Source organism: Corella eumyota, chromosome 6 (assembly GCF_963082875.1).
Source record: "Corella eumyota chromosome 6, kaCorEumy4.1, whole genome shotgun sequence".
Classification (NCBI taxonomy): domain Eukaryota; kingdom Metazoa; phylum Chordata; class Ascidiacea; order Phlebobranchia; family Corellidae; genus Corella; species Corella eumyota.
In genome coordinates, this window is record NC_137495.1 from 4,107,561 (window position 1) to 4,337,149 (window position 229,589).

At 30.4% G+C, this 229,589-nt stretch overlaps 41 protein-coding genes, 4 non-coding genes and 4 pseudogenes across 57 annotated transcripts; 25 read left to right on the forward strand and 24 right to left on the reverse strand.

The window, feature by feature from the left end:
- Positions 1 to 7,470: 7,470 nt before the first annotated feature.
- Positions 7,471 to 11,772, reverse strand: LOC145755409 (kelch-like protein 12). The gene is made up of 13 exons (XM_082571639.1): positions 11,436 to 11,772; positions 11,221 to 11,344; positions 10,906 to 11,059; positions 10,440 to 10,657; positions 10,204 to 10,350; positions 9,981 to 10,086; positions 9,756 to 9,883; positions 9,234 to 9,408; positions 8,655 to 8,840; positions 8,535 to 8,585; positions 8,295 to 8,429; positions 8,048 to 8,201; positions 7,471 to 7,924 (listed from the first exon to the last, which is right to left on the reverse strand). Exons 1-13 carry the CDS (start codon positions 11,510 to 11,512, stop codon positions 7,786 to 7,788), a joined length of 1,794 nt encoding a protein of 597 aa, XP_082427765.1. The 5' UTR covers positions 11,513 to 11,772; the 3' UTR covers positions 7,471 to 7,785.
- Positions 11,773 to 11,852: 80 nt separating this feature from the next.
- On the reverse strand, positions 11,853 to 15,273 carry LOC145755678 (kelch repeat and BTB domain-containing protein 12-like). Its single transcript, XM_082571931.1, has 11 exons — positions 15,120 to 15,273; positions 14,807 to 15,024; positions 14,209 to 14,355; positions 14,002 to 14,107; positions 13,591 to 13,718; positions 13,259 to 13,430; positions 12,971 to 13,144; positions 12,844 to 12,894; positions 12,593 to 12,718; positions 12,325 to 12,472; positions 11,853 to 12,243 (listed from the first exon to the last, which is right to left on the reverse strand). Exons 1-11 carry the CDS (start codon positions 15,271 to 15,273, stop codon positions 12,105 to 12,107), a joined length of 1,563 nt encoding a protein of 520 aa, XP_082428057.1. The 3' UTR covers positions 11,853 to 12,104.
- Positions 15,274 to 17,509: 2,236 nt separating this feature from the next.
- On the forward strand, positions 17,510 to 20,509 carry LOC145754687 (uncharacterized). The gene is made up of 6 exons (XM_082570791.1): positions 17,510 to 17,686; positions 17,802 to 17,974; positions 18,606 to 18,779; positions 18,958 to 19,095; positions 19,183 to 19,375; positions 19,569 to 20,509. Exons 1-6 carry the CDS (start codon positions 17,569 to 17,571, stop codon positions 19,865 to 19,867), a joined length of 1,095 nt encoding a protein of 364 aa, XP_082426917.1. The 5' UTR covers positions 17,510 to 17,568; the 3' UTR covers positions 19,868 to 20,509.
- LOC145754685 (tetratricopeptide repeat protein 17-like) lies at positions 20,096 to 27,559 on the reverse strand. Its single transcript, XM_082570788.1, has 26 exons — positions 27,455 to 27,559; positions 27,302 to 27,382; positions 27,082 to 27,193; positions 26,899 to 26,966; positions 26,686 to 26,793; positions 26,472 to 26,588; positions 26,193 to 26,350; positions 25,529 to 25,628; positions 25,337 to 25,453; positions 24,778 to 24,961; positions 24,315 to 24,472; positions 23,772 to 23,942; positions 23,623 to 23,694; positions 23,382 to 23,488; positions 23,121 to 23,301; positions 22,939 to 23,031; positions 22,694 to 22,848; positions 22,440 to 22,509; positions 22,182 to 22,376; positions 21,956 to 22,099; positions 21,737 to 21,852; positions 21,576 to 21,665; positions 21,326 to 21,461; positions 21,137 to 21,250; positions 20,872 to 21,066; positions 20,096 to 20,796 (listed from the first exon to the last, which is right to left on the reverse strand). The coding sequence occupies exons 1-26, from the start codon at positions 27,551 to 27,553 to the stop codon at positions 20,701 to 20,703; spliced, it is 3,237 nt and encodes a 1,078-aa protein (XP_082426914.1). The 5' UTR covers positions 27,554 to 27,559; the 3' UTR covers positions 20,096 to 20,700.
- A 3-nt stretch (positions 27,560 to 27,562) lies between these two features.
- Positions 27,563 to 29,052, reverse strand: LOC145754686 (uncharacterized). Its single transcript, XM_082570790.1, has one exon. The coding sequence runs from the start codon at positions 29,049 to 29,051 to the stop codon at positions 27,789 to 27,791; it is 1,263 nt and encodes a 420-aa protein (XP_082426916.1). The 5' UTR covers position 29,052; the 3' UTR covers positions 27,563 to 27,788.
- A 738-nt stretch (positions 29,053 to 29,790) lies between these two features.
- On the reverse strand, positions 29,791 to 36,812 carry LOC145754704 (uncharacterized). The gene is made up of 5 exons (XM_082570809.1): positions 36,063 to 36,812; positions 32,128 to 32,326; positions 31,706 to 31,922; positions 30,822 to 30,928; positions 29,791 to 30,662 (listed from the first exon to the last, which is right to left on the reverse strand). Exons 1-5 carry the CDS (start codon positions 36,516 to 36,518, stop codon positions 30,604 to 30,606), a joined length of 1,038 nt encoding a protein of 345 aa, XP_082426935.1. The 5' UTR covers positions 36,519 to 36,812; the 3' UTR covers positions 29,791 to 30,603.
- A 1,765-nt stretch (positions 36,813 to 38,577) lies between these two features.
- Positions 38,578 to 39,417, reverse strand: LOC145754669 (stomatin pseudogene; annotated as a pseudogene).
- A 583-nt stretch (positions 39,418 to 40,000) lies between these two features.
- LOC145755548 (uncharacterized) lies at positions 40,001 to 40,906 on the forward strand. Its single transcript, XM_082571787.1, has 4 exons — positions 40,001 to 40,106; positions 40,228 to 40,394; positions 40,481 to 40,556; positions 40,648 to 40,906. The coding sequence occupies exons 1-4, from the start codon at positions 40,046 to 40,048 to the stop codon at positions 40,713 to 40,715; spliced, it is 372 nt and encodes a 123-aa protein (XP_082427913.1). The 5' UTR covers positions 40,001 to 40,045; the 3' UTR covers positions 40,716 to 40,906.
- Positions 40,907 to 40,911: 5 nt separating this feature from the next.
- LOC145755547 (pre-mRNA-processing-splicing factor 8) lies at positions 40,912 to 53,888 on the reverse strand. Its single transcript, XM_082571786.1, has 44 exons — positions 53,759 to 53,888; positions 53,399 to 53,560; positions 53,012 to 53,176; positions 52,774 to 52,915; positions 52,557 to 52,633; positions 52,223 to 52,435; positions 51,963 to 52,088; positions 51,745 to 51,850; positions 51,412 to 51,605; positions 51,215 to 51,334; positions 51,049 to 51,136; positions 50,697 to 50,918; positions 50,363 to 50,497; positions 50,095 to 50,238; positions 49,744 to 49,926; positions 49,448 to 49,654; positions 49,141 to 49,304; positions 48,902 to 49,028; positions 48,608 to 48,800; positions 48,374 to 48,485; positions 48,110 to 48,293; positions 47,872 to 48,002; positions 47,629 to 47,775; positions 47,238 to 47,420; positions 46,728 to 46,872; positions 46,382 to 46,629; positions 46,030 to 46,209; positions 45,828 to 45,963; positions 45,543 to 45,678; positions 45,211 to 45,374; positions 44,898 to 45,044; positions 44,663 to 44,823; positions 44,332 to 44,546; positions 43,730 to 43,944; positions 43,465 to 43,612; positions 43,205 to 43,374; positions 43,023 to 43,121; positions 42,715 to 42,908; positions 42,493 to 42,634; positions 42,072 to 42,311; positions 41,855 to 41,994; positions 41,627 to 41,767; positions 41,354 to 41,556; positions 40,912 to 41,285 (listed from the first exon to the last, which is right to left on the reverse strand). The coding sequence occupies exons 1-44, from the start codon at positions 53,866 to 53,868 to the stop codon at positions 41,125 to 41,127; spliced, it is 7,020 nt and encodes a 2,339-aa protein (XP_082427912.1). The 5' UTR covers positions 53,869 to 53,888; the 3' UTR covers positions 40,912 to 41,124.
- Positions 53,889 to 54,333: 445 nt separating this feature from the next.
- On the reverse strand, positions 54,334 to 60,181 carry LOC145754776 (uncharacterized). Its single transcript, XM_082570888.1, has 18 exons — positions 60,047 to 60,181; positions 59,677 to 59,805; positions 59,441 to 59,554; positions 59,125 to 59,241; positions 58,883 to 58,999; positions 58,681 to 58,797; positions 58,372 to 58,488; positions 58,125 to 58,241; positions 57,846 to 57,962; positions 57,619 to 57,729; positions 57,253 to 57,369; positions 56,903 to 57,016; positions 56,574 to 56,690; positions 56,161 to 56,277; positions 55,666 to 55,782; positions 55,412 to 55,531; positions 55,154 to 55,273; positions 54,334 to 54,937 (listed from the first exon to the last, which is right to left on the reverse strand). Exons 1-18 carry the CDS (start codon positions 60,099 to 60,101, stop codon positions 54,663 to 54,665), a joined length of 2,208 nt encoding a protein of 735 aa, XP_082427014.1. The 5' UTR covers positions 60,102 to 60,181; the 3' UTR covers positions 54,334 to 54,662.
- A 1,810-nt stretch (positions 60,182 to 61,991) lies between these two features.
- Positions 61,992 to 64,535, forward strand: LOC145755679 (carboxylesterase 5A-like). Its single transcript, XM_082571932.1, has 9 exons — positions 61,992 to 62,143; positions 62,219 to 62,414; positions 62,604 to 62,800; positions 62,879 to 63,042; positions 63,119 to 63,270; positions 63,358 to 63,582; positions 63,705 to 63,858; positions 64,011 to 64,257; positions 64,376 to 64,535. The coding sequence occupies exons 1-9, from the start codon at positions 61,992 to 61,994 to the stop codon at positions 64,533 to 64,535; spliced, it is 1,647 nt and encodes a 548-aa protein (XP_082428058.1).
- A 668-nt stretch (positions 64,536 to 65,203) lies between these two features.
- Positions 65,204 to 68,204, forward strand: LOC145754951 (protein FAM151A-like). The gene is made up of 10 exons (XM_082571127.1): positions 65,204 to 65,546; positions 65,651 to 65,858; positions 66,105 to 66,269; positions 66,340 to 66,495; positions 66,590 to 66,729; positions 66,814 to 66,951; positions 67,076 to 67,215; positions 67,317 to 67,554; positions 67,634 to 67,796; positions 67,870 to 68,204. The coding sequence occupies exons 1-10, from the start codon at positions 65,204 to 65,206 to the stop codon at positions 68,027 to 68,029; spliced, it is 1,851 nt and encodes a 616-aa protein (XP_082427253.1). The 3' UTR covers positions 68,030 to 68,204.
- Positions 68,205 to 68,394: 190 nt separating this feature from the next.
- LOC145754778 (G-protein coupled receptor-associated protein LMBRD2-like) lies at positions 68,395 to 74,316 on the reverse strand. Of its 3 annotated transcripts, none has more exons than XM_082570890.1 (17): positions 74,283 to 74,316; positions 73,941 to 74,164; positions 73,696 to 73,795; positions 73,090 to 73,245; positions 72,777 to 72,870; positions 72,419 to 72,586; positions 72,129 to 72,339; positions 71,980 to 72,054; positions 71,800 to 71,909; positions 71,543 to 71,656; positions 71,214 to 71,290; positions 70,825 to 71,006; positions 70,608 to 70,741; positions 70,320 to 70,425; positions 69,894 to 70,098; positions 69,506 to 69,652; positions 68,395 to 69,227 (listed from the first exon to the last, which is right to left on the reverse strand). In XM_082570890.1, the coding sequence occupies exons 2-17, from the start codon at positions 74,112 to 74,114 to the stop codon at positions 69,019 to 69,021; spliced, it is 2,262 nt and encodes a 753-aa protein (XP_082427016.1). In that variant the 5' UTR covers positions 74,115 to 74,164; positions 74,283 to 74,316; the 3' UTR covers positions 68,395 to 69,018. The 3 variants fall into 3 exon arrangements, with proteins under 3 accessions (XP_082427016.1, XP_082427015.1, XP_082427017.1); XM_082570889.1 differs by having other exon boundaries at positions 73,941 to 74,191; positions 74,283 to 74,311; XM_082570891.1 differs by lacking the exon at positions 73,090 to 73,245 and having other exon boundaries at positions 73,941 to 74,191; positions 74,283 to 74,311.
- A 647-nt stretch (positions 74,317 to 74,963) lies between these two features.
- Positions 74,964 to 75,742, forward strand: LOC145755465 (uncharacterized). The gene is made up of 3 exons (XM_082571702.1): positions 74,964 to 75,175; positions 75,239 to 75,404; positions 75,499 to 75,742. The coding sequence occupies exons 1-3, from the start codon at positions 74,996 to 74,998 to the stop codon at positions 75,675 to 75,677; spliced, it is 525 nt and encodes a 174-aa protein (XP_082427828.1). The 5' UTR covers positions 74,964 to 74,995; the 3' UTR covers positions 75,678 to 75,742.
- An 883-nt stretch (positions 75,743 to 76,625) lies between these two features.
- Positions 76,626 to 82,036, forward strand: LOC145755680 (sarcoplasmic/endoplasmic reticulum calcium ATPase 1-like). The gene is made up of 20 exons (XM_082571933.1): positions 76,626 to 76,743; positions 76,972 to 77,072; positions 77,224 to 77,328; positions 77,462 to 77,600; positions 77,718 to 77,798; positions 77,882 to 77,967; positions 78,043 to 78,303; positions 78,399 to 78,602; positions 78,685 to 78,876; positions 79,017 to 79,281; positions 79,405 to 79,610; positions 79,739 to 79,922; positions 80,011 to 80,162; positions 80,247 to 80,467; positions 80,603 to 80,805; positions 80,923 to 81,008; positions 81,197 to 81,330; positions 81,559 to 81,676; positions 81,789 to 81,906; positions 82,002 to 82,036. The coding sequence occupies exons 1-20, from the start codon at positions 76,626 to 76,628 to the stop codon at positions 82,034 to 82,036; spliced, it is 3,009 nt and encodes a 1,002-aa protein (XP_082428059.1).
- Positions 82,037 to 82,782: 746 nt separating this feature from the next.
- Positions 82,783 to 84,256, forward strand: LOC145755681 (uncharacterized). Its single transcript, XM_082571934.1, has 6 exons — positions 82,783 to 82,950; positions 83,207 to 83,336; positions 83,477 to 83,657; positions 83,748 to 83,851; positions 83,997 to 84,110; positions 84,186 to 84,256. The coding sequence occupies exons 1-6, from the start codon at positions 82,783 to 82,785 to the stop codon at positions 84,254 to 84,256; spliced, it is 768 nt and encodes a 255-aa protein (XP_082428060.1).
- Positions 84,257 to 85,135: 879 nt separating this feature from the next.
- Positions 85,136 to 86,531, forward strand: LOC145755457 (uncharacterized). Of its 2 annotated transcripts, none has more exons than XM_082571695.1 (6): positions 85,136 to 85,434; positions 85,615 to 85,744; positions 85,846 to 86,026; positions 86,099 to 86,202; positions 86,263 to 86,376; positions 86,437 to 86,531. In XM_082571695.1, the coding sequence occupies exons 1-6, from the start codon at positions 85,219 to 85,221 to the stop codon at positions 86,499 to 86,501; spliced, it is 810 nt and encodes a 269-aa protein (XP_082427821.1). In that variant the 5' UTR covers positions 85,136 to 85,218; the 3' UTR covers positions 86,502 to 86,531. The 2 variants fall into 2 exon arrangements, with proteins under 2 accessions (XP_082427821.1, XP_082427822.1); XM_082571696.1 differs by having other exon boundaries at positions 86,159 to 86,178.
- Positions 86,532 to 86,960: 429 nt separating this feature from the next.
- Positions 86,961 to 89,154, forward strand: LOC145754701 (basic immunoglobulin-like variable motif-containing protein). Its single transcript, XM_082570806.1, has 6 exons — positions 86,961 to 87,624; positions 87,709 to 87,895; positions 87,986 to 88,139; positions 88,211 to 88,350; positions 88,472 to 88,635; positions 88,835 to 89,154. Exons 1-6 carry the CDS (start codon positions 87,002 to 87,004, stop codon positions 89,022 to 89,024), a joined length of 1,458 nt encoding a protein of 485 aa, XP_082426932.1. The 5' UTR covers positions 86,961 to 87,001; the 3' UTR covers positions 89,025 to 89,154.
- On the reverse strand, positions 87,044 to 90,345 carry LOC145754703 (uncharacterized). Its single transcript, XM_082570808.1, has 5 exons — positions 90,177 to 90,345; positions 89,918 to 90,066; positions 88,813 to 89,834; positions 88,441 to 88,616; positions 87,044 to 88,154 (listed from the first exon to the last, which is right to left on the reverse strand). Exons 1-3 carry the CDS (start codon positions 90,341 to 90,343, stop codon positions 89,638 to 89,640), a joined length of 513 nt encoding a protein of 170 aa, XP_082426934.1. The 5' UTR covers positions 90,344 to 90,345; the 3' UTR covers positions 87,044 to 88,154; positions 88,441 to 88,616; positions 88,813 to 89,637.
- Positions 90,346 to 90,696: 351 nt separating this feature from the next.
- On the reverse strand, positions 90,697 to 92,885 carry LOC145754702 (uncharacterized). Its single transcript, XM_082570807.1, has 7 exons — positions 92,144 to 92,885; positions 91,951 to 92,058; positions 91,662 to 91,883; positions 91,454 to 91,592; positions 91,080 to 91,319; positions 90,898 to 90,985; positions 90,697 to 90,829 (listed from the first exon to the last, which is right to left on the reverse strand). Exons 1-7 carry the CDS (start codon positions 92,660 to 92,662, stop codon positions 90,715 to 90,717), a joined length of 1,431 nt encoding a protein of 476 aa, XP_082426933.1. The 5' UTR covers positions 92,663 to 92,885; the 3' UTR covers positions 90,697 to 90,714.
- Positions 92,886 to 102,405: 9,520 nt separating this feature from the next.
- Trnac-gca (transfer RNA cysteine (anticodon GCA)) lies at positions 102,406 to 102,477 on the forward strand. The gene has a single exon. It is a non-coding gene; the product is annotated as a tRNA-Cys (tRNA).
- Positions 102,478 to 102,740: 263 nt separating this feature from the next.
- LOC145756006 (cap-specific mRNA (nucleoside-2'-O-)-methyltransferase 2-like) lies at positions 102,741 to 105,540 on the forward strand. Its single transcript, XM_082572224.1, has one exon. The coding sequence runs from the start codon at positions 102,781 to 102,783 to the stop codon at positions 105,046 to 105,048; it is 2,268 nt and encodes a 755-aa protein (XP_082428350.1). The 5' UTR covers positions 102,741 to 102,780; the 3' UTR covers positions 105,049 to 105,540.
- On the forward strand, positions 105,430 to 106,292 carry LOC145756010 (signal recognition particle 9 kDa protein-like). Its single transcript, XM_082572230.1, has 3 exons — positions 105,430 to 105,626; positions 105,696 to 105,764; positions 105,925 to 106,292. The coding sequence occupies exons 1-3, from the start codon at positions 105,555 to 105,557 to the stop codon at positions 106,012 to 106,014; spliced, it is 231 nt and encodes a 76-aa protein (XP_082428356.1). The 5' UTR covers positions 105,430 to 105,554; the 3' UTR covers positions 106,015 to 106,292.
- LOC145756009 (gem-associated protein 6-like) lies at positions 106,008 to 107,072 on the reverse strand. Of its 2 annotated transcripts, none has more exons than XM_082572229.1 (2): positions 106,773 to 107,072; positions 106,008 to 106,702 (listed from the first exon to the last, which is right to left on the reverse strand). In XM_082572229.1, the coding sequence occupies exons 1-2, from the start codon at positions 106,904 to 106,906 to the stop codon at positions 106,360 to 106,362; spliced, it is 477 nt and encodes a 158-aa protein (XP_082428355.1). In that variant the 5' UTR covers positions 106,907 to 107,072; the 3' UTR covers positions 106,008 to 106,359. The 2 variants fall into 2 exon arrangements, with proteins under 2 accessions (XP_082428355.1, XP_082428354.1); XM_082572228.1 differs by having other exon boundaries at positions 106,008 to 106,723.
- Positions 107,073 to 107,126: 54 nt separating this feature from the next.
- LOC145756007 (uncharacterized) lies at positions 107,127 to 113,076 on the forward strand. Its single transcript, XM_082572225.1, has 13 exons — positions 107,127 to 107,264; positions 107,595 to 107,790; positions 107,997 to 108,216; positions 108,332 to 108,403; positions 108,653 to 108,750; positions 108,971 to 109,083; positions 109,297 to 109,391; positions 109,819 to 109,961; positions 110,246 to 110,322; positions 110,634 to 110,688; positions 110,988 to 111,195; positions 111,402 to 111,511; positions 111,956 to 113,076. Exons 2-13 carry the CDS (start codon positions 107,599 to 107,601, stop codon positions 112,079 to 112,081), a joined length of 1,509 nt encoding a protein of 502 aa, XP_082428351.1. The 5' UTR covers positions 107,127 to 107,264; positions 107,595 to 107,598; the 3' UTR covers positions 112,082 to 113,076.
- Positions 113,077 to 114,661: 1,585 nt separating this feature from the next.
- Positions 114,662 to 116,028, reverse strand: LOC145756008 (uncharacterized). Its single transcript, XM_082572226.1, has 2 exons — positions 115,884 to 116,028; positions 114,662 to 115,577 (listed from the first exon to the last, which is right to left on the reverse strand). The coding sequence occupies exons 1-2, from the start codon at positions 115,914 to 115,916 to the stop codon at positions 114,819 to 114,821; spliced, it is 792 nt and encodes a 263-aa protein (XP_082428352.1). The 5' UTR covers positions 115,917 to 116,028; the 3' UTR covers positions 114,662 to 114,818.
- A 2,070-nt stretch (positions 116,029 to 118,098) lies between these two features.
- LOC145754984 (beta-keto L-gulonate decarboxylase-like) lies at positions 118,099 to 120,004 on the forward strand. The gene is made up of 5 exons (XM_082571169.1): positions 118,099 to 118,374; positions 118,530 to 118,641; positions 118,779 to 118,964; positions 119,182 to 119,374; positions 119,638 to 120,004. Exons 1-5 carry the CDS (start codon positions 118,099 to 118,101, stop codon positions 119,855 to 119,857), a joined length of 987 nt encoding a protein of 328 aa, XP_082427295.1. The 3' UTR covers positions 119,858 to 120,004.
- Positions 120,005 to 120,174: 170 nt separating this feature from the next.
- Positions 120,175 to 122,949, reverse strand: LOC145755682 (voltage-gated potassium channel regulatory subunit KCNF1-like; annotated as a pseudogene).
- Positions 122,950 to 124,131: 1,182 nt separating this feature from the next.
- Positions 124,132 to 128,024, forward strand: LOC145755684 (N-acetyllactosaminide beta-1,6-N-acetylglucosaminyl-transferase-like). The gene is made up of 7 exons (XM_082571935.1): positions 124,132 to 124,824; positions 125,129 to 125,259; positions 125,439 to 125,636; positions 125,734 to 125,864; positions 125,972 to 126,153; positions 127,121 to 127,185; positions 127,685 to 128,024. Exons 1-7 carry the CDS (start codon positions 124,132 to 124,134, stop codon positions 128,022 to 128,024), a joined length of 1,740 nt encoding a protein of 579 aa, XP_082428061.1.
- Positions 128,025 to 131,736: 3,712 nt separating this feature from the next.
- On the reverse strand, positions 131,737 to 134,562 carry LOC145755685 (voltage-gated potassium channel regulatory subunit KCNF1-like). The gene is made up of 11 exons (XM_082571936.1): positions 134,519 to 134,562; positions 134,335 to 134,454; positions 134,085 to 134,206; positions 133,739 to 133,848; positions 133,508 to 133,642; positions 133,144 to 133,335; positions 132,854 to 133,033; positions 132,597 to 132,731; positions 132,310 to 132,442; positions 131,958 to 132,100; positions 131,737 to 131,800 (listed from the first exon to the last, which is right to left on the reverse strand). The coding sequence occupies exons 1-11, from the start codon at positions 134,560 to 134,562 to the stop codon at positions 131,747 to 131,749; spliced, it is 1,368 nt and encodes a 455-aa protein (XP_082428062.1). The 3' UTR covers positions 131,737 to 131,746.
- A 1,182-nt stretch (positions 134,563 to 135,744) lies between these two features.
- On the forward strand, positions 135,745 to 137,704 carry LOC145755686 (N-acetyllactosaminide beta-1,6-N-acetylglucosaminyl-transferase-like). Its single transcript, XM_082571937.1, has 5 exons — positions 135,745 to 136,437; positions 136,745 to 136,875; positions 136,943 to 137,140; positions 137,234 to 137,364; positions 137,481 to 137,704. The coding sequence occupies exons 1-5, from the start codon at positions 135,745 to 135,747 to the stop codon at positions 137,702 to 137,704; spliced, it is 1,377 nt and encodes a 458-aa protein (XP_082428063.1).
- Positions 137,705 to 138,691: 987 nt separating this feature from the next.
- LOC145755687 (N-acetyllactosaminide beta-1,6-N-acetylglucosaminyl-transferase-like) lies at positions 138,692 to 140,725 on the forward strand (annotated as a pseudogene).
- Positions 140,726 to 141,799: 1,074 nt separating this feature from the next.
- LOC145754691 (beta-1,3-galactosyl-O-glycosyl-glycoprotein beta-1,6-N-acetylglucosaminyltransferase 3-like) lies at positions 141,800 to 148,721 on the forward strand. Of its 2 annotated transcripts, none has more exons than XM_082570796.1 (5): positions 141,800 to 142,694; positions 144,613 to 144,743; positions 145,010 to 145,207; positions 145,491 to 145,621; positions 148,600 to 148,721. In XM_082570796.1, the coding sequence occupies exons 1-5, from the start codon at positions 141,972 to 141,974 to the stop codon at positions 148,653 to 148,655; spliced, it is 1,239 nt and encodes a 412-aa protein (XP_082426922.1). In that variant the 5' UTR covers positions 141,800 to 141,971; the 3' UTR covers positions 148,656 to 148,721. The 2 variants fall into 2 exon arrangements, with proteins under 2 accessions (XP_082426922.1, XP_082426921.1); XM_082570795.1 differs by lacking the exon at positions 148,600 to 148,721 and adding an exon at positions 145,748 to 146,157.
- LOC145754692 (N-acetyllactosaminide beta-1,6-N-acetylglucosaminyl-transferase-like) lies at positions 146,147 to 149,138 on the reverse strand. Its single transcript, XM_082570797.1, has 6 exons — positions 148,983 to 149,138; positions 147,813 to 148,678; positions 147,515 to 147,645; positions 147,060 to 147,257; positions 146,824 to 146,954; positions 146,147 to 146,747 (listed from the first exon to the last, which is right to left on the reverse strand). The coding sequence occupies exons 2-6, from the start codon at positions 148,515 to 148,517 to the stop codon at positions 146,560 to 146,562; spliced, it is 1,353 nt and encodes a 450-aa protein (XP_082426923.1). The 5' UTR covers positions 148,518 to 148,678; positions 148,983 to 149,138; the 3' UTR covers positions 146,147 to 146,559.
- Positions 149,139 to 149,823: 685 nt separating this feature from the next.
- On the forward strand, positions 149,824 to 152,448 carry LOC145755218 (uncharacterized). Of its 2 annotated transcripts, none has more exons than XR_014284185.1 (8): positions 149,824 to 149,957; positions 150,179 to 150,295; positions 150,434 to 150,599; positions 150,754 to 150,870; positions 150,976 to 151,192; positions 151,439 to 151,662; positions 151,722 to 151,987; positions 152,105 to 152,241. XR_014284185.1 is itself a non-coding variant. In XM_082571447.1 (8 exons), exons 1-8 carry the CDS (start codon positions 149,880 to 149,882, stop codon positions 152,353 to 152,355), a joined length of 1,338 nt encoding a protein of 445 aa, XP_082427573.1. In that variant the 5' UTR covers positions 149,824 to 149,879; the 3' UTR covers positions 152,356 to 152,448. The 2 variants fall into 2 exon arrangements, 1 of the variants encoding a protein (XP_082427573.1); XM_082571447.1 differs by having other exon boundaries at positions 151,722 to 151,889; positions 152,105 to 152,448.
- Positions 152,449 to 152,661: 213 nt separating this feature from the next.
- LOC145755033 (uncharacterized) lies at positions 152,662 to 157,967 on the reverse strand. Its single transcript, XM_082571233.1, has 4 exons — positions 156,198 to 157,967; positions 155,026 to 155,227; positions 153,891 to 154,015; positions 152,662 to 153,250 (listed from the first exon to the last, which is right to left on the reverse strand). The coding sequence occupies exons 1-4, from the start codon at positions 156,435 to 156,437 to the stop codon at positions 153,065 to 153,067; spliced, it is 753 nt and encodes a 250-aa protein (XP_082427359.1). The 5' UTR covers positions 156,438 to 157,967; the 3' UTR covers positions 152,662 to 153,064.
- Positions 157,968 to 159,211: 1,244 nt separating this feature from the next.
- On the reverse strand, positions 159,212 to 163,006 carry LOC145755162 (uncharacterized). Its single transcript, XM_082571385.1, has 5 exons — positions 162,862 to 163,006; positions 162,583 to 162,680; positions 162,366 to 162,480; positions 160,894 to 161,069; positions 159,212 to 160,256 (listed from the first exon to the last, which is right to left on the reverse strand). The coding sequence occupies exons 1-5, from the start codon at positions 163,001 to 163,003 to the stop codon at positions 159,606 to 159,608; spliced, it is 1,182 nt and encodes a 393-aa protein (XP_082427511.1). The 5' UTR covers positions 163,004 to 163,006; the 3' UTR covers positions 159,212 to 159,605.
- A 1,912-nt stretch (positions 163,007 to 164,918) lies between these two features.
- On the reverse strand, positions 164,919 to 169,285 carry LOC145755987 (methionine--tRNA ligase, cytoplasmic-like). Its single transcript, XM_082572205.1, has 18 exons — positions 168,967 to 169,285; positions 168,774 to 168,868; positions 168,586 to 168,702; positions 168,340 to 168,445; positions 168,153 to 168,250; positions 167,977 to 168,081; positions 167,769 to 167,865; positions 167,600 to 167,674; positions 167,320 to 167,490; positions 167,126 to 167,218; positions 166,932 to 167,052; positions 166,747 to 166,830; positions 166,426 to 166,555; positions 166,144 to 166,275; positions 165,917 to 166,021; positions 165,611 to 165,797; positions 165,264 to 165,416; positions 164,919 to 165,157 (listed from the first exon to the last, which is right to left on the reverse strand). The coding sequence occupies exons 1-18, from the start codon at positions 168,985 to 168,987 to the stop codon at positions 164,993 to 164,995; spliced, it is 2,055 nt and encodes a 684-aa protein (XP_082428331.1). The 5' UTR covers positions 168,988 to 169,285; the 3' UTR covers positions 164,919 to 164,992.
- A 251-nt stretch (positions 169,286 to 169,536) lies between these two features.
- Trnac-gca (transfer RNA cysteine (anticodon GCA)) lies at positions 169,537 to 169,608 on the reverse strand. Its single transcript has one exon. It is a non-coding gene; the product is annotated as a tRNA-Cys (tRNA).
- Positions 169,609 to 169,979: 371 nt separating this feature from the next.
- On the reverse strand, positions 169,980 to 170,051 carry Trnac-gca (transfer RNA cysteine (anticodon GCA)). Its single transcript has one exon. It is a non-coding gene; the product is annotated as a tRNA-Cys (tRNA).
- A 273-nt stretch (positions 170,052 to 170,324) lies between these two features.
- Positions 170,325 to 172,382, reverse strand: LOC145754607 (gastric triacylglycerol lipase-like). Its single transcript, XM_082570687.1, has one exon. The coding sequence runs from the start codon at positions 172,154 to 172,156 to the stop codon at positions 170,804 to 170,806; it is 1,353 nt and encodes a 450-aa protein (XP_082426813.1). The 5' UTR covers positions 172,157 to 172,382; the 3' UTR covers positions 170,325 to 170,803.
- A 671-nt stretch (positions 172,383 to 173,053) lies between these two features.
- Positions 173,054 to 179,945, forward strand: LOC145755688 (cation channel sperm-associated protein subunit gamma 1-like). The gene is made up of 22 exons (XM_082571939.1): positions 173,054 to 173,272; positions 173,558 to 173,632; positions 173,827 to 173,965; positions 174,103 to 174,215; positions 174,623 to 174,706; positions 174,809 to 174,956; positions 175,099 to 175,287; positions 175,448 to 175,567; positions 175,642 to 176,034; positions 176,141 to 176,364; positions 176,633 to 176,865; positions 176,979 to 177,120; positions 177,202 to 177,310; positions 177,806 to 177,961; positions 178,159 to 178,324; positions 178,538 to 178,713; positions 178,840 to 178,970; positions 179,134 to 179,262; positions 179,365 to 179,449; positions 179,541 to 179,609; positions 179,681 to 179,746; positions 179,816 to 179,945. The coding sequence occupies exons 1-22, from the start codon at positions 173,054 to 173,056 to the stop codon at positions 179,860 to 179,862; spliced, it is 3,213 nt and encodes a 1,070-aa protein (XP_082428065.1). The 3' UTR covers positions 179,863 to 179,945.
- A 484-nt stretch (positions 179,946 to 180,429) lies between these two features.
- On the forward strand, positions 180,430 to 181,987 carry LOC145754545 (serine/threonine-protein phosphatase 6 catalytic subunit pseudogene; annotated as a pseudogene).
- Positions 181,988 to 182,330: 343 nt separating this feature from the next.
- Positions 182,331 to 186,776, reverse strand: LOC145754550 (uncharacterized). The gene is made up of 11 exons (XM_082570623.1): positions 186,574 to 186,776; positions 185,995 to 186,093; positions 185,798 to 185,896; positions 185,385 to 185,483; positions 184,898 to 185,098; positions 184,634 to 184,775; positions 184,383 to 184,528; positions 184,256 to 184,302; positions 183,969 to 184,085; positions 183,680 to 183,809; positions 182,331 to 183,542 (listed from the first exon to the last, which is right to left on the reverse strand). Exons 1-11 carry the CDS (start codon positions 186,691 to 186,693, stop codon positions 182,715 to 182,717), a joined length of 2,028 nt encoding a protein of 675 aa, XP_082426749.1. The 5' UTR covers positions 186,694 to 186,776; the 3' UTR covers positions 182,331 to 182,714.
- A 7,708-nt stretch (positions 186,777 to 194,484) lies between these two features.
- Positions 194,485 to 200,899, forward strand: LOC145755098 (uncharacterized). 6 transcript variants are annotated; one of them, XM_082571303.1, is made up of 14 exons: positions 194,488 to 194,883; positions 194,981 to 195,058; positions 195,629 to 195,736; positions 196,730 to 196,811; positions 197,489 to 197,760; positions 198,227 to 198,370; positions 198,480 to 198,624; positions 198,783 to 198,958; positions 199,099 to 199,206; positions 199,442 to 199,565; positions 199,677 to 199,789; positions 199,901 to 199,972; positions 200,041 to 200,226; positions 200,315 to 200,899. In XM_082571303.1, the coding sequence occupies exons 6-14, from the start codon at positions 198,283 to 198,285 to the stop codon at positions 200,815 to 200,817; spliced, it is 1,515 nt and encodes a 504-aa protein (XP_082427429.1). In that variant the 5' UTR covers positions 194,488 to 194,883; positions 194,981 to 195,058; positions 195,629 to 195,736; positions 196,730 to 196,811; positions 197,489 to 197,760; positions 198,227 to 198,282; the 3' UTR covers positions 200,818 to 200,899. The 6 variants fall into 6 exon arrangements, with proteins under 6 accessions (XP_082427433.1, XP_082427429.1, XP_082427430.1 ...); XM_082571307.1 differs by lacking the exon at positions 196,730 to 196,811 and having other exon boundaries at positions 194,485 to 194,883; positions 194,981 to 195,050; positions 200,345 to 200,899; XM_082571304.1 differs by lacking the exon at positions 196,730 to 196,811 and having other exon boundaries at positions 197,492 to 197,760.
- On the forward strand, positions 197,561 to 197,702 carry LOC145757287 (U4 spliceosomal RNA). Its single transcript, XR_014285331.1, has one exon. It is a non-coding gene; the product is annotated as a U4 spliceosomal RNA (small nuclear RNA).
- Positions 200,900 to 201,205: 306 nt separating the features above from the next.
- LOC145754684 (nuclear envelope phosphatase-regulatory subunit 1-like) lies at positions 201,206 to 202,968 on the forward strand. Its single transcript, XM_082570787.1, has 6 exons — positions 201,206 to 201,563; positions 201,762 to 201,833; positions 202,037 to 202,110; positions 202,249 to 202,358; positions 202,458 to 202,512; positions 202,595 to 202,968. Exons 1-6 carry the CDS (start codon positions 201,530 to 201,532, stop codon positions 202,631 to 202,633), a joined length of 384 nt encoding a protein of 127 aa, XP_082426913.1. The 5' UTR covers positions 201,206 to 201,529; the 3' UTR covers positions 202,634 to 202,968.
- LOC145754683 (CUB and peptidase domain-containing protein 1-like) lies at positions 202,912 to 208,254 on the reverse strand. The gene is made up of 16 exons (XM_082570786.1): positions 208,201 to 208,254; positions 207,977 to 208,077; positions 207,378 to 207,493; positions 207,158 to 207,247; positions 206,800 to 206,929; positions 206,437 to 206,547; positions 206,208 to 206,269; positions 205,751 to 205,908; positions 205,211 to 205,315; positions 204,985 to 205,130; positions 204,680 to 204,831; positions 204,250 to 204,433; positions 203,986 to 204,125; positions 203,783 to 203,872; positions 203,514 to 203,646; positions 202,912 to 203,305 (listed from the first exon to the last, which is right to left on the reverse strand). The coding sequence occupies exons 2-16, from the start codon at positions 208,044 to 208,046 to the stop codon at positions 203,175 to 203,177; spliced, it is 1,818 nt and encodes a 605-aa protein (XP_082426912.1). The 5' UTR covers positions 208,047 to 208,077; positions 208,201 to 208,254; the 3' UTR covers positions 202,912 to 203,174.
- An 11,642-nt stretch (positions 208,255 to 219,896) lies between these two features.
- LOC145754551 (uncharacterized) lies at positions 219,897 to 224,283 on the forward strand. Of its 2 annotated transcripts, none has more exons than XM_082570624.1 (11): positions 219,897 to 220,145; positions 220,516 to 220,627; positions 220,803 to 220,909; positions 221,157 to 221,279; positions 221,452 to 221,647; positions 221,982 to 222,077; positions 222,373 to 222,925; positions 223,178 to 223,293; positions 223,496 to 223,675; positions 223,767 to 223,902; positions 224,003 to 224,283. In XM_082570624.1, exons 1-11 carry the CDS (start codon positions 220,083 to 220,085, stop codon positions 224,085 to 224,087), a joined length of 1,767 nt encoding a protein of 588 aa, XP_082426750.1. In that variant the 5' UTR covers positions 219,897 to 220,082; the 3' UTR covers positions 224,088 to 224,283. The 2 variants fall into 2 exon arrangements, with proteins under 2 accessions (XP_082426750.1, XP_082426751.1); XM_082570625.1 differs by having other exon boundaries at positions 222,436 to 222,925.
- The last annotated feature ends 5,306 nt before the right edge of the window (positions 224,284 to 229,589 follow it).

Consider the following 229,589-nt stretch of genomic DNA (forward strand, 5'->3'; position numbering starts at 1 on the left):
ATATTATTTGAACCCTAGTGAGCTAAGATTTCCTTTAACAAGTTTGCCAAAAACAAGTTGTTGGGCAGCAGTAAGAGTTTTGCACTCATAAACACACTTAAATTGTTGATTGAATGGACAATATTTTAAAATGATTCCCGTTCTACACATACAAATAGTAGTTATTTTAAATATGCAAGTTAATAAAATATAGGGTATATACATAACAAGCTCTATACTATCTTATTAATTTATTAAAACCAGTTTTTTATTTAATCATATTAACCTGAGAAGAACAAGAATGTCATGCTGATCTCCCAAAATATCCATTGCTATATTATGAAATGGTGTGGGAGAGGTGACTTTGGTCCAAACATTCTCCTTTACCTCCAAAAACTCCATCTGGGGGTCAACTTGCCGACCATTTACTCCAGTGCCACCTAAACAAATTAATAATCCACAAGTTTTTTTACAAAAGGTTGAAATAAAGAATGTATATAATTTTTTTCAAAATCTTAAAATATATAAAAAAATTAAGAAAATCCTTAAAATATATAAAAAAATTATTATAACAGATACGATTTTGCAACAACTACCCGTTACGTAATAAAATAAATATTGCTTTAGTAATAATACAAAAATTTACTTTGCCCACTGTTGTTCGGAATAGTTTGTCCACCACAACAATAAATAACATCTGTTTAAATAAAAAGAAGAATTATTTAAAATTTAGTTAATAAGGTGTTTGAATAAGTAAACTCCAATACCTTTAAGGCAAACAGCTTTCATGTTTGTTCTTGCTTTCATATTACAATAGGTAACCCAAGCAGTGTTCGTGTCATTTAGTTTGTCAACAGAAGATAAAACTTTGACCTAGTGCAGCCATTCTTCCATTATACACAGCCCCATTCCCTTGCATTGACATGTGACTTCCGAATACTAATAATTCATCTACAAAAAACATAAATTAAAAAAAAGTGTGCGCGAGAACACAGAGTAACAACAGTTACCCACACCTAATTTTAAGTTGCCTGTGGCATTAAGATATTATAGATTATAATTGCCAGATAATTGAGCTAGTGATTAAGTGCTGGCTCAACAGAAGTTCATACCGTTTATAGCACCTTACTTAAGTGCGCTACAGCATAAGATCACTAGGAATCCAACTCAGGACCTTATGTAGCATAGAAAGTGTTCTGACCACTACACTACACGCTGCCGGGTATAAAACTAACAGTATGAGGAAAGATTTGTTAAAAGTACTTAAACTAATGCTAACCTTGATAGACCACAGCTAAGCATGTATATCGTTGTCGTGATAAATTTGGAAGCCAACTCCAATTTCCATCATATTTGGCAGTCTGAGTATTGTTTACTCCACAAAACACTAGAGCATTTTTATATAAAACAACTGCACATTGTTGGCAATTTTGAAGAGCAAGGTTACCAATCATCTAAAAAAATAATAGATACCATTACCCTTAGGTATTAATAACTTATAACTTTTGAAACTTCAAGTTCAAAATTCAAGTTAAAAAAACTATAACAGATTTTTTTTAATAAAATTTTTTTTTTATTTATTTGCTAATCATATGTCAGTTTTAGTAAATAAAATAAATATGGTTGTAAATAATGAAATTTATTTTTTTAGTTTAACCTATTGCATTATCACATAATTGAATTGGCATATGTAAAATTTTTTTTTTTTACATTTTCATATTTTTAGATTTTGTATTATTCTTGTTAGTATCAAATCCACAAAAAACTTAGCCAAACCTGTGCACTAAAATTTTTTTCTGTACCGACATTTATTAAGTTAATATGTGTCGGGTTATTCGGAACTGTCATCAGCCCTACAACATTTTAATCATTAAATGATGCAGTTTTCCAAGGGTCAATAACACCTAAAAAAAATACTAGTGTGACCACTAAACTATAATTTTTTTTTAAATAGTGTTGGTTAGATTTGGTGTTCTACTGGTAGAAAAAAATTTGTAAACTAAAAGTTTAAAACGTAGCAAAGCCTTCTCTTCTTTCACAATCCCATATTTCATTAGGCTGAGAGTGATGCTTAATAGCTTCAAATGCCAGAGCTCTACACTGTTTATTATCATCTATCATGCTCTATCACCACACCAAAACAGATATATCATTAAAAAAATAACACAATAATAAACAAAGCAAAAAATGAGATTTAAATAACCCTTTTACGCTTTTTTACATTATAAATTTTGCCCATACCTGTTCCCTAATTGAAGTCAGTAAAAAGTTTAAAGGAATATATTTTAAACGTAAATGTTGAAATAGCTGTGGTAAATGTTGAATTCTCGATTCACTAAATTTGATCCAATTTATCATCATGTTAAAAACATTTTCCTCAGAAATTGCCTTTTAAAATTATTTTTTCAAAAATCAATTCAACTTTAACCTAATAATACTAAAATTTAAATAAATCTATCAAGCTTTTAACACCAAAAATTACTAAATTGTTACGTACCATAAGCTCATTTAATTAAAATGTTAATGTCTTTAAAAGGTAGCTGAACAAAGTCATTTTGCTGGGAGACATCATCAAAATGTTCAATGATGCATTTCGTGGTTGAATCAACTAGACTCTCAATTGAATACTGCCATGCTAATTTTCTTAACTGAAGGCAATTTTTGGCAGAAAGATCATCAACAAAAAACTTGCTTATAGTATTAAGCAAATCTAAAATAAAAAACTTTTCCAAATTAAAGTAAAACTTCAAAAAAAGCTTTGTAAATAATGTATGTATATTAAATTTAAAGATCTTTAAAAAAAAACAATTACATTTTTAGTAGTGTGCAGGCAAATTACAATCAAGAAATGTTAGTAGCAAGGAGAATCTCAGCATAATTTTCAAACTTGTACAACTGATAATCACTAGCTTGGGGAGCCATATTTTAACAAGATAGTCAGTAGAGTGCTTCTAATTAAACTATATTTTAAGCTATACTTGGTGATGACAGATATGGGCAAAATAACAGATACCAAAATACAAAATCAAGAAAATACCCTAAAGTCATACAATTTTTTTTATTTAAACTACATGACTCATTTGTTTAAAGAGCCTTTAATCAAATATTTGATCTTTGTAAAATAAGCAACCTATATTTGTTGATATTTTCAATAAACATGATATACTAATCAATATTTACCTACCCAATTTATAGCCAAAAAAAGTACTAAATTTTATTTTTATTAAATAGCAAAAAAGGTTGATTTTAAATGGTTTCTTTTACCAAATTCATAAAATAATACAAAACATATATTGAATTACTAGTATTATGTAGGATTTTTATATTTATGAATGTTTTTACAATTATAAGTACAAATCTTAATTGCCAAAATGCAAGCTAAGTTTGTAAAAGATAATTACAAAAACACCAACAGAATAAAAACTTTATTAAACAAAATAAAATAAATCTACTTACTGGCATATAACCACACAATTTTTAATATAGCACTTTCGTTTTATATATAAAAGCAATAATGGCTTAAAAGGAACCTTTTAAATATTAAAAATGAAAGAACATTAGGTTATGTACCAACTTAATTATTAAATTTTGTCAGTAAATTAAACAACCCCATTATTTTGACTTCAACAATGTATGATTTCCTTTCACAAGTTTGACAAACATAAGTTGCTGACCTTGAGTCAAATCTTTAAAGGTTGGGACAGATTCCAAATGTTGATTGTATGGACAATATCTCACAACATAACCAGTTCTACTTATGCAAAAAAGTAGTTTAGGTGTAGGTAAATGTAAAAAGCTACAATTGAAGTTAAAAAACAAACGTGCTTGTACCAAAAAAAAAACAATATTAAAATAAGCCAATTATAATCTAATTAAAATTCCAACAAATCAATTTTGTTAGTTGATATTTACCTAAAAATAATAAGTATGTCATGCTTATCCCCAAAAATATTAATTGGTAAATCTCGAAATGTTATGGGTAAAGTGATGTTTGTCCAAATGTTATAACCTGGGTTTAAAAACTGCATTTGATTTTCACCTTGAAACATTAAATTTATACCAAAACATTTATATTTTGATTACATAACTTACGTAGGTTTTTATTTATATGTATATGATAAATATAAGTAATCTAAACAATAAGATAGAAGTATAGAACATGCGTTATGTCATTATAAAACAAGCATTGTTAGCAACAAAAGTTTACATTTTTAACAAAACCAACACCTACCTAAAACATATACTTTCATATCAAAAGAAGTAATCACAAAGTCTTTTTTTCTGCCGTTCATTGGTGCAAGATTCCTTTCTTCTTTGGTCTTCAAATTAAAGCTTGAAACCAAATTAACCTGGTTAAGTCTGGCTGTTATGGGTTGTCCACCACAGCAGTAAATAGTATCTGTTTTTAAAAGAATATTACAATTAACTTACGAAAATAGGTAATATATATTATATATTTTATAAAAACAAGAACTATACCTTCAATACAAACAGCTTTCATGTTTGTTCTTACATTCATATTACAATATTCAACCCATGCAGTATCCGTGTCATTTAGTTTGTCGATAGAAGCTATAAGTGTTTTTGAATTGTAGCTCGAACCATATAAGTTTTGCAGTTTCCTATCACTTCCAAATACATACAGTTCATCTTAAAAAAGTAACAAGTAAAAATCATTTATAATAAATACAGGATTTCTTGGTATAAAAAGTATTTATATTGTTGCAGTTGTAACATAAAAATATAATGTTTTTAAAGATTGCAGTTGCTTATATGTTATCGCAACGAATCAGACATAAGAGGGTGGTAATGATATAAAATGTATAACAAAATATGTTTTATTAACAAAAAAAGAATTTTTTACACATGTGCTTATAAAACGCACCTATGGCATATTACTAAACTAAAATAGCATATTGGAAAAACAAGTTTGACCAAAATGTATAAAGGGGGGGGAAGCATTGCTAATACAAATTAGACATGACACTAGTACAGATAGTCATAAACAGATAGACATAAACTAACAATGATTCAATTAGCAACCATTACAAATCTTTAAATTATAACTAACCTTCATAGACCACAGTTAAACATGTATAACGTTGCTTTGATAAATTTGGTAACCAACTCCAATTTCCATCATATTTGGCAACCTGAGTTCCACCATATAGCCCACAAAACACTAGAGCATTTCGATTTAAAACAACTTCACATTGTTGATAATCAACGTTACCAATCCACTATGTTGGGATATATTTAGAAAGTTTAAATTTGTTAACATCTTATGTTTATTCTTAATTGTAAAAAAATTTGATATTACTTTTTTAGTAATACAGTAAATATATTTTTTTAACTTGCACTTATAAAATAATAAAATACTAAACTTTATAATAAAAATAATATAGATTGCCCTTCTTAATATAACTGCAATACTATCACAAAAATACAGCAAATTAATTACCAACCTCTATGGTCACCTTTTTGTTTGTATCAACATCTACCATGTTTAAATATCGATTACTATTTGACAATGACACCAGTGCAGTTACTTTTTCATCAGTCAATAGGGAGGTTTTCCAATGCCCAATATCACCTTAAAAATTAAAGTTAATTTATGTTATAAAAAGTTATTTGTTGCAAGTATTACAGCAAGGATATATAAATGGTAATACTTACCAAAACCCTTCCTCTTTTCACACTTCCAATCACCTTTTGGATGAGAGTGATGCCTTATAGCTTTAAAGGCCAGAGCCCTACACTGTTTGTTGTCATCGATCAAATTCTAAAATTAATCCGAAATAATAAAATCGTTTTTAAAACAAAAAAGCAACATATAAAAATATAAATTTATTTGTTTAGACCTCTTGCATGATTGAAGTAACAAGGAAGTTTAAAGGAACAAATTTTAAACGAATATGTTGAAAAAGCTGAAAAAGATGTTGAATTCTTGAATCGTTAAATTTAATCCAATTTATCATCACATTGTAAACATTTTCTTCAGTTTTTGCCTTCAATAAATTTACATAACGTTTACTATTACTTTAAACAAAAAAAAAATTAAAAGAAAACCTTTACACTTTCTCAAAACTAGTCAATACCATAAGATCATTTGATGACATTAGCAAATGAAAATCCTCAAAAGAAACTTCTACAAACTCTTTTTGTTTTGAGACAATATCAAAATTTTCAATAATATATGTTGTTGTAGCATCAACTAGACTTATCATTGAATACAGCTGAGCTAATTTTCTAAAATAAAGGCAATTTTCGATGCCTAGATCTTCCCCAAAAAAAATCCCAATCGTGTTAAGCAACACTAAAATTAAAATCCCATGTAACCAAAATAAAAACATGTCAATAAAAAACGGTTTAGTCAAAAACAAACCTTCAATTTGTAACATAGACGCTGCATGTAAATAGTCTTTTACATTATCAACAGATAATGATATTTCTCCAGTATAAATAAAATTTAATACTTGTTCAAATGTCTCAGAGCTCAATTCTTTTAATGTCACTTTGTTTTCATATTTTTCTTTCATCTTAGTAATAGTAAACAGTTAAGAATAACTTAATATTAAAATAACTAAACCTGAAAATAAAGAAGTGATTTTGTATGTTACATTTTGTTTATTTACTTGACATGGTTTGGAAGCAAAATTTAAACCAAAAAAGAAAATATAAAAGAGCCAAATTACTTACATTTGTTGTAAACATTGAACGAAAAAATGCACTACTAGCTGATAAGATATCCTTGTTTGCAAAAAACTCTATCCCATCCACACTTATTACAATGTCACATGTTTCAGATTTTGATATGCGACTCCTTTAATAAATCAGGTCATTAAAAAAATAAACTATCATAAATATATCAATTTAGACCAATAAATGAAAAGTGCAACATTACTGGTTCAATTCGTCCAAAAGATTCTTTGCATAATTTTTTAATAAGTACAACTTATTTTTGTTCGTTTGATTTGCCATTTTTCAGAAAATATAAACTAACCAATTGCTTTTAATTTAACTTAAAGTTATACTTAACACCCACAGATACATATAAAACATTGGATACTAAAATCTAATATCAGAGAAATACCTTAAGAGTCATATAAAAGATTTCATTGAAGTTTTATCACTTTGCATGTTTAAAGAGCATAAATTAAATATTTGCCTCTCTGAACATTAAAAATTTGTACCTGCCGTACCATTGGTAAACAAATATAATATTCGGAACTTTGCTAAATAGCAAATTACATTCTCTAATATAGCACAAAAAATGATTTGTAAAGTATGACATACACTTTATTTTATGGTACAATATATGATTTTGCAGTGATTAATTAGCATTACCATTTTGTTAGTTATTTAGACAAATATACACAAGAAACAATATTTAATAACTAAATGGCAGTTTCCTATTAGCAAAATAATTTTTTTCTTGTATTTACAGTATTTTTGCTATACCTAATTGTTACAGCAGTAATATGGTAAAAATTATCATAATAATATTTAAAATAACATTGTGTCAGAATGTAAACCTGTAAACCCTTTCACAATGTCAGAATGTAAACCTGTTTAACTTGTTAAAATTAATCACTTTTTGTTATAAAACATAATTTTGCAGTGATTAAGAACAATTTTGCTTACCAATATTTTAGGACAACAAATCAAACAATTAAATACAAATCAAACAATAATTTACTAAAGGCAAGTTATAGTTCCTTTCATACCTAGGAATCAGTATTCATTAGTAAAAACTCATTGGTAAAGTTACTTTTGATTTTAATCATTGACATTTATAAAATTATATTATTTGAACCCTAGTGAGCTAAGATTTCCTTTAACAAGTTTGCCAAAAACAAGTTGTTGGGCCGCAGTAAGAGCTTTGCACTCGTAAACACACTTAAATTGTTGATTGAATGGACTATATTTTAAAATGATTCCCGTTCTACACATACAAAAGAAAGTTATTTTAAATATGCAAGTTAATAAAATATAGGATATATACATAACAAGCTCTATACTATCTTGATAATTTATTAAAAGCATTTTTTTATTTGATTATATTCACCTGAGAAGAACAAGAATGTCATGCTGATCTCCCAAAATATCCATTGCTATATCACGAAATGGTGTGGGAGAGGTGACTTTGGTCCAAACATTCTCCTTTACCTCCAAAAACTCCATCTGGGGGTCAACTTGCCGACCATTTACTCCAGTGCCACCTAAACAAATTAATAATCCACAAGTTTTTTTACAAAAGGTTGAAATAAAGAATGTATATAATTTTTTTCAAAAACTCTCACAAATAAACAAACCAAGAACATATATTTTGTGATCAAAAGAAGTTATTAGAAAATTAGTTCTTGCACAATTCATTGGTGCAAGATCCTTTTCCACTTTGTTCTCTAAGTTGAAACTAGAAACCAAGTTTGTTACTTGCTGTGAAAAACCTTAAAATATATAAAAAAATGATAACATAATAAGTAGAATTTTGCAACAACTACATGGTTACATAATAACATAAATAATGCTTTAGTAATAATACAAACATTTACTTTGCCCACCACCGTTCGGAATAGTTTGTCCACCACAACAATAAATAACATCTGTTTAAATGAAAAGAAAAATTATTTAAAATTTAGTTAATAAGGTATTTGATTAAGAAACTCCAATACCTTTAAGGCAAACAGCTTTCATGTTTGTTCTTGCTTTCATATTACAATAGGTAACCCAAGCAGTGTTCGTGTCATTTAGTTTGTTAACAGAACTTATAGAACTTTGTTGTAGTGAAGCCATTCTTCCATTATACACAGCCCCATTCCCTTGCATTGAAATATAACTTCCAAATACTAATATTTCATCTACAAAAAAATAAAATAAAAAAATAGATGTTTAGAGGTTTTTTATTTAAATTTTCTTTTGTACATATATTTATCTTCAATGTGGAAAGATTAAATGCGCGACCTAAACATAGAGTAACAACAGTTACCCGCACTCAATTTCGAGTTGCCTGTGGCATTTTGAGATATTATAGATTATAATTGCCAGATAGTTGAGCTGGTGATTAGGCTCAGCAGGAGTTCATACCGTTTATACCACCTTACTTAAGGGCGCTACAGCATGAGATCACTAGGAATCCAACTTAGAACCTTATGTAGCATAGAAAGTGTTCTGACCACCACACTACACGCTGCCGGGTATAAAACTAACAGTATGAGGAAAGATTTGTTAAAAGTACTTTAACTAATGCTAACCTTGATAAACTACAGCTAAACATGTATACCGTTGTCGTGATAAATTTGGAAGCCAACTCCAATTTCCATCATATTTGACAACTCGATTATTGTTTACTCCACAAAACACTAGAGCATTTTTATATAAAACAACTGCACATTGTTGACAATTCTGAAGAGCAAGGTTACCAATCATCTAAAAAAAATAATAGATACCATTACCCTTAGAGATTAATAACTTATAACTTTTGAAACCTCATGTTTGAAGTGCAAGTTTAAAATAACTATAATTTTTCTTTAATAAATTCTCTTGATATTTTTTTTTGTTTATATGTTAATCATATGTCAATTTTTAGTAAATAAAATAAATATAGTTGTAAATAATAAAATTTATTTCATTAGTTTAACCTATTGCACTATCACATAATTGAATTGGCATATGTAAAATTATTTTTTTTTACAATTCCAAATTTTTAAATTTTGTATTTTTCTCGTTAGTATCAAATCCACAAAAAAACTTAGCCAAAAGAAGAATAGCCAAACCTGTGCACTAAAATTCTTTTCTGTATCGACATTTATTAAGTTAATTTGAGTAGGGTTATTCGGAACTGTCATCAGCCCTACAACATTTTTATCATTAAATGATGCAGTTTTCCAAGGGCCAATAACACCTAAAAAAAAGAAATACTAGTGTCTACTAAACTATGAAATTTAAATAGTACTGGATCCTTTAATTAGATTTGGTGTGCCACAAACATAAATAATTACCAAACCCTTCTCTTCTTTCACAATCCCATATTTCGTTAGGCTGAGAGTGATGCTTAATAGCTTTAAATACCAGAGCTCTACACTGTTTATTATCATCTATCATGCTCTATCACCACACCAAAACAGATACATCATTAAAAAAATAACACAATAATAAACAAAGCAAAAAATAAGATTTACATTACCCTTTTAAGCTTTTTTACATTATAAATTTTGCCCATACCTGTTCCATAATTGAAGTCAGTAAAAAGTTTAAAGGAATATATTTTAAACGTAAATGTTGAAATAGCTGTGGTAAATGTTGAATTCTCGATTCACTAAATTTGATCCAATTTATCATCATGTTAAAAACATTTTCCTCAGAAATTGCCTTTTAAAATTATTTTTTCAAAACTTTAACCTAATAATACTAAAATCTATCAAATTTTTAACACCAAAAATTACTAAATTGTTACGTACCATAAGCTCATTTGATGACATTAAAATGTTAATGTCTTTAAAAGGTAGCTGAACAAAGTCATTTTGCTGGGAGACATCATCAAAATGTTCAATGATGCATTTCGTGGTTGAATCAACTAGACTCTCAATTGAATACTGCCATGCTAATTTTCTTAACTGAAGGCAATTTTTGGCAGAAAGATCATCAACAAAAAACTTGCTTATAGTATTAAGCAAATCTAAAATAAAAAACTTTTCTAAATTAAAGCAAAATCTCAAAAAAAGCTAGCTTTTGTAAATAATGTATGTATATCAAATTTGTAGGTCTTTAAAATAAAACAATTACATTTTTAATAGTGTGAAGGCAAATTACAACAAAGAAATGTTAGTACCAACCTGTGGCCAAAGGTTAAAAAAAATTAGCTGAATTATGGGCACTTATGTATTACTAAGGAAGTGAAAACTAAGTATAAGTATAAATACAAACCCTCTATTTGCATCATGGAAGCTGCATGCAAATAATCTCCAACGTTATCAGCAGACAATGATATTTCCCCAGTATAAATAAAGTTTATTACTTGTTGAAATGTTTCGGAGCTCAATTCTTTTAACGCCACCTTGTCCTCATATTTTTCCTTCATCTAATAAATATAGAAAAAAATAGTGCAAATAATATTTTTAAATTAATATCAACAAATATATTTATCATAGACAAAAAACAATTATTTCAGCTGTTATATATTAAATATTTCAAATACAGAAAAAAATAACAAAATAAAAATGATACAAAAAAATAACTTACATTTGTTGTAAACATTGTTTGAAAAAATGTACTGCTAGCTGATAAGATATCTTTGTTTGCAAAAAAATCCACCCCATCCACACTTATTACAATGTCACATGTTTCAGATTTCGATATGCGACTCCTTTAATAAAATTACATCATTAGAAAATTTAAAAAAACTTTAAATCAGATCTTGTTTACATAGATCGTAAAAGAAGATATTATAAAACTACCGGTTTAACTTGTCCAACATTGTTTCAGCATAATTGTCAAACTTGTACAACTTATTATCACTGGCTTGTGGAGCCATTTCTTGATGAATAAATCCAACAAATTGATTACAATTAAATGTTTAAGTTTTACTTAACAACAACAGATGTACACATCAACAGTTATAAAAATTTTGTATTACAGAAATACCCTAGTATCGAATACAATGTTCATTTAAGTATTATTACTTGCTTGTTGACAGAGCACAAATTAAATATTTGTTTCTCTTAACATTAAAAATTTGTACCTGCCTACCAATGGTAAACAAATATAATATCGTAAACTTTGCTGAAACAACAAACTACAGTCTATAAAATAGTACAAAAAATGATTTATAAAGTATAACATATACTCTTTTTTATGGTTAATATATGATTTAGCAATAATTAATAAGCTTTTTAATTGCCATTTTGTTAGTTATTTGGACAAATATACATATAAAACAATATTTAATAACTAAATGGCAGTTTCTTATTAGCAAAATATTTTTTTTTGTATTTACAGTATTTTTGCTATACTTAATTGTTACAGCAGTAATATAGTGAAAATTAACATAATAATATATAAAATAACATTGTGCAACAAACTCAATATTTGTTCAGAATACTATATGCCCTTACATTAAATTAACATTATTTTAACTTAAAGAAATCATGACTTCCTTTTATGAGCTTGCCAAAAGAAAGCTGCTGACCATGAGCTAAATCTTTGCACTGATGAACACACTTTAATTGTTGAGTGGAAGGACAATATTTTGTAACATATCCCACTCTAAAAACATAACTAATTAGCAACAGCATACATAAAAATATTTAAAAATTTTTTGTTACAACTTGCATAACTCAGTATTACCTGAAGAGAATGTAAATTCCTTGTTGGTCTCCAATAATATCACATGGTGAACCATAAAAAGGAAAGGTTACAGTTGTCCACATATTGTCAGTAATTTCTAAAAACTCCATCCGAGGAGAAGATTGTTGACCAGCAGAATTTGTTCCACCTTAGTGAATAATATTAAAGATACAAAAGTACATGGGAATTTAAATAACTTAGTTTAAATAAAAACATCCTTACAAAAAACAACAATATATTTTATGCTCAATAAAAACACAACACTCACCAAGAACAAATATTTTCTTATCGAAAGAAGTAATCAGAAAGTTTGTTCTTGCACAATGCATTGGGGCAAGTTTCTTTTCTACTTTGGTTTTCAAGTTAAAGCTGGACACCAAGTTTGTTACATTCCCTGAATGTTTAATTAAAGTATATATATACATTCATTTAAAAAATAATTCAAATTTTGCAAAAAACAACATGATTTAAGATAAAAATAAACAAAAATTAAAGAAACAACTGTATTTAAATAGTTACGCTGTCGATTTTGGTTTGAAATAGTTTGTCCACCACAGCAGTAAAGTGTATCTGTTTATATTAAACATAAGATTAATAATTCAGCACGAAAAAGTATTTTTTATTTTTTAAATGACAATATTCATACCTTCAACACAAATTGCTCTCATGTTTGTTCTTACATTTATATTACAAAATTCAACCCATGCAGTGTTTGTGTCATTTAGTTTGTCGATGGAGGTTAAAGAATGTTGTTGGTTGTTTTCATAACCAAACATTCCACCATGCTGTTGAACAATGCTCCCAAACACAAGTAATTGATCTTAAAAAAAATTGAGGTATGTATACTTAAATTGTATAAGAAAATAGTTTTTTTAGTTAAAATGTTACTAAAAACCATAAGTCTACATTACACAAATAGTTAAATTACACCAACCATGATAAACCACAGCCAAATATTTATATCGTTGTCTTAATAAATTGGGAAGCATACTCCAGTTCCCATCGTATTTGGCAACCTGAGTACCACCATCTACCCCACAAAACACTAGAGCATTTTTATATAAAACAACTTCACATTGTTGACAATTTTGAGGATAGATATTACTCTAAAAAAATAAAACTAAATTAAGTAGTAATGAATAAAGAAACTAAACAAAAATTAATATTTGAAATATTAAGTAATAAACTTTGGTTTAAGTAGCTAAATTGGTATGATATAAAGCACAAACACGGATGTATTTAGCCACATTTTTACTTTAAAAGTACCTTTGTAGCAAAATTTCTTTCGGTTTTCAGATCTAAAAAACAAAAAGACTGACTCTGATTTGGAAACGACATAACTGCCATCACATTTTCATCGTTGAACAATGGATAATCCCATTCTTCTAAAACACCTAACAAAAAAACAAATATGTATTAGTACGAATAAAACTTAATAAGTTTCATTGTTAAGCTACATTTATTACAGTAAACTTTTGTAAATACAAAAAGGTGGTTTCAGACCTCAGTGAATATGCTATAGAACTATAGTGTGTCATTCCTAAAAAAAGATATAATTTTTTACAATACCAAGTCCCTTACTAAATATATTGGGCCAGTATATTTTATTCTATCAGTAAAACCATGTTACAATTATGCTACCGTTTATTTATACATTTAAAATAGTTCAAATCATACCATATCCCTTCCTTCTTTTACAGTTCCACTCGTCTTTAGAATGAGAGTGATGTTTAATAGCTTCAAATACTAACATTCTACACTGCTTGTTTTCATCTATCATGTTCTATACATAAAACAATAGTTTTAAAACAAGTTTAAGTAATAAAAAAGATTTTAAAAATGTTGACTTAGATTAAACTTAGGTTTTAAAATTGTATTATATACCTCTGCCATTATTGAAGTAACAAGAAAGTTTGAAGAAATAAACTTTAAACGAATATGTTGGAAAAGCTGAACAAGATGTTGTCTTCTTGAATCACTTGATTTTATCCAATTGATCATTACTTTATAGACATTTTCTTCAGAGTTGGCCTTTATTAAAATATTAAATTTTTTTTTGTATATTAATTTATCCTCGATGTAGGAAAGTCGAATGCGCGACTTAAACATAGAATAACATCAGTTACTCCGACCCAGTCTTGAGTTGCCTGTGGCAGTTTGGGATATTATAGATTATAATTCCCCGATAATTATACTGCTGATTAAGTACTGGCTCAGCAGGAGTTCATACCAATTATAGCGCCTCACACAAGGGTGCTACAGCATGAGAGCTGTGGGGATTGAACCCACGACCTCACGTGTGGTGTAGCAAGTGTTCTTACCACTACACCACGTTGCAGGCAAAAATATTTATTACTCTTAATATTTAAAATTATTCAGCTCTTTTATTTAAAAAAAATAGTGAATAAAAAATATAAAAACAATAAAATATAAAAAAAATATTTATTTAAATAGATATTTATTAATACTAGGTTTTAAATACCATGAGATCATCTGAAGTCATAAGCATAACAATGTCATCAAAAGACTGCTCCATAAAGTCTTTTTCCAGAATAACTTCATCAAAATTTTCGATAATATATTCAGTACATGCGTCATTAAGGCATTTTATGGAATATTGTCGAGCTAATTTTCTAACGTAAATACAAGTTTCAACTGCCAAGTGATCAACAAAAAAATTATTAAGTGTGTTCAGCAAACCTAAAAAAATATATTTTTTGTACACTTAATAAAAAAAATATTACCAAAAACATTTAAACCTGAACGAAAAACACATTAACTTAAAAAAAACTAACTTTCAATTTGCATCATGGAAGCTGCATGTAAATATGATTCAATTTCTTTACCAGGCAGTTGTATTTTACCAGTATACATAAAGTTTATTACTTCAGAGAAAACTTCAGAGTTAATTTCTTCTATTGTAACCTTGTTTTCATATTTTTCTTTCATCTAAAAATTCAAGGTGAGAGATATATATTTAAAATTAATTTTAGCAATACCTTAAGTTATATCCTTGCAGCATCTTAATTGACATTTTATCCAGTTCAAAAAAATTCTAAACATTATTTTTTTTGTATTAAATATTCGTTGTATTTATAGCATCTTACTCAAGAGCACTAAATTACATATAGTAATAATATTTAAAAAAAAGTATATTATTATGTAGAACTTAACAAATTAACACAAGTTAATGGTGTATTAGTTTAAATAAACGTTAATTAACTTGCATTAGTTGAAAACATTGTTCGAAAAAATAAACTGCTAGCTGATAAGACATCTTTGTTTGCAAAGAATTCTTTTCCATCAACGTTTATCACAATGTCACATGTATCAGATTTTTGTTTGCGTGATCTAAGAAAAAACTTAAGATAAAATTAAGTTAAATATTTATATTTTGTTTAATTGCACAACATTCTTTTTAAAAAATAAATACAAAAATATATGCTAAAACAGTTTTAAATTAAATAATATGGTAAATTACTGATTTAATTGTGCCAGAAGATTTTGTGCAAAGTTTTCACTCATATACTCCTCATCATGAAAATTATCATAAGCTTCCACTATATCAAAAAAATTACTCATCATTCAGTTTTAGCAATTTTTCATACAGGCATGGCAAAAATTAGCGCCACACTAAAATCCACATTTGCGGGAATACCCTAAAATAATACTTTAATAAAACTAGACTAAGATATTTAACTTAAACCTTTAATATACCTATAAATAAATAAATAACTTTATTTGAAAATATTTTATAAAACTTGTATTTACATTTTTAAAATGTTAGGCGAGTTAAACAAATATTGGTTTCCTTTTTTTTCGCTGTGTCTATTCCAGCATATTGACTTTAATAATGTTTATTGATCTGCTTATTTTTCTGTTTTCATGTTATGTACATTAGCAAAATTACCAACTTACTTGACTCACTGCTTAGTTCTTTTTGAAGTCATCTTTTTTTTTGGTAAAAAGCTTTTTCTTCAGAGATTGGATCCATGGTCGTATGGGTATATACAGTATATACGATCACTGTTTGGACTTAAAAATTTGTTACACAAATCTGGCATGGTAATATTTAAATCAACACGCAACGGTTTTTTCCTTTTTATAAATTTTGTATAAACATATATAGGAGCATGGCTATTTAAAACACGTGCGAACTATACCATTTTTAATTTTAGTGTTGCCAAAAGGCAAATGTGCTAATTATCTATTAATTTTTATTAAATTATTTACTTTTTTTAGGTACTTACAGACTTGCAATTAATTTATAAAGTTTTACGATTCCTACTATTTTAAGGCAATAGATTTTTTATTTGTATTGGAGAAAAGTGTATACTTAGTTATTGTTTCAAGCTATACACTAACGTCGGGTTCAAGCGCGTTTTTTACACTGTTTACCCACTTTTCTTAATTTAGTGGGTAAATAAAAATTTTAAGAGAGATGATAACGCGCGTATTATATCCCGGGCCTATAATAAATATTATGAGACTACAATTCAAGGCTCATCTTAGGCTAATACAAAACGTGCAATGAGAGATATTTATTTCCTAATTAGACGTGAATGTTATTACATATACTTGCAACGCGCAGAGTTTGTTGTTATAGATTTGTTGAAGTGTGTTTTAAATAAACTTGATTACTATTCTGTAGGTAAGTTTTTACAACTAGGCTATTTTATATAAGGACCTAGGATCCAAAACGCTAATTTAAAGCTAAAGAAAAATACAGACGTGAGGTAACTTTGTACTATATTTGTATCCTTAAATTGCATTATATTTAAATTCCTTAAGTTTAAATTTTTTTTTATCGTGTTAAGGAGTTGCGGATATCGAAAAACGTGTCGCGCTCAATTTAAGGATATTAGCAACGTTTTTAAGCGCATATAGTTTAATGTATCTTAAATTAGTATTGCGTAATATCCGATTTTTACAGTTCGTGTTGGAAAAGTCTACGCGTTTAACAATCGAATGTAAGTTTTACATTATTAAAAAATTAAATTATTTAAGCTTAAAAAAGAATTGGCAACACTGTAAACAAACACCATGTGCTATGCAAACAAAAGGTAAACAAAAGTTTCTTTGACGCGAAGACGTTAGAGTCTTGCTAACAGAAGCATTTAGCTAAACGCTTTCAAGCGCGCGTAATTAATTGTAAACATCGAAATGTTAATTGGGAGAACCTTAATTCGCTATGGTTCTAGTTTAAGAAAATATCATGCTGTTCAGGGTGCAATTAACGAAAACATGAAGCTGGTTGATTTAAGAAGTGATACGCTCACGAAACCAAATGCTGCAATGAAAAAGGCAATGATTGAGGCAGAAGTTGGTGATGACGTTTATGATGAAGATCCAACTGTTAAAAGTAAATATCAGTGGTTTTTTTATTAAAAATATAAACAATTTAATGGAGTCGTAGTTATTTAGATTTAAATTTACCAATATCATGCCAGTTACCTAACTATAGCTTTACAATGTAGAACTTGAAGTAATTGCGGCTGATTTGCTTGGCAAGGAAAAGGGTTTGTTTGTACCTACTGGCACGATGGGAAATCTAATTGCTGTTATGTGTCATTGCATGGAAAGAGGCACTCAGGTCATTTTGGGCAAGAATTCTCATATTTTCTTAAATGAACAAGGGGGTATGAGTCAGGTAATGATTAAAAAAAAAAAAAAAAAAAAGTTCCTTGAACTTGAAATAAAGCTATATATATACAGGGAACGAAATAACGGGTCGCTATTCGCTAAAAGCGAATCGTTTTTTATAAATAGCGAGTTGTTTTTTACAAATATATTAGAAATAGCGAATCAACCAAAAAAGGTTCAGGCAGTGATAAAACTCTCGTGTATATTTTTACGATCTATTTTACACCGGTTTTACACTAATTTAATTACATTATCACAATCCTGCGTAAATGTAGGTTACTATAGGGCATTTAATAACAATAACTTTCTATGTTTTGGCAATGCGTAAATTTCGCTCCCGAGATCGTTCAGTTGTTGCGCAATTAAAAGAATTAAAAATGTCTCGTTTTTCATGCAAAATATTCTTAACGATTGTTTAACAATACGTTACATTTTAAAAATGCCATGCAACGCGTCAAGTGTTACAAAAAAAACGAAGATTATGACTTGAACCTAATAATTACTCTAAAAATGCGACCTCATTTTTAGCGAATCGTTTTTTATACGTTATTTCGTACCCTGATATATAAATTACACATTAATCTTTAAACAAAGTTTAAATTGAACAATTTAAACCATTGCTATTTACATAAATTAAGTTTGGAGGTATTTCTGCAAAAGCTATACACAATGCAACTGATGGCACATTTTCTCTGGATGAGTTAAAACAAGATTACCGTAATGGTCAAAACTTTCATCATGCCAGAACAGCTTTAGTTTGTATTGAAAATACAATGAACGGTTCTGTTTTACCCATGTCATTTATATCAGAGGTACAAATATTAATAAACAAAATAATTTAACCTTTTAGTGAATAAGGTGTAAACGAGTACTTTAACATTTAATAAATTACTCATGTCTTGTACAGGCAACAAAATGCAGTGGTAATAGAAATATGACCCCAATTCCTAATTTTTTGCATCAAAGTCTTATATGTTATTTTTCTTGTAGCTTCGTACAATAGCAAATAATTTTAAGTTACCTATTCATTTGGATGGAGCCCGTATACTAAATGCTTCAACTTATCTTGATATACCTCCAAAAGATATTGCTAAATTAGTAGATACAGCTTGCATTTGCTTATCAAAAGTAGGTCAACTTTGTTTTTAAATTATGTATATATCAGTGCACTAAATAATCATGTAAAAATTATGTAAATAACTTCTATTTTATAAGGGGTTAGGTGCACCAGTTGGCTCAGTAATTGTTGGCGATTCAGATTTTATTGCAAGATGTAAAAGGACAAGGAAGGCATTGGGAGGTGGTATGAGACAATCTGGTATATTAGCTGCAGCTGGTATTATATCTTTAACTGAAAGTCCAAAACGATTACACATTGATCATGAGAATGCAAAATTCTTTGCAAAAAGTAAGGATTGGGAATATATAACAAAGCATTTTTTTTCTAAGTAATCTTTGTTTAAACAAATGTAGACTTATTTGAACCTTGTCCAATAGACATTGAGATAAGAATGTTTACTTAGCTTAATCTAGTTTAAATAGGTCAAGTCTGTTTTTTTTAAGTATTTATTAAATTACACATTTTGATTCCTTTTTTTTAGATATTGTTCAGGTTGCACCAAACCTGATCAAAGTTGACCAAGGGTTAGTCCAAACCAACATGGTGATGATGCAAATTAATCCGAATATACAAACCACAAACGGCAACAGACCAAGCGACGAGATTCTAATGAAACTTAAAGAACCAATTACAGATCTACCCAACGATGTCAGAGTCCCAGCTTTAGCTTTTTCGCCTGTCTTGGTGAGGTTTGTTTTTTATGATGGAATTTCAAGAGAAGATATTGAGCTTGTGTTGGAAAAGTTCAAGTACCTCGAAAAGTCGATAAAAATGAAATAAATTCTTAAAAATTTATGTCAACGAATTGTACCACAATATAATTTAGTTTATGTAATTGTACTTTGATATGCAATTGATTGAATTATGCAATAATTTTAAAGGTATGTGTGCTGTTAATTGACAATCTTGTTGCAATATTTTAATTATGGAAATACCTATTAATCTTCAATTTATAAAATCTTAATTTACGATTCAATTTTTTATATAAGAAAAAATTAATAGCATTGCCTCATTGTTGGTATAAATTAAAAAAGTAATTTAATATAAATAGGTGTACTATCTTTCATACATTCACCATAGCCCGAAATATACAATTATTTACTGTGCCTTGCGTTAAATAAATAGTGGTGTTGACTTACTACCTAAACCTTGATTGCCTAACTCTTAAAATTTAAAACTCGTTGTTGGCCACAGAAAGTAAGTGTGTTGAAATGTACAAAGTCCAATGTTATTTTATAACATTACTTTTTCAGTTTTGTAACTTGTTTAACAATATTAGAAATCGTTGAATGCCAAAATCCCCAATTTTTGATCGGATTCTTATTATTTAAAAATGCAAATTTGCTTAAATGCTTTGACAGTAGTGCATATAAAACAATTAAATTAGAGTTAAAATTATAATTTCTTGTGCAACTGGAATAAAATTTAAAGGGTAATATATATTTTCACATGTGATATATTAATGTGTTGAATATATGTTAGAAAAATTTAAAAAAATCTGGTAGAAAAATCATGATTAATAAATAATAATCTGTAGAAAAAAAAGAAAAATAACCGAAGGTAATTAAATGAATACCCAGGTAGCAATGACAATGTTTGAAAAAGCAATCACTTTACAAATTACGGCATTCCATAAATTGCAATTTTTTATCAGAATTAAGGTAGTTTCTGCAGGATGTAAAGTGTTTCTTAGAACTTGCATAATCCCCCTAAAATAAAAACTAACAAGTTTTTTATCTGTAGCATCAAGTGATTTTACAAAAATACAATTAACATGGTCTTACCAAGGCAGCATATGCAGAAGCAGTTATGTAATGAAATTCTGGGGTATCAGAATTCGTTTCAATCAACTGATTCATTATTTCCAATGCATCATCATATTCAGATGAGAAGGAGAGAAAGTCTGAAAGAATTGCGAGAAGAAGGTCCTGATTCTCTTCTGTGGAATGACCCAAAGACAGAAGAAGGCAATCTACAGCCTATATATTAACAGACAAGTTGAAAATCTACTATGGTACATGAATATATGATAAATTGTATGAAAGTTACCTTTGGCATATCTCCTGAATATTTCCAGTGATATGCAGACAATAATGAAGAAATCCATGAAACTTTTTCATTAGCTTCATGTCCGTAGGAATCAGTTACAAATGAACTTAGTGACTAAGTTTTGAAGTCAAAAATATTTTATTATCTGTTTTTTAATTGAGGAACTTAAAAATAAAATATAATACAAACCTCTAATCCGTTTGGAACAGCAATCGATGTCAGTTTGGCTCTGTTGATAATACTGTTCAGTTTGGAGACCCCATAAATAGAAGGTATGCTCTCTAGTTCACATTCCATCACTTGATAAGGTTGCATAACACTAAACCTAAAAACGATATTTTATCAATTGTGTGTATGTACTAAACTTAAGTACAATTTACGGGAATTATACATTATGGCATTTTAACACTTGATGAGAAAATTTGGTAAAAAAACTTACTTCGAAAAAGGTGGGTTAGAGCTAAACGGAGACTCATATTGAAGCAGGCTATCCTCTAATTCCGAACAATTTATTTCTTCAACATTTGGCCTAAAATTGAATTTAAAAAAATTTAAACACATATCTTAATAAAAAAAATAAGGAGTTACAAAAATACTCACCCGGAGTCCTTTATTCCGAGTTTGGTTGATGCTTTACTCACTAAATCACCCAACGAGTTTTTCATTTCGGATAATTTTTCCATTAATTTTTGTGCCGACATTAATTTGGTGTCCAACTAAGAATATAAAAAAATATTTTTAATAATAACTTAATACATAAGTCATTAAACAAAAAATATATTAGTGAAAGATTTTTCAAATTGAATTAATTAACTATACCTCATCACTTTCAGCATTCATCAAATCTTTTATAACATCATCAGCATTCTTCATTAAATCACTCACTCCTTCTTCCTTCAATAATTTCAAGTTATCCTCATCTTTATCAAATTTTATCGCATTGTGATCAGTGGACACATTTTCCTAAAAAAAATTTGAACAATTGCATTTAAAAATTTTTTGGTGATTTTAAAAAAAATTAATAAAATTTTGATTCTCTTTTTACCAGGCTGTCCATAAATGTCTTCACATCTTTCTTTAATTTCTCCTGCCTTAAATTATGGCATTTCACTATCAGCAGAGCATGAAAGGCTTCTTTATATTGAGGATGAAGTACCATTGCATAATTATAAAACTCGATTGAACCGGTTATATTATCCTGAGCTTGTAAGCTATTCCCCATGCTTAAGTAAGTGGCAGGCTATGGATAAAAATGGATTGCATTAAATGTTGGTATTTAAATTGTTTAGTATGTGTACACTACCTCTGAATTGTTAACTCTTAATGCATAGATAAGAAGGTTAACCGAGTCTTGCAGTTTACCCACGCGGTACCTTAATAAAAAAAATAAACAATATAATCACAAATCAAAATACAAAGTTAGATAAGGTATAAGAATTTAAAAAAATATTAAAAAGTATTCTTTCAGAAAAATAGAATGTACTTATAAGAATTAAACATAAAAATCTCAGATTTTAAAATTTCTTTTTATATAGACATTTTAGACAAATAACTTACATGATATTAGCTAGACTGACAAGTGGTATATCAGAATGTTGAGTTGGAACGTGAAGCAAACATCTTCTCAGACATTCCATTCCGTTCTTATTATCACCATTCACCCTCCAGAATAAACCAGCAAGATTGTACAACACCCAGAGATGGTCGTTATCCTAAAAAAATTATAAAAACCCCATTCTCATCATGCTTAGTACCTTATTATGAATTTTATAAAAAAAAGGGTCGAAAAAGCTGATATTTACTCCTTGTTTTATTGCTTTTCTTATTCCAGTTGTTATTCTCTGTCCCAGGTCATTGGGCCACACTCTTCCTTCATTTACATGCATCAATAACATCTTGAATAAAATTACAATTTTAAACTTAAACTTTAGAAAAATAGAAGCTACCTTTTAGTTGATAAAATTAATGAAATAAAACTGCTTACCCGATTTTGATAACTATCTTGCTTGTGCATTACTTCGGAATTTCGGGATACTAGACCAGGGTAGTCATCGTAACCAGTGCTCTCTACCTCCTCCAAATGGACACAATCAGGTGGGGCCCAGGGCATTGGGTGCATTTCCCCAACAGCTACCCCGACGTAAGTTGTCAACAACTTGCGAACCCTGTTTTTTAAAATAAAATTTAAATTAGTCAGGGCATTTTATGTTAATTTAAGTTAAAAAATAATAAACAAATCACTTACTCAAATCCTCTGGTCTCTGGGTCAATATAAGCTGAAGGGAATTCATCCCAAAGAGGATATTGATCCAAGTAATCCTGGCATGCTTCATCAGGTGGCCAATTGGGATCCTAAATTAATTAATTTTTTTTTTTATCTTAATTTCTTAACTCTCTTAGTTATAGACAGTTGCTATATAAATTTTGCAATATTATTGACTATAAGGTTTTTGCATACATTTTAATGTTAAAAGTAAACAACTTACAGTCCAGTCATACACTGGAGTTCTCTTAGTTTCCTCTTTTTCTGCTGAATCATGGTCATCTGTTTTATCAACCTTTAACAAAGTAAATAATTAGACCAATTAAACTTCATTAAGCAAAGACTTAGGTTAACTTAAAAATGAATTTTTACCTGTTTTTCTTCAGTGCTTTCTGCTTTTAATTTAGTATCTTTTACATCATCTTTTATTTCAGTTTCTTTATTGTTCTCATTAATTTCGGTCCCTTTAGAATCTTGTTCTATAACATTTTCGTTTCCATCAACATTTAAACTTAAATTCTCTTTAATATTGGTATCATCATTCTGTTGAAAAAAATTTTAAATACAATATTTTGAATGCTATTTAATTATATTGACCGGCAGCGTGGTGTAGCGGTAAGAACACTTGCCACACCACACATGAGGTCGTGGGTTCAATCCCCACTGATCTCATGCTGTAGCGCCCTTGAGTAAGGCGCTATAAACGGTGTGAACTCCTGCTGAGCCAGCACTTAATCAGCAGTATAATTATCGGACAATTATAATCTATATAAGATCCCAAACTGCCACAGGGAACTCAAGACTGGGTCAGAGTAACTGATGTTGCTCTATGTTTAAGTCGCGCATTCGACTTTCCTACATCAAGGATAAAGATATACCCGAAAAAAAAATGTAAAAATTAAATCAAAAACTTACAGAACTATGGGAAGTTATAGGGGTAGCGGGGATAAGATTATATTGTTGTTGTTTATTATTTGACTCCTCATTTTTCTTAACTTTACCAGAACCCTGGCTTGGAATGTTACAAACTAAAACCGAGCCACTTTTGTTGGCCTTTACCTGACATTTGTGATCTAAAACACAAAATAATATAATAAAAAGTAAAAAAATAGGTGGGGAAAAATTAGTTGACTTTTACTTATTTAATTTTGGGTTTTCACTGATTGACTTGTATAGAACACAGTTTTGCATAGAATTCATTGACCCATGATTTTTGAATATTAACCACACAAAACTTTTTAAAATAACTATTTTTAGCAACTTGGTTTAAAAAAAAATTTCCAAAATACGAAACTAAATACATACCATTGTAAAAACCTTCAGAAATAATATACTACAGAATTTTAAAAATGTAAATTAAAAAAAAAACTTGACTTACTAAATGTTCCTTCCTTAATTTTCTGATGTTCGAAATATAAATTTTGATCGATTTGAAGTTTAGGAGAAAGTGGCATGGAATTAAATTTGGTTTGTTGTTGAATGAAAGCCTCGTGTTTAACTTTATATTCTTGCAACTCTTTCAATGTCCTTTGTAAACTTTCATGTTGTTTTTCCAATTTCTCCTAAAAAAAATATATATATAAAGAAAAATAAAATTAGGAAATTAAAAAAGTAACTTAAAAAATTTAAGACAAAAATTCTACTTAAAGAAAATTAAATAAATTTTAAGAAAATATAATTTTATATTTCTAAAACTTTTACAAATATATTGCTTAACAATATTAAAATTAAATTTCCAAATCTCATATAAAGTTAAAACCGAAACATATAATTTAAACGGAAAGTAATCCAAATAAATGAGATTAATAAATAAAATCAAGTGGCAATTTAAAATCAAAAGTAGTAATTACTTTTGTAAAGAAACTCATATTGATTTAATAACACTTTACAATTCACAACATTATTAATTTTTTTTCACCAACACATTTTCAGTATACCTGTAATTTGAATTGACATTTGACTGCAGCTAATCTCATAATACATGCTTGGAATTGAGGTTGTGCCTTCAACGTTTGTTCATAATAGTTAATCGAGACATTGTATTCACCCAAAACCTTGAATAACAAAAGATTTTTAAATATACCAACCTCAATATTTAACCTTATAAAAAACAAGTTTTTTGTACTCACTGCATACATATTTGCCAGTGCAAAATAATTGATGTTAAATTCGTCAGATAGTTCAATTGCGTGATGAAGAACAACTGTGGCATTTAAAGTGTAGTGAGCCCTGTAACATACATCAAAATACTTGCATTAAATGTATAAGAAATATTTATAATGATGGTATGTGTAGCACTATTAAATAAATTTCATGGATAAAATTCTGTCACGTCAAAAAAAATCATAATTTTTTTTTAAAGCAGAAAAAATTACATGAACAACAGAATCTTAAACTTGAAGGCCAAACAAATACAAAAAATACTCTCTAGAACATAAAGTTAATATAATAGAGGAAATAAAAATCAGTTGTTTAGTGATATCAACATCAACAATATTACTAACACTAATACAATGAGACCATTTATTACTCATGCTTGAGCAGACTATTATTAAAGCAAACCGTTATGTTCTTAGTATATGAAACATAATGGAATTTGAGTGATTAAAAAAATAACCCAAACAGGAAGTTATAACTTTCATATTAATAGTTTCAATAGTGTTTTTTACACAAGGAAATGGGGTAAAAATTATTTAAACAAAATTTTTTTTTTAATATTAACATATGTTGACGCTTAAATCTAATAACGACTTTAACACAAAACATTAGCTACATAAAAATTTGAGGATTTACTTGTGTAGGATATTTGCCAAGTTTACTAGAGCGACATCTTTGCTTTTTTCTGGTGAAAAATGAAGAGCACGTCTTACACATTCGATTCCTTGATTCACATTGCCTTGCATTCTCCAATAAAATGAAGCAAGATTATACAAAACCCAGCTAGTATTGTTCTAAAAAAATTAATCTTAAAAAGGCCATGTTGGAAAATGCAAAAAAATGTTGCCAAAAAAAAACTCAAAAATTTTTGTGGATTTTTAAGATTATTTTAAAGAAGTTGATTAAAATTTTTACCTTTTGTAAAGCCCTGTGTATAGCAGTTGCGGCAGGAGCGGAATCTTTTAGAAAATCCAGAGTGGATTTTAGAGCAGCCATTGGTTGGTCAGAAAGAAAACTTCTATGCTGGACACCCTTAAAAAATAAATAAATTACATATTAAAAATACAAAGTTTAAAAAATCACAAAAGTGATACAATAGGCCTACTATATACAATGTAATTTTATTAACCTCTAGATGATCATAAGAGTAAATGCTGTATGGCAAATCGTATGCAGCAGTACAATTCGGTTCAATAAAAGTTGAATCATTATCTTCTATTGTAATATAGTCGTCAACCTAAAAAAAGGAAATTACAACTAAAAATCTACAGCAATTGTATAGGCCTACCCTATAGTTAACTTTAAATATTTTTTGATGGATGATTTTAAAAGGTTGAGGTACCTCAATGTTTTTGTGGTCCAAGGGTAAAACTGAGCTGATAAATAAATCATAATCTTGCAATGGTTTACCTAAAAGCAAAACATTTTTCTTAATTATGGCAACTCATTTTTGCTATTACACACTCAATGCATAAAAATATATATCACATTTTAGAGATACACTAATTTTTTTGGTCAGATTTACCAGCAGTTTTGCAGTCTATGTCATCTCTGTAATGTCGGGTCTCAAGGTGTGTATCTTTATCCTCGTTTGCCTCGATGACCTCCTGTTCTTTTAAAAGTTTTGCCTTTGTAACCTATTTTACAAAAGAAAAAAATGTTATTTAAAATAATTAATATTACATTACTTTGATCTTATTTTAAACATTTTATGAAGAAATAATTAAATTATAACATTAATTTACTTTCAAATAATCATGAATAGTTTCTTGTTTCATAAAAGAAACTAAATCATCAGATTGCCTCATCGCAAAAGGTGATTCAAGCTGTAAAAAAAAGAAAAGTAGTAAATTATCAAAAATTATCATAATTCCCAAAATAGATTGGTTTTCTATTACCTGTTGTTGAATTCTGCCATCTTCAGTAACAACCCAGTGTGTAATAGCTTGGGTTTTTAAACATAAAAGAAAGATATTTAACAACACTACATATAGCATTTTAACATGTCTAAAAAAAACGAATAAATAATTTAGTTATTGAAATATCAAGTAATATGTAACCAAAACAATTGCCTAAATACCCTAAACAATATAAATAACCTAAACAATAGTGTAAACAAATTAATAATTTAACAACATCCACCACTCAATCATAAAAATATTAAACACTAGTTTTACAAACAAAACCGACACCAGAAATGAAGTGAATTGCAACACATTTAACATACAAACACTATTGTTGAGTTTTAACAGACTTTAATTTATTATGACTGTGCGTTTTTAAATGAGATTTTAAATAGTCAGCACGACTAAAACATTTTGAGCAAACTTCGCACGAAAAAGGTTTTTCCCCACTGTGAATTCTGGAATGCGTCTTCAGATTGCCTGGAAAGCGAAAAGATTTTCCACAAACGTCACAGTGGTATGGCATTTCTTCGTTGTGTGTAGTTGAATGTTTTTTAAGGTCACCTGCATGCTTGAAAGCCCTTGAACACATTGTACACAGGAAAGGCCTGTCTGTCGAATGACTTCGAAGATGAGTTTTAAGATTGCTCGAGTGACTGAAACGCTTTTTACAAATGTGACATTCATGAGGTTTTTCGCCGGAGTGAATTCTGTAATGATATTTTAAAGCACATGCCTGGTAGAACATCTTAAAACATACAGGACACTTGTGCGTTTTTTCTGACTTCTCCTCGATTGAATTTTCATCATTATGTGTTTTTAAATGTTTATTTAAATTCCCGGAATGTAAAAATCGCTTCTTGCAAACTTCGCATTCAAACGGTTTTTCACCTGTATGCGTTCTTACATGAAGTTCCAAATTGCATTTATGTTTAAAAGTTTTGGCGCAAGTTTTGCACGGAAATGGCCTCTCATCAGTATGTGTTCGCCAGTGCGTGCCCAAAGTTCCCGCACGCTTAAAACTTTTTTCGCAAATCAAACATTGATATGGTCTGTCTACTGAATGTGTTCGCAAATGACTTGTAAGACTTCCAGGATTATTAAACCCTTTAAAACAGACATCACACTTGTAGGGTCTCTCATCGGTGTGTATAAACAAATGACGTTGCAATGCAGTTTTAGAACCAAAATTTTTATGACAAACTGCACAACTTTTGTTTTTGTTAAGTTTCGTGCTTACCGCATCTAGAATTTCGTCTATTTTTTCAATTTTTGATAAAACCTGTTCTGTTTCGTTATCTGGGTCTGAAACAATATCGTCAATGTCAAAACTTGTATTATTATTCCAGTTTATTTCGTCTATTGGAAGACTTGCTTCTATAATTTTCAAATTTGCCACCTCGGAAATTTTGGATATAATCTCAGATTTTTCTTTATCAGTTGAGTTTGCCTGGTCTATTTCTATCTTGACATCACTACTAGTAACTTTCAATGGGTCAGAATCATCAAACTCTACTAACACAATCTCTGGCTCCATATTATGTTTAATAATATGAGAAATTTCGATCACTTTATCCGAAACAGACGTCATGTTTACAGTTTTCCTATTTGTGGATAACATTAAAATGCGGAGTCGATATGAAACAAGCGGAATCTACGGGTGATACATCGCGGAACACGGTATAGTTGCGGAGTCGGTAATTCATAAAAGCTTTAGGATAAAATACAATGCTGACCTTAATATTTAATTTTAATGCACCTAAAATGTTTAAATTTTTTGGTTTTACAATATTTGATTATTAAGAAACACAGAGGCATTAATTTTAGTTAAGGTCTTACGGAGACTTCACGAAGTGTATTATAATGTCCTGAAGAAAAGACCTAGAATTTAACCAACCAAAGCAAAACTTTTTATAAACTTTAATTCATAGGCTTCTATTATTCTAAATAAATAAAAATTTAGTTGCCTTGTCAAATAATTTAAGAGCAGCTATATAATTTTAACACCGGCAGCGTGGTGTAGTGGTAAGAACAATTGCTACACCACCATGAGGTCGTGGGTTCAATCCCCACTGATCTCATGCTGTAGCGCCCTTGAGTAAGGCGATATAAACGGTATGAACTCCTGCTGACCCAGTACTTAATCAGCAGCATAATTACCGGGCAATTATAATCTATAATATCCCAAACTGCCACAGGTAACTCGAAACTGGGTCGAAATAACTTATGTTATTTTATGTTTAAGTCGCAAATTCGACTTTCCCACATCGAGGATAAAGATATATACAAAAAAAAATTTAAAAACATAAAAAGAACAGAAAAGTTGTATGTAAATTACAATCTTGTTTAATAAATAATAACACGCACATCCCCTTTACTGCACAATAATGATTTTAACCTAATCATTTAAGAAATAAATAAAGCAATAAAAAATAACACAACAATTAAGGCTGTCTTTGTCTTTGATTTGTTAAAGTTTTAATAAGGTCACAAAATCTCAAAAGTATTAGGCGGATCAAAACTCAGCAGCTAATTGCACGTTTAGTCAAATAAACAAAAGGAACAAAAATATGAGAAACCCAGTAAGATGGATAGTAAAATCTACAGAACTGCATCATCGAAAAAAACAAGTTAAACGTTTTAGTGTAGACTTTATATTACTATTTAACTTATATAAACGAAACAAGTTTTGAATGAAGTGATTATTTTAAGCAATAATAAGTTAATAAAAACAATAAGGAAACATAAAAATTAAAATAAAAGAAAAAGAAAACGTACTTGTGTAATAGGAGTAAGAAAAATGTGTTAAAAATTCCCAAAAAGGTTAGGCCTGTGTCTTATACAATCTATCGCTACGCTTTGTAGGAAAGTTCCTATTTACTTAATCTATCTACCAGTTCCAGCGCCAAGCCTTTGGCAAACGCGTTGTCGTATTTGTCAAATAAAAACCAACCAAAAATAACGCAGGATTTCTTTTCAAATCAAAGTCCCGTGCATATTTCGTTACGTCATTGAACAAATAGTTAGAAGTATGCGAGAAGGATCTAAGTTGTTGCGTCACTTGGTCATCAGACTTTACAGGTAGTGTTGTTTTAAACAGCCTTATTCAGGCGACAAGTTAACACTGGGATTAATTAAACCGATCACGTGAATTTAAAATGTCGGGGGGATTCGATAGGTTTATTGAATGATTTAATTCCACCTAAAACAACAAAAAAACCATGATAAAAGAAAGTTAAAATAACTTTTTACTTTTTTCCTATATTACCACGCCTAAATTTTCTTTGTTCGTTTATTAAACAGGGCGTGTGTCATTCTATATATATAAAATAACTTGTATAAAACGTGAGTTATTGCTAACCTTGTTTTAGTATTGATGATTTTTCTATATCTGCTTCGACGTTAATATAATCTGGACTTTGCTGTTGGGCCTTTAATAAAGTCTTCGGATCTTCGTCCTCGCTTATTCTAAAACAAAACAGATGTTAATTGGGTAAACAAAATACTTTGTTTGTAAATACTAGATAGACATTTTACCATATTCTTTTTTTTAGGTCTAATATAATTATAAAATGACATTATTGTAAAGGAATGTTTAAAATAGTAATGTTAATGACATTGTGTTCTCTGTATTAAATGGGTAACTATATTGGATCCGTGTTTAGCATGACATTTAAACAACGCACATAATTTTATTTGCTTATTCTGAAGGCAAAAGGGGCGTGGGCGGACATTTCAAAGTGAGAAATCGACATATGGCGTTTAGTTACACAATACCCAGTACGCCATTTCGTTAGAGTTTAATATAATATAGAATGGCAAATGTTATGAATAATGCATTTTTCTACAACGTGGGTTGGTGGATCTCGAAAAACAAACAAAACACCGTAACGGAATGGTAAAAATAAAATATCGGAAAACAACAAAATGTTAAGTTTGCATCTTTATGGGTAATTCAATCTTTTAGTTATTGGAGCGTAGTAAAATGCATACTTGACGATTTTTTTCGAGCAATTAATTTTTCGAGTTGTTTTTTTAAACTCTAGCCTCACGAATAATGTAAAAAAATGTTTCAAATATTTTGTACTATATAAAAGTTTGTGGCATATAAAAAATTCTTAGGCTATAAGTATTTTAATATACAAAATATAAATAGTAGTAAACCTTTATGGCCTATGTTAAAGCTTCGCTTTAAATTCCATATTGGTGTACAAATATTTAAGTTAAATCATTTTAAAAACTTACGATTTTTTGTGTCTTGTTCTTAACACTAAGGTAACAGTATCTTGAGAATTCCGGACAATTTCGCTTAACATTCCTACGCTGGTCACTCGTCGCCCATTGGCTGACACGATTTCGTCACATGGTTTGACGGTGCCCAACCGCAGGGCAGGACCACCTTCCAGGACACGGTTTACTACGACGCAACCGTCGTGATGTGGGATTACAGTGATTCCTATACCTAAAAGCAGGGGGTAATGAATACTACTATTTCTTGTCTATGGTAAAAAAGGTTGGCAACTACAAATAAATAAAACAATTGGAGTTATAAAATATGTCGAAGCGTGGCATAGTAGTTAAGGAAGTGTTTTTTTGTGTAGGAGCAAAGGTTCGATCGCCACTGCCTTTAAGGTTAATTAACTAATAAGTCTTTAAAATTAACTTACCTATGCCACTGTTTCGGTTATTCGGTAGCTCTACAGTTCTACATCCTTTTGGCACTCTTTGTTTTTTCTCGCTTACATAATGATTTTCGGGTCGACAACTTTCAGTTCGTTTAGTATTTACTTGCAAGCGGTACACAGCTTTCTCGGCGGCTTCAATACTGTTATTGATGTATTTGTATCTTAAGATATCTTGGCGGTTCTGTAAGAACAAGAATATACAATTAACTATGTGGAATTGTGGTTTCTCGTACTTTTATCCTTCTAACCCATTTAACCTTTGCGGTTGAATATCATTAAAGGATTTCTTTATGTCTTTAAAATTCCCAAGTTGCTTAGTGTGGTATTGTAAGTCAAAGCGCATTAACCAAAGCGTGCTTACATGCCACACTTTTCTAATCTAATCTGATGATAATAAATATTCTCATGGAATTAGTGGATTACATGAAATAATACCTCTACAATGATTATAATGAGATCCAACAGAAAACAAACCCGCAATATTAAAGAGTGTTTCACCAACAACATCCGATGCAAATTAGCCTTATTATTTAAAACAAATTTTTTTTTGGCAATGTGATGACATTTAAAATGCATAAATGACTTGTTTACCCCATTTTGTATACATTTCTTATGTCTGCGGTCGTACACCTAAATGTTCTCAATCAAAATCGAATCAGTTTTCAATTCCTCGAAAAGCAGCAATTCGATTCGGTTCCCCCCAAAATATTACATGATAGTGTTATTAACCAAATGCGCCGTGAAATTTGATATCAACAAAACACTTGTTAAGTTCGATCGCTTGTTTTTTTTGAACGAGGTTTGAGAAAGGCGCTTTGCCGAAGACATGGCACTTTGTTTATTTTTTTGATCTTAGTTTAACGTCTCTTAAACGTACGCATGGCATCTGACATTTTGCCGATAAAAATAAAAACTTGGCCGAGCAATTTTCGAAAATTTTGCATGATTGCTTTGTTTACGAGGCATTTAGAATAATAACAGTTAGCTTAAACTTAAAACAAAACCCTCTAGAGTATAAGTTTACTATATATGACATCTAACTAACCGCATAACCAACAACCATGCAATATATTAATATAAAATAAAATTAGGTACTCGGTTAATTTTTAAATCTTAAATTTTCAAAGCAAGTTTTAAATATTTCTACGAACATTAGAAGTTATTCTTTTTGTCGGGCAGAAGATTAAAACCGCGATACGCTTTATCGACGAATTTGTTTGGTGACATATTAGACGCATAATCATATAGAAAAATAAACATTATTTTCTCCCCCTTCTTACACATAAACTATGTCACGAAACCTGTGCTTTACAATGGCCCGCGGGGCCTCGATAACCAAGTCACGCATTAAGATGAAGTCATGGCGCTCTTTCGACTGCGCGGAAAGGTTAAATATACGAACAAGGGGCGTTGTTTACCAAAATGATATATTTTCTGAAAATATCTGGCGATTGACCGCGAGATACCTTTCGACAAAACTTGAGTCAGGTGTTAGAATAAGAATGTGGCTGGCACTAAATTAATTTTATTGAGAACTTCACCAAAAAAATCAGACCAAGATATTTTAAATTTGATATTACCATAACAAAATTAGATTTAAATGTTAAACTACCAAACGAAATCAAGTTTTTAACAATTACAGCATACAATATATATAAATATATAACCTCAACCTATTTTTAATGTCACCACTCTTAACTTAATATCTCTACGCTAAGAAAACGCATAAGACATAACTACACACACCCATCCAAAGACTTTATTTTGTACACTAAACAATATAGGATAATCTGGACATACAAAAACAAAAATGAAAATTTATATAAGCAAAAAATTATTAGGCGAATTTTTTTAAGATCAGACTAAAGCATTAAAACCATTTCAAAAATTGTGATATTAGTAATGCTTATGTTAACATGTTTTGTAACCAAACAACTGTGTGTTCATGTATTACCTAGCAGTTTTGACTTTAATTAAATTAAACCAAGTTTTTTTTATTTGAGCAACGCGAGAACTATTTTAAGTTAGGTAATATTTAACAGAATAGTTATTACAAATAACCCACGTGGTCATTGAGAAAGGGTTAGAACATAATATAATGTTTATTTAGTAAGATCAATAAAACATTATCACACTTAACTAAGTCTTTCATCAATTCTCTCAACACTTTGGTATTTTTTTGTGTCAAGTATTTTAAAGAATTTGGGTAATTTTCCCCCAAAAAATTTAAAAATTAAGAAATAACCCAACTTAAAATTCCCCCCCTTTTTAGACTGCGAAATATAAATAATAGGTTTTACCTGTTTAATCTCAACTTAAAAATGATTTAACTTAAAACCGCAATTTTTTTTTCTTTTTTAGTCAACTTCAACAACCGAAATGTCAATTTTAATAAACACCTCAAGTTATCCCCTTTATCGAACATAATTGTTTACATTTTCGTGGAACTTAAGCGAGTGAATGTGCAAATGACGTACCAGATAAGAAAGCACGTACGCTGATGACGTTACGAAAATATTTTTTCCAATCTCTCAAAATCGGTAAATATTTTCGAGGGGAAACAAACTACATAACGTTTTGCAACTCAAGCATAATAGAGACGTGATTAATTTTATTTTGTGTTTTTTCGTGCATTTATTTTTTTCAAAATGGCGCTGTAAACATACAGTTGCATTAGGTAATTTGTTCACTGAAAACCCTATTCACTATTGTCGTTGCGATAACGGTCGTTAATTTAAATTCGAGCGTACGTTTCCGCGCCGTAATTTGAGATCAATTGATGTCGAAATACGATTAATTTAGCTGCCTGTCAGCCCGGTCTATTCTACATCCCATATATAAAGAACAAATAAGGGAAATCCACCCTTAATTCACTACCACAAACAGGTTATAACAAAAATGATTAATAACCAGGAGTACTACGTAGCCTAAACCCACTAGAAGTTGTGACGACAAATGGCCCAACCATAATTAATCAAGTTTTGTAGTTACATCCTTTATGTCAATATATGGCGATGCGAATTATGATTAATTGCGACCAAACACAAAAATTGAATACTAGTGTTCAAATAATGTGAATAAAAAAATCCATTGACCACAACGCGTTGATCTTTATTTAATTGGAAAAATGTGGTTTAAACCTAAAGTATTAGGGGCATTTCCTAGTCAATAATTCCATATAACGTTATCTTCTATTTCTCCTATTCCCATATACATTTCCAATTACAATTCATAGCGTGTTCTTTTCTGTGTTTTTAATGCCACAGCCTCAAATGACGCCTAGTAATTCTCCCTACCACTACATAGGCTCCGGGCCATATAATAATGTTCTAAAAGCCCTGAAAGCCAGAGAAATTCGTCGTGTATATTGCTTTTAACGATGGACTTAGATTACATCTCCCTTAGCTTATCTCGATTCATCTAATGGTTATGTCGTCATTTTGAACTTTAAACGTTCTGCGAACTAGATAAAATGTTATTTCCTAAAAGCATATTAAATTCAATGGCTTACATTTTTGTGTGTTAAACCAATTCAGTTATATGTAAATGGATAGCTAATTATCAGGCCTATAGTGTTACCATTTATATCGTTCAACGTTGAAAAGGCGACTTAACTAAACTCTTATCCGGCCCAACGGTAAATTTTTTTTAAAACCATTCACTACCCTAACTAAAACAGGGATTTCAATTTAAAATATGTTACTTTAGTTTAATTTCGTTAGGGATACATTTTAATTAAACACCCTTATCATATTTTTCTCCCGCTATCGTTATTTGATTTGGAAGTGTTTTGTTGGGTTAAAATATTTTTAGAATCACTATAATGTCATTTCAATTTCCGGTTGGCCACATAATACATATGATTTTACAATACAATTCTTATCAAAACCAATATTAAAGTTTAATGAAACACTTACTTTATAATGAATAAGTTGGATTTGAATTTGGGCCACCCATTTCGTATTTTCCTTTGACCTGAAAGTCAGCGTTTCCCCTTGCTCGGTTTCGATAACAAAATAGCTCCTATCCGACTCTCTTTCCTCGCCTTGTTTGGCAACACTGCGAATATGGCACAAAGGCAAAGTCCGGAGCGGTGAGTTTTTGGTTTTAGTTTTGTTTCGGTACCAGCGAAAAGCGTCTGTCGATAACACACAGTATTTTCGTTTCCAAGACGGTCCAATTGGGAACATTCGGCGGTCAACTTTCTTTTCCAAGATGCCCTCGCAGACTTGCTCAATTTTTTCAGCACCCATTTCGAATACGTCTTCGCTTACTAAGTCACTAATAATTCTTCTGTTTGTAATAGAAGGACAGCACAAAAAACAGGCCCTCGTTGTAGTAGCTCTCTGATAACGCACTCTACGATCTGTCATATATTCTACTTGATGAAACTATTAGGCAATCCTGTAACGCAGTATTCTTATTTACAATAGGTTGATTTGGAAATTCATGGAAATTTGCCACCGAATCTAGTATCAACAGGATATAAATTGAAGTCGATTGGATTCGTTGTATAGAGCAGATGGTACAGACGTCTATTCGATAGAATATTGAAACACAACGCGATTTCTTAATCTTTTACTGTTATCATAATCCCATTACATTTAACTTTAATTTAGGCTGTGTGTTATATTTAGCCTTTGTCGTAAAACTATGCAGTCAACCAAGTTTCTGAAAAAGCAATAAAAAATGATTCATAAAATTGACTTAAACTTTATTGAGAAAAAAAACAAAGACGTCTATACACATTCAACAAAGACGTCTATACACATTCGTCATTTTGTATTTTTAAATATTTTTAACCAAGCGTAAATTATTAAAAAATTTCGATATATTCAAGACCCAATATTATCAAAGTACACTCAATTTTTTTTCTAACAACTTAATGAAGCTGAACTTTAGAATTTGGGTTTGTGGTTGTAAAATAATCACAGAGATTACCGCAGTCTATTTGTTTTAGCTGATGAGAATAGGATTTTGCGAACCAAGGCACTTATGGTCCTTTAAAATAATGTTACAGTCAGCAATAACCTACCAATTTTCATAACCTCATACTTTGTTAAATTACTCGTTTTTATTGCTTAAAAGGCAATACGCCCTGTACCCAACCTAAATTTTCCGCGCACTTTAAAAACTATGAAGTGGTCACGTCATCAGTTAATACCGATTGCTTTCATTTTATATACAAACTTAATGAATATACATTTCAGTGCTGTGTTACAATTCCTCTGTTTTTTATTACACAACGTATCGCATTACAGTTTTTCCGTTTAACTTTTCATCAGTTATCGAATAACAAAACTTCTTGTTTTGTCGTAATAGTATTCGAACAACCGCCAAATTTTTAGTCGTCGGGAAATGATAAATTTCCGTTTCCAAAGTTCGGAGAGAAATCAAACTTTAAACAGCGGACCTAGGAAGTTTTAACATCATCTAACTTCCACTACAATGACGGTTGTTAAAATCTACTCATAACTTTTAAAGAGGCATGTTTGAAAAACCCTGTTTGTTTTTTAACTGTTATAAGCTAAGCTATAACTGGTATTTACCTTCTAAAACCGGATAGGCCGTTGTATATTCTAACATATTCATAACTCCCGTTTACTCATAACCACTTTCAGACTTTCTGACGATTGATTTAATTCGTTAGCGAATTTCCTATTATGATATAACACTGGCAACGCGGCGCGCATAAGCCAAAGGGGAACTCGATGAAATAGTTTCTCCCAACGCCGAAGTCATGGTATGCGGTCTGCGTTGTTAGTCAGTCGAGAACGAGCACAGTTCTTTTGTTGTGCGATGTGTTTACCTTTGAAAAAAGGCCCGAGCCTCGCTTTGCTTTTAACGAGCGCGTTTTCTCCACAGTCGAGCGAGTCTCATTGATAAAAAGAAGAATATTTATTTGTTGTTCGACCGCAAATTTTGTTCAAGATCCTGGTTCAATAAATATCAAACCAAGAACTTATTAATTTATTCGTGGAAAGCGGGAAATCGTTTACACATACGAGCCCGTATGTTGAATTTTTAATCAAATATTAATCAAGGCTTTCTAAATAAACTTTAATTTAAAGAATTTGATTACGTAATAAGATTCAAATTATACAAAATCAATAAACAGAAACTAAATAATTCTATGTAGCGTGATAATTTCGTTTCGGGATATTTATTTTTAGTTTAAATTTATTCTAAATAAGTTTAACCATCGGTGAAAATTGGCCTTATTTTAAACATCATGATTTTTTTCGGTCGATAAAATCACGCAACCTTAACCCAGCTTAAAAGTAAAATATGGTTGCCGCAAGCTGGGGTAATAAGCTATATATAGCAAAGACGTTTGTTGTAAAATGTAATAACCCAAAAATCAATAAACTTAAATATAAAACAACAATTAAATTAAATAATTTATAAAAAAAAATCTAAAAATCCCCTTTTTTATTTTTTAACCAAAGAACTGAGCATTTCTATTGGCAGTGGAAATATAATGGTCGAATTCTTTTCCCCACTGATCGAGGTCAAAGTTTGTAAGTACCGCAACTGCATTGCGTTTGGCGCACCAGCCATAATGTCCGCAGCCTCCTTTAGCTTTATAGAAGCGTTCATCTCCCCTTCCGCCGCTATAACCTTAGCTCTAGCCTCGCGCGAAGCCTCGGCTTCAGCTGCCATTGCACGCTGTAACTGGAACGGTAGCCTGACATCTTTTATCTCAATCCTTTCTACCTTGATACCCCAAACATCTGTAGCCTCGTCTAAACTCTGCAACATGCCGTGAGCAATGTTTTCCCTGTCTGTGAGAATTTCGGACAAACTTTTCGTGCCAAGCATGTTGCGCAAAGTCGTTTGAGCCAGTAGTCTTGTCGCACCATCAGCATTTTCTACGTTTGCAACACACATCGTGGCATTCTTTACACGGTAGTAAACCACAGCGTCCATTGCAACTGTTACACTATCTTTAGTGAGAATCTCCTGGGGTGGAACGTCGAATGACCTGGTCCTCATGTCGATTTTACTGTAGTTATCAGTACAAAGAATAATAAAAAATATTCCTGGTCCTTTTGCACCGCCTAACAGTCGTCCGAGACGAAAGATCACGGCTCTTTCATATTCTTGAACCACTTTGATGCAGTTAAAAATGGATATTGGCAATGTTACAAGCATAAGTAACAACGAAATTCCTATGAGAAAATATCCACATAATCCAATTTCCGGACTGTTTTCATTTTCGTTTACTACCTGGGTTTGCATTCTGCTCGAAGGATCGACTTTGTTGTTCATAAATCACAACCTGCTTCTTATTTTATTAAGTGAATTACCAAAATTTAAAAAAAGCTAAAATAAAGGCACCTTGGCCTTTTTAAAATTATTTAAAAAAAAACAAATTTAAAATTTAAAATGGAGTTGTTTTGTGACGACGTTTTTATTCATTATTAGAAACAATGCTATATATTTAGTAATTGCCCAATCGAATTCCATAAAAACTAGGTAAAAAGTAAATTTGGGGCTCATTAAAAAGCGTATTATGTTTGTTAATTAAATGTAAGTTAATTTCTTGTTTATTTTATTAACATTTTACCATATGTTGTTGTGTCTATCACCACAAATCCTAAGTTAACAACAAACTTAAAAATTCATCTTATAAACAATACGTTTAGGAAGTTATTATATCCCATAAAGCAAACGTGATATGAGCTTTTCTTAGTTAAATGAAAAAAGCAAAATTTATTTGGATGATAACAACAACAACCGTCAAAAAAGTGCACAAATTTTATTTTAAAAGCCTAACTTTGTTTACAGGATAACAGGTCAAACTATTTAAAATCGCGATCAAGTAGTTGGATTAATTTAACTTGTTTCTCAAAAGGTATAGTCTTAATTTAAGATAGGTGAAAACTTAATTTTAAAAATGAATGCTGGATTTCTGATGTTTCTACTAGTCTTTGGCGTTACATTTTCTACGCTGCCAGGTATTTAGAAGAGTATAACCTAATTTACTGTAGAATTACATTAAAACTGGGTACTTCAAGAAAACCTATTTTAGAAATTGTTCTCAAAGATTATTTTAATCAAGCTTTTTGTAATTAACAGAGTGTACTTCAGCTGAAAATGAAAGAATATTTCAGGTTTTGAGATCGCTAATGTTAGATGAAGATGAGGCAACGGGAGACGATAGTTCTGATATAGAAGGCTCAGATTCTTTAGGAAGTGATATAATGACAAACACTGGAACTGTGATTGACAAAAAAACAAATACAGTGAGCTATTGAAAACCCCTTTTTTGCCTAACATATTTAAAAAAAAAAAATACCTCAATTTTTAAAGTTTTTTCTAATTTTTAAAGGTTAGCTTTAGCTGTATCCATTTTTGTGTGAGATTCACCAAAATTAAATGCTATAACCCAGCCGTAGTTCGAAAAGGTAAATACTTTAATTAGTAAAAAAAAAATTATAAAACATATAATCTAGTATCAAAATTTTTCTTTAACTAAATATAAATAATATTTTTCAGGTCTGTGCAGCTTTTGCCGAAAACATGTCTGCCCGCCAGTAGTGGCACAAAGTCAAATTGTGACATAACTGTGCCTAAAACTTGCAACAACGCGTGACACATAAGGGCCGCACAAGCCACAAATACTTGGAAATCTGATCATGTAACGAATAATAAATATACTCAGATAATGTTATGCCATGTGTTTTTTTTATAGAAAACTGATCAAAACAGGTTTACCCTATTTTTAACTGATTTGAAATACAACCAGTTATGCTATATACAATTTTATTTATGTAAAGATGCACGATATTTTCAGCAACAAAGCAGCAGAAAAAATGTGTTATTACAAAAAAAACTCCGGTTTTAGTTTAACAAGTTACAGTTTTGGCCAGAAACAACTAAAAAAACAGTCTCGTTTATTAATACACATCAATGCTAACTCAAAATATTTCAACCTCATTTGTACATGGCTCCTTCCATATGTCAAAATCAACTCTAGCTAAAATGGTCCTCCCTATCTGCCATCAACGTTGACCACTTCCCATCTTCCAAAGACGCAAAGTTAAGGAAGTGAGAAGGTCTGTGGACCTCATGGTAGAATTCCTTGGGGTTGGATAACTGGAGGTCGAATTTCATGTTGGCATCATGGCGTACCCCTAAAAATTTAAGCACAAAATAGTTTAGCTTAATTGTGTAAAGGGTTAGAATATGGAAAATAACAAACCCATAAAGTTGTAGTTCCAGGAGCCTTGAGATGGGACCATGAAGAAACCCAGAAATCGATCAGACAACAACATCTGAACTCTTTCGTAATGGGAGGGTAAGTAACCTTTGGGGTTATTTCCCTTGTCGGTGTTCTGTCGACCCCATTCGTACCCACTAGGGGTCAGTTTGTAAGCAGTAAGGGAGCAAGAACCTGGGGTAAAACTAAAAAACAAAAAATTATGCAATTTTTTTTCTTAAAAAATTAAAAAATAAAATTTTAACTTGTTTTTACCTGCATGTGATCACTATTGTCTTCTCCCCATCCCAGACTGGGTTATCAGCCATTATTTTTGCATGAGTGGTCACATCCTGGGGTGAAAGCTGGGGGGACTCGTTAGGTTGGGTGTGAATCCAACCCAGGGGCTCCAACTCCCTAAGAAAAATAAATTTAATGGTTAAGTTTTTTTTTAAATAATATTTTAAATCATTTTTGAAATATTAAATTTTGAAAATTTCCCACTTAAGATATTCATGTTGGGGTAACAAGTTGGGGAGATGCACCGTCTGGTGAGTCCCCCACTGTGGCACCATTACCACACATCTAATCTCCTTTACTTGGGGGTTGTCGGCAGGACTGACCCCATACAAGTACCCAGCAATCTAAAAAAAATCAAAATGTTTAGGTTAAAAAATCATAAAAAAAATTGTTTTTCAATTAAAAAGTAAATTTAAATTACCTGTGCTCTTAGATCAGAAATACAGATAAACTTCTTGAGAACATTCTTTGGCAGAATATAAGTGAATCCAGTCTCTCTGATATCATCAGACGAGACATAAATATGATTGGTTCTAAGATGGAGGTTGGTGGCCGATATTGCTCGAACTCTCCACTCAGTTTTGGATGAAAATGTTTGAGACTCGTAGTTGGATGTTGTAGCCGTGATAATTTCATCTCCATGTTTGTTAACTGTTCGTGTCTACGATAAAAAAGATTTAAAAAAAAAAAAAAATTTCAAAGCAGTATACTACAAATTTCAATGCAGTAAATTTTTTACAATTTTTCTAGTGTTTTTTTTTCTGTATATTACTTTAGATCCTTTTTTTATTTTGCCTAAAATCAAGACAAAATAAATAAAAATTTTTAAATCTTTCTTGTACCTGTGTGGCAGTGAGTTGAGATTGTTCTTTAGTTTGCTTTTCAATCTCAGCAATCTGTTGTCTCTGCTGGGAAGGAGCACTAATTTCCATCCCTAATATAATATCCCTGATCTCTGACTGTGTTAGTGATGCTACATTTACACTGAAAAAAATAAAAAATTTAATAATAGTTTTTGGACAACTTAAGAATTTTTTAAATAAACTAAATTTTTTCCAACTTACTTATTCTTCTTCCCGTAATCAGCGAGGATCAGATCCTTGAGAGCAACTTCCACTTTGATCCATTCATCAAATCCCAGGGATGGCCACATGTGATGAGGCTCAGTGATCGTAGTTTTATCCGGTTTCATGATCACTTTTGTGCGATCAGGATTCACATGAAGCGCTCGCAAGATGAGAATAAGACGTGAGAAGGCCTAAAATGCAAATAACTTTATTAAAAAAATTACTGAAAAGAAACCTTTTTTACAGAATTATATTAAAAATTGCTATAAACATCATAATTTTATGAAGTTTCTTGTCTAACTTACGGTGTAAGAAGAAATAGATTTAAGCCAGTCATCGTAAAGGTTAAACAAAACCATTTGTGGTTCTGAAGCTTTCAAAATCAAATCTCCCAATTTTTCAACCTAAATGAATAAAAAAAAATTTTCATTTAAATTTAAACTAAAAAAAAATTTATAAAAATTCAAAATCCATTTTTTTTACTTACCTTTAAACAGGCTTGGAACGGAAGCTGAAGCTCACTTCCCTTAATAACAATATTGGGAAAATCAAGAAGATGGACTTCCAAGGGATCCAACATTCCCTTCCTGGTGACGATGATCTGTTTGGGTTGCTCCTCCACTGGAAGGGATCGGATAAGAGCTGCAACCTCCTCAGCTGAGAAAAATGTTAAATTTTTTTATCACAAACAAAAAAATTATTTTTTTTTTCATTTAAAAAAAAAAATTATTTTAATTTTAATTTTACCGGTTTTCCATTTAGCAAGTTGTCCCAAACGCTTTTGTCCAGCCCATACTGACGTGTGAATAATTTTCAAGAAAAGTTGACCAGTACGAGGATTGAATATAAAGATGGCTCCGTTGATAGGCTTAGTCGTCAAATTTCCTTCAAAGGTCTAAAAAAATTTTTCACGATTGTCATAAATATCGCTCTATCATATATTAGTATGTACAACTTACTTTTTAGACCATATATTGGAATCCATTAGCTTTTAATATTTTCAACAACTAACCTTATGAATGGTGACCCTGTACACATTTGTATCGTCCACAAACCAAATAATTTGGTTACTAAAAAGTTCACCGTAATTCTGTGAGGACAAATATGGCTCGGTAGGCTCACTGCTGTACAATTGTAATCCTTTTCTTATACGTTCTCTCAACACATACAGAGCTGGGTTGGCTTTCATAATCTTGGCCATAGCTTGTTGAATGAGTGGTTTACAACCTGTAATAAAAAATAGCCACTTCAGAAAAAAAGACTGACAGCTTGGTGTAGTGGTCAGAACACTTGTTACACTACATGAGATCGTGGGTTCAATCCCCGCTGCTCTCATGCTGTTGCACCCTTGACTAAGGCAATATAAACAGAATAAACTCCTGCTGAGCCAACACTTAATCGGCAGCATTATTATTGAACAATTGTAATGTATAATACTCCAAACTGCCAAAGGCAACTTAAGACTGGGTCAGGGTAACAGCTGTTACTCTATATTTCGGTTGTGAAGTCAAACTTTCCACATCAAGGATAAATAAAGGTTAAAAATACAAAAAAAATGCAAAATTTTAGTTACAAAATAAAATATTTCTGGAATATTGATAACTTTTACTATACCTGGAAACCAGTTTCCATACGCACTGTGCAAGTTATATGCCAAATCAATCGCAATCAACACTCCAGTAGGGGAAGGGTAGATACTCATGTTATCAGTTGTGTAATCTAAAAACTTGGCCCGTGAATATCTTTCCACATCGTGGCTGTCGTAATCTCCCCATCTTAGTTGAATGTCGAGCCAGAATTTCTGGGTAGATGTACTATCCATAGTGTCCCTAATAATAGAACAATTAATTTTAAATTATTTTAAAATGAAAATATTGCTCATACAGTCTAAACTTAAGACCTTGTTTGATATAAAACTATTTTTTTAATTAAAAAATAAACTAACTTGGAATCAGCAAGCAATGATGGCCTTGATACATTCCACTTGTAGGCAGCAAAGAGCAGAATATCGGCACATGAGCTGTTCATTTTATAAGATTTCCTCGGATGGATTGTCTCTTTTTGAACAGTTTCAATCTCAAGTGCATCTAATTCTTGATCAAATACCTAAAATTTTGATAACAATATTATTTAAAAAAATGGTGTAATTTAATATTAAAAAGAAGAAAATTAATACAAACCTGGCAAAGATCCATAACAACGCTCTCGTGCACTTTCTGCCACAAGTGGGCTCTAAAGATTTGAATAAGTGAGATTTTGAGGGTCGGAATTTTGCCATGCATAAAAATTCCGGTCAAGTCAAGTTGGACTTGGAAACCGACATAAACCTAAAAAATAAAGTTTACAAAATAAAAATCCAAAAAACCTTAAGCAAAAATAAGAAAATTTCTTTCTAAAAATCAACCAATTATTGGATGTATATGAATATATAATATATAAACATACTAAAAAACAAAGCATTTTAATTAAAATAAAAACAAATTTTTTCCTTACATTGGCACGGTTGATAGTTGGTGACCACCACAAAGTAAATCGACGATTAGGAATCTGATTAAGACCCGATCTCTGAGCGTTGGTCAACTTCTTGTACTTCATTGATTCCTCGAAACCACTTGCTTTCTCCCAAAACAATCCTTCCCACGTTGGGAAGTAAGTCCCTAAAAAAAAATGATTTTTATAACTGTTTGAAATTACACACATTGTTTAATAAGTTTTCCATAAAAAAATATTTTAAAAAATTTAAAAATTAAATATAACTTAAAAAATAAACCAAAAAATGTAGAATTAAGTTCTGTTAAAATATATATCTCAAGGAATTTATTTACCTCTAAACAGTGTATGTTCTAGAATGCCCTCAACTCCACCTAGTGCCTGTATCATGTCAGTTCTGTAATTGTTCAAATTCCATAATTTACCGTCATGTCGCTGATGAGTCCACCAGAACGGATTCTGTTTCAAAACCTAAACCAAAAATTAAATTATAAACCTAAAAAGTACTTTTAAGGGGCACACTTAAATTATTTTAAGACAACTTTCCAGAATTATTTTTTAAACTAGAGAAACCCCTAAATGATTTGTACAAGTTTGTCTTAAATTCTTTATTTTCTGACCTGATATTGTTTGAAGTCGGTTCTGACCCTCCAACCCTTATCGTAAGCTAACGTGTGCCGATCTTTCTGAAACAAAGTGTTAATTCTGGGAATTCCCCTGTCCCATGAATCTTCAAGGTCCTCCAAAGTCAATCGTCTAAAAAAAATTAATTTTATTTATTTTATATTCAAAAAAAATAAACATTTGTTTACAAAAACAAACCTGTTTTGTGCATTTGCTTCCTGTCTCTTCAAAGCATACTCAGCCCAAACTCTCTGTGAGTCGATAAACTCACTTTCCCAGGGCATAACATATCTATACAAGTTGGGGATAAGTTGATCTTCGTCGTGACTCATCCCAGATCGGAAATGAGTGATCCCGATGTCTGTCTGTTTTGACCACCTGTATTGAATAAAAAAAAAATTAGTTGAAAAATGCCAAAATATTGATAAAAATCTTTATTTAATTGACCTAGACTCTTATTTAAGTCAAGCTTAAAACAAGACTGGGCATAACTTGCCCAAAAATATTTCGTAGAAAAATATTTTTTTAGATAAACTTTTTTAATTTTTACCTTAAATCAGACTGTGGGATCAGAACATGACCCATGGACAACATTCCAAGACCCCCTAACTCCTTAGGGGTATAAAATACAACCGGGGGGAATCGACTTGGCATTTTTGAGTTAAGACCAATCTTAATTCGAGTTTGAATCTTGTTTTCACACTTGACAAGTAAGTCGAGTAATTCCTGAGTGTTGACGACTGCCTCACGAAAGTAAGTCATCAACCCGATAAGTGCAGTGTTCCATTTATTTACAATCTAAAAAGTAAAGTTTAGTTTTTTTATTTTTGAGTACAATCGACAAGAAAATATTATATTAAAATTCTTGGGTAAAATATACGTGCTAATAATCAGACCTTGGTGAAAGTGGTAGATCCGGATGCCATGAGGATCTGTCGGACTCTGTTGTGGAACCTCTGGAGAGACTCGTTGTCCACTCGAAGAAAGCATTGAGCGGTTCTCTCTTTTGTTACCTCGTTCTGAAGGTTCCAAACTCCGTCTCTGTATAAAAAAAATTATTTAAAAAGTTTTAAAAATCAGTATTAAAATTACTAAAATCAAATACATTACATATGTTTTAATATTAAACTAAATTTTGCAGGCTAAGATAGTCGATATATAAATTAAATAGAGCTTATTGGACCTTTTATATTTATATATATTAATGCAAGTTTAAATTATAGGGCTACAAAATAAATAAAACTGCCATATGTGTGGCACAGGTAAATTATTGCAGGCAATATATAAGTCAAGAGCGATGTGACAGTTCTACAACAATTAAAAAGTTGGCCATATAGCAAGCTCTAAACTAGTTAAACAAATACTTGAGATTTTAAAAACCCAAGCAATCTTAAATTTATACTAACTTGTGGGTGAACTCCTCAAATGTTGTTCTACACTTTGGCAAAATCCTGCATTCAAATCCACTCATGTTGAACAACAAGTTTGGGTTGTCTTTACTATACACAGATACAAAAGAGGATTCCCATTCAGTTGTGGTTACAGACCGGGGTAACCGGTTTTTAATGTCCCAAAATACAGCCCGACCCCTAAATAAATAAAATATTCACTTGTAAGTTTTTTGGTTAATAATGTATAGGTTTGGATAGCATATGGCATTGTGGAATATTATAAGTTTAGGTTATTTTTTATGCAGCTTTTAGGTGTACTACTTTAATAACTTTTGTGTGAAAAAAACAATTTTTTAATTTAACTCGTCTTTAGACAATTTAAAATTTTATTATTAGTTCAACTCACAAATTAACATCGTGTTTCATGAGTCTCATCCTTGCATCTCGTGGCCAACATTTCTTGTTATTATAACCAACAATATTCTCATTATTTGGGTCCGGATGCTCAGTTAAATATCTCTGGATCAAATCACGAGCCTCCTCCGCTGAGAATCTGAAAAAAAATAAAGTTTAGGTAAAACAAAAAAGGTTTTTAAAATATTAAAAAAATTAAATAAAATAATAGTCAAAAAAAAATTATTTTGATCACCTGAAAAAAATGTGAATTCTGTCGATATATCGGGAGTAAAGACGAATTGGATGATTAGTTTCTGTGGAGATATTCTGGAATGTGAGGAAGTCATTTGGAAGTTGCGGAGGACCTGTCATCTCACTGGCTCTCTGTGATGTCATAATTAAATAATGATGTCATAAATAACCAATTATGATGTCATAAAAAACTTTAAGAATAGAACTAATAAATACAGAATTATTTTTAGTTTTTTTACCTGAAGACCGAGCACCAGTAAATCCAACACCAGACCATAATATTGAACAATAAATGAGGCAAATTGTAAACCTCTTATTATCCCATAAGAGTTAGTGTGGTTCATATCTTTGTAGTTAATAACAATGTTGTTCTTTGCTGTCATGTAGTCGGCAATATTGTGGTCAACAATTAAACGCAAAAGTCTGTGAAATAAATTGTAATTTAACAAAAAATCAAAAACTGAAATAATTTTTTTTTTTAAAGTTTAAAAATTGAAACAAACCTGTTTAGGAGAGTAAGATCAATCTTCTCGTACAATTTTTCAAATCTTGTTTCCATCATCACGTTACATTCCCCCTCTCCACTTTCCCACACTTCTTGCAAGTTGTTGATACCTATAAAGGAACAAAATAGGAATTTTTAAACATTATTCTTTGCAAAATTTGGGAGCATTTAAAATTTTTTTCATTAAAATTTCATTAAAAAACACCATTAATTACTTTTATACAACCATTACCTTGGCACCATTTATAAACCAGTAATGGAGGTGGTTCGGTGTCAGCTGGTTTAATCCAAGATGGGAACAGTCTTCGTTTATCTGACTCATACCACAAATACTGGTCCAGATAAGCATCGGTGATCTTCTCAAGGGGTTCTACGTCGTATACAGGCACTAGATGGCTGTAGAGATCCATAAATTCAATTCCACACTAAAACGTAAAATTTAAAAATAAATTTTACCAAAATTATTTTTAATTTTTTTAACATTCTGCCAAAATTAAGAGTTAAAATTTTTGGTTAAAAAACAAACCTCTTTAAATGCACGTTGGGTGAGCAAATGACGCTTAATTCTTGAAAGCGCCTCGTGTGGATTGTCATAAGCTTGTTCGACAAGACCCAACTCTTCGCGTTGAGATTGGTTCAAACGACTTTTCACACTAAAAATATCAATTTTTCAAAATTAAATTCCTATTTCAAAAGAAAGAAGTAATGCAATTCTAAAACAATTTTTAATAAATTTTAATAATAATTAACACATAGTTTTTTTACCTGTATGCTTCCTTTAGTCTCTCCAGGGCAAGTATAAGTAGTTTAGTATCATGCTTGTAACTCAGGGGTGGAAATGGGATTGGGGAAAATCTTCTACTTTCAAGCCAGTGAACTGTGGTTGTGTAAATAGCTACAGCTTCTTCAGCAGTAATATAAGGACCATCCTGTTATAAAAAACAAAGGGCTTTAAAATAGGCAAGGGTGGTAATGCCTATGATTATGAATTTTTACATTAAAAAAGTTTAAAATTTAGATTTTGTGCCTTTTTTGTGAATTTTTAATAGCTTTAAATGGTTTTTAAGGCTACCTTAAGGTAGTTGTGTTGTCTTTCCTGCTCAGCTTTCAAATACAACCTCGTCAATCGACCGAGATTTTTCTTGCAAACTGTTTTGTCGACGGTTGCCCCTCGTCGAATTCTCTCACGATTGTAATGTGCTGTGTTAGTCCACCAATCAGCTTTGGCCTTCACATATCGAAGAATCATGTTCTCTATAGGAGTAGGAAGACCTGGAACCTAAAATTTAAAAATAAACTCGTAAATATTTAAAAAAAAATTTTTATATTATGAATTTTAAAATTTTTTTACCCCAAAAGAATTTTTACCTTCCATGGAATGTTTGCCTTCCAGCACCTCCACGCTTCACTGAGATGCTGAAGGATCGTCCTCGCTTTGTTCTGTTTGATTCCCTCTGGCATCATGTCGATGATGTCATGCATCACGGAGGCTCTCAACTCCAGATCAAAATGAGATTCAACTCTCTGTTTTGTGACCGTTTTTGCAACTCCCTTAAATAAAAATTGGTCAGGTTAATTATTGAAATAACATTTTTATTTAGGCATTGTAAAAGAAAAGGTTTATAAGCTTTAGTAACCATTTGGATATTGCCTGTTCACATCCATTTTTTAGGAGTTAGAACCCTATGTTATAACCCAGTGTTTATGCTATCATCTTACCTTAGAATGTCGACCCTCGAATTGTCGAGCAAGTAAATTACCCAACCACCTTTCTAACAACGGGGTAATACCTCTCATGAAGAAGATCCAGATTCTCCATCCGGGTGCCCAGAACCCACAACCTGGTCCCTTGCCCACTGGACCCTAAAATTTTGAGAAAAGTAAAGGAGATAAACAAAAGGTAAAAATAGCTAATTAAAATAAAAAAAATGTTAGAAACTTTTAAGTTAAATTAAGTTAAAGTACAAAAAGCTTTGCATTTACTTACAGTGTTAAATCTGTAGTAGATCACATGTTTGAGATCTTTACACATCCTGATTTGTCTCATAAGTTTATATTTGTATCTGTACATACCAGTCAGTTGACCAACATGGGCAAAGATGTATTGTAAACCATCTGCAAGCTGTGATAACAAACATATGTTAAACAAACAGTCAAATCAGTAAAATACTTACAGTTAGTGTTGCATGAGTAATATCTTTACAGTATATTACTGTTAGTTAAGTTAGTAGATATATGTTAAATATAAAAATTTAAAATGATTTTAATTATTTGCCCAGCTCATTTTTTTTTAATTATTTGCTCAGTTTAATTTTACAAACCTGAAAAGCATCTACGTTCCCAAGTCTATACTGTACATGACTGTCCACAATTAATTTTGTTAATCTTAATATTTCTCTGCACAAGTGGAAAGCATTCCCGAATCTTGACTTCTTACGTTCTTTCGTTGTTAAAGTTTTGACGGGTTTTAAGTTAAAGTTGTAATCCAAATGAAGGTAATTGAGATTTTTACGATGGATCAAAAGGTTGAGCATGTTGTAGCCCTGTTATGAATTAGACATACAATTTAAAATTTAAGAGTAAGTATTACAACAATTTAATTAAGGTTTTTCCAAATGTGAAGACATAGGTCTACTTCAGGTGGTTTTTTAAACAATTTCGATAAAGTTTCACCTGTCTGGTCACTTGTAATCCGACCTCAACCCAATCCAACTTGGTTGACTGAAAAAACTTTGTTGCTTTAAATGATCGGAACAAATATCTAGAAAAACAATTTTTAGGTTTAGAAATAACAACAAAGTTTGTGTTTTTGAAATATATATTTTTCTTAAAGATTTACCTTTTCTTCTGAGGTTTAGGTGGTCTTTGTTTAAGAGCATTCAGAACATAACATTTCAGTAATTTCTGATAAGAAACTCTAACTTTAACTGGTTGACCAGCTGGACAATGCTCTCGATACCTAAGGAAAGACATAAACATAAATCCATAAAAGTTACACCATCTAGGCTATATTATATTAATATTTAATTTACTTACCAAGTTTTGACCAGTGGTACGTCCACAGCTCTTCTTGTTCGTGATGACCTTAGGTTGAATGGTCGAGGTGCCCATAATAGTCCAATCCCGTTTGCAGTGTTGTCAGAATAAAGTGGATCATCTTGTAGTAGTGGTTTAAAGTGATCTGGCAACTCTAGATCTTCAAGCTCGTCATCAAAAATCGGCTCATTTGTCTACAAAGTAGAATTAACAAAAATAAAAAATTACTAATTAAATATTTACAATTTCTCATTCTTTACACAACATGTATTAAGTTATGATTAACTGTAAGATAAATATGTAAACAACTAAATCTAGATATTGAACTCTTACTTTAACGGTATGTCGATGTGAAATTGGATTAATAATTGGATCAAAATAAAAAGCTGGAAGATCTGGATCTTCTGTTTTCAGGAACACAACATTTGGAGTGTGATACCTTTTTCAAAATAAAAATAGGAGTAAGTTTTTCTGACAGTGTCTTATAGCACTTTTTCGCTCACTAAAATTATATAATAAAAAGTAACCTACTATTATAACTTTTGACTTACCAAGCAAGGTGAACAAACTTGGGTAAGTTGTTATACAAATAAGGAAAAGCAATTTTGTATTCGGTTCTAATTTGTTGTCGAATAATAATTTTGTTGATGTCGTTAAATTCGTTCCAATCTTCATCCCTAATAAAAATAAGTTTTATTAACAAGTTTAAAAAAATTTTTTTTTGTTTAACCGTAGTTTTTACAAAGTATTTCTGATTTTTAAAATTCATATGTTGCTGATATGCTCTTATAAAAACCACCAATTCACTTACTGTAGTGTGTTATCCCTAACCAGGGGTTCGAACTTGGGGCCCCCTGGTATAGCTTGATTTAGAGCTTTCGAAGTAAAAAAGGCTTTTAAGTCGAACAAATAAAAATAATTATCATCAACTAGATCTGTGATAAGTTGGTTGGCCATTCTGTACAATGCTGATAACTGGGGTAAACTAAGATGCCATTTACGATAAGTTGTCCCATTTACATACCTTAAAATAAAGTTACAGATTAAAAACAAAGACATTCACTTAAGTTTTGGACAGACATTCACTTAAGTTTTGGACCCATTTTTTGTTTTAACTTTAACTAATAAAATAGTTTTGTGTTTACCTAGGATCATCTTGCAAGGGCTTGTTGTCATAAAACCATTCTGCCACTGCAGCATCTTCTTCTGAATCTAACTCCATCTAAAAACAAAAATCAAAGTGAAGTAAATTTTGAAAAATCTTTACAGTAAACTAGACTTGTAAATACTTAGTAATTATTATAGAGATTTATAGCAAAAAAACTTGATTAATTTAAAAAATTTAAATTTATTAAAGCTTACCTGGATCGGCTCTAGCGGTTCAACATCAAGGACATTGTCAGCATAATCAAGAGGAGGTTCCTCATCATCAAAAGGAGGAAACCGCATCCTCTTAAAGTGACGACGATCTCTCTTCTCCCTTCGCATCATGATCCACATTGTTCTGATAAAAATTAACATTTAAAACGAATATTATAATTTAGCATTAAAAAAAAAGTAATGTTTTTGTCAGGTACTATTAACAAAGTTTTTCACTTACCCCCATTGTGCAATGTAAGCTGGTTCAATTACCCAGGAGATTTCATTCACGAAAGTAATTGCTCCTGTGATGTGGTAGATTACTGGCACATCTCTTATTTGTTCCCAAGGCATTGGCATATTCTCCAGAAGCTTTAGCATAGCATGCGGCATATATTTTAAAGCCCTGATTATTGTAATAAGGTTAGTATGTAGACTTATAGACTACCTTAATTAAAGCTTAAAAATGTATAAAATTTTATAGTAAAGTATCTTTAAATTTTTACCTTTTTTAACCATTTTTCAACATATTTAATTTTTTTAAACATTTTATATGGGCTATATACAGCTTTAATGCCATTTTTTTAAAAACTGTATTCCCAAAAACCATAATATAAAGATCCCTTACCCCAGGTATACTCTTTTGTCGTGACGAAATTTTCTGTTTGTCATATCTCCATGATTTTTAATAATTTTTCTCACATGCTCAGGAGGCATATCCTCTTTTTGTGGATCCACAAAACCAAACTTCCTTTTCTCGGCATATCGCTTGTTCTGTAGCTGCTGCCACCTGAAAAGTATATTAACTATCTTAAAAGCAAATATGTAACAGTTAGGTGCCTAAAGAATTATACAAAAACTTCAAAATTAAGCATTAATATATATTTATACAAATAGAAATATATAAAATCAAAAATATTCAGATTTAATAGATGTGTTGATTATTCAATTTCAATATTTATGTAAAATGATGTTTTCGTTGACTTACTTTCTCGCTTTTTCTTGCAACATCTCCTCCGACAATCCTCCAGAAGGGGGAGGCATTTGTGCAGGCATTCCCGGAGGAAGAAGTCCTCCCTGATTAAAATTGTTCATCATTATTTCATTCCTAACAACCTTAATCTAAAAAAATACCAAATTAATTTTCAAACTGTTTTTTTAGACACTGTATTCTATAGTTTTGTTCATCTGCAGTTTCTCAAAGTTTTAGCGATGCGATTGTACTTTTATTATCATTTTATTAAGTTACCACCACAAAACATTGTCTAAATCTTGTCTGCATTTGTAAATACAATGTATATTGGCTTTAAACAATGTCAGAATGTTAAATAAGACCATAAATTTGCAAACTTTTACAAGAAATATATATTTTACGGCAAAATTTCGAAAACGTATTTTCGACGATTTTTAGAATTTCCATGCTCGGCAAGTGTTGCCAGATAAAAATTTTAAATTATTTTTAATGTTTTATAGTTATCCTCTAAACACTACCTATACCCATTTATCTTTGTTTTTATCGTTCATGAAACTACTTTAGCTATAATAAATATTCAAACCCATAAATATATTATAATAATTTTAATAGACAAGCCCAATGTATTATATTAAGTCATCACATTATGCAAACTGTTCAACGTCGTTACAACGCACAATTTGAATAATGAAATAAACATTCAATTTAAATTTGCCAACAATAAAACAACAAAATTTGCAATAAATCTTCACAAAATCATGATACTTAAAAACTTGGTAGTGTAATTTTTTTTTTTAAAAAGAAAGGCAATATTCGAATAAGCGAAACTACTAAGCGATTACATATGTTAAAAGCAGTTAATACGATACCATATTAATTTTAATATCTGGTCAATATGGTCTTTTCGATTACTATAAGTTTATGGCGAACCCAAATTATCATCATTGTATTGATACGCATAGGTGGTTGTTGCGTAATATGGTGTACCAGCGTACGGGTCGCTGGTTGGATATGGGTCGTTGGTAGGATAAGGGCCGCTGGTTGCATATGGTCCTTCGGTGGGTTCAGGAGTTCCACCACAGCTGGTTTGACTATTTTGCCATATTCTAAATTGGTTTTGGTATTCGGCAAAGTTTACCTTCCACTCGTCCAGTAATTGCCGATATTGTCCATTACAACCTCCAGTTGACAAGGCTATAATAAATACGAAAAATAAAAAGCGTTTTTTATTAAACTATTGTTGGTTACTCTTTACAAAAAAATATTTTTAGGTAAATATCTAGCAGATTGCCTTTTACTTCGTTTTAAAATAATTTTTCTAATCTTAAAAACTTAAAAGTTAGGTCTAGATAACAAAATTATGAAAAAGATTGTAAAGAATTAAAAGCACAATGATTAAATTTTATTTACGTGTACAGCTTGTATAACCATCACCAGTGTATCCAGGTCTGCAAACACAATAATTCGAACCAAAAGCCATGGAACAGTTAGCATTGGGATGACATGGGTTGCTTCTACAAGGGTCTAACACTAAAAACACATACAGAGCGATATAAGAAATCATTACAAGAAAATATCTTCTGAATTTCTCTCTCCTAAAGAAGTTCACAGCTTTTCCATTAAGGCAACTGTTTTTTAACTTTATATGTTGGCAGTGTTATATCGTACCAAATTCGCATTGGTTTCCAGTGTATGGTGCATTACAACTACAAACGTATGATCCACCGTACTGATCTCTGTAACAACTTCCGCGGTAATTGCAATAGTTGTCGCCGCAAGTTGTGTTCACTAAAAAAAAATTATTTTTCAAAAACTTAAAACAATTATTTGAAAATAATAATAAACTATTTAAACACTTTATAATGTAGAAAAAAAGGCGAATTTTATTAAGATTTTTTTTGAATAAATAAACATGTTCTTACTGTATTGACATCTATCTCCATAAGCTTGTCCATAACAGGAACAATAGTTATCGCCGTTTTGAATATAAACACAACTGCCCTGGTTTGAACAATAATTTGAATCACATGGCATGTCATCTTTAAAAAAAATATTAATATAATTTTTGTACAATCTACTGTGAAAACGTAAAGTTAAACGTAAGGCTTTAGTTGAGGTTTTTAGTTTGAAATACTTTTTATTTTATTTTTAGTTTAAAATGCTTTTAATTTTTTGATGTTGTGCGTAATTCTAAGGTTCTTATAAATAATTGTTGGTTCTCTAAAATTAAATATTATTAAATCTTATTTTTTGCTATAAAATTGGTCCAACTTTATGCTTGTTAAGCTTAACCTAATATCAAAGACTATAATTTTTTTTTTTAATATTTTTCAGAGTTTTGGTTTTTATTAAAACTATTTTTCAAATATTACTGGACATCAAATATTAATTTAAACATTAAACGCGCTAGTTCTTACTGTATTGACATCGATCTCCATAAGATGATCCATAACAGGAACAATAGTTGTCGCCATTTTGAACATAAACACAGCTGCCTTGATTGGAACAATAACTATCATCACATTGTTGGTCATCTAAAAAAATATTTATTTTGGAGAATCAATGAATATATTTTTTATAATTCTAGACACAGTTGTTAGCTATGCTTTGTAGGCATTGTACATCATTAAAAAAGAATGCTATACAAAAGTAATATGTCTAAATAAAGCTTTGACGCTCAAGGAAGCACTTTTTAGGTCACAAAGGCTTCTTTGTTTTGACAGAAGAAAATATTTAACGAATAACAGAAGAAAGTATTTAACGAATAACAAAGAAATTGTGTATTTCTAATTAACAAGCGCTTTATAATATTTTTAAATTTAGTTCTTACTGTATTGGCATCTATCTCCATAAGTTTGGCCATAACATAAACAATAATTTACACCATTTTGAACGTAAACACAACTTCCCTGGTTGGAACAAAAACTTATATCGCACTGTTGGTCATCTGAAAAAAAAATTAAAATATTTAAACAAAAAAATTTTTTTTTTACTGTTTTGCTTCTTTTTATAAAGGTTGTAAGCATGCAATGACTTGTCTATCGTACAATATCTGACTTAACCTTTTAAGAAAAAATACCGATATAATTTATTTTGGCAGTTAATTGAAATTTGGCAGTACGAGCTAATTTGACTTGATTTAAATATAATAATTCTTACAATTTTGACATGTGCTTCCATAATACCCAGCAGAACATAGGCAAGAATATACACTGAATTGGTCAATGTAGCAGGTGCCTTGATAGTTGCAGTAGCCTGATTCACAAGTGTTCACTGTAAAAAAAACATATAAGCATCTTTACATACACTTGTTTAAATAACACATAGATTATTGTTTAAAAATATTTTAAGTGAAAAAGATTGGACACTCTTGAAAAAAGTAAATGGCTTGCACCCCAACTTTTTTCTTTATAAAAAGTAAACACTTTTATTGAAACAAAATTTCACAGCGCCATTTAACATCTAAAATAATATACTGTAAGCATTAATTTATTAAACGTTTATTTTACTTGGGTTGCAGTTATATCCATCTCCGGAATAACCATTAAGACAATAGCAACTGGCACTTCCAAAGTTATTGTAGCAACTGGCATATGGACTACAAGGGTTGTTATAACAAGCGTCAACTAAAAATGTAAGTTAATTATTAAGAAATATATATTAAAACATGCAAAAAATAAAATAATTAAATGTTAAAACAAGCAAATATAAAGTTTTAAAAAATCAATTTTTTATATTGAAATTTAGATAATAAAAATGTAAAGTTATTGAGTATCTTAAAACTGCCGATAAAATACAAAAAAATCATTTTTAATTTGTTTAAAGCCAAAAAAATGACAAATTTTATCCAATGTTGCCATTAAAAATATTTTTACCATATTCGCAATTGTTGCCATAAAATCCATTATAACATGAACAATAAGTTGAACCACCATTTTCATAACAACTACCTTGGTTGTTACAAGAATTTGAATCACAGCCCCCTGCTGTAAAAGTTATTTCATAATAAGAATATTATCATAAAACAGGTGTGATAAGTATAGAAAAACCAGGCAAAGATTTAAATTAGAAAATAATATAATATAAAAACATGTTTTTTTACTTGAATAGCAAGTGTAGCCATTTCCACTATACCCGGAATAACATTCACATCTTCCCCCGTTTCCATCACTATAACATATAGCATACGAGTCACAAGGACTACTATAACAAAAATCCGCTGCAAATCCAAAAAACTTTTATTTAAATATTTTTGCAACAAAGCAAATACTTTTTAAGTAATATACCAATCAATTGAAGTTAACATAAAATTAAACAGTACGCTTATAGTCATCTATGTTTAATACTTTTACTAAAGATTTTTTATGTTTAATAACTTTACCGTATTCACAGTTGGCCCCATAATATCCGGGGAAACAGTAACACGAACTGTAAGAACCATTGGTTTGATAACAGCTTCCCTGGTTATTACAATAAGTTGAATCACACGTTGACATCGCTACAAAATAATATGACAAAAATAATAATCAAAAAAAGTTCCGTGTAAATTTACATCAAAACAAAAGGTAAACTTAATAGAAAGTTTTTTTTGTACAAAAATAAATAAAAACTGAAGATTAAATTTTTACTTGAGGTACAAGTGTAGCCATTTCCGCTAAACCCGGAATTACATTCACATCTCCCTCCATTTCCATCATTATAACAGGTAGCATACGTATCACATGGACTATTGTAACAAAAATCCACTGTAAATATAAAAAACTTTTTTTAACAAAGTTTTAATAAGCAACTTGTCAAATGCATTTTTTTTAAATTTTATATTCTTTTTAGGTTACAGACTAAACCATTGAAGTTAACATTTAATAAGAAATAAGGAAAGTTATATACAGCCTTCAGTTAATACTTTAAGTGTGTTTTTTTTAACTTAATAGTCATACCGTATTCGCAGTTCGCCCCATAATATCCACTATAACAGTAGCAAGAACTGTAAGAACCATTGGTTTGATAACAACTTCCCTGATTATTACAATAAGTTGAATCACAAGTAGGCATCGCTGTAAAAAAATCAAAATAAGAAACAATAGTTTGTAGATTTTATTATGTGGATATTAAGTAGAAAATAATTAAGAAATAGCTTACAGATTTCGCAGCGGTCACCAGTATATCCACCATAACAAAAGCATATAAATATCCCATTCCCTGATGGATAACAACTGCCTTGATTACTACAATAATTTGAATCGCATGTTGTGTTACCTGCATAAAAAATAATTAATCACAAACATAGATTTGAAAATTAAAAAAGTATAAAAATATAAATTTAAGTGTACTAAATTGAATATTAAAACTTTATTATCTAATATTATCCAATAAATCCTTACCCGATGAACATGTATAGCCATCACCAGTATAACCAGGTTGACATTCACAAAGAGCTCCATTTGTTGTGTTAGTGCAATTAGCGTATGCACTGCATGGCGAATATAGACAATAATCAACTAAATAGAAATAAGTAGGTCTGTTACAACAGTTTTATTACTTAATCAAATTAACGAAAGAACATGTTAAAATTTGTTTATTTTTTTTAGTATGAATTTGGTAAATTGTTAAACATTGGTAATTTTTTCTTACATATGCGAGGCATAAATTATGGTAGAATTTTTGTATTCTATCTAACAGGCAAATAAAATGAGATACCTATCTCGCACCGCGATCCGGTGTATGGATACATGCAAGAACACACTGGCTCGCTTCCATTGGATGTATAACAAGAACCCAAGCCATTACAATATCCAGATTCGCAGTTGGAACCTTAACATAAAAACAATATTTTATAAAACTGTGGTGAAAGAATATAAATACCAAATTAATTTAATCTAATTATAAATTTATTATTTACTAATTGTAGTTTAAAAAATGTAACTAAAACTTACCAAAACAAAATGTTCCATTGCCATCATAGCCTTCATTACAAGTACAATTCGCTTTGCCGGTTGCAGTGAGGTTACATGTTGCATACCTAGAACATGGGTTACTTGCACACGGATTCGAATTCGTCGACTCTATAACAAACAAATGTATTTTTATAAATTAAATAGGGCAAGTATTTCAAGGTGCAAAAACACTTTTTTAACCAACGAGAGATACGTTAACACCTTAAACGAGGTCAAGCCATATTAAAAACTAAACATAACTTTTACACCTGAAATCAAAATCAAATTTTAATTTATTTAAATAATATGTTAAAAAAAATTGATTTTAGAACTTAGCAAAAACTTGTATTTAATATTTAATTCAACTTACGTGCCAGTGCCGAAGCCAAAAGGACTGCTACCAATAAAAACAATAGTTTTAACATTTCGTTTTTTGGTATACAACAGTTGATTGCTTATTTAAGAAAAAAAAGACCATAAACCTAAAAAAACATAAAAAATAAAAGCATTCTAAATTAAGTAACGAATACGCAATTGATTTTAACTTCCCTAACTTCAAATTTACTTTAGAATTCTCAACCTAACCAAGACAAAACGAAACGCGCAAAACGTCTAATGAATTTGAGCTTATAGTCCGCCCAACGTCTAACGTTTCTTGCACGTTTGTATAAGTAACTTAAAACTGACCAATCCCAATTTTGGATTTCTGAGACCCTTTTTTTATCGCGTGACATTTTTGAGCTGCGAACATAACAAGATAACTAACTCAGCGCAGACGGAAAGCACCTTTACATCAGGCTCAGGTAAAAAGAAAAAGCTAGATTACCTCAACCGTTAAGGGGCTTAAGTTTCCTTTGTGTTATCAACCATATACAACTCTGAACAAAAAGGTTTTTAGAAATTTTTAACAACGCCCATTTCGGTAATTTCCAAAAATTTTATTTGATGACGTATTTCTTACGAAACATATAATCTCATGGAAACTTGGGAAAATGTATATTCAAATTAGAAAATATCTTAATCGGCATTTTACATAGAACATTTCTTTTATTAGCTTATACCTTTTAACAGTTTTTTTTTTAAATACATTGTTTTTAATAAAACCTTTATTAATAATTTCTTGTTTTAGTTTCACCATACATGGTTTTTTGTTTTTTGGAATAAAAATAAGTTCTCATTCTATAAATACGTTGCTATTTTTATATTTAAATAATGTTTGACTGTTTCTCAGATAATATATGACGCAATCTTTAATTTTTTTTGGTAAAATCCACCGTCACCAACCCATGTGGTAAGTAATATCCTATTTTAAAGAGCACTAATTTTCGTTGCTAGGATGCGATACCAAATATTATTATCTTTGTTTTTACAAGACCATTATTAGACAATCTTTATTTTGTTAAATTAGTTAACTTTTAAACACATGGATTTATATATAAAGCCTGTCCAAGTGGAAGTCGACATGGATTTACTTAAGTTTGTTTTAACATAAAAGAAATGTAATCTTACGTGTTGTTTGTGCCATTTTAAAATAAAATCCGTGATCCATGAAATATTTTCAAAATTTTTTGGGTATTTTGAAAAAAAAATCCACGAATAGGGAAATTAGGGAATTTTAATCCTTGTGAGAAATGTAAAAATGGGATATTTCTGTATTTGAGAAAATCTAAAGTTTTGACTAAGTGAGGGTTTTTAGACCCCGTCGTATCACTTTTGTTTTTTTAGGTGGTCATGTCACGCAAGAAATTATTTACAGAAAATGAAAAACGAAACGAATTTAAAACGTTCGTTTTTAATTGACAAACTTTTAATTGATTTTAAAAATAAAAGTTCTTTATACTATCATTTTTGAAAATTAATTAAAGTTTATTAAATTTTAAGTCCGGCGTTTACCCAAGGCCAACAAAATAATTGATTAACATCTCACAATTTTGCTTTGTTTGCCGAGTAAATAAATGTAAAAGCTTTACAACATTTTTATATGTAGGATAAAGCGCTCCTTGTCGAATACTGCCTACACAGTAATGTTTGGATTTAGTGTTGTGTACCATAAGTAAGCGCTTTAAATATAAAATGTTGACATTGCATAATTGAATAAAAGCTCGTAGTTCATAAGTCGGCTGTTCAACATTTAAGCCACGTTGAAAAAAAGGACTAAATATCAACATGAACGAATTAGAATAAAATATAAGTTTGTTTTAATGTTGGTTTGCTTTTGTAAATGGTATAAGAGTAAATAATATAAGCTCTACTTAGACATATATCTTTTTAAATTAAGGTTTGTAAGAATAGGTAAGTTAAACACTTGATTTGAAATGCCTTGTCCAACCGTGCAAGCAAAATGTGGGCCAGTAAAGGGCAGAAGCTTACGAGCAAACGACCGATCAGCCAAACTTGTTCATGCGTTTCTTGGTATCCCGTATGGAGAACCACCTATCGGAAACTTGCGATTTGCTGCACCCAAGCGGTAAGAATATTTCTAGTGTTCCTTACATTTTTAGTTTTACAAAAAATGTTTACTTACCATATGTGTTGATTCTAGAGCAAAGCCCTGGACAGATGTATTCCAAGCTGTTCAGACGTTCGAGAATTGTCCACAGGACGTCGACATTTCCGACATCTACGAGTCGTTCAACCCTCAAAAGAATCCACTTCAGCACGACAGCAGAAAAATGTCGGAGGACTGCCTAAAGTTAAACGTATTTTCCCCAGACTGTGATAAAGATTCCAAACTACCGGTAAAGGATAACGTAGTAGGATAAGCTTTATCTTTTAAACCAAGTATGTAGTAGTAAAAAAGATAAACCACGACTTAACATAGATTTTACGGTGCTATAACTGCGGCTTAGCATTGTAAAGCACTTGATTTACTTTCAACCCGAAGATCTTTACTAAGATTAAAAAAATCCCTTTATTTATTTTGTTAGGTTATGGTGTGGTTATCAGGAGGGCATTACGAGCGACATTACGGGGGAAGAGAAGATGGATCGGCTCTCTCGGGCATGCATGACTGCGTTGTGGTTGTCCTCAATTTCCGGGTGAACGCGTTCGGATTTTTGTCGCTCGGAAAGGATTCATGTTGCCCGGGAAATATGGGGCTACTGGATGCTATATTGGGCTTAGAGTAAGTTACAAAATCACCCCACAATAAAAAACCAAAGATGAACTAATTTTAGATTGGATAATTTTTTTTAATTCGAAGGTGGGTTCGTGATAATATTGACTCGTTTGGCGGGGACCCAAATAATGTGACCCTTTTTGGCGAAAGTTCTGGGGCAGGGATGTTGCATCTTTTAATGATGACGTCACGAGCGCGTGGTCTTTTTCATAAAGCAATCATAATGAGCGGAACTGTACTGTCACCATGTAAATTTTTTAGATATATTTTTTGTGATCCAAACATTGAGTTGACAAAATCAAAAATTGTTTCCTTTTTTTTAAGTTATGATGTCTCAGGATTTGTCTTCGGCTCGCGACCGGTTTTTAAGTTATTTTGATCTTGATATTAAAAAAATGGAGGACGGGCAAATCTTAGAGAAACTTCAAAAGGTTTCATACCAAGATATTATGAAGGCCCAAAAAGAGAAGTTAGACGTAAGTTTAATAGTAAAGCATAATAATTTGTTTTTTTCTTGTCTGAATTATGTATTTTCTATAAAATAATAATTTATTAATCTTTAGGCTTTTGTTTATTTCCTGCCATGGGTTGACGGTCATTTGATCAAAGACACGCCTGAAAACTTGACAAAGACAGGTCAGGTGACACCAGTCCCGCTTCTGATTGGTTGTACGAATAGCGAAGGTAGCGGAATTTTATCTGCACCGTTGTTTTCTGACTATTTTGCTGGAACAGCCGAGGAAAAAATTAAGGGAATGTTCATGAAAATTTTTCAGCAAAATTTTAAGGTAAATTCCCAAAAACATTAAACTTGTTATATATACATATATATCTTACCATAAATAAGTTTTAGTTAAGCACAAGGCCTTTTAATTTAATCGTACTTTTAAACTTGTGCGTTATTTTAAAGGGAGCAGATCCAGAGAAGGGGTATGAAATTGTTAGAAAATTCTACCTGAAAGAAGATGACAATGACGTCACACGATTTAGTCGTCTTCACGGTTCAATGCTGAGCGATTCGGCACTCGTCGTTCCTTCGTTGCTTACCGCGAAAGCCCATGCTGGTAAGAAAAATCAAAATAACCACTTTATATTTTACTTAAATATTTATTATTTTTGATTATTTATTTGTTTTCAATATAATTTGGATGACTTATTCAGTAATAAATTTACCATAAACCAAACACCTAATTTTTAAAGCCTTTTTCTTAAACAGCAATGGGCAACCCAACGTACTTTTATCAAATGACTCAACAACTGGACTTTAGTCATTCTCCAACTAACGGACCTGGTGTTAACAAAAAAGCCGATTTTGTTCAATGTGATCATGCAGATGATTTGTATTTCTTCTGGGGAACTCCCTTTTTGGAAGGAAAACTGGCTCATGACGCATACTTTACTGACGACGAAGCAGAGTTGAGTCGTCACGTGATGCGCTACGTCACCAACTTTGCAAGAACAGGGTTAGTTACAAATACAGTTATATTTAAACCTGACATTTTCTATCAAAGCTTGATTTTTTTCCAAATTAAACTTGACATTTTTTTCAAACTTTCTACCTAATACCTTAGTTTTGTTTAGGGATCCAAATAAAGGGTCAGAGGTTAAGACAACGTGGCCTTTGTACAGCTCTGGTGAGAATATTGTGTTCGGAACACCGATTAGCACTCAGAAAAATCTCGGAGCTGAAGAAATTAAACTATACACTCAAACCTTGCCAAGTTTAAGGTCACCAAATTAAATGTAGCTTGATTAAAAAATTTGTGCAATAGATATCAATTACAGAAATATTTATATTATCTCTCAAAAAGCCAATTTAATTTTAAGTGTTATAAAATCTGTATAATAAACTAGAAAAAACAGTTATAATGTTATTTTATACAAAAGTAGTTACAGAATATTTTAGCAATAAGGTGCAAAAATAGATTTTTTTCCAAAAGGTGCAAAAATAGATTTTTTTGTGTATTAGTATTTTAAAAACGATGTCATTTTCCATAGTGCCAAAAATTACATTGACCTAAATATCTTTTACATTTTTTAAATGTACAATAGCTTCGAACAGTTAGTATTTTAAAATAACTTTACTCCGTATGTTGAAGGCACAAAATAAGGTTTATTAAATGTAAACAAGCACTTAATTGTTGTTACTAGAAGAAATTTAAGCAGAAACTAGACTTACCTGTAATTAATTTGTTACAGTGGACCCACTAATGTGTTTTAATTTTGTGTACACGTTGTTGCGAGCCGTAACACAAATATGAACGGTGTGCATTTGCGTAAAACTAATATTTGTTAACACTGGATTTGTTTTAGGTAATTATTTACAAAACTATGTAATACTAAATTGCATTTAAATGAATATTTAAAAAAGATTAATTTTTGCAGTAGACATTAACCTAGCTTTTTACAATGGAAATAGATAAAGAAAAATCAAAGATATTATGGTACACTAAAGTAGTTTTAACAGCCTTGCCAATTCTTGTAAGCGTTGGTTTTGCAGTTGGTGTTGGCTATAGCATAATCGACCATTACACAAATGTTGAAGTAAAAAGTAACGGGGAAAGTACAACGACAAAAGCAACTACAACCTTTTCTCCACCCAAAACTACAACTGAGGTAGATTGGTCGGATACTCATCAAATAACCCAAGGAGATTTGTTGGATTATTTTCCATCCGCAAACGGTGATGGTTTAAATTTAAAGTTTTATCATGGAGCAAATTCGATAGAGGAAATGAATGCTGCACTAGAAGGTCAGTGTATTTTAAATTAGAGGTGGTTTGCTTTAAACACTATTGGTATTTGACATACGTCATTATTTATTAGCTTATTATTTTATGATCAACACAATCTTTAGGTGACACGGATGTTTTGGAAGCGGATATCACATTACAGGGATATGAAACACCTTCTGAAACCCAGATTCCTATAATGGCACATCCTCCTATTTCTCAAAGTGATAATACGCTTGATAATTGGTTGGATACAGTGGCAAGTTCCACTAAAGCAATTAAAATGGATATTAAGATAACTGAAGTTATACCGTATGCGTTAAAATCGCTAAGGTAGGCACGTTTTAAAATTTATTTAATCTATTAGGATCTATATAAGACTTTTGTTGATGATAATATTGACACGGTAAAACCACAAATGTTGACCAGCGATCTTGGCACAAATACGTCGTGGCGTAAAATACTGGGAAAACCCCTAAGAAAATCAAGGGTTTTTAAAACGACCCACTAAAAAAAACAGCAAACATTTTAAAGTTTTTTAAGTTGCATATAATTAAATAAAAGTACACCTAATTGCAGTGCCCACGTCTCAAAATTGCAACAACCTGTTTGGATAAACGCAGACGTGGTTAGAGGCCCAAACACCATAACTGATGACGCAATAGACCAGGAAACGTTTCTGAAAAACGTCAACGAGTTTTATCCAAACGTCACTCTTTCTTTAGGTTGGACCACTGTTTACAGGTAAAGCACAATACAGTTAATATAGCATTTAAGTGAACTAGACTTTAAATGTTATATGTTTTTTGAATAGAGTAATTGGTGAAAATGAGAAATATTCTTGGGAATCGATGGATGAAATGTACAACATTGTAAAAGAAATACCACAACCTGTTACGTTTCCTGGTCGAGCTGCGTTGGTTAGAAATTCATGGGACAAATTTTTGTGGCTCTTGGAGCAATCAGATAGGTAACTTAAAAAAATAAACCCTCACATTTACAATGTTTTAAATTTTTTTTTTATGTTGTGTTTATTTAATGATTGGTCACCAAAATTGTTTCAGATTTTCTTTAACAATTTGGACTGGAAGTACAGATCCTGTTGACACAAAAGATTTGTTGTACATTCGTGATAACTTCGATCTTTCGAGGGTGTTTTATGACGCTTATGATAGCATGATGGACCCCTTTATAAAAGCAGTTGGTAAAATAATCTTACATCAGATTTTTAATAAAAAAACTTCCATCAATGAATTTATGTAAATGTAGCTTTTATATATTATTTTAGAGGAAGGAACACATACCAAGATATTTTACTCTGGCGGTAATGTATTAGATTTCTTTCGTATCCCAGAACACAAAGCAATTGAGGTCACTTGGGCTCATAGGGTGAACGACCAAGTTGATTTAGAAGAAGCTTTAAAAGGTCGGCAAAAAATTCAAGTATTTATGTGTTTAACCAAAGTAATGAAAAGTAGTTTAAAATTAATTTCTAAATCACCAAGAAAAATATCTTAAAAGGAATTATTTAACTTCTTAATCATTTTTAGATGACAATATAATGATGCTGGAAGCAGATGTAAGATTGTATGGAGAGGAAACAGCACAAGTTAATTCTAGTTTACCAGTAATGGCTCATGATCCACCAGCACTCAACTATAATCTAACTCTTCGTGATTGGTTGATTCAGGTAAAACAACCACACTATTTATTGGAAATTGTAAAACCAGAAACAAGCAAAAATTATCACTTTTACATTAAAATAAGCTTTTATTTTTTTACACATTTTAGGTAATGAGCAGTCCAACTCCAAAAGGTGCAAAAATAGATTTTAAAAGCATTGGTGCATTGGAGGCTTCTCTTCCTATTATTAGCGAATACAGCTCTACTATAAAAGTACCTTTATGGATTAATTCTGATGTATTGAGAGGCCCGAATAGTGTTACAAGGCCTGTCAATGCAACCAGATTTTTCACTGCAATATCAACAACTTATCCTGATGTAACAATCTCACCTGGATGGACAACATGTAAAAAAATTTAATATTAAAATAAATATTTTTATCACTTGTAAAATTTTTATCATACTTACCCTTATGCTATAAATAGCCTACAGATATGCACAGGAAAATGAGATTTACACTCAAGAAATGGTAGAGGAAATGTACTCATATTGTCAAGAATTAAGGCAGGCAATCACCTTTCCTGTCCGTGCGTCGCTTACGCAAGCTTCTATATCTAACTTGCAGTGGCTCTTGTCTAAATCTAACAGGTAACATATTTTATAAGACTTAAAAATTTTACAAACAAAGTTATTTAAACTGTATGCTTATATTTACATATAGATACTCACTTACTGTTTGGCATAGCACTGCTGAACCTATAACCACTGAAGAATTGTATGATATTTATAAGGGCTTTGAACCTAGCAAAGTGTACTTTGATCTACCTCATTCTATTATGCAAAATTTATTGGACTATATTGAGGCCCACAGGGCTGATTGAAATGCAATTGTTTTTTTTAGGACCCATACTATTTCAATTTAATTAGTCATATACTTACATTGTTAATTCAAAAATTTATTTAAGTTTAACATTTTAATACTTAATTTGGTACTAGGCATTTTTATTTAAACACTAGCCTTACTATATGACCATGTTTTAGTAAAGACATACTATACAATGCCTTTCAGTTTAACTGGTCAACAAAAAAAAATGGTATTCGATTCATAAATAATAAAATCAAGATATCTATATACTTTTTCTTTTATTTTGACAAGGACAGCAACCACTACGCTACATAGATTACATATTGCACAACACTAGCTGCAGATAATATATTAAAAAAAAAATGGGCAAAAATACAGACTAAAATAACTAGTTGTGATAGTATAATAAGGGTTCAAATAAAGCAAGTTAAACATATTTTCAAGCATTGAAAATAAATATAAATTTTTGTCAAAAGTAAATCTTTTACTAAATACCATACAAACAAAAATATTCAAAAAATTAAATTAATTTATATTAAATAAACTGAACATTAACCAACTTAAAAATAAGTAAAATAAACATTAAAAATAAATAATTATATTGCCGGTCACCCATTATTTACTTGAAAATTATATTTAAACTAAAACGTTTAAAAAATGTACTGAACAGTGCAAATACAAACATAAATAACTTAAAATTACATATACATAGATTCGTACTTTAAATATTCATGCATAAATTATATACATATAGTTGTGAAAAGATATATAAAAACAAATTAAAATATTAAGATTAAATAATTAAATATATTTTTTGTGAGTATTAATTTACAGTTGTATACTTCACAATAATGTACCAATATCACCAAAAAAAAAAAATTGCACAATAGTCGCCTAAATTTTTACAATAAAAAAAATTAAAATAAGTTTTTACTTATTAACAAATTAAAAAAAACCAAACTTACTTTTTAATACCATAAATAAAAATATCTCAGTAAAAATAGATTATATATCATCAAACAAATTTTTCGGGGGTCTAGTTGAAGTAGTGGGTCTGGAGTTACCCCACCTACTAGTTGAATTCCACTCATTATGAGTGTTGGGGGCCACGGTTACTGAATTATAATCCATCGGTTCAACATCGTTTAAAAGTTCAATTTTATCGTTTTTGTGTTTATTGTAACGAACATTACTTGATAAAGACGAAGAGGAATCTAACAATAATTAGTTTGTTAAAAATACATTAAATTATTTAAAAATTTAATTTAAATAATAATATATGCCAACTTTTATAGCTATTTAAAATTTTTACAGTTATTTGAGTTAAATCAATATGTTTTTAAAAATTAATTACATTATTAATAAAAATCAATATCTTTTGCTTTTGTTTAAAACTATGCTTCATATAATTTTATGAAAATTAGAATATCAAGTCAAAAAATCATTAAACTTGCAAAAATAAATTTTAATATGTGAAAATTTTCAAATTTACCCTCAGTGTCATCTCTTCTTTCATTTTCAGCATTTCTCATACTCTTTCCATGCCATTCCCTCCTTGTCATGTCAGCATTGTGGCCATACCCTCGACTTCTCTCGGATCTTTGCACCGAGTTTAATTCCCGCTGCAGCCGTCTTTTTTCTAACAACAAATAATGAGAGATATTAGTCAATATGTGTTATTTAACTTTATTATAAAGCATTTAGAATACACTTATGTATAATAGATCTTAGTACACAATTGTTTAAGTATGTCCAATTTATAGACGTACAAATTAAATAAAAACTGCCATTTGTGTTGCGAGGGTAAATTATCGCTGGCAAATATTAGTTAAGAGGTGCAACCATTAAATAGTTTTAGGAAAAAAACGATAAAGATGTACCTCGTGAAACTAATTGTTTTCCCTCTTCAACTAAATCTGAAGTCAAATCGTCTGCTCCGTCAATAAACCGGGGAAACCCCAATGCTGATAAACATCGCTGGCCGAGATTAAAGTAGGTGGCAGTACAGAGCACACAGACGAGTATCGGAAAGTAAACATTAAACCCGTCGGAGATAAACGAGATCACGTCTAAATGGCCCATAATCTGTAAAATGGAAATTTTTTGCAATTTTCACTGAGCTCAACTATTAACACTGCATAAATGCAATACCAACATTATCATTACCAGGATATAAATATACAAAACTAAACAGGAAACTAGTTCAATTTCAATCTAGAAAATGAGCCTAAAATTATACAGCATGGAATTGTACATAACAAATATAAGTCTATATAATATAAGTTGAAAAATATTAAGTTTCAGACTTTAGTATAGAATGTTTCCACTCCGGTGTCCCCTGTTATATGTGTATCAAGATGAATTAAACCAAGAAAATTTAAACACAGGGGAGCAGTTAATCGGCACAACATTCTGTAATTAAAGAAAATATTTTTAGGGACTATTTATATGTAATTGGTTATAACGTTATATATGTATTTTCTCCAATATTTTTAGGAATTATTTTTTTTGTTTAGCCAACAAAATCATAATGGTAGTAAACTTAAATATAATTAATTTCTATTTTCGTTAAATATATCAACACTCGTACTTACATTCCAACAAATAACAAACTCGTTTCATCAGTTTGATGATGGCCAGCGATGTAATAATAATTAAACAACTTCATTCTGAACACGGTGTAATAAGCACAAACACATAAGTAGGATATAGTTAAACAAGAGGCAAGCTGAAACAACAGAAAAGATTTATTAAAATGATTAGGCTAAGAAAATTTTGAAATTAAAAAAAATTTAAACACTACTTTTTTACCTCAATATAAAAGTACTGGTAGTTTTTCTGTGCCAGGTTTATAAATATCGCAAACAAAGACAGCACCGGTTTTTGGTTGAAAAAAGTACATTCTGACCAAACTACCATAACCGAAAACACGGCAAGACACAACGATAATATCTTTCTTAAGTTGGGTTTAAAAATACAGTACCAATGCCACTCTAAAACAAAATTCAAGTATGGTTTAGGGTTTTGTAAGGTTACAAGTGTAAGATATCAATTATTAAGAAGTAAGCTACATAAGCAAATCTATAAATATACCTGAAAAAATAAATAGTAAGGTATATAAACTAAAATATAATACTGCTGATATAGTTAAGCACTACTGAAAAGCAACGGTTTTTGTTTTAATGATATTTAAAACTTACTTGTTGTTGGTGTCCATAAAATTCTTGTTACAAAATTTTTGTTTTCTGACAATATTGGGTATTCTTCAATCCACTGTCTGTAGAAATAAATAATTCAACTTAAATCAGTAGTGAGAATTGATAATTTGTAAACCTAACTTGTTAATGACATTTAAGATTTAAACCTTATCAAATATTTATAAAAGTTAATCAGAATTATAAATAAGAAAAAATAAATAATTAAAGCAGAATCATGCATACAAAATTACATTTAAAAACAGTGAACCAAAAGAACTTAAAATATGAAATATTTATTTAAAATTATTTAACATTTCAGCAGTAACACCTACTTGTTTAAATTAAGTGAGTTCTTTGAAATATCTTCTAAATGTAAAGCTCTCTGCATTAAAATATTCCACTGAACACTAGTTCGCTTCTGGGTGTGAATTGCACGAATTAATCGCCTAAAAAATGTATAAGAATATAATAATGTAAGCACTAAATGGACAATAAAAACTGGCTGGTTTTGATTTTTAGCTATGCTGAATTGCTTAATACACACATATGCAATATAGAAACCAAAGTTTATACTTTTTATATAACATACCTATGTAAAAGAACAATATTTTGCTCAGTTGGAAAATCGGTTCTTCCTCTTTGATAATCTTCGTAATCATCAATTCCTTGACTCGCCCTACTCTGGAAGTCATCTGGACACTAAAAACAACCAAAATACATCAGCAAAGAGTAAAGTTGGTGAATAAGTTGGGTAAAAATGTAAATTTACCTTGGACACCATAATATTGACGTATTTTCTTAATGGATGATTGTAACGAACCATGTCAGACACTTTTCTAACTTCCTAAAACATGATGAAAATTTATTACAAATTTTACACAGGGGGGCATTATATACACAAACACAAAAAGATTTTACCTCTAAAATATCTTCCAGGTCTTCAGTTGCTTCTTGCTTTTCTGTGCTCATCTTAGCAAGTTGGAAATAAGTGCGTGCCATAGTTCGAACAAGGTTAGCGGAGTGCCATATGCCCCGAGGTAACTCAACCAAGCCGTATCCGAGTAATAAGACAAGTAAAAACAAACCCCAAGTGTTGGAGGCAGTGATTAAAATCACTTTTAACTGTGGCCTAAAAAATTAAACATTTCAACAAAGATTTTGACAGGCATAAGTCTGCCATGATTTTTATAAAACACTAGTATACTTACAAGGTAATGCGTAAGTTTGGGTCGACAGCTACATAGATGAGCAGAGCACCAAATAAAAAGAGGTAGGTCCCATAATAAACTGCATTTTCAATCATCGCCCTTTTTACTTTTCCCCAACCACTAAAGTCCCCAGCACAAGAATATGATTGCATAAAAGGAAGTAGAAACCTAAAAAAATTAATTTGAAACTTTTATTGACTATATATATATATTTTAACATCAGTCCTTTAAATAAATATACTATATCAAATCTTGATCGTGAATACAATAATAAATGGTGAATATTGGTTGAAAAATCAAATATTATGTTTGTGTTAAGTTCTTCCAGCAAAAATTAATAAATTTACAAAATAATCACCATGTTAATATTTGTGATGACCAATATACAATTCTCCACATGACAGGAAGAGTTGCATCAGGAACAAAACTCCAAGGCTCTTTGCAAACCTGATCTGTGGTTACCAAATTAAAAAATTATAGTTTCTGTGTTAAACTTTAGTTGATATGCAGAATTTAAATAGTTTCTAATGTTTAAAAACAACAATTTTTAAACAAATTAGTTAGAATTTAGGTATTGTACATGCAAAATTATCCCACAATTAGCCCATGCACATATAAGACTAAAAAATAAATTATGCTGTGGCAAAAAAACGAAATACAATTAATCGTACCGGTTATATATTGTGATGTATTGGGTGACAGTGTAGGGGTAAATAAATCTATTGTTTCATAGGTACTATTGGTCACATTAACTAGGGTTAAGTTGCCAATAACGGTAATGTTTTCAAAAAGGGTAGATGTACTTAGTGTAGTGGTTGGAACTGTTGCTACAAAGTACAAATATATATTATTAAAATGTTTTTATGCATAGACATTTGTTTTTACAAGTTTGGTCATTATTATTGTACAAACTTGTATCCGTTATAGTTAGTTAAAGATTAATGTTTTGTTTTTACGAAAATATATTATTGAGTTTAATAAATAACCACCAGAAGCATTAAATTAATAAAATAAGTATTATATATATTAAATAAATTTGCCACCACCTTAAATTATAAACGATTAAATACACCCATTTTTTATTGCAACAAATTATAAGAAAAATAATATTAATAAAAAAATTTCTGAAATAATTTTATAATGATTTGATAAACATAACAAAACTACCACTATGATCTAAAATATACATCTAAGCAGTTTCTTTAGCACAAAAATATACAGATGACTATTATGCACAAAACAATGATAAATCAAAAAGTCAATAAAAGTTTTTTTACCATTTAATAAAGGGTCGGTATTATTGAGACCTCCAATTGGTGTAGCATTAGTTGTTACAGGAGTTACTTTATTGTCAATCATACACTTCCGATAAAACGTCTTAAACATAACAACACAACTTTATTAACAAATAAAAAAATATCTTTTATCATTAAGTTAAAAACTTTTATTGCTTATAGATTACTTGGCACAGTTTTAAGAATAAGTAATTTAAAAAACTTTAATATTTTTGATAAAAACTTACCGATGATACGTCCAGTGGTAAAATAAATACGATGATTAAACTAAAATACCAGGCAATTAAAGTAGCAACCGTAACTACTGGATGTTGCTTTGATATTCTTCCATAATGATAAAGTAATAATACAGAAGCACAAAACACAATAATAAGCTCAAACACAAGTGGTCCAACACTCATTTTAGATTTTCGAAGAAGCCAAAAACCAAATATGAATTTGTTTTCAAAAACTAGAAATAAATTAAAGATCTTATAACCTGTAATACAAAAAACATTAAAATTGTATTACTTAACAAGGTTACACCTACAATACAGAGGTTTAAACGCAGTAACCTTCTGTAAAATTACCTGATCGTTAGACATCAAAGATGTTGTCTGCTTGCTTACTTTGCCAATCTGTCAGTTTTCGCTGTAGCGAAAAGATTTCAACAATAAACAGTGTTTCCAAAACTACTTTTATAAAATTATTATTTTGTAAGAGTTATATTTTTTACTTTACAAATTTAAAAATATAAGGAAGAATATTATATAAAACATAACGCTACAAATGTTATGCAATATATAAGCCTTTTTTTGCATTTACAATGTTATCTTAATTTAAATATTTAATTGGAAAAGTTACAAAACTACACACAATTTGCAGTTGATATTTAATATATTTTGTAGAATATATACTAATTTAAGTTTATAAAAATTAACACTAGTGTTAAAATAATATATTTATATAATAATAATGTTTAATGTATATATAAATTTTAAAAAAGTTTAAAGGAAATTCGCAAATTTGTTATAAACGCTATTGGGTCACGCTTGATTTAAAAGGGTAATTCCCTAAATTCTGCAAACGTGTGCACTTGTTTTTATTCAATTATTAATTAAACCACGAAAAAAGTGCTGTTTTAGGATTTTTTTGAGCATTTATAGGTATCTATTGACATTTACAACTATAAGGCGTTAACTGGACTTAGTAAGCGAATGCTAATTACGACAAAACCAAAAATACGTAGTTTTTTGTGAATTTTTAGACAAAAATACACCCATTTACAGGTTAAAAATTAGCTATGACCGACAAAGATACCGCAGATTATTGGATTAAAACCTTGAAACTGGAACCCCATCCTACGGAAGGTGGTTACTTTTATGAAACATTCCGAAGTGCTGATAAGACAAACGATTTGCCAAGTCGCTACAAAAAAGGGTCATGCCGAAATTTTGCAACCAATATTTACTATCTGTTAAAGGTACAGAATTTACAAGTAATGTAACAGTTTTTGAAATTTGTTCCTTAACTTTTTTGTTTACAGGAACATAATTTTGCAGCATGGCATCGTATGAACTCTGATGTTGTGTGGAGTTTTCATAGAGGAAGCCCAATCTCAATTTACATCATTAACGACAAGACAGGGGAGCTTGAAATAAGAAATTTGGGGCCACATGAAGATCATCATTTTATGACAACCATAAAGCATGGCAAGTTTTAATAAAATAAAAACCCATTTTAAACATACGAGGCCTTGGGTTTGATACTGACTGTTGGAAGTAAATCTAAGATTTATACTTTTAGGTGATTGGTTTGCATCTAGGCTAAAGGAGCCAATTAAAGATAGTTTTGCGTTGATCAGTGTTTTTGTTTGTCCTGGTTTTGATATTGATGATATAGAAATACCAACAAGAGAAAATCTTATTTCCAAATTTTCACAGCACTCTAAAATTATTCAAGACATGACGTTTGATGGGCAATAACATTTTTAGGCGTTAATACCAAACCGATTTTTATGTTTTGCAATTAATGCTTATGTATATTACTTTTGTAAATAATCAATTTAATAAAGTATGCAACTAATAAATATTTTTGTAGTAGTTATTATACTATTAGGTTTAGGAAAAACAATTACATTGAATAATGATTAAAATAGACAACAGCAAACATTTGTTTTAAAAGCAATATAATTAAATTTCACAGTTTAAATTAATTCAATAATAATTTTTGTTAAAGAAATAACATTTTTTTTTTATAAAAGTCTGCAAACGTTAAGTTATCACCTATAATATTCGCTCAAAAATTCACCCTTTCACATTGTTTAAAAGTTCAAGTAAAAGTCGCAGATGTTGTCACTTATGTGTCAACTAACTGCACATGTGGTTGAAGCTGGTATAAAAGAACACATCGTAAAGCAAAGATCATTCAGTTTTATGTAATATAATTCTAAGAGTATTAGGCACGCGATAAGATGTTGTATAGGTTCATTGCTATTTTCAATAAGTTGTGTATATAAAAAATTAAAATGTTTTGACTTAATATAAAATAAACCATAAGTAATAGCTAAGAGATGATGTGTATAATAAAAAATTTTATATTGATCGAAAAAATAATTAAAAACATTGATTTAAACTAAACGAAAATATTCTAACGAGTAAGTTTGAATAGCGAGTATGTTATTTTTCTAGTCCATTTATCAAAACTATCATAACTTTCGTTTTAAGTTACTACAATATACGCAACAGAAGCGAAGCGAAATATTATTTTATAAACAAGAGTAGTCTTTCATTTTAATTTTGAAAAATACAAACCTGTATCTAACATTAGTTTTAAATACTGTAGTCAGCTGATATTACTTTATATTACATAAGACAAACTGTATTATTATACAGCTTACTTATTAAATTAGTTATTAGTAAGGAAGATTAATTATGGAGGATGCTTATGCTAAAAGTATTCCAGAGGTTCTTGATTATTTTCGAGTTTCAATTAACCATGGCTTAAGTGAAGATGAAGTGAAACGAAGCAGAGAAAAGCATGGATATAATGGTTTGTAATTAAATTAGATAATAACAAAATTAAACGATTAGGCGGATACGCCAATCAAATGTGCTTAAACTTTCTTAAAAAGTACATTTCAAAATGTCTGCACCTTGCGCAGTTCATTTTTACCATGTACCAAACATATTTTAAAATATTTAGAGAACGGTGATTGTTTTTAATTACAAGATTTAATCGTCGTCATAACCGGTTAAAATAAAATGTTTTTTCTTTTAGAACTCCCAGCCGAAGAAGGAAAATCTTTATGGCAAATGGTCGTTGAACAATTCGAGGACCTGCTGGTTCGAATCCTTCTGCTGGCGGCAATTATTTCATTCGTAAGTCAAACTATAAAAAAATTTTATTTTACATACATTTTGAAATTTGTGCAAATTTTATTTTACATACAAAGTTATTTTACATACATTTTGATGCAATTTATTTTAAAAGTGGTTTGTATCATATATTGCGCAAATTTTATTTTTACAGGTTTTAGCTCTGTTTGAAGAAGGCGAAGAATCTGTAACTGCATTTGTTGAACCCTTTGTTATTCTTTTAATCTTGATTGCAAACTCTATTATTGGTATATGGCAGGTGAGCAATTAAATAGCATTTGTTTTTAGATATACACAAGTAGTGATAAGTAAGACATATATTCTGCTCCTTAAAGTTTTTAAACGTCATCTTATTACCTTAATTTGTACGGTAACTTATTTAAATTCTGTAGGAACGAAACGCTGAGAGTGCCATCGAAGCTTTGAAAGAATACGAACCAGAAATGGGCAAAGTGTTAAGGCAAGAAAAGGATACAGTTCAACTTGTCAGGTCCAAAGATATTGTTCCTGGCGATATCGTCGAAATTGCAGGTTTTTAAAATAGATTTGTTTTGAAAAATTGCAAAAAATATATTACTACTTATAATTATTGTAAAGCTAATAGTTTTTTTTGTAATAATGTAAAATAATGACCCTATTTTAATTTAGTTGGCGACAAAGTCCCAGCTGACATCAGACTTCTTGCTATTCACTCTACAACCCTTCGAGTTGATCAAGCTATCTTAACAGGTAATATATTTTACCTAAAGGAATATTTAATTTTTTTCAATCTAATAAATCAGCATAACAATAAACATATTGTCTTATAACAGGTGAGAGTGTTAGTGTAATAAAGCACACAGACGCAATCCCAGATCGAAAAGCTGTCAATCAAGATAAAAAGAATCTTCTCTTTTCCGTAAGTTTTATGCGATGTAAAATTGTTGCTTAAACCTAAAAGTTTTAATAACTTAACACAAATTTTTTTTGTTAGGGCACTAATATTGCATCTGGCAAAGCAACTGGGGTTGTAATTGGAACTGGAAGTAACACCGAAATTGGTAAAATCCGGGATCAAATGGCGTCAACCGAAAGCGAAAAAACTCCGCTTCAACAAAAACTTGACGAATTTAGCGAACAATTGTCAAAGATAATTAGTCTAATTTGTATTGCTGTGTGGGCAATTAACATTGGACATTTTAATGACCCAGTCCATGGCGGATCTTGGTTTAAGGGAGCTATATACTACTTTAAGGTTTGGAGTCATTGCTACTAAATATTGTGATTACACTTACTTAATTTTATTACGTAAATGATATACTAAAGCTTTTTAATTTACCTTTACACTAGATTGCAGTTGCCTTGGCTGTTGCAGCCATCCCAGAAGGTCTTCCCGCTGTTATCACAACTTGCCTTGCTCTTGGAACAAGCAGGATGGCCAAGAAGAACTCGATCGTTCGAAGTCTTCCCTCCGTCGAAACTCTTGGATGTACCTCAGTAATTTGCTCCGATAAAACTGGAACCCTGACCACGAACCAAATGTCTGTATGCAGGGTGAGTAAAAAAAAGAAAAAAAAGTTTTTGTCGGTACATTTAAGCTCATTTAATATTCTAAAACTTTATTTGTTTTTATTAGATGTTCGTCGTCGACAAAGTTCGGGCCGACGGTGCCTCATTTCACCAGTTTGAAATCTCAGGATCGACCTATGAACCAAAAGGAGATATCACAAAGAATGGATCGAAAATCAGATGTAGTGATTATGATGCATTGGTTGAATTATCGACAATTTGTGCATTGTGTAACGACTCATCGCTAGACTACAATGAGGTAAAATAAAAATAGAGCATCTAGTTATGCTAAAGGTTAATATATCAAATGCAAATATTCTTAGTGTATTTAGATTAATTAATATAAATTTATTTCATCGAATTAAGACCTTACTGTAATGATGATATTTGTTTTGGCAGTCCAAGAAAGTTTACGAGAAAGTAGGCGAGGCCACCGAAACTGCCCTTACTGTATTGTGCGAGAAAATGAACGTGTACAACACCTACCTCCACGATTTGGACGAAGCTGAGAAGTGTTACGAATGTAACAGTGTCATTAAACGAAAAATGAAAAAGGAATTTACGTTGGAATTCTCACGAGACCGGAAATCGATGAGCTCATATTGTCGCCCCACTGCACCAGCGGCCACAGGTCCAAAGATGTATGTTAAAGGAGCACCTGAAGGTAAATGCACTATCTATTAAATGATCACTTTACTTTTTGCCAAAGTCTATTTAAAATAATGTACTACTCTAACAAAGTTTTAAAATGTATTGTAACTTACTTTAAACTTTGACTTATTTGTAGGTGTCTTGGATCGATGCACTCATGTTCGAATTGGAAAACAGCGAGTTCCAATGACATCTGAAATAAAGGCCGAGATCCAATCATTGGTAAAGGAATATGGAACTGGACGTGACACCCTGCGTTGCCTGGCTCTTGGAACCGTTGATACTCCACCAAATCCTTGCCACATGAACCTCGAAGATTCAACTAAATTTATTGACTACGAGGTAAAAAACACCAAATCTAAAGTTTTTAAAAACACATATTAGCCCATTTAATATTTTTTTGTAAATTGTATATTTTGCGTATTTGCATTGCAAATATTTCTTTTAATTTGTTTTTCACTAATCTGTAGACCGGTATTACCTTTGTTGGAATCGTTGGTATGCTTGATCCCCCGAGAATGGAAGTTTTCCAAGCTGTGCAAGATTGTCGCAAAGCTGGAATTCGAGTTATTGTTATTACTGGTGACAACAAAGCAACTGCTGAGGCAATTTGTCGACGAATCGGAGTTTTCGGAGAAGATGAAGACACCACTGGTATATAAGAATATTTATAATATTTCACAATATAAATTTAAAAAAAAATCAAACCTAAATGTAACAAAACATTTACTTATCTCTACAGGTTTATCATTTACTGGCCGTGAACTTGATAATTTGAGCCAGGAAGAACAATTTAAAGCTTGTCTTCGAGCCCGTTTGTTTGCTCGAGTGGAGCCTGCTCACAAGAGCAAGATTGTGGAATACTTGCAAGCTAATGGCGATGTCACTGCAATGGTAAGTCAAAGTCAATAACTTGTTTAATCTGAGTATTTTTGACATAAAATTTATGACAAAGTTAAATACTTATAACTTTACTAGACCGGGGATGGTGTAAACGATGCTCCAGCATTGAAGAAAGCTGAGATTGGCATTGCTATGGGAAGTGGAACTGCTGTGGCAAAGAGTGCATCAGACATGGTCCTTGCTGATGATAACTTTACTTCAATTGTGGCTGCTGTAGAGGAGGGTCGCGCGATTTACAACAACATGAAACAATTCATTCGTTACCTTATCTCGTCAAATATTGGAGAAGTCGTATGGTTAGACTTAATAAAATTTTATGATAAACAAACTTTAGTGCTCACAGAAACATTTGTCCTGTTACATTTAATAATATAGAATCATTTTAATCTTTTTTTATAATATTTAATAAAAACAATCTTTTTTTACTTTAGCATTTTCTTGGCTGCCGCCCTTGGTGTCCCTGAAGCACTAATACCTGTCCAACTTTTGTGGGTAAACTTAGTTACTGACGGACTTCCCGCTACCGCACTTAGCTTTAATCCACCAGATCTTGACATCATGGATAAGCAGCCTCGATCAACTAAAGATTCATTAATTAACGGATGGCTTATGTTTAGATATTGTGTCATTGGAGGTTTGTCATATTTCTGACTGATTAAAGATAATATCTAATTATTTTAACAATAAAGTGCAATAGTTATGACCTTAACTGTGGATATATTGATTTATAACATGAACATTTTACCAATAGGATATGTTGGATTTGCTACTGTTGGCGCCTCTTTGTGGTGGTTCTTAAATGCCAGCAGTGGTCCAAAAATGTCATGGTGGCAAGTGGTAAGTAGTACTAAGAGTTTTTGACAGCTATATCGGTCTATAAAAACTGTAGTTAATTTATTATAACTGCGCACATTTTTATTTACATAAAAATTTAGGAAAAAATGCATTGAAGTGCTCTAGTTTCAATAAAAGACTACATTTTTATCAAAAACTCGAGTAAACTAACTTGGTCTTTTGTTATTTAGACTCATTACATGCAATGTTCCACCCAACCCGAAAATTTTGAAGGAATTTCTTGCAAGATTTTCGAAGATCCTCACCCAATGACAATGGCTTTGTCTGTTCTTGTTGTCATTGAACTTCTGAATGCACTTAACAGGTATTACAATTTTATTTCATTGTGTTTAAATAAAACAGTAATTACCTTGAGTATACATTACAAATATGAATTGGTAAACTTGTTATTTTAACTGTATGCAATAAAGTTATTTACAAAATCCCGCTTTGGTTTAAAAGTGTTGTTGCTAATTGTTACAATTTATAGTTATACCCTTTTAGGTAAATACCTATTACAGTTTAAAGTTAAATGTTTTAACAATGTTTTTAGCGTGTCAGAGAACCAGTCGTTGTTTAGAATGCCTCCATGGCAAAACGTTTGGTTGATTGGAGCAATCGTTCTTTCCCTTGCTCTTCATTTTATGATTTTATACGTCCAACCTTTACCTGTAAGTAAAAGAAATATATTATTTCAAACTACATTAAGAAAAAAAATATAGCTTAAACTGTAAATGTGCTTTATTCGAAAAAAAATTTATATCTTATCTTTTTTTCTTATAGGTGGTTTTCCAAATCTGTCCCTTAAATTTTGAGGAATGGATGATGGTACTGAAGATATCAGTACCAGTTATTTTTGCCGATGAAGGATTAAAATTTATTGCTAGAAACTATATTGAAGGTAAAATATTTTTGTATAGTAATTGACTAACATACAAAAAGATCTGTTAAAACAAGAAAAAAAGGGAAATGCTAAAACGAAAACATTTTTTTTAGGAAAAGATATTTGCAAACAAAAGAAAATGCAATAATCCCTTTTTTATTCTACAAATGGCAATCCCCCAACTACATTGTGAAAAAAACCTAACTATTTTGATCGAAAAAATATATTTTCATGCTTATTTATTTTTAATAAAATTACTTTTAAAAAACTTATTGTATTTTTTGGAACAAAGACATATAAAAACATCTTTAATATTTAAATCAACCAATTTCTGAGTATTCCATAATTTACAATTTGGTTTTACATTAATTGTTAACCAACACGACAAATATTCTATTTGAGAATATTTATTAAACGTGCTGCTATAATTAAACCTATATACATCATTACCATTAACATTGACCCCATTGAACAAATGAACTTTATATATAGGTTTGCGCATATCCTCGTAGAAATTTTGGTCACAGGGCAAGTGTGCAAACACGATTTTGTGAACGTTGAGAATTTAAATTAAAAAAATTCCCACATTTTTACCTGCGATGATTTACGTTACAATTTTGCGCCACGAGGGTATTTGTGTGTTTTCCTATTTATATTTAGGAACCTTCTAAAAAGAAGACAATAATTGTCTGTTTAATTCACGCGAAATTTATTGTGATTTACATCACACTATACTAAACAATTTAGTCAATTAATAGGTCAAAAAAATTAAAAAGGTAATTTGGTGTTTTTTAATGTTAGCTATACGTGATAGGGTGACTTAATTATATGTTTAGTATCTTCTTTAACAAAGTATGCTGTTGGAGTTTTTTTACCAGCACCTGTAGAACTAAAATGAGTTGCTTAAGGCTTAGCAAGAATTTGAAAAAATGTCGACAAATTTCACTTCGTAAATCTTTAAGTTTAAACTCCAGTGTTAATATATCGGAAACGGTTTATAAAAGAAAACTGCCAGAATGTTGTGTTAGTTTCCAAAGCAAGCAAGGAAAAGAGCTTTTTAAGGTAATTACTAATTCTCTCAAGTAGTTGTCAAGGTATTTTTTTAAATATTTTAGGTGGTATTGTACGTCATAGTTTTGTTATTTTATCATAATGAACGTAACCTTTAAATAATTGGTCCTAATATAGTTGCAACTGAAGAAATTTTGTGAACCACAACTGGTGATCTTAATTTTTGATTTTGAAATTATCGTTTTATTTATTTTCCTTACTTTGCCCTTCTTTAAAATAAAATGTAAGCAAATAATTTCCTTTTTAGGAAGCAATGAATGCTGGATTCATGGAAATATATTTTGTGCTTGGCCAACAACTTCAAACGCAGCATGAACCTGCTTACTGTGGTCTAACCTCACTTGTAGTAGTTTTAAACGCATTTAATGTAGATCCAGGTACCGTTTATTGATTGGCAATTTAATGACATGATCTTGTTAAAAAAAATTAATTGAAGTTGTGGTTTTGAATTGCTATGTGGCTTTTTATGTATTGGTTCGTAAGTTGAATGCATGATTAAAGAAAGATTTGTTTTAAGGAAAAAGGTGGAAGGGAATTTGGAGATGGTATCACGAGAAAACATTAAATTCTTGCCTACCGCTGAATTCAGTAAAAACACAAGGAATTAGCCTTAAAGAGCTGGCAAGCGTGGCGACATGCAACTATTTAAACTCATCAGTGGTTAACCCATTTCATCAGGACAGTGCCGCCGTGTTTAGGTTGATTAATCATAATTTGTCTTATAATAGCTTTTATAATTTATTTTTTGCTTTGATATTTTCTAAATTTTTGTAATTATTATTTTGTAGAAATGATATTATGCAGTCATGTAAAAGCGAGACCAGGGCTATTATGGTTTGTTTTTCTAGAAAAACTTTGGACCAAACAGGCGACGGTCACTTCGTTTCCATAGGTATTTACTTATAAACACACATGATATAGAGATATTTCCTTAAAAAAACTCAATTATTTCGCTTAGACTGTTTTATTGGGAACTTGAAATGCTAAAAAGGGCTTAAATGCTTTATATTATCCATAACTTGGGCAATTTTTTTAAGGTAGATATAACCCGAAGAACGATCTGGTTTTGATATTAGAAACAGCACGATTTAAATATCCATGTTATTGGGTGTCGCTTACTCTACTGTGGAAAGCAATGAGAACAGTAGAGGGTCATTATTAATTAATTTTTGAAATAAGATTCAACTAAACGAGCCGTTATTAAATAAAATGTTTTTTTTGTTTAGAAAACGGAATGAATCGTGGATACATTAAGCTTACTAAAGCAACTAAGAACGAAAAACCAATAATTGAATAAAAAGTTACAAAAATATTAAAACTACTGTCAAATATAAGACCTTATTTTCATTTAATATGTATGCAATTTTTTACCTTGGAAAATATTTAACCGTATAAGCCTCATTTTTATAGTTTTATTTTACGTATTATGTTCTTTGTAACGAGAAATCGATTTATGTAATAAACCAAAAGAACCTAAAAAAACTGGTCTTACATTTTTACGTTTGCCATAGCTGAAAACTTATAAATATGGAAATTTCCTCGAAGTTGTATTTAATTTTAAAGTAAGTAAGGCAAAGCAGTTAAATAAATAAAATAAACTACAAAAAGCTACAAAAGCTCAATGCTATTACTTTTTATGCAGATAAATTTTCATACAGAGGTATATCAAATTGTAATTGCATAAGTTTTTTTCCATTTTGCAAGTAGCATTTCCTGTTTTGCTTTGTCTGCCAATCACTAACCCGAATACGTGATATAATGATGTTGTTATGCAACAAAAGCTTTACCTTTTTTTGACGAGTCATAATTAAGCTGACAAATAATCGGAAAAGCTTAATTGTAGTTAATTGTATGACACACGTTTAGTGGCTTAGCAACGATTTAAATATTATGATGATGTAAGAATTACTAAAATGTTCAAAAAATGTTTGACTATGATATAAACTTACTGCAGTTTATAGTATAAGCTATACTTTGTTTTGATAATTTGCATGCTATGACGCTTTTTGATATGACGTTAAAACCTTGTTAGTATTCCGCTTATTAACGACCCTAAAGGAAGTTTGTACATTAATTCAACAAAGACGATTGATAGTTTTATTTGTAAACAACTAACTTTTAAATAACAGATTGGAACAAGCTTAAAATCAGTATTGCAAAAAAACTGAAGGATTGAAGAAGATATTTATGGTCTAACATGATGTTTATTAAGTATAATTTGACACTGAGCTTTTTCGAATAGTAATAGTAGTCAAAATTATGTTTAAAGTCAGTTTTTTTCTTACTCTGACTCGAAGAACTTTAATGTATTATTTAAAACCAAGTAGTTGGTTTATGGAGATTCCAGGAATTTCCTTTTTGGGGTACTCGACAAATTCCAAAACTATTCCTGCCCTAAAAGGAACGATCTATCAACAAAAACTGCCACATACTTGCATTTCATTTCAAAGTAAACGAGGAAAAAATTTGTTTAAGGTATTTAGTGTTATTCATTTTTATTTACAAATAAATTTGATTTTAGTTTCTTTACAAGCCTAGGTGTCTAGTCCACAGCATTAAGCTGACAAAAAACTTGCGCTAAGAAATATATATGCCTTAAATATAGATTTGTTATGGACTGAAAATATAATAATGTGTTTATATGGGCTACGACAGGAAGCAATGAGTACATGTTACATGGAGATATATTTTGTACTTGGTCAACATGTACAAACACAACTTGAACTTTGTTTTTGTGGGCTCACTTCTCTTGTGGTCGTTCTCAATGCTTTTCATATTGACCCCGGTAAAACATATTTTACTCAATAAATATACAAAATTTACTCAACATATATACAATGGTATATCATTTTCCAAAAATTTAATCGTTTTTTGTTGATTTTTAAGGGGTAGAGTGGAAGGGTGGTTGGAGATGGTATGATGAATACACCTTGGTTAACTTGTTTAATCTTCATTCAGTCAAAAAAGAAGGGATAAGAATCAATCAACTTGCAAAAGTTGCAAGAAGCAGCCAGTTGCATGGAATTGCAGTGAATGCATTTCATCAAAACTGCGCTGATACATTTCGGTAATTTAATTAAAAATCAACTTGGTGTTACGTTGGTTAATTTAAAATAACTTATTAAAATGATTTTTACAGAAAAGATATATTGACTTCCTGTAAAAGTAACTCAAAGGCTATAATTGTTAATTTTGATAGAGTTACTTTGGGCCAAACTGGTATGGGACACTATGCACCAATAGGTATGTGTAATTAAGTTATACAACAACGGGCAAACATTTTTAGGTATGTCATTTTTTAAGGCGGATACAATCCCAAAGAAGACATGGTTTTGATTTTGGGAATTACTCGATATAAATTTCCTTCTTATTGGGTCTCACTACCTCTTTTATGGAAAGCAATAAGAACTATGAACGGTAACTACTTTTGTAACGTGCCACATTTTTGCTTAATGTAATGATGACTTGCTTTTTTAGATGAAGGTTATAGTAGAGGCTACTTGAAACTCACAAGAGAAAATGACGCTATGTCACGATTTTAACGTTGTTGCACTTATTGATTTCGCCTTCGCACTTACTTTTTTTGTTAATTGTTCCTGTGAATTAAATAAAATCAAAATACTTTCGTAATCTTAATTAATATTTGTGATCTCATATTTTTTATTTCATGCACAATATATCGATGCCTTACAATATTTCGTTAGTATACTGTTGTTAATGATAACAAAAATATTTTCAAACGTTAAGCGGGTTAAGTATATGCATGTGTTAACAATATCTAAGCTTTGGTAAACCATACAATAAGAATCCCTTACTTTATTTGTTAATTTGTTACACGTTTGACCACGCAAGCTTAAGCCATTAAAGGTAGACAAACTAAGCAAACCATTTACGTAAATTCACCTTTCATCAGCTAAATAAAATTACGAAATTTTATTTTTTTATCCTATTTTTGAATATTATTCAATTGGGTATTTTTCATTTATCCACCTAGATTTAGTTTTAAAAAAAAGCAATCTAGTACAAAACATAATTTGTTAACATGGGCAACTTCTTCACAAGTGGGGAGAACAAACAATCTGAAATAGATTCTAAAACTGAATCTTCTGACGAAGACTATCAAAGTTGCAATGAAGAACTGAATAAAAAAATTGTTAAACATAAAATACCAGCACAGAAAAAAGCTCGCAAAGAAGTTTCAAACATCTCATTAAATCATCATGTAGTTGGGGAGCCAAGTATCATGGAAGATTTAGAGTCCTCTGATTCTGAGAATACTCCCTCGGATCGTGATTTAGACTCGATATCTGACTCGGAGGGGATTTGTAGCAATGATTTTGAGTCTTTGTCAAGTAATAGCTACTTTAATTTGACAAACAATAATATGAATAATTCGACATTTTATAGCTCAAAAGGTAAATTTTTAAATGATCAGAAAACTTTTAAAATCAATGAAAAGGGAGATGGCTTTTTGATTAATGATGAAAATAGTTTTCAATCTGCATTAGACTCGACTGTTCAAGAGAAACTTGGATGTTTAAAATGGGAGATTAATTTTGAGGAAGAAAATAAAAAATCTGTGCCAAAGAAGAAAACAAAACCTCCACATTTGAAGCATTTAAAAAGCAAAAAATCGTTGGCTCAAAAGCGAAAAGATTACAATCGGTCATTATTTTATTAGCTAAAAATAATCCTTTTCTTAATATATATAATAGTTTTCTGTGAAACTAATAGATAATTTCATCACAGGTCCATTAGTTATTCGCTGCCTATAACACTGGCTGATGTAGTGGAAAGAAAAGTACTGGATCTAAGAAGGTGGTATTGTATGTCTAGACCACAATACAAGAAATCATGTGGACTTACATCACTTGTATCTGTGTGGAATTATCTGTACAGCAACCTGGGAACTGGTGAATTAAATCCAATAACTCAGGTAAGAGCTTTCTGAAAACATCAAACAGAGCATACAGTTGCTACCCAAACTAGACCAACCATTTAAACACAAAGTTTTTAAAATTCATAGGAGGATGCTCTTAATATTCTTGGCTTTAAGCCTCCATTTGGAGAAATAAGGTTTGGCCCTTTCACAGGAAATGCAACTTTGATGCGATGGTTTCGAAGATTAAATGAGTTCTTTTGTGTAAATGGAAATGCGAAGTACATGTACAAACCAAAAGGTAATTTTAAAATACCTAAATGAGATAAAATATCCTAGATTTTTATATAAAAACTATCAATGTTTTTTTAGGTAAACTCCAAACAAAAGCTATTGGTGACGAGGGTGCATTGAGTTTACTTACCACAGGACTTAGAAATGAGAATACTGCTTTTATTTACCATTGCCTAAACCACTACTTTTGCCCGATTGGTTATGAAGAAACACCACAGGTAAATGGATAGTTTACGACATAAAATATACATTCTACACAACATAAAACAAAATGATTATATAACAAATGTTCAATAAATATAACTTACTTTTTTATTTCTTTTTGATAACATTAAATAGGACCCAACCGAAGCTTATTGTAGCAAGCGATACATCGAAGAAAAAATGTTGCAACAGACCAATGATGTAAACAATGATTTAAGTAATAATGTGCAGGGAAAGTTGGAGACTTGGGTTTTTATTGGAGAACCGAGCAGAAAGCATCCTCCAATTCATTGCAAAAAGTAAGATATATTTTCAATTTTATCGTGTAAAAACTCCTCAAGTATTTTTAATATTTGTAAGTAATATTACCTAGCAAGCTCAAATCGATTGAATTATTAAGCTAAAATTTAGACTTCATTCTTTAAACATAACCTATTTTTTAATAAAACACTAACACGAAATTATAGTTTACTAACCTTAGTTTTTACCATTTTACAGATGGAGTGACATACTTCAAGACTTACATATGGAAGGTCCTTTCTTCTATGACATCAGAAGACAAGAGAAGGGAATACAGGAGAGAAAGTCTAAGAAGAAGGGAGGCAATCTTCACTGCATTATTGTGTTCAAAAAAACTGACAAACCTGTTCGCAAACTTAAAAAAGCAGCGTCATCAACACCGTCTTAATTATGACAATAATTTTGTTTCATTTACATGTTTTAGTTCTTTTTTATAATTTTGTTCTTTTTGTTTTATAACACATACTGTGTATTTTAAGGTGAAAACTGTGATTTTGTTATAATACTGTGAAGAATAAACCAAGGTCTTCGATAACTTAATAAAATAAAAATAAGTTAAAATTTTTTTTATTGCACTGAAGCATGAATAAGAATAGATATGATAAACATAGTTTAGCTTTAGTTTTTCCATACCTAAAACCAATGGACCACTTTTAAAATGGTTAAAAAGGACGCATATACACCCCAGATTAAAGTTAGTTCAAATTAAAAGTTTCAGTGAAAACCCAGTAATATACCCACATGACTTTGATTATCATTGGTAGTGGTTTGTATATAAATTGAAGTAAATATAAACATATCTAAAATATGCAAATATAAAGTGGGGCATAATTTCTTTAACAATAAAATTTGTAACTGTCATAGACTTACAAAAAGTTGGTAAATATAATATAGCACACATAACAGTGGCAAGGCAATGGAATAAATGTATGTTCCCATCTACATTCCTTGCTGGAAATTCTACCTTACATATGAAAGTTAGGTTCTAAAAACAATATATCTTATACAGCACCTTCTTTGTCTCTACCATTTGAACTAGTTTTTTTACTTGTTGTCGCAGAACTTTTAAGTTTGTCGGGAGATTTATGAATTCTGTTTTTTATAAAATTGTTCCAAGCATCATCTGATAAATCTTTTACCCATGTAGGCTCAAATGAGGGAGATAGTTTAATGTTTTTCATAGTATTTCGGATTAAATCTAAAATTAAAACAAGCCCATCAATTTTTTAAAAATTACTATTTAACAAAAAATTCACTATTTGAAGTTTTATCAAATCTAACCTTCATTAACTTCGAATTCTCGCGTGAGGGGTTTATCTGGTATTTGGGTTACTTCAGCAGTTGGTGGCTGTTGTGGTTGGTTTGTATCTTCCTCCTCTTCTTCCGAGCTCTTTTGTGCTAAGTTGTCATCCATGGGAAGCTGTTCGTATCTGGAAATTATTTTCAACAATTATTACTAATGTTGTCTACCACAAAACTTGAAATTTATAAAGTTAAAAAGTAATGTGATCTTTAGTAATTTACTTAAATTAGTACTTACCCACTATATCCATCATTTTCACTTTCTTCCACATTAATATCCTCCTCACTGCTACTATTATATCCTTGTACAACTCCGGGCAAAACTCTTTCGATTCCCTCGATTGGATTTTCTTTTTCGTCTTTGTTTTGATCTGGTTCTGGGACGAGCATTCCACAAGTTGGCATTATTCAAATTTTGTATTTAAAAAATTATTGTTTGTTACAATTAGCCTAATGGTATCTAAATGGAAGAAAATATGGTTACGATTAAGTCCCCTTTAAGTTATGCAGATTAAATTGAAAATAATATTCATTAAAAAGATAATACAGTTCCTGTACTTCCACAGGTATAATACAGGTAATACTTTTGCTGAAAATTACCCAGTAAGAAAAATATGATCAAAAAAATAATATATATACATGTTAGGTTCGTGTACTAAAAATAATTTGCAGTTTAAATTTTACAAATAAAAACAATATAAGGATACTAAAGGATATTTTTAGATACAATAGTCGGCCATGATTGCTATTAAATATGCCACTACATTGGTGGCAGCTCATTTTTCAGGTGCCACTAAGTCTTCCCAATATTTTGAAGATGGCGTAACCGGTTCCACCCAGTTGAAGGGAATACTTGTTCCCTCGTTGTGAAGATATTGATCCCACATATGCCTTAAAAAGTAATCACATATAGATTTAATAACCAACCAAAATTAAAATACCAAAGCAATTGCACTTACCTGTGTTGTGTTAAACTTTTAAGACTTTTATCTGCTTGTTTGTGCAGTTCTTGCACTGGCCATAAGGGGTGAAAAGCATCTACTTCAGCTACAAGAGTTTAGATAAATTTAACTTAAATAATTTAGATAAGGGCGTGAATATATTTTAAATGAATAAACACAGTAAAATTCATATAACTTACTCTCTTTTCCAAATAAAATAAATTTCCTTTCATTTTCCCATTTATCTTTTTTGTCCTTTTCTTTTTTGAGTTTAATTTTCTCCAAGTTATGTTTAACTTCTTGTTGTTCTGCTTCAATAAACAGTTTCAGCGAAGCAATTTTATTCTCGGTTAATTTTGTATGTGATTTTATAGTTTTGTTCATATCGGAAATTGTCGTATTAAAGTCATTAGTTGTTTGTTCGGATATAATGTTTTGACCTGCAAATTTTTATTATCAAAAAAAATAATAACAATAAACATGATAGATAATTAAAAAGGATTTATATTTTACCATTAAATTTCAACTTGTATTTTTTTTTAATTTTTAAAAACATTAGCCAAAATTTTTTTACCTCTTGACATTAAAACACCAATTCGCATATTTCTAAGTTTATTGATTGAGTTTATAACCTCTGTGTATTTGTTTGTTGTATTCAGTTCCTTACGCAATTCACACAGACTTTCGTCTATTTGTTTTTGCATTTCTTTGTCCTAAAAGTAACAAAATATAGAAATACTAACACTTAACATTATTAAACTAAAATAAAAAAATGTATATACCCGTATTTTTTTCTCCATTTTAAGTTTTTCTATTTGTTGCCATTCATTAATTTCTTTGTTTTTATTAGCAATACATTGTTTATTTAATTTAATATTCTCATAATTAGATTGTCGTTTTCTTTTTCTCCGATTTCGCTTTCGACGCCTTCTTTCTATTTTTTTTCTTAAATCTTCAACAACATCCTTATTTGATAACTTTTTAAGAATTGGTTTTAATTCCTCCTAAAAAATTTAAAATAATTAAGTAAGAGTAATCTTAACAACCCTGTTTTTAGGTAAAAATAAAAACCTGAACTAGTATTAAAGTTGTAATATCATCAGGTGAAGATTGTAAAATTTCTTCAAGCTTTTCCGTTAATTTTTTTGCTTTACTTTGTAACTTTTTAGCTTCATAAATCTACCGAAAAAAATTAAAAAACACATTTATAAAAAAATTTATAGTTTCACCTCTTTTGATTATCTAACCAAGTTAATATATATACCTTTAAAAATTGAATGTTGCCGGTATTCTTTTCGTTTTTTATTGTTTTGACTTTTCCAATTTTTCTTAAAAAGTTGGCAACAACTAATTTATCCTGATCTACCAGTAAACTAGGTGTTTTTTGTTCAAAAGTAAAATTGTTCACATTTATGTGCGGACGACTTCTTTCCACAGAAATTTGGTTAAAATCCGAAAAAGATTGTTTGTTAAAACTTTGGGCACTATTAGCATGTTGCCAATGATTTGGTGGCAATGTATTAAAAGGTCTTATATGATTTGAATAGAACTCAATTTCATTTGGTGGTAAGTATGGTGGCATTGGCATATTGTGTGCCATCATATGGTTTGATGGCATCATCTGGTTTGGTGGCATCATCTGATTTGGTGCCATCATCATACTTTGAAAAAATTGTCTTGGGGGAGTAATTCCACATGGTGGCATTCGATTTAATGGATGTTGATTTCTCCATGCCATGTTATTTTGCGGGGGTGGTTTAGTGTTATTAAATTTCCAATCCATCTGAACTGACTTACAGTAACTTTAGTTTAATCCGTGCTGCCGTGTCAGAAACCAAACCCAATGAGCAATAATAACAAGCAAAATAATGTAGTGGTTAGAACATTTAGCTTCACTACATGAATTCTTGAAAAAAGGTACTTTTTGTTTAGTCCGTAAAGTCGGACGTTCCAAAATTTATTACCAGTTTACTCACGTATTTTACTTATTAAAACAAAAAACTAAAGCTACCTATTAATATATTGGTATTTTAATAAAGCAAACAAATATTAAGATTATTTAAACATATTAACGTATATATAAACGTACCGTAGTAATAGAAAACCAATGCAACCAATCGTATGTTTAAAACAACTAAGCGTTTTAAATGTTTGTATCCTTCGTTAAATTTTTTTGTATCCTCGATTTAATTTTTTAGAAAACTCTAACCCTGGTTTTCCTAACCCTAATCGAGCTAAAGCCCTAGCTCATGCGATTTCAAGAAAGCTAGCAAGATTCGTGACGTCACAGAATTTCGCGTTAACTTTAAAATGTTTTTAAGTCGTTAGCACAACATTTTATTAAATTTATTTTTTAATTTACTTTTTTTTTTTTAATTTGGGCATCTATTTTATAATTTATTTTAATATATGCAAATTTTTAAAATTTCTTAAAAAAATAAATATTGAGGATAAACGAAAATGTGCGTTTAGCTAATTGAACCTGTGCTTTTTGAATAAGCCATTCATAAAATTACCTTTTAAACCTTTCGTAAACGCATTGTTACTTGCTTTATACCTTAATACACCCCTTAATACACTTTTATTCATTTAAAGACTAAAATTAATTACCTGTGTGGGGCTATTAACATTCTTTCTTTAGTTTTTTAAAATGTGTGCTGTTCAATTTTAACATATTCTTTATTAGACTTATTTATTATTTGAACTCTATGTTTTTACTTTGACCTAGCCTTAAGTTTAATGAAATGTATTTACTGGTTTATATATGTATAGTAAGAGATTCTATTTAGCTTGTATTTGATGACATAAATTATTTTTTTATGTTAGGGGAACAATTTTAAGATAGTTTTTATGTTAGGTTACAATTTTAAGATATTTTTTATGTTATCGGCCAATTTTAAGTCATTTTCTATGTTAGGGGACAAATTTTAAGTTATTTTCTGTGTTGGACCAATTTAAAGTTATTTTCTACATAGGGTACAAATTTTAAGTTATTTTCTATGTTATCGGCCAATTTTAAGTTATTTTCCATGTTAGGGGGGAAATTTTAAGTTATTTTACATGTAAGGGACAAATTTCAAGTTATTTTACATGTACGATGACAAATTTAAAATTATTATTTATGTTGGGGACCAATTTTAAGTTATTTTTGTGTTATCGGCCAATTTAAAGTTATTTTCAATGTTATTGGACAAAGTTGTAAGTTTTTTTTGTGTTATCGGCCAATTTTAAGTTATTTTTCATGTTAAGGGACAAATTTAAAGTTATTTTCTATGGTACTGGCCAATTTAAAGTTATTTTTAATGTTAAGGGACAAATTTAAAGTTATTTTCTATGGTATCGGCCAAATTAAAGTTATTTGTATGTTATTGGACAAAATTTAGGACAAAGTTTATGACAATATAGGATAGCCAGAGCAATAAGAATAATAACTCGTTTTTTGTATTTATAATTATACATTGTGAAACACAGTTGCAATATACAAAAGGCAAGAAAGAAAAAAAATTACATTAGAAAAATGGTTAACAAATTCAGTTACTATATAATAAAAATGACAATACATTGAACATATACGAAAGCATAGTAAATATGAAGTAAAAACAAAATGCAAAAACACAGTACATTATGAATAAATATTAAAAAACATAACAGTGTAGTAATCGAAGTAACAAAATAACATAACTACAAAAAAAATTGCGATATAATCTACTAAAGGATGCCAATAATTACACAATTTGTTTGTCAAATTTATTGCCTTATTCTTATTCAAATAGAATCGTTAAATAATAAGTAGTTAGTTAAACAATATTAACTTTACTGTAAGTTCTACAACAGAGAATGAGAGCACGTGTTTTCTACAACTAGAAATGAAAGAAATGTGTTTGGTTTAGTAATCAACGCTTTTTTTACTTGAAGCACCTGTGGTGCGTTTGACGTCATTAATTGGAAAATTAGAAACGTGCAATTAAAGAATGTAGAACACAAATAAATATAAATTATTACGATTAATTTAATGAACACCACACTACCATGCATTAAAAAATAAGGTTTTTATATATGAAAAAGTGAATTTAAAAAATATACAAAAATATTAATAACATAAAAAATGCAAAATATTACTGTAAAATTTATGTACAGTTTTATATGTAGAAGTTTTGTTTAAACAGTTTAAACTTATGAAATGTTTTTTTGTGTTTGTACAGTTTATTTTTCTGTACATTGAAATGTTAAAACCTCGGCAAAAGGGTTATTGGTCCTTGACAAAAAAGATTGCCCCCATAGAAAAAGCGGAATAGCTGGCCTCACAGGAAAAGCAGAATGGCTGGCCCCACAGAAAAAGCAAGTTGGCTGGCCCCAAAGAAAAAGCGAAATTGCTCGGGCCACAGGAAAAGCGGAATTACCGGACCCTCAGCAAAAATGGTACATATGCTCGATCTTTTTTCCTGTAAAATAATAAAGATTAGAATACTGCTTACAATTATTTTAAGTGTGGTTGTAACTAATTGATCGTGTTATGCTAAATGTTTTTTTTAAACGAAGATAAAGTTATTTATTTGTTTTGTGTTGGTGACATTTTACATTAAAAAATTTTATACAAACTTTTGTTCGTCAACCAGAATCTAAAAATAAAGAACAGAGTTAGTATTTGTTTATGGTAATCTACCCTGCAGGAAAAAATAAAAAAGGTTAGATTGAAGTTTTCTTTTAGCAGAGTCTCTAAAAATAAAGAACAAATTAAAATTGGTCAAAAAGAAATCGACGAGCTCTTTGAAATAATCAACCAGCATCTAAAAATAAAAAACAGAATGTTAAAATGTGTTTTTGGTAATCTAACCTGAAAAAAGCCTGTAAAAAAGGGTTAGTTTGGTTTTAGTTTTTTGAAGGCCCCTGAAAAAATAGTAATTTGGTTAGTAATGCCCCTGTAGAGAAATAAAATGGACAATTTAAGAGGCCCCTGTGGAGGTAAATAATGGTTTTAAAAGTAGAAGAAAAAAGAATAGCCTGCAAAAAATAAAAGAGAGAGAAATCGGAAATATTTAAGTTTCTTTTTGCATGTTTAATTTAGTGTTTGCTGTGTATGCTATTTTGGATTCTGTTTATGAAATATATTTTAGTTTGGATTTCCATCCACGAAAATTAATAATGCTTTACATTGGGCTCCGCCCACGAAATTAAATAATTTATGGTGGGTTCCAACCCATACACACACACTAAGGTATAGCATAAATTTAACATAGGGCGAATAAAATACAGTAAATTGCATAAAAACACACATAAAAAATATAAACCACACATAGGCCTAGTTTTATAAAATCTATCTTTCTCTATATGAATATATATTTATCTTTTACTTGCGCAAAACTTTTATAGGCCACACTTTTAAAAAACCATTACACAGTCCCGATTAATATAATTATGAACACACAGAAACCTAAACACACTGGACTGTGTCAACTATACTACTTTAAAGGCGCAAAATTATGAGTTGTTAACCAGTCAAAATAAAAAAGCAGACCGTGATACTAAAAACTTTAACCCGTGAAAATTTTTAAGGCGCTTGTTTATTTAGTACATATAAAAAATAGACCCGTAAAAACCTACAGCCCTACAGACCTGAACCCTACAGCCCACCTTTTGTTGAAGTGAGGTCCTGAGACTTTTTTTTGAGTTCGTCAAGTTGAAATGAGGTCCTGAGACTTTTTTCTTTTGCATAAAAATACACAAAACACACACATAGGCCTAGTTTTACAAAAAGCCTACTCTAATATAGATTCTACTGCGCAAAAACTTTTTATAGACCACACTTTCAAAAAAACTATTAAACAGTCCCGTTTAATATAATTAGGATTACACACAAAAACCTAAACACATTGAGACTGTGTCAACTATACAACATTTATGGCGCAAAATTATGAGTTGATTAATAGTCACAAATAAAAAAGTAGACACGTGATACTACAAACTTTTAACCCGTGAAAATCTTTTAAGCGCTTTATTATGCATTACATATAAAAAACAGGCACGTAAAACCTACAGCCCTACAGACCTCATCTTAATATTAAACATACAAGGTCCTGAGACTTTTTTTGAGTTTGTAAAATGATCCAATCCATTGCAAAGTTGTCTTCGGGTCCTGAGTTTTTTTAAAACTTAACATCCCCTTTGCTAGTTGCAAAGTAGACTTATAATGATTGCATCCATTTTCCATTCCTCCAATTCCTGTTATTATCTTTTTCCTCCAATTATAAAATCCAAATATTTTCCATTTTCTCCTACATAGAAAATATTGTTTATTAAATAGTAAAGGACACTTAACCCTACTATTTTTTTTCAATTGTCATTTTATGATATGTCGAAATGTGTCCAAATTTTTATGTTATGTCAATTGTTAATTTTTTTGGGCAAATATTAAAATATGTCAATTTTTGTGCCAAATATTGTTAATACATATCTTTTTTTTACATTTTTTGTGCCAAAATATTAAATTATGTCATTTTTTTAATTCTTGTGCCAAATAATTTTAATTTATGCTTAATTTATAACTATTTCTACAATTTAAATACCTCTGTTAACTATTGGGTGAAGTACCTGCGCATCAACACAGGTTTAATAATGTTCATAGGTTTAAAATTATTTTATTGTTATGTTTAATAACTTAAAACTAATATTATTTCATTAATAATTTTTTTTTAGAATGATTTTAGGTAATAAAAATAATTTCATTTCACTTAAAAAAAGTTAAAACAAACCTGGGGCAGTGTTCGCAAAAATTTTGCCATGAGTTGTCTCACACGAGAAAGTTTTATTACACTTCAACTTTTCTAAAAAAAATTAGAAAAATTTATTCTATATTTGTTTAAAAAATGTTTTATATTTAACTAATAACAAGTTGTAGTATGCCACACTTAATACTATAAACGATAAAATTCAAAAATCTTAAATCTTGAACACCAACAAAAACACGTCTACTCACCTCGAAAGTCCATCTGGAAAGAACTAAAACTCCGATTTCATTTCAAATTTGCCACGAAACACCAAGTCACGTGACTCTGCACGTGTTCATGTGTGAACGTGCACGACGCCGCAAAACACACCAAGACGTACAAAACAACCAATACGTGCGTTAACAATGCGTACTATTACGCGAGAGAGTTTCTGATAATGATGCAACAACCCGGGACCTCGTGTTAAAGGAATTTCTCAGGCGCACTAATTAAGAAGTAACATTCCAGTGCTTAATTAGAAAAGATTGCAACATTTCAGCTGGATTCAGCTGCACTGTTTGACCTTATTTGGTAACAACTCTCTGTCAACCTAATTCAATTTTGCAACAACCCGGAACTTCGTGATAAAGGAATTTCTAGGGAAGACGCACTAATTATGACGTCACATTCCTTGCGCCTCGCTTAATGGAAAATTTTAGGTTTCTATGCTTTATAACAAACCTCGTTTAGTAATAGTAAATTATATCATTCTTTTTTTCCGAATTATAAATTAAAATCTAACGTTTGTTAATGTTCCAACACATTTGTTTTCTTATTTTATAAATATAAATCTTAAAATCAATTTTTGTTTCTACATCTATTTAGTTTTAAGGTTTTTTATAACAAAAAAATAAAAAATGAAATAATTGAAGGTCATGCCTGTTCGATAACATCCGGGAATGTAAAATGGCGCAGATATTATAAAATTAACGAGAAAAAAACATTTTGTTTTGTGTTTGGAGATAAATTAAAAAGGTTGGGTTTAATAAAATATTTCTGACAATATATGACGTCACAATATTAGTACAGTTGAATATTTTTTACCGAAAGAGGATTTCTAGACGTTTGCAGATAAAGGCACGACCACTTTTAATGGTAATGCCATTCAAGTTAAAATTGCCCCCAAAAAAAGTTTTAATTATTTAAAGTACGTTATAACATGTACGTGGTTTATTTTATTGGGTTTCGAAGGGGGGGGGGGTGGGGGGGGATATATAAAAGTATTAACCAAAAATATTAAAAAAATAACAGGTTGTAATAAAAAAATTAAATATTTTGGTTTGCAACCATATTACGATTTACGATTTTTAAACAATATTCTTTAAAACAGAATAATAATGCAGTTTCAAAATAGTAATTTAAAGGCTATTACAGTTAATTCGTATAGTAAATTAAAAGTTGTAGTCAAAAGTCTTTTAAATATATTAAATATATATTAGTATAACGAAAAAATTACATAAAAATCACAGGTTGTGATGCGCAATATTTCGTAAGTTTAATTCCCGCTGCTAAAATGTCATACCACATTTAGGCTAAGGACAAGTGTTTCTGAGTTTGATTCCCATTATATTTGTGTAATGTGAATATTTATAATTTCGATGGTACCCCCTTTTTATTTTGCAATTATTTAATAATTTTAATCCTACAATTTATTGTAGCCAAAATATATCTTGTAGGCATTTTATTCCCTCGAAGTTATGAATAATATTGAATATCGGCAGGGCTTAAAATGAACAACTTCTAATCAAAATACAACGCCAATACTCCATAAAGAACAAGACATGGTGGCAAGGTTTGTTTAATAAATTAATTAAAGTAACAAATTACCTGAACAAGTGCCGTCGGGTCGACTAGACTTGATGTATAGTCAGTCAGTAGGTAACTCTTGGCAGACGGATTCTTTGTCTGTACTGCAAGTAAGCAGGCGACGTTTCATTGGTTTGTGATTAAATATTTTGTTCGTTTTGTCGCCATTTTGTAATCCACTTCAAAGGTTGACGGAAACAATGTTACCGTTGTTTGCTTTGTTTACAAATAGTGTGTAAACTACTATGAGAAACACAGAAAATTATACTGGTTTTTGAATCAAAAATAATTAAAAATTTTAGAAAAAATAATAATACTTTAAAGGGGGCGATAATTCTACTTTTAACAAAGTCTAATTTAAAATAAAAACTATTGTGTCAAAGTTTATATTTGATTTTTAGTATTTGTTTTAATTCGGCGACTATTGAAAATCATAAGAAATACATAAAAGGGGTTTCTTTAAAGTCATTATTATTTGTCGCTTAACAATTCAAAGTTTGCGTCGGCATTCGACTTTAAGGATCCATTTTAACATATCTACTTCCGCTGCGGCGCTATTGACATTGTACGGGCGCCCCGAACCTCAGCCGCGACAGAATACGCGCGCCTTTGTAACAATGAATAATTCAACACGTAACAATAGCAATAAAGCATGTAATCGTGCTTCGGCTGCAAGTTTTCAATTCGCTGAAAAGTTTAACGAGCGTTGCATGTCTCCCCTAATTGTCGTCTCCTGATGACGTCACAGACACTGGATCGCAACGTCACAAGTAGGCGGCTTCAAGCACGCGCCGCGGAGTCGCTGCACTTTGAGGTTTCTTTCTTCTTTGGGGAAGAAGCTTCCATATATAAAGCAAGTGGAGTATCTGAAATTGGAATCAGAATCAAGTAGCACAGAAGCTTACGGACATAGAGTCTTATATAAAGTCAAAGGAAGAATTAAGAATTGCAATTGGCATAAAAAAAAATTAATATTACAATATATTTACTATTTTTTTAATTAGAAACAATATATTTTTGTACTAAAAATAAACCATTGAAAAAAATGAAAGTCAACTTTTCGATTGATTTTATTCTTGGAAGCTGTGGAAATAATTCATGCGATAAGAAAAAATATTTGGAAAATAAGAATTATACAGTAGAATGGAAATCGAAACAGCACGATGGTGCTTTTTTACCCAGCAATGATATTAAAAAAGAATACGTCGAAAACAAACTAATGTCAGGGAAGAAGCAAGAGAAATACTTCTCACATCTTAACTACTTACATCGAAAATCTGACGAACATACTCCTGGGTTGGTATTTGAGCCCACTTTTGATCCAAGAAGGTTGCAAACGTCGCAATATCCGAACTATTATCTTTCCAAATATAAAGCCCAGAATTGGCCTAAATCAAGCGCAGAGCCTTTTCCGATTTCAAGTCAGATTTTACCCCAAGATTCGAATTATGACCCTCGAAGAAATGACCCGTCAGCTATTGATATGTCGACTTCTTTCTCATCTGATGATAGTGAGGAAGACTCAAAATCATCAAGAAGAACAAGTCCAGGTAAAGAAAAACTAAAATATTTTTTTTAAATAAAAAATTTATTTCGAGTTTAGTTTTATTATATTTTAATTTAATTAAGGTTACGATGATGCTAAAAATACGAGCGGAGATCATGGAAAAAGTCGAGGAACAAGGATAGGAAGAAGATTATTTACCGGAGTTCAAATTTTAGAGCTTGAAAATGTGTTTTCTACTAAACAATATCTCACCAGAACCGAAAGAGCTTACCTATCACAAAAAGTGGTAAGTTAAAATTAGAATTGATTTGTTCCCATGACGTAGTTGTAGATTATTTTTCCCCAAGAGCCCGCTACGGAAATGTTGTGTGATATAATATAAACAAAACGTATATTATGTTTTTGTTTATATTGGAAATGTTACCAAAAGTTACTTAAAACAAATTAATCTGACATTTTAATCTGTGAAAAAACTAGGCGTTGTCCTGATTTGTTAAATATTTATAATCCCTATTGTCAACCTGTCGCCATATAAAACAATAGTACATTGTGTCGCTTGCACTAATGTGTTTTAATTATCAAACAAATTGGCACCGAAGGCCTTTCGTTTAATCAATCGCCGTCCAATTAGTTTCCATTACGAGTTTATGCGACGTCCGAACTTCCAACAGCTTTGCCGATTTTACGACCTTTTGATATTTCCGAAAGGACATCAATCGATACACACAAAGGTGCAAGTTGTACCTGCTTAACACCATTTTTCGTGTATTTATACTACCTTTAAATATATGTCGATATATTTTCTTAACTTTAACCAATAGCGTCGATATATTTTTTTAACTTTAACCAATAAATACGTTAACTTTAACCAATAGCGCATTTTTACCAAATGTTGGAGGGTATATGTTTTAGAACTTAAGAATCATTGTCTAAACTTTTTTAACGTTTACCTATTATGTTATTCAGAATTTAACCGAATGCCAAATAAAAACCTGGTTTCAAAATCGCCGAACCAAAGAAAAACGACGCGGCCACAGTTCCGAAGAAGAGGACGTCATGAACGATGACGTCATGGGCCAAAATACCAGAAATTTTCTTAAGCCAGTCAGGATTCCAGGATATGGTATTCAAGTTCGACCTACCTTTGGCCCACCCGACAAACATTTAAAAGCGGCAATCGTCGACTTTTTAAGAAGAAAATCTCCGGTTGAGAATTGTGTTTCGCATTCGTAATATTTTGTTTATAAGCTTTATTTATTTATTTACTGTTGCACATTTTTATAATATCGAAAATAAATTTACTTTTATATATTTTATTTGCGAGTGAATGTGAGTAGAAAAAATAAATCTATTGCGTTGTAAAAACAAAGTATTTTCAATTCTTTAAAATAAAAGATTGCAAAGCTTTTTGTAACAACGGGGTTATTATTACACCGTCATCTCATATCAGGGGATATAGCTCAGTGGTAGAGCATTCGACTGCAGATCGAGAGGTCCCTGGTTCAAATCCGGGTGTCCCCTTTTTTTTCTTCACGTGTTTTACGCTTGAATACCTTCGACAGCGTTTCCCTTTTTATTGTGGAAACTTGTATACTGGCAGACAGGCTGACAGGACTGCTGCTAAGTGAACGCAATGTAAAGAAATTTAAGTGTGGCATTAGTTTAAATTTAAAATTGTTTATTTACTGTTTTAATTTATTCGTATTGAGTTCTTGGTATTTTTAATTGTATGTAAAACAACATACTTAAGCATAATTATTAACGTGCTTGTTCATTTTAGACGTAAAAGTTTTCCTAAAATAGTTTCGATGCCAGAATGTACTTATGGAAGTTACAGATTCTTCAAAAGATTCTTTAATTGAAACTTTATTTAACAAGCAGTTTCATTACAAAAAATCAGAGAACGAAGAATGGAAATTACCACCTATTTCTGCAACTTTTACAAGCACAACAAAAAAACATGATTTAGATCAGTTAACAGAATTGAAAAAACAACTGAATGAAGTTAAAAGCTCATTGAATAATTTTGATATAAGAAAATGGAACGATCACACCACTTTTACGAACCCCTCGTCAAAAGTTTTGTCTGTACTGCACAAAAAAATACATCCTGAATTGGGCACTCAAGCTTGGTGTAAATTTTATGAGTTGCTTTCAGGTGCTGAAGTTTTGCCAACTGAAGTGAACAAAACTCTCTGCTCAGTTCATCTGTGTGAAGCACCTGGTGGATTTATTTGCAGTTTAAATCATTACTTAAAATCAAATCCTAAGAAGTACAAAGGCGTGTCGCATCGATGGCTTGCAAACACTTTAAATCCATACTATGAGAGTAATGAGTTGACATCATGTGTAACTGATGACCGTCTTATTATGCACACCATTAATTCTTGGTGTTTTGGAAAAGACAACAGTGGAGACATCTTAAAATCTACATTTTTAGATGACCTTAAGGAACGGTGTAATAGTGCATTTGGTCCCTTGCCAGTTCAGCTTGTTACTGCTGACGGAAGTTTAAACTGCCAAAATCACCCCTCCGAACAAGAAAAAATTGTTGCTCCATTGCACTATGCTGAAACTTTTACTGGTTTAAGTATTCTAGGTGCAGGAGGTAACTTTGTTCTTAAAATGTTCACAATGTTTGAGCACCATTCAGTTTGTCTAATTTACCTTCTGTGTTGCGTGTTTGAAAGTGTTTCTGCTATTAAGCCAGCCACTAGTAAAGGGGGTAACTCGGAGGTCTATATTGTATGCAGAAATTATTCTGGTTTGGAAGCTTGGCAAGAGGTTTACAGCGTTTTAAGTCAGCATTTTCCATTTGCTAACCTGTCCAACATTTCCATGTTTCCCATAGAATCTATTTCCCTTGGTTTTCTGGAACAGCATATTGCCTGCACTGACCACTTTCGTAAATTTCAAACCGAAATTATGTCTCGCAATGTTTTTTACTACGAAAACGAGGACAAACAAACTGCAATGAAAGAAATATTTACTGAAATTCATGAGATGGTTGCTCAACAGTATTTCGATGTTTGTGATCTTAAAAAAATCAACTCTAATCAATGTGTAGTGAGAGGTGGTCATTTACAACATTATTCCAAGTCCAACATTCAAGGAACACCAAAGTTAGTAGGCTCGTTTGCTGAAAGGCAAACCCACACTTTGCAAAATGGTTCTGTGTCGCCAAAAGACAAAATTTCCTCGCATGATATTAACAAGGAAGTAAGTTGGATTCACAGACCTCATAGAAACTTTTGGTGGAACAATACAGAAATAACGAGTGGGGAAGCGATTCATGACATTCACTCGTCAATATTTTGTGAGACTGAGATAGTTTACAGTTACGAAAAATCTTTTGAACAATTATACAAAGCAGAAACTATCACTTCAGTTAATGAGAATTCATCTCTGAATATAGATAACAAAGTTATAACAGAAGAGCTTGGGAGATTAATTGCTTGTCATAATGACTCTGCCTTACTTGTTCGTCTGGACAGTGACGATATTTCTTCTGGATACTTTAATTGGATGGAAAAATTAATTAACGACCACAATGGAAATTTGCAGTGCAGTTTATGGAATGTGTCGAACCTATTAACAGGCAGGAAACATCCTCATAAATTCGAACTGGTGTTTTGCAATCTGGTGAAACCAAACTTAGAATTAAAGTGGCTGGAGCTTGACATAAGGTCCAGTATCTTAGAGACCATTCTTGTTGCTTTGAAATATCTAAAAAACAAGGGCACTTGCATATTCGTTTTTCCCTCTGTACTGACGAGATTAACCGGGCAAGCTTTATGGATTTTGTCGAACTGTTTTGAGCAATTTTGTATCGTGCCAATTTCACTAACATTCAACAACGCTTTTCCAGCAGTTCTTTTTGTTGGTGTAAAGTTTATATACCTATCTAATCTTGTAAATTCATTCTCCCAGCTCTGTAGTAAAATGTACACAGACAATGTAGAAATATTGCAGTTGTTCTGTGTAACAAAACTACTCCATCATGATAAAACTAGCCGTGCCTTTCTTAAATCACTTAAGCAAGCCAATAAATCTTGTCTCAATTCCACGATGAAGATATTAAATGGACAATAAAAAAGTTTCATTTTTTAATTTTTATTTTTGTGTGTATAATTGTTATTTTATTTGTTTCAATTAAAGCTTTGTATCATTTTTTCTGTAGTTGTTACATGCATCTTGATCCTTTCTTTAACTTTTATAGTTTTACAGTAGGCTTATGGATTTGTACAAGTTAAAAACAAATTAAACACACTTGCAGTATTAACTGTTTATTATTATCAATTGGATATTTTGTTTTTGTAATTTTACAAACTAAATATTTTTTCCAAATGAGATTTAACTGTTTTCTAATTCTTTTATACCTGTACATAATTGGTCCAAACTAGAATATCGTTGCTAAATATTTGTATTAAAATCCTAACTAATTACGTTCCTGAATGTTAAATGTTCCTGATTTTATTATGTGTAACAAACGTAGTGCAAGTTGTTACAAAACCTGCACAGGCAAAAATATTATATATATGCATTTATATGGATTTAAAAATTTTCTTGCACATTTTTGTGTAGGTTAGGGTATAAAAATGACTTATATCGAAAATTGGGAAGAATTCTGCAAAGCAGCTGAAAGATTATATCACAGTGATCCTAACAAGGTAAGTATTTCACTCACCTTGCAATTTTATTGTTGCGATATGTAAATTAATTTATTTTTGTATTTTCAGGTTCGGTATACTATAAAATATCGGCATTGTGATGAGAAAATGGTTTTAACAGTAACAGATGACCAAGTGGTAAGGACAATTTTTAAATTTTTTTATTAAACCTTAGTTTAATTTAATATACACGACACAGCATACTGGCAATTCATACAATCTTTTAGCTAGACTATTTTTAGGTGAATAATTGTTGAATTTTGAGGTGTTTGCTTTTAATTTATTTTTATTTAAATAGCGATTACAATATGCAACTGAGCATGCTTCCGATGTTAAAAAAATGGAAAAATTTACAAGTTCGTTAATGAGATTGATGGTGCATCATTGACAACAATTTTTTAATATAATAACTCGAATATCACAAAGAATTTTTGTTGAAGGACTTTGTTTGTTGTAATAGCAAAAGATTTAAGTTATTTGGTGTGGTGACAATTTCTGGGAACCAATTTTTACGAACTTTGACTAAAGAGAATAAAAAAAGAAACAGTAAATGTTTTTTTCAGATTACATTTTTGTATTTTTGCAATAGTATTTTATTAGTTTTTAATTGTCTTTTTTGTTATAATAAATTTACTTTGCATGAAATAAAAGTCCCCATGCATGGTATTAAATACAATAGGATATACAATAATATAAAATGCGAGTCCTCAATAAGTTACATAAAAAATCATTTTCAATTATGAGGCAAAGCTTTAATTATTTTTTGAACATTCGACAAAATAATTTCATTTGTAGAAAGGCAGTTTTCAGATTCATATGGTGGTAAAATTTGTAACCCTTTGCTAACATGAATAATTTCATCATCTATTTCTATATCAAGTCTATTTTTAGTTAACCAGTTAATCAAATTTTGTTTCTTTTCTAGCAAGGTTTCTTGGTCGAAATGTACTTCATTTTTGTCGAGTAATGAGTTCAGTTTAGTCTTAGTTTCGGAGTCAGGATATATTATGATTTTTACAGATGAAATAGCATGCCCAAATATTGTTATAAGATGTCCGTTTGCAAATAAAACAAAACTACAAAATAAAAATAAATATCTTTAATAATTATAGGTAAGTAACTGGACAAAAGTTTGTATGCCTATACCTGTTGGTAATCGGATCTATTGTGTAAACGTATCCTTCTAATTTTGTATTTTCCGACGTAAGCATTTGAACTTTAGAATGTAATATTGATTCTTGTTGTTGAAGATCCCTAAAATCCAATGTTGTTGACTCCATTATAATATTTTTTAAAATTTCACGTTGAGCTGATGTTTTGCAGTCCTAATAAAAGCGTGGGAATTCCCTACTATTGAAAAGGTGGTAACTTTCTTTGGCCTTATTTTGCAATAACAGTAACATATATTTTTATTTAAATTGTGTTATATGACTGCACTATTTTCTATTTTTGTTTTATTAATAAATTCTTGCTAATAATTTATTTTAAGATGGAAAACTTGACGATATTTTAAATAGAGAGATTATAAAAAGAAAAAAGCCTTCAGGTGATTTCCCTTTTTCTTAAAATAGTAACTTTGATTTTCGTTTTGTTGTGACGTTATCTGTCTTTTGTTGATGAAAAGAAACAAATTTAAAGGTAGTTGTTAAATATAAACTGTAATTTTACTATTTGTATGACTATAATTTTAATTATTTTTGGTAGTTTATTGTGGCAAGTATGTCATATATATAGTAATTTCATATAAAGTATATTTATTCTTTAGATAGGACAGATAAAATATTATATTCTCGAAATTTAGTTTATTTTGCCTGGTTACATGATTTTTTGTATTTATTTAGTTTGTGTTTATTATATTTATATTACGAATGAAATTAGTTTTGTTATGTAAAGTATATTTTTACAAATATTACAAATTGTTTTGTAAAAAAAGTTAAACTGGCGAACTAATTTTTTGTTTATTTTAAGCAAAATGGACCAGTCTACAGTTAAACAAAATAATATATCAGTGAAAGAAGAAACTGGTTCAGAATATGAATCTGAAAGTATGGAATCAAACGATGAAGAGTTCAACTCATCAGATTTTGACTCTAGTCTATCAGAAGATGAATATTTCGAGGATGATTTAATCCCAGAAGAACCTGAAACTAACAATCAAGAAGTAGTAAGTTTGCAATTTTTTTTATTTAAAATTATTATACAGTTTGTACTCTATGTTCTCTTACATAAAGCTTTGCTTAAAATTCCGCATGTATACCTCTTTAGTTTTAGCTTAAGTTATTTCTATGCCAACTGCTTTATGTTTTTTTTAAGGAGCATCTTCTAATTTTTACATTAAGTGTTTTAAAATAAAATAAACTCGACTTCCAGGAAGTTCACAACCCAGTTATTCAAACTTCAAATTTTGATCGAAATTTTACGGATGGTGATTTTGAGTGGAGAACTGGTTATACCACTAGATGGAGACAATCCACTCGAAGTGCGTCGAACAACAATCATAAGTTTCCTATCAACGATCTTTTAAATGAAAGAAGCAAATCTGAACTCAACTTAACTTTTACTCAAGCCCCCAAAAAAAGATTAAGTGTAGGCAAGTACTAAAGAGATTTTTGTTATTTTTTGAACTACTCATTTTATTAGGTAATAAGTTTAAAATTTTAATTATGGGGTTGTTGGAAAAATATGTCAAATGTTATTGTTTTTAGATTTATCAAGTCCAGTAGATTCCACCCCACAACCAACTTCTTTGTTTAAAAGTATTGGTAATTGGTTTAGAGGTATGGTTGTTTGTTATTGTTTACTAATATTCGTATAAGACTGTCAAGTTTTATTGCTATGTCAAATTTTTTTTCAGTTTATACAAATGATTTGTTTTTTGCCAGTGTATCTAAAATTTAATAAAAATCTTAACAATTAATATATGTGTACTAAAATTTTTAACAAATGAAATGTATTTGACAAAATATATTAGGTTTTTTAAATAGGCATTTTTTCGGTTCTCCATTACAAAAACATATTTAATTTAGGTAGTACACGTTTTAACCCCCCCAAAACAAACAAAACAGTCAAAGAAACAGAATCCGGTGTAAAAATAGCCCAGCCAGTTGCAAGAAGTAAATCGGTGGTGCGTAAAAAGTTTTTGTTGTATAAAAAATCTAACAAAAGATGCATAAAAGTTCTTTGAAATTTTTAACAATGATTCTATTTGTTACATGATCAGAACCCTTTTGTATTTTTTTCAATGTTTTTTGCAAATAGTTACCTTAATGTATCTCAATGGAAACTGTTTTTCCTAACGTTTTGTGATATTTAAACTTAAACTTATTTAAAATAATATTTTTTAGGTTGGAACTGCTTTTTCATCATTTCCAATTGAAGCAAACAATAAATTTAATTCCAATAAAAAAGTTATTAAATTTGACGAGGAATCATTAACAACAAGTGATGACAATTCAAGGTGTGAAATGAAGTATTAGATTACTTGTTTTCTAATCTTAAATACATTATTAAAACAGCATGGTATTAATAATTTAATAAGGCAAAATAGTAAACTATTAAAATTATATATAAAATTTGTTTTTTAGTTGTGTTTAAATGGCCTTGTATTTTATAATGGTTTTAAAACAACTTTAATTTGGGTTTAATATTAAAATTATTGTTGATTTTGTAGTGATGAAGCCAGCGAAACATCCAGTACTGAATCATCTTCAAAACAAAACAAGTTTATCAACAAAAATTTTGATTCGGTTGAATCATATTCAGAAGGTAGATGTACTAAAAAATGCTTTAGTTATTCGTTTAATCAATTCCATATGAAATAGGTATTACGAATTTAAATATAACGTTGTAAAAATTTGATTTTTTTTTAATTTTCAGCAACTTTTTGTTTGTTGACCTTTAAATTGTTGCTTGTCAAATTATTTATGTCAACAATGTGTATTCAATGTTGTTTTACTATTTTATGATCTAATTGCTACTTGTATTTATATCCTAAACAAATTTATTACCAGCTTTTTTATTGATCTGAACTTTTTAATTTGTTTCCTGGAACTTAAGCTTTGTTATTTATTTTAACTAATTTACTAATATATTGACTTTCATAATTGCTTGTTTTTTATAGAAATCTTATTAAGAGTTTTAAATTAAAAATTTTGGGCTTTTAATAAAAATTTAAACTTTAATTTAATCTTAGATGGGACTGAATTGGACATCGGTTTTGAACTGATTAGTTCCAACCAACCTCAGTGTCTAAGTTGGCAGCGGCAGTTTCGAAAAATATCTGGAGTAAATGTGGAGAATAAAAAACTTGATTGCGACATTGTTGCTGATGCTTTGGTATGTTTTACTTGTACATAGTTTTAAAAAGTAGATATATTTAAGGGGGTCGATATTAAAGAACATTTTGTTTAAAATCAAGAATTCTGTAAACTTTTTTTCTATGACATTTTTTTCATGATAAATTTTTCATGATAAACTTGAAGTATATTACAGCATACTTTTAATGTAAGTTTTCGCGTTGCAATATTAGTTACTGAAGTGTTATAGTTATTTTTTTCTTTTAATAAAACTATTTAAATAGTTTTTGTTATATCAATTTATTGATTTAATTTTATGTTTAGATAATACCTGGGAATAGTTTTGGTTTGTTGGACGGATGGCCAGAAATTGAATACATCAAATTATTTGGTTGGAATTTGTAAGTATTAAAATAAAATAAAAAATTTATATTACTGTATTTAATTAATTTTATTGAATAATAAATAATATTGAAATGTAACTATTCATTTTGTTATTAAATTATATAATACAAAAGCAACCAAACTGGTTCATATTTAAATTAAATTTATTTTTTAATAAAAAAATTACTTAACTTTTTTATTAAAGTGGCATTTTAAAAGTAATTTGTCTTTATAGTTTTGACATTCAAATTTTAATTAAAGCACTATTTCACCCATTATAAATTAATTAAGTTTAAAGAATTTATAACATTTAAATTTTATTTTACAGGCAACGACATTTACGAAAGCAAATATGTGAAAATTACGACGGAGAACTGTTAATAGTAAGTCAAAGTACATACATATACCTTTAGGCGTTAAATCTCTATATAAGTACTGTGTATTTGTAAGTTTGTTTATACTTGTTACAAGCCACCTGTAAGGTCCAACGTGTCAAGGATGTATTACGTAACAAGGAGTTTATTATATGTAACCTGCTTCTAGTTTTTTATGTATTAATGTATGTGTAATCTTAGTATATTAAATGTCATTTAAGCTACTTTTAAAGTTTGTTTTTAAGTAACCGAACAACCCCTTAAAAAATTAAAATTTTAGAAAAGAATATATTTTTTTATTTTTTCAGGGTCAAGCTATTCTACTCCCCTTACCACTTATCACGACTCCATCTGATAACATTGACGTCATCAACGAATCTGACGACAAAACTGCGTACGAAACAAATTGCTGTCATGACGTTAAAAACATTATTTACGTTCCAGTTATGCGAGTTCCGATTAACTTAAAAGATTCCGTGAATGCCTACCTTGCGTTTAAGGCTGCAATATGCGCTGGTATGTATATTATGACGTATATTATCATCATGAAATACCTTGAAAAAGGGAAAATATTTGTAAATATGGGCGTTGTTGCAGAAGAAACTATTTAATTTCTTAATGTAACCCAATTTTTTCTATTTTGTATATTAACACCTATAAATTTTTTAACTGTATATTTAATTTTTATTATTCAAGAAAATTATTTTTCTGCGTTATTTTAGTAAAAAAACACAACGAGAAATCATTAGACGATGGCAGGATTCGAACCGTGGTCTGTCCAGCTCTGTGTGGGGATCTTGGGATGATGCCACCCAGTCGTATCGCTTTACAGGTAAGTTTTCTAAAAAATTGGGTTTATATTTATTTATTCTTAATGTATACCCAATAAAAGGGTAATTTTTGTGACCCCAACCCAGTCTTAAATAGAGTTTTTTGTTGCTAATAATTTGGTAGTTAATCTATTTTGGCTCTGGTTATTGGGTAAACAAGTTTGTACATTTTACATGGGTATTATCACTGTGAGAAATGGTAATCGAACCCCAGATATCATTTAGTTGCGCCTACTTTCTTATTTATTTCGCCATTCCATGCATATGTATATATAACGTTTATTTTTGTTGTTGTTGGAATTTTAACTTTAAAACAATAATATATTACGTTGTCATGTAGTATAAGTGCCTTGGTATTAAATGTAAAATAACATCGACCATTTAAATGTTATTGACATGACCTAATAAGTCTAATTTCGTAACGTGTTATTAACTTATATAAATAGATGAGAACGGCATACGAAGCTTACGTTTTAAATAAACGACACAAAATCTCTAATCCGACTGACTTGGGTTATTTAGCCACAAACCACGTGGAGCTTACTACTGCTAAAACTGGAGGTTGGTGCTAGAAAAAAAAATTGTTCTTCTGTAGTTTTTTGTTTTTGTAGTTGTTTTTTTTTCTTATTTTTTTATTTTATGATTTGTTTATAATGGTGTTAATAGTAAAACGTGCATTTTTTATTAACTTTTAAATATCAAACTTTTTCTTACAAATTTAAGTAAGTTACATTTAAAAAAGGTTGTAAAAGTTGCACATTTTATTATAAACTTTACCGTAATCGTAAGCGGTAACAATTCTTATTTTGCCAAAGTGCCTTATTTGTTAAAGTGTTCATTATTTTTGTATTTAAAATATTATAATCATCGCTTTTTTTCTGCCCACTTTAAATGCTGCCACGCCTGGTAAATGCACATTTTTTTCTTTTTTTAAAGCACTTATGTTTATATGAAACATCTTTATAGTACTACATTTATTAACTTTTTTTTTTCATTTAACTTTAAAGTTAAGACACAACTTTTTTAGTTCATTTTTGCTTTAATTTTGAATCTGACAATTTTCAATCTTTTTTGCGATAATTTTTTTATAAAAAAACACAAATAACTTTACTAACTAACAGACTTATTATTCTACAAATCGATTAGTTTTTTTTATAGGTACACAATACCTTAACACAATATTAATACATAAACTTTATACTTTTTCCTAAGTTTGTTTTTTTTTTGCACATATTGTACATTTTTTTCAAGAATTTTTGTGAACTCTTTTAAGTTATTTACTAATTTTAAAACAAGCGTGCTATATCATTTATGCAGTACAGTGTACAATATGCAGTGCTTCATCTACTAATCATGCGCTGACCATGCGTTTCTTATGTAACAAATTTTTTTTCAAATTTTTTTTTCCGGTAAAATTTCGGTAAATATTTTTGACCGATTCTCGCAAAGTTTAAAGCGGTGTTAACAATTATAAATTACGATCGGTATCGTGTGCAAATGAGTAAATATATTTTCGGTGCATTTTGTTTTTAACGCTGCAGAGCAAAAAATAAAAACACTAACGAACTCCTTTAAATTCCGTATAAGCGCTACGTCAACAGTACATCGTAATTTCTTAGTGTTTATAGTTAAAAGACTGTTTATCAAGTTCTAATCCACAAAAGATTATCGATTTTTCAAAATTATGAGCGAAGCATAATTCCCAGACGATTTGCGTCATTCAGATGACCACAATATTCGTTCTGTTTTTTTTCACTGGTTTTCTTTTCACTCTGCTGGATAGGAAGCTGAGCCATTCATCGACTTTCTTGTTGTGTGTTTTTTCCTATCTGTTTTCGACTAATTACCGTGAACTTTACACAGGTAAGTCTGGAGAGTTTACCTTTATTCAAAACCATGTGATCTCTGTTATCGTCGATTTTCGGTAGATTTACGGCTCATTGTTTTAAGGTTACAAAAGTTCGAGCAATTTTATGGGAATCGTATTATCCTACTTTTTAAATTGTAATCGAATTCATATAATATCCAAGCTTATGCATTTAAAATACAAGTCAGTAAAAAAAATTTCTACAATTTATATTTAAAATTTAATACTAACCAAATTACTCTTGATCAATTTTCCCAAATTGACGTTCAATCATTTAAAAATGACGTCATCTAATTAATAAAACAACAGGGGGAACGCTGGGTCGTGTCCGAAGAGCAATTAATTACTTAGAAAGCGACAGATTTTTGCAACGTGGTAAACGGATTAAAAAAGGAGAGTAAAATACTGCACAACATCCAAGCTTATTACCTATAGAATATTGTACACCCTGCCTTAATTATATCACATAATTCATTTTTAATAAGATTTAACCCAACCCGGCCTTTAAGAGATTAAAAACAAATAAAATTTACTTAAAAATTGTCTAAAATACATTTTTAAATTCTCACGTTGTTATAGTATTAACCTGCTATCTCAGTAAATAAAAGATTACAAAATGAATTTCTATTGAGAATGAGAATCGATAATCTGGGATTATTGGCATGTTCTTATATTAAATTGAAGTACTTGTTTCTAAAAATATCTCGTTTCCCACAAAAAAACATGGAAGTTTACAAAAACAAATTTTAAATAATAAACACTTATTTTTCGAAAACACTTTATTTATTCAAAAATATTTTCAATTTTCGCGTAACATTTTTGGCGGTTTAATAAAAACCGCGATGTTTTTTTTGAAATTCCTTTGTGGATTAAGGTTGCGTTTCTCTATAGTCTCACCTAAGCATAAATGACCTTGTATAGATAAGGTAGGCTAAAACGGAGCCGGCATGGGAAAAACAACAGTTGGGCGTATTTGCATAGAAATATACAGCACCAACCTAATTCTACCGACTCTCGTAAACAGGATAACGTGGTCTAAAATCAATAGCAACGCGACCTTAATATACATTCCGCCTTATATGAGAAATTCAAGCTCGATTCTTTAAAACCTAACGTTATCAACTTTAACTAACTTAAAGTTTAGTTTTAAAGGATGTACGTCATGTTCTGCGGCATTTTTATGGACTTTTGCGCATATAAGGTATTTGTTTTGCTTTTTCTGTCTTTTGTGTTTTATTTGCCATTCTTTATTATACTAAGCCAAAGTTCATTAATGAAAGTCGAATTGCATCACAGGTTTTTGTATTATTAATGCGACGTTAAGCGCGCGATACATACACAGGAATAATAAATACGCGCACACACGTTTTTGAAGGAGAATAAATAGAATATAAAAATATAACTTTGCAAACAACATACACGAAAAAAATAAACAAAAAAATTTAATGTCCAGCTGGGATCAAAGTATGAAATTTTTGTCGTCGAAGTTTTACGGCTTGAAGTTCAAGTTCCTTTACTCGTTCTTCACATTTTTTACGATGTTCCCGAAGGGTTACAATCTTGTGAAGGGACATGGGTTTCGGAAGTCCCCTAGTGCGGGCTGGGGCACGTGATATGAATTTTCTAGGGGTGGTTACCGTTGTAACGGTGGGAGCTTTTTGCTCTGGTGTTTTGGTGATGTTGTTATTATCGCTAACTCGATTGTTCTCTTCGACTTTATCAGAGATACCCTGTGGTACTTCAACCCTTGTTATTCGACTAACGTGAGTCTGGGGCTCTTGAGTACTTGGAGTCTTGACCGGGGTAACTGGAGTAGTGGTTGGATAAAGTTTTTCAACCAAATCTTTAAGATTAGTGGTTTTAGACGGTGTTTTCTTTTCAAGTGTACCAACATTGTCTTTCTTGCTTAACAAGTTATATTTCCAAATTGTTTTTCTTGACTCTTTGGTTGGTTTAATTACTTGGGAACCGAAACCTTTTAACGTGTTGCTAAGACTATCCGAGGCCGAGGTACAGTCTAAAAGTGCCCGGGAATGACGCTCTGAAACCCGGCCAAACCGGCTCGTTTTCGGCGGCGTGATTGCTGTTTTTTTCGTTAATTTTCCTAGGCCCAAGGCAGTGGCGGCCATGTTGCGTTGTTGGTCACGTGAGTGAATCCAGGAACTAATATTTCGTTCAAGATATTTCAAATCGGTGACTGACTAAAAAATAAAATAAAAAAATTAAAAATTGTGTCTTAAACGATAGGTATTTTATATACACTTTCTAAAACAAATAAATAAAACGCCTTAAATAAAAGTATAAACAAATGTTGCATTAAAATATACCTTTTCAAAACAATGCATATCTATTTTTGACTACAAATTTCTTTTAGAAAATTTTAAACAAACGTTTTTCTTTGCAATTGCAACTCTACAGTGCGGTATACTAATTAAACTTTCGAACTAGAATCTATACAAATCGATCGATCAATTCTACTGAACTTCTTACAAAACAAGTTTGCTTACCATGCGTTTAAGTTGTTCTGCTGTAATTTTCATTTCGTTGGTTTGATTTTGTAATAATCCAAGTTCAGAATTCACACTTTCCTTGATTTGTAGTGCAGCAATACTTTTCAATTTTAACACTCTTAGTTAGTCGGCAGCTGCGAAAATAAAGTGACGAAATGTTAGAGTGATTTGCACACTTATTCCGCGTCGAAAAAAAAAGAAAAAGGGGGAACAATAAACTAATCCGACCGCGCTCTCTCCTTTGTTCCAGTAACTAACAATTAACGCGGCCGTAAATCGAAGATTAAACATGGAGGGGGTTTGTTTATAAAGTCATAAACCCTTCCCTTGATCCTTTATCGCACATAGTCCAGGCACCGCGCGGACATGCAAAAGTCTCGATTACCTGCTGGTTATACTTGTTTAAAACACAGCGAATTAGCTGTCTTAATGTTTTTCGAAAACAAAAGAGTTCTTCGCCTACAAGTCTACAGGATTTGCATTTAAAATAGACTATAATAATTACCAGGGTTTGTTGAATTCATTTAAAAAAAAACTATAACTTCACATTAATATTAAACACCTAGTTCAATGCATGACACTAATTACCCCCTATTGCATTTTCTCCTTGAGTTACCATGCGAATATACACATACGTTGCTTGACCTTTTTAACCCCCTTAATGAACATGTTATCATTATGCGCACCAGCTAATTAACATTTACTCGTTATGCTTGAACTGTGTTGAACCGCCAAAGATTGATTATAAAACCCAGTAGGATAAAATACTGGGACGACTAATAGTCGTAAACAGCCCAAATACGATTTGATTGCAACATATGTTAGTCCGAGTTTATATATGCGCGCCATGTGCTTTTGCTTTTTTTATTGATTCCACTTGCTAATAGGCTGGGTCCAGCCTTACAAATTGTACGTGCAAAGCTTATGTCGGTAAAACACAAATGCTTGAAGACTACAGCGCAAACAATAGGCTTTATACGACCTTGACCGAGCATCGAGCTCTGTTTGTAGGAGATTAGGCAAGATGAAACGGGACATTAGAGCGCTCCTGATGAGTCTATTCGCTAAATAAACCCACCGTCTAAATACGATCTTCAAAAACGAATACCAATTCTTGAAAACAAACTCAACGATAAGCACTTTTTCGCCTTTTACGTATGCTCCACCATTTAGAAACCTTGCGTTTATGTCATACTGATAACGTTACACTAACATATGATATGTCTTTAAAATTTTTAAGATATCCCAAACGCTACAACGAAGTATTGCTATGTAAGAACGATTTAATTAAATTGTTTTAATAAAAAGATACGCTCATTTTACTGTAAAAGCTTTAAATTTAAATTTGTATGCTCCAATGAACTAAGACGTTGTGCATATTAAAACAGCTTAATCGATTTTAGAACATATTGAACTAATTATCGAATCATTTCGAATTTTTAATTACTATCGTCAGTAAGCAGTTTAATTTTTTACACGTGTAATTATATTGCATCATAATATTTAGATTACATTTTTTTATCGCAAAAATTTTAAAAAAATTACGAAAACATTTCAGTACTACGCGTTTCCTAGTAGGCTCATAGTTGCTTATATAATTGTACTTTGCAAGAAAATATTCCCAATTTATATAACTTTACAAACTTTTTTGTTTCAACTTGCAACAGTTTATTTAATTCTAAAGCAAAGTGTTTATAAAATTAGACCCATGGTATCAAAATTAATTTATTTAAGGTCGCATTAGCAAACACAAGACAATAGAGTTACTGTAACTTTGTGTGAATGATGCACCTGTTATCTCGATTCGTTAACACAATGTTATGTTTGCTTATCATTTATCGAAATCGTTGAAACCAAATGTAATTCAGCAATTCGTTGAACGGTTTTAGAAATTTAATTTCTGTGTATAAACAGGTGTAATGCATTAATTAAAATAAATTATGTTACAATTTGTAAGAAAAATTATAATATATTAAGCAATAATGGATTACATAAATGAATAAATACAACATTGTATGTGAAGAGTTAAAAAAATATTAAATGAATATATATTTAAAATGGAAACACTTTGTTTTTTTATTTGGAAACTCTGCGTTTAAAGTTTACACAAACACGTGTTGTTTGTTTATTTTTTGCCAGCTTTGACCTTTGTTACTGCAAAAAAAACTACAAAACCAAGTTAAAAATTAATTTTTAAACTGAAAAATACAAAATGTCGGAAAAAGGAGACCCGAATCGAGAAATGGAAGTCGAAAATGCAAATCTACACGTTCCGGTGCTGGATGAAATCGCCGACGTTCTTTCGACTGGTTTAAAGAAGAATTACAAAGAGTCATCATGTTCTTTGGTCGATTGCCCCGATCTGAGCAAGGAACCGTTCTACTTGGCAGCTACTGGGATTTGTGGCAAGACAAGATTAGCGGACGTAGGCGGAGTACCTTATTTGGTACCAACCAGTCAATATAAGAAAAAAGTCTACAATTTGCAGGTAACTTATCATTTAGTATCTATCTGCACTAGTTATAGTTATCATGGTATAAAAATAAACACACGTTTGATAGATATATGTAGAAAAAAATAATGGCTGCTAAAGAAAAATTAAAGTTGCTGTTATATTGGAATTAAGAAGTTTTGTGTTTATAGAATGTAAGTGAGGCAATTAATTTATCTGGGGGTCATGTTATGGGTGCAGGTGCTGGTTCAAAACATGTTGTTGGTACAAACTGTGAGATGATGCCTAACTTAAGATGCTCAGGTTTATACAACTATTTTACTTTGTCAGATCATAATTTCTAATCTCTTACTATTTTAAATTAATTTTTGTATAAGCATTAGCAAGTTTTTTTTTCCTATGTTTATATGATATTTACTTAACTTTTGTTATATCTTTAGGGGGTGAGTTTGAAAGAAATAATCTAACTCATATTTCAAGAGTTAACCCAGCTGATCAATCACATGTTCTTGAAAGTTACGAGAGAAATTACAACTCCTGTTCAGAATTTTGTTTGTTGGCAAATTTGTTTTATTCTGAAGGAAAACCTGGGAAAGTGTTAGAGGTTCGAGCAAAATCAAGAACAGGTAGAAACTACTTTTTTATGTTTGTTTTTATATTTTAATATGTTAAAGTTATATATATTTGTTTAACATTTAAAAAAAATTTTAAAACCAGTCCAATAATTGAGAATATTCTTGTGTCTGTTTTTTTGTATGTATAGGTATCAAATATCAAGTTATTTTTGTCAACATTTTTTATTATTTGTGTTATATTTTTCAATTATTTCTCATACTTCTTTAGGTAAGTCAGATTTAGTGAATTGCCTTAGAGAATCATTGAAGGAATTTTATGGAGACAACAGACCAGTTGGTTTAGGAGGAACTTTCTTGGTGAAATCAGGAAAAATAAAAATTCATGTGATGCCAGATTTTAGCAAAACTCCACTTACCTGTGATGCAGATGTTGACAAATGGTTGAATTATTATGAAGCAAGGTTAGAAATCGACTAACAATTATACTTGTTATATTGCTATTAATCATCTGATAATATGGAACTGATATTTCACAGTTGATCAATTTTTGACTCTGTTTGAGTAAAGTTATTACCCCCCCCCTCATAAATGCTAGGATAGCAGTGGGGTTAAACCCAGTACTTTATGTGCTGGCCCATAATGGGGGGGGGGGGGGAGCGTTACTGTGCCAAACCATCTGTTATTTAACAACCTACATAATTTAAGCTTTTGGGTTTTTATTTAGTGCACCATTTGTGTGCTTTTCCACTTCAATATCAGTGGACCCAGGTTTAGATTTAAGAGTGGAGCACACGCATGGGTACAGTTTGGTAAACAAGGAAGGGGGCCACTATCATACCGACACCACCCCAGATGAGATTGAATATTTGGGTTACTTCATTCCTGCTGAAAAGATTTTTAGAGTGGACAGACCTACTGTCACCCACAATATTGGCAGAGATTAGGAATTTGATTTAATTTTGTATTTCTAATCTATCAGCAATTACAGTATGCAGGTATTGGCTTTTAATTCATTTTTAATCCTACCTATGGAAGTTGTTTAACTTTTGTACATATCATCTACCTTACATTTTTAATTTTTATACATAAATATATGCAATCACACTTAGAAAAAAATTAAGGAACCTTTTCAGTTGTTAATAATACATATACTATAACTTATACAATTGTGCATTGACACATTGAAGTAAATTGAGGTATAAAGATTAAAATCACAGAAATAAAAAGTGCAAGAACTGTTAGGATTTAAAATTTTCTTTGGTTAGAGTTTAATGGATTTTCTTAGCTCCTCCTGTTTTGTACCTTCCTGTAATTTCTGTGAAAAATATTTGAACCTTACTGGTATATTTAATATACTAAGGACTAGTAACCTTATAACAAAGAAAATGTAAGGAATGTTATGTTACGGACGTGTTGTATATATTGCAATTCTTACCAATAGTTTAAGTGCTCGTTTGAAAGCCATTTCAGACGTTCTTTGTTGTTGATAACATTTTGTGAAGTTATTAATTATTGGATGTATGGGCATCGCTATAGCAAGCAAACCGACCAGAAAGGATAATGATGTCACGATCTTACCTAAACAAAACAGAAGTGTTGACTTGAATATTTTTCTAGGCACAGGTTTGGTATATTTAACGTAAAAAAAGGCTTTAATATGCCCAACTTTAAGACTATGCCATGGTGATAGCATGCCAAGATTGCTAAGAGTTTTATACCGTGAAAAACACAGCTTTCGAATAGGTAAGAATAAAAAAATATTTAATGTTAATCAGAAGCTGATATACCTGGTATAGTTTTCGGCACGATGTCACCATAACCAACAGTCGTAATTGTAACATCAGCAAACCACATTGCTTCTCCTAAATGAGGAAATAAATCTCGATCTTCAAAGACGAAAAGAAGTCCAGCTAATATGACCTAATAATACATTTAAAAAATGTTGATTTCTGAGTACATATATTCAAATAGTACTTGATACAACGAAACTATCGTAATGATTCTGGTAAGGTAGACCTGGTGTTGTATATAAGTGTTTAAAGTATGTAGCTTGGTACATTTATGGTTTATTTACCATTCCAATAAATAAAAATATCGAGAGCATGATTAACTCGTTGCTGCTTTTTTGTAAAGTGACACAAAGAAGTTTTAATCCTTGGGAGTGGCGACCAAGTCGGAAGATTCGAATCACTCTTAGAACACGAAGCATCTTAAAAATGGGAAATATTATAACTTAAAACGCTTTAGAAAAAGTATCTTCAAGTTATGCCTATTACAAAATTGGCGGATTCTATAAGTTTTTACAAGTTAACTAAATTCGTTGTATCTAACCATTGTGATTTTCTGCCATGTTTCGATTCCACTAATTGCATCGACCCGGAATATTTGAAGAAAGAAAGGTAAAATTGTTAGAATGTCGACTATGTTTAAGAACTGAATCATAAAAATTCCCTTTTTCGGAGCAACACAGAACCGTATCACAAACTCAAATGTGAACCAAGACATACATACCTAAAAACGCAGCGTTGTTACAAAGTGACTAAAAATGCAAGGTTCGGTTGCTGTAAACCGCGGAGTCGAATCGAAAATGGAGTCTTGAGTTTTTAATGTTAAAACCTTACTGTTTCGATGGTTTTTAGAACTGGAATCTCGTGTTCAATTCCGTTCTCGTAGTGTAATAGTCAGGTAAAGTTCCAGTAATGTATGAGGCAAACGATAGAAGAATAAAACCGATCGAGAAAACCATCCACACTTTAGCGAGTGTGGATGACGATGGGTCTTCAACGATACTCCATATATATAAACGTATCTGTGGATAACAGTTTATTTGCCCGATATTTTAGACATATTACTAAAATTTAAAAATCTACTCAAAGGTCTTTTCTTGCTTTCTACAGTTACAGTTATTTTTAAAATCTTCTCAATTGTTAGGACATCAAGGTTAAAGATTTATACAATAAAGGTTATCCTAAGTTTATTACCGTCTCTATATTATTTTTAAGTGTTTTCCATGATCGGATGGTCTCTAGAAGGTTTTGTCGATTCATCTTCAGATTATACCGGAACAATTTGTCCCGAATCATAGCTTCGTGTCCTTCCACTAACTGGTTCATTTCCTAAATATTTAAGTAACCCAACTTAAAGTCCAAAAAGAAAATTAAACTTTTAATGTTTCATGTACTTCTATATCGTTTATACTTTATAGATGTTACCTCCACTCTTTCAGAGCAACAAGCATCGAGTTTTGTTTCATCCACCCCCCAATAAACAAGTTCTTGTCTTAGAAGCATTGGGCACGCGGAGAAGGGAATATGAATCTTAACTGCAATGAATGTTTTTTTTTAAATGTTAATTTCTATAAAACAGAAAAAAAAACAAAGCGTAGATGCTAATTTTGTTAAATTGTTTTCTTATCCAAATTATATTAGTTTTAAACATTTGTAACGGTATCTTCATTCAAGTTTATGTTTGAAATACTACATAAAACTTGCTTAGCTTTAAAAATATTTTAATTAAAAACTTTGTATACTTTAAGTAATAACTCCGTTTAAAACTTACAGCCACGATACGCAGCAAGGATATACTGGAAGGTTTGATGGCTTCGGTCGAAGTAGAATTCGTTCGGCATATTTTCGTTATAATCGTCGCACAACGACATTATTGTCTTATTCGTCAACTGCCTAATTAAAATAACAACGCTGACAAATATCAAGTATATCGTCATCTAAGTCTATATACTTAGCCTATTACTGCCAGTTTATTGTCTTAAAATAGCACATGGCTTACGTAGGATTTATTTAGTGCTTACCGGTACTCGTTTAAAATTGCGATTCGACTGTTAGGTAAATATTTGATTTGCTTTTCGTTGACTTTGAACTTTTTACCTCCAATATTAAGAATAATTCCGTCGTAAGTTTGGCAAGTATTTCTGCCAAAATTATTAAAAATAAAACGTTAACATGTTATAGTTATGTGAAATCATTAGATATTACCTTTCAATAACTTCATTTTCTTCTGGAATAACCTCTAAAGTCATTGCTTGAATATAGAATAGACTTGAATAAAATCAAATAACTCTTGTAAATACCTTTACCCATCTAACCAAACTTTGTTAATATTCTTTTTAATTTATATATTTTATGCGTAAACAAAATACGTCCATAGGGAAAACTCTATTTTAATTTCTACCCAGATTAGATTAACTCATTTAGGTTTATAAGCGAGTAACATGCAACTAAATTAGCTTGTGGATTGGATGTATACGGCACGTTAATTAAATCGTTAACTTCATTTACGCTTAATTCACACATGTACAATCTTGTGTTGATATGTGTTGATTGCAACTGGTGTTTATAATTAGTGGTAAAGATATTTAACGTTGAACTTGCCGTGAGCTAATTTTATAATCTTGACTTACTGCTTTTGATAATACAGATATCGCACTCAAAATCTTGTATATTTGTGGTTTTGGCGTATTTATGCAAAGAAAACTTAGAGCCCAAATGTTCTGTATTAAAATTTTAATGTTATATGTATATAGGCATGGCATCGGACTACAGGCCCAAAAGTTTCGTTTGTAACGCGCCAATTCCACATTGTTTGTTTTTAAGGCCGACGTATGGCGAAAAAAAAGCACATTACAATTTTGACAACCCTTTTCTCCAAAAATTCAAATAAATATATTACTTTACCCTATAAGTTAATATCAAAAAAATCGAAAACAAAAAGCAGACACAAACTTAGCTACTTGGATTTAAATAAGATATTAACAATTTTAAAATGCTTATAGATTATTTTTTTAGTCTTGATTTTTTTTAACTAGAGTTACGAATAAAACGCTACTTTAATCTTACACAATAATTTTTATTCACTAGTATCGTTCCATTCGATTACATAATATATATTCTTTTAATATTCATGAACAAATATTTAAACAAAAAGTTATTATCACTTTGAAAATCAAGTTTACTGCGTTATTTATTAGACGAAATACAATGCCATGTTCTGTAATATAAAAACAGTAAAATATAAGCAGTAAAATATGTGTTATTACCTTGTTTGTTTTTACGCAATATTGGTAGGCCTACATGTTTCCTCCAGTAGGGATTTTTTTTTCTTATCTGTGTTAATAGTTAATAGTGTAAGCTGGGAAGGAAACTTGCTTACTAAATAGACACGTGAAAATAGATCTTGGTCTGAAAGTGGAATCAACTGAAGAATGAAGCAAATCTTTCGAAAACTTAGTTTTTTTGCGGTGTTTGCCATAGGATGTATAGTAGTTAACCAATTGTTTGAATCCACGAGGTATAGTTATTATTTTTCAAAAACAATCCGGAAAGCTGCGTCAAGGTCGTTACTTACATTTAAAGACAGTGTTATTAATAAAAAGTTAAAGGATAATGTACAAAACAGCGTGCATTTACGTAAAAATGACGCCGAATTAATATACTGTAACAGATTAATAAAAAACCAAACATTTAACAAAGCGCCGCGGGTTGATCTAACTACAGACGGAGAAGTATTTCAAAGTGCTTTTAACAACTGTTCAACGTTTAAAAACAACTACAAATTTCGTGAAAATAATGTCAGCAAAGAAGAATTAGATTTTCCAATCGCGTACTCCATTTTAATTTACGAAAACGTTCAACAGTTCACCAGACTTCTAAGCGCGATTTACACGACGAACAATTACTATTGCGTTCATTTGGACGCGAAATCTAGCTTGGAAACTGAACGAGCCACTTTGGCAGTGACGTCATGTTTTCCAAACGTTATCATGACGTCACATAGAGAGAATGTGACGTATGCTTCCTATGAAAGACTACAGGCCGACATCAATTGCATGAAGGAACTTTTAAACCTCAAAAACGAAAACAACAAATGGAATTATTTAATTAATCTTTGTGGACAGGTTTGTTAACTCCGAAAAATGTTTCCAATAATCAAATTTAATGTGTTTAAGTACTGTTTCTTGGTGAGCACAACCTTAACTTGAACCTGTATAACGTGAATTTATCACTGAGGTGGCATGTTTACACATACCGTTTTTCATAAAACAAATATAAAGTGTCACTTTTTTGTATGTTTAACCTACCCGTTTACCTTATATTGAATGTCGTCTATAAAAATACCAACGTCTCATAACAAGTACACCACCAAAAATAACAAATTAAAAGAATTTGTGTGTGAAGTATTAATTCATGATTTTTTTAAAGGATTTTCCGTTACGAACAAATCTCGAAATAGTTCGCCAACTTAAACTTTTAAAGGGGACAAATGTTATTCCAGGACAAGATGTTGCAAATCGTGACGCGGGCACTTTACAAAGAACGAAATGGATTTACGAGTAAATACATTCGATATAATTTTGTCATGAAGTTAATATTCTCAGTGGCTAAACGGTTTTTGTTGTAAAGTGAATCATTTACCAAAAAAGCTTTTTACCTAAAAGAAAAAATTTGAGTTGAAAATATGCGTAAAAATTATTTGTCTGAAAATAAAAGCTTTTATGTGTTTAATTTTAAGGAAGCAAAATGTCAGCGTTGATGACCATTTTGAAACTAAAATGGTTCGGACAAATATATCTCACGTTCCCCCGCCCCACAACCCGATAATGCGAAAAAATTTAGCTTACAATTTTTTCTCGAGGCCTTTTTTAAAATGGGTGTTGTATGAAAGCAAAAAAGCAAAGGAGATTTTAGAATGGACAAGGCCAACATACAGGTATACTAATTAAAATGTATGCTGTGGTTTATAAGTTACAGTACTTTTTTAGTAATTAATATCTAATTTAAAGTAATAATAAAAATTTTAAAATTAGTCCGGATGAAAATTTTTGGCTCCTGGTGAACACGTTACCCGACGCTCCTGGTGGCAAAGAAACAAGCAGTTGGTGGAGTGTTGTCAGATATATTCGGTGGATGTTTAAAAAAAATAATAACCTTTGTCAGGGTACCTAATACTAGTTTTATAGCTTTAATAATATTTAAGTAATATTTTTATGTCAATAAATGTTACACCCCTAGATAAATGTAATATTCAAGGTTTATGTTATAAAGGTTATGTTCGACACTCTATCTGTGTTTTTGGCTCGGGGGATCTCCCCAAACTGGTTCAACACCACGAACTTTTTGTCAACAAACTCGACATTCGTTTCGACTCTGACGTGATGACCTGCTTACGTCGCTGGTTGGACGAACGATTCGAAAATCGAATACCAGACTACAAAATTCCAAAATGGGTGACCTGATATGGTGCTTTAGAAAAATAGTGGGGCGTTTTTGTATATATCACGGAGTGGACTAGTAACACGGGGGTATTATGAATCAGTTGGTAAAAAATAACTTGTTTCGACAAAACCGAAGTTAAAATAAACTAAAATCTATAAGGAAAAGTAATTAAGGTAATCGCGGAAAATTCGATAAAGTTTTCGACACCAGATGGCAATCGACCTCCATCTTGTTTTAATTGAATTTCGAAGTTATTAGAAATTCGTGGCATTGCAATATTATTTCCGTTTCAAGCACGTTTCTAATTTACTATCCTGTTTTAATATTTCAAGTTTAGTTTCAGAACAATCCATGTTGGCTTTTTTAGTCTATAAAGTATATAGTCGATGTAGCCTATAGGTTTTCATATTAGAATTTTGTTTACTTATTGACTTTAATATTTTTTTATCTTTTATACTGATTTTTGTTTTTGTACGATATATATTCAATTTTATTACCAATAAGTCGATTACAATACAGTCCGTTATGTTTGAATGTTACAAAATTTAGAGTAAGTGGTTGTGGTTTCAAAGGATAGACGTTTATGGTTCTTAAAAATAAAAAAGGCAACTCTTTTAAGTAAGCACTATGTCTTTCAACATTAACTGTAAACATAGTTTAAAAAATTATTTGATTAATGTTCACTTTCCGTTATTGTAAAGGAAGTCAGAATTTATAAACAATATTACAAAAAACTTAATAAACTTCTAGCGACACTAAAGGCCGGAAGCGATTTCACATTAATGAAATAAAGTTGTTTATATGTGAGTGCTGTTTATATGTTAGTTTAGTTAATCTTTATAAAAACTTGTTTAAGAAAGATGTGTGTAGGTTTAACATACAACGATTGAAAGCATGTCCAAGTAGTAAGTTGTTAAATTAAGTATTTATGGTTGGATTTGAATACTTGATTTAGTTTTTTTATTGCCTTACTTTTAGCAATCAAAATTCCTAAAACAAGGAAACTCAGTTAAGTCTTTTATTCTGGGATTTTTCGAGTATGAGTAATTGTAAAAGAATATATGTTTCCTCATGTAGGGAAAGTTTCCTCATGTAGGAAAAAACATATTAATTTAAACGATGTAACTTGACCTAAAAGTGGAATTAACCATAAGATGACAAGTATTATTCGAAAACTCAGCATTTTTGCAGTCTTTGCAATAGGCTGTATAATATTTAATCAAATGCTAGTGTCAACGAAGTGTAGTTATTACGTTAGAAAAATAACTAGGAACGGTGCGTCAAAACCATTCATCACTTCAGGAAACAGAACTACTACTACTGTAAAGTTAAATAATCATGTTAGAAATTTCAGTGAAAATTCATTTCCTAACGGCGAGTCGTTTACCAGCAGTGAAGCCGAACTACTATATTGTAAAAGATTAATAAAGAATCAAACTATTAACAAAGCGCCGCGCGTTGATTAACTACAGACAAAGAAGTATTTCAAAATGCTTTTAACAACTGTTTAACATTTAAAACTGAATACAAATTTCGTGAAAGTAATGTCAGCAAAGAAGAATTAGATTTTCCAATCGCGTACTCCATTTTAATTTACGAAAACATTAAACAGTTCACCAGACTTCTAAGCGCAATTTACACGACTAACAATTACTATTGCGTTCATTTGGACGCGAAATCTAGCTTGGAAACTGAACGAGTCACTTTGGCAGTGACGTCATGTTTTTCAAACATTATCATGACGTCACATAGAGAGAATGTGACGTATGCTTCCTATGAAAGACTACAGGCCGACATCAATTGCATGAAGGAACTTTTAAACCTCAAAAACGAAAACAACAAATGGAAATATTTAATTAATCTTTGTGGACAGGTTTGTTAACATTTTTTATTATGGTTCGAAATCTTAGATTTCGAAACATATTGTTATTGTCATTATTATGGTTCGAAATCTTAGATTTCGAAACATATTGTTATTGTCATTATATTTATTATTATTGTTTTTATTCTTATTTGACGAATTTTGAAAGACGATAACTTTTGTTCTTTAAAACTAAAAGTTCTAAATTTTTAGTATGTTTGTTATTATCCCAACGAATCGCAAACCTCCTATTAACGACATTTAATTATCACTAATTACTAATTAATATATTTTATTATTAAAATTTAAAGATTAAATTTGCTGAAATTTTAATATGTTGTTGGTATTATTATTTTGTATGTTGTTATTTAAAATGAAGACTTAACTCTAGCTAAATATCGTTTAATCATTATTTTTGTTTTTTTATAAAATAATGAATCAGTGTGAGTTTAACGCTTGAATAATTTAATAGCGTTCTGGTCGCCGTCAAAAATCGTCCTTTTCGCTGTCCATTAAAGTAAAAAATATTGGTTGAAAATTTAAGTAAAATGTTAAAATATAAGTAAAAAATGTGTAAAATTTTTGTTTCAATTGTTTTGTTATTATTATATTTTAATACTTGTTTGATTACTGAAAATTAGGATCGGTATTTTGCTTTTAAAATTAGTTTACTTTTATATTACAATATCAATGAGTGCGTGTTCGCTTGTTAAAATTAGGTTTAAATATAAAAAAGTTTATATTTAAATTTATAATTTAATTAATAAACCTACTAAATAAATTATATTTATAAAAAAGAATCAAACAATTTCGAACCATATTTTATTTATCAAATAAATCTAGTATTTATTATTATTATTGTTTTTATTCTTATTTGACGAATTTTGAAAGACGATAACTTTTGTTCTTTAAAACTAAAAGTTCTAAATTTTTAGTATGTTTGTTATTATCCCAACGAATCGCAAACCTTCTATTCACGACATTTAATTATCACTAATTACTAATTAATATATTTTATTATTAAAATTTAAAGATTAAATTTTCTGAAATTTTAATATGTTGTTGGTATTATTATTTTGTATGTTGCTATTTAAAATGAAGATTTAACTCTAGTTATTATTATGGTTCGAAATCTTAGATTTCGAAACATATTGTTATTGTCCGTATATTTATTATTATTTTTATTTTTATTCTTACTAATCCGAATTTTGAAATCGAATAACTTTTGATTTTGTGTATATAAATTTTTAAAATTTTAGTATGTTGTTTATTATCATATTGTGTTCCAATCCTCCTATTTTGATAATTTAAATATTATTAATTAGTAATTAATAGGTGTTTGTTTATTAAAATTTGGAGATCGTTATTAAGTTTTCAAATTTTGGTCAGTTATATATCATAATATTAATAACTCGAAAATCGATTAAAAATTTAATTTTTGTTTGTTTATTATATTTAAATTCTTGTTTGTTTATTAAAAATAAAAGTTTGATATAAGGCATTTAAAATTTAATTATGGTTCGAAATCTTAGATTTCGAAACATATTGTTATTGTCATTATATTTATTATTATTGTTTTTATTCTTATTTGACGAATTTTGAAAGACGATAACTTTTGTTCTTTAAAAGTAAAAGTTCTAAATTTTTAGTATGTCTGTTATTATCCCAACGAATCGCAAACCTCCTATTAACGACATTTAATTATCACTAATTACTAATTAATATATTTTATTATTAAAATTTAAGGATTAAATTTGCTGAAATTTTAATATGTTGTTGGTATTATTATTTTGTATGTTGCTATTTAAAATGAAGATTTAACTCTAGCTAAATATCGTTTAATCATTATTTTTGTTTTTTTATAAAATAATGAATCAGTGTGAGTTTAACGCTTGAATAATTTAATAGCGTTCTGGTCGCCGTCAAAAATTGTCTTTTTCGCTGTCCATTAAAGTAAAAAATATTGGTTGAAAATTTAAGTAAAATGTTAAAATATAAGTAAAAAATGTGTAAAATTTTTGTTTTAATTGTTTTGTTATTATTATATTTTAATACTTGTTTGATTACTAAAAAATTAAGATCGGTATTTTGCTTTTAAATTTAGTTTACTTTTATATTACAATATCAATAAGTGCGTGTTCGCTTGTTAAAATTAGGTTTAAATATAAAAAAAGTTAATATTTAAATTTATAATTTAATTAATAAACCTACTAAATAAATTATATTTATAAAAAAGAATCAAACAATTTCGAACCATATTTTATTTATCAAATAAATCTAGTTATTATTGTTTTTATTCTTATTTGACGAATTTTGAAAGACGATAACATTTGTTCTTTAAAACTAAAAGTTCTAAATTTTTAGTATGTTTGTTATTATCCCAACGAATCGCAAACCTCCTATTAACGACATTTAATTATCACTAATTACTAATTAATATATTTTATTATTAAAATTTAAAGATTAAATTTGCTGAAATTTTAATATGTTGTTGGTATTATTATTTTGTATGTTGCTATTTAAAATGAAGATTTAACTCCAGCTAAATATCGTTTAATCATTATTTTAGTTTTTTTATAAAATAATGAATCAGTGTGAGTTTAACGCTTGAATAATTTAATAGCGTTCTGGTCGCCGGTCAAAAATCGTCCTTTTCGCTGTCTATTAAAGTAAAAAATATTGGTTGAAAATTTAAGTAAAATGTTAAAGTATAAGTCAAAAATTTGTAAAATTTTTTTTTTAATTGTTTTGTTATTATTATATTTTAATACTCGTTTGATTACTAAAAAATTAAGATTGGTATTTTGCTTTTAAATTTAGTTTACTTTTCTATTACAATATCAATGAATGCGTGTTCGTTTGTTAAAATTAGGTTTAAATATAAAAAAAATCATATTTAAATTTATAATTTAATTAATAAACCTACTAAATAAATTATATTTATAAAAAAAAATCAAACGATTTCGAACCATATTTTATTTATCAAATAAATCTAGTTATTTTTATTATAAGCAGTCCGTTACGTTTGAAAATTTTTTAGAGTAAATGGTTGTGGTTTCAAAGGATAAACGTTTGTGGTTCTTTTAAAAAAAAGGGCATTAGCTGTAAACGTAGTTAAAAAAATATTTGATTAATGTTCACTTTCCGTTATTGTAAAGGAAGTCAGAATTTATAAACAATATTACAAAAAACTTAATAAACTTCTAGCGACACTAAAGGCCCGAAGCGATTTCACATTTATGAAATAAAGTTGTTTATATGTTAGTGCTGTATATAGGTTTAGATTTAAGAGTGGAGCACACGCATGGGTACAGTTTGGTTAACAAGAAGGGGGGTCACTACCATATTGACACCACCCCAGATGAGATTGAATATTTGGGTTACTTCATTCCTGCTGAAAAGATTTTTAGAGTGGACAGACCTACTGTCACCCACAATATTGGCAGAGATTAGGAATTTGATTTAATTTTGTATTTCTAATCTATCAGCAATTACAGTATGCAGGTAATGGCTTTTAATTCATTTTTAATCCTACCGATGGAAGTTGTTTAACTTTTGTACATATCATATACCTTACATTTTTAATTTCTACACATAAATATATGCAATCACACTTAGAAAAAATTGAGGAACCGTTTGAGTTGTTAATAATACATATATTATAATTTATACAACTTTGCAACAATACAATAAAGCAAATTGAGGTATAAAGGTTATAATATAAATAAAAAGTGCAATAATTGTTAAAGTTTAATGGATTTTCTTAGCTCCTCCTGTTTTGTACCTTCCTGTAATTTCTAAAAAAATTATTTAATTGCGAAATCAAATACCAGTATAAATATAATAAAGAAAATGTAAGGAGTGTTCCGTTGCTAAGGTATGTTATAGAAGGGTAAATTATTTTTATAATATGTATAAGAAATATATTTCAAATTTTTTTATTGTAATTCTTACCAATAGTTTAAGTGCTCGTTTAAAAGCCATCTCCGATGTCCTCTGTTGTTGATAACATTTTGTGAAGTTATTAATTATTGGATGTATGGGCATCGCTATAGCAAGCAAACCGACCAGAAAGGATAATGATGTCACGATCTTACCTAAACAAAACAGAAGTGTTGACTTGAATATTTTTCTAGGCACAGGTTTGGTATATTTAACGTAAAAAAAGGCTTTAATATGCCCAACTTTAAGACTATGCCATGGTGATAGCATGCCAAGATTGCTAAGAGTTTTATACCGTGAAAAACACAGCTTTCGAATAGGTAAGAATAAAAAAATATTTAATGTTAATCAGAAGCTGATATACCTGGTATAGTTTTCGGCACGATGTCACCATAACCAACAGTCGTAATTGTAACATCAGCAAACCACATTGCTTCTCCTAAATGAGGAAATAAATCTCGATCTTCAAAGACGAAAAGAAGTCCAGCTAATATGACCTAATAATACATTTAAAAAATGTTGATTTCTGAGTACATATATTCAAATAGTACTTGATACAACGAAACTATCGTAATGATTCTGGTAAGGTAGACCTGGTGTTGTATATAAGTGTTTAAAGTATGTAGCTTGGTACATTTATGGTTTATTTACCATTCCAATAAATAAAAATATCGAGAGCATGATTAACTCGTTGCTGCTTTTTTGTAAAGTGACACAAAGAAGTTTTAATCCTTGGGAGTGGCGACCAAGTCGGAAGATTCGAATCACTCTTAGAACACGAAGCATCTTAAAAATGGGAAATATTATAACTTAAAACGCTTTAGAAAAAGTATCTTCAAGTTATGCCTATTACAAAATTGGCGGATTCTATAAGTTTTTACAAGTTAACTAAATTCGTTGTATCTAACCATTGTGATTTTCTGCCATGTTTCGATTCCACTAATTGCATCGACCCGAAAGATTTGAAGAAAGAAAGGTAAAATTGTTAGAATGTCGACTATGTTTAAAAACTGAATCATAAAAATTCCCTTTTTCGGAGCAACACAGAACCGTATCACAAACTCAAATGTGAACCAAGACATACACACCTAAAAACGCAGCGTTGTTACAAAGTGACTAAAAATGCAAGGTTCGGTTGCTGTAAACCGCGGAGTCGAATCGAAAATGGAGTCTTGAGTTTTTAATGTTAAAACCTTACTGTTTCGATGGTTTTTAGAACTGGAATCTCGTGTTCAATTCCGTTCTCGTCCACAGTGTAATAGTCAGGTAAAGTTCCAGTAATGTATGAGGCAAACGATAGAAGAATAAAACCGATCGAGAAAACCATCCACACTTTAGCGAGTGTGGATGACGATGGGTCTTCAACGATACTCCATATATATAAACGTATCTGTGGATAACAGTTTATTTGCCCGATATTTTAGACATATTACTAAAATTTAAAAATCTACTCAAAGGTCTTTTCTTGCTTTCTACAGTTACAGTTATTTTTAAAATCTTCTCAATTGTTAGGACATCAAGGTTAAAGATTTATACAATAAAGGTTATCCTAAGTTTATTACCGTCTCTATATTATTTTTAAGTGTTTTCCATGATCGGATGGTCTCTAGAAGGTTTTGTCGATTCATCTTCAGATTATACCGGAACAATTTGTCCCGAATCATAGCTTCGTGTCCTTCCACTAACTGGTTCATTTCCTAAATATTTAAGTAACCCAACTTAAAGTCCAAAAAGAAAATTAAACTTTTAATGTTTCATGTACTTCTATATCGTTTATACTTTATAGATGTTACCTCCACTCTTTCAGAGCAACAAGCATCGAGTTTTGTTTCATCCGCCCCCCAATAAACAAGTTCTTGTCTTAGAAGCATTGGGCACGCGGAGAAGGGAATATGAATCTTAACTGCAATGAATGTTTTTTTTTAAATGTTAATTTCTATAAAACAGAAAAAAAAACAAAGCGTAGATGCTAATTTTGTTAAATTGTTTTCTTATCCAAATTATATTAGTTTTAAACATTTGTAACGGTATCTTCATTCAAGTTTATGTTTGAAATACTACATAAAACTTGCTTAGCTTTAAAAATATTTTAATTAAAAACTTTGTATACTTTAAGTAATAACTCCGTTTAAAACTTACAGCCACGATACGCAGCAAGGATATACTGGAAGGTTTGATGGCTTCGGTCGAAGTAGAATTCGTTCGGCATATTTTCGTTATAATCGTCGCACAACGACATTATTGTCTTATTCGTCAACTGCCTAATTAAAATAACAACGCTGACAAATATCAAGTATATCGTCATCTAAGTCTATATACTTAGCCTATTACTGCCAGTTTATTGTCTTAAAATAGCACATGGCTTACGTAGGATTTATTTAGTGCTTACCGGTACTCGTTTAAAATTGCGATTCGACTGTTAGGTAAATATTTGATTTGCTTTTCGTTGACTTTGAACTTTTTACCTCCAATATTAAGAATAATTCCGTCGTAAGTTTGGCAAGTATTTCTGCCAAAATTATTAAAAATAAAACGTTAACATGTTATAGTTATGTGAAATCATTAGATATTACCTTTCAATAACTTCATTTTCTTCTGGAATAACCTCTAAAGTCATTGCTTGAATATAGAATAGACTTGAATAAAATCAAATAACTCTTGTAAATACCTTTACCCATCTAACCAAACTTTGTTAATATTCTTTTTAATTTATATATTTTATGCGTAAACAAAATACGTCCATAGGGAAAACTCTATTTTAATTTCTACCCAGATTAGATTAACTCATTTAGGTTTATAAGCGAGTAACATGCAACTAAATTAGCTTGTGGATTGGATGTATACGGCACGTTAATTAAATCGTTAACTTCATTTACGCTTAATTCGCATATGTACAATCTTGTGTTGATATGTGTTGATTGCAACTGGTGTTTATAATTAGTGGTAAAGATATTTAACGTTGAACTTGCCGTGAGCTAATTTTATAATCTTGACTTACTGCTTTTGATAATACAGATATCGCACTCAAAATCTTGTATATTTGTGGTTTTGGCGTATTTATGCAAAGAAAACTTAGAGCCCAAATGTTCTGTATTAAAATTTTAATGTTATATGTATATAGGCATGGCATCGGACTACAGGCCCAAAAGTTTCGTTTGTAACGCGCCAATTCCACATTGTTTGTTTTTAAGGCCGACGTATGGCGAAAAAAAAGCACATTACAATTTTGACAACCCTTTTCTCCAAAAATTCAAATAAATATATTACTTTACCCTATAAGTTAATATCAAAAAAATCGAAAACAAAAAGCAGACACAAACTTAGCTACTTGGATTTAAATAAGATATTAACAATTTTAAAATGCTTATAGATTATTTTTTTAGTCTTGATTTTTTTTAACTAGAGTTACGAATAAAACGCTACTTTAATCTTACACAATAATTTTTATTCACTAGTATCGTTCCATTCGATTACATAATATATATTCTTTTAATATTCATGAACAAATATTTAAACAAAAAGTTATTATCACTTTGAAAATCAAGTTTACTGCGTTATTTATTAGACGAAATACAATGCCATGTTCTGTAATATAAAAACAGTAAAATATAAGCAGTAAAATATGTGTTATTACCTTGTTTGTTTTTACGCAATATTGGTAGGCCTACATGTTTCCTCCAGTAGGGATTTTTTTTTCTTATCTGTGTTAATAGTTAATAGTGTAAGCTGGGAAGGAAACTTGCTTACTAAATAGACACGTGAAAATAGATCTTGGTCTGAAAGTGGAATCAACTGAAGAATGAAGCAAATCTTTCGAAAACTTAGTTTTTTTGCGGTGTTTGTCATAGGATGTATAGTAGTTAACCAATTGTTTGAATCCACGAGGTATAGTTATTATTTTTCAAAAACAATCCGGAAAGCTGCGTCAAGGTCGTTACTTACATTTAAAGACAGTGTTATTAATAAAAAGTTAAAGGATAATGTACAAAACAGCGTGCATTTACGTAAAAATGACGCCGAATTAATATACTGTAACAGATTAATAAAAAACCAAACATTTAACAAAGCGCCGCGGGTTGATCTAACTACAGACGGAGAAGTATTTCAAAGTGCTTTTAACAACTGTTCAACGTTTAAAAACAACTACAAATTTCGTGAAAATAATGTCAGCAAAGAAGAATTAGATTTTCCAATCGCGTACTCCATTTTAATTTACGAAAACGTTCAACAGTTCACCAGACTTCTAAGCGCGATTTACACGACGAACAATTACTATTGCGTTCATTTGGACGCGAAATCTAGCTTGGAAACTGAACGAGCCACTTTGGCAGTGACGTCATGTTTTCCAAACGTTATCATGACGTCACATAGAGAGAATGTGACGTATGCTTCCTATGAAAGACTACAGGCCGACATCAATTGCATGAAGGAACTTTTAAACCTCAAAAACGAAAACAACAAATGGAATTATTTAATTAATCTTTGTGGACAGGTTTGTTAACTCCGAAAAATGTTTCCAATAATCAAATTTAATGTGTTTAAGTACTGCTTCTTGGTGAGCACAACCTTAACTTGAACCTGTATAACGTGAATTTATTACTGAGGTGGCATGTTTACACCTACCGTTTTTCATAAAACAAATATAGAGTGTCACCCCTTTGTATATTTAACCTACCCGCTTATTTAATATTGAATGTCGTCAATAAAATAATTGCCAACATCTTATAACAAGTACACCACTAAAAATAAAAAATCGAAAGTATTTGGGTGTGAAGTATTCATTCATGATTTTTTTAAAGGATTTTCCGTTACGAACAAATCTCGAAATAGTTCGACAACTTAAACTTTTAAAGGGGGCGAATGTTATTCCAGGACAAGATGTTGCAAATCGTGACGTGGACACATTAAAAAGAACGAAATGGATTTACAAGTAAATACATTCAATAAAAAAACATTTACCTAAAATATATAAAAGCTTTCATGTGTTTATTTTTAAGGAAGCAAAATGTCAGCGTTGGCGACCATTTTGAAACTAAAGTTGTCCAGACTAATATATCTCACATTCCTCCGCCTTACAACCCGATAATGAGAAAAAATTTAGCTTACAATTTTTTCTCGAGGCCCTTCTTAAAATGGGCGTTGTATGAAAGCAAAGAAGCAAAGGAGATTTTAGAGTGGGCAAAGCCAACATACAGGTATATTAATTAAAGCCATACTGCTGTGGTTTATAAGTCACACGTACTTGCTTGGTAATTATTTATAAAAAATTATAACTTTTTAAATATTAGTCCAGATGAACATTATTGGCTCCTGGTGAACACGTTACCCGGCGCATCTGGTGGCAGAGAAACAAGCAGTTGGTGGAATGTTGTCAGATATATTCAGTGGATTAAAAAAAATAATAATAACCTTTGTCAGGGTACCTATCACTAGTTTTATATTTATTTTTAATAGAAAAAAAACTTTTTAAGATAGGGTTGACTTTAATACTATTTAAGTAATATTTCTTTATGTCAATAAATGTTACACCTCTAGATAAATGTAATATTCAAGGTTTATGTTATGAAGGTTATGTTCGACACTCCATCTGTGTTTTTGGATCAGGGGATTTACCCAAACTAGTTCAACGTCAGGAGCTTTTCGTCAACAAACTCGACATTCGTTTCGACTCTGACGTCATGACCTGCTTACGTCGCTGGTTAGACGATCGCTTCGAAAATCGAATACCCGACTACAAAATTCCGAATTGGGTAACCTGATATGGTCGTTTAGAAAATAGTATTTAAAATATCACGGAACGGATTAGTAACACGGCGGTATTATAAATCAGTTGGTAAAAAATAACTTGTTTTGACAAAACCGAAGTGAATATAAACTAAAATCTATAAGGAAAAGTAATTAAGGTATTCGCGGAAAATTCGATAAAGTTTTCGACACCAGATGGCAATCGACCTCCATCTCGTTTTAATTGAATTTCGAAGTTATTAGAAATTCGTGGCATTGCAATATTATTTCCGTTTCAAGCACGTTTCTAATTTACTATCCTGTTTTAATATTTCAAGTTTAGTTTCAGAACAATTCATGTTGGTTGTTTTAGTCTATAAAGTATATAGTCGATGTAACCTATAGGTTTTCATATTAGAATTTTGTTTACTTATTGACTTTAATATTTTTTTATCTTTTATACTGATTTTTGTTTTTGTACGATATATATTCAATTTTATTACCAATAAGTCGATTACAATACAGTCCGTTATGTTTAAATGTTACAAAATTTAGAATAAGTGCTTGTGGTTTCAAAGCATAAACGTTTATGGTTCTTAAAAATAAAAAAGGCAACTCTTTTAAGTAAGCACTATGTCTTTCAACTGTAAACATAGTTTAAAAAAATTATTTGATTAATGTTCACTATCAGTTATTTTAAAGGAAGTCAAAATTCATTAACAAATATTTAAACCAAAAGTTATTATCACTTTGAAAATCAAGTTTACTGCGTTAAATATAAGCAGTAAAATATGTGTTAAAATATAAACAGTAAAATATAAGCAGTAAAATATAAGCAGTAAAATATGTGCTATTACCTTGTTTGTTTTTACGCAATATTAGTAGGCCTACATGTTTCCTCCAGTAGGGATTTTTTGTTCTTATCTGTGTTAATAGTCAATAGTGTAAGCCGGGAAGAAAACTTGCTTACTAAATAGACACGTAAAGATAAAACTTGGTCTGAAAAAGGAATCAACTGAAGAATGAAGCAAACCTTTCGAAAACTTAGTTTTTTTGCGGTGTTTGCCATAGGATGTATAGTAGTTAACCAATTGTTTGAATCCACGAGGTATAGTTATTATTTTTCTAAAACAACCCGGAAAGCTGCGTCAAGGTCGTTACTTACATTTAAAGACAGTGTTATTAATAAAAAGTTAAAGGATAATGTACAAAACAGCGTGCATTTACGTAAAAATGACGCCGAATTAATATACTGTAACAGATTAATAAAGAATCAAACTATTAACAAAGCGCCGCGGGTTGATTTAACTACAGACAGTGAAGTATTTCAAAATGCTTTTAACAACTGTTTAACGTTTAAAAACAACTACAAATTTCGTGCAAGTAATGTCAGCAAAGAAGAATTAGATTTTCCAATGGCGTACTCCATTTTAATTTACGAAAACGTTCAACAGTTCACCAGACTTCTAAGCGCGATATACACTACAAACAATTACTATTGCGTTCATTTGGACGCGAAATCTACCTTGGAAACTGAACGAGCCACTTTGGCAGTGACGTCATGTTTTCCAAACGTCATCATGACGTCACATAGAGAGAATGTGACGTATGCTTTCTATGAAAGACTACAGGCCGACATCAATTGCATGAAGGAACTTTTAAACCTCAAAAACGAAAGCAACAAATGAAATTATTTAATTAATCTTTGTGGACAGGTTTGTTAACTTTAGTAATTGCTATAAGATATCACGTTTAAGTTGTTGAAGTAGCGCTTCTTTGTGAGCACAACCTTAACTTAAACCTGTATACGTGAATTTATTACTGAGTTGGCTTGTTTACACCTACCGTTTTTCATAAAACAAATATAGAGTGTCACCTTTTTGTATATTTAACCTACCCGCTTATTTAATGTTGAATGTCGTCTAGAAAATAATTGCCAACGTCTCATAACAAGTACATCATAAAAATAAAAAATTAAAAGCATTTGGGTGTGAAGTATTAATTCATGATTTTTTTAAAGGATTTTCCGTTACGAACAAATCTCGAAATAGTTCGACAACTTAAACTTTTAAAGGGGACAAATGTTATTCCAGGACAAGATGTTGCAAATCGTGACGCGGGCACTTTACAAAGAACGAAATGGATTTACGAGTAAATACATTCGATAGAATTATGTCATGATGTTAATATTCTCAGTGGCTAAACGTTTTTTTGTTGTAACGTGTGATGTTTACCAAAAAAGCTTTTTACCTAAAAGAAAAAATTTAAGTTGAAAATATGCGTAAAAATTATTTGTCTGAAAATAAAAGCTTTTATGTGTTAACTTTAAGGAAGCAAAATGTCAGCGTTGGCGACCATTTTGAAACTAAAATGGTTCGGACAAATATATCTCACGTTCCCCCGCCCCACAACCTGATAATGCGAAAAAATTTAGCTTACAATTTTTTCTCAAGAGCTTTTTTAAAATGGGCTCTGTATGATAGCAAAGAAGCAAAGGAGATTTTAGAATGGACAAGGCCAACATACAGGTATACTAATTAAAATGTATGCTGTGGTTTATAAGTTACAGTACTTTTTTAGTAATTAATAACTAATTTAAAGCAATAATAAAAATTTTAAAATTAGTCCAGATGAAAATTTTTGGCTCCTGGTAAACACGTTACCCGACGCTCCTGGAGGCACGAAAACAAGCAGTTGGTGGAGTGTTGTCAGATATATTCGGTGGATGTTTAAAAAAAATAATAACGTTTGTCAGGGTACCTAATACTAGTTTTATAACTTTAATACTATTTAAGTAATATTTCTTTATGTCAATAAATGTTACACCTCTAGATAAATGTAATATTCAAGGTTTATGTTATAAAGGTTATGTTCGACACTCTATCTGTGTTTTTGGCTCGGGGGATCTCCCCAAACTGGTTCAACACCACGAGCTTTTCGTCAACAAACTCGACATTCGCCTTGATTCTGACGTGATGACCTGCTTACGTCGCTGGTTGGACGATCGCTTCGAAAATCGAATACCAGACTACAAAATTCCCAAATGGGTGACCTGATATGTTGGTTTAGAAAAATAGTGGGGCGTTTTTGTATATATCACGGAGCGGACTAGTAACACAGGGGTATTATGAATCAGTTGGTAAAAAATAACTTGTTTCGACAAAACCGAAGTTAAAATAAACTAAAATCTATAAGGAAAAGTAATTAAGGTAATCGCGAAAAATTCGATAAAGTTTTCGACACCAGATGGCAATCGACCTCCATCTCGTTTTAATTGAATTTCGAAGTTATTAAAAATTCGTGGCATTGCAATATTATTTCCGTTTCAAGCACGTTTCTAATTTATTATCCTGTTCTAGTATTTCAAGTTTAGTTTTTAGAACGATTTATGTTGGTTGTTTTAGTCTATAAAGTATATAGTCGATGTAGCCTATACAGGTTTTCATAATAGAATTTTTTTGTTTATTTATTGACTTTGTTATTTTAGTAATTTTTATCTTTTATACTGATTTTTGTTTTTGTGCGATATGTACTTAATTTTATTACCAATGAGTTGATTACAATACAGTCCGTTATGTTTGAATGTTGCAAAATTTAAAATAAGTGCTTGTGGTTTTAAAGGATAAACGTTTATGGTACTTAAAAATAAAAAAGGCAACTCTTTTAAGTAAGCACTATGTCTTTCAACATTAACTGTAAACATAGTTTAAAAAAATATTTGATTAATGTTCACTTTCCGTTATTGAAAAAAACCTAACAACCTTTTAGCGATACTAAAGGCCCAAAGCGATTTCACATTTATGAAATAAAGTTGTTTATATGTTAGTGCTGTTTATATGTTAGTTTAGTTAATCTTTATAAAAACTTGTTTAAGAAAGATGTGTGTAGGTTTAACATACAACCATTAAAAGCATGTCCAAGTAGTAAGTTGTTAAATTAAGTATTTTTGGTTTGATTTGAATACTTGATTTAGTTTTTTATTGCCTTACTTATAGCAATCAAAATTCCTAAAACAAGGAAACTCAGTTATTCTGGGATTTTTCGAGTATGAGTAATTGTAAACGAATATATGTTTCCCTATGTAAGGAAATTCCTTCCCGAGCTATGTCGCTAATACTATAGGATATTGCATGCTAACCAAACAGATATATTAATACATCCCGTTGGATAACCGCATTATATTTATGTGTAGGTTAATGCTGTATCACTAGTGCTGAATCCTACAAATAATATTGGATGAATGTTACGAAACCTCTTAATTTAAACGATGTAACTTGACCTAAAAGTGGAATTAGCCATAAGATGACAAGTATTATTCGAAAACTCAGCATTTTTGCAGTCTTTGCAATAGGCTGTATAATATTTAACCAAATGCTAGTGTCAACAAAGTATAGTTATTATGTTAGAACAATACCTAGGAACGGTGCGTCAAGACCATTAGTCACTTTAGGAAACATAACTACTACTACTACTGTAAAGTTAAACAATCATGTTAGAAATTTCAGTGAAAATTCATTTCCAAACGGCGAGTCGTTTACCAGCAGTGAAGCCGAACTACTATATTGTAAAAGATTAATAAAGAATCAAACTATTAACAAAGCGCCGCGCGTTGATTTAACTACAGACAAAGAAGTATTTCAAAATGCTTTTAACAATTGTTCAACGTTTAAAAACAACTACAAATTTCGTGCAAGTAATGTCAGCAAAGAAGAATTAGATTTTCCAATCGCGTACTCCATTTTAATTTACGAAAACATTCAACAGTTCACCAGACTTCTAAGCGCGATTTACACTACAAACAATTACTATTGCGTTCATTTGGACGCGAAATCTAGCTTGAAAACTGAACGAGCCACTTTGGCAGTGACGTCATGTTTTCCAAACGTTTTCATGACGTCACATAGAGAGAATGTGACGTATGCTTCCTATGAAAGACTACAGGCCGACATCAATTGCATGAAGGAACTTTTAAACCTCAAAAACGAAAACAACAAATGGAAATATTTGATTAATCTTTGTGGACAGGTTTGTTAACATTTTTTATTATTTTTATTATAAGCAGACAAATCTAATATTCAGAATTAAAATGTATTGCGGTTTTGCACCATGTCGTTTGTAGCCTAGAGTCACGGGCCGCAATGTCGAGAGTTCGAGCTGCATTAACGCCATAGGCTACCGTTAAGCCCGTCATCATAGCGTTTACATATTGCTTAAAAACGTATTGAAAGTATATTTATTCCTAATAAAAACAAAAAAGGTGTTTTAAGTCTTGAATGCCATATTATTTAAAAAAATATCTAAGCTGTGTTTTTGCACTATATTAGTCATTCGTTGTTGTTTATTTACAATTTGATGATCTAAGGCTACGTTTCCACATAGGCACAGAGCAGGTTTTTGGCACCAGGAACGAAAACAAAGCCCAGTGTGAACGACGAAATTGGTTTTCGTACCAGGTTTCACAATGCGTAAAATAAGCGGTTTTCATGCCTGGTTTGGGTATGAAAACCCAGTGTGAACGCTGAAGTTATGAAAACATAATAGTTGTAAGTGTAAACAAAAAAAGGTTTTTAATCACGCGTTGTTGTTTATGTAACCACTTTTTTGAATATTATGAAATTTGTAGATTCTTTTTAGTAGACTTTGATTCTTTCAACCAAAGCTTTTGTGCTCTTTTTAGTCGTTTTTTATTCTGTTTGTAAAATAGGAAAGTTACCGCTTGATTCATAATTTAAAACAATAAGTTATGTCTTGTTTGTAAGCCTAAATATGGCTTAACTAGGCTTTATGAAAACTTTGTTATTGAATAAAAAATAAGACCAAACGGCAAACAAAAACCGGCAGCGTGGTGTAGTGATAAGAACTCTTGCTACACTACCATGAGGTCGTGGGTTCAATCCCCACTGATCTCAAGCTGTAGCGCCCTTGAGCAAGGCGCTATAAACTGTATGAACTCCTGCTGAGCCAGCACTTAATCAGCAGCATAATTACCGGGCAATTATAGTCTTTATAATATTCCAAACTGCCACAGGCAACTCGAGACTGGGTCGGAGTAACTTATGTTACTCTATGTTTAAGTCGCGCATTCGACTTTCCCACATCGAGGATAAAGATATATATACAAAAAAAAACAAAAAGGTTTACTAGACTTAACTTTTCACATGTCTAATAAACAGTTTGCCTGACAAACAGACAGTACATTCATGCTCCACAATTGGTTTTGAAAACCACTTTTTTACACGTTGTGAAACCTGGCACGAAAACCAAATTTTAATCGTTCACACATGTTAAAATTTTCGTTCCTCGTGGCGAAAACCACTAAGTGTGAACGATGTTTTTGAATAAGTGTAAACGCATCAGAATTTGCCACAAGGTACGAAGGTGGAAACGCAGCCTAGGATTAAGTCTATTTTTATTGGGTGTCGTTTTTTATGTGGATTGTATAAGTAAAGGAAAGTAAAATGGTAATTGTAAAGTACAGTGAATATTTACTTTACTTATCTAGACTTATAAAATTGCCAACGCAATTTTCATGTAACTATTTTAATGAAAGAACAAAAACAATTTTTATTAGAAAAGTCGCGTTTCCTTTTTTCTAAATACTTCATACTCCATCACTTTTTATGGAATAAATTTCCCTTATAAATTAAATACTTGTAAATATGAGTCTACATCAATTTTGTTTATTTAAATAATTTTGTTTTCGAATTCACATCGTTACAGTTATTTGTATTACACTTAAGTTGTCAGACAGTCTGGCGTTGTAACTTGACAAAAGTTTATTTTTAAAAATTTTATCAGCTTAAATATATTTAAATAAAAGAAATGTTAGTGCACGTAAATTTGCACCTTGAACCAATTGCATTTAAATGACGCATTTCAACTTGTCGAGTAACGTTTGTCATGCACTTTTATGATAAGAATATTGCCTCTTCTATTTTTAAAGGACTTTCCGGTGCGAACAAATTTCGAAATAGTTCGCCAGCTCAAAATTTTGAAAGGAACGAACGTTGTGCCTGGTCATGACGTCATGGAAGACGAAGTAGAAACTTTAAAACGAACAAAATGGAAATACGAGTAGGAGCTTTTTTGTTACATAAAACTCTGTGGTTGATGTGGGCGCCAGTTTGTACTGCAGTGAACTAATTTAGCAACTGGGTGTAAATAGAAAAACATTAAGTACCACACTGCATTACTTGAAAATTTTAAAATTAAATTGGTTCAAATGGGCATACCTATTAAATTTACCATTCCTTTTTGGCAACTAGTATTACAGCTTTGAAATTTACTCTCGCACAACAAAAGACGATTGTTTAAAGATTCTGTTATTTCTGTTTTTCTAGAAAAAGGAATGTCAGCGTTGGCGACCATTTTGAAATCAAAATGGTCCGGACAAATAAATCCAACGGTCCTCTGCCACACAACCCCATCATGCGAAAAAATTCAGCTTATAATATTTATACGAGAGATTTTTTAAAATGGGCGTTGCTTGAAAGCAAAGAAGCAAGAGAAATTCTGGAGTGGTCAAAACCAACTTTTAGGTATTGACTTAAAAGATAAATTGTATGACTTATAAGCCTAAATTGTAAATTAAATATATATACAAAAGACAAACAAATTAGCCTTGCTTTAATAGGCTTAGTTTTAAAAGTCACACATTCGAATATAATTTCAATGATAAAGGTTTCTTGAATAAGAATTTAAAACCAAATTTGCTGTTGTGAGTGTGGTGGTCTAAAGATCTATGTGAACATAATAATATGTTGACTGTAAATAAATTCACTCAGTAATTTTTCTTAAATGTAAAATTTGTTTAAATATTAGCCCAGATGAACATTATTGGTTATTGGTAAACACTCTTCCTGATGCGCCGGGTGGAAACAAATCACCAAGCTGGTGGAGTGTCGTAAGATATATTCAGTGGTTGTATAATAGGCCGAATGCTGTGTGTAAAGGTAATAAGGGTTGCTTTTTTTAAAGCTTAATATTGCCTATGCATCTAAGTCCATTCCTATAATTCTTTTATGGAAAAAATTATCAAGAAAACCGCAATTTCTAATTTAAGTTTATGTCACTTGAAGGTTATAATCGTCATGGTGTTTGCGTTTTTGGTTCGGGGGATTTACCCAGGCTAGTCCAACGCCACGAGCTTTTTATCAACAAACTAGACAATCGTTTTGACTCTGACGTCATGACTTGCTTACGTCACTGGTTGGACGATCGCGTCGAAAATCGAATCCCCGACTATAAAATTCCTAGTTGGCTTTAACATCAATTTATAATTTTTTTTTATGTATTGTAGCAATATTGGTATTTGGTTTTTATTGTTAGAACAAATTAAAGTTAATTTGGGCTTAATTTTGGGTTATTCAATACGTTTACTTACTATAGCTTGTACTAATACTAAGTATCATACTGTGCTCATTTATTGAATATGTTATTTTGTAATTGTATTTTTATACAGATCCGTGTTTATAATAAATCCTGTTATAGTTTTATAAGTATGTGCTTTGTTAAATCACAAGTTGGTTGTTTAGTTGCAAGAATGGAAAGTGATGGTTTTAAATTGAAAAATTAACACATTGTTCCAAGATAACAAAATGCGTTTTTATAAAAAAGTGTTAATAGATTTTTAGTAAAAAATTTATAGAAAACATTTTTAACTAAACTAATACAAGAAAAAATCTTTTAGTTTTTAAATACAACAATAAAAGCTATGGTTTTTTATTATAAATTAGAATCGAAAGCAACCAATAAAAAATTAATAAATAGGCGCAAATAACACATGAAACTTCGTTGAACTTAGTATAACAACCACATACCCTTTAAAAAAAATTAAATAAAAATAAAGTAAAAAAATATAGGAAATGTTTTTTATGTTTTTGGGATCAAGTTATAACCAACTTGGAATTTTGTAGTCGGGTATTCGATTTTCGAATCGTTCGTCTAACCAGTGACGTAAGCAGGTCATGACGTCAGAGTCGAAACGAATGTCGAGTTTGTTGACGAAAAGTTCGTAACGTTGAACCAGTTTGGGTAAATCCCCCGACCCGAAAACACAGATAGAGTGTCGAACATAACCTTAAAGGTAATATAAACTTATATTTTCGCTGGTATTTACCTATAAAAGTATTACTATAACTTAAATATATATTACCACGACACATGTCTTTTGTTTTTTCGTTTATCCATTGCACGTATTTGACAACACTCCACCAACTAGTTGTTTCTCTGCCACCAGTTGCATTAGGTAAAGTGTTTATCAAGAGCCAATAATGTTCGTCTGGACTAATATCAAAAATTCTATTATTACCTTGAATAAATAATTAATTACCGAGCAAGTATATTACGCGTGGCTTATAAACCACAGCAGTATGCCTTCAATTAATATACCTGTATGTTGGCTTTGCCCACTCTAAAATCTCCTTTGCTTCTTTGCTTTCATACAACGCCCACTTTAAGAAGGGCCTCGAGAAAAAATTGTAAGCTAAATTTTTTCGCATTATCGAGTTGTGGGGCGGAGGAACGTGAGATATATTTGTCTGGACAACTTTAGTTTCAAAATGGTCGCCAACGCTGACATTTTGCTTCCTAGAAAAATAAAATAAACTATTTAACAATATAATTTTATCACAAAAAGAACAAACCCTACTGCCCGAATATCAGGCATTTCAAAGGGCACTTAACTACTTTAAGCACTTGTAAGTACTGCAATGTTCTAATTTTATCCTGGGTTGTTCTAATCGAGGTATCCGAGTAGGCTACCACCTACCTTCGCAATAGAACAATTTTCCGTTTTTAGAACATATTTAGAACATAAAATAATTTGCCAATGTTTTTTTTGTTACTTGTGAATCCATTTTGTTCTTCCTAAAGTGCCTACATCATCATCAGCGACATTTTGTCCTGGTATTACATTCGTCCCCTTTAAAAGTTTGAGTTGGCGAACTATTTCGAGATTTGTTCGTATCGGAAAATCCTTTAAAAAATTATTATGTCAAAAACCACAACGCTGCCAAATTAGACATACATTATTCAATATAGAAAATGTACGTCTAACCAATTTTTCTTATGACTTAGTCTTTTAATCACATTGCCAAACTTTAAACTTAATAAAAGTTAAAATAATACAAAATATTAACAAACCTGTCCACAAAGATTAATTAAATATTTCCATTTGTTGTTTTCGTTTTTGAGGTTTAAAAGTTCCTTCATGCAATTGATGTCGGCCTGTAGTCTTTCATAGGAAGCATACGTCACATTCTCTCTTTGTGACGTCATGATAACGTTTGGAAAACATGACGTCACTGCCAAAGTGGCTCGTTCAGTTTCCAAGGTAGATTTCGCGTCCAAATGAACGCAATAGTAATTGTTTGTCGTGTAAATCGCGGTTAGAAGTCTGGTGAACTGTTGAACGTTTTCGTAAATTAAAATGGAGTACGCGATTGGAAAATCTAATTCTTCTTTGCTGACATTACTTTCACGAAATTTGTATTCAGTTTTAAACGTTGAACAGTTGTTAAAAGCATTTTGAAATACTTCACTGTCTGTAGTTAAATCAACGCGCGGCGCTTTGTTAAATGTTTGATTTTTTATTAGTCTTTTGCAGTATAGTAGTTCGTCTTGTTTTCTGATTATTTGTATGTTGTCAGGTGGTTTATATTCAGTATAGTTTATAAGGTTATTGTCTAACTTGTTTATGGTTACACTGTCTCTGAATGTTAGCGATGACTTCGATTTTCGTGTTATTTGTGAAACATAATATTTCCGTGTCACTAGCAGCTGGTTAACTATTAAACAACTAATTGCAAAAACCACAAAAATGCTGAGTTTTCGAGAAATCTGTTTCATTTTTGACCTTGTTCCATTTTTAGATTGAGTTACATTGTTTAAATTAATTTGTTTTCACTATTAATCTTGTAATATTTTGTAGGATGCGGGCTTTACATACAAAATTTTGTCGGTGGTTCTGATTTTACCTACACATGAGAATCCTGCAGGTATCCTACATCCTGTGTGAATATGCACATTTGAATAATATAGGAATTAGATAATATATTTTTATGCGCCATTAAACATACAGTATAAAGCAAGAATAGACTGCATTTTAATGTAAACATCTTGGATATTTTTTCAGTTATTTTAACAAATACCAAAAACAACATAATTTTTAGCCTTCCTTTGCTTACTTGTTTTAAAAACTAAATTTTTTCTTTTTTTATTACATTAACTAGTTTACAAACCTAGGTACATGATAAACACATACATCGACACTCTACTATAAGCGGATGTCTTTATAATGATCAATGAGCTTACCTTGGTTTAATAAAACAGCCTTTTCAAAAATATTCTTTTCAAAATTTTTTTCTATTTACTCAATAAACTGGCTTAACAAATAATAAAGAATATTCTATTCTAAAAGTAAAAGGATTCGTGCTTTTTAACTTTTAGAATAGAATTTGACTCATTATATGTTAATGAGTCATACTTTCATATTTTAAAATATTATGAACCTTTTTTCGTTACAATTTCTGAATTTCTTACTGTTTAAAAAATAGTTATTTATAGATATTTATTAAATCTCATTTTATATTAAATGCCCATGCCCTTATAGTGAATAGAAAATCCTATGCGTTTTTACAGATACTGTTTATTGTACATACTATTTTTATGCCGCTGTTGGTTTATAGCAGCTTAATCATCCGTAAAAAGTACTCAAAACTCCCTTTCTTTATTACTTACATTTTAGATTCTTCTGCTTCAAAATATGTTTTTGTAGGCCATTACACGTGTAATTTAAAGCAACAGTACGCCATGTTGCGGAATAACCTTTATGTAAATCAAACAAATTGTAAATATATTAAGGTACGCATTATTTAAATACAATTGACTAGACTACTGTATAGTTTTGAGTAAAAATCAAGTGCGACGTTTTTCAAAATTTAGTTTTTGGAAAATAAATAAATATTTTTAAATAAAATTTAAAAAAAATTAACTATAAATATATACTACAATAAAAGTTTTGTTAAAGTATGTAATGAAGTTTTAGTTAATTGTTTAATTTAAAATATTATTTTTATTGAGGATAAACAAAATATTATTGCATTTGTTGTAACGCATCAATGCAAATGTTTAATAATTGTTGTTTGCAAACACGTGCGATTTAAAATAAAACTTTTATAACATTTTAAACGAATATATTTACCTTAAAAGATGATGCCTGCTGAAGTTAAGCGATCGTTTGGGTCATTTTATTCTTCCAACATTGATGAGCAATTGAAAAATTGCGAGGTATGTTTCATTTAAATAATATTTTGACTTAGAATAAACTTTGTCTGTTTGTCTGTTTGTCCTGACAGCCTGAGCGATAATTTTTTTTCCCTAAAAGTCTTGTTATTTTTTGGTGGGTAAAGCATAATAAGCTACTGCACAACAATGTAAAAACTTGAAATTTAATGTGTGGTTACCATCTAAAAGCTTGTAGTTACTAATTTGTGATGTACTTATGTTAGTTGGACTCCTACAAAGAACAACAAAGCATAGTTGAACTGCCGCTCTTTGAAGAATATAAAATTAACAAACCACAATTTGGAAAACAAATGAAGTCAAAACACTTTTTACTAGATGAGGTACGTCAATTACATAGAGGCTGGGTTAACAAAGTTATTACAATAAAATTATATACATTAGCATCTAATTTTAAATCAATAAACCTATTAATTTTTTATACAACAATAACTCTTACATGTAAAAGACATTTTTTTAAGGGGTGGACGTTTTTAAACCATGGTGCCTTTGGCTGTGTCCTGAAAGAGAGTTTACAAACAGCTCAAGAAATTCAAACCCACATTGAAAGACAACCTGTTCGATTTATTGACAGGGAGCTATTTCCACAAATCGTTAGAGCTCAAAAAAGAATGGTTGAATTTGTTGGTATGTTAAAGTTTTAACATGTATATTCAAGAACCATTTTTTTAACTTTTTTTAAAATTCTATAGTAAAGCAATAACTAAAAACACACAACCAGTGCAGTATTTATTTCAGTTCTGCCATTTTTTTCGAAGTTAAAAATAAATTTTGTTTTAAGGTTGTAGGCCAACTGATATTGTTTTTATTGAAAATGCAACTACCGGAACAAACACAATTTTGAACAGCTTAAAGTTAAATGAAAAAAGTCTTATTTATCATTTAAACACAATCTATGGTAAGATTTATTTTGCACATTAAATAACCTATAGCTTTTTGTTCAATTATTAATGGCTGCAAATTAGTAAAGTGAAAGTTACAAAAATTTTATTTCTAATTTCAGGAGCAGTGCGAAAATCTTTACGAGAAATTTGTAAACAAACAAACGCCAAGATTCAAGAAGAAAAATTAAAATTCCCGATTAAAAATAAAAGTGAGATTCTCAAGCTTGTCCGCAGAACATTAAAACCCAATACTTCTATTGCTTTGTTCGATCACATTCCAAGTAATATGCCATTTGTTTTACCAATTAAGGAGATTATAGAAATATGTCATGAAAGGTAAAGGCGTTGTTGACAATATAAATATCTTAACTATTTTATTTGATATCACTAATATAAACACAATTAACACTGTCATATTTGTTGGTTTTTTAATGTTTGTTTTTTTTATGTATATATACACAGTTTAAACTAGTTGATTATTTACCTTGGGTTAAAATATAATCTTTTGATTAAATACACATCTTATTTTACCTGTTTTAAAATTATTCCGTTTAATTTTAATATTTTTAACTAATTTTTTAGAAATGTACCAGTTCTGATAGATGGCGCTCACGCACTAGGTGGAGTTGAATTGAACTTGACTGACCTCAGAGCTGATTATTATGTCACAAATGCCCACAAATGGTTTTGCAATCCCAAAGGTGCTGCAATATTATATGTGAAACCTTCGTTACAGAATAATATCAAGGGACTAAATGTGTCGCATGGGCATGAAAATGGATTTCATTCCGACTTAACTTTTACAGGTGATATAAAATGATGTTAAAGTTATTGTGCTTATTATTAATATTAAAATTGTTTTCAGGTTTGAAAGATTATTCTCCTTACATTGCCACTCAAACAACTTTAAATTTCTGGCTTGCTATTGGACCTGATGTTATTCGCTCAAGAATAACTCAAGTTTTACTCGAAGCTGTTAAGTTTCTTACTCAAAGTTGGGACTCCTTTACATTAGCTCCACTTGACATGTTAAGTTAGTTTAAAATGGTGTGATACATTTTTTGTAAATTGTTGTAAAAAATAAGCCTGACTTTATTGGGTACCATATGTTTTCTGTTCTCTATATTAAAAGTAAGTTTTCCATAGATTCCTAATTTCATACCATAATTTATGTTACAATATTTTATACATTTAAAAGTTATGTTATTCTGTGCTTTACTAAGTGCTATAAAGTATACAAATTTTTAGGTACAATGTGTTGTGTTGCATTACCCTCAAGATTTTACAAAGATCTAAACACAAGTTATGACAATGCTGAACAGATCCAAAATTATTTATTCGACCATCACAAAATTGAAGTCCCTATTAAATCTATTGGTGAGGTGTTGTATGTAAGGATATCAGTGCATATTTATAATGAAATTGAAGATTATCATGCTCTGGGTAATGCTATTAACGCAATGCCAGGCTTGGATCAATCTGAGATTAATCAGGATTGAAAAATTTTAATAAGATTTCATACTCATCAGTTTTCAGGTAATTTTTTTATCACATAATTTAAATACATTATCAGCTTAATATAGTTCTGCTATGTTTATTAGAAATATTTTAAGCTATATGCAAATTTAATTCCATTCATTTTGTACTTTATAATATTTAAATACTAGGCCTAATTAAAATAACTTTATTGTTTAAGGCCGTTTTTGTGTGATTTTTATAATATGTAAATTAAAATATTTACATATACCTTTTTTATTATTATAAGGCTATTCTGTCGAGGAATTAAAATGCTAAATTAATTTTGTCATTTCAAACAAAGTTTGTATTTTTTGACACGAAATTTGCAAAATAAAAAAGGCACCACATCGCATTAATTTCGGTTTTACATTTTACCTTTGTTAAAAATTTTTAAACTGAAACAAAACATTAAAGATATTGGGATTATTAAACTAAGTCAGTACAATTAAATATCTGAGATACACTTTGTATTATTATTAAAAAAACTATTTTTTAGCTTAAGTTAATATATGTATGGTAAAATTTTTTTCTGATGATTTAGTATTCTTTGTTTAGAGGTTTTGGTATTTTTAAATATTAATAAAAATCACTGTTTTTAGTTCAATGTGGGGCTTTATCCAGCTATAACCCATTGGCTAAGATTTAGAAAAAAGTATAAAAATAAATTCTCTTCCCTTCTTGTACAGTTTCTTATAAACATCCGTTTTCTGCTAATGCTCTGAGGTGATCCAGTGAGGTGATAGTTGAGGTTTTTCCTCTGCCTGTTTGTTTTAGTGCAACCATCGAAATAGCATCCCCGGCATCTTGGTTGAATATCCAGGTAAAAGCCGGGGGCATTTTCTCGGGAACTGGGGTCACGCCAAGAAGAAATGAAACCTAGTATGATAAAAATTGGTGGTGACAATTTTTTAGTTAGTTTTATTCACATTTTAAATGATGGTTATTCAGTTTACGCACTTTTAAGTTTTTTGATTTAGTAAGTTTTTGAGCACATTTTTTTAAGTTATAATCACACCACTTTTCAGTTAGTTAATTTATTTTCTTAGTTTTTTTTTATTTATTTTTGGAGCGTTGAAAATTCAAAGTCCTTTTATTAAGTCAACGTTTAACCAAAAAAAGCTATAAAAAGCTAGAAAATATTTATTTTTATTGGCACTTGAGTAACTTAGACAAACAGAGAAGCAAACAAAGTTCACTTAGTTTGTTGTTTTAGTCATTTTCTCGGCGGTTTAAAGTTAACAAGGATTTTGATTTTTCAGACAAGGAGAGTTTTCAGAAAAGGCGATAATAAAATAAACAAAGTGAAGACTGTTAAGTAACCAATGAAAAACAAGACATTGGACTTTCAGACCACCAAAGGTAAAGTAGTCATTTTTTAAAAACGATTCAGGATAAAAATCTCTATTCTATGCCACTATCAGCAATGATCGGGCACTATTTGGACATAATCTTATCAATTAAGGTCCAATTTTTTTTTTAAGATATTAGTTTCGGGTTTAAAGATTAATTTTTTTACCTCTGTTACACACACTGGGTCGTTGATGTGCTCCTTCAAACTAGCACGTGCTAAACCCTGCGTTGCAGCGCCACCTACTGTCATAAATCCGGTCCCCGGAACCAAGTACATGTCCGCTCCTCCTCCTAAAAATAATTAAATCGAATTTATAAAACGCTTTTCAAAACACCCTAATTATTTCAGGCCACAGGGTTTGCACACAACCTTAGTGGTTAAAAAAGACAACATAATTTTATCGGGCTGCTGAATTCTTGATTTATGACGACATTTAAAAATAGGGAAGACCAGCCACCGGGAAATTTTACGCCCCGAGACTTCAAGGTATTTACTCGCTTTAAATAACGGCTAGGCTCGCGTGCAAATGGCCAAGCATAAAATGACATATCCTGCTAGCTGAATAGGTCGAGCGCATCACTCTATGGGCTACCCTTAATGCTCGATGGAATTAGTTTTTATAGCAACACAAGTCAGCCGTATAAAAGTTTGGGGGGTTAAACATTAAGGGAGTTTTTAACGTTTGAAAAGCCGCCGAATGTTTTGGATTTCTTTGCTCGGCAAAGTAAGCGACTCCCCAACGAAGAGATCCAATTAGATTGAAATCTGATGCTTTTTTAGATTGAAATCTGATGCTTTTTAAACACAACTGTGAATCTTTAAACGCAGCATAGAGTATATAGGGTCAAACCATACTATATATTCTCATTTTTTTAATTTTTAAAAGGAAAAAAAATTATATTCGCGACTATACAAGCGCTGTAGTGTTGACATTTGCTCACAAAAGGTGATATTTATTTGCGGAAATTGGCCGCAATACTATGGGAAATTTACGGTCGATTGCCTCGAAATAAAACACGAAACAGTCGAAGTTGAAAAGAAAAATTGAGGGCCGGAAATTGTAGGTCTTGTTTTCCGGAATCGAAAAGTTTAAAATTGTGGTGAAATGTTGTTAGTTTTTGCCAAAACATCAGTTTAAATAAATGTTGTAATTTAGAGGGTTTAAACTTATCGAATTTTTAAACTATTTTTCTTTTTTCTTTTTCCTTTTGTTATTATGTCTTTTAATTAATCATACCCTACGTTCCTTTAAAAGTAAACACCCAAAATCCGAATAAATTTGCACAAAAAAAGTACTTACCAGTCACAAAGGTAAAAGAGCTGTTGGGTTTGTCCTTGACCAGTTTAATAAAAGTTTTATAAGCTACAAAAGGTGCGACGACAAGTGAGTTAAGTGTGGACTCCAATTCTAGTTTACTTTGGTCTCTGATGAGTCCTTTCTGCCACCAAGACATACCAACACATGAGACTATATCGTCAACAGATTTGCAGGTTTCGAGAACCTGAATATATTTAAAAAGTGACGTTTAAATTTTGAAACTCTTTTTGGTTAATGAATTATTAAGCAAGGGCATTCAGGAAAATATGAAATAAAAACATCCGCTTTCTGTTATGTAATTTTTGTATTAAATTACCACGATAAAATTTTAATAAACTTAATCCTATTTTCTCACTACGTCTTTCAAATAATATTTTTAAAGGTTTTATCACAATGGATTCGTTTGTATTCGGTGCCTGCAGGTCTGAGGTACTTGTTATTACAATTTCAAAACGGTCGGAAATAATAACATTATTGGGTTGTTTTGTATTTGATTTTTAGGGCCGAAGATTTATAAAAATAACAACACGAGAATTCTAACCAAACAAAATTTTTCAACACGTCTATCGAATTTTCGATTTTTAAAATGTCGGATGTATATTTAATTTAGCTTTTTAATTTTTATTCGGGCGTTTTTTATTACAACTTAATGCGCCCATGGCAACGTCCTTGACTTCCTTATCAAGAAGCAATTATGGCATTTAAGAATGCGGAAATTGCAGTTTGTTTGATATTCCATTTTCACTCAAGTATGGGAAATAGTTGAACCGAATTGCCCGGGGAAAAGAGATTATGATTTGTTTTGTTAACACTTATGGTAAGTTTAAACGTAATTGCAGTGGCCTTGAGCTATATATGATGTCTACTACCTACTCATTCTAACATGTTATTATTAATTTCCGTGCACGAAATGTTTAAAAATTACGGTTTTGCGTTCAACCGATTTTGGACTTCGGATTTATGTTCTAAGCTGCGCAAAACAATGTTAATTTCAGGTTGTTCTATTTTAAACTTTGATAAAATTCCCCACTTGATACCATCTAAAACATGCTTTTTGTAAAACACAAACTTCGCAAGGTTTATAAGTGGTATCTGAATACATCCCAGAACTGGGTAAACGTTGGTTAAATTACTAAAAAAAAGTTTCTACTTGCCTGAGCACAAGTTGCTTGAGCACTTTCCTCATTATTAACATCCCCGATGATCGGAACGATTCGACTTTTTGCTTCACCCACGAATTCCATCAGTTTGTGGATTCGCATCGGGTCACGTGACACCACGACCACCCGTCCGTAACCCCTACGCAGAAAACCCCCAACGACCCCTGAACCCACGTTACCACACCCCCCTAATACGAGGGCCACTCTGTTTTGGCAATCTACGTTGCTTAACATTTTGTTATATCTGTTAAAACAAAAAGAAAAAAAGAAAAAAAGCTTGGTTATTGGTACTGCGTGATAGTATGTACTGTTAGTGATAGTATGTACTGATAGTATGTATGCGTGATAGTATGTACTGATAGTATGTATGCGTGATAGTATGTACTGATAGTATGTATGCGTGATAGTATGTACTGATAGTAGTATGTAATGCGTACTGCGTGATAGTAATTTTCTACGTACAGATTTCGACAAATGTAATTAACGCATGAAATTCAAAGAATGACATTTCGTTACTAATACAAATATGGCTAATTCTTATTGCTGTAGCATTTCATGAAAACTGCTTCTTACAATGACAAGTTAGAATTTATTGCGCCATTAAAATAAGGGCATAAATTTTAATATGTTTAACTCGTAGTAATATTATTTTTTGGGCCAAATTAATTTTCTATCTAGCTTTAATATTCACTACTATACAAACATTATATTGCTACCACAGAACATAATAAGCGCTTTAGTATAAAAATAATGACCCATACATAATTTATGCGTTCGTAGCCGAACATTCTTTAGGCTTTAAGTCAACATTCTTAAGGTATTAATTTTGTGTTCCTTTCGGCGCTAAAACGGCTTTGCTGAGACTACAAAATTTACTGACATCAGAAAATAAAGTTAATCTTAGTTTTTCCACCTAGTTTGTTATTGCTGCCTTTAAACCGGAAAACCAAAACAAGCAGTTTCAAAACGATCAGTGACGTCACTCTTACGTCAGAACGTGCACTAAGTTTCGAGAATACTATATACCAGATTGTTGCCAAACATTAACCCTTTTTATTTTCTACTTTTAAAGTCACGAAACCAAGAAATAAAAAGATAAAAACGGTTTGGTTTATCTTGAATATTCACGTATGAATGATTGATAATATTCTAACTGCCTAAACCTTGCCTATATTTTCCCTTCTGTCAGTATGTGTACCTTCTTCGTTCGTTATACACCTTAAAATTTAACACACAAATTGCTTAATATATCAGCTAGATACTGTGCAAACATTTACTCGTTTACGCTATCGTGAATGGGGTCAGTCTTGGATCGCTTTAGTAGGCTTATAAGTTTTGTAAACACACCTCCAGATCACATCTGAGTGAAATAATATTGCGGCTAAAAAAACGTGACAAAAATGAAACTGACATCCGTTCAAAAGGGTGACGTAGCCTGTTTTTTTTGTGTCGACTTATAAATAAACATATCATATCCGAAGCGAACTAATTGGATTTTTTTGTTTCGGTGTGATAGGCCATAAGTGTGAGCAAACATAAAGGCGATATCGTAAGCGCGCGTGTGTGCTTTTAAACTTCAACTTTGGCGCCTTCGACAATTTTGAAACTGTCAAGATATTATCTAAAAGTTAATGATCGTATATAAATCTTTAATTTATTTTCCTAATCTTGTTCAACCTTGTCTAAACTGCTAACAAATTGGTAAATATTTCTCTTATTTATACTCTTTCAACCCTGCCTTCTCTCACGGAATTTGACTATAAATATGCGAACTTTACACGCGAGGTTCTGATTTACCAATACAGTAAAAGGCCCGGCACCATTTCGTACGAAACGATAGAAGCCGAAAAACGCAAATTTCGCTACTCTTGCGTGTCGATAATATTCTGTCTAGCCTTCAGGCACGCTAACTGGGTTTAATTAATTTCGGGAATCCAATAAAAACTAATATGATTTTAATAACATGGGATTCTGTCTGGATCGGTCACACGCAATTTTAATTAACATCGCCAAAAAATGTAAGAATTTTTTTAGGTTGCGTGTTAATAATTCGGTTATAGCGTGCAAGCTACTACGATTTTTGCGTGCAAACTCAAACTTTGCGTTCCCACGTGTAAGTCATTTAAGTTTTTTCCCAATTCGTGTGATTATCATATGAGTGTATTAATAGAATTTATGGTATAATTGTAGGATAGCGTGAAAGTAAAAAAGAACGTAATTTTTTGGTAATTGGTTAATAAAATGCCATTCATTTCTACCTAATTAGTTTAAAATTTACGTTTTAGTTTATTATTTAAATAAACTCATATCTTATGATTTATAAATTTTGTGTGTGATTTAAGTAAGGACGGACGAATTTGAATGAGTTAGTAATCAAATTTAATTGGAATGACGTTATTTATTTACGCTCGTATTAATTTCGTAGAATTTTGCAATTTCCAGGAATTTTTTTGGCAATTGGAAGTTTATGTTTAGATTTTAATTTGTATAATTCCGTGGAATATTACGGAAAATTCAACGAATGCTTTTTTAAATTTAGAATTGTATATAGAATGAAATGATTTTGTTTAACTTTTTATTTACAGTAGAATAACTCAAAAAAATAATTTAGTGTTAACAAAATTGAATGTCGCGTGGTGGTGTATGGGAGTTATGTTCTATATTTTTGTTTCACTTATTTTATTCGCCCTTGAACCCGGTGTTCACGGATAGCTCGGATACGTACTAAACTGCACACTCTTACCCAATAAAAATGTTAAAAACCTATTACCTTTGCAAATCGCTATTGTTTATAAATAGCTTAAACACTTTACAAAATCAGTTTTTTTTTAATATAAAATCTATATCTTTAAGGTAATGCGAAAAAGAAGATATATAAATATTTAATAACTACCTTCCTATTACTTCCCCTAGAAACCTTTTTTTAATTTATTTTTACTAAAGTTTTTAAAATGACCAAACTTTTGATATATCATTTTTTTGGTTTGTTTCACTTTGTTTTATTACCACATCATATAACAATAACTCAAAGCAATTTACACAATCATGAACTTGTTAAAATAATATAACAACATTTAAATACAAAAGTACGAAAACTAGAAGTAAAAATCAATCGAAAAACACTTTTTCTACATCTTGTTGTTAACGATTTAAAGCAATACAAAAAAAACATTCAAATTATCTGTACATGTTTAAAATTTATAGACAATATATTTTAGAAATATACATAAAATCACCTTTATTTTAGTTAAACAAAAAAAACATAAATTGTGAACAAAAACAAGAACTTTTTTTACAAAATGAAGATAGAAATAAATTACAAACGCAAGGCAAAATGTGACTACAGTGAACTACAATAAAAGCTTCGTAATAGCAAAATAACAAGTTTTTAATTTTGTGCATTTATTTATTAAATGGCCACTTTATACGAACTGTATATCTTCCTACTTTGTATCTTTTCGTTGTCTCTTCTTTTGTTGAATGTGCAGTAGTTTTTTTTGTTGTTGTTGTTGTTGACTTTTCTGTGGTTGTTGATTGCGTTGTTGTTGTTGATTGTGTTGATGTTGTTGATTGTGTTGATGTTGTTGATTGTGTTGTTTTTAATGGATCAATAGTTTGAGCTGTTTCCTTAGTGTGTTCGACTGATTTTGTTGGTTCATATTGTTTTTCTGTAGTTGTTTCTGTAGTTTGTTTTGTTGTAGTTGTAGAATCATCTTTCGGACTTTCTTCGTTCTCAAATTTATTTTTGTCTTCGTCATCATTCGATGTTGTATGTTTCAAAGTTTCCTTTTCTTCTGGCACTTCAATCAAAATAGTACTAACTTCAGCGTCCCGTTCAATTAAAACCGATTGAGTGGGTGATAGAAGAGCAGTGTGTGGCGTTGTAGTGGATGGTTGTGATTTGGTTTCGGGAACAAAACTGGTTGGCATGGTAAAAAAGTTCTTGTAGGTAAGACGAGGGTTTGTTATCCATCTACACCGTCCGTTAACCATCATACAGGCTTCGGTAGTGATTGGGAATGTGTACTTGTAAGCACATTGGTTTGGTTCGGTCTAAAAATAAAAAAATATTTAAACAACTGCTAGAATTTTTTTTTGTTTACTATTGTGGTTATAGACAAGTCAGAAAAGGACACGCCCTTTTCTTCTGCGCCAATCAAATATGAGTATTTTTATATAGGATTTTTCAAATCATTTTATAAAAGTTACTTGTTTTTATTTATTGCGAACGGACTTTTTTGCACGTAATCCTTTTGAAATATTTAAATTTAGCTTTTCGTGCTGAAATCATGTAAATAACTATTAGGTATATTACTGTTGCAAAAACAATGCGCTCATAAAATGTCTTGCGTGTAACACGGTAAAATAACACCTTTGTTCCTTCAGATAAGATCTTGTTAATGCCTAAAGCAAGTTGGCAATTTTCTTTATCAGCTTATGTAACCGATAATACACAACAATCCTATCGTCTTAGTGTTGATGTTTTGATCCGAAAATTTCGTTAAACTCGTGCTTATAATGTGTTTACTCCAGCTCGGTGTATCGTGAATTACTCACTGTTTTGTTATGACCTTGTGGTTATAATATATGGTTTAAAAAAGAATTACTCTGGCGTCTAAAGCGTGTGTATGGTCTACAAGTCAACTTCTAGAATATTCAAAAGATTTCTTTAAAAATATTTTTCACTTACGAAGCTGTTGTCGTATTGCCGTTTGATGTCGCACTTTCTACAGCCCCTGACGTAATCCCGATTGTGAAGATTCGCTTTGATCATCGCGATCTGTATCGGCGAGAAGTAATCGAACAATTCGTTGACGTCACATGATGACGTCACTAATGCCTTGTCATAACTCCCGATCGAGTTTCCTGTAAAAATAGACAATTTTTTAAGTCGAAAAAAAATTAAGTTATTTCAAATTATATAAAGAATTTATTGATTGATAGGGCGATGCGAATCCAATTAGTTTATCATGAAAGTCGTTTTTAGAGAAGAATGCGCAACATTCTTCCCGAATTAGCTTTGCTTAAGGTGCTGGCTCTACTGACGTGTTATCGTGTAAAAATAAATATTTTAACAAGGAGATTAGGACGAAATAGTTAGGGATAAACAGTGTTAAAATTTTAATATTTATACCAAAAGTGCCAGGATTAAAGATCCCTCATTTATTATAACAGTAGTGCATTGAGTATTTAATAAAGTTGCCAAATTATTGAGAAAGTCTATAAACGTATTTTTAGTGGGGATTTTTATATGTATGTTGTTTATTCTTTACTACGGTCATGGTATAAAATACTTGATAAAAAAGGGGATGCAATGTGAAAAAAAAACACTTCGCATTTATTACATTTTTACACGTTGTTTTAAGGTAAAAATTACATTTGTCGCCATATTTAGAGATTAATATTTTCAATGTTTTACATCCCACGATTTGCAAAGTTCAGCAAAAGTTATACATTTTTATCTCAAAACTCATCTTGTTTTTACAGCTTAAAACATTGCAGAGTTCTGCAAAAAACATCGTTTGCATACTTGGCTTTAGGTGGCTCATCCATTTATCTGTTTACTAATCTCTTAGTTTCGCGAAAATTCAGCTTGACGCTAACACGAAATTTCCCAGAGAACAAAAGAAGATTTTAATCGAAAGTTTTGGTTTAATTAAACCTCATGATCGGTAAACACTAATAATAGAGTTTGGCGTTTTTTAAACAATAAATATCACATTTATCTCGGCGACTTTTTTGCCCTATCTTTTTGAAATCTATATAATTATATCGGAAACCATCTCGGAGGTCGCGCAATTTGTTTTAAATGAAACTACAACAAACGGTTTGTTATAAAAATAATTTAATCCAGTGTTATGCAAGTTCTGAAAGTTTTAATCCAATATTATATCGCTAGCTAATTCTAAATTTAATTCAAGGTTACACGAGGCCATTTTGACTCTAATTAAACTAAAAACCATTAATAAATACCTCGATAAGTCACCCAAATAGTACCCCCCCTCCTCCCCAGAAAAATAACCCACGATTGAGCACCCTAAACATTTATCCAGTAATGTGCCCCACCCATTTAGATGGCCTTTAAAAAATCAAAATTCTTCCACCCCCCAGAAATCTAATAGTTTTTTTAAAAGTTTAAAAAATTAATGTCATTTTAATTACCAGTTAGAAGTTGAAGTCCGGTGTATATTTCTTTTTGGCAACCTGGTAGAGTTTTGTGAGTGAAAATCTCGATCTCGTTTCCTTCGCGGAAGTCTTCATATCGGCCTTTAAAAATCTGTAAAATATTTATTGTTGTAAGAAAAAAAAAGAAAAATGTAAAGAATTAATATTTTATTTTTTCAAAGCCGTTGTTTTTTTAACCGCTTTTTTGTAATACCTGAATAATGGTTGCCTTTGCAATGACTACCATTCCTTTTCTATTATTTTTAATATCCGCGACATTCAGGCCTTCTCTTGTAATATTTACTAGCCCCACTGTAGAAAAATAAATAATAATTTTAATGCGCAAAATTAATATTTTTTATAAACTGTTAAATAACCAATTTTTTAAACACAACCTTTGCCTCGTAAAAGCGGTTTTACAAAAAAACTTAGTAAAAAAAAAGTATGTGAAGTTTTTAATAAAAAAGATACCCCGAAATATAATTAAACTTACCAAAATGTCGGTTACAAAATATATCTTGGGGTTCTCTGTGATTACAGAAGCAAGATTCACTCACTACAATAGTTACACTAACCAGTAATAACACTGACAATAAATTCATTTTTCTTAGTTTTACGATAATTTTTAAACACATAAAATCTTAAAACAAAATAAACTTTACAGAATAATTAAAATTTTAAAATATAATTTGCAATTTTTAAATAAAAATTTTTTTTAAATAAATTCTTGTTTTAAAAATTCCCAAAATTCGTCTCCGATGTAATGAAAAAATAAAGCTAATCAACACGACTTATATTCGATCAGTGAAAACATGTTTTGTGATGAGATTGTGGGTCTAAATGACGTCATCGCCGTAGGCTTCGCTGTAGATTTTTATCTCGATACTAAACTGGAGGTCGAATATCTTAAACGTGCGTTTAGAGGTTTTTTATAAATCGTTCAAAGCGCTACTTTATAAAAATTAAACCGCGTGCATTTTTTAACTTCCGTAAAATGTTAACAGGGTTTAAATGTGAGCTAGTGCGTCAATGCTGTATCGGTAAAAATTTTCTTCTTTTTTGTTTTTTGAATTCAAATCTTTTTCGAATTTGACATTCTTAGCCTTAAATTATAAGAATGGGGTTATTTTGTTAGCTGGAACCCCGCCTGCGTCCCGGTAAAGTGTATTTTAATGTGTTCTTAATCAATACCTTTTGTTGTTCCTAAGTGTTTTCTTTGTTTCGACACATGACGTCAGTTTCTATATCGAATCTTCGGAACGTGCAAATTCAACCAAAAAGTTTCGAACTTGGAAGAAATGCTCGCGAAGTTTCTATTTGAAATCTTAATACGATACTCTATTTTAAAACTGTTCGAGTTACCCAAGTTGAAGGAATTTGTAACAAAACAGAATTTCTTTAAAATAATAAACAACTTAATTTCGTGACGTATATTAAAGAAATTACTATTATTTATTTAAAATTAGTAGATAATGACGTAAAATAAATACCATTGCGGTTACTGGTAAGTTAAATGGCCTGGTTAGTAATTTCGATTCATGAATCGAAACGACGTCATTTACAATTTTTACTAACTAACCAATTTTGTCTTTAAATAAAAATGATTTCACATTACTGGGTATAAAAGTAAAATCATAATATTAGAAGGCTTAATATTTAATACATAAGGTTTTACATTCAACAGAGAAATTTACAAAAAAAATAAAAATTGTTTTTATGTATAAAAAAAAATTGTAAATTCTTTTGTAGTGCGTTTAAAAAATTATAAAAATAAATTGTGATTTAACTCGTACCAGTGCACAGCCGAACTTCGAAAGCATATTCATGCTTTATATTTTTTAATAGATTTCGGGTTTTAAAGTGTACTTTTTTTCCTGTCTTATGTTTATTGTTATACTTTAATTAAAAGGGCATTAATTTCTGAGGGCGATCAAAGTGGTTGTGTAGGATCTGCGAGGCGTTTGGGTGGTTGTGTAGGATCTGCGAGGCTAAACCAAGGCGTTTGGGCATTAATTAAATATACAAAACATTCGGAATTTTCGCAAAAAAACGCGCTACAATCTTGCTTTAACACTTTTCACATTGTAATATTGATGGATGCTGTTTAACAGTTACCTCAGTCCGCAAACCGAAATCAGATTACCTCTAAATTTCAGACATTTTTCTTTAAACGACCCCGCCGCAAGACTTTTAAGGAAATGAGATAAAAATAAAGATTATGATTCGTCTATATTTACAACATTAACAAATGGGATATTGTTGAAATATTACTAAGGAATTGAATGTTTGTTTGTTTTACCACATTTCTTGGTAATAGAGTTTGATAATTTTTGGTTTATTTTTAAAATGCTTTTCTTCTAAGTTATGGTATATATATATATCTATGAAAATCTTCTTTATTATTAGATGCAAAAGCCTGTAACTTTTGTTATATATTTAGTTAACTATATTTTTATCTATACTTATAGCCTAATATATATTTCTAACTACTTAGATACATGTGCAAAAAAAGGATTACAATATATTAACCAACAACATATTCTATATTATTTCCTTAAACCACATATATAGCAGGCCTAGTACACACAAAAATTTGCTACAAAACTTTAATAAATAATTAGAAATTAGTTTTGTTTTTTGTTCTTTTTTGTCTTTTGTTGTTTCTTTTTACCGGGGGTTTCACCCTTGGAAATGGTAAGTTTTTTCTTGAGATCCAATAACTTGGCGACCTCTCTGTCAATATCCAGTTTTTCTGCCTTCGCTGTTTTGAGTTCCCGCACTACAAGGCTCTAAAATATTTGTGAAAAAATTAATTGAATATATTTTTGTAAAAAATGGATGAAAAATTGTTCCTGCTGGAGAAAAATGTGTTTACGAATTTTTTTTTTGTTCTACCTGATTTGTTATTTCAATTTCCAATTGAGCAAGTTGAGCTTCATCCAGTTTTGGTTTCTGCTCTTCCTTCTTGCTCTCATCTTTCTTCCCAGCAAACATCTCCTTGTATCCCGTGATCTCTTTTTCATCCAACTTTCGGAACAATGGGAATGGCTAAAAAAACGACCAATGGTTTATAATAGTAAAGTGTTGCAGAAAGCTGTAATTTTTTATGAGAGTATAAGCATATTAAAGCATGGATTTAAATTGCTTTAGGGAATATTTAACCTTTTAAAATTCATTGACACACCCTGCTTAAAATTAATAAAGTTTTGTGTTTCATATTATATCTTGTTTAAACTACGAACCTTATTGATCTTATGGTTAGGTGGTAAAAGTTGAGTGAACACCGGTTCATCAGTAATTATATTTATACTGGATGCATTTAATTGATCTTGGATGATCTTGCTGGTATCAGGCATGTAAGGTTCAACAAAAACTGACAACAAACATGCGAGATTTGCTGCAATGCAGGTTACAGTACCAGCACGAATTCTGCAGAAAAATTAAACAAAGTTTTTGTTAAAATAGATCTAATTTTAACTGGTACTTGGCAATCTTTATGAGATAGTTGTTAAATTAGCTCAACATGATTTTAAAATTTTAATACTTACTTGCTCTTTTCATCCCCTTTAATTAACTTCCAAGGTTGATTTTCCTGAAGATATTGATTTCCTAATCTTGATATCGACAAAATTCTCTTAAGGTTGTCTCTCAATCTTTAACATAAAATAGAAAGTGGTTTACATAATAGATCATTTTATTTATACTTACAATTTAATAAGCAAACGTTAAGTTAAAATACTTGCAAGGCAGAAACAAGAAAAAATGATTGTCTTACTTAATAACTTTCATGTCCGCCACATAAGCTGCTAACTCCTTGTTAACTTCAGCAATCAATTCAACATCAGTGTCAGTAAGTTGGCATTCTGGTATTATGCCTTCATATGTGTTAAACACAAACTTCAAAGATCTAAAAAAAAAACATTTTGTATAACTGAAAATTTAAAGTAAAGATTTTTTTAGATTGGAGAGAATGTTATGTTACTAAACATAGAAACGTATTGCCACATTGCCAGAAACTTCATTTAGAAATATTTTAAAGGCTGATAATATATTTAACCTGTTAATGAAGTTTCCCAAATTGTTAAGTAACTCGGAATTATTTTTTAACATAAAATCACTCCAACTAAAATGTGTGTCCTGGCCTTCAGGTCTCATATACAAAAGGTAAAATCTCCAAATGTCAGCACCTGGATTTAATGAAAAACATATTTTATGATCTGTTCTTGCTCTAAAAAATGCTCATTAAAAGCATCTTAGAAAATATAGTTTTCCACACAATATAACCATAAACTTTTAATATATTAGTATAACAACTTACAGCTCTTTAAAAAGAGAGTAAGTTTTTATATGTTAAAATACAAAAGCCATAAAAATTTACCAATATCTGTTAGTGCTGCATGGTCACCAAACACGCCTACACCTCTGCTCTTGGAGAACTTACTATCCTCATAATTTAAATATTCTAAAAACAAACAAGAGTTAGAAAAAAATAGAACCATAAAACTTGTTTTTCAAAACTTTAACACCTATTTAAAGATATTAGAATTAAGTCTAAGTTCATACCAGTTGCATTGAGATTGTTTACAATTGTGTATTTATCATCTGTGCCAAGTAAACAACATGGAAAAACAACGCTATGGAACGGCACATTGTCCTTTGCCATAAAGTTGTACAATTCTACATTCTAGAAAATAAAACTTCAAAGTTATTTCGCAGTTTTTGGATGGATTTTAAAAAAACTCTGGCTGGTTAAATACCTCTGGGTTTTTCCACCATTTTTCCCAGTCCTCAGTATAGTTTGCTGTTATCGATAAATAACCAATTGGGGCATCGAACCAGACATAAAACACCTGGAAAAAAATTGAATATTCTTTTTTAAAGTATAAAACAATTCAGTAAAAATTTTAACTGTTAAATAAATTAAATTTTTATAAATGGGTAAAGTTTTTACCTTATCTGTGAAGCCCTCTAAAGGTACAGGTGTCCCCCATTTCAGATCCCTTGTGATACATCGGGGTTTAATTCCATCCCTTAACCAAGCTTCAGTAATGAACTTTGCATTATTTGACCATCCCACCCCTTCGAATGATTTCTTAAGTTCCACTCTTAACTTCGGTTCCAACTGAAAAGAAAAATTGTAATTTTAAATGGATGACAATCGTACCACAAAAAAGATTAATTTAATAAGTGATTAACATAAATGGCTTTAAAGAACAAAGAGTTAAATTTACCAAAGACAAGTCAACAAATAAATGTTCTGAAGTTCTGATAAATGGTGTTTCACTACACATTTTACACTTGGGTTCCTGCAAAGAAAAAAGGATATTCAATACCAATTTAGTTCTCATATTGCATTGGTCGTGGAATAGAAATTAGAATTAAGTTTTATTAAGTTGGTACCTTGAGTTCAATAGCGTTAATCAACTTTCCACACTTATCACACTGATCTCCTCTTGCATCACCAAACCCACATAATGGACATATCCCTTCCACAAACCTATAATTAAGTTACAACCAAAAATTATTAAAAGTTTACTATTCTATGGGCTTTATATTAATACGAACAATATACATTAGTAAACATATCTATAGCATTACATGGACCTACCTATCAGCTAAAAAACGGTCACATTTTTCACAGTAAAGCTGTTCGACAGTTTGTTGGATGAGGTATTTGTTTCTATGTAAATGCCAGAATATGTCCTGGGATATTCTGAATATAAAAAACAAGTTGAAGCATATTACAATACACTATGGTGACAGAGTAAACTGTAATGGTTTTACTTGGTCTGTTGTTCAGTTGTAGTTCTACCAAAGTAGTCGAAGTCGATGTTGAACCATTTGTAAACTTGTTGGTGGATGGCATTGTACTTGTCACAAACCTAGAAAAAATTTTAACATGCTATGAATAATTGAACTTTGTACACCCTTGAATATTATTGGGGACTTTTAATTTGTGGTTACAGTCTACCTCTTGTGGAGTAACACCTTCTTGTGCCGCTTTAGTTTCGGTGGCAGTGCCATATTCATCTGTGCCACAAATATAAAGTGAATTCCACTGCCTTAATCGACAATATCTACAACAGAAAATTTAAAACAATTTTAGATTACAACAAAAAAGTTGCCAATAATTCGATGAAAATTTTACCAAACAACAGAAAAAGACTTGTGCTATATATCGTTTTTGTAGTATGCCAACTAACTTATAATACATTACCTTGAAAATACATCAGCGCTTAAAACACATCCAATAATATTTCCCAGATGTGGAACGTTATTGACATATGGCAATGCACTCGTGATTAAAACATTTCTATCACCATCAGATGGTAAACTAAAAACAAAATAACCTATATTATAAACATGCTTTTAAAAAGGTATTGTTGTAGAAGTTAATATATATACATTGGATGATTTCTTTCTTTAAGATCGTGTTTTTCCATGGAATTCCATACATTTCTTGCTTTTTCTAATTCATCAGCACTGACATTACAATTCTTCTATCAAATAAAAATTTTAACATTTAATTTTCTGACATGATTAAGAATTACCAAATAAATTTTATGTTAAAAAGTTTGTAAAAACGATCTGGTCTTACTTGTTGCTCTGGTTCTGCCATTTTTATCGACTTTTTATTTGTTTAGCAAAGTTTTGTTGTAGAAACTGATTCGTGGACCTTAAGGTCTTGGTAATTTCTTGTATTGCTGTATGTTGTTAAAACTAAAACATTTGTAAACAATAATAAAACTAAGATTTCCTTAATTTAATAAAATCGTGAGCCACATTTGACATTTGTTGAAATATTTCCTAATGTTGCATCATGTTTATGTACGCCAGCTTTAAAACATGTGTAAAAATTAGCAGAAACATAAACTGTCTACTCTTAAGGAAAAGTAACGTTTATATTTTTGAAACAGGGAGTTTACCTCGTATTTGTATTCTGCTAGTTTGAATAAAACGCGTTTTTTACCTTAGTTCACTTAAAAACAAACAGCTGTGACTTGCCATATGGCAAAGGGTTAAAGGTCGTCGTAAACGTGGGATCTTTACCGCCTACCGCCGGTTGCTGAAATTGTTTACAACTGATAAGCAAAAAAAAATTAATAATTTAACCGTTTTATTTTATATTTTTATAGAAATAAGATATAAGATGTAAAGAAAAAAATAAAGGGGACACCCGGATTTGAACCAGGGACCTCTCGATCTGCAGTCGAATGCTCTACCACTGAGCTATATCCCCACATGTTAGCAATGCACTCATTTAGCAACTACTTTACGATGATTTACTATAGAAAAAACCGCAAAACGTAAGTGGTATTTATTGTAGTTTAACGAATGTATATCTGTATAATGTTTAACGCGACCGTTGTTAGAAGCAAGGAAGTAAACGCCAAACAGTTAATATTTAATTAGTACATGAGCTAGCAACAAAATGGGTTATAAAGTTGATGTTTTGTTGAATTAATTTGCATGATAATAATTTTACAAAACGTTTAAATTTATCTAAAAAAGCTACAGTAAAACGCATTGGTGTATAAAAAAACGTTTTCGCGCACACAACTACATGAAAAAAGTGCAAAAAACTATACGATTTGATAGTTAAAAAAAAGAAGGGGACACCCGGATTTGAACCAGGGACCTCTCGATCTGCAGTCGAATGCTCTACCACTGAGCTATATCCCCACATGTTGAAACGTAACAAAACGCGGAGTAATACGCTCGTTTAAAGTTTTTATGCCTAAAGCGTTTTAAATTTGTTATTAAAAACGTTTTATGTTTTAAAATACACGTAATACAGTATATAGAAAATTCGTACATGTTAGGTAATTTTATTCTCTCTACTAATGTAATGTTATATAACACTTGTGTCCACCATTTAAGTTAGGTAACCAACCACTTAACCAAACCCAACACAAACACTTTGAATGTTTATTTTTATTATATACAATGCCTGAGATAAGTTAATAATTTACAATGCAAGCAATAAATAATAAACAAATAAAAGAAATTAGCACAAAAACATCGACTTTAACACTATGCAAAGCAATAAAATGGGCTGATAAAATCTAAGCTAGTAACTAAATGTAAAACATTTTATAAGTAACACTTGACATTAAAATCAATTGGCAATGTCAACACATTAAAATTATTGCGTTGGAGGTATAGTTATAAAGTCAATGTGACTTTTAACATTATAGGATTAAAGTCTTAGTTTTTTATATGGTGTTATAAGATAATCCCTTAACCCCCATTTTGGCATGTGATGAATAAATAAACCATTTAAATTAGTATTTAAATCACAATATTAACAAACATATAACATACAAAAATATATTATTTAATAAAATATAAGGCTTAAAAACAGTGTAAAAAAAGAATAAAACAATTGAAGGGAAAGGGCAATATAATTTTAATTAAAGGAACAAAATATACAATTAAAGCAAACTAATAACAGAAGAATATACAACGGTAACAGCATTCATTGCCCAAATAAAATCTAAATGGGTGTAATCCGGTATAAATGTAAACTTCTTTACTGATTTTAAGTTTTTCATTAAAGTCTTACAATCTTGCGATGCCACTAAATTATCCTTACCGCCGCAATAGGCATAAGTTGGGATTGTAAATTTGTTAAAATCATAAGAAGGTGGTGTTCTAGATCCATAATGATATAGATTTTTATACCAAGAACCGTAATCAAAATACTTCATTTGTGTGTCTTTGTTTTTGATCATTTGTGTCCAGTGTATCATGTTACGAGTTGAGGTTCCAGCTGGATTGTGTGCTGTGTAGATTGGCACCCTTGAAATGTTTGTATTTGTCATGTCAGTTCCACCAAACAAAAACAGAATATTCTCACAAAATAACTCTTCATGAATGCACATTAGTTTTGCAATTTTGTCAATCCACCCTGTCTCTGGCAAGAATTCACCATGGCCAAATACATCATAGAATATTTCGATATCTCTAGAAAATGGAACCAAATATCTCATAGGTGATGTCATGTGTTCTACTATAGCAGCAGGGGCTAAAGGGAAAAACCGATTAATTTTGTTTGCAAATTCATCACCATTGGTCATACCTGCAATAAACATGCAAGTAGTGCCCTGGGAATGACCAATATAATCTAGTTTACTGTGTCCTGTGTGCTTTAATACCAAATTCACCATAGCTGGAATATCATATTTTCCCATTTCGTCAAAAGTGAAGTCCCAGAACTTAAGATCAGTGGGTGATAGGGTTTTGTGTTTTCTTGAATATCTGTTTCCGCGAACATTACCCAGCCATACATCATAACCTTGGTTGTATAAAATATAAGCAAGACTTTCGTTTTGGAGGTTGGTTAGAAAGCTATCAGAGGAGCTCAACAATCCATGAACTAACAAAACCGGCAGTTTCTTTTTCGAAGGGTTAGGTATTCGTAACATACCCAGATAATATCCATCAGTAGTTATTGCATTGTATTGTTCACAGGGCAAGCCTTTTGAAGTTATAAGTTCAGTGCCGTTCATAAATTCTTCGGGATCTTGGCGTAAATAGTTGTTATCAAATTTCAAGAGAACTTCATTTTGCTGAACTGGTATCTTGTTTAAAATCTCTTTGTTAAAAACTTTGATTTTCGGATTTGAATTTTGAACTACGTTTGGCAACTCGTCTCCAATTTCTTCCAATATTACCACTCGTTGGTGATTTATCATAAAAAAAATTTGTAATGCAAAGTATATAATACCAAGTATCGCTGAAAGCGCTACTGTACAGAATAAACCAGTTTTACTGTTGCACGTCATTGTTTCAGTATATTAGAACGCTACTTTTTTCGACTGACTTAAAATGTTGAAAAACTTGTTGGATTACAATATTTATGTTTCTTAGTTGCTGGTTGTTAATTCTACATAGATACTATCCAGGATATCCGCGCACATTGCTAATGCTAATCGCATTTTCAGCCGCCTTATATCTACTTGTATTAGGATGTCAACAGCGCAATATAAACTCCAGTTACCTCTCGACTCGAGCGTTTTTATGGTTCACTTGTTCAACAAATCAACAAGGCCAAACACTTAAAATATTTCAATCCTATTTGTAGCTTTTAAAAACAAGATATTTTACCTTTATTTTAATAAAAGAAAAAATTTTGAATCTTGGAAATATATTTACAGCAAATTTATTTTTATTTAAATATGACTACAACTTGATTTTAAACGCAAAGATGAGCTTTTTGTTTATTTTTTAAATTGAGAAAAGTTGCTATTACATAACTTTGCATTTTACGAGGGAGGCGTTTCTAGTTACGGGAATGTGATAGGCTTGGCAAAAGTTTGTTTGTTGTTATTATATAAGTTTGTGCGCTGTTTTTTTAGGCTATAGGTCGGCTAGGTTTTTAACATATTAATTAGAGCGTAGTTTTGTTTTTATTTTATGTTCCATAATATGTTGGCCATAGTAATATAACGATAAACCACGAAAAACAACAATATGTTCTTTAACAAACAGACATAACTAAAAAATTAGTTTAAAATTACAACTACTGCGGGCAGAATAATTTAACAATATGTTTCCTAACAACAGGTTGTTTTATTTCCATTTTGCATATTCCGTGCACTCTAGTCTGAGAACAATAAGCCTATATCCAGATTTTTAGGAAGTATTTTTTAACAACTATATACATTTATTTTTACAGTAAAATGTGCAGTAAAAAAACTGTTCTTCTGTTAATATTAACCTTTTTTAACTTATTTAAATTTATTGCTGGAAATAATGATTATTCATGGAAAGTCACTTTAAAACAACAACTTGACAATTTAAGTTTTAACACAACTGACTTGTTGTCAAACATTGATTCAATTAATCTTACAAGCTTTATAAACACAGAAGACATTCTCCCATTTTCTAAATTAAAAAAGGTAACTTATTTTACAACAAATATGTTCTGTTTTTTTTACAAAATTTGTCTAAACAAGTTTGTCTTCCCTTTTTTGCTTTTATTAAAAAAATATTTTATTGACATAGCTAAAAAAAGATGCAGTTTTAAAGCTACTAAAATGTTTCAAAATTAGTTTAACAATGTTTACAATTTAATAATAAAAATTTAAAAACCAAACAGATGCCCACACATTTTAATTTTTATTTTGTTTTAATTTGCAAATCTTGTTTACTCTTTCTAAAATAACTCAATATTTTTTTAAAAGAATGAAATGCTTTATGATAGTTATGAGGCTGGAGTCTATATTATCGTAGTGGAAATAGTTGATTCAACTGGGGAGGTACAACACACACAATATGTTAATACACTGCATCTGTTTAGTTATATACATTTAAAATCAACTTTAAAATATTTCAATGATTGTTATCTAATATATATTCGGTACATGACATTCATTTATATTTATACTTTGTTACAAAACTATATGTTGCCTATTTTAGAGATAGGCTAAAATAAAATAAATGATATTTTTAGGTTAATTATGCAGTGATGAGAAGTGTTCTCCTAGCTGGCGGTTTTTCACCAGTAGTTGAGCTTATGTACTCCCATGGAGGTTATTCAATGGACAGTGGACTATCTTCTTTTAGTGTTACTGGTTCTATCATAAATCATGGTATAAATATATCAAGTATAATTTAATATTAATACAAGATTGTGTTAATTATAAAGTTTCTTGTCAAAACTATGTCCAGCTTTTTACTCTTTTACAAACTCACCTTTGCTTGTTTATCATAATGTTTTTTTTGTTAGATCCTTTAGATGAGAGTATGTCTGCTTTTTCATGGTATTATCCAATGCCAATTAACAAAAAATCTTTCTCAGTGTTTCTTAACATACAAGAAACAAGAAATGGGTTAATTACAGTCAGTGGAATTAGGTAAGTGACGCATTGTTTTTAATTTTTATAAAAGACTGTATTACTTTTGGTCTATATGTAGTTTTTATTTTGACAACTATAAAAAATTCTGTTTTTAGCAAAGTTTTTCATTTAAATTTGTTTGGAGTAAACTGGGATAACAATGATGAGAATTTAGCGATTGATGCTACTTCTAAACCACTCAACTTACAATCCTCAACAACTATTGTTAACATGGGAAATAAATTAATTATTTCTTCAAACGAATTTGAAACTTCAATCGTCAAAAATGTAGGCAATTAGTATTTCATTTTATATATAATATTTTTTTTTATCTTTACGTATGCTAAATTAAAGTGCTAGGTTGAATAAAAATCGATGCTGTTAATTTTAACTTTTTTGTTCTATTTCTAGTTACCGGAACATGATTTAGCAGTTACTTGTTCACTTTTTAACTCACTTTTGCAACTCAGTAACATTCTACTACATTTTACTCAGGTAGGTTAAAAATTATTTTTGATCCAATTAAAAAAAGTGTAAAACAGTGGAAGTTTGTTGGTTTTAGGTAATTTTATTTTTATTATATTCAACAATATTTAGTCAGGAATATTTGGTTTAAAACATAAAAGTCAGAACTGGATAAAAATCTCAGAGTTAAGTTGCCCAAGTCAGATTTCAGTTTCAATCCAGGATTTAGATTTTGTGTTAGTTACAGTTGATAATCAGATATATGCAACCAGTCAGAAAGGTAAATTAAACCATACGTGATAGTTTATTGGCTAATTATTTCAATAAAATACATTAAGCTGCATTATATTGTATGCATCTAAAGGAAAGTTTATTTTTCATATTTAAAGTACTGTTATAAATTATTTAATGTTATCTTGCAGGCAACACCTCCGATTTTAGTTTTGTTCCCGTCAAAGATTCAGATCAAAAAACTTGGTGCGAATTTTTAGATTTACCAACATCCCAATGCAATATAATTGGCCACACAATTCCATCTCATAAATGTTGTATGTTCTATTTATTGACATATGACAACAATATTAAGAAATACTCTGTTGGTCAATATATAGGTAGGTAAATTAATTTTTATAAGTGTTTAATAATTTGGTCTATAAATGTTATTTCTTACAGAAATTCAAGGTTTTAATTAATATAGAAAAGAGTTATATCATTTTATGCCACGTTAGGACATACAAAAAAATTACTCAAGTAATAACAATTTAAATAAAGGTTATATGGGAGCTGGTGAATGGAAAATATTACACACATTTGATGGTAGAATACCACCCTCTCAGTACAAACATATTCCAAGTGGATTTGTGCTTCTTGATAACAACGGAACAAACTCTGGTAAATTTTAACAGCATTTTTTTTTTGTAATAACATTTATAATTAACAATATTTCTTTTTTTATTTTATTTAAGGTGAATTAATGGACTTACAGGGAATACATACATTAAGTTTATCTGATGAAAACTTATATCTCTTTGGGAAAGTATTTCTAGTTCTAGACATTCGAAGTTGCACCTTACTAGCTGTTCAAACCGAACAAAATTCGATATTATTTGGCAACGCTGTTGTACAACAAATGTCATCTGCTACAAAAAGTCGAAAATTTTCTCTGCTGACATCGGGTGGTGGAATTTGGACAGGAAAGGCTTTGCCAAATTTTGCTGGAATCAAATTAAACAAAGTCGGAAACGTAAAGTTTGCTTCAATAATTGCAATGTTTTTTAATTTTGAAGAGGATCTTTTTGTATTGGAATTTGATAATGAAAAAGTAAAAAGAACTCTAATGGAAAAGCATGAGGAATTAGGTTTGATAACATTTTTACCTTTCCTTAAAGTTGTTCATTATTGTAGATTTGAATAGGCCTATTTCTTTAATTTAAAAAATATTTAAATGATTTTATCTGATTTTAGAACCTCTTTTAATAAATGCTGTGATAAGTTGTCCAGATGTAACATCATTGGCAAGAATACGAAAGTTCGAGTTTAATCCACCTCGTAAATGGCCAGGCAAATCACAAGAAAATATTAAATTAGAAAGTGATATTTTTCCTTCTGCTGAAACTATGTTTATTCCTCAATCAGAAAATTTGTTTGCACTATATAGAGTTTCAGCACAAATAGTGTACATCGCACAGGTATATATTTATATTTTAACATCAAATATATTTCAAAAGTTAGGCATACCATTAATTTATGCAATTTTATTATAACACTTTGTTCAGTTGGGTTTAACATACACAACATATGGCTGTGCTTTAAAACCAGAGCCCTGGTATATTAGTAACGGAAATTTTTGTTAACCGTTTTTACCTTTCATGTAACTGTTGTATGTCTTGTTACTAAACTGTATTAAACATTTTTTTTTTTTTAATTAATATTTTCCTTTAAATTTAATTTCTTTAGAAAATTGGAGAGTATGGTTGGTGGGCTGACAGAATAACTGGAGACTGGTATTTTGATTTGCACGGCTTCGAGGATTATTTAGATTATCTTTCTGTCAATAATTTGTCATTTGAAGATAAGCCAATAATTTACATATCGAAATATGATTACGCATTGGATTATTATCAACCTGATATTGAATGTTCTGTATATTCACCAACCAAAGTTTATTTAGATAAAGGTCAAGTATTTAAGTAAGTAAAATTGTAGTTTAAAATAAGCAATTGCAATGTTTTTTGTTTTTAAATATTTACATTACCATATGTAACACATTGCATCAAAATTATTAAGGAAAAATTGTATTTAGGGTTGAAATTGTTCTAACATCGGGTTCTGATAACCCCTTATCAACTCTTGCTAATGTTGAACTGTTTGTAAGTTTGTCGGACCATTTAATGGTTGATATGTTGGTTGTTAAACACAAAGAACCAATGCAAACTAGATTTGAGGTAATAAGTGGGTATTAAATATATATTTCTTGAATCATACAAGAATAACATAAGAAATGGAACTTTGATATTATTTTGTAGGTTATATTTACTGGCAACCAACTAGTACAACTACCTCCTGGAGTTAAGTTATCTTCAATTTATGCAACTTTGTCACCATGGATACCAAAGAGTGAACCATTTTCTGACAGTAAATTTAACTTAATTTTATTTTACTTTTTTTAAAAAAATTACTAATTCATTTTTTGTAGGTTTATAAAAAACATGTAAAATAATTTACTAATCATAATAGTCTATGTGTTTGCAGCAATAGGTTAAAAACATGTTATGCAGATAGTACTTAAACATTTTATTGGTTGTAATATAATTTATGGCTACTCATAAAATGGATTATAAAATTTTTATCTTGTTTGTGGTATCATGCAATACTGTTGTACATTTTGTTTACCAAAGTTGTTAAATATTTGTGACATATCTGACCAGGAAACCTTACTTTATAAAATGTCTCATTTTTAGATTGTAGATTTGGCACATACACCAATGCCTTTGTGTTTATTTAATGATGTAGTTACACTTTACTATACTCCACCATTATTTGTTTAATTGAAGGACAAAATTTAGTAGGCCCCTTATTTTTTAATTCTATTCAGAAAGTTTTTTCCTTATTACAATTATTTTCTTTTAGATTTGGAAATAATTATTAAAGTTGGATGTCCACCTGCTTTGTCACTTAAGTTTGATCGTGAAGAATCTGTCAGGATGCTTGCAGAAAGAGGAAGGACGGATAATTTTGAATGTCTTATCGACCTGGGTGACAACATACCCTGTTTTACAACATCGGGTAAGTTCTCTTGCACAAAAAAACCTTTAAAAATACCTCCTTTGGACAATTTTTTTTTTAATTGTTAACCTTATTAAATCTTTTTTAAAGCCTATTATGCTTGCTTGGGCAGTTTTTACACTTTTTCATATTTAATATTTATTTCTTTGACCTATTTTTAAATTGTGGGTAATTTCCTTAATGTTTTATATTTTTAGAGTTTGTGACAGCTTTTATTGTGGAAGATCATGTATCAGGTACAAAAATTCCTTTCATAGGCAACTTTACACTTAAGATAGTAGCTGGGGGAGTGGGGTATGAGGATAATATCAGGATGTACACAGATGAGGAAATTGCAATGTACAACTATCGTCCTGGGGACAGGTAGAAAATAATTTTTTTTATTTAGCCAAAGAGCTTAAGTAATCAAATTTGTGTAATATATGCATATTTAAGACCAAAACAAACTGTGTACTGCTATATCATATTTAATACTATTTATAGTGGAAAAAAAATTTGCCACATTAATAAACATATTTCTCCAATATACATTCCATTATAACCTTATAGTTAATGCATCAATGTATAAATTTTCAGTAAAATGATGGAGAGTTTGATTTGGAGCGTGTTGGATGATAGTGGGGATGATAAGATGAAAGATAACAAGACAGGGGAGCTTATATTTGACAGCAACAATCCATCAAGTATTGTGTTGGAATGTAGGATTGATTCACCATGTGGCAGTATACCATTTGGAACCAGAAATCCATCAGGTTGCCTATCAAATTTATGTTTAAAAAATTGTGAAAATTTTGTTTAAATTTATCTTATTCTGTTAAGTAAGTCTAAGTTAAAAAGTTGTTTTTCAATTTTTTTTCTAAATTAAAAATTTATTTTAGAATTTTTCTTTGTAATTGAGACATCAAACAAAGGAGTTGATAGTTCGACCAATTGTGACTTCACAAGCAGATTTACAATCCACTTAATTGGGATTGAACTTAACCCAAGATCACATTTTAGTATTATGCTGGTAAAATTTCATTTTTTGAGGAAAGTTAAACTGTTATGAATACTTATAACTTAATGTTCCTAGCACTGCAAACTTATTTATTGTCAAATATAGTGTTGCATTTTTTACATTTTACGCAATTTTTAATCATTTTTTATTAAGATATAAAATGTTTACGATTAAGGTTGTTTTGTCGATTTTAATCATCTTAATTTTCCTGTTCTATCAATTTTCTGATGGAAGTGGAAAGGAATTATGGGAAAGTTTTATGAGAAAAATACAGAAAGAGGAGTTTGCTGAACCTCCATTACAAGTAATGATTAAATTAGTTTTAAATTTTAATGTAATACGACTTTTATAAGAACATTTAAGTTGGTTAAAATTAGTTAATGATCTCTATGTGCTATTTTTTAAGATGAGAAACATTTTTCAAAAAAGAGACGAAATTTCAAGTTCTTTGATTTTACAACAACCTTTTCGTGGTACTGGCGCTAAAAGAGGTACATTCTTGAAAGATGATGCTGTGTTGTGTTCAAATCAATTATATTGGTTCCATAAACTTAAGTTTAAAAAATATTTGCTTTTATTAAGGTTCATTATTGGTTGATAGTTTAATGGCCGAGGGAAGAACAAGGAGAAAGAATATGGCAGTTGTTGCAGGTTTAATGTTTAATTTAACACATTGCTTTATTGTGGATGTTAAAGTAAGCACTTTATAATTTTGAATTAAGATCTGCGAAGGCAATCGATGGCAATCAGAAATAGACCAAGTATTTTACTGAACGATGAAGATTTGAGTGAGATATATTGAATTTTAAGTTACAGAAGTTTTTTGAATTGTTATATTTATTTTATCCTGTGTTTAGGTGACTTGGATATTGTCGACAGCGCTAGGGAAATGAAGGATAAATGAAGAAAATGTCTTAAAGGAATCTTAACTTATTATTGTTGTGTTATTTTTTTCCTTTATAACTAAAAAATAAAAAACGATCTGCATTTTTCTTCGTAATTGCTATCCATTATTCATTATCACTATTTTATAACTACATATTTACTTAAGCAGTTGCCAGAAACACATAAAATTTAATGGGATACAATAGTTGAAAAATTTAATTTGATTGAGGATAAACTATTTTATAAATCTAGGTGATGTCTATGGATGTACTATGACGCAAAACGATTGTGTCGTAATGTCAGAGAAATTTGTAGTAAGTTATGAATGAAACAAACGAAAGTTTAAAAAAACGTGCAGTTTTAAAAGTATTTAAGCTAATTTTAATACTTTGTTGTTAATTAGTTTAAAGATTAATTGAAAAGTCAATTAAATCGAAACCTATTTTGTTGTTGCTTCCAATAATTGCTTAAAAAAACGTTTGATTTTGGCAATTTTAAACGTCATTTCCTTTCCGTTGAGATGTCCATTTGCCAATAAAATACGTTTATTTAAGAATGTTTCTTTCTAAATAGATATTTTTATTTAACAGTATTATTAGTAAATTAAAATCTAGCAAAATGATGAAACTTGATCTTGACAAAATGATAACTATTACTAAAGAGTGCAAATATTTGCCTGAAAATGAACTTAAAAAACTTTGTGATTACGTTTGTGACTTACTTCTTGAGGAATCAAATGTTCAACCAGTTTCAACACCAGTCACAGTCTGCGGAGACATACACGGACAATTTTATGATTTGTTGGAGTTATTTCGTACTGGGGGCGAAATACCGGACACGAGTTATGTGTTCATGGGGGATTTCGTTGATCGTGGGTACTACAGCTTAGAAACATTTACCTATTTACTTGCTTTAAAAGCAAAATGGCCTGGGAAAATAACCCTGCTTCGGGGAAATCACGAAACCCGTCAAATAACCCAAGTGTATGGATTTTACGATGAGTGTCAAACTAAATACGGAAATGCAAATGCTTGGAGATACTGCACAAAAGTATTTGACCTTCTTACAATTGCAGCTATCATTGATTCGAAGATCTTATGTGTGCATGGAGGACTTTCACCAGACATCCGGACTTTGGATCAAATCAGGACAATAGATCGTCAGCAAGAGATACCTCATAAAGGTCCATTCTGTGACTTGGTGTGGTCTGATCCAGAAGATGTGGACACATGGGCGATAAGTAATCGAGGAGCTGGATGGTTGTTTGGAGCAAAGGTGACACAGGAGTTTGTTTATCTTAATGATCTCTCTCTTATCTGTAGAGCGCATCAAGTTGTGCATGACGGTTATAAATATATGTTTAACAATAATTTAGTCACTGTTTGGTCTGCTCCTAATTATTGTTACCGATGCGGAAATGTAGCTGCTATTATGTCAATTAACTCACCAACAGAAAAGGAAGCAAAACTTTTTCGAGCTGTACCCGATAACATGAGAGTTATACCTTCAAGAACAACTACTCCATATTTTCTATAAATTTCCTCTCTATTTGTTCAGCTTACTTTTATTTTAATTGACATTAGTGAAATTCATACATTTCTGTGTACTACTCTTTAGGTCAATGAATTACATGGCAATGTTAATATGATTTATATAATATATTGCTATTGTCATTTTGTGGAAGAGCATTTTAATTGAATAGTTCTTTTAATGTATTGACTTACATTTGTATTACACTTCGTCAGTTTACAAACTTACATGTTTTTAAAATTCACTGTTGCATTAAAAGATGAATTAATTATAAAATATAAGTGGTAGTTAATTATTAGTCTTTTTTAAACTTTTGTTAGTAATTCTGTATAGTAAAGTGCCTATTGATTTTATGATTAGTGAATTGTGTCGATAACCAATCATAGAAAAATTAAATTGTTTTCATTACTATATTCACGTTAAGATTTGTTTTACATTTTATAGATATTATAACACTGTTATTTCATAACTTGGGCTTATAAATTAACTCACAATTTTTAAATTTCACTGCTTTATAACTATAAAATCAGCCTTATGCAATTTTGTTATATTGCATAAGTTTTCGAAATCATATTTAATTTATGCATTACATTAATAAAAAGTGATCTAATTTTTTTAAGCTACTCAAGGCACAATATTAATATTCCCTTTCTTAATTATTATATTCAATATTATAGAAGTTTATTTAACATTTATAATTCTTATCTTTGGCTGTAAATATTTTAAATCATATATTTGCTAATTATTGTTGAACAAAATTAATTTTTGAACTTACCTCATAACAAACTGCAGTAAGTTCGTGCGAATAAAAACTATTTTACATTACTAATTAAACATCAATTTTTACATAGATTTTTGTAAAAAAAATTGTGAAATATTCACGTTGATACTTGGTAAATCTTTAGACACGATATCAGTCCACCAGAAAGTGGAATAAAATGAATTTTATTTGGCAACATAGAGGCAGTGGTAACTGGTAAAGATTATTTAAAAAACATTAAAATATATTTTTATAAAACAAAATTACACTGATTATAAATATATAATAATACCATCATAAAAATAAATCTATATTATTAGCGATAGCACCTTATGTCGAACATTAGTACATTTAAAAAAGTAAAAGGGTATGACATACAGTGGTCTTACTTGGTCAATTACACATATATATAAATATTTACACATCTACAAAAATGACACCAACTCAACTCTACAAACACAACTATGAATGATCATTTAAAAAAGGCTTAGTTACATTTATACAATTGCTTTTAACATTAAAATACTGAAACATCAAACTTAAAATATTACACATTTAAAGAACTCTGTCAAAGTTTCCATTTAAACAGCATGGGTTTGTGCTAATGTCACATCCCTTAAGCCCTCAACTAAGGCAATATCCAGAGGACTTCCCTCATAATCATGTGATGACATTTCATCTTCCAGATATTTTACCAACAACTCCTCTTCTGCAGTGGGATAACTTAACTTGCTGGTTGAGGGCTGGTTAGGTTGAAGTTTAGTGGAATTCTGATATGCGTGCTTGCTTTGCTGGTAAAACATAACAGGGTTGTAATTGTTATTGTGGTGAACAACTACCACAGGAGATATGTTTCTGCTGTGATGCCCATTATATGAGTTAGTACGAGGCATTATATTCTCATGTTGGTATAAAGGGTGTTGTACAGGCTCCGGATTTATGTGATGAAAATGGTTTGGAACATCATTGTGCTGCCAATTTGAGCCTCCAACACCAGAATCAAGGCTTCTATCCTCACTGTCAGCTGTCTGTGATAAAGCTGGGTTTAGGATATGGACAGGAAGTGGAAAAATTTCATGTTTGTGTGGTACAGTAGGCGATGGCGAATAAGAAACTTGGTTTGCCATTCGTGGTGAATAAGTTTGGTCATGCTTACAACTTATTTCTGAACTAGATGGAGTCGTAACATTGCTTGATTTTCTTAATCTTGTCTCGACCCAACCGTTCAATTGTCGTGTGACATATTGTTCAGAACTGGTTCGTTCTTCAATTGCACGCTGGTGTATTCGATGAAGGCATTGTGTCCGTTCAGCATTCATTCGTTCTTTGTTAAGCTTTTCAAGTGAGTTAAACTGGTATTCAAGTTGGGCTTCTAGATCTTGCATTCTCTTAATTAAAAGAGAGTTTTTCTAGAAAGGTAAGTGAAAAAAAAATTTAGGAGAAAAATTAGGCTGGGAACAATTTTGTATGCTAGCTTTAGACTAATCATCAAATAAAAAAAGGAAACTAGTTTGTTAATTCGTAAATAAAATATTGGTTTGTTTACCCTGTTTATTGATGATGAAAGTTGTTCTTTGGTTTCACTTATAGCTTTGTGAAGATCATTTACAATCTGGGGAGTTGGGTTGGGTAGAGAATCGATGACAGGTCGTTGTTCTATTACTCCATTACCATTTCTGTTAAGTAAATAATAAAGCAAGCACTTCATTACATTTTAAATTTTAGTAAAATGTGAATAGGAACTTTTTTCGATAGTAAAAGAATATTAGTATAACTTCACCATTTTTACTATAAATGCATTAGAAATTTACTCATTTATAGAAACTTTAATTTACCTGTATAGAGAATATAATTGTGGTACAACATATGGGTTAAAGTTAAGTTGCTTGTAATATTGTTCCACAGTGGTTTCTTTCTGTTTAACTGAAGTTGTCCGTCTTTGTCTTGGAGTTCTGGGTAAAGTGGTAAAATCAATATTATTTTAATCCCCTGTTTACTCTAGTTCGCAGATTATTTTTATAAGGGTTAACACAATGCTTTACAGGTGGCTAACACAATGCTAAATCAATGATGTTAAGGTAAGGTTAGCTAACATAATAAGTATGTTGTTAATAATACTTACCCAGTCACTGACCTGGCTGATTGCTCTGATAAATTTCTTTCCACTTCCTTAACAATAAAATACAATTTTATTTGTTAAAAATTGCATTATTTAAATATCTGTTTTTGTAGATGTCTTAATATTTTACCTGTTTTGTAATATTGCTTGGACCTGCTTGGTCCAGGGCTGGTACAGATTGTGATCTTTTTTTCTTTAATTTATCTTTTTTTAATTTTCTTCCCCTACGGGGTGTCTTAGGTCGAGGTCCAGACACTAACATAATTACTAACTCCCCTTAAAAAAATAGAAGGGTGTTAAGTATTTTTGTATATATATATAAATTTTATGATAAGGCTTTAAATATTTGTTAACATTTTGTATGATTATTAATTAATTTACCATTTTCTAGATCCTTTGCAATGTGTACAGGAGTTTTTCCGTCTTTGTTACAAATATTCGGATCGGCATTTGAGTTTAATAATATTCGAGTTATTTTTGTGTTTTGCGTCAAAGAAGATAAATGAAGGGCAGTGTTACCAAACTATAAATTCAATGAATTATTGAGTAAGGATAACAGAGAAAACATGAAATAATTAACTAGTGAGTCAGTAAATTCCAACAGGCTTATGGCAAAGCCTATAATTAACTAATAGCCCAACTTACCTCATTTTGAGCATGAATGTCGCATTTAGATCCAGATAAAAGCAGTTTTACGCATGACTTGTGCCCAAATCTGACCGCAAGGTGTAATGGAGTATCAAGTTGTGTATTAGCATAGGAATCAGATTGATAAAGGGAGAGTAAGAATTGAACAGTAGATGCACGGCCATGTGCACTTGCCATATGTAAGGGCATATCTTCATTCTAATAAAATCATTTAAAAAAAATCTTTTAATAAATAAAAGTTTGTTTTGTAAGCATTTTAGTAAACTTAATTGCATCGTACACATCATGACTATGATTACAGGTTTCCATTACAGTTGAATCAACAATAAACTTTGACTATAACAATACACTTGTATACTTTACATGTTCTTGGTAATAAAATCTGTTATTTTGGTGCTTGGGAGTACAGTATTATGTCAACTATGCTTAAGAAAGGGAGAGATAAAGTCAAGTACTGTTGAGAGTAGATAAGATTAAAACTCACTTTATTTTTCAACTGGTGATTTGCGTTTGATTTAACGAGGGCTTGAACAATTTGATATAATCCTTGTCTGGCTGCTTCATGTATTGCTGTATCTCCAAGCTAAAAATTATATATGTTACATTCCTTATAGCTCTTTGTGTTTAAGTATGTATGTAATGGTAACAATTTTATCAATACAATTACCAGTCCTATAAAAATACATGGCTTAAAACATGCTTTACTATAGCCTTTTAAATTTGAACCTACAGTTTTAGAGTTAAATTATTACATAAAACATGGTAAACAAAAAGCATTTAAAGTTTAAAGTGACATGAAGTTTTTTTCATTGCCTATAAAGTACACATTTTAATGGTAATTTTATGAACATAACACTATGTTGGGTTAAAATCTATGTTGCAAATATAAAACAGAACCTGATTTTGTCGATCTACACTGCACATTTCGTTGAGTAAGCTTTGTACAACATGAACATTTCCAGTTGAAACTGCCCGGTGCAAAGCTGTGTCACCATTCTATAAAAAAATGAAATAGTTAGTAGTTAATTTTAATACTTAAGGTTTAGTCACTTGTCATAATATCGACTTAATTTAAAAAAAGGTTAATAACTTACATCATCTTGTATGTCAGGATTGCAACCAGCACCAAGCAAAGTTCGAACAATATCCAAATAACCTCGGTGGGCTGAGATATGAAGGGCAGTTCGGCCATGCTAAAAAAAACAAAAAAATCTGATAAATATTATCCTTTTTAATAAGAATAAAATTTATAAAATGGCATAAACACCTACTTGGATACACAGAAATATACAATACAGGGATTAAAATTTTGTATATGTAAGGTATTAAGAAGTTGATGTCAAATTACTTAATAAATGTAGTGGGCACCACAAATAGATTTATTTACATATAACACATACATTGACAAAATTGTTAACAATACATATTAATGAGGTATAATAATACTAGGTAAAAGTTCTTGTTGTATACGTATTGTTAACAATACACGTATAATGAGGTATTATAATACATTACAATACTGAGTAAAAATCCTTGTTGGATACTTATTGTTAACAATACATGTGAAATAAGGTATTATATTACTGAGTTAAAATCCTAGTTGCATACATTGTATTATTCACTTGTTTGTTTATTGTTGTTGCAATATGAATTAATTCGAAGTTTTAACAAACCTTATTAACGGCCAAACTTGCCCCTCGGTGCAGTAAGTCCATTACATCGTGCAGATGGCCTTTGGCCGACGCCCTGAGTAATTGTAAAGCAAGCGGTCTTGGACTATTAGGCGATGTCATTTGCCATTTCTTATTACACTTATACGTTTAAATCCTTTTAAATAAACTGTAAATAACTGACTAAAGTCGTTAACAAGCCACAAGTTTTATTATACAAACAGAGTAGAACTTGTTTTGATCGTAAGATGACGTCATATGGTAACGCATGATTAGTTTATCATTTCATAATATAAGTTATTAAAAAATCCATGAAAAATTAAAGATTAGTTTTAGTTAATAAAACTTTGGACTAATGTTTATAATTACCAATACGAGAAAAGGTGTAAAAAAACTCTTTGTTTATTGCAATTGAACTCCTAATTGTTTATAATTTAAAGATAGATACTTTAAAACTATTGAATTGATTTTGTTCTAAAATTGTTTTATTCTAATAATTGAATTAAATTTATTAAATAATGTATTTAAACGCTTTAAAATTGATATTTTTAACCCTGCATTTCATTTTCCCTTTAATTAAGATTAGCAGGTTAACAGGGCGATTTTTTACGTCATTGCCTATCTTCCAACCTTGATTAATTCTGATTGGGTTAAAAAACGCCATCCAGCATATTGATTGGCTTAAAAACATTCTAGACATTTTGTGTTTAAACAAACCAATTAGCGACGCTTTACGCCACATAGGTATTGTGACGTCAGAAAATTATCGCAAAAAATTAATTGCTAATTGCAATCGGAGTTTTGCGGAGCCGGAAAAAAGTGAACAAGATGGCGGCTAAATCAGCATGTTTTAGGCTAAATTTTTGCGTTTTAAAAAAATAAAACTAGCAAAAATTGTGTTTTATGATAGAAATAGTTGACAAGAAGCCAGGACAACTTTTTTGTTAGCCTAGTCGTCGATTTCTAAGCTAAAAGCTAGTCTTAGCCTAGACCAACTAGAAAAAAATTTCAAGTCGGCTTTTTCCTAAATTTCAACGTTTTTCTTTTACCAACTGAGGTAAGGCTGTAATTTGTTTATTTATATTATAAATAATAACTAACTTGTAGTTTTTTGTTGTTTTAAGTTAAGTGATAGCCTGTTTCGAATCACAATTTTGGTTTTGACAACGAATTCAAATTTTTTGCTCTAAGTTAGCAATAGACCTGCATGTAATATTTTATAAATAAGTTAATAGAAGCTGCCGGTTTTAAATTTAATTTGCGATTTATCTAGTTCGCAAAGTGCTAATAAAGTTTTGCGAAAAGTCAAGAAGTTGAAGACGCAGCGGCGATTTTTTCTTGAATCAATCCGACAAAACCCAGGAAAATCAGGTGATGTAATTTGTTTTCTATTTGTTGTGCTATACGACTACATTACTAAACCTACATCAAATTATTCAGATGATTTTGGAAAAGGGCGACTTTGATAATAAAATTTAAGTAAAAGGAAAGCTTACTGGCTAACGATACGATTGCATTTTTGGCGCTAACTTTTTTCGTTGCGTGTCGAATTAATTTTGGTTTGTTGTTGTGTGTTTTTGTTGATGGTTAGTTTGGCGGTTATGGGTTGTGTGGTTTTACTGTTTTGATGCTTGTGGTATTCTTGTTGTTGTTTTCTTGTTGTTTTGGCGTTTTGTTGTTTTGACGTTGCGGTTTTTGTGTGTTTCTTGTTGCTTTTAAGCTTCGTTGTTTTGGCGTTGCGGTTTTTGTTGTTTTGGCGTTTTGTTATTGTTGTTGGTTTGACATTTGTTGTTGTTGTTTTGGCGTTGTGGTTTTTGTGTGTTTGTTGCTTTGATGTTGCGGTTTTTGGTGTATTTCTTGTTGCTTTGACGTTGCGGTTTTTGTGTGTTTCTTGTTGCTTTGACGCTTCGTTATTGATCTTTTGGCGTTGTGGTTTTGGTGTTTTGTTATTGTTGTTGGTTTGACATTTGTTGTTGTTGTTTTGGCGTTGTGGTTTTTGTGTGTTTGTTGCTTTGACGTTACGTTTTTTGTGTGTTTCTTGTTGCTTTGCACTTTGTTGTAGGTCATTTGGCGTTTGGTTATTGTTGTTGCTTTGACGTTTTGTTGTTGTTGTTTTTGCTTTGACGTTTTGGTCTTTTAGCGTTGTGGTTTTAAGGTTTCGTTAGTGTTGTTTTGCCGTTTTGTTTTTTTCGTGATTTTGTTGTTGTACTTGGTATTGGGTGTGTGGTTTATGTTAGTGTTTTTTACCAGTTTTTGTTGGTGTCGGCTACAAAAATGCAATCCTAAGTTTGCAGTAAGTTAACCTTCTGCCAAATTTAAAAAAAAATTTGGGGCGAAACTTTTAACAATTGATACTTTTCCATATAAAAATGGGACAATGCCAAAAAATATTTTTTGGTAATTCTTATGCATTAACAATTTAACGTCATAATGCCTTTAAATAAGCAGTATTTCTATTGTTTCCTAAGTTTATCATCTGCCTATTGTTAACTTTCGACAAATGGATTCAAGCGTAAATGTGGTAGGGATATTTGCTAGCCGTGGTGTCGTGCCCGAGGAGAATACTTCAGACTACGATTCAAGTCTAGAGACGCATGAACGTTTAAAGAGTACATGTACTATAGTACAACTTGGTTTACAGAAATTAATTATGTAGCTTTTATGGTTTAATTCATTAAACTATTTTGATTTCATTTTTAAGCATTTCTTAAAGACGATCCTCATCTTAGAAACCATTATCTATGACGTGATAGAAAAGTAGAAAGGCAAAAGGAGACGTGAAATTTTTCATGCTGGTTGATGTAAGTTGCCTAATTACCAAATAAAAAGTGAAATTCTACATTATTGAAATAGGTTGACTTCATTATTGGAATTTAAATGTGCTATTGGCTTGTATAACTGTATATAAGTAACAAACGTTTTATTGTTTATTTTTAGAAACTACACCGACTTCAATTTGAAAAAAGCTGAGTGACCTGCTGGGTCAATAGTACTAGAATGCTTCGTAAAAATTATTATATAAACGTACTTTAGTAACATACTTTTTATTTGAGATAGCTCTGATGACGTTGACAAGACACTACCTATGAATCTCTGATGACGTATTAGTCAGGCGATGACGCGAAAACAACGTGAAAATTTGGTTGCAGTTTGGCTACAAGGTAAATTAAACAAAGTTAAGATAACTATTCTTTAAAAATATTAAATTTGTTAGCAGTTTAAAAACAATTGTATTTAAAAATATGTACTAAAAATAGATTATATATATTTAAAAATATTTTCCATAAAATATTTTTTTTTGAAATCAACCAATGGTTGATATTTCTGTACCCTTGACATCAATAATTGTTTCCAAAATTAACCATTAGTTGATATTACTGTCCCATGGCTTTAATAATTGTTCCCAAAATCATTCATTAGTTGATATTTTTGTTCCATGGTATCAATAATTTTTCCAAAATCAACCATTAGTTGATATTTCTGTCCCATGGCACCAATACTTGTTCAAAATAAACTAATAATTGATATTTTTGTCCCATGGCATCAATAATTGTTTCCAAAATCAACCATTAGTTGATATTTCTGTCCTATGGCATCAATAATTGTTTCCAAAATCAACCATTAGTTGATATTTCTGTCCCATGGCATTAATAATTGTTTCCCAAATCAACTATTAGTTGATATTTCTGTCCACTGACACTGATAAATGTTTCTAAAATCAACCATTAGTTGATATTTCTGTCCCATAGCACCAATACTTGTTCAAAATAAACTAATATTTTTGTCCCATGGCATCAATAATTGTTTCCAAAATCAACCATTAGTTGATATTTCTGTCCACTGACACCGATAAATGTTTCCAAAATCAACCATTAGTTGATATTTCTGTCCCCTGACATCAATAATTTTTACAAAATCAAACTAAGTTGATATTTTTGCCCCAGACATTAATAATTGTATTCAAAATCAACCAATAGTTGATATTTTTGCCCCTGACATTAATAATTGTATTCAAAATCAACCATTAGTTGATATTTCTGTCCCCTGACATTAATAATTTTTACAAAATCAACCATTAGTTGATATTTTTGCCCCTGACATTAATAATTGTATTCAAAATCAACCAATAGTTGATATTTCTGTCCCCTGACATCAATAATTTTTAAAAAATCAACCATTAGTTGATATTTCTGTCCCCTGATATCAATAATTGTTTCCAAAATCCACCTAAGTTGATATTTCTGTCCCTGACATTAATAATTGTATTCAAAACAAACCAATAGTTGATATTTCACTCCCCTGACATTAATAATTGTTTCCAAAATCAACCATTAGTTGATATTTCAGTCCCCTGACATTAATAATTGTTTCCAAAATCAACCATTAGTTGATATTTCTGTCCCTTGACACCAATAATTGTTTCCAAAATCAACCATTAGTTGATATTTCTGTCCTCTGACATCGATAAATGTTTCCAAAATCAACCATTAGTTGATATTTCTGTCCCCTGACATCAATAATTGTTTCAAAATTAACCATTAGTTGATATTTCTGTCCTCTGACATCAATAAATGTTTCCAAAATCAATCTTGGTTGATATTTCTGTCCTCTGACATCAATAAATGTTTTAAAATCAACCATTAGTTGATATTTTTGTCCCCTGACATCAATAATTGTTTTCAAAATCAACCTTAGTTGATATTTCTGTCCCTTGGAATCAATAAATATTTTAAAATTAACCATTAGTTGATATTTCTGTCCTTTGACATCAATAATTATTTTCAAAATCAACCTTAGTTGATATTTCTGTCCCTTGGCATCATTAATTATTTTCAAAATTAACTATTAGTTTATATATCAGTCCCCTGACATCAATAATTTTTTCAAAATCAACATTAGTTGATATTTCTGTCCCTTGGCATCAATAAATGTTTTAAAATCAACCATTAGTTGATATTTCTGTCCCCTAACATCAATAATTTTTTCAAAATCAACCATTAGTTGATATTTCTGTCCCTTGGCATCAATAAATGTTTTAAAATCAACCATTAGTTGATATTTCTGTCACCTAACATCAATAATTTTTTCAAAATCAACCATTAGTTGATATTTCTGTCACCTAACATCAATAATTTTTTCAAAATCAACCATTAGTTGATATTTCTGTCCCTTGGCATCAATAAATGTTTTAAAATCAACCATTAGTTGATATTTCTGTCACCTAACATCAATAATTTTTTCAAAATCAACCATTAGTTGATATTTCTGTCCCCTGACATTAATAACTGTTTCCAAAATCAACCAATAGTTGATATTTCTGTCCCTGACATTAATAATTGTATTCAAAATCAATCTTAGTTGATATTTCTGTCCCCTGACATCAATAATTATTTTCAAAATTAACCATTAGTTGATATATCTGTCCCCTGACATCAATAATTATTTTCAAAATTAACCATTAGTTGATATATCTGTCCCCTGACATCAATAATTATTTCCAAAATCAACCATTAGTTGATATTTCTGTCCCCTGACATCAATAATTATTTCCAAAATCAACCATTAGTTGATATTTCTGTCCCCTGACATCAATAATTATTTTCAAAATTAACCATTAGTTGATATTTCTGTCCCCTGACATCAATAATTGTTTTAAAATTACCCATTAGTTGTTATTTCTGTCCCCTGACATCAATAATTATTTCCAAAATCAACCATTAGTTGATATTTCTGTCCTTGACATTAATAATTGTATTCAAAATCAACCTTAGTTGATATTTCTGTCCCTTGGCATCAATAATTGTTTTAAAATTAACCATTAGTTGATATTTCTGTCCCCTGACATCAATAATTGTTTCCAAAATCAACCATTAGTTGATATTTCTGTCCCTTGGAATCAATAATTGTTTTAAAATCAACCATTAGTTGATATTTCTGTCCCCTGACATCAATAATTGTTTTAAAATTAACCATTAGTTGTTATTTCTGTCCCCTGACATCAATAATTATTTCCAAAATCAACCATTAGTTGATATTTCTGTCCCTGACATTAATAATTGTATTCAAAATCAACCTTAGTTGATATTTCTGTCCCTTGGCATCAATAATTGTTTTAAAATTAACCATTAGTTGATATTTCTGTCCCCTGACATCAATAATTGTTTCCAAAATCAACCATTAGTTGATATTTCTGTCCCCTGACATCAATAATTGTTTCCAAAATCAACCATTAGTTGATATTTCTGTCCCTTGGCATCAATAATTGTTTTAAAATTAACCATTAGTTGATATTTCTGTCCCCTGACATTAATAATTGTTTTCAAAATCAACCATTAGTTGATATTTTTTGTCCCTTGACACTAATGGGTGTTTACAAAATCAACCGTTAGTTGATATTTCTGTCCTTTGGCAATAATAATTATTTTGAGTCAACCATTGGTTGTGTTTAATATATATTTCAAATGTTTTTTTGTGTTATCTTTTGTAGATTGTAAGTTTTTCTTGTAGTAACTTAATTTTCAAATATACCTTTGTTTATGTATGCTATCGTAGTTCTCTTCTATTTGGTTCAGTGATTTTTTTTCTACTATGTTCTTTTTTGTGTTAAAGTATTAGTTAATTATAGTTTATGCTTACTAGGAGTTAGATATATTTTTTATTAGTGCATGCAACCTTATATGTCTTAATATTTAATTTATGCATGTTATTTACATTTTATTTAAAAGGAATAAGTGATAGAAAATAAATAATCTGTATTTTTAGTTGATATTTCTGTCCCCTGACATCAATAATTGTTTCTAAAATCAACCAATAGTTAATATCTCTGTCCACTGACATTAATAATTATTTCAAAATCAATTCTTTTTTAATATTTTTGGCATCAATAACTATTTTTATATTGTTATTTTTTTTATAAAATGTTAATCCTAAGCATTAAACATTTATTTTATGAAGCAGGTGTAATAAAATATAGACCATTGCAATTTCAAAATCCACTCTACGATCTGGAACCTCAACTGAGAGAGATCTGCTCTTCCAAGAATCTAAATAGGCAATCACATAGAAGAAGACATTTGGTATGGACAACCACATTAAAAGAATTTAAAAGGCCTTTACTTGCAAGGTAATAATTTCTGGAATTTAATTTATATTTTGGCACCTTAAATTTTTAATTTAATTTTCTTCTACAATAACTTTTATGATGTTTTTATTTGTTTCAGGCATTCCTCAATATAATGAAGCGACAGACTTCGGTATTAGCCTACACCAAGTAGAATAAAGACGAAAACTTGTGATGTAAAGTGGTAAAGTTTACTCTATTTAATTTACCATTATTCAATTTTTCTTAAGGTTATTTAAATTGCTGTACACAAATGGCAAACAAAATTTGACATTTTCCAGAAAAAAAAATTAAAATTTAAAGCAACACTAAAGGTTAATCTTAACATTCATCTTATCAGATAATCAAAAAAGTAAAAAAGTGGTTTTCTACGGAAATTTATGCAGTGTTGATAAACAAAATCAAGCTAGGAAATACAACGAAAAAGGTGATGTTAATTGTTTTTTTTGTACTGATCTAATCAATTAAATTATTGACCTCGATAAATTAACAGTTATGACTGGGGTAATTTAGGTTTTTTTGATAATCAATTAAATGGGCTAGCAGGCATTTTATATTTTTTGTCTTTGTTTAGTTTTAGTAATTTTAATTTATTTAGTTTAAAATAATGAACTTACCACAAACTTTTGATTATTTTTTAGCGATAAATTGTTTTGTTGTGCGTGTCTATTGTCGACACATTTAGTGTTTGTTGGGCTGTGTGGTGTTGTTGGTTTTGGGATGTGTGGTTTTGTTTCTGTTGGTTGTGTGGTTTTGTTGTTGTCGTATTCTGTTTTTGCATTAAAACTGTTGTTGTTGGTATTGTATTGTGGTTTGTATAGGTTTCAGTTTGAAGCTATTGTTTTGTTATTGTTGGTTTTTGCTGTGTTAGGTTTTTGCTGCGCAAAAAAGCATTCAAAATTTGGGATAAGTTGATTTTTGTAAATTAAATAAATTAAAACTAGTTAAACAAAGTAAAGACAAAAAGTATATTACTACCTAAAATCTTAATTCATATAATTTTAGTCTTTGAAATAACGATATTATTTATTTTCTTCCAAAATTATTTCAAATTTAAATTTCCACTCGCTAATTTATCTATTTTTTGAGGTAAAATTTTTTCTTCAATGTTGCAATTTTAAAATCTTCCTGAATGTGGTAATTCAACCCAAAGAAGCTATTTCTTATAAAGGAATTACAACAAAACTTTCAAGGTAATAATTTTTAAAAATTAATTTATATTTTGGCACCTCAAATTTTTAATTTAATTTTCTTGTACAATAACTTTTATGATGTGTGTATTTGTTTTAGGTACTCCCAACATAATGAACGGACAGACTCGGGTATTACACCAAAGAGAATAAAGATGACAACTTGTGATGTAAGAGGGTAAAGTTTACTAATATTTAATTTATTGTTTTTTGATATTTTTAAAAAAAGTGGCAAACAAAATTTGTCATTCCCCAGTAAAAAAATAAAATATAAAACGTAACACTAAAGATTAAACTTAACATTTATCTTATTAGGTATTTAAAAAAATAAAGACTTAAATTTCTACGCAATCTCGGGCAGTGTTTGATAAATAAAATCAAGCAAAGAAATGCAACAAAAAAGACGCTGTTAATTGTTTTTTATTGACAATGTTTATTAAAAAAAACTAAAATTTTATTTATAATTGTTTTAAAATCAACCAATAGTTATTATTTTCATCCAATGACATTTATAATTGTCTTAAAACCAACCAATTGTTAATATTTCTGTCACCTGCCATCAATAATTATTTTAAAGTCAACAATTAGTTGATATTTCTGTTCCCTGGCATCAATAATTGTTTTCAAAAGCAACCATTAGTTGATATTTCCATTCCCTGACATCAATAATTTTTTCTAAATTCAACCAATAGATGATATTTCTGTCCCTTGGCCCTATTTTTGTTTAAAAATCTTTTTCTGCCCCTAGGCATCACAGGCAGTGTGGTGTAGTGGTTGAAACACTTGCTATATAAGGGTGTGGATTGGATCCTCGATGCTCTCATGCTGTACACCCTTGTTTTAGTCAATATAAAAGGTATGAACTTCTGCTAAGCCAGCACTTAATCAGCAGTATAATTACCAGGCAATTATAATCTATAATATCCCAAACTGCTTCCTTACAATAACCAAATTCCCCACATAGAAAAAAAATTATTTGTTTCAGAATAATCAATTAGTTGATATTTCTGTCCCCTAAACATCGTTAATTGTATTAAAATTAAACATTCATTGATATTGTAACGTTCTGAGTTTCAGGTTCAATCATTATTTACACAATAACAATCTTATTTCAATTTAATTAAATAGAATTGAAAATAAATACACAAAATATTAGAATATGCATTTTACACTAAAATAAGAACTAGTCCAAAAAAAGCTTGCATACAAAAACACAACTCGCTTACAATAAAGATAACAGTTGGCTTAAACACGTAAATAGAAGAAATAAAAGGTGTAAGCACGTGACTAAGAAGTAGATAACGACAGTCCAATATTGTTACAATTGTTTTAAAATTAAACATTTATTGATATTTTAGTCCCCTGGAATCAATTATTTTTTTAAATCAACCAATAGTTGATATTTTTGTTCCTTGAAATACTTAATAGTTTTAAAGTTAACCAATAATTGATATTTTTGTCACTGGCAATAATAGTTCTTTCGAAATTAACTATAAGTTGATATTTCCGTTCCCATACACCAATAATTGTTTTAAAATTTCGCAATAGTTGGACTGAGTATAAAACCCACAACCATTGTGACTTGCATAGGCAAGCATTTGAAATCGAACCGAGAATTAGTTGTAATTTATACACATTTGCACAGTAAACTAAACCCATAACCCATTGTTATTTAAACAAGTTAGCACTGGGAATCAAACTTAGAACCATTGCGATATGGTGTCCCTTGACATAAGTAATTTATTAGGAATCTACAAATGTCGATTTTTTTTTATCTGTTTTAAAAAATTTTTGTTAAGCTTAACATTTAATAAATGAAGCCGGTGTTAAAGATTGGAATTTATTACAGTTTCCTTCTTCACGATGTGGAAATCTAGTTTTGCAAACGCTATGCGAAAACCAATCGCTTTACGTATGGACATGTATTTTAGGTATACTTTTTGTGCTATTTTGCGTTGTTATTTGCATAGATCGGCATGGTTAACCAAAAACGTAACTTCGTTGAGTGGTATTTCGTTCCACAGTACAATAACTTTGTTAACGTTAATAAGTTAAATCAAATGGAAAGTTGTCGTAAAACATAAAAATACAACCTTTTTTATAAAATCGATAGTGTATATATGAGTTAATATTTTAGCTAATAAGCGTTAGTATGAAGAACTTTTTGAAACTGACGTAATGTACAAATAACGGCGGCTAGATGGTGGTTACATACATCGTTTAAAAATTGCAACGTTTAAACCCGATAAACGGCCATATTAAACGATAAACGGACATATTAAACGTATATATTTCTATATTGCCGTGGTTTACCAAAAATATTGATTTAACTAATCTAATTTAACGTGGTGACAGTTTTTCTGCTAATTGTAACAATTTTATGCTATGTTATGTTAAGGGTTAAATTTGATTTTTGGGTTTTGAAAGCCTTTTATTTATACGTTTTTGTTGTACAGTTAAACTGTCATATGGTTAGTTTGTAAATTGATATTCTTACGATTTAATTTTACAAAAATCTTTTAAAATGTATAATATTTATGTACAAAAAATGCTTTAAATTCTTTGTTTTATAACTTTTTATTTTTTAACTTAAAAAGTGTTTATTTAGCAGAAATATTTTGCGCACCACAAACGGGAGCGTTTTGTTTGGAGAGGGGCGGTAATCTCGCTATTTCTCGTCAGCTTTGCGCAGAGGCGATATCGTAACTAATGAGGTTTATCCGAAGTGCGATTATTGCTAGTTGAAAACTATTCCCAATACCCCGCCCTGACGACGTGAAAAACCGTCGGCTGAGGCAATTTCTGAAGATTTCCAAGTGGAATCTACTTTTCTAATCAATACAAAAGCAGTTTAAGGGTATTGTTTGCAGGAGATTTAAGGTAAGCTTAGTTAGTAATATAAATCTTTACTTACTAGATGCTGTTAATGTATGTTTAGCATTTATTAACGTAATTAAGTGAATTACAATCGTGGGAATTTCGGAATAAAATTAAAGTAATTTATGGCACACATTGATAATTAGTCGATAATAACTTAATTAAAGTAACAATATTATGTTTTATTCCCACTTTTAAAATGTTGTAAGTGTTTTAGGGCAACCACGATTTGTAAACATTTTATTCGTAAATAGTTCCTTTCAATTTACCAACACACGTATTTGTCAAACCCCCGAGGCTAGTTTGTTAAACTTAAACTTTTGCGAAAAAAAACGCTTTTCACACGGTAGAGTTGTTTTACAACATTTAAAAAAGGTTGTTTATATATTCTAAGATACGGAAAAATCATAAACAGGTTTTTATATTAACCAAGCACTTAATTAATGTTAAATTTTATATAATGCAATAGATAAAAAGAACAGTGACAGATGGCAATAAAACAAATGTGTTAGCTTTAAAATTAATATGAAACTTTCAATCGCAATATTGTGGATTTATTTTTGCGAATTAGTTGTCAGTTCAAGCCGCTTGGGCGACAAATTTTTGCTAAAAGGTATTTACATTTATAAAATTGATTTATTATATTAATTGGCAATAATATGATAGGTAGTGAGAATTAACGATAGGCCCACTGTTTAATTTTTTTCTGTAATTTCATTAAGATCCAGCCACATGTTGTTCTACAAATCCATTGAATCCAGCTTCAAATTGTGCCCAAACAACTTTAACTGCTACCTACAAATTTCAATATGCTCCTAGTCCCGGGTTTCCAAATCGGTTTCCAGTTGACAGGCAGTGCACGTGGACGTAAGAAAATAATTTATTTTTGGCAACACTGGTCTCTATATTAAAAAAGTTAATATAAATGAAATGACAAAAGTCGAAAAAAAAATTTTATTTTTAAATTTTTGGACATTTCCAACTAGCAAATATTATATTTTAATATAACAGTTTTTATATCTTAGTTTGCAAAGTCGCCCCGAGGTTCGAATACGTCTCGAATTTCGAGATTTTTATTTGATTGGCCCAAACAATCAGGGCGAATGCGTGGAGCAGTATGTTCTTATTAAATCTCCTATAACAGGTTATGAAATGGGGCCATTTTGTGGCAATACTGGAATACAAGTGATAGTGTCCGCAGGTAATTCAAACTGAAACTTTTAGGAACTTTTTAGTCAAAATTTTATTTATAAAACTGTAACGAAGATTTAAATAATAGGTGGTCTTATCGAAGTCTATTAATGGTCAAGATACTCTTTAAATGTTCTTTTTATTTTAAAGGAAATCTTCTAATCGTTCAATTATTTTCTGGTATTCCGACTTCTTCGGAGAATTTTCGAGGATTTACAATGGCGTTTAAAGAGACAGCTGAAACACCGAGTCAGCAATGTAAGTTGATGATTTCCAGTTTGAACACTTTTGTGTATACAGTTGTTAAAAATTAGAGCGAATCTTAAATAAACCATTTTCATGCTGCAAAATAATTCGGCTTAATTTAAATATGCAATCTTAAGACGAATCTGTTTTTATTGCATCGCCAGAGGGTTGTAAAATATTAAAATCCATAAGTGGATACACAGTTTCAAAAAAAAAATTAAAATAATACGACTGTTTTTTTTTAAAGTGCGTCCACAAAACTGGGTTCCCAACAGTGCAATTGCGTTGGATTCAAATGGAATTCAAAAAGTTATAAATCAACTTCAACCCAAACCTGAAACTCCAAAAGTTTTAACAACTGCAAAAACCATGTGCGCATATTGTTCATGTTATTTTTAAATGGAAATGTAAAGGCTTATATTTTTTTGTATTAACATCTGTTGGCCATATTGTAATAAATATAATGTGTTATATTTTTTTAGAAAACAAAAACCAGTTCGTCCAAGAAGACCTAGTACGAATACCCCACCAGTGAAAAAACAGCAGGCTCCTAAAAGAAAAGCACCACAATCTCCGGTTAATAAGGAAAGACCGTGTAAGTGAAACTGTATAAATTAAATAACAGTATTGAAGCAAGTGTTATATAAGGTTTTGTTTTTGAGAAATACGAATATTTAGCGTTTAAAAACTGTAAATATTATTTTAGATTTTGCAGTTCCACCTTCAGGTGGGTCTAATCACTATGGTCCTTATAACAATCGCCCTGTTAAAACTATTGGTAAATATAAGGACGTTTTGTTTACTTGCTTTAAATTTTCAAGATTTAAATACGCTAATGTGTTTTAGATAAAAGTAAATCTTCAAAGTCAAAGAGTAAACTGCCTCTTTCTATCGAAGTTATTTGCGCAATTGCTGTTGGTGGGGTTGTAGCTCTAGCTTTAATAATTCTAATCTCCTGCAAAATTAATCAAACTTGCAAGGCAAAGAAAAAAGATAAACGAGCTGTCAGTAGTGATGGATCTGGTTCAGGCGGTAAAAATAAACTGTTTTTATATAAAACTTGAACGGTCTTTAACATACTATAATATATTACATTTTTAACTTTTGTCTTTTTAAATAGTCGATAACAGCATACACATGAACAATATAGGTCCACAGCAACATAAGGATCTTAATACACCAGTTGCACTACCTGAACCTAATATAAACTACACTTATGCCCCCGAAAATCAACAATCACCAACCAACCAAAGAAGTACGCTCCAATATCCACCAAGCTACCAACATCCCCCAACGTATAACACTCTACCTGCAAATGCATTACCAAATAGGGCCCCTACTGGTTATGTTGATTCTCTAGGATCCAATAACCAATATTCCAGCGAGGTTGACCCAGTTCCTAGTGCACCCGTATTTCTTTACGACCCACACACGGGAGCGATGTTTAATTCCAGTCAGTTGCAAGTTGTACAGCCAGTGTATGCTTCGAACAATAACCAAGCGAGGCCTGCTACTTTACCATATGGTTTTCCTACTAACTCTTACAAAAACAGAAAATCTAACACAACTAGGTCAAACAAAAAAACGAGTCGAAAGAAAAGAAGTGGAAAGCACGGAAAATGAATTGATTTTTAATTGATGTGTACAGTTTTAAAATGTATAAACATTTATTTTATGTTTTCTGTGAATAAACTTTTATTATAAATAACAAATCAGTGACGTTGCGACACCAGCGTCACGGGGTAGTTATGACTCTTGTTCAGAAGTGTAAGCTTACGTTTGCGGTAAGGTTTCGTGTTTAGTGTTTTTTAAACTTGGGAACTAAAATAACGTGCTTTAAATTAAACTAATCTTACTTTATTTTAAATAAAAAGCATTTTATTAAATAAAGAATTATTAAAAAGTGTCCAAACAAAAAAATTAGGCTAAATAGTAAGGCGAGCGAATCTAAAAACTTTTACATTTTAGAGTTCGTATTTTCTGATTTTTTAAACATATAAATGTTTAATATTTATAAGTAATATATGTGATCACAATGACAAAATTTTGTCTTTAGCTCACTTCAGTGACGTAGTCAAGTTGTCTTATTAGCAACAGTATGACTCATTTTTTGTTTATGAAGATTATTGTGTATGTGGTATAATTAAAACTTTGTGTGTCACTTAACAGACTAACCTCAGTTGGAAATTTATATCAACAGATACACAGACTTGAATTAACAATATTATCTGGATATTTACACATGATATTTTGAAGTTTTGACCTAAACCAAATTTGCAGTGACTGACTGAATAAAAGTGTCTGAACATCATCATAGTTGTCAAGTGAAGGCAAGATGGCAAACATGAATTCAGTTGATCAAACTGAAGGTATATAAAATATTCTTTTATTAGTAAATTTAAATTTATTAGTATTGCAGTGTATTTAATGGTGCGAGTTGTGTAAAAATATAATTATTGGTGTTTTTTGTCAGTATATATATATAAAGTCAGACAATATTTAAAATTTAGTTTGTATTAGGTAAAATTTCAAGTTGTATTTGCTTATTAATTTTTTTCTTTTTAAAGACCTTAAAGCATTTGAACGAAGAGTAATGGAATACATTTCACATCTTCAACCTGCTACCTCAAAATGGAGACGTAAGGAAATTTTTTATTAACTTTATAGAACTTGTTAATAAAATTTTAATATTAATTAAATTTGCAACTTTAATATTTCCTATTTCTGTGTTTTTAGTAATTAAGTTTATGTAAATATATCATTAACTTGGTATAACAATGTATGAATATATTGCTTTGACAAACCTAACTTATTTTTTTGATACTGTTTTTTTTTAATGTAGTTATTTTGGTTATCGTGTCACTTTGTACAGCAGCAGGTGCTTGGTTATGGTTAATGGATCCTAACACTTCAAGGGTAGGAAATAAATATTTTTATCTTACTAACATAGTTTATTTTAAAATTAAGATTTAAGCTGTAACTGTTATTATATCAAAATAAACAATGGTGTTGTAATATTAAACCATTCTAAACCTTATTTTTAATTATTTTAAGGAGCCCTTTCTAAGATCTTTATGGCAACATCCTTTTTTTACATTAAGTTCTTTTAGTTTGATTTTATTATTTATTATTGGAATTCATGAAAGGGTTGTGGCTCCCTCTATGTGAGTAGTGTTTTTGCTTTAAACCAATATATTAAAGAAACTTAACTAGTTAAAGTTAAGGTAAAATATAAAAATTCAAAATATTTCTGTTTATTATAGAATTGTTGGTAGACTTCAAACGGTTTTAGAAGATTACAATATGTCATGTGACGAAGTAAGATAATTTGTTGTTGCTTACACTTTACTTTTAACTTGATGCAAGTAATTTTTTAAACTTGATTTTGTTAAATTTTTAGAGTGGAAGACTTATTCTAAGGCCGAGGCCCGAAAACTGAAACGTAACAAAACTTTTATTTCTTCCGTCGAGATCAATTTTAAAGAATGTTGCAAGATGTTTTAATTATCACTGTAGTAAAGATTGCCCCCTTTTTGAAAATTGAATTTTTTGTAGAATTGCATTAACGAAGTTAGTGAAATTTCTATTTTTTACTTAACTTTAAATCTTTGAACCAATAGTTGAAGGAATACCTCGGTTTTACTGAAATTTTTATAGAAAAATAACTTAAAAAACTGCTAGGGAACAAACTTTATACTTTATGTTGATCACGACCCTTGTATTTTTGTAATACAAATTTTTTATTCTTATTTATAAATATATTTTTAGCCAATTTTAAAAGCATTTCAATTTTTGCTAGTTTAGATTATCTTAAAAACGCTGCCTCGCAGGAGTAACTTACATAAGGTTTTAGGTACAGCAAAGCATTTTATTATAAAGAAACTTTAAAAAGTATACACAGTATTAACAACTAGCTGAAAAAATGACATAAACTTTGGTTCTAGTATGCATAGCGTAAGTATAAACAAATCAGAATCATTTTAGTAACCCCCGCATCGTTGACTAACTTTCCATTCTTCTAAACTGGTTTTATATTCTTGAAACGATTGTCTCCATTCTGCCAGTTGTTCAGCATATTCACCTTGGCAAGTGGGAATTTCTGGCTCTAATTCTGTTAGTTGTAGAAGATTAATTAAATATATGACCGTTTTTTTATGGCATTGCTAAACAAATAACGGCAAAAAAATCCCTAATATTTCTACGATCTATACAGGCTTATAGTTAAGCAACCCTCTGTATTTATGAGATTGTTGTCAGTTTTGCAAATGAGGTTTCTAAAAAGTTTGCATTTAAGATTAAAAATGCCTAATGTAACTTACGTTTGGTTTCCCAGTGCATCTTGAAACCCCTCTCCGTGCTCACGTGATCGGATTGAAAAACTATTGTTACATTTCGACTTGTCGTCACAATTTTTGGGGGCGTTTCGTCTCCACAATATCTCCGATTGTTAAACTAATTAAATCATTATTAATAACCTAATTAGCGTGCATATTAGGCAGTTGTTACTAACAAATATTGTTAGTAAATGTAGTCTTACCAAGGTGTTTGTTTTTTTATTAAATGAAATCGTGTAAAAAGCAAAATTTACCAGTATTCCGTCGATGTAAATTTCAAGGTAATCGTGTTCGCAACCATGATGTTGTTCCATGAAGAGATCAACAAATTCAATGCAAAGTTTCTAACAAAAAAACGTCAAGTTACAAAAAAAGTCCAAAATTTAGTTAGTTATTAAAGGTTTTAAATCCAGGCATCTAGGCCTAAGCAGTTAATAGACGTCGTTCTTCAATATACCTGTCGATTAATAACAAGACCACGTGGGGTAGGAGAGAGAATAGAAGTTACGCAGCGAACGTCGTTTCCATAAGCATCTGGGTAGCCTGGCGACGTCAGAGTTCCACTTGATGACGTAACAACAGATGGGCCACATGTAGCTAATAACAACAGTTATTAGAATTCAGCTATAAATCTAGTTTTGTTTATCCGGGACAAAGCGCAAGACAAATTATGTTAAACATTTATACCTAAATATTGAAATTAATAAGCATTAAAACTTACAAGTGTTTTCTACCACTGGGTTTCCACCACTAGTGTTGGCATTTATCCAATTAGCAAACGAGCTCACTTTCGTGTAAACACCCGGAAAGATGGGACTGGCGCATGACACACCGTAGGAAACTATCCCCACTTGAAACCACGTGTTTTCACGAACTAAGCAAACCAAAGGACCGCCCGAATCACCCTGAAAAATAAATCCAAATTACTGAACAAGATTATGTTATGTTAAGTTAAGCCAGACTGTTACAAAAATTGCTAAGTCGGTTATTCGTAGGTAATATTTGATGTTGTTTTTGGCGTAATACATGTTTACAAAAATCTTTATTATTTGTCGTATGATTTCATCTATAATCGTTGTTTTTAACATGTCAGAATCTAAATTTGTTGCCGGCTTAACACCACAAATTTTATTTTTAAAAACAAGTTGAACCTGACAAGCGTCGACTCCGCCTCCCGGCCTTCCAGCGCAAATTTGGGAGTCAATAATAGTCCCGTACACATCGTTACATTCCTGTTGCTCAATAATAAACACCCTGCCTTGTTGTAAAATATCAGAAAACAAAGTTTGATCTGGGTCAGCAGCTGAAAAAAAACATTCAGTATTGGTGATCGCGTTAATATTTTTTTACTGTTTGTATTTTTTAGCCCACGTTAGAGGTTACAGTTTGGTTTAATTATTTGGCATGTCGAAAATTAGTTTTAAATAATGATATAAATTTTCGTCAAAAAACTTACTTAATTTTCCCCATCCGGTAATAAAACACGAAGTCCCAGGTTTAATCTCTACAGCTTCAGAAACACAGATAGGTCTAACAGATTCAGAATTAAACTCGATTGGTTCAACTGTCTCAACCACAGCGATATCATTGCCAGATTCAACCCTGTAATAAAGTAGCTTTGTTAAATATAAATTTGAACAGTTCTCTAAGCTGTAGTTGACTTATCACTGATTAGTTCTTACCCTTCATAATCTTCGTGAATTTTGATGTCACTTACACCTAAGATTTGTCCGCTTCGAGCATTTGTTAAATCAGTAGTACCCACTAAAACATTAAACTCGAAACTTCTGTATGATAAAAAAGGTTAAATAGTGTAACTATCGAGTCTTCTATCGTTTGAATGAAAGACCGTATTATGATTTATATTTTATTATTTCGAAATATACACATACAGCCGTTCACAATCTCGCATCACGAATACTAAATACAAATACATCCGAAACAGTTAAACGAATACATCACGTGATCAAGATAAGAGGTAACAGACCGGCAATAGGTGTTAACACGTGATTACAAATTGATAGCATCTTTGACGTAAAAGATGGCGGATTCGTTACAATAGCATCATTTATTTAGTTTTATTTATAAGATCTAACGTCCTTTCGAGCTGGCACGGCTTAAAATCAAATTTTTCCAACAATGTAATTGGATGCCATTATTACCACTACTATGAATGCAATTTATATTTTGATTTAATTATTTATCTTCTTTTTAAGTTTTACCTTAGTCCGTCAACGCAATGTGCTGCGGTCAATATAAAATGTTCGTTAATAATTGTGGCTCCACAAAATATGTCGAATCCGCTACCGGGGTATAAAAGTGCCGCCTGCCACGGCCACGTGTTTGGAACTGAATTGCTACCACCGACTATACGTGAAACCTGTAATGGTGCAAAATTTTGGTTTGTAAAGATATAAAAAAAATTAGCCTTAAATTTAATGTAGTAAGTATGGGTTTTGCTGTAATATTAAATATTATTTAAATGTAAAATACTAGCTACAATGACATTGCTAAATGTCTTGCATGCCTTATTAAACTGATGTTTGGCTAAAACAACATTGTATTAATAGTTTACTGGGAAAGAGCATTTTTAATGCAAAAAACCGTTGAACCACTGAATGTAATACACATGAATGGTAAACAACTTATTTTTGTTTTATTTAGTGGAAAGGAATTTACCGGAGAAAAAATTGGAGCCGTATTTGTTTTCCCGCATTCGGCGTTGATCGTCGATGGCTGGGCTAAAAATAAAGGTCATTTTTTTATCAATTTCTTAATTTTGATTCATCTATTTTAAAATGTAATAAATTTAATTGGGTTCAAAATAACATTCACGATTTTATATATTAATTTAAAAATATTAAACTAAATAAAAGAGTCTAGTTTATTTTCGTATCAGAGTATTTACCGCATTGTACTTCGTCCCTTCCACCAGGGCAGTTGTTGACTCCATTGCAAGTGAGACTTTCGTCGATGCAGGATCCATCAAAACACATGAATTGCCCCCTCGTGCACTTTGCTGAATATGTAAGTTTGGTAAACAAATTAAGTTTTTAATAGATTAGGCTGGAGCTTAACTGGGATACGCAAATCCCACTTTGTTGGCCTACACCCAATAAAGCACGATTTTACATGTTTTTTTTGCGTTTTAAATATTTTAAAAGTACGTGTCAGCATGGGTACGTGATGTTGTTGGTGTAGTCAATACACATGGGTGAAATTAGGAAAAACAGGACAATATACATTTTTAGTCATTATTACTTGTACTTACGTAAGGACGACCACGTGATATAAAAGCCCCTTCCTGTTATGATGATATCGCTGACAAATCTGATTGTCACAGTGCTGCTGCTTGCTATAAACGGCACTGGTGTTGTGGCACCGCATAGTCTCCCCCCAACCTTTAATTTTAAGTACATAATTTATGTTATATTAGTTTATCAGGTCTTACGTTACGGTAATTTAACGCAGTATATGACAAAAATGCAAGTTAACTTAGGCTTGTACCAACGTTATTTTGACTTATAATCATATTGTTTGTGTATTTATAGTTTTTTTGGGTTGCATTAATTTTGTTTTTTGGTAATTCGATCATTTTACATAATAATTCAATGAAAATTGAATTTTACCTGCACATTTCCGTCGTCTATTTCCAGGTAGTCATACCGACAAAATTGATCATTTTCTATGTCAAGGTCATTAACTGTAATTACCAACACCTAAATAACGAAATTGCAATGTGCAAATCTTTAAATAAGGTAAGATTAAAGTTGCAAACGCCATTTCAGATTACATTGCATGTAAAATTTGTTTTGTTTGTGCGATTTTTTAAGGCGAAGATATATTTACCATATCGGGTTGTGCAGTAATGATCCACGTGCACGCTGTATTAGTAGGATAATTTCTTGGATAATTTGGCGATAATAGTTGTCCGCTAGGTGTGTTTAACTGTGTCAGGCCGCAATCTTTAAAAAATACTAAGTTTAACAAAAACATTTGTATTTAAATATTTCTACAATCCTGTGCCATGTGTTTAGGTCATAAACTTTTTGCAAGACTATATAAACTATTCGCATTTTTCTCATACTTCGGTTGACCTGTCACAATTTTATAAAAATACTACTTTAAAAAAACAGCAAATGATATACCATTCAGCTTTAAGTTGGTGTTTGGATTTCGAAAACAAATTCGGTAAAACATTTAAATTATACGACTCACCATTGCTTATACAAATATTTGGTAATACGCATTTATTAATATATAAATTTAACTTACTGTGTCACACTTTTTGGGGGTTAACAATATACTACATTTATTTGCTATTTATTAACCTTATTCGCTAGAAAAAAATAGCGCTTAATATATATCACATTTCGGATTTTTAAACAATTAAAACATGATGTTCAGTTTTTAAAAAAATAACAAATATTTTTTTTTCTTATACTTACCTTGCGCTTGTCCATAAACAAATTCTCGGGAAAATATTAAAAAAAAGTAAACTGCAATACACTTCATCATACAAAAATGAAAAAAACTGCTTCTGCGGAAACTGTTAAAATGATTTAAAAAAAATCAAAATATTTTAATATATTATAAACTCTTCGAGCAATTCTTTAATTATAAATATTCCCTGTACATTTTTTATTTAACCTTATTTTTTTTATAAAATTACCTGATATATGCGACACTATATCGTATGTGCTGTAAATATTCCAACCTGCGTATTTTGATTTGCGTTTTTAAATTTATACCAACATCACCAGACAAAATTCAAGGGACCGGAACTAAATAATTCCAAAAAAAAAATTTTTCGGCAATAGAATCGCGACGCCTATTTAGTTAAAGTCTGTTAACTATAATCGATATAAAAGATTCGTGCGAATAACAATATTTAACGTATAATTGTTTGGTGTGATTTATTATATAGTGGAAATGACAAAAGGTTTTGTCCTTTATAAATCTTTCAACGAATTATATTATTTATTTTAAAACCATTCAATATACGACAAACGACGCGTTTAATTATATTAATATTACCCATACATTATTAACGCTGATTAATTATCAAGTTGCATTAGTTGATACTAATTAATTTGTATTTACATGACGAGTATTTAAATCATAATCGCCCGAAGTTTTGTTAACCTTTCTTGTTGCAGGGATTAACAAATTTTAATTGCACGGTAATGATGTTAATGGACTATTGGTTGCACATACACGTACAAAGCACTAACACAAATTGAAAACACGTTAGTACACTAAGTGGCTATGTTTAAATAAAAGCTATACGCGTATAAGGTTATGGGTTATTTGTATATGTTTTAAATAAGAAAACGTATTTATATTATTAGGAGTCTACGATAAAATAAAGATGCCGAATTTTCGGATGAAATTATTTTTTGTGCTTTTCGTTTCAACTACAGTTCAAGCAAAAGGTAAATAATGCCATTTTAAACGATTTTTGTCTAACTAGATGACCATTTTTAGAAAATAACAGGTTTTGTGGATATTTTAGGCCTCATAAAACGTGTAAACGTCGTCTAAAAATAGTAACTTTTGGTCAAGCCTAAATATATTTATCGTGTGTTAAAAAAACAGGCCTACTTTATTTTTAATTTTAATATGTTAAAAAAACATAGCAGTTACCATAAACATATTTTTTGTACAGATTCTACATCCAAGTTATTTTTTGCCTCGTCAAAAGTGGAAAATAATTACGCGTACGATGAATGGATAACCAGCACCGAGTCGTCTTATTACCAATGGCTGGCTTACAAAGTTGAATATGAATTATTGAAAGCCTTTAATTATAATGAACCCATAGTGAAGTCAGTTAACGGTATGCAATAAAGTTCTATATGAGCATTTAATTTAAGTTAAGCAATAAATAATGTTAGTCTATTCAAAAAAAAAATTTTGAAATGCAAATAATTTATAGCTTTATTGATATGGAAAAATTTTCTTATCAAACAAGCATATTTCTTATTTAATTTTAATTTTTGTTATTTAGTTACTAGCTTTACAATGACGCCAACCACAGCAAACTACTACATCCATACCATAGAGAATAATGATACTTTCTCAATCTCGTCATTATTGCAAAATTATATCAATGCTGCTCGAAATTTTGATGTTAATATTTTCGATTACAAACTATTTCTGCAACTTCCTATTATAAGTGGTAACTATATCTGAAATCATTAATTAAGTGTTGATGTAATATTTAGTTATCAAGATTAACTTATTTTATAACAGACCTTTCTTAGGACATTTATATACGTTTGGCATACTTTTTTTGTATTTGATCAATAGTAATTATTAATAGCCATATACTACATTTTGTGTAAAAAATTGTAATAAATCTTTTTTGCCTAGATTTTAATGAATGTGGATCATCAGACAGTTGCGCAAAAAATGCTGAATGCACGAACACTGCGGGAAGTTATACTTGCAAATGTAAACCAGGATTCGAGGGAGATGGCTTTAAAACCTGTTTGGATATCGACGAATGTTCTTCAGGACTAGATGTGTGCTTAGAAGGTCAGGCTTGCTATAACAAGGAGGGTTCATATTCTTGTTCTTGCCCCACTGGGTATGAAGTTAACGTTGACTTGGAATGTATTGACATTGATGAGTGTATTGGGTTGAATAGATGTAATGAAACTGGAGCTCAAACGCCGTGTTACAACACACAAGGTAACTAAAAAAATAAACTTGTATAATAGACAGCAGTTCTATTTTATTATTTGTTTTTTTGATTGGTGTAACGATTTTGCGTGACTTTATATGACTGTACAAAATATTGACACACAACCGTCTACAGCTTGCATCACGAATACTAATACAATACAGTTAAACAGTCAAAGCAACAAGTCACGTGATACAGAACACGTAATAATGTTAAGGTGTAAAGACGAGACTCTAGGTGTAAACACGTGACAAGGAATAGATAAGACTTAAGAGTAAACAACAGTATGGCGGATTCGTTACATTAGTTATATTTAGTTGAAAGGGGCTGTGGCAATAAAACCTGTGCAAGGTTTATGACAACGTACCAAATGTATTTTTCACATACAATGTTTTAGAACTGTTTAGAAAAACATTTTAAGGTAACAGTCATTTGAATATGTTTTATTTAAGGAAGCTACGTTTGTGATTGTCCGAATGGATTTCTTCGACGGAACGGTACATGTCAAGATGTTGACGAATGCGACCAATCATTAAATATAACAGGTACGTTCAAATATTATAATACCACTGTATTTCATAAGTTAATATATCACAATATTGATACAACCTTTATAAAACACCATCTGTTTTATAGACTTATTTCTTATTAACTATAGACTTATGCCTTATTAAACCTCAAATTTATTATTTTAATATAGATTCTTTCAAACATGACTGCGACACCACCAGTAACTGCACGAACACTATCGGTTCCTATATTTGCCAGTGTTCAGAAGGTTACAAGAATACTCTTTTACAAGGCAGATGTGTCGACATAAACGAATGCAGTGAAATCTATTCGGCATGTCCTGACAATGCCACATGCGAAAATGCCGATGGTTCTTACAAATGTATTTGTCCTGGTGGCTTGCAATATAACGGTACACACTGCATTGCAATGGGTGAATGTATTAGTTCACCATGTACTGGTAACAAAACAGTTTGTGTGAGCCTGGAAAACGGATATGATTGTATATGTGAAGAAGGTTACGGGATTTCTGGGATAGATTGTTATGATATTGACGAATGTGAGGTAACTGCTTGATGTTATATTATCCTAAACTCAAAAAATTGAAGTTTAAATTTTAATGGTGATACACAAACATGGTAAAATAACTAATTGTGCAGTCTTATTCTTGTAGGAGGATTTACATCTGTGTTTAACTAACGCCGAATGCTACAACTTAGAGGGAGATTATGGGTGTTTATGCAACTCAGGTTATACAGGGAATGGCCTTGATTATTGTATAGCGCTTGGCGATGACAATTCTACTTTTATCAAAACATGTGACGCAGTACTTGGGCCGTTGACAGTTGATTTTATTGGTGCTGACGATTTACTTTGTCACGAGGAGGCTTCATGCATATCGGTTAACTCTTTTTCAAGTCAGAAGTACGAATGTGTTTGTGACTTGGGCTACGAAGGTAATGGAACGTTGTGTAAGGACGAGGATGAATGTGAAAGCGGTTTACACTCCTGTGATATTAATGCCGAATGTTCAAATGAAGAGGTAAGAATAGTTTGTAATAAATTCAGAAGTGACTTAAAATAGCAATAATTGTGTATTGACTACTTACGATTGCACAGTTGCATAAAGGCATTTATTTTACATTTCTTATTTTGTGCTTTTTATAAATGTAGCCTTAGTATGCTAACAATAGCTATGATATCAGGGGTTTTACGAATGCGGTTGTCTTGATGGATTTACAGGAACTGGTTTTACTTGCGACGACATCGATGAATGCTTGTCAGTCGTATGCTCAGACAATGCTACTTGTACCAACGCAGCAGGCGATTATTTTTGTAGTTGTGATACTGGATATGTCCAATCTTCAGATGGCACTCTCTGCATAGGTAACCTCATGTAAACCAAATTATAAGTGATGTGCCATTTTATAAGTGGAGGTGTAAATGATAAATGTAAGGTGTTTGATATGGCTTTCTTAAGTTGCATATGCATGATATTAATTTTGTAGGTATGGGTACCCGTTTTTGCTAAAACTGTCCTTTTTTATTTAGAAACCAAGTCATTTGAAGCCTCAATAAAGCTAAATGCAACTTACGTGTTTAAAAGTTATCTCGAAAACTCCTTATCGTCTGAATACCAAGATTTGGTCTCGTTTCTAAACGAAGAGCTAGCCGTGTTATATGCATGGAACACCTCGCTATACGTTGATGTCCAAGTTAACTCGTTCGCCAATGGAAGCGTTATTGTCAACCACGAAATAACATTTACTGGTCCAGGAGCTCATGACGTAACTGTGACATCACTAAATGCGTCTGTGACGTTGATACTTGAGTCGCGGGCTGATGTCAGTTTATCTCGTTTTAATTTCATAGAAGGGCCAACTCTGGCGTTGGAATTTTTGGAGAAAGAAAACGATATGGAAACTTCGGATAATATTGAGCGCGTGTTCTTTGCCACCATTGACTTGAATCCATCTGTAGTATCTTACTTTGTAGATATGTTTGGGAAGGATTTGTACAGCGAATCATCGGCTGTTGTAAGTGGACTAACAGCCAAACTGAAACGAGATCTTTTTCATGCGTATTCTAATCAAGTGCCAGCTGTACTTAAAATTGAAGCTGACAATATCGAACCTAGGCCTGCGTTTTACCGCAATTTTTCTGAAATTTTAAGTAAATTTGGAGTTAACGAAGCTATGAATACAGACAATTATCTTGTCTATGAAGCCATCATACCACTTAATGTAAACGAAACATCTATCGATACAAACAATTCATCCATCGAATACAAATCTATGATAGCGACCTTGGAAGCAAAATTGGCCAATTCTTATCTAGAATCTTCGGAGATTGAGTTTAATTTAGAAGAAAACCCATATATCTTTGTAAAGATTATCAATATACGACGGACGTCGTCTTTGGAAGAAGAATTCATGGCCCTTAATTTAAGCCTGGGTAATGCTTCATTAGTAGTTGAGCATTTGATTATTACAAAACTTCCTAAAATAAGCGAATTTTGTGCAACAATAATTAGAAACACATCGATGGAGATTAGCACTAATTTAAACCTAACAACAGCTAATGCATCTATCACCAATTCCTGCAATAATTTAACAGAATCAAATAAGAATGTTTCAGGTCGAGATAACTGTTGCAACGATGTTCGCTTGGTTGTTGATACTAAAACTCTACATGAAGACTTCCTCAATGGTTTTGCAAAACCGGTCGAAGATACCAAGGGCATATTAGAATCTGACTTTCCCTGGTCGCCTTGGTGGATAAGATTTATTTCTCAAAGTCCTACTGACTTTTTTATAACCGATAAACCAAACCAAAACTTTGTTACCCAAAATTTGTTTTTAAACCACAGAATAATTATTTATGGTGAAGAAGAAGCTGTAGAAGATATTGATGAAGGCGAACTAACTGAATCATTTCTAAATTACACTTTGTTGAATACGTTAAGCCAGAATATTGGATTTGTGGGGGCACCCATTCATTTAATTGAACTTATTTCAAACGAAAACCAAAATAAAAATGTCACAGATGGATCGAGAACTGGGATAGTGCCCAAAATCGACGAAGAAGAAATAGCATTTAAGGCAAGCATTTACATCAGTACCGCTTGGCCAGCAAACCAGTTAAATATTATTGTCCAGGGTTCAAGTTTGTTTGATTATCTGGTTGAACTATTTAAATGTGAATTGGAGAAGGCCTATCTTTTTACTAACGAGTTTGAAATTGAAGTAGAAATACTTGAAATTCGCGCCTCTACTTCAGCAGATGCTCGATTTAATCACATTCCAGAATCAATAACCAACAACAGTCTTGTCATAGACCACGTTATAGAAATTAAAACAAACGATACTGATTTAAACATCGACTCCAATGACTTAATATCTTTTTACAACAATTCAGCTGAGGCTAACTTATTTTCACCATCCTTGTTCCAGCATATACCATGGACTGTGCTAGAAATTGAGATGGAACCTAGTGTAATTTGCGACTCAGTAAACGGTGTAACCACTCAAAGTTTTGTAGTCAAGGGGAACTCGACTTTAGTTTGTCACGAAGAAGCCGAATGTGTTCAAGATGTTGACCTTACCTTTAAATGCGAATGCGAAGATAGTTATGCTGGAAACGGTTCTTGGTGTTCTAAGATCAATGAATGCGAGAGTGATATGCACGCCTGTCATTTTTATGCGAAGTGTGAGACTGTTGAGGTAAGTAAGTTTAATTATCTTTACCCAACAAGCAATTAGGCACATATGAGTTAAGTAACAGTTACTTTAAAAATTTAAAAAACAACTTTAAATTAAAGTTGCATGTTTTAATCAATTTAAATTTGTAAAGTTGACTGTTGCCATCTCTAAAGCTTTAATGCCAAAACCTTTATCCTGTTGTGATATTTTATTCTTTTTAACATTTTTTTAGGACGGTTACGAATGCAAATGCAATGATGGTTATACAGGAGACGGTTATGAGTGTTTGGAAAACAACGAATGTAAACAGGACGAAAACAAATGTAACGATGAAGCAACTTGTTATAATGAAGTCGGAAATATAACTTGCGTTTGTGATGAGGGTTTTGCAGGGGATGGTTTTAACTGCACAGGTACAAAAAAATTAATATAATGTATTTATAATTTAGTGCCATTTAAAAGTGATAGCATAGGTAACCTCATGTAAACCAAGTTATAAGTGATGTGCCATTTTATAAGTGGAGGTGTGAATAATAAATGTAAAGTGTTTGATATGGCTTTCTTAAGTTGCATATGCATGATATTAATTTTGTAGGTATATGTACCTGTTTTTGCTAAATCGGTCTTTTTTTATTTAGAAACCAAGTCATTTGAAGCCTCAATAAAGCTAAATGCAACTTACGTGTTTAAAAGTTATCTCGAAAACTCCTTATCGTCTGAATACCAAGATTTGGTCTCGTTTCTAAACGAAGAACTAGCTGTGTTATATGCATGGAACACTTCGCTATACGTTGATGTTCAAGTTAACTCGTTCGCCAATGGAAGCGTAATTGTCAACCACGAAATAGCATTTACTGGTCCAGGAGCTCATGACGTAACTGTGACGTCACTAAACGCGTCTGTGACGTTGATACTTGAGTCGCGGGCTGATGTCAGTTTATCTCGTTTTAATTTCATAGAAGGGGATATTCTAACGCTGAACTTTTTGGAGAAAGAAAACGATACGGAAACTTCGGATAATATTGAGCGCGTGTTCTTTGCTACCATTGACCTAAATCCATCTGTAGTATCTTACTTTGTAGATATGTTTGGGCAAGATTTGTACAGCGAATCATCGGCTGTTGTTAGTGGACTAACAGCCAAACTGGAACGAGATCTTTTTCATGCGTATTTTAATCAAGTGCCAGCTGTACTTAAAATTGAAGCTGAAAATATCGAACCCCGGCCTGCGTTTTACCGCAATTTTTCTGAAATTTTAAATAAATTTGGAGCTAACGAAGCTATGAATACAGACAATTATCTTGTCTATGAAGCAGTCATACCACTTAATATAGACGAAACATCTATTGATACTAACCAATCATCAATCGAATACAAGTCTATGATAGCGACCTTGGAAGCAAAATTGGTCAATTCTTATCTAGAATCTTCGGAGATTGAGTTTAATTTAGAAGAAAACCCATATATCTTTGTAAAGATTATCAATATACGACGGACGTCGTCTTTAGAAGAAGAATTCATGGCCCTTAATTTAAGCCTGGGTAATGCTTCATTAGTAGTTGAGCATTTGATTATTACAAAACTTCCTAAAATAAGCGAATTTTGTGCAACAATAATTAGAAACACATCGATGGAGAATAACACAAATTTAAACCTAACAACAGATAATGCATCTATCACCAATTCCTGCAATAATTTAACAGAATCAAATAAGAATGTTTTAGGTCGAGATAACTGTTGCAACGATGTTCGCTTGGTTGTTGATACTAAAACTCTACATGAAGACTTCCTCAATGGTTTTGCAAAACCGGTCGAAGATACCAAGGGCATATTAGAATCTGACTTTCCCTGGTCGCCTTGGTGGATAAGATTTATTTCTCAAAGTCCTACTGACTTTTTTATAACCGATAAACCAAACCAAAACTTTGTTACCCAAAATTTGTTTTTAAACCACAGAATAATTATTTATGGTGAAGAAGAAGCTGTAGAAGATATTGATGAAGGCGAACTAACTGAATCATTTCTAAATTACACTTTGTTGAATACGTTAAGCCAGAATATTGGATTTGTGGGGGCACCCATTCATTTAATTGAACTTGATTCAAACGAAAACCAAAATAAAAATGTCACAGATGGATCGAGAAGTGGGGAAGTGCCTGAAATCAACGAAGAAGAAATAGCTTTTAAGGCAAGCATTTACATCAGTACCGCTTGGCCAGCAAACCAGTTAAATATTATTGTCCAGGGTTCAAGTTTGTTTGATTACTTGGTTGAACTATTTGAAGGGGAATTAGAGAAGGCCTACCTTTTTACCAACGAGTTTGAAATTGAAGTAGAAATACTTGAAATTCGCGCCTCTACTTTAGCAGACGCCCGATTTGATCACATTTCTGAATCAATTATAATCAACAGTCTTGTCATAGACCACGTTATAGAAATTAAAACAAACGATACTGATTTAAACATCGACTCCAATGACTTAATATATTTTTACAACAATTCAGCTGAGGCTAACTTATTTTCACCATCCTTGTTCCAGCATATACCTTGGGCTGTGCTAAAAATTAAGATGGAGCCCAGTTTAATTTGCGACCCAGTAAACGGCGAGACAACCCAAAGTTATGTAGTCATGGAGAACTCGACTTTGGTTTGTCACGAAGAAGCCGAATGTGTTCAAGATGTTGACCTTACCTTTAAATGCGAATGCGAAGATAGTTATGCTGGAAACGGTTCTTGGTGTTCTAAGATCAATGAATGCGAGAGTGATATGCACGCCTGTCATTATTACGCAGAGTGTAAGACTAATGATGTAAGTAGGTTTAATTATCTTTAACCAACAAGCAATTAGGCACATATGAGTCAAGTAACAATTACTTTGAAAGTTCAAAAACAACTTTAAATCATAAGTTGCATGTTTTAATTATTTTAAAATTGTAAAGTTGACTGTTGTCATCTCTAAAGCTGTAATGCCAAAATCTTCATCTTGTTTTGATATTTTATTCTTTTTAACATTTTTTTAGGACGGTTACGAATGCGAATGCAATGATGGTTATACAGGAGATGGGTATGAGTGTTTGGAAAACAACGAATGTAAACAGGACGAAAACGAATGTAACGATGATGCAACTTGTTATAATAATGTCGGCAATATTACTTGCGTTTGTGATGACGGCTTTGCAGGGGATGGTTTTAACTGCACAGGTCGGAAAAATAATATATTATATTTATAATTTGGTATTTTAAAACTAGGCTAATTTTATTTATTTTTAATTTTAATACAATTTTTTTTTGATTGTAGGACGTCAACTAGTTCAAGCAAGTATTTTACTAAATCCCTTCTTTAAATATATCGAGGCTATGAAATCTCCAACAACACCTCAGTTTCTATACCTTTCTTCGTTGGTAAAAAATCAGCTGGAGTATATATTTGGGTTCGATCAAAACTTTGAGTACGACATTACTATTCTGTCACTTTTAAATGGCAGTGTTATTGCTGAATTTATTATTGACGTTGTCGGACCTGGGGTAGAAGATGTAACCGCGCTTTCGATTAACGAAACTTTTGCTGAAAACCTTGTTCTTGCTAAAACTAATCAGTTTTTGGGCCCAACAATTGTTTATGAATATCCACTTGGAATTAAGATATTAACTGAAAAGAAACTTAAACAGTTGCTTAACGATAGAAATGTCACGATTGCTAAGTTAGAAAAATATCAACCGTTACAAAAAGAACGAAAGATAGAAGATCAATTTTCTGCTTACATTCAAATTAATAAAGACATTTTAAAGAACTTTGAATTAAAAGAAACTGATTTTGAAATGACATCTTTGCCTGTGATGAAATTTTCTGCCAAACTGGAAAGGGATTTATTACGTCGGTATTCGTCAAAGATAAACAACGTTAAAAAAGTTGTGGTGGAAAAAATTTATTCTAAATGTGATTTTGTGAACAATTTTAACGATTTGTTAAATCAAACTATAGGTAATCAATCTCAGGTCGTTATCTTTAAAAGTTCGGTATTTATTTCCGAAATTCGAAACAATTCTAAAGAAGCAAACTATCTTTATATGGAAAAAGTTAGAACGGATTTGAGACAGGCCTACATTAACATACTTTCAATTTTTAACAAAAGGGAGAGTACAAGTGACTTTCAAAATAAAACCAATAACACATCTTCCTTAAATGATAGAAATAGTTTCGAAAACATGAAGAAAAACCTAAAGTTACCCATTTTACGAGTGGTCATTTCTAATATTCGCCAAGCAACAGTGGGTGAATTAAGTTCGCAATTTAACGCAGCTAATTCGTCATTTGTAGCTGATCACTTTGTAGTTATCCAGCTGCCGGATCTTAGCGCTGTATGTAATATAAATGAAACATTGTTAAACAATACAACCTGGAATGTCTCTAATTTTAACGTAACATTATGTAACGATTTTTTGAAAATGGGAGACATTTTACTTAAAATTAAGCCTGAGCTTTTGGCAAAATCTTTTGAAGCTTTTAAATCCGTAAACGATTTAAATCAATCTGCCATACAAAGTCTTCCATGGAACATAACCAAATTTAATCCCTTGAACACTCCCAACGAAGCTTCAAGTTTAAACCAAACTATGTTGTTTCTTGCGCCAGTAAAATCCAATACTAACTTGTCCTGCTTTGAAGAGGAAATCTTTGCTAAACATACGATCGTTGTTTCTGGCGAAAATACAACTTCACTTCGTAATATTGATGAAATAAAATTGCTTACAACTTTTATTAATTCATTGAATGATACACGAGCAACAGATGGTTTTAGAGGCTTTCCAGTATATTTATGGAAACATTTGAAAGGTTCTTTAGCAAATATTTATAACGAAAGCGACTATGATGATTTAAAACAACGACTAAACACGACTGTCTTACCGAAAGATGTTTGGAGATCCTTAATTCAGTTAAACGTAACCACTTCCGAAGAAATAGCTGACTTTGAAAACGATGACATTAGAATGTTTCTTGGAGATGTGGCAAACAAAACAAACATAAACCAAGTTGTACAACAAGATATTAGAAATGGTTTATTGGTACTTTTAAATTCGGATCGGTTTAGTTTCGATAAAATTGGGGAGGTTGTAGTTATTTTAGCAAACTTGGACGTACAAGCAAGGTCGCTTTTATTGTCTATAGTAAGTTTAAATATACCTGGTCTGTTTTATATCCCAATACAATATCGACAACTAATCATTTTTGCTCTTACTATTTGATACTACCCGTGTAACTATTATACTTATCTTTTCTTCTATGGTGCTAGAAACAACTGCTCAACTTTAAATAGTTTTACTGCATATATAGAGCTATAGTTTGTGTTTTTTTTATAATATTATTGTGTTTTTTTAGTTTAAAATTTTACGTATTAAAAAAAAAAATTTTGTAAATAAAATTGGAAACTCTGAACTTTGATCAGTGTTAAATAATTTTTAATGGGAAAGTCGAGATCAAGAATTATTTTATAAAATACTTCTTTATAAGGCTAAAAAACGCATTTTTTGCATAAACTGATTATTTTAAAGTTGTAAAATAGATTAAAGTTTGTCTTTGCCAATCGGGCTGAATACTGCAAAAGTTTTTGATGTCTTGTCACTCGAAAATTTAGTGGTTTTGGTTGTCTGCCAGAAATGGATATAAATGAAGTTATTTCAATCGCCAAGCAGAACAAAAACGAAGCTAAAAATTTAAAGGTGATTTTATTTAAACTGCCTTTATTTCATATTTCAATTTGTTGGTAACTTATACTGTTTGGCCGTTTGAGTATCGTTGATGTTGGGATAAAAGCCAATTTATTAATTTAGTCAGTTAGTACTTTTACATAAATGTGTGCATATGCCAACAAAAGAATTCCAAAATAAAAATTTATAAACTATAGAATAGGATATCAAATTATAAAAGGGGCCAAGAAAGGAATCTATAAAATTAAACTACTTTCCACCAACAAGTCAAGCTTTTATAATAGGCATAAATCTGTTTATAACTTCTATTGTGTATGGTGTAAATATGGCGTTGTATTACCCAACCATAACCTTTGTGTAAAATGTTCTTATGTTTTTTTAGAAAACTGGTTATTCAACCCAACTTAAAGGACCTAAAAAACTTGGTAAAAATGTAGATCCAAAAGCCATTCAAGCATTTTTAAATCGAAAAAAGGAAGATGAAAAAAGACAAGGTTTGTTAAACAATATATTTATTTAAAGTTGATGTTGTACTTGTACGAAACTTGTACTATATTTGAATGTATATATATATATATATATATATATATGTATACTTTAATATTCGGCAATTAATTCTGTAAATGTGACTTTACAATTGTATTGTATAAATGGTTAATTTTTTTAAAGCTGCCGACCAAAAAGTTAAGAAAAAGGAGTTAACAAAATTACGAGATGAGAAAAATACATCGCGAAAAGCTCGAGCAATGGCATCAAGAACTAAAGATAATCTCTTGGTAAATAAATTTTTATGGTAACACTTTACTTTGCTTAGTTTAATCTTATTACCTTTTTATAAATTGATGGACCCCCTTAAATCATGTGCTCGCCTTTTTTTGTGACTAAAACATATTTTTTGAAAAGTCAAGGCCTAAATAGCTAAAAATAATTGACCTCATAAATTATTGTTATGCTCTGTAAGCCATGCTTTTAGTTAATGTTATAAAAAGGGTTTAAATTCTTATTTATTCTGTTTCTTTTTAGGGCTATAAAGGTGAGGATTGTCTAGGTTTGTACAAAGAAAAAAGAGGTCGTGGTGATCCAATTTTAACCGCAGAGGAAGAAATGAAACATCAAGCTTTTATGAACAAGATTTTAAAAATCCCGGTATTAAAATTTGCTTCATTTTCATCTTGTATGTAGCAATTCTTATTTAATGTTACTTTTAGGAAAAATATTTACAACTTTTTATTTTTTTTTTGAATTAAAATATAATATGTATATTTTGTTTTGATTAACAAAAATACCACAAATATTAATACCCAATTTATATTTTTAGAAACTAAAAGCGGTAGAAGAAATTAAAAAACCTCCCTTATCGGAAAGCGAACGAAGACATGAAAAACAACGCGAGAAAAATCGAAAAAGAGCAAGAACTGAAGCCTCTGGGTTAAATTTTACTGAACTTTTATCTTTGGCTGAAAACAAAACCAAACAATCTTCAGACGATAATTCTTCTGTTGCTTCCGATTCTGGTAAATTATAAACATATTTAATTGAATTATCAACTGCCATTTACATGTATTTTTACTTGCTTTAAAAGAATATGTATAATTTTTTTAAAACTTGCTAAATTAATTAATATTTGGGTTAAAATTAATATATGGGTTAATTATTGTTGACACTTTTTTTTATTTGTTCTTAGCACATTCTTGTTATATGGCATAAACACCTAGTGTATCAATAAACGTATTAGGATAGAATACAAAAATGTACAGACAATTAAATGTTTTTATACAAACAAATTAAAAGAAATTGCCATAATTATCTGCATATAAATGTTAATTATCTAAAAAAAAATTTTTGTAGACAGTGATAATGATGATAACTTATCAACTCAGGAAAAATTTGAGCGGGAAAGAAGAAAAAGAAAAGCACTGGAAGCCAAACTTAAATCTCAAAACGGTATTAATTTACACAAAATAATATGGTGCTTTATTGAAAGTTTTTTTTTTAGTTTATATATTTATTTATTCGCGACGTGGGAAAGGGCAACTTTCAGCCTAAACCTATACTGTACACGAGTCATAAGTTGCCATTAATAGTTTGGGATATTATAAATGTCCTGTAACTTAGCTGCTAATTAAATGTTTGCTCAGCAGGAGTATATACCATTTATACTGCCTCCTTAAAGGCTATAGCATAAGACCAGCAGGAATGTTATTTAAGGTTTGTAAGAACAGAAATATTTTCATTACAGGGACAAAACGGGATTATTATGTTAGACCTGGGCATTACATTATTTGTTTTAAAAACATTGCAGGTTTAAAAAGAAAAAGTGATAATAATTCTTCCAATTTTAAAATCGCAAAACTATCAAAAGGATTATCGGAAGTTGACAAAAGAGAAAAAATTAAGCAACTTATGTCAAAATATAAAAACAAAAAAGGTGAAACTTCTGGCAACCAATCATCTTCTTACTCCAACAATAAAGTTAAAAAAACAGAAAATAGAAAAGGTTCTAACTCAAACTCTACTAACTCGATCTCAAAAACTTACAAACCAAACTCCAGCAAAAATAAAGTCAATATAAGTAAACCCTTGGACAAAAGGAAAGATGAGAAGAAAAATAATTTTAAAACTACCTCCAAATCATTAAAACCAAATTTAAATGAAAACAAATCCCAACTAAAAACAAATCCTTATATGAATGAGATAAATAAGAAAAAAGAAATGCAAAAAAGGAAAGAAGAGCTCACAAAAAGAAAACAACCGCCGAACCCTTACAGTGATATCATGGAAAAAGCCAAAGGGTGGGTTGATAAATTTAAACTTAATGTTAATATTGTTTTTATTAGACCCAACTCGTCAATAACCAGCCCTACGGTCAAGATTTAAATTTTGGCCTATAAATTGGACATATTTATATATATAGATTTATTTCGTCCACCAAGCCCCATTGTAAATAATTGTTTTGGGGATAAGCAATTTAAATAGCTTTTTTGTAGTTTGATATTTTGAATGTTATTAAACTTGAAATACCTAATTCTAAAATTTATTTTTAGTAATTTGAAACCGAAAACTCAATGTACACTGAGTGTAACAAGCTCAGGCGTTCGTACAAATTATCCGGGTGTTTCAGAAACTGATCCGAGAAGCTCAAAAGTTTACAGAAACTCCGGTTTGTTTTGGGTGTAGTTCACCCTTACTTAGTTTAATATTGATTTTAGAACTTTATTTAATATACCTGTAATAAACCTGTACAGTAACACTGTCATAGGTACTGTTATCATTAACACACACTAGGCCTATAAAACTGTAACGAAGGTATCCTTATATTTAGAGAGACAAAGTGATTTTTTATTTTTTTAAATATTTTTTAGTAATGGATGCCAACAAGCAACGTGCACTTCAAATATTTGCTAAGAAAAACAACAATGGTGGTTATCATCATCATCCCTTAGTTGCTAGAAATGCTTTGCAACGACCCCAAGCACTTTGGGATGATGATGAAGATGAGTATGATTCAGACATGGAGGGATTTATCGATGATGAGGAAGATGGTAAAAAGTTTAAAATTTTTTATGTAACTATAGGTTTTCTTATTAAAAATGATTAAAAAGGTGAACTGAATTTGATTAAATTAAATTTAAGGTAATGATCTCAATATCACAGCAACAATTGGTAAACTTTTTGGGTATGATAAGTCGAAATATGGCAGAGAAAGTGAATATGAATTATCAAAAATGGATGCCAGTTATAGAGATATACAACGAGAGGAAAAATGGAGGTAGAAAATAAACACTTAATAATTTTTCTTTATTTTAATAATAATGTTTGGAAACTTGTTGAACTTTGATTTTCTACTTTTACTTATTTTTTGTTTTTAGTTCAAAAATAGCTCAGCAAGAAGATGCAAAAGAGGCTAAGCTAGAGGAAGAAAGATTACGAAAAAAAAAGATGAAAAAAAGATAAAATAATTCAACTTGATTTTATGTTTTGTCTGCAATATTTTTCTTTAAAGTTCTTATTGGTAACTTTAATTGTTATAGATTACTATGCAGGAATTGTTTTCTGTTAAACTGACTTTAACTTTGAGAGTTTTAGAATACTGTGCTTCATAGGAAACTGCTGCTTAATATGATTTTATGTTTTTTGGAAATAAATTGGTGTTACTGAAAATAAATTGGTGTATGAAAATCACGTTATCAAAAAAAAAAAATTTAAATTAGCGACTTTCGTGCATCATCTTGCAGTAAAAAAATCATTTTTAAATTTAAAAAAAGAAATTTTGGTGCAAAAAAATTCCTTTTAATCTAATATAAGTCAGTTTAACGTCTTTAATTTGACCAAAAATAAAAAAAATTATTTTGGCATTTTTTGCAAAAAAAGGCTCTTACAGTCTACTATAAGCCATCTTAACGTTTTAAACCTGTTCTTAACAATTTAAAAACGACGTTTTTATTAAAAAATACAATTTGAAAAATAGCGATTCACGTGCACCATCTTGCAGTACAAAATTTATTTTTAAAATAAAGTAAAATTTGGGGCATTTTGGTGCAAAAAAAATCCTTTTAATCTTTATAAGTCAGTTTAAATTTTCTTATAGGTCAGTTTAACGTCTTTAAAATCAAGTTTTTGTCGAATTTCGGTGACTTACTTTCTCCCCCCAAAACAGCGATTTTCGGCATTTTCTTGCAAGGGTAAATTTGCCTCGGTGTTTTTGCTAAATTTGACCGAAAATGAAAAAAAAATATTTTGGCATATCTTTGCAGAAATGGCTCCTACAGTCAACTATAAGCTATCTTAACGTTTTCAACCTGTTTTTAACTATTTAAAAACGACGTTGCGCTTCAAATAAGATGTTCAATTTCGGGATTTGAAATTTTGCGAAAATTTAGTAAATATGTCATAACTTTATTAATATTAAATATTTTTTCATAATTTTTTTGAAATAGGATATTTAGATCAGTGCGGTTCTATTGGTTTGGTTTAAATTCGATTAAAATTTTTTTAATTTTTTTGAAAATTTTATTGGCCCACTTTATATAGTACCAGTATATGGGGGGGGGGCAATAATTTTTTGCCCTAACTTTTTTATTTTTGGATTTTTTCGCAAATTTCTTCATCTCTTATGTTAGTTAGGGCAATGCGCATCAAATAAGATGTTTAATTTCGGGATTTGAAATTTTGCGAAAATTTAGTAAATATGTCATAACTTTATTAATATTAAATATTTTTTCATAATTTTTTTGAAATAGGCTATTTAGATCAGTGCGGTTCTATTGGTTTGGTTTAAATTCGATTAAATTTTTTTTAATTTTTTTGAAAATTTTATTGGCCCACTTTATATAGTACCAATATGAGGGGGGGGGGGGCAATAATTTTTTGCCCTAACTTTTTTATTTTTGGATTTTTTCGCAAATTTCTTCATCTCTTATATTAGTTAGGGCAATGCGCATCAAATAAGATGTTTAATTTCGGGATTTGAAATTTTGCGAAAATTTAGTAAATATGTCATAACTTTATTAATATTAAATATTTTTTCATAATTTTTTTGAAATAGGATATTTAGATCAGTGCGGTTCTATTGGTTTGGTTTAAATTTGATTTAAATTTTTAAATTTTTTTGAAATTTTTATTGGCCCACTTTATTTAGTACTAATATATGGGGTGGGGGGCAATAATTTTTTGCCCTAACTATTTTATTTTTGGATTTTTTCGCAAATTTCTTTATCTCTTATGTTAGTTAGGGCAATGCGCATCAAATAAGATGTTTAATTTCGGGATTTGAAATTTTGCGAAAATTTAGTAAATATGTCATAACTTTATTAATATTAAATATTTTTTCATAATTTTTTTGAAATAAGATATTAAGATCAGTGCGGTTCTATTGGTTTGGTTTAAATTTGATTTAAATTTTTCAATTTTTTTGAAATTTTTATTGGCGCACTTTATAATAGTAACAATATATGGGGTGGGGGGGCAATAATTTTTTGCCCTAACTTTTTTATTTTTGGATTTTTTCGCAAATTTCTTTATCTTTTATGTTAGTTAGGGCAATGCGCATCAAATAAGATGTTTAATTTCGGGATTTGAAATTTTGAGAAAATTTAGTAAAAATGTCATAACTTTATTAATATTAAATATTTTTTCATAATTTTTTTGAAATAGGATATTTTAACTAGTGCGGTTCTATTGGTTTGGTTTAAATTCGATTAAAATTTTTTAATTTTTTTGAAAATTCTATTGGCCCACTTTATATAGTACCAGTATATGGGGTGGGGGGCAATAATTTTTTGCCCTAACTTTTTTATTTTTGGATTTTTTCGCAAATTTCTTTATCTTTTATGTTAGTTAGGGCAATGCGCATCAAATAAGATGTTTAATTTCGGGATTTGAAATTTTGCGAAAATTTAGTAAATATGTCATAACTTTATTAATATTAAATATTTTTTCATAATTTTTTTGAAATAGGATATTTAAACCAGTGCGGTTCTATTGGTTTGGTTTAAATTTGATTTAAATTTTTCAATTTTTTTGAACTTTTTATTGGCGCACTTTATATAGTAACAATATATGGGGTGGGGGGGCAATAATTTTTTGCCCTAACTTTTTTATTTTTGGATTTTTTCGCAAATTTCTTTATCTCTTATGTTAGTTAGGGCAATGCGCATCAAATAAGATGTTTAATTTCGGGATTTAAAATTTTGCGAAAATTTAGTAAATATGTCATAACTTTATTAATATTAAATATTTTTTCATAATTTTTTTGAAATAGGATATTTTGACTAGTGCGGTTCTATTGGTTTGGTTTAAATTCGATTAAAATGTTTTAATTTTTTTGAAAATTCTATTGGCCCACTTTATATAGTACCAGTATATGGGGTGGGGGGCAATAATTTTTTGCCCTAACTTTTTTATTTTTGGATTTTTTCGCAAATTTCTTTATCTTTTATGTTAGTTAGGGCAATGCGCATCAAATAAGATGTTTAATTTCGGGATTTGAAATTTTGCGAAAATTTAGTAAATATGTCATAACTTTATTAATATTAAATATTTTTTCATAATTTTTTTGAAATAGGATATTTTAACTAGTGCGGTTCTATTGGTTTGGTTTAAATTCGATTAAAATTTTTTAATTTTTTTGAAAATTCTATTGGCCCACTTTATATAGTACCAGTATATGGGGTGGGGGGCAATAATTTTTTGCCCTAACTTTTTTATTTTTGGATTTTTTCGCAAATTTCTTTATCTTTTATGTTAGTTAGGGCAATGCGCATCAAATAAGATGTTTAATTTCGGGATTTGAAATTTTGCGAAAATTTAGTAAATATGTCATAACTTTATTAATATTAAATATTTTTTCATAATTTTTTTGAAATAGGATATTTTGACCAGTGCGGTTCTATTGGTTTGGTTTAAATTTGATTTAAATTTTTTGGAAATTTTTATTGGCCCACTTTATATAGTACCAATATTTGGGGTGGGGGGCAATAATTTTTTGCCTTAACTTTTTTATTTTTGGATTTTTTCGCAAATTTCTTTATGTCTTATGTTAGTTAGGGCAATGCGCATCAAATAAGATGTTTAATTTCGGGATTTGAAATTTTGCGAAAATTTAGTAAATATGTCATAACTTTATTAATATTAAATATTTTTTCATAATTTTTTTGAAATAGGCTATTTAGATCAGTGCGGTTCTATTGGTTTGGTTTAAATTCGATTAAATTTTTTTTAATTTTTTTGAAATTTTTATTGGCCCACTTTATATAGTATCAATATTTGGGGTGGGGGGCAATAATTTTTTGCCTTAACTTTTTTATTTTTGGATTTTTTCGCAAATTTCTTTATCTCTTATGTTAGTTAGGGCAATGCGCATCAAATAAGATGTTTAATTTCGGGATTTGAAATTTTGCGAAAATTTAGTAAATATGTCATAACTTTATTAATATTAAATATTTTTTCATAATTTTTTTGAAATAGGATATTTAGATCAGTGCGGTTCTATTGGTTTGGTTTAAATTTGATTTAAATTTTTAAATTTTTTTGAAATTTTTATTGGCCCACTTTATTTAGTACTAATATATGGGGTGGGGGGGCAATAATTTTTTGCCCTAACTTTTTTATTTTTGGATTTTTTCGCAAATTTCTTTATCTTTTATGTTAGTTAGGGCAATGCGCATCAAATAAGATGTTTAATTTCGGGATTTGAAATTTTGAGAAAATTTAGTAAAAATGTCATAACTTTATTAATATTAAATATTTTTTCATAATTTTTTTGAAATAGGATATTTTAACTAGTGCGGTTCTATTGGTTTGGTTTAAATTCGATTAAAATTTTTTAATTTTTTTGAAAATTCTATTGGCCCACTTTATATAGTACCAGTATATGGGGTGGGGGGCAATAATTTTTTGCCCTAACTTTTTTATTTTTGGATTTTTTCGCAAATTTCTTTATCTTTTATGTTAGTTAGGGCAATGCGCATCAAATAAGATGTTTAATTTCGGGATTTGAAATTTTGCGAAAATTTAGTAAATATGTCATAACTTTATTAATATTAAATATTTTTTCATAATTTTTTTGAAATAGGATATTTAAACCAGTGCGGTTCTATTGGTTTGGTTTAAATTTGATTTAAATTTTTCAATTTTTTTGAACTTTTTATTGGCGCACTTTATATAGTAACAATATATGGGGTGGGGGGGCAATAATTTTTTGCCCTAACTTTTTTATTTTTGGATTTTTTCGCAAATTTCTTTATCTCTTATGTTAGTTAGGGCAATGCGCATCAAATAAGATGTTTAATTTCGGGATTTAAAATTTTGCGAAAATTTAGTAAATATGTCATAACTTTATTAATATTAAATATTTTTTCATAATTTTTTTGAAATAGGATATTTTGACTAGTGCGGTTCTATTGGTTTGGTTTAAATTCGATTAAAATGTTTTAATTTTTTTGAAAATTCTATTGGCCCACTTTATATAGTACCAGTATATGGGGTGGGGGGCAATAATTTTTTGCCCTAACTTTTTTATTTTTGGATTTTTTCGCAAATTTCTTTATCTTTTATGTTAGTTAGGGCAATGCGCATCAAATAAGATGTTTAATTTCGGGATTTGAAATTTTGCGAAAATTTAGTAAATATGTCATAACTTTATTAATATTAAATATTTTTTCATAATTTTTTTGAAATAGGCTATTTAGATCAGTGCGGTTCTATTGGTTTGGTTTAAATTCGATTAAATTTTTTTTAATTTTTTTGAAAATTTTATTGGCCCACTTTATATAGTACCAATATGAGGGGGGGGGGGGCAATAATTTTTTGCCCTAACTTTTTTATTTTTGGATTTTTTCGCAAATTTCTTCATCTCTTATATTAGTTAGGGCAATGCGCATCAAATAAGATGTTTAATTTCGGGATTTGAAATTTTGCGAAAATTTAGTAAATATGTCATAACTTTATTAATATTAA

Coding starts and splice junctions, on each gene's coding strand:
- LOC145755409 (XM_082571639.1), bottom strand. CDS start 11,512: ATGGCTCCACAAGCCAGTGATAATAAGTTGTACAAGTTTGACAATTAT. Junction 11,060..11,220: donor AAACAATGTTTACAACAAAT/GTAAGTTATTTT, acceptor TATATTTATTAG/ATGAAGGAAAAATATGAGGA. Junction 8,841..9,233: donor TTTAGCTGTAGTTTATCAAG/GTTAGCATTAGT, acceptor ATTTTTTTGTAG/ATGAAATATTAGTATTTGGA.
- LOC145756007 (XM_082572225.1), top strand. CDS start 107,599: ATGGACCAGTCTACAGTTAAACAAAATAATATATCAGTGAAAGAAGAA. Junction 107,791..107,996: donor AAACTAACAATCAAGAAGTA/GTAAGTTTGCAA, acceptor CTCGACTTCCAG/GAAGTTCACAACCCAGTTAT. Junction 108,404..108,652: donor TATTGGTAATTGGTTTAGAG/GTATGGTTGTTT, acceptor TATTTAATTTAG/GTAGTACACGTTTTAACCCC.
- LOC145756010 (XM_082572230.1), top strand. CDS start 105,555: ATGACTTATATCGAAAATTGGGAAGAATTCTGCAAAGCAGCTGAAAGA. Junction 105,627..105,695: donor ATCACAGTGATCCTAACAAG/GTAAGTATTTCA, acceptor TTGTATTTTCAG/GTTCGGTATACTATAAAATA. Junction 105,765..105,924: donor CAGTAACAGATGACCAAGTG/GTAAGGACAATT, acceptor TTATTTAAATAG/CGATTACAATATGCAACTGA.
- LOC145754687 (XM_082570791.1), top strand. CDS start 17,569: ATGAAGCTGGTTGATTTAAGAAGTGATACGCTCACGAAACCAAATGCT. Junction 17,687..17,801: donor TGAAGATCCAACTGTTAAAA/GTAAATATCAGT, acceptor TTTACAATGTAG/AACTTGAAGTAATTGCGGCT. Junction 19,376..19,568: donor TGCAAAATTCTTTGCAAAAA/GTAAGGATTGGG, acceptor CCTTTTTTTTAG/ATATTGTTCAGGTTGCACCA.
- LOC145756006 (XM_082572224.1), top strand. CDS start 102,781: ATGGAAGTTACAGATTCTTCAAAAGATTCTTTAATTGAAACTTTATTT.
- LOC145755548 (XM_082571787.1), top strand. CDS start 40,046: ATGAATGCTGGATTTCTGATGTTTCTACTAGTCTTTGGCGTTACATTT. Junction 40,395..40,480: donor TTGACAAAAAAACAAATACA/GTGAGCTATTGA, acceptor TAATTTTTAAAG/GTTAGCTTTAGCTGTATCCA. Junction 40,557..40,647: donor CCCAGCCGTAGTTCGAAAAG/GTAAATACTTTA, acceptor AATATTTTTCAG/GTCTGTGCAGCTTTTGCCGA.
- LOC145755678 (XM_082571931.1), bottom strand. CDS start 15,273: ATGAAAGAAAAATATGAAAACAAGGTTACAATAGAAGAAATTAACTCT. Junction 13,145..13,258: donor TTTGGCTGTGGTTTATCATG/GTTGGTGTAATT, acceptor ATTTTTTTTAAG/ATCAATTACTTGTGTTTGGG. Junction 12,473..12,592: donor TAAGAAAATATTTGTTCTTG/GTGAGTGTTGTG, acceptor TTATTCACTAAG/GTGGAACAAATTCTGCTGGT.
- LOC145754691 (XM_082570795.1), top strand. CDS start 141,972: ATGACAAGTATTATTCGAAAACTCAGCATTTTTGCAGTCTTTGCAATA. Junction 144,744..145,009: donor CGAACAAAATGGAAATACGA/GTAGGAGCTTTT, acceptor CTGTTTTTCTAG/AAAAAGGAATGTCAGCGTTG. Junction 145,622..145,747: donor GCCGAATGCTGTGTGTAAAG/GTAATAAGGGTT, acceptor TGTCACTTGAAG/GTTATAATCGTCATGGTGTT.
- LOC145755688 (XM_082571939.1), top strand. CDS start 173,054: ATGTGCAGTAAAAAAACTGTTCTTCTGTTAATATTAACCTTTTTTAAC. Junction 173,273..173,557: donor CATTTTCTAAATTAAAAAAG/GTAACTTATTTT, acceptor TTTTTTTAAAAG/AATGAAATGCTTTATGATAG. Junction 176,035..176,140: donor GGAAAAGCATGAGGAATTAG/GTTTGATAACAT, acceptor ATCTGATTTTAG/AACCTCTTTTAATAAATGCT.
- LOC145754551 (XM_082570624.1), top strand. CDS start 220,083: ATGGATATAAATGAAGTTATTTCAATCGCCAAGCAGAACAAAAACGAA. Junction 223,676..223,766: donor TATCGATGATGAGGAAGATG/GTAAAAAGTTTA, acceptor ATTAAATTTAAG/GTAATGATCTCAATATCACA. Junction 223,903..224,002: donor CAACGAGAGGAAAAATGGAG/GTAGAAAATAAA, acceptor TTTTGTTTTTAG/TTCAAAAATAGCTCAGCAAG.
- LOC145754685 (XM_082570788.1), bottom strand. CDS start 27,553: ATGCTATATGTAGTGTTGTTAAATATCTTTCTTTTATGTTTAAAAACC. Junction 24,962..25,336: donor AATGTCAATTCAAATTACAG/GTATACTGAAAA, acceptor TATTTTTTTTAG/GAGAAATTGGAAAAACAACA. Junction 23,032..23,120: donor AAGATAGTTATCAAAATCGG/GTAAGCAGTTTT, acceptor ATTTTATTCAAG/ATGTTATTGATGCATGTAAA.
- LOC145754686 (XM_082570790.1), bottom strand. CDS start 29,051: ATGACGTCTGTTTCGGATAAAGTGATCGAAATTTCTCATATTATTAAA.
- LOC145756009 (XM_082572228.1), bottom strand. CDS start 106,906: ATGGAGTCAACAACATTGGATTTTAGGGATCTTCAACAACAAGAATCA. Junction 106,724..106,772: donor ATAGATCCGATTACCAACAG/GTATAGGCATAC, acceptor TAATTATTAAAG/ATATTTATTTTTATTTTGTA.
- LOC145754550 (XM_082570623.1), bottom strand. CDS start 186,693: ATGACATCGCCTAATAGTCCAAGACCGCTTGCTTTACAATTACTCAGG. Junction 184,776..184,897: donor ACATTCATGCTCAAAATGAG/GTAAGTTGGGCT, acceptor TTGAATTTATAG/TTTGGTAACACTGCCCTTCA. Junction 184,303..184,382: donor CAAGCAATATTACAAAACAG/GTAAAATATTAA, acceptor TTTATTGTTAAG/GAAGTGGAAAGAAATTTATC.
- LOC145755681 (XM_082571934.1), top strand. CDS start 82,783: ATGAGTTGCTTAAGGCTTAGCAAGAATTTGAAAAAATGTCGACAAATT. Junction 83,658..83,747: donor GACAGTGCCGCCGTGTTTAG/GTTGATTAATCA, acceptor ATTATTTTGTAG/AAATGATATTATGCAGTCAT. Junction 84,111..84,185: donor AGCAATGAGAACAGTAGAGG/GTCATTATTAAT, acceptor TTTTTTGTTTAG/AAAACGGAATGAATCGTGGA.
- LOC145755679 (XM_082571932.1), top strand. CDS start 61,992: ATGCCTTGTCCAACCGTGCAAGCAAAATGTGGGCCAGTAAAGGGCAGA. Junction 62,801..62,878: donor GATGCTATATTGGGCTTAGA/GTAAGTTACAAA, acceptor TTTAATTCGAAG/GTGGGTTCGTGATAATATTG. Junction 63,271..63,357: donor CCCAAAAAGAGAAGTTAGAC/GTAAGTTTAATA, acceptor ATTAATCTTTAG/GCTTTTGTTTATTTCCTGCC.
- LOC145755218 (XM_082571447.1), top strand. CDS start 149,880: ATGATGCCTGCTGAAGTTAAGCGATCGTTTGGGTCATTTTATTCTTCC. Junction 149,958..150,178: donor AGCAATTGAAAAATTGCGAG/GTATGTTTCATT, acceptor TACTTATGTTAG/TTGGACTCCTACAAAGAACA. Junction 150,871..150,975: donor TCATTTAAACACAATCTATG/GTAAGATTTATT, acceptor TTCTAATTTCAG/GAGCAGTGCGAAAATCTTTA.
- LOC145754776 (XM_082570888.1), bottom strand. CDS start 60,101: ATGTTAAAACTATTGTTTTTATTGGTAGCAGTCCTTTTGGCTTCGGCA. Junction 55,532..55,665: donor TGGAGATAGATGTCAATACA/GTAAGAACATGT, acceptor ATTTTTTTTTAG/TGAACACAACTTGCGGCGAC. Junction 55,274..55,411: donor TGGAAACCAATGCGAATTTG/GTACGATATAAC, acceptor ATGTGTTTTTAG/TGTTAGACCCTTGTAGAAGC.
- LOC145754692 (XM_082570797.1), bottom strand. CDS start 148,517: ATGAAACAGATTTCTCGAAAACTCAGCATTTTTGTGGTTTTTGCAATT. Junction 147,646..147,812: donor TAATTAATCTTTGTGGACAG/GTTTGTTAATAT, acceptor AATTTTTTAAAG/GATTTTCCGATACGAACAAA. Junction 146,955..147,059: donor TGGGCAAAGCCAACATACAG/GTATATTAATTG, acceptor TTTTGATATTAG/TCCAGACGAACATTATTGGC.
- LOC145754703 (XM_082570808.1), bottom strand. CDS start 90,343: ATGCCAACTTGTGGAATGCTCGTCCCAGAACCAGATCAAAACAAAGAC. Junction 90,067..90,176: donor GAAAATGATGGATATAGTGG/GTAAGTACTAAT, acceptor AATAATTTCCAG/ATACGAACAGCTTCCCATGG. Junction 89,835..89,917: donor AGAATTCGAAGTTAATGAAG/GTTAGATTTGAT, acceptor TTTTAATTTTAG/ATTTAATCCGAAATACTATG.
- LOC145754684 (XM_082570787.1), top strand. CDS start 201,530: ATGGCAAACATGAATTCAGTTGATCAAACTGAAG. Junction 202,111..202,248: donor TGGATCCTAACACTTCAAGG/GTAGGAAATAAA, acceptor AATTATTTTAAG/GAGCCCTTTCTAAGATCTTT. Junction 202,513..202,594: donor ACAATATGTCATGTGACGAA/GTAAGATAATTT, acceptor TTAAATTTTTAG/AGTGGAAGACTTATTCTAAG.
- LOC145754702 (XM_082570807.1), bottom strand. CDS start 92,662: ATGGATTGGAAATTTAATAACACTAAACCACCCCCGCAAAATAACATG. Junction 91,593..91,661: donor AAATGGAGAAAAAAATACGG/GTATATACATTT, acceptor TGTTACTTTTAG/GACAAAGAAATGCAAAAACA. Junction 90,830..90,897: donor AAAAGTTTAACACAACACAG/GTAAGTGCAATT, acceptor TTACTTTTTAAG/GCATATGTGGGATCAATATC.
- LOC145755457 (XM_082571695.1), top strand. CDS start 85,219: ATGTTTAAAGTCAGTTTTTTTCTTACTCTGACTCGAAGAACTTTAATG. Junction 86,027..86,098: donor AACTGCGCTGATACATTTCG/GTAATTTAATTA, acceptor TGATTTTTACAG/AAAAGATATATTGACTTCCT. Junction 86,377..86,436: donor AGCAATAAGAACTATGAACG/GTAACTACTTTT, acceptor TTGCTTTTTTAG/ATGAAGGTTATAGTAGAGGC.
- LOC145755680 (XM_082571933.1), top strand. CDS start 76,626: ATGGAGGATGCTTATGCTAAAAGTATTCCAGAGGTTCTTGATTATTTT. Junction 78,877..79,016: donor CATCGCTAGACTACAATGAG/GTAAAATAAAAA, acceptor TTGTTTTGGCAG/TCCAAGAAAGTTTACGAGAA. Junction 79,923..80,010: donor AGAAGATGAAGACACCACTG/GTATATAAGAAT, acceptor TTATCTCTACAG/GTTTATCATTTACTGGCCGT.
- LOC145755547 (XM_082571786.1), bottom strand. CDS start 53,868: ATGATGAACAATTTTAATCAGGGAGGACTTCTTCCTCCGGGAATGCCT. Junction 48,486..48,607: donor GGTTTATAAATGGTGCCAAG/GTAATGGTTGTA, acceptor GTTCCTTTATAG/GTATCAACAACTTGCAAGAA. Junction 41,995..42,071: donor TTTCTGATCTAAGAGCACAG/GTAATTTAAATT, acceptor GATTTTTTTTAG/ATTGCTGGGTACTTGTATGG.
- LOC145754984 (XM_082571169.1), top strand. CDS start 118,099: ATGTCGGAAAAAGGAGACCCGAATCGAGAAATGGAAGTCGAAAATGCA. Junction 118,642..118,778: donor GCCTAACTTAAGATGCTCAG/GTTTATACAACT, acceptor TTATATCTTTAG/GGGGTGAGTTTGAAAGAAAT. Junction 118,965..119,181: donor TCGAGCAAAATCAAGAACAG/GTAGAAACTACT, acceptor ATACTTCTTTAG/GTAAGTCAGATTTAGTGAAT.
- LOC145754704 (XM_082570809.1), bottom strand. CDS start 36,518: ATGACAGATCGTAGAGTGCGTTATCAGAGAGCTACTACAACGAGGGCC. Junction 30,929..31,705: donor AGAACAAGACACAAAAAATC/GTAAGTTTTTAA, acceptor GTTTTGTTTTAG/AATAAGCGAGGACGAAGATC. Junction 30,663..30,821: donor ATCATCAATACTAAAACAAG/GTTAGCAATAAC, acceptor TTGTTGTTTTAG/GTGGAATTAAATCATTCAAT.
- LOC145755162 (XM_082571385.1), bottom strand. CDS start 163,003: ATGTGTTTAAAAATTATCGTAAAACTAAGAAAAATGAATTTATTGTCA. Junction 161,070..162,365: donor CGGACTTCAACTTCTAACTG/GTAATTAAAATG, acceptor CTATTTTTACAG/GAAACTCGATCGGGAGTTAT. Junction 160,257..160,893: donor GGCAATACGACAACAGCTTC/GTAAGTGAAAAA, acceptor TTTTATTTTTAG/ACCGAACCAAACCAATGTGC.
- LOC145755684 (XM_082571935.1), top strand. CDS start 124,132: ATGAAGCAAATCTTTCGAAAACTTAGTTTTTTTGCGGTGTTTGCCATA. Junction 124,825..125,128: donor TAATTAATCTTTGTGGACAG/GTTTGTTAACTC, acceptor ATTTTTTTAAAG/GATTTTCCGTTACGAACAAA. Junction 127,186..127,684: donor CTGGGATTTTTCGAGTATGA/GTAATTGTAAAA, acceptor ATTTCGTGAAAG/TAATGTCAGCAAAGAAGAAT.
- LOC145755685 (XM_082571936.1), bottom strand. CDS start 134,562: ATGACTTTAGAGGTTATTCCAGAAGAAAATGAAGTTATTGAAAG. Junction 134,207..134,334: donor GCAATTTTAAACGAGTACCG/GTAAGCACTAAA, acceptor TATTTTAATTAG/GCAGTTGACGAATAAGACAA. Junction 133,643..133,738: donor GTTGCTCTGAAAGAGTGGAG/GTAACATCTATA, acceptor TTAAATATTTAG/GAAATGAACCAGTTAGTGGA.
- LOC145754701 (XM_082570806.1), top strand. CDS start 87,002: ATGGGCAACTTCTTCACAAGTGGGGAGAACAAACAATCTGAAATAGAT. Junction 87,625..87,708: donor AAGCGAAAAGATTACAATCG/GTCATTATTTTA, acceptor ATTTCATCACAG/GTCCATTAGTTATTCGCTGC. Junction 88,140..88,210: donor GTACATGTACAAACCAAAAG/GTAATTTTAAAA, acceptor ATGTTTTTTTAG/GTAAACTCCAAACAAAAGCT.
- LOC145755465 (XM_082571702.1), top strand. CDS start 74,996: ATGACCGACAAAGATACCGCAGATTATTGGATTAAAACCTTGAAACTG. Junction 75,176..75,238: donor ATATTTACTATCTGTTAAAG/GTACAGAATTTA, acceptor TTTTGTTTACAG/GAACATAATTTTGCAGCATG. Junction 75,405..75,498: donor TATGACAACCATAAAGCATG/GCAAGTTTTAAT, acceptor TTATACTTTTAG/GTGATTGGTTTGCATCTAGG.
- LOC145756008 (XM_082572226.1), bottom strand. CDS start 115,916: ATGAAAATTACAGCAGAACAACTTAAACGCATG. Junction 115,578..115,883: donor CAGAACAACTTAAACGCATG/GTAAGCAAACTT, acceptor TTTATTTTTTAG/TCAGTCACCGATTTGAAATA.
- LOC145754778 (XM_082570890.1), bottom strand. CDS start 74,114: ATGAGTGTTGGACCACTTGTGTTTGAGCTTATTATTGTGTTTTGTGCT. Junction 72,871..73,089: donor TACATCACAATATATAACCG/GTACGATTAATT, acceptor TGGTAACCACAG/ATCAGGTTTGCAAAGAGCCT. Junction 71,910..71,979: donor TCAATATTATGGTGTCCAAG/GTAAATTTACAT, acceptor GGTTGTTTTTAG/TGTCCAGATGACTTCCAGAG.
- LOC145755098 (XM_082571303.1), top strand. CDS start 198,283: ATGAAACTTTCAATCGCAATATTGTGGATTTATTTTTGCGAATTAGTT. Junction 198,959..199,098: donor ACAAGTGATAGTGTCCGCAG/GTAATTCAAACT, acceptor TTTATTTTAAAG/GAAATCTTCTAATCGTTCAA. Junction 199,973..200,040: donor TCGCCCTGTTAAAACTATTG/GTAAATATAAGG, acceptor AATGTGTTTTAG/ATAAAAGTAAATCTTCAAAG.
- LOC145755987 (XM_082572205.1), bottom strand. CDS start 168,987: ATGGCAGAACCAGAGCAACAA. Junction 168,251..168,339: donor AAGGTGTTACTCCACAAGAG/GTAGACTGTAAC, acceptor AATTTTTTCTAG/GTTTGTGACAAGTACAATGC. Junction 166,022..166,143: donor GCGGACATGAAAGTTATTAA/GTAAGACAATCA, acceptor TTTATGTTAAAG/ATTGAGAGACAACCTTAAGA.
- LOC145754607 (XM_082570687.1), bottom strand. CDS start 172,156: ATGACGTGCAACAGTAAAACTGGTTTATTCTGTACAGTAGCGCTTTCA.
- LOC145755686 (XM_082571937.1), top strand. CDS start 135,745: ATGAAGCAAATCTTTCGAAAACTTAGTTTTTTTGCGGTGTTTGTCATA. Junction 136,438..136,744: donor TAATTAATCTTTGTGGACAG/GTTTGTTAACTC, acceptor ATTTTTTTAAAG/GATTTTCCGTTACGAACAAA. Junction 136,876..136,942: donor AGAACGAAATGGATTTACAA/GTAAATACATTC, acceptor TTTATTTTTAAG/GAAGCAAAATGTCAGCGTTG.
- LOC145754951 (XM_082571127.1), top strand. CDS start 65,204: ATGGAAATAGATAAAGAAAAATCAAAGATATTATGGTACACTAAAGTA. Junction 65,547..65,650: donor AATGAATGCTGCACTAGAAG/GTCAGTGTATTT, acceptor CACAATCTTTAG/GTGACACGGATGTTTTGGAA. Junction 67,797..67,869: donor CTCTTGTCTAAATCTAACAG/GTAACATATTTT, acceptor ATTTACATATAG/ATACTCACTTACTGTTTGGC.
- LOC145755033 (XM_082571233.1), bottom strand. CDS start 156,437: ATGTTAAGCAACGTAGATTGCCAAAACAGAGTGGCCCTCGTATTAGGG. Junction 155,228..156,197: donor CTCAAGCAACTTGTGCTCAG/GCAAGTAGAAAC, acceptor AAATATATTCAG/GTTCTCGAAACCTGCAAATC. Junction 154,016..155,025: donor CTCTTTTACCTTTGTGACTG/GTAAGTACTTTT, acceptor AATTATTTTTAG/GAGGAGGAGCGGACATGTAC.
- LOC145754683 (XM_082570786.1), bottom strand. CDS start 208,046: ATGATGAAGTGTATTGCAGTTTACTTTTTTTTAATATTTTCCCGAGAA. Junction 207,494..207,976: donor TGTTTATGGACAAGCGCAAG/GTAAGTATAAGA, acceptor TATTTTTTAAAG/ATTGCGGCCTGACACAGTTA. Junction 204,832..204,984: donor TACCGGATGGGGAAAATTAA/GTAAGTTTTTTG, acceptor GTTTTTTTTCAG/CTGCTGACCCAGATCAAACT.